The sequence below is a fragment of the Salminus brasiliensis genome, chromosome 1 (assembly GCF_030463535.1).
Source record: "Salminus brasiliensis chromosome 1, fSalBra1.hap2, whole genome shotgun sequence".
Taxonomy (NCBI): domain Eukaryota; kingdom Metazoa; phylum Chordata; class Actinopteri; order Characiformes; family Bryconidae; genus Salminus; species Salminus brasiliensis.
Genome location: NC_132878.1, coordinates 25,172,380 through 25,387,424, shown reverse-complemented (window position 1 = coordinate 25,387,424; position 215,045 = coordinate 25,172,380). Strand labels below are relative to the sequence as shown.

The 215,045-nt window shown below is 39.6% G+C and overlaps 14 protein-coding genes, 1 long non-coding RNA gene and 1 pseudogene across 18 annotated transcripts in view; 8 read left to right on the top strand and 8 right to left on the bottom strand.

Moving 5' to 3' along the window:
• gjd1a (gap junction protein delta 1a) overlaps nt 1-12,257 on the top strand; it is a 28,544-nt gene extending 16,287 nt beyond the window's left edge. The window contains exons 2-3 of the mRNA XM_072675651.1: nt 7,743-8,214; nt 8,987-12,257. Of these exons, the coding sequence (XP_072531752.1) occupies nt 7,743-8,214; nt 8,987-9,349 (835 nt within the window). The 3' untranslated portion in view covers nt 9,350-12,257. The remainder of the gene's footprint in view (nt 1-7,742; nt 8,215-8,986) is intronic.
• Nucleotides 12,258-38,975: 26,718 nt separating this feature from the next.
• nfkbib (nuclear factor of kappa light polypeptide gene enhancer in B-cells inhibitor, beta) lies at nt 38,976-47,118 on the top strand. Its single transcript, XM_072675599.1, has 6 exons — nt 38,976-39,908; nt 41,144-41,261; nt 42,888-43,092; nt 43,517-43,605; nt 44,337-44,591; nt 45,233-47,118. Exons 1-6 carry the CDS (start codon nt 39,454-39,456, stop codon nt 45,275-45,277), a joined length of 1,167 nt encoding a protein of 388 aa, XP_072531700.1. The 5' UTR covers nt 38,976-39,453; the 3' UTR covers nt 45,278-47,118.
• Nucleotides 47,119-48,162: 1,044 nt separating this feature from the next.
• ftr84 (finTRIM family, member 84) lies at nt 48,163-55,173 on the bottom strand. The gene is made up of 8 exons (XM_072675637.1): nt 54,610-55,173; nt 52,657-52,752; nt 52,300-52,425; nt 51,851-51,958; nt 51,114-51,270; nt 50,090-50,143; nt 49,755-49,808; nt 48,163-48,707 (listed from the first exon to the last, which is right to left on the bottom strand). The coding sequence occupies exons 1-8, from the start codon at nt 55,162-55,164 to the stop codon at nt 48,163-48,165; spliced, it is 1,695 nt and encodes a 564-aa protein (XP_072531738.1). The 5' UTR covers nt 55,165-55,173.
• A 3,947-nt stretch (nt 55,174-59,120) lies between these two features.
• LOC140551862 (green-sensitive opsin-2) lies at nt 59,121-62,752 on the bottom strand. Its single transcript, XM_072675625.1, has 6 exons — nt 62,656-62,752; nt 62,193-62,489; nt 60,715-60,883; nt 60,462-60,627; nt 59,841-60,080; nt 59,121-59,213 (listed from the first exon to the last, which is right to left on the bottom strand). The coding sequence occupies exons 1-6, from the start codon at nt 62,750-62,752 to the stop codon at nt 59,121-59,123; spliced, it is 1,062 nt and encodes a 353-aa protein (XP_072531726.1).
• A 5,306-nt stretch (nt 62,753-68,058) lies between these two features.
• On the bottom strand, nt 68,059-70,653 carry LOC140551853 (green-sensitive opsin-2-like). The gene is made up of 6 exons (XM_072675611.1): nt 70,551-70,653; nt 70,155-70,451; nt 69,022-69,190; nt 68,777-68,942; nt 68,425-68,664; nt 68,059-68,208 (listed from the first exon to the last, which is right to left on the bottom strand). The coding sequence occupies exons 1-6, from the start codon at nt 70,651-70,653 to the stop codon at nt 68,116-68,118; spliced, it is 1,068 nt and encodes a 355-aa protein (XP_072531712.1). The 3' UTR covers nt 68,059-68,115.
• A 5,898-nt stretch (nt 70,654-76,551) lies between these two features.
• Nucleotides 76,552-83,336, top strand: tppp2 (tubulin polymerization-promoting protein family member 2). Of its 2 annotated transcripts, none has more exons than XM_072675673.1 (4): nt 76,552-76,674; nt 80,746-80,974; nt 81,771-81,924; nt 82,072-83,336. In XM_072675673.1, exons 2-4 carry the CDS (start codon nt 80,778-80,780, stop codon nt 82,264-82,266), a joined length of 546 nt encoding a protein of 181 aa, XP_072531774.1. In that variant the 5' UTR covers nt 76,552-76,674; nt 80,746-80,777; the 3' UTR covers nt 82,267-83,336. The 2 variants fall into 2 exon arrangements, with proteins under 2 accessions (XP_072531774.1, XP_072531765.1); XM_072675664.1 differs by lacking the exon at nt 76,552-76,674 and adding an exon at nt 76,689-76,771.
• A 6,816-nt stretch (nt 83,337-90,152) lies between these two features.
• Nucleotides 90,153-99,469, top strand: tagln2 (transgelin 2). The gene is made up of 5 exons (XM_072675686.1): nt 90,153-90,287; nt 95,652-95,836; nt 95,984-96,155; nt 97,393-97,495; nt 98,648-99,469. The coding sequence occupies exons 2-5, from the start codon at nt 95,657-95,659 to the stop codon at nt 98,790-98,792; spliced, it is 600 nt and encodes a 199-aa protein (XP_072531787.1). The 5' UTR covers nt 90,153-90,287; nt 95,652-95,656; the 3' UTR covers nt 98,793-99,469.
• Nucleotides 99,470-106,309: 6,840 nt separating this feature from the next.
• On the top strand, nt 106,310-114,342 carry rnf214 (ring finger protein 214). 3 transcript variants are annotated; one of them, XM_072675579.1, is made up of 15 exons: nt 106,310-106,365; nt 106,502-106,679; nt 106,966-107,025; nt 107,949-108,089; nt 109,203-109,336; nt 109,430-109,498; nt 109,756-109,852; nt 110,016-110,104; nt 110,205-110,283; nt 110,640-110,735; nt 111,346-111,911; nt 112,193-112,310; nt 112,529-112,675; nt 113,004-113,099; nt 113,817-114,342. In XM_072675579.1, the coding sequence occupies exons 1-15, from the start codon at nt 106,310-106,312 to the stop codon at nt 113,877-113,879; spliced, it is 1,989 nt and encodes a 662-aa protein (XP_072531680.1). In that variant the 3' UTR covers nt 113,880-114,342. The 3 variants fall into 3 exon arrangements, with proteins under 3 accessions (XP_072531680.1, XP_072531670.1, XP_072531689.1); XM_072675569.1 differs by having other exon boundaries at nt 106,493-106,679; XM_072675588.1 differs by lacking the exon at nt 106,966-107,025 and having other exon boundaries at nt 106,493-106,679.
• Nucleotides 114,343-114,978: 636 nt separating this feature from the next.
• LOC140550081 (uncharacterized) lies at nt 114,979-116,470 on the bottom strand (annotated as a pseudogene).
• A 1,253-nt stretch (nt 116,471-117,723) lies between these two features.
• On the bottom strand, nt 117,724-119,967 carry LOC140574368 (apolipoprotein A-I-like). Its single transcript, XM_072694176.1, has 4 exons — nt 119,705-119,967; nt 119,313-119,365; nt 119,033-119,177; nt 117,724-118,312 (listed from the first exon to the last, which is right to left on the bottom strand). Exons 1-4 carry the CDS (start codon nt 119,821-119,823, stop codon nt 117,736-117,738), a joined length of 894 nt encoding a protein of 297 aa, XP_072550277.1. The 5' UTR covers nt 119,824-119,967; the 3' UTR covers nt 117,724-117,735.
• Nucleotides 119,968-123,953: 3,986 nt separating this feature from the next.
• On the bottom strand, nt 123,954-133,878 carry pafah1b2 (platelet-activating factor acetylhydrolase 1b, catalytic subunit 2). Its single transcript, XM_072675555.1, has 6 exons — nt 133,634-133,878; nt 132,472-132,558; nt 131,534-131,623; nt 129,084-129,200; nt 127,976-128,098; nt 123,954-127,855 (listed from the first exon to the last, which is right to left on the bottom strand). The coding sequence occupies exons 2-6, from the start codon at nt 132,547-132,549 to the stop codon at nt 127,577-127,579; spliced, it is 687 nt and encodes a 228-aa protein (XP_072531656.1). The 5' UTR covers nt 132,550-132,558; nt 133,634-133,878; the 3' UTR covers nt 123,954-127,576.
• Nucleotides 133,879-135,091: 1,213 nt separating this feature from the next.
• On the top strand, nt 135,092-143,312 carry mpzl2b (myelin protein zero-like 2b). The gene is made up of 4 exons (XM_072694162.1): nt 135,092-135,260; nt 140,643-140,812; nt 141,463-141,673; nt 142,887-143,312. Exons 1-4 carry the CDS (start codon nt 135,206-135,208, stop codon nt 143,051-143,053), a joined length of 603 nt encoding a protein of 200 aa, XP_072550263.1. The 5' UTR covers nt 135,092-135,205; the 3' UTR covers nt 143,054-143,312.
• Nucleotides 143,313-152,107: 8,795 nt separating this feature from the next.
• scn4bb (sodium channel, voltage-gated, type IV, beta b) lies at nt 152,108-163,201 on the top strand. Its single transcript, XM_072694150.1, has 6 exons — nt 152,108-152,166; nt 153,128-153,531; nt 158,878-159,038; nt 160,892-161,114; nt 161,390-161,519; nt 162,894-163,201. Exons 2-6 carry the CDS (start codon nt 153,459-153,461, stop codon nt 162,988-162,990), a joined length of 684 nt encoding a protein of 227 aa, XP_072550251.1. The 5' UTR covers nt 152,108-152,166; nt 153,128-153,458; the 3' UTR covers nt 162,991-163,201.
• A 5,005-nt stretch (nt 163,202-168,206) lies between these two features.
• Nucleotides 168,207-171,815, bottom strand: LOC140574347 (uncharacterized). The gene is made up of 3 exons (XR_011980718.1): nt 171,805-171,815; nt 168,999-169,029; nt 168,207-168,264 (listed from the first exon to the last, which is right to left on the bottom strand). It is a non-coding gene; the product is annotated as an uncharacterized lncRNA (long non-coding RNA).
• A 993-nt stretch (nt 171,816-172,808) lies between these two features.
• tmprss4b (transmembrane serine protease 4b) lies at nt 172,809-180,893 on the bottom strand. Its single transcript, XM_072673163.1, has 11 exons — nt 180,764-180,893; nt 180,068-180,220; nt 179,780-179,906; nt 179,324-179,446; nt 179,198-179,241; nt 177,716-177,878; nt 176,919-177,085; nt 176,194-176,289; nt 174,897-175,039; nt 174,199-174,348; nt 172,809-172,955 (listed from the first exon to the last, which is right to left on the bottom strand). Exons 1-11 carry the CDS (start codon nt 180,891-180,893, stop codon nt 172,809-172,811), a joined length of 1,443 nt encoding a protein of 480 aa, XP_072529264.1.
• A 2,174-nt stretch (nt 180,894-183,067) lies between these two features.
• tmprss13b (transmembrane serine protease 13b) lies at nt 183,068-196,720 on the top strand. Its single transcript, XM_072694133.1, has 13 exons — nt 183,068-183,094; nt 189,819-190,005; nt 190,577-190,693; nt 190,841-190,957; nt 191,259-191,385; nt 191,909-192,004; nt 192,195-192,238; nt 192,352-192,511; nt 193,493-193,671; nt 194,503-194,601; nt 194,710-194,852; nt 196,205-196,360; nt 196,602-196,720. The coding sequence occupies exons 1-13, from the start codon at nt 183,068-183,070 to the stop codon at nt 196,629-196,631; spliced, it is 1,482 nt and encodes a 493-aa protein (XP_072550234.1). The 3' UTR covers nt 196,632-196,720.
• The last annotated feature ends 18,325 nt before the right edge of the window (nt 196,721-215,045 follow it).

Genomic DNA, 215,045 nt, shown 5'->3' with positions numbered 1-215,045 from the left:
CACCTGCTGATTTCTGAGATACAAAAAATTAATGTCTTTCATTTTTATTCAGCAAAACGATGCTTGTACTCAAAGTTGTCAGGTTTTGTTTGTGTTTATTTTGTGTGGGATTATTCAAAATACATTAATCTCCAAAGAGAATGCTTCACCAGAGTTAGCTAACAAGCTAATTATCATCTGCAGTGCCTGGGCTGGTACACAATGCTGTGATCCACTTCCATGGAGTTCCATGTAGGAAATTTCAACTGGAACGCCCCACAAGTCAAATTTCCTACTCGGCAGCTTGGGAGAGCCTCACCATCCTCAAATTCAAAATCCAGGGTGCCACCACTGTGCATCAGCAGTAGTAAAAGCAGTAGTATTATACTCTTTAACACTTCTATCTATTTGTGTCTCATTAAATCAGTCGGACACACAGTACTGTCCAGCGTCTATCTGTGGATGGGTTTCTGTGGCGTTTGGAGGTGCAAAATACAACATCATGTGATGTTGTCAACTGGTATCAACTGGTGTGACGTCATTCCCAGCTCTGAGTTCCGAGGTAAATGGAAGGCAGCATAAATAAAAGGAGGTACAGCACTAGGCTACATTTTGGCTGGAGACAGCAGATTGACCACCAACATGGTTGGAAAAATGGTCTTTTGTTCACATTATTTATTTATTATTTTTAACAACAACAACAATAATAATAATCAGTAAATCCTGTTACCACAGGTTAGCCCACAAGGTTTTGCATTGTACTACATTAATTCTTTCAGAACCCTTTCAGTACAGTGGAGCTGGAGGTTAATGGCTAACGTTGCTAAACACCAGACCCTGTAAAGCAGCTAAAACTACTGCAGGAAACCTTTTTCACACCCCTGACATCTCTGTACAGTAGAGCTTGTTGTGCCGTTGTTTTTAGTGTGCTCCTATAGCGCCTTGCAATATTTGTACAATAGTGCTTATCAAGGTACCTAACTTGCTAGCTGTTGACATTTGGCTCGAAGTGCATCCCATAATTCCCTCAAAGTATCATGGGACGTGTGCGATATTGCGGATAGAGTGGAGTCGGTGCGGTCGCCTCCAGCTCAGCACAGTTTGCGAAAAACCATGCTGTATCTGTCTCTGTCAATCTTGCTCTCCATCCATCTTTCTCTCTCGTTCTCGCTCTCTGTCTCTCTCACCCTTCTATTGATCTTTCTGTCTCTCTCTCTCTTTCTTTCTCTCTCTCTCTCCTTTCTTTTGCCGAGTAGCCTTCGACTTTCTCTCTCTCTCTCTCTCTCTCTCTCTCTCTCTCTCTCTCTCATTCTATCACTGTGGTCTTTTAGCTCTCCTCTCTGTCTCTCTCTCTCCTTTCTTTTGCCGAGTAGCCTTCGACTTTCTCTCTCTCTCTCTCTCTCTCTCTCTCTCTCATTCTATCACTGTGGTCTTTTAGCTCTCTCTCTCTCTCTCTCTCTCTCTCTCTCTCATTCTATCACTGTGGTCTTTTAGCTCTCCTCTCTGTCTCTCTCTCTCTCTCCTTTCTTTTGCCGAGTAGCCTTCGACTTTCTCTCTCTCTCTCTCTCTCTCATTCTATCACTGTGGTCTTTTAGCTCTCTCTCTCTCTCTCTCTCTCTCTCTCTCTCTCTCTCTCTCTCTCTCTCTCCTTTCTTTTGCCGAGTAGCCTTCGACTTTCTCTCTCTCTCTCTCTCTCTCTCTCATTCTATCACTGGGGTCTTTTAGCTCTCTCTCTCTCTCTCTCTCTCTCTCTCTCATTCTATCACTGTGGTCTTTTAGCTCTCCTCTCTCTCTCTCTCTCTCTCTCATTCTATCACTGTGGTCTTTTAGCTCTCCTCTCTCTCTCGCTCTCTCTCTCTCTCTCTCTCTCTCTCTCCTTTCTTTTGCCGAGTAGCCTTCGACTTTCTCTCTCTCTCTCTCTCTCATTCTATCAATGTGGTCTTTTAGCTCTCCTCTCTCTCCCTCTCTCTCTCTCTCTCTCTCTCTCTCTCTCTCTCTCTCTCACACACACACCCTCCTTCAATGTGCCCTTGCTCACTTCATCCATTCATCTCCCCCTCCCTCTCTCTCTCTCTCTCTCTCTCTTTCTCCACACCACTCGCTCGCTCTCTTTATCCTTCCTCACCAACCCAATATTCCATTAATCATCTCTCTCTCTTTCTCTCTCTCTCTCTCTCTCTCTCTCTCTCTCCACTTCAGTAGATGGATGGAGTGCTGAGTGCTTCACTATGTGGTTGCCGTGGTAATGGCAGCAGAGAGAGGGGGGCAGGGTGTGGCTAATTTAAAGACACACCAGGGGCTTTCACCGCTAACACGAAGCCGCCACGTCGCTAACCTCCCTATAGCACTGCACTAACACTAGTATATCTGTCATTCGTATCACTGACTTCCCTATAGCTTCCCCTGCGCAGCGCTCTGCTAATGAAGCATCTGTTTTCCCACACGCAGCACGCCGCAAATGTTAGCATATGCTATTTACATCATTAGCGTTTCTATATCCTGCTGCCTTGTCCAGCTCTGTGTGGTCATCACAGCATCGGTCCGCACACATCTGCAAGGAAAGCACTACGCTAAAGTTAGCATCTGTGCCATTCAAACTGATCGAGCCGTAGCATTTGCTACGCTAATGTCATTTTGTGTCATTTAGAGCTGCGGCTGCGACCTCTAATGCGTGTCAGTGTGCTGACTCCTACAAAACCCTGCTATCTTACACAGCCAGCAGTAATATTTCTGAAGCGTCTGTCTTTAAAGCGCTTGCTGTAGTGCTTATAGCTTGAGAAAGTGGCTCAAAAGAGGCAGTGACATGGCAGGATTTATGGCCTTGTTATTTAGCACAGCAGTCACACTGGTTCTGCCCAATTTCTGAAAGTGAACAGACTCAAATCACGAGACAAGGAGATCAGGCATCTCTGCAGGTCATACACAACGTTTTTTGCATGTTTGCATTGCGAGGCATGTATGTTTTATAGATGTATAGAGGTCTGCTGGCTTTAGCACAATTCTCAGGCCAAGTAGATATTATAATGATGTGCTGAATAATTATTCTCTATGAATAAATACCACATAAAGAACATGGTTTCTTTAAGAATACATTTTGCACAGAAATAAAAGTTTGCCCCTGAACAGCATTTTAATCTGAAACGCACATTTGACATAAAAATAAAACACAAAACATTTCATATTGACCAGCTGATTACATTTTACCTCATAGCCTACATGAATTATCCTTGTTGACATGCCTCTTTACAGTAAATGCTGTCAAATTAAAAGGTTTAAAGTACATTTCCTGGTGATAAACATGAAGAATAATGCTAATAATTGGAACTCCATGACACTTCTGTTTGTACATTTGAGTTTTTAGATACATTTTCAGGATGAAACCACTAGATTATAGAGAGAAGCCACAAGATCTACCCTGTTTGTGCGCGTGGCTTCTGCGCGAAAGCCATTGGCCATGCTATGTGGAATCATACATTCCCAACCTGGTATTACTTTCCTCGGTTTCCGGTTGTGATTTTTGCAAATTTATTGAAAGACCAGAACATATAAGAGCTGTCAATCAACAACTCATGAGGTTGAGCAGTATGCCGGACTAGAAAAAAAGCCAACTTTAGTCTAGCATGCTAAATTGCTAAGTCAACACTAATGGACTAAACCACAAAACAGGGCTAACATGGGCATAACTTGCTAATACCGACTAACCCAGCTCTGAATAACAGAATGAATTCAGGCTAAAGGACTCTCTTTCTTTCTCTCTCTCTCTCTCTCTCTTTCTCTCTCTCACCAAATTCTGGACTCCATCATCCCTCAAACATTTTTGTGTTTCTGTATCTCAGATTTAAACCTTTTTGGTACGAAGGCCAGTAAGATGACACACACTCACACTTACACAACATGGTTAACTGCTTCACAATCCAAGATTAAATACTGAACCCATTATTTATAACACAATACACACAAACACAGACAGAGACAGGACAGGGAGAGTGTGCATGCGTGTATAGATGCCTTCAGCTCAATGTGTGCTGCTGAACATGAATGGAGGTGCTGATAACGCACATACACACACACACACACACACACACACACATATATACACACACACACACACACGCAGTGGAAAGGGTGTGATGGCAGTAAAAAAACACCTGAACCCCACGATGGAGCTTGCTTTTTAGAGCGAAACATCTTCACACACACACAGACGTATGAACGTACACTAGAGATGCACAATGTGGGCAAAATACTATACTGGGATTTTATGTATTGCAATTTTATATTTTTATAAAATGCAATTTTTTTTTTATAAAGTCCAACTGTGACAGTATCTACGTCCTATGGCATTAACTCATTGCTGCATTCATCCAGTCCAATGAGCTTTTACCTTCTGCCATGTAGAGACTCTACATCATTTAAACAAAAATGGATGTATTATTTATCACCAGAAGCAGTGAGCTAACTGACTAATGTAAATAAGGCCCTTGATTCAGAAAAAAGTTCAGAGTTGTTTCTGAATTAGACAAGAAGCCTCTCTATACTTGATGGCAATGATCAAAACCAGGTTCGTACCCCTCAGGTTTCGAGTACGGCTCAGTTTGACCCACCTTACTTCAGATCACATGGAAGACAAGCACTTTGCTCTGTTCTGGCACCAAGGTAGTGGAATGAGTTTCAATTGTGTGTCGTGGGCTAATGGGTATTGGGCGTCTTCTGCATCTGGGTATCCGTACTCACTTTTTGTGGCAGTATCTATCTAGTTTGGGTATGTATTTGAACTCTAGCCTGTTCACACTAGGTTGGGGTATTTTCTGAACAGTGAACAGCGTCACACTTCTTTAAGTTGCTCTATAGAAGGGCTTCTGCTAAATGCCATAAATCTAAATGTAACACGGCTTACTCGCATGAGCCCTATTTACTTGTGTACCTTAATGCAGCAATTAAACAGAAAGTGGTTCAGTGTGAACACATGCTGGAGTTAAAACTCGAGTTAAGCCGAACTGGCAGGAGAGCCAGGACCATTCCAGGGAAATTCCCAGGAATCTTGCGCGTGGTCCGAAGCCAATACGTTACTGGGATGTCTAGATTAAAGCCAGCTGATTGGAACACTCTTTACTTCACTTCTGTTTTTACATTTGACTTTTTAGATACATATTCAGGGTGAAACCCACATGATTATGCAGAGAAAAGCGGCAAAATCGACCCTGTTACTTTCCTTGGTTTCCGATTGTGATTTTTGCTAATTTATTGGATGAATTGAACATATAAGAGCTGTCAATCAACAACTCAAAAGGTAGAGCAGTATGTGCATGACTAAACTACATACATTTTTTTAAGCCAACTTTAGTCTAGCATGCTAAATTGCAAAAGCAACACTAATGAACTAAACCACAAAACAGGGCATAACTCGCTAATACCGACTAACCCAGCTTTGAATAACAGAATGAATTTGGGCTAAAGCAGGCTCACCCTAAATTAAAGGTTTTATTTAGGCTAACACAGGCTAGCCTCAGCTAATAATGTTACAGTTAATGGAGATATAGAGAACAGAAGGACTCCCTGAGGGTTTTTAAAGAGGGAAATGACAAAGTATGTGAGATTGGGCTTCACACCAGCAAAGCAAACCAATTCTGTGGTTTCTTGTGTTTCGTTAGTTCAGCTTTCAGTGTCCAGGGAAAAAAGCACTTTAGGGGTGGATTCTGTACACAGTTCAGAAATATTGAAGATGAGGGCTGTTCAGGCTGACAGCATCACAGCCTGTTTAACAAGACTTGGTAAAGGCGTTCATCCTGGTAAAGCACCTATTAAGAGCTGCATGTGTGAATGATGCTAAGCCCCAAACATCAGATGTAACATTCCAGATTCTGAGTATGGAAGGGGACATGAAGCTGAAGCTCTTATCCACAGTGACTTACAGGGTTAGGCATATTACAGAGATTTACCAATGTAGTGTTTGGAGTCTTGCCCAAGGACTCTTAATGGTGAAGCACAGCGTAGTCACCCAGACCAGAAATCAAACCCCAATCTCCCTGATGCTGATAGCTTACTTGCAGGTGGTGGTGGTGTTATCCATTGCACCACACCAATCAGCATATTAAAACCAATATCAGGATAGTGATATCATACAGCCTTAAAGTGCACACACACACACACACACACACACACACACACATACACACACACACACACACACATACATACAGGCACACTTTCAGCTGTCCTTGTTCATTTATGCTGCAGTAAGTGCACATATGGTTTCTCTCTCGTTCTCTGTGTCTCTCATACACACACACACACACACTTAAGCTGACTGTGTCCTTCATTCACCGCTGTAATAACCTTGCTGTAGTGCCAACTATGACGTCATCCATAGCAGGCAGGTCACACACACACACACACACACACATACACACACACACACACACACACATACGCATTTATACACGTGCACACTGCTTCAATGGCCTTAATATAGTGTGGCCCACTTTTTAGAACTACTGGGCACACACACGCATATGCACACACACATGCACACACAAAATCAAGAAAAACAACAGTGACTTTTAGATCCATTATAATTTTGAAAAAAAAAAAGAAACATCCAAATATGGCAAAATTATGCAAGGTGGAAGCTGGAAGAGTTTGAATATTCCTAAAGCCAAAATGCAAAAAATAAATAAATAAATAAAAAGAACTGATCCAAAAGAGGTTGCTTCTGACATTCTGAAATCTCCAATCCAAAGCTGCTCTGAGGAATGGCTCTGCACTGCTCCCCCAAAACTAGTCTGGTGCATTTGCACTCCCACAGAGTTTAGCCCTTATGGGCCACTGCTCATCTTTCCTGGTGTCTCTAAACTGCAAACAACACAGCCACAGACTGTGAATAAAAAAATATGTGTGTGTTTGTGTATAACACGTTCTGCCTGTTTGAGATTTCACTTTTAGAAAACACAATTAATAATGTTTATATACAGTGGCATGCAAATGTCTAAATAGTTATGAGAATATTAAATGAACTGATCTCCAAAACACATGTAGAGTTATAGACTAACCTTTATGTTCTACATTTAAGTAAGAGTAGTGATTTATTTATTTATGTATTACATTTTAAGGCTATTGCTACTTTATCATTATACAGCAAATACAGCAAATTTCAAAACTGTATAAAAACTCCTTTAAATTTACTCCTTAAATCTGTCACAGCCAATCAGCAGCCTTCAGAAAGATCTAGCAGACTCTAGAGTGGTCCCTCTATTCAGTGTTTATTAAGAGTCATGAACATTATAACTGGCATGCTGGCTTAGTGTTCTTCACCAAGCACATTGAACTCCAATGATGTTTCAGTGGCAGTTGACAACTTGCAGTGGAGCTTTATGTGACTCAAGGGAGAATTGAGGACAGGGAGAGTCCTAGCTAGTGGGTAGGAATCAGATATGACAAAAACAGCTATTAGCTGTATATTATGGTTTCTGAAGCTTCTGGTCTCCTGCAATGTCCTTCCTGTACAATTTCATGAATACTTTCATTAATGGGAATGCTGACGCTAGTACAAAGGAAATAGACAGGGAAGCAAGCACTTCAGTGATATTTGACTGTACGAAGTGTGGTGGAGATAAGCCTTCATTAAAGCGATGCAATGACTGACTGACCTTCATCCTGTAGTGCCAGGCCCTAATCCTATGTATACTTACACATAAACACAGCAGTTGTGTAGCAATTATGGCAAAAGGAATTGATAAGCAGTGAAATTCCGTCTCTCTGTGCAGGATCCTGCTGACAGTAGTGGTAATTTTCCGGATCCTGATCGTGGGCATTGTGGGAGAGAAGGTGTACGAGGACGAGCAGATGATGTTTATCTGCAACACACTGCAGCCGGGCTGCAACCAGGCATGCTACGACAAGGCCTTCCCTATATCGCACATCCGCTATTGGGTCTTCCAGATCATCCTGGTGTGCACGCCCAGCCTGTGCTTCATCACCTATTCCGTGCACCAGTCGGCCAAGCAGAAGGACCGGCAGTACACCTTCCTGCACGGGCCCTACATTGACCACGGGCACGGCCCGAGCCGCAAGCTTAGAAACCTCAACGGCATCCTGGTGCACCCGGACTCCAAAGACGAGCACGAGTGCCTGGAAACCAAAGAGATCCCCAATGCGCCCCGCGGCCTCACGCATGCCTCCACCAAAAGCGCCAAGACGCGACAGGCGGAGGGCATCTCACGCTTTTACGTCATCCAGGTACAGTCGGCCATGGTCAGGGATATTTTTGGTGGGCGCAAGCAAGGAAGTAAAAGAACAGTTGATATCATGCTTCTGTTGTAGCATCTATTATAGGTAACATCATAGAATACAATTTTGGAGGTTTGGTGAGAAACAGAGTCAGAATTGTTTACATGGTGGTGAATGCTGAATTTTTTAAGCTCTGCAGAAACACTGCAGTTTATGTGTCAAGCAAAAGGCAAAAGGTTTGGAATGCTAAATTTCATAACTACTGGAGGTGTGCATCACAAAACCCTTCACAAACCCTACTGAATTGAAAATAACAAATGTTTGCAAATGTAAGAAAAAGGAATGTCCCAATTAAGGTTTTTACCCCCGATTCAAGTCTCTTAATGCTAACTGCGGCTGATACCGATCCTGTCCGATTTTTGTTTTTAATAATTGATAATTGATGAATAAATGATTTACTGTTTGGTAGCGACTTTTTAAATGACTGTTTTACTTTCTAATATCTTACAGGTCAGTCTAATTAATCTACCTGAGCATTCAGCTCCCAGTTTCTGTAGAACTCTGCAGTCAGATCGCTTAGTGTTTGTGCAATAGCTTTAGCCTGCTACTCGGTTATGAATGCAACTGTATTATTTACAGAAACACAAAAGTCAGAAAGGATCGGTATCAGCCTCAGTTTTGTCATTCTATTGCGGGATGGGAATAATGTTGTATCTTCCCAATGGATATAATGTTGTTATTGTTGTTATTTACTGTGGTCTGTTGTTTGGCTCTGCTCTAGGTGGTGTTCCGTAATGCGCTGGAGATCGGCTTCCTGGCCGGCCAGTACTTCTTGTATGGCTTCAACGTGCCGGCCATGTTTGAGTGCGACCGTTACCCGTGTGTGAAGGAGGTGGAGTGTTATGTGTCACGGCCAACTGAGAAGACCGTTTTCCTTGTCTTCATGTTCGCAGTCAGTGGCATCTGCGTGGTGCTCAACCTGGCCGAGCTGAACCACCTGGGCTGGAGGAAGATCAAGACGGCCATCCGTGGCGTCCAGGCGCGCCGCAAGTCCGTGTGCGAGGTGCGCAAGAAGGACCTCTCGCACCTGTCCTCGCTGCCCAACCTCGGCCGCACTCAGTCCAGCGAGTCAGCCTACGTCTGACGGCGGGTAGGGGAGGGGCTTCGTAGGGGGTGGGCGTGGCTCACAGGGCGAAGGCCACGCCCGGTCTTTGTGACTTGATACTGAAAGTATTTTCCATGGGCCGGACAATGGGGAGAGAGGGTTGAGAGAGAAGCGAGGGAAGGATGGACTGGCAACTGGGAGACTGAGAGGAGGGGGAAAGAGTGAGGAAAAAGAGAAGGATGGACTGGCAACTGGAAGACTGAGAGGAGGGGGAAAGAGTGAGGAAAAAGAGAAGGACAGACTGGGATGGGAGAGAAAGAGAGGGAAGAAGAGCTTTGGAACGAAAACAAAGAATTTAAAGAAAAGGATTTGGGAAAATACGAGATGAACAAACTCAAATGAAAAAGAAGTTCATCCTTTTTCATGATAGAAGAAGACTGGAGTCTGTATTACAGTAAAGGAGGATGTCTCTCAACCCTCTTAACACACACACACACCTACACCCACTGACGCATGCACAAAGAACACACACATGCACGGACACATGCACTTGAACATGAACACACACACACACACATCTCCCCAAGGCCCACAGAAGTTTGTTATTGTAAGAGATGCATTGAAAAAGAGAGACTTATTTGGAATGCCTGTTCTTGAGGAGCGCAAGAGACAGAGAGAGCAAGATCGAGCGAGAGATAGAGAGAGGGATATGAGGGAGCCACGTGATTGGATATGTGAAGCTTTTTCAGAGTTGAGGTTGACCTATCCATGCTCAGCCCACAAATGCAATCTTTCATAGCTACTGTGGCTAGGTTGGACAAGCTTCACATAACGTTGACAAAAAAAACCCATTCAGCCTAATGAGAGACTATAGCTCACAATTTTGGACAAGGTTTGTCAAAATACCTACAATTAAAATGAAAAGCTATTTATTTTACATGCCTCTAAAAGGTCACACTGTTAGAACCAGTGAGCACTGTCTTGAGCATCCAGTTTTGGTCAAGACTTAAATTGGCCCATAAAAAGGCTTAAATGGACATAAAGGATTTTTTTCAAACTATTTTAGATGTATTAAAAATATATATTTAAAAACATCACATGAAGGCCTTCAGTGTCGTCTCATTCGTGTCTTTTAAAGGACAAATTTAATTGTTGTTTCCAGCCTATACAACCTTATCTATGGAAACAATGGTGTCCAACCATTCAATATTCACCCCAATTCAGTCATGTACAATACCACCGATAGTTAGGACGTCCCCTGTCAAACAACGCCACCAAGCTGGGACGCGACGTTCCCTCTTGGAGGAGAATGGCAACCAGTAAATCTGCCCACGCAGAGGGAGACCTTGGACTTCCGGATGTGAAATCGCTGGGGATAGCACTTTTGTCTCCTGGAGCGATTGCGTAGCATTTTAAACCAGAAACTGAACGTTACGTAGAAAAACCGTTCTTGGATATGGTGATTTGTGTGAGATTATTACAACACTCCTGAACATAGCAACAGTTTTGAATAATTGGTCTTCACATCATCCAGATCATTTTTTACATTTGCTGATGTTTTAGAGAATGCCAGACTTCATGTGTAAGCTAACTGACTGTGGGAATTAACCAGGAGGTTTACGTTTTAATAAGCCACTGTTCAGTTTAGGTAAAGTATCGCTTCTCTGATCAAGTGAATGTTTCTCTTATCAGTAAACAGCATCTCATTTCAGCACTATATATTCTGTGTTTGTGTTCCTATGTATGGTGCTATATATGCTGTGCAGTTTCTTCTCGTTCAGTGAGTGCAAGCAGTGTCCACCTTTGCTAAACTAATTCATTTTCAAGTCAGTCTATTAAAAAACAAATTCATTTATTGCATTAAGTGCTGAAATGTTCTCACTGTTACTGAATCTTATGTCAATCAAATGTAAATTGTCCATCTAAAAAACAAAGTGTGCAAAGTGCGCCTTCAGTGTTTGTTGTAGTGTTGCATCTACTTCCGTGCAAATTAACAAGTAAAAACAAAAAAGAAATCAGGGAAAACTAGAAATGTGAAGAAATAAGCCTTAGCTTGTCTAATCTAGAAACGATAGCTGAGAAAGAATGCATTTCTGGGCTGAGCGTGAATCGGTTAATTCCACTCAAATGAATGAATGTTAACTCGCTCTCGCTCCAGTCTCTGCAGATCTCTGTCTCTCCTCCTTGTGCTAATGCTAAAAATGTAGCATTTATTTATAAAAAAAAGACAAAAATGGATAAAGAAGAAGAAAAAGAAGAAAAAGGAAAACTGACCCTCTGATAAGCCCCTCCCCCCCTTCTACAGCAGCCGGGCAAAAGCACCTCCCCTCAGTTCCGGACATAAACGTAAATACAACCACAAACGCGAATGCAAACAGCTGTCAGCATTCACATCCACTGTCGGTCACCTCTACTAGAGCCCGTGCAGCGCTGCCTGTTCACCACTGTACATAGTTTAGCGATTATCTTATGGATTGCTAGCTTTAATGCTAAATAAATAGTAATAAATAAATAGAGAGAGGGAAAGCAAGTTCTAAAGAAGACAGTGTTCTTTTACTATTTGTTTCTCAGAGTGTAATTGTATATTACAAAACGAAGGATGGAAAATTTGATTTTTTGTTTTTTTTTCTACTACAGACTTCTCACGTAGCCTACCTTTCGCAGAGGAAAAAAAAACACGGCATGTTGTTAATGCATTACTAGAATGGCTAGACTGTGTCCTGGGCTGTATTTATATTTACATAAGGGACATTTCTTCTTTTTGCACCCTGTTTATGTGCAGATATTTACTCTGAAGCATGCAGAAAACTATAGCACCATGCAACATGGAAAATTACGGGAAAATAATGGCTCCAGTATTGCAGCAATAAATATATATATATATATATATATATATATATATATATGAAAAAAATAATTTATGTGAACAAATAAAGAAATCAGTAAACAAAGGTGGAAAAAGCTCAGCTTGCTTTCAATGGTGTGTGCACTCCTTTTTATGTCTGTCTTTCAAAATGGGTTGAAAAAGAACAGTCTGATCTTTAGGATGATGTAAGGTAAGGGAATACCTACACACACATACACTCACACTCACGCACATGCACAAATCTGACACGATGTGGGACATGGAAGGACAATAGAGGAGAGTGTGTGTGTGTGTGTGTGTGTGTGTGTGTGTGTGTGTGTTTGCTGCGCTGACCCAGTTAAGAGAGCAGTCACACCCTAAATAGGTTGGTGCTCCTGAGCCTAATGCTCTGCAGTTCTTTTCAGTCCTTATGAATGAAGGTGAATCTGGGAACATATGTTGTGAGGCATGCAATATTTGTAGGAGAAGAAGAGAACCATAGACAGGGGGACTACAGTGATATACTAACCATAACTATAGAGGTGTTTGCTGAGCATCGGCTTCAGAACAAGAATAAAATGGACTATGGTATTGCTCACTTTGCAACAAGAAATATCAAGGTCCAATAGAACTTTAATATGCTTATGATTTCTCTGTGATTCTTGCATTTACACCTTCAGTTTTACAAGCCACATCCAAGGATGGTTGACTATAAAAGGTACAGTTCCTGAGGAAAACGCGAGTGATTGCATAAGCAATTCCCAGGTGGTTGCTATTTTGCTCCATGGGGTTGCTATGGTGTTGCTATGCTTTCCAAGCAGCTTAATCTGTGGTGTTTCTAAGCAGTTGCTATGGTATTCCAGGAGGTTGCGATGAGATGCTAGAAGGTGGCTATGCTGTTCCAAGTAATTGGTGAAGTGGTGCTTAGTAGATTGTCCCAGGTGGTTGCTGGGATGTTGCTATGCAGTTTCTATGGGTGCTCTAGTGGTTGCTAGGTTGTTGTTTGTTAGATGCTGTGGTGCTCCAGGTGGTATCGTGTTGTTGAAACAATATATCAGGTAGTTTCTAAGATGTTGCTAGATAATTGGTAGATGGTTGTTAGAGTGCAACTAAATAATTGCTTTTCTAAGTCTGATAGACTGTGTCGCTAGGTGTGTTGTTATGCAGCATTGAGCTGTGGAGCAGTGGGACTGTGTTCTCTGGAATGATGATGCTTCATTCAATACTTTTCCTACTAATCCTCACAGCAATGCTCCACAATCTAGTAGAAAACTTTCCCTGGACAGTAGAGACAGTTACTCCAACAAAAGCAGGACCGACTCTTTTTTAATACCCTTGATTTTGGAAGAAACAATGAATGAGCAATATTGAATGTCCCAATATTTTTGTCCATATAGTGTAGCTACTAGGATGTTGCTAGGTGTTTGCTTTTAATATCCCACATGGTTGCAGAGTTGTTAGAGGAGAACACTTCTGCATTAAAAGAAGAATTCCATTAATCCATGGAACAATCCACGATACTTATTGAATTTATGTAATGCTCTATTATGTGTTTGTTGACTTCATTGTTTTTTATAAATGCTGTGTTTCATGTGCAATGAAAAGGCCCTGTTTAGACCATTCAGCAAACAAACAAACAAACTGTGCCCGATCATTTTTCCATCTCTCTAAAAACAACTGATAATCATAATTGATTAAAGTATGTTAACTAATTACTCACTGTATGAGACAATCTGAACAGGTAATCTGTTGTAAGGCTAACGTTAAATGCTAGTTGGAGGAGTGGGAGCGTTACCTTGTTTAAGACATAGCAATAGCAGTAAACAAGCAAACTACTTAGTCCTTCTTTATTCACACTGTGCAGGTTCTGTCAATTATTTTTATTAATTTAGTCCCATTCAGTGTACAGTTATCATGAGTCACGTGATATTGTCATAGCACTATGATATTTACTTCTTTGATTCAAAGTTAATCGTGGTGTGTGATAACACTACTGCAGTGTAGAGTAATTGCAGTATTTTCTTCAGCCTGCCCTCAGGCCTGCCCACATTTCTCATGGCTTCACTTTTCATATTCATTGATTTCCCATAGACTGTCCATATTGGCTTGTCACTGGTGTCGTTAGGTCACTTGAAAAATCCATACACACGTGCCACTCAATTTCAATAATGGGAAACTGCCAGTGGTTTCTGACTGGTCTTTTGAAATCCAGCCGTATAGCAGCTCTTCTTGAGCTGAGGTTTGTGCTGGTATGAAATCTAAAATGAGGTGACAGTAGTGTAGTCACCTCATCTACACTGAGGTCAACATCTTGTGAGATTTAGGGAAGCTACAGGAGTTCAGGGTTTGGGAGACAGGAACTTGCTATGCTAGCATTGAGATGTGGAGCAGTGGAACTGTGTTCTTTAGAATGATAGTGCTTCATCCAGTACTTTTGTGATGAGTTGGGGACGAGGTTGGTTGGTAACTATACAACATCCTGACCTTACTAATGCTCTTGTCGCTGAATGCAATCAAATCATCACTGCAGTGCTCCAAAGTGTAGTTAAAAGCCTTCCTGTAGACGTTACTGTGGAGACAATAACTTTAACAAAAGCAGGATAAACTCTAATACCCTTCATATAGTGTAGTTACTAGGATGTTGCCAGGTGTTTGCTTTGATATACCACATGGTTGCAAGGATGTTAATGGAGAATTAATTTCATTAAGATAAGGAATAATTAATATATTGTATTTAAATCTAAAATGAGGTGACAGTAGTATAGTCACCACATCTACACTTTAGGGCTAAGCTACGGGAGTTTAGGGTTTGGGAGATGCATGTTATGCTGGTTGCTGATTAAAGATGAATAACAGTCTTGACACCAGGCAAAATTTACATACACCCAGTCCACTAGCGAAAGCCTTCCCTGCTGATAAATCCAGCTCAAGACATGTCTTTCCTGGTAGCTTGTTATGGATGGTCTACGCTGGTCCTTGATGGTCAAGATGATCGAAAAGCTGGTCATTCAGATAAAAACATACCCTATACTGGTAGGCTCCAGGTTAACCAGCTCCTGACCAGCATGGTGTATGTTCCTTTTGATTTTGGTCATGCAGGTTAACCAGGTTGGTCTTGTTGGTCATGCTGGTTGACCATCAGCAGCCTTAACCAACAGTTTTCATATAGATTGCGAGTGCAGCTAAACTAGGGTGACCATATGTATCATTTTAGAACTAACTTTTTAGAACTAACTTTTCTCTTTTTACCTTCTTCGAGTAAATGGCCACCCAGCCCGACCTGCTGGAAGATTGCCCGCTGAGGTCCCCTCTACCTGCGTCTAACCAGCTGCCACCTACCAGTCCGGCCAGCGGATCCCCCTCAACCCGCCACCACCCATGGCTCACCCGCCTGCCGCTGCTGCCTGTTTGGTGGCCGTGCTGAAACCTAGATGGACTCGTGGCACTGCCACTATTAATATCACCACTATTAACTTTCTGTTGTATCTGCTTTGGTAATTTTTATCATTAATGTTTAAATAGTTCTGACCAGAGGAGGATGGGTCCCCCTTGTGAGTCTTGGTTCCTCCCAAGGTTTCTTCCTCCAGCTCTGAGGGAGTTTTTCCTTGCCACTGTCGCCGTTGGCTTGCTCACGGGGGGTCTTTGACCCTTCATGATATTTCTTCTTTCTTCTCTGTCTCTATCCTTTATTAAGTACTAATTATGTAAAGCTGCTTGTGTTTACAGTTGTAAAAAGCGCTATACAAATAAATTTGACTTGACTTGACTTGACATTTTCCTGGACATGTCCTCTTTTTCAGAATCTAAAATGAGTGAATTCTAAATTGTGTAAAATGTTCAGGAATGTGCTTTGATTTTACGTCAGTGTTTGCTTCTATAATCAGCTCATGTTGTGTATACTTACAGTTTTTATTTACAGTTTTAAACACTTTATCTTGAAATCTTCTTAAATTAAGGATAATGTAAAACTGAATCCTCTTATTGGTTTTTTGAGTAAATAATACAACACTGAGACAATGAGCAGCATTAAATATTCCATAATAACCAACTGGATTCCACATTTTACTGATTTCCATTTTCTCCTTTATGAAGTTTTTAAAAAGAAATTAATGGATGGAAACACCTGCAGAAAGTTAGTTAAGGTTATGGTTGGGGTTAAGTTTAGGTTATGGTAAGGATTAAGTTTAGGTTATGGTCTGGGTTAGGGTAAGGGTTAGGTTAAGTATAGGTTATGGTATGGTTAAGTTTAGGTAATGGTATGGGTTAAGTTTAGGTTATGGTATGGGTTAAGTTTAGGTTATGGTCTAGGTTGGGGTAAAGGTTAGGTTAAGTATAGGTTATGGTATGTTTAAGTTTAGGTTATCGTATGGGTTAGGGTACTGGTTAGGTTAAGTTTAGGGTTAAGGTAAGGGTTATGTTTAGGTTATGGTATGTGTTAGGGTAATGGTTAAGTTACGTTTAGGTTATGGTATGGGTTAGGATACTGGTTAGGTTACGTTTAGGTTATGGTATAGGTTAGGGTAAGGGTTAGGTTAAGTTTAGGTTATGGTATGTGTTAGGGTAATGGTTAAGTTACGTTTAGGTTATGGTATGGGTTAGGATACTGGTTAGGTTACGTTTAGGTTATGGTATGGGTTAAGTTTAGGTTATGGTCTAGGTTGGGGTAAGGGTTAGGTTAAGTATAGGTTATGGTATGTTTAAGTTTAGGTTATCGTATGGGTTAGGGTACTGGTTAGGTTAAGTTTAGGGTTAAGGTAAGGGTTATGTTTAGGTTATGGTATGTGTTAGGGTAATGGTTAAGTTAAGTTTAGGTTATGGTATGTGTTAGGGTACTGGTTAAGTTAAGTTTAGGTTATGGTATGGGTTAGGATACTGGTTAGGTTACGTTTAGGTTATGTATAGGTTAGGGTTAGGGTTAGGTTAAGTTTAGGTTATGGTATGTGTTAGGGTAATGGTTAAGTTACGTTTAGGTTATGGTATGGGTTAGGATACTGGTTAGGTTACGTTTAGGTTATGGTATGGGTTAGGGTACTGGTTAAGTTAAGTTTAGGTTATGGTATGGGTTGGGATACTGGTTAGGTTACGTTTAGGTTATGGTATAGGTTAGGGTACTGGTTAGGTTATGTTTAGGGTTAAGGTAAGGGTTAAGTTTAGGTTATTGTATGGGTTATGCTACTGGTTAGGTTAAGTTTAGGTTATGGTAAGGGTTAGGTTAAGTTTAAGTTATGGTATGTGTTAGGATAAGGGTTAGGTTAAGTTTAGGTTATGGTATGTGTTAGGGTACTGGTTAAGTTAAGTTTAGGTTATGGTATCGGTTAGGATACTGGTTAAGTTAAGTTTAGGTTATGGAATGGGTTAGGATACTGGTTAAGTTAAGTTTAGGGTTAAGGTATGGGTTAAGTTTAGGTTATGGTATGGCTCATCTGTTGGAGCAGATGAGCAAAGTGAAGGTAAAGCAAATCTGTTTCATGAAAAATGTCATGCTCTCGCGGCAAGTGACTATGAGCAGACGGAAAATGTCCTTTGGAACAAAAACAGAGAAGTGCCTGTATTGCAAGAAAGTAGGACATTGTGCACTGATATGCAGAAAGAGGGATAGAGGGATCAAAAAGCAGACAATAAAAAACCAGAACAGATGATTCTAAGGAATTCATATACTTTGTTGCAAGATAAACAGTCAAAGGTACATTGAAAAAAGTGAAAAGTGATTTTGACAGCGGTAGAAAACAAGATTCTGCCTACACAACTCAATGAAATCTTGAGCCTTTGCTTGGGCAAAAAGCATATAGAATTGTTAGGATTGAATTTTGAAGATCACGTCTTATGAAGAAGTGCTCAGAGTAGAGCTTTTCCACGCAATTTCACAGAACTATTCCATGAGTATGAAGCACTTTTCAGAGGAGTCACAATAGATGAAAATATAAATATTGAAGTTAACTCAGGAGCAGAGTGGATCCCCACTGGGCTGGTAATTCCTGAGAAGGAAAGGTAAGTCTGAGGTAGGATGACCATAATGTCCACTTTTTTCCCCAGACATGTTCACTTTTTGGGATGTGAAAAACACGTCCAGGCAGGATTTCTGATCACAGACTAAAAATACCTAAATGCAAATGTAAATAAACACAAATCAGGTTGGATTCAGCATGAAAGGCCAATAAGTCTTACAAACTTCATTACTGCTTCCAGTTTTAAATAATCCAAAAGTCCCATTTGGATTATGTAGAGCTCCAGAAGCATGTTATAAAGCTTTGATTTACACTCTCTGTGAACACACTAGAGTTGTATGGTACATGGATGATTATGTGGATTATTTCAACTAAACACACTGACTGTTAATCACTGTTAATAAGTGATTCAAATCTAATTGAAGCCAGTCTTATATGCTAGCCATTGGATTAATGCAATATTGGAGAGAAACTGACCACAAGCCACTTAATCAAACGCTAAATCCTCAAAAGCAATGCTGCTTTAACCTCTAGGTTGGAGATTGCAACCTCACAGTTACAAAATGTAACATATAAAAAATGTGGCTGGCTCCCTATCTAGACCAAGAAATTGAGTCAAAGGAGTATGTGGAACATTATGTACAGAAAGTGATGACCTCACAGGAGCATTAGAAGATCTGAACATTGGAGATGTTCAAAGAAGCAAGCAAGATGCAACAACAACTATGAGTAAAGGTTGGAGCAGGTAAAACCTGTGCAATTAAACCCTTATTTTCTTAGATTTCCTCATGAGTTCTAAGAAATACTGTTGAGACCAAGACAAGTTTAGTACTAATACTGGCGAGAACAAGACAAGTCTGATTAATACTATAAACACCAAGACAAGTTTGAGTACTCTGTCAAGGCCAAGACAAGTCTGAGTAATACTAAAAACACCATAACAAGTCTGAGTACACTGTGAAGACCAAGACAAGTCTGAGTACACTGTCAAGACCAAGACAAGTCAAAGTACACTGTCAAGGCCAAGACAAGTCTGAGTAATACTAAAAACACCATAACAAGTCTGAGTACACTGTGAAGACCAAGACAAGTCTGAGTACACTGTCAAGACCAAGACAAGTCAAAGTACACTGTCAAGGCCAAGACAAGTCTGAGTACACTGTCAAGACTAAGACAAGTCTAAGTACACTGTCAAGGCCAAGACAAGTCTGAGTGCACTGTCAAGACCAAGACAATTCTGAGTACACAGTCAAGACCAAGACAAGTCTGAGTACTGTCAAGACCAAGACAAGTGTAAGTACACTGTCAAGGCCAAGACAAGTCTGAGTACATTGTCAAAACCAAGACAAGTCTGAGTACACTGTAGAGACCAAGACAAGTCTGAGTACACTGTCGAGACCAAGACAAGTCTGAGTACAAATACTGTCGAGACCAAGACAAGTCTAAGTACAAATACTGTTGAGACCAAGACAAGTCTGAGTACAAATACTGTCGAGACCAAGACATTTACATTTACGGCATTTAGCAGACTTAGAAATCTGAGTAATACTATAAAGACCAAGACAAGTCACAAAGTACAAATCCTATTGACACTAAAACAAGAATCCTAATGTTTACTAAAATAATCCAACTGAACAGTAGTGAAATGTTAGATTTCCTGATGTGCGAAATCATTTTCTGAAGATTTACAATGAAATCAAATCATTATGAGGTTTAAGATTTATACCTCAACACACTTAATTGATTATCTATAAACACACACACACCCTTCATCCAGAAAATACATCAATAAAAGTAAATGCAAACATTCCCTCTCTCCTTCCTCTCTCTCTCTCTCTCTCTCTCTCTCTCTCTCACACACACACACACACACACACACATACACACACACTGGCCAGTGCACCACACTCAGCATATCCCAGAAGATCCCTAAAATGGCCGCCAGCTTTGATGGCATCATTTCACTGACCCATGAGTGTGCATCATCAATTACAGCAGCCTTCATATATGGGTGTATGACTGTAGCCCATTTTTGCTGCAAATGGGCAGTACACTAGTCAGTTTTCACAGGAGCTGTTGTTCAGCTGTTGTTGGGGGGGTAGTTGGGGGTCATTCTCAGGACAGTAGTAATACTGGCATGATAGTGATAATGGTAGTATGTGTTGTGCTGGTATTAGTGTGTCAGGCATACTGGTGTTGCTGTGAGTTTTTCACACGTCACAGTGGGCCCACTGTGAAACCACTTGAAAATACTTAGCCAAGAGTGACTCTGTGGTCAGAAACTAGCCGTTAATGGGAGGGTTAGAGGACGGCTTACACAAACTGTGCCATACGAGATGAACTACAGCAAGGTGGAGCTTAAGTGGTAAGGGTTTCTAATAAAGTGGCCAGGTTCTAAGGTGTAAATTTAGACTCTATCACTATATGTCACAATGTGCTGTGCGACCTATTCAGCTTAACACCATGACTACTGTTACCGTGGAGATATGTTCTGGTCTAACCCACTCTAATTTTACCTTACCTGCTGCAGTAATCCGTGTGTGTGTCTCTCTGTGTGGGTGTGTGTGTGTCCGCGCACATTCAGCATCAGGAACAGATGTGCGCTATTCCTGTGCAGTCTCATGCTGTCATGATTAACACAAAACCATAACTCCATACTACTACAGTGCTGTTCCTTACATAACACACACACACACACACACACACACACATACATGTATATGTGTATATATATATATATATATATATATATATATATATACGTGGACAAAATTGTTGATACCCCTCGGTTAATGAAAGAAAAACCCACAATGGTCACAGAAATAACTTGAATCTGACAAAAGTAATAATAAATAAAATTTCTATGAAAATGAACAAATAAAAATATAACAATTGATTTTGAACCATGCTTCAACAGAATTATTTTAAAAAGCAAACTCATTAAACAGGCCTGGACAAAAATAATAGTACCTCTGAAAATAATGTGACCAAAGGGACATGTTAAATCAAGGTGTGTCCACTAATTAGCATTACAGGTATCTACAATCCGGTAATCAGTCAGTGGGCCTATATATAAGGCTACAGGTAGTCACTGTGCTGTTTGGTGACATGGTACCACACTCAACATGGACCAGAGGAAGTGAAGGAAACAGTTGATTAGAAAGAAGATTAGAGGAGATTAGAAAGAAAATTATAGACAAGCATGTTAAAGGTAAAGGTTATAAGACCATCTCCAAGCAGCTTGTTGTGTGACTGCGACTATAGTTTCACATATTATTCAGAAATTTAAGATCCATTGGACCAACCTCCCTGGATGTGGCCGCATGGAGGAAAATTGATGACAAATCAAAGAGAAGGATAATACGAATGGTAACAAAAGAGCCCAGAAAAACTTCTAAAGAGATTAAAGGTGAACTTCAAGCTCAAGGAACATCAGTGTCAGACTTAATGGGAGACGACCAAGGAGCACCTCATTGTTAAAAACAAATAAAAAAAAAGCCAGAGTGGAATTTGCCAAACAACTTGTTGACAAGCCCCAAAGCTTCTGGGAGAATGTCCTATGGACAGATGAGACAAAAATTGAACTTTTTGCCAAGGCACATCAGATCTATGTTTACAGACGGAAAAATGAAGCATATCAAGAAAAGAACACTGTCCCAACTGTGAAACATGAAGGAGGCTCTGTTATGTTCTGGTGCTGCTTTGCTGCATCTGGCAGAGGGTGTCTTGAATCTGTGCAGGGTACAATGAAATCTCAAGACTATCAAGGGATTCTAGAGAGAAATCTGCTGCCCAGTGTCAGAAAGCTTGGTCTCAGTCGCAGGTCATGGGTCTTGCAACAGGATAATGACCCAAAACACACAGCTTCTGAAGTGGCCTTCTATGAGCCCTGACCTAAATCCTATTGAACATATTTTGAAGGAGCTGAAACATGCCGTCTGGAAAAGGCACCCTTCAAACTGAGACAACTGGAGCAGTTTACTCATGAGGAGTGGGCCAAAATACCTGCTGAGAGGTCTCATTGACAGCTACAGGAATCGTTTGATTGCAGTGACCGCCTTAAAAGGTTGTGCAACAAAATATTAAGTTAAAGGTACTATCTTTTCTGTCCAGGCCTGTTTCATGAGTTTATTTTTTTTATAATTCTGTTGAAGCATGGTTGAAAAACAGTGTCTGACTTTCATTGGTTAATTTTCATAGTATTTTTATTTCTTATTACTTTTGATAGATTCAAGTTATTTCTGTGACCATTGTGTTTGTTTTTTTCTGTAGGTTGTAAGTTTCATCACGTTAATCACAATAATATTCTGTGATTCATTGTTATTAATTATGTTTAATCGCAAGTTATAATGACAGCCAGCACATTATATTTTTGGAAAATTAATATTTATATATATATATATATATATATATATATATATATATATATATATATATATATATATATATTTCTCAGTGTAGTTTTTTGACAAAATAGTTATGAGATTTCATCCATATTTCAGTATTAGTAGTGTAATTTAACCTGTGAGCCTTGTGATTGGTTACAGAACTACTTAAGCAGTATTCAAGAAATGGATCTCCCAGTTTACGCCAAATATTTTGATCATTTATTGATTACTGGAACGTTATTCATGGGGGTGAATTTGTACCCGATATTGTTTGACCTCAAAAGCAAGATTAACCAAGAATCAGAACTGTAGGGACGTTTATTGGTGATTAGCATGGTGTCACAGTGCATTAATCATTTTTTTCTGAAACAGAGGGTTCCATACTTAGATGTTGTAGATGCTGTTTGTGCTGGCACTGAAACTGCAGAAAAGACCACTGTGACCACTGGGTTCATCTGTCCATCTGGGCCTGGTGTGCAGGGCTTCAGCCGGAGATCGCCACAGCGCTAGCCACCACACAGCCAGGAACCGTTTTAGCTACAACATAAAAGCAGGGCTATTTTTATTCCCGAGCAGGTCGTTCGGGCCAAGATTCCACAGGCGCCCAGGGATGCTGGGATTTGTGTCCGGGGGTTTTAACCAGCGCTGTGATTCCATAAACATCTATTATTCAAAGGGCAGCACTGATACAGCACTGAGAAAGAGCTAAATCACTCCACTGCTTACATACACAAACACAAGCCATCAATTATTAACCTCTGCAGTGTGAGAGAGGGAGCGAGGGATTGCTGTGTAATGTTACTTGTTGGTGTGTATGAAGAGTTAGTTAGACAGCGGCACGGGGCATGAAACTTTCAAAGGCACAAGGAATACCTTCCTGATGTTCCACACAGTAGCACGCTTGTTTTGGTTTGGGAAGAAAAAAGAAGCGCTTCTAGTGACACACTCACCGTCTGCCTGCAGTAAAGACTGTTTAGTCACTATTGGTCACTTATTAGTTATGCTATCCAGTGCCAAGCAGAGGAGGATGGCTTCCCATTTGGAGCTTTGCTTCATCTTAAGGTCGTCCTAACAAACTGAGTGACCGTGCAAGAAGGGGACTAGTAAGGGAGACCACCAAGACATTTATGACTACTCTAAGGAATTACTCTAAACAGCTGGGATGGGAGAGACTTTGCACACGACTGATGCCCAGGTTCTTCATCAATCAGGGCTTCATGGGAGAGCGGCAAACAATTAAATCTCGACCACCGTTCACCCAAAGGCATATGGGAGACTCCAAGGTCAACTGGAGGAAGGTTATTTTGTCTGATGAGACCAAAATGAAGCTTTTTGCCCATCAGAATAAACACCACACACTGCACATCACAACAAACACACCGGCCCACTATGAAGCATGGTGGTGGCAGCATTAATTTAACTATTTCAGACCAGTCATAGGTGTCCTCCCTACCTAGTCTCGTTCTTGCACAGCCACTCAGTTTGTGGGTTATTTTGTAAATTATTGTCAAAAAAAGGTATATTATATTGGCCGTGATTCCATTTATAAAAGCAATAAAGGCGGAAATTCAAGAGGGTGAATACTTTATATAGGCACTGTAAAAAGGAACATGCAAAAACACACACAACTGCATAAAACCAAAAACTATACGAAAAGCATAGAGGTTTTTTTTTTTGGGTTGTCTACCTAAAAACTGTCATCAGATTATAATCCTAATCCTTCTCTTTAAATGATGTAATCCAGACAAGATTATTAGATTAGAGAGAGACAAAGAAATGAGAAAGAGAGAAAGAGAGAGAGAGACAGGTGTATGGATTTTGCCTGAGAGCTGTGAAAAACCGTGTGCCTGTGTGTGTGTGTGTGTGTACACATGTGATGTGAAGGAGGGAGGAACCGAGAAGGAACAAGAGAAAACAAAAGAGTGAATAAAAGCACGAGTAAATTTATAATGAATAAAAACAGAAGAAGACACACACCAAAACCCTAGTATGTCCTAGCGACGATTTATGACTGTCTATATGTGATAGTAGTACGACCGTATGTGTTTATATATATATATAGTGAGAGAGAGAGAGAGAGAGAGACGAATATTACTTATACTGCAAAGACTCTCTTACACACACATGCGCACACACACACACACACACTTACAAAATGCAGCTTAAGGGTAATGGTAGAGTTCAGTAAATGTTACCGTTAATGTTGCCACCAGGTGTATGCGTATGTGTGTATGTGTGTGTGTGTGTGTGTGTGTGTGTGTGTGTGTGCGTGGGTGCGTGCGTGCGTACACTGTATATAAGGTCAGAATACCCCGGAATCCATTTAGTGTTTGACTTTTTTTTTTCACAGTATAATACACGTGATTTACATTCAAACACACACATACACACACACACACACACACATACTTAGTGATGCAATTAAATATATGCAGTCCCAGGTGAAGCTCAGCATGCCGTTATGCTAATATGTGCGGCACAGAGAAAGAGAGAGTAGAGCCTGGAGAAGAAAAACGCATTAATATGTTGCCTCTCTCTCTCTCTCTCTCTCTCTCTCTCTCTTTCTCTCTGTCATTCTGTTTCTCTCTTTCTCGTTGTTTACAAAAGGACGGCCTTTAGGCTTTATTATGGCTTCTTGTGCTGCACTTTAGACATTACTGAACTCAAACACATGGTTTGAGGCGAGTGTGTGATCACTTATATGAGCAATTAGCTACATGCTAACCTATCGGCCATAAACTTGGATTATTTGTTAGCCATATTAGCCTTGTAGCTCCGATACAAAGACACATAATCTTTAGACACCAAATATGTCTTAGCTGATTGACTCCTCTTAGGGGATGAGGGGAAACTGTGTACATTTGCTTTTTAGTGTCTTGTCTCAAAATGTTGTTTGAAGCTGTAGTGTGTGCAGTGGTCAGTGCAGAGAGAGTGTGGTCAGAACACACTGCATCTGCCTTTAGCTGGTGGGTCTAGCGGTTATATAGAGTACAATCAGCTTCTATCTATATACGGAGTACACTCACCATGCCTGAAGAACTATTACTGACCTTTATAGCATATGTGCCCTTGTATCCTTCACAGTGTGTTGATACTATGTGTGTGTGTGTGTGTGTGTGTGTCATCCCAATCCATATAATATCCTAAGGTAAAGCCTGTTTAACCTGCTCTCTTCGTGGGAGACCTTTGGTTTTCCTGATTGAAAGATGGTCATTTGTCCTTTGGTCACTAGGTTGAACTGATATACTTGTTAAGCTGAATATTGTCAGAAATCAGATTCAACCCTAATGTGAGACTGTAACACACCTCAGTTTATATCACAATATCTACATTTAGAGTGTTACTAATATTCAACCCTAATGAGAGACTGTAATACACACCTCAGTGTATACCACAATACCTACATTTAGAGAGAGACTGTAACACACACCTCAGTTTGAGTTCTACAAAGCTTGTCCACGCAAAAACAGCTACTAAAGAGCACTTATTTGAGAGGAATTTTTATAGATCTTTTTTTTTTTTTATTGACATTGATGATTGTGATGATTGACAATGACAGATTGTAATACACTTCAGGAAGCATAGAGGGCGACATGAATCTTATTGTGTCATTTGCTTCAATCAATCAATCAATCAATCAGAATGTATTTATATAGCGCTTTTTACAAAGAATGCTTTACAAAGATCTGGGTCCAAGCCTCTTTAGAGCAAGCTAGTGGCAACAGTGGCTCCATCGGGTTGAGAGGAAGAAGCTTTGAGAGGAACAAAGACTCAAAAGGGGAACCCATCCTCCTTAGGTATTTGGTTACGACACTGCAGTTGTTTTTGTTAATGGTTTACTCTCATCCGCATGTGAAATAAACAAGTACGTACATGCTACTGATACTGGATAAAAATATTGTTCAGCATATTTTGCTTTTTGTTTGTTTGTTTTGTTTGTAGTAATGGTAAACATATCTGCTCTTTGTTGGCAACAGAAAAAAAAAAAGAAAACGTCCCCAGGGTGTTCACGTTGTTTCCGAACAAAACCACTCCAAAGTCATAAGTAAAGACTTACGACTTCAGTGCAGCAATTGCACCAGTGAAACAGAAGTCACTGTCACATTAAACAGAATAAGAATACAAAGTACATTTAGGAACATGTATTGTTTAGGTCCCAGAAATCATTAGGCTTTCCCTGAACACCTAAAAGACCACCTGGTATCGTGTTACTGCAGATTTCCAACAAACGTCAGCTTTTTGAGAACTCTGAACTTGTAGTTTAGCAGAAAGGACAGCTGAGGTTAAGGGTGAAATCTGGTGTGTATGAATGTGTGTGTGTGTGTGTGTGTCTGAAAAACAACACATGGAAGAGTTCAAAATATGCCTCCGTCCAGAGTGGGCATCCAGCTGACAGGAACAGCATCTGGCACTGTGTGTGTGTGTTTGTGTGTCTCTGTAGATGAGTGTGTAAGGTCAAAATGCTAAAAAAAAACAGATTAACATTCAGAGTTTAAGACTGTGATGCTGTCTGGGTGGTAAACAGGTGTATGTGTGTGTGTACGTGTGTGAAGGCTCAATCTGGTCATCTCCATGCGTTAGATCATGGACGTACTGAAGTAGAACAGCAGCTGGACTCAATATGCGTGCACACACATACACACAGATACACACTGAATATATTATATAACACTCTCGATCAGATCAGCCTTAGACACGTCCGATAGAGGCAGTGTGTTGTGATGTGCGGAGCTGATCAACATAATTGCAGTGATGCTGTTCTTGGTGATTATCTTCTCTATCACTGTAATGACAATCATCCATCACATATAGGCACATCATGTATGTGCATAGTGAAGTGTAAAGGAGCGCAAAATTTCAGACACCCCAGTTCAAAGGTGTCATTTGAACTGGGGTGTCTAAAATTTTGTGCTCCTTTACACTCCACTATGCACATACATGCTAGTCTAACTAAACCACCAGCTTTACCATGTCTTCAGTTAGCTAAGAGTACACATAGCTATGCTATGTGGTTTCTGTGTACTACACTATATGGACAAAAGTCTTTGGGCCTCCTGCTCATTTATGCAATACTGGATGGATCACAAACCATCGTTCCGAAGAACACTGTTCCACTGCTCCACAGCTCAATGCTGGGGGCCTCTCTTGCCCCCGTTAGGCATGCATTAGGCATGGTGTCAATGGGTACATGTTTATCTGCCAGGGTCTTTAAGGATTAGACAAGCTGTGTGTGTGTCTGTGTTTGCACATCTGTGCCAGCAATGGGTTAAGCTTAAAGTAACTGAATTAATTTATTAGAAGGGGTGTCCACAAACATTAGCACAGATAGGTACTATTAATGCATCAAATAACAATTTAAAATACAACAAAAACCCAAGCTCTACTGCCTGTTAAATCGTATCCCAGTTTACTGGAGCATCATAGCTAAAAGTGGACTGACCCAGCTCAGTAAAAACTCAAGGGACCTGTAGTGGGTTCAGTACAATCCATTATTCACAGTGAGCATGGATGTAGTATACATGGGCATCTGGTCAATGAGCATTATAGATAAAGCTTCGCCAGTGTCTCTGTCATTTAAAACACAGTGGTCATTATTACACAGATAACATGTAATGAAGGGCAGGGCAGAATGGAATACGGCAAGGGTGGGAAACTCCAGTCCCGGGGGTCTGAATTGCAGCAAACTATACTTGACCCTACTAGCCCTCGATTCCTCACCCATGCTATTCAGACCCCAGAGTTCTGAGAGTGCTAGCTGAGGCATTTTATTATACAGTAGTTTAACCCGTTGCCCCCGAAGGACCTGTAAACCAGAAAAAGACACTTACTTAAGCCTGCCACAAGATAGTGGCACACATGTCAACATTAGCCAGGGTAAATGATGTTGTGTCGGTAGATTCTAATCAGTGCTGTGTTTTCTGTACCTACATAACACACCCAGCAGTTTTGGTACATGCTTGACAACTTGACTCAAGTGAGCGTGGGTTTTGTCTAAGAAAGTGTGTGTTTGCATTTAGCGCATCGATTGAATTCGTAAGAGCTCATTATTGATCTCTTAAGAGAACTGCTACTGCTGTTCATGTGCTGTATCCATATGCAGTTCAGGGCTCAAGCACAAAATTAGCAGAATTTTGAAATAATTAGAACAGTGGCAATGAGGGATCAGGTTATAAACAGGAAGCGGTAGATATAATGTCTGAAAGTCAAGTAAATACAAAATATCATTTGTGGAAATTGAACACGAATATCATACTCATAATCAACAATGGCCATGCATATCCCTGCATTCACATTAGCAGGTGACAAGGCACTTACGTTTCCTCAAGTTTGTCTCTTGTGGGTGAGTTTAAGGCCGCTTGCGTTGTCAAGGCTCTGCTTTCGACGAGTTAATGAATTGGCAAATATTATATATGTATCGCTACTTTTTTTATTGAAATCATTGTAACATATGTGTATTATTCCCTGTATATGGGCAGGATTAGCACTGTTTAGCACTGTTGAGAATAGGAATGAAGTGCCAGTAGTAAAAAAAAGAGATCAAAAGCTAGGGAGGCAGTCATTTAGAGTGTCGCTTCACCACATCATTAGGCACCATGTAATCTCTCATGTCACTTATTTTGCATAAATTTGTTGCTTGTCACTCTGGGACCATGTTGCTCCCATAGGAAATTCTTGCTCTGTCGTGTGGTAGTGTGAACTCACGATAAGGATCTCAGCAACTTTGACAAGGGCCAAATTGTGATGGCTAGGCGACTGGGTCCGATCTCCAAAGCATCAGGCAGGTCTCATGGGGTGTTGCTGGTATGCAGTGGTCAATACGTACCACAAGTGCGCTAAGGAAGGACAAACAGTGAACCTGGTGACAGGGCTATGGGAACTCAAGGCTCACAGGGCCTACCTCACAATTTACAGGACTTAAAGAATCTGCTGTTAACGTCTTGATGCCAGATACCACAGGACACCTTCAGAGGGGTCACAGCTGTTTTGGCAACACAAGGATGACCAACAGAACATTAAGTTATAATGTAATGGCTGATGGCACACTCCCACACACAGTGCACCCTGTGTGTGTGTGTGTTAACTAAACTGCATTACTGTACAGGAATGAACTGCAGTTAGAAAGTAAACCACTGCTTCAAAAGGGAATCCCTGCATACATAAGACTCATAATACACACTGCAGAACAACACACACATTCACACACATATACATAATGCAGACACAGCACAAATACACACACACACTGCATAATAACCCAACTGCACAGACACGGCTGACCAGCCTGAGTCATATCTGCTTTATTTCGTCAGTGTGCAGAAGTTTGATTCATGTTTTTTTCATCTTGGTGTGTGTGTGTGTGTGTGTGTGTGTGCATGTGTAGGGTTGGTTAGAGCAGTAGACCTGCACTGCAGCACCACTGTGCTCTCTGCTGATCCTCTACTGATCGGGGTACACTAGGACATTAGGCTTTGCAGCAAGAGGAGAAAGGAGAAGTGTGTGTGTGTGCGTATTTAGCCCGTTGTGGGGACTGGATATTTACCTTTATGGGTATCACGGTACGGGGGTCACATTCTGGTGCACACAGTTGTACAGAGAATATACCGTATGTGTATCCTGTAGGTATGAGCAAAGATTGATGAATGGAAAATGGAACCAAAGTTCATAAGTGTGAGTTCCACCCAGACACCAGCTTGCTACTCGTTAGCAGTGTACGTGGCCACTCAACATATGATATAAAAATCAAATAGATATTGGCAGAAAGATGCTTAAAAAAGATTGATTATCAACCAGCTGTTTAGATTTGGCCGATATTTTAAGCTAATGTTTGATGATGTATTATTTGAACTCCATTAAACATGGAACATCGATTGGCTATGTTTCGGTATCATCCAATTTTCTGAAAAAGTTGATTGGCTGATATTTCTCTGGCGTACTTGAGTGCCAATCAGATAATAGTTGCAGGTTTCTTGTTCAACCGCAAGATGGAACTATGGAGCTCATAAACAGGACAAGACAAGCACATTCACCATTAACCATTACTGTTGGACACAGATGGAATTTGACCTCCGCTTAAAACCCACCCGTGCAGTGAACACACACAGAGTAATAGTGAGCACTGGAGTGGTGGGCAGTCACTGCTGCAGCGCCCGATGGGTGAGGGTGAAGTGGCAGCTTGCCAGGCCCAGGTATCGAACTCACAACCCTGTCATGAATAGCCTGGTGCTCTAACCGCTTAGCTACCACTGCTCCTACAAAGGATTTTAACATTTTTTTTGGTGTAAATCTAATGTGTCACATAGAGGAAGTAGAGTACAGACTTTTAACACCATCAACTGGATCTCCCCCTTTTGAGAGTACATCACTCAACCCAGTACAGTGAGTATCAGAACCCAGCAGAGCTAAAACCACCACTAACCAAACAAACCAGTAAACAGCGCAGACCAAAATTCTACCACCAAAAGTACAGCAGCAGCAGTCAGAAAGCTAAAAGAATCACGTTCAAAGTGATGGAGTTTTTAGCGCTAGATATACAAAGCAGGCCTTTTCAGATGTGTTTCCACTCGGAGCTCCACAGTGCAGATCTGCATGGAAATTCATAGGTTCATGTGAGTGAATTCCCATAGATTTCATCTTAGGAGAACATTACAGCCACCCTCGATCAGTATCGGTGATTGGCTGATTGAGCTTAAAACAATGGGCGATCATGTCAGCCCCTCAAAACACTGATCAGTCTATCTCTAAACCCCATGGTTAGGTCAGGTAGGTTAGGTAATGCTGGTTTAGGTATAGTCACATGAATGTTAGTATACAGCAGAAGTGTACATGAAAAATAAATCAGCATCAATCTACAGTTCCCACGTCAGTTCATGCCTTCAGATAACCGAGGGCATAATACAAGAGGGTTGCTGACTTTAGGGTAAGGGTTGGGTTAGATGTGTGTGTAAGAGACAGGGAGAGAGATTAAGGATGTTAGGACTAGGTTAGGTGGAGCCCAGCAGAATTTACACACACTCCTTCAGAAGCATACAGAGAACCTCCTCATACAGACAGCAATACTCCAGTGTGTGTGTGTGTGTATGTGTGTGCCTGTGGGGAGTTCTTGAGGAATGACCAGGGAAAAGTGCAATGTAAGCAGAAAGCAGCTGCAAGAGCCTTTACCGCCCTCCTTCTATATCAGCTCTTTCCCTCTCTCTCTCCCTCTCTCTCTCTCTCTCTCTCTCTCCTTCTCTCTCTACTAATACTACTCTCATTCTCTCTCTCTCCCTCTCCTTCTCTGTTTCTCGCTCAGTCTCTACTCTCTCTTTCTCTCCCTCCTCTGTATCTCCTTGTCTTTTTCTCATGCCACACACACACACACATACACAATGTTATGCAGTACACCATTCATTTTTACATTTTCTCTCTCTCTCTCTCTCTCTCAAATGGACAGGCTTCACTGCATGCATTAGGTACATACACACACAATAACACACGTGTGTACACACAACATACAAATTAATGCAACAGACAAAAAAGCACACATTCACACAGTAACACAACACACACCTTATATAGAAGAGAAACACAAGAGAACACACACACACACACACACACACACACACACTACCAACAAAGACAGAGTGGGAGAAAACCAATACAGTCATAAATCTACTTATTTAATTTAGAGTGAATGACTCTCTCTCACACACACACACACACACACACAGACACATACAGACACAGAATCTTATTGCACCTCATCTGCAAACAATGGCTTGTACAAGGCAAACTCTCTCGCTCGCTCGCTCGCTTTGTGAGACCGTGGGGGAGGAGAGAGAGAGACTATGTGTGTGTGGTGTGGAGATATAAGGAGTAACTTAGTGAAAACCTGCAATGCAGAGAGAGAGAGAGAGATAGATAGAGAGAGAGAGAGAGAGAGAGAGAGAGAGAGAGAAACTGAGTGGTTTTATTTAAACCAACTGAACTCATTCACCTTTTAGCACCTCACCCGCCTCACTTACCAGTTCATTTGCACACCCAGTTTACTGCAGGATCACACTCACACTCTCATTCACCTTCAAAAGACCCTTAAGTCATTCCCAGTGAGACCTCTCCCTCTCTCCTTTATTTCTCATTCACACTCATTCATTTGCCAACTCACGCTGGATGGAATGGCGTGACTTCATATCAGACAAAAAGGGCATGTGTACCACATACTGTACCACAGTACCACTGTACCAAAGTGCCCATGTCCTTCATTTCTATTGTGTATTCTTTTTTTTATTATTATTATTAGGGCTCGTTTAACATTTTATGTTCCAAAAGGAATTGTGATGCTTTTCCTTCATATATATGTATATGTGTATATATATATATATATATATATATATATATATATATATATATATATATATGTGTGTGTGTGTGTGTGTGTGTGTGTGTGTGTGTGTTGTGTACTAGGAGAGCTAGGAGACTCAATATAGTGATTAGCAGCCATAAAAAAAAACAAAAAACGTTTTTTTTCACCAAGAGGGTAATTCAGTCTTATTCAGCTATGCTTAAGTACCATTTTTCAACCCTCAGTCATTTGGCTGTAGCTCGATTTGTTCCATTCCATACAAAACTGTAGCTCCAGGGCTAATTCACTGCTTGTATTACTGATTTGTTTCACAAGTGGGAACCCATCTGGGCATAGTTTGGATAGCAGCAGTTAGCTAACATCATTTCAGGCAGAGAATGTCGCCCTACTGCTAATTCAGCACCACGTGGCTATTTCATGAGTGGTGAGAATGTCTGGGCATAGTTTGGAAAGCAGCAGTAAGCTGTAGTTTGCTGTTAGCTGGTTGGCTAACATCCTTTCATGCAAAGAATATAGCCCCACTGCTAATTCAGCACCACATGGCTATTTCATGAGTAGTGTGGCTAGTCCACTGACATTTGATTGGAGCATTGTCAATCTTTAGGTTGGCCTACACTACAGTGGGGCAAAAAAGTATTTAATCACTGATTGTGCAAGTTCTCCTACTTAGAAAGATGGGAGAGAGTTGTAATTTCCATCATAGGTACACTTCAACTTCAGGAAATCACATTGTAGGATTTTTAAAGAATTTTTTTGTAAATTATGGTGGGAAATAAGTATTTGGTCACCCACAAACAAGCAAGATTTCTGGCTCTCACAGACCTGTAACTTCTTCTTTAAGAAGTTCTTCTGTCCTGCATTCGTTACCTGTATTAATGGCACCTGTTTGAACTAACAGTATAAAAGACACCTGCCCACAACCTCACACAGTCAGACTCCAAACTTAACCATGGCCAAGACCAAAGAGCTGTCGAAGGACACCAGGAAGAACATTGCAGACCTGCACCAGGCTGAGAAGAGTGAATCTACAATAGGCAAGCAGGTTGGTGTGAATAAATCAACTGTGGGAGCAATTGTAAGAAAATGGAAGACAGTCAAGACCAATAATAATCTTCCTTTAATCTGGGGCCCTACGCAAGATCTCATACCCTGGGGTCAAAATGAGAACCATGAGAACGGTAAACAAAAATCCCAGACCTACACGGAGGAACCTGATGAATGACCTGCAGTGAGCAGGTACCAAAATGCAGTGCCAGGCGTGTCCCCCTGCTTAAGTCAGTACATGTCCAGGCCCGTCTGAAGTTTGCCAGAGAGCATATGGATGATCCAGAAGAGGATTGGGAAAATATCATGTGGTCAGATGGAACCAAAATAGTACTTTTTGGTAAAAACTTAACTTGTTGTGTTTGGAGGAAGAAGAATGCAGAGTTGCATCCCAAGAACACAATACCTACTGTGAAGCATGGGGGTGGAAACATCATGCTTTGGGACTGTTTTTCTAAAAAGGGAAGGAGTTGAAAATCTGTGTTGCCCAGCGACAGGCCCAAAACATCACTTCTCTAGAGGAGATCTGCATGGAGGAATGGGCCAAAATACCAGCTACAGTGTGCACAAACCTGGTGAAGACTTGCAGGAAATGTTTGACCTCTGTCATTGCCAACAAAGGTTATGTTACAAAGTATTGAGTTGAACTTTTGTTATTGACCAAATACTTATTTTCCACCATAAATTACAAATACATTCTTTAAAAATCCTACAATGTGATTTTCTGGATTTCTCATAGCTGAAGTGTACCTATGATAAACATTACAGACCTAGTAGGAGAACTTGCACAATCAGTGGCTGACGAAATACTTTTTTGCCCCACTGTACATGTCCAAATGTCTGTGGACACCCCTTCTAATGAATGCATTCAGCGACTTTAAAGTTGCTCTTATTGCTGACCCAGATGTGCAAATGCACACCCACTGCTGGTGCAGATAAACATTAACCGATTGGCACCATGGCTAATGCCAGGCGTGGACTAAAGGGGTATAAGCCCCATTAGCATTGACCTGTGGAGCAGTGGAACTGTGTTCTCTGGAATGATGGTTTGTGCTCCATCCAGTTGAGGTGGTGCTCATGCAACATCCTGACCTCACTAATTGTCGCAGAATGCATTCAGATCCTCACAGCAATGCTCCCAAATCCAGTAGAAACCCTTCCCTGGATAGTAGCGATAGTTACTCCATCAAAAGCAGGATAAACTCTCTTTTAAAACCCTTTGATGTAAAAAGAAACAAGGAATGGGCAGGTATCCCAATACTTTTGTCCATATAGCGTATCTCTGTTTTCTGCTATAAACCTCATAAGGAGGAAACATCATAGCGTCCTGCAATGGTAGCTTACAGTCTTACTCATGCGCCCTGCACGGTATTTCCATTGGAAAACTGTTTAGCCTAAGGGCTAATTCTTTGCAACGGGAGACCATCTGGACAAGACACACCAAGGGCGAATGGTATATATAGAGACAGCTGTCCTCAGCGATTGTGTCATACTGTGATATTACCTTATATTTACAGTAAATATAGCTAGCTAACGAAGGCTATCATTGTAGTACGTAAACAACACTAAAGGTGCTACAGAGGGGTTCTTTGAGCCACAATATACAAAAGAACCATTTTTGGTTCAAGAAAGACCCATTTCGGTTAAATGAACATATGTGTGAAGTAGATGTCAATTTGAAATGTTTAACAAAGTCACCAATTTACAGATCCTTCACACACACAGCTTTTTTAGAAAAATGCTTTTTATATGAAACCAATGGTCGAGACCTTCAAATCTGGACCTTGAATCCAGTTTCCAGTCCTGGATTTTGTTCTCGCTGGAAGTTAAGGGACAGTTAATGCAATCGATTGGCCACGTAGTGTCACACCTACAAAGAATTACAAAGTACCAGGACTGGAAGCTGGATTGGAGGACCAGATTTGAAGACCCCTGTTCTATGGCTTTGCTAAGAAAGAACCATTTGTGGCACCTTTATTTTTTAAGAGTGGCATGATCTCACAGGAATGACATCTGGGTGAGCCATCTGGATAGGGGGAGCCCACCGTGTTCATCACACAGGATGAAAATAAAATTACAAACAAGAGGAAATGACCCCAGAACACCCTGTACATGCGTTTGACCTCGCCCAAATAGGGCTTTAGTTACAGGGTTTGTTATTTTGTATGATAAACCTGTCTAACTCACCACATAACAGTATGATTATCAGCAGTTTTATTTGGGCGATTAGCACTAAAACCTGTAACTGTCCCATGTCGGATTCAAACTCCCCATGGTCAGCACCATGGTCACGCCAAGCTCAAGGCCTTGCTCCTAAACCTCTAGAAGGGTTAGGAATCCAGCATGTCTGGCCAGTACCGATGCCAAAACTGAAAGATATGAATCATCCCTTCAGATCATTCGTGAGAAAAGTGTCGCACTGCATCCAAAACAACCCTGGTGCTGATCTTCCCTGAAGACGAGCGGAACCTCATGAACATGACATCATCAGGGCCTGATGAGAGGACGTTTCTTTGTTTGAAAGGGATGGAGAGGTTTCAGTGTGTCTGTAATGCCACCTGCTGGTTCACCAAATAACACATCGTGTGTGTGTGGAAGAGCGAAGCGACTGCATTGGTGAATTTACCATGAATAAAGTGAACCATTCTCATCCCAGAAATACGCGCCAAGAAATCATGATTAATATATATAACTCATTTATTATTTTTTATTAGTTATAAAAATAAAACTTAAATTTTATTAATTTATTTTCATAGTTGGCACACCAATGGACAGTGGACAGTGATGGCTCAGCGGTTAGAGCACCGGGCTATTGATAACAAGGTTGTGGGTTCGATACCCGGGCTCGGCAAGCTGCCACTGTTGGGCCCTTGAGTAAGGCCCTTTACCCTCTCTGCTCCCCGGGAGCTGGAGTTGGCTGCCCACTGCTCTGGGTGTGTGTGTACTCACTGCCCCTAGTTCACTAGTCTGCTTGGGTGCTTGGGTGCTTGGGTGGTCGATAAAGGCCCAGGCACTTCAGCATATTACACAATATCTCTCGCCCTATGAAATGATGAAGCATCTAGTGCTGAGGTGGTGGTATGGGGGGGCCATACGCTCACCACGTGGATGCAGTACTGCATGGCTGACTGGCACATGCAGTTCAGCTGAAATTCCCAGCATGAGTCATGGTTAAAATGGCTAATTCTGCATAAACCAAAAATGACAAATAATGACAATGGCAGTTAAAGGAGCAGGAGGGAGTAGAACCCCCTCGGTTCCTCCACACTGTTCACAGTGAGCAGGAGCATTTTGATGAGAAGTAAAACAGGGGAGTCAAATCCGATCTCATCTGGTAACGCTGGGGACACATTTTAATGACAAGTGTGAACAGAATCCAGTCAAAGTAGATCTGGAACCAAACTATAGATAACTATATCTATAACTGGCTTTTGCTGTTTTCCCCAACTTGCACGTTTATGTGGTTTATGTGAGAGGTAAACAGAACACTCATCGGCTAAGCTGCTGTCTAAGCTGCTGTAGGTTTAATAGAATTATTTTGCCTTGCTCAGTACAAGCACAGTGCTCAGTCTGGTGCATGTGTACAGGCCCTTAGGTAAGACTAGGGCTCAAGACTTAAAATATCTCTTACTGACAATTGCATTCAGCAGTTTTCAATGAAGAATTTACAATTTCCCCCTTTTATCACAATATTTAAAGGATAATTTGCATAATTAATCCCTCATGTTCTTTAAAATGAATGAGTTTGATGCCCTATGTAAAAATCACTGAAATCATTTGCATATGTCTGTGACAAGAACTGTTGAAATCTAAGGGATAAAGAGAGGCATTAGATTCATAAACACTTTCAGAATAATAAAACACTAGAGAAATTACCCCTTTTCTCTATGCACACTTTTCTCTATTTTTATCAGTAATGGTAAATTTCGGTGAATTCGGGCGGGTCGGGTGTTGGCCTCATTGCTAGGGGATTTGTGTGGGAACTGTAATGCTGACAGCACTGTACCAATGCACACATTAAAGATGCCTGCAGGGGAGTACCAGAAGGGAGTCCCTTAAATAAAGACTACATAAATAAAGACTGCAGAAATACTCTTTGCTTCTGGGTGTCAGATTTCCGTTTATTAGCGTGGGATTGGGATGAAGTCTATAACTGTGGCTTTTGCTGTTTTCCCAGAGGAAGAGCTGGTTCTCCTGACTTGCACGTTTATGTGGTTCATGTGAGAGGTAAACAGAACACTCATCGGCTAAGCTGCTGTATAGGGGGTTAAGCCTATGTAGCCTATATATGTCATTTATACATATAACATAATAATAATAATAATAATAATAATAACATAATAATATTTGTATTTTAAGGTATCTTTGCTGACATTGGTTTTACACTGCACCCACAAAGACGTCTCCCCACCCACACTACACCTGAATTCACACCTATCCAGTGTCTTTGTAAATAATGTAAACATTCAGATTTTATTTAAACTGCTTTAAACCAGTGCAATATTGTAAATAGAGTGTGTATAATGTGTGTATATGTATATGTAAGTGTGTACATATACATATACAAGTGTGTACAAGTGTGTATGTGTGTATATGTATGTGTAAGTTAAGGTATAAATATTCAGTATTTCGCAAATTTCTGTTCTCTTTTTTTGTACTACTGTGAGGGACGATGTACATACATTTTCTTAATAAATGGATATATGTCTATGTTCAATATAATAAATGTAACAATGTATCGGGCGATCGATCAATACATAGATAGATAGATAGATAGATAGATAGATGCATCGCAATTATACTAATATTAATATTTAGTGCTCAAATACAGCATTAGAGGTTAACCAAACTGTTCTCTGTATATTTGAAACGCTGCACCATCCTGATCATGTATTTAAAGAAAGAAAAAAAAATCAGCAGCAGATATATGTTAATATATGTTAATAAATACAGTAGGGAAGTTTTAATTTTAGGTACTACACAGCAGCAACCTAGATTTGTGTCTTAGAGATACAAAAAAAAAGTTAGCTAGTGCTGTGAGCACTTTTTTTAGGGCCCTTACGCAAATGTGCTATAAAGGCAGTAGGGTGTAGGGAGCACGGAGCAATTTGAGACGCCCCTGTAACAAAATCCCCAATCGAACCGGTCCGGGCTGGGAATTCCCCGGGAAATCACCTACACAGCCAGCGAAAGGCGAGAGGCTTTTTCTGGAAACTTGGACGGTGGCTAGCCGTGGTGGTGCTGCTACTGCTGCTCGCACGGCTGGTTAGGGGGTTTAAAATGGTGCAGACACAGACATGGAAACGGGACTGAATCGCGCCGCTAAGGCGCCTGGCGTTGTTGTTGTGGCGGAATTTGATCCGTGACGAGAAAGGGCCCCAAAAACAAAACGGTCGGAGCTAAGCTAAACTCGGACTAGCCGATTAGCTCGTTAGCCAGCCAGCTAGCTAGCTAGGTGCGCGCGAGCTTTCCGTTGTCGTAAAAAAAAGCTCGTTCGCTGCTCCGGAGGCAGAGCAAGGTGGCGAAAGTGGCTCGTGAAAACGACACAAGTGCAGTTTTCATAGTGTTATAAATGATCATAAATGGAGTGGGCGCATCAACGGTTCTCACAAGACTTCCAGAGCGGATGTGGAAAGCAGGATGGCCGGCCTGGGGCCGAGCAGGGGCGCTCGGAGATCCCCCCTGAGGACTGGTGCGACAGCGGGCTGGACTCGTTCCTCGACCCCGAAAGCGAGGGAGTGTCGGAGCGGCCGTGGGCCCGGGGGCTCCCGATTGACTGCGGGGGAAGTGGCGAGGGTCAGACCGGGGAGTGTGTGTCTCTGGGCGGCGGAGGAGGTGAGCGACTGGACTCCGCTATCGGGGACTCCATCACAGACGAGGCAGCGGTGGAGAGCCTGTCGGCCGGGATCAGAACCGTGCTGCTTGGGGAGGAGGCTGAGGAGAAGGCGGCAGGGGAAGGAGAGAGAGCCAGGGCCGAAGAGCAGAGGAAAGAGGAGCTCTGGAGGACTCTGAGCTTCGTGTCGGAAGACGGAGACACGTACGTACCAATGCTGTTAGATTAAGACGTTTGAATGTTTTTAAAGATTTAACCGACATGTCCATCTTTATGTTTTGATGCGCATTGCGTACCAGACTGGACAACTCGACCCGGTTCATAATAAGTTATTTAAAGGGCCAGTACCATAAAATAACCCCCACCAAATTCCCTCTGTTTTTGTACTAAAAGCATGATGCACGGATCCCTCCCCAGCCTATAAAGTGTGTGTGTGTATGTGTGTGTGTGTATATATATATATATGTATATGTATATATATGTGTGTGTGTGTATATATATATATATATATATATATATATATATATGTATATGTGTATATATATATATATATATGTGTATGTGTATATATATGTGTGTGTATATATATATATGTATATGTGTGTATATATATGTGTGTGTATATATATATATATGTGTGTATATATATATATGTATATGTGTATATATGTATATGTGTATATATATATTGTGTGTGTGTAGCTAGAAAAGTTCACATAGATCTGTTTTTGAGACGTCACTTCTTTATATACAGCCTCAAGCAATCCAGCACTTCCCCTTTCAGTTAAGTTATGAGGAGTGTTTCAGCATGTACTGCCCTCTTTTTCCTTATTTTTTCCTCAGCGTGTTCCCCAGTTTAGTCATTTCCAAATTCCCAGATTTCCCTGAACATATTTGGAGGATAATTGGCAGGTTTGGCTGGAAGCGAACACCACACCCCTTATTTCAGGAGGACCAAAGATTATCAGGACTGTTCCTGGGCTTGAAAAACAGCTTTCACAATTAATCAGAATGAACGTGCAGAGCAAGCAGTTGCAGGTCCAGGAAAAAAAAAACCTCTTCATTGTCATCTTAATTGGTAGAGAGAGTGCTTAAAGTGATACTGCCAGACTATTAGAGTGTCACCTGTGTGGCAAGATGCTAGGGCTGCAACTGTATGAAATTCACACACCATGGTGTACCCAAAACCTGTATACCGCTGCAACCCTTCAGGACTGTATACATTTTATGGGCTGAAGAGAAGTTGGACAGTGGTCATGTAAAAAGTTAGGATGATTGTTTTCGGTGCATATACCCACACAAATCTAATGTCATTGTTCAGGTACTGAGCTGGCTGTAAGGTACCATCTGGAACATTAGGTGGAGTCTTTGGATCTTTTCCTGGCCTACTGCTGTTGTTTTGTGTCTACTGACCTCTTGACCTTCTCCTGTTCTGGTAGTGCACTGCATCTGGCGCTGATCCATGAGCAGTGGGGCTTCGTGCAATACCTGCTGGAGCTCATCTCCCTCAACCACACCTGGACGCCATACCTGGACATCCAGAATGATCTGGGACAGGTCAGTGGAGACACAGAGATACATACATACATACATACATACATACATGCCTATATACAGATCTTAAAAACAAACTTAAGACACTACTGAATGCTCTCAATGTTTAAATATTAATACTGTGTTGTTAAAATTTAATATAATAATTTCTTTGCATTGTTTGAACAGTTGTCATTTCTGCAAATAAATGCTCTAAATAGCAATAATTGTATTTGGAATGTAGGGGAAATGTTGTTCATGGTTTATGAAATACAATACAATAATTTCCCTGAACACAGTGCCTAAAATAGCAAAACCAGAAAAAAATGATAATGTAGGGTGGTTTCTCTCACAATAGGGTATTCACATAATACCACAAAGTGATCAGGCTGCTATGTGTTAGAATTTCTTTGGTGCTTACTAACACACAGTAGTAAACTACTATTTTCCTATTTGTTAAATTGTGAATACCTTGGTTAATTTAAAAACAGTGTTGTGGGACAGATGATATTTGATGAGGATGCTCTCTTCAGTTTATCTTTGGCAGTTTGGTGTGTAAGCATTGTTAAAGTTTTAGAAGATACTAGTTATAAGATTTTAGTTATCTCCACAGTCCATACAGGTCACATACTATTGTAGTACCTATTATACTATAATAGGTAAACTATTTTTAAAAAAGTAATGTTTTGAATTGGTTTTTGTGATTTCACAAAAACCAATACACCAATATCCACCTGATCAGCCCACCACAGTTATTTTTATTTGTATTATTATTATTATTAATGTTATTATTATTATTATTTGCACCATTAGCAAAACAGATAAATAAGTCCCTTTCAGAAATCTGGGGCTACAGCAACTTGTTGACAAATAATGATACTGACTGTGGCAGAAAAGCCATAGGAACTGAGGAAACAATTGTTATGGATAATATCCATCCAGAATCATATCAGTACTGGCAGATGTTTGAGAATATACTGGATTTTTAAAAATGTCAATGGTTTATGTACTCTAAAAGAGCAGAATGTTAAGTCAATGCTGGACTACTGAACTAAAATGTCTGCATTTTATTCCTTTTACTGTATTTATAACCAAGTGGAGTTGTGACATAACAAAATTTTGGGAGAGGCACCACTCCCCGAACTCCCCCTCTTTTGCACTATATATACCCTCCACTCTCACTTCACTTTCGTGACAAACAACGTCACACCCACCTCCACCCCATCTCCTCCCTTCTTCTTCCAGCTCAATTACCGGTGGGCCTGGCTTCTCATACTCCTTCCTCGAATCCGCCCTGAACTTCAGCCCAAAGTCTTCTGAGTTTGCCTCTCTGTAACACCCTTACAGAGTCTCTAGATCAGTACATCCTTGTTTATCAATTGTTAGTCTATTGATAGTCAGTAGATTCCATATCAATATTGTCACATATGGTACAAATGCTTCAACCTGGCCCTTAAAAAATGGTAATTTGTTAGTATATCGCAAGGTTGTCAGATCAGCATTGCAAAGACCAGCATCACTGTAACAGTACATTACGCTGTGCAGCTCTGCTACACATTTACACCTCAGCTGCGTTTTTTTTATTTACTCCTCCTGCTCCCTCTCCTACATTGCCGCCACCTCTCTTGTCCCTCTCTCTCTCTCTCTCAGACCTCTCTGCATTTGGCGGTGATTGTAGGCCGCAGCGAGTGCGTACATGCACTGCTGGAGGCCGGGGCTTGTGCCGAGCTTCAGGAAAGAGGAGGACACACTCCCTTGCACCTTGCAGTGAGAGAGCAGCGGACGGAGTGTGTGAGGGAGCTCACGTCCTACACCCGCCCTGCACTGAAGCACCTAAACATCACCAATTATGCCGGTACGCATTCAGTCTTTCTTGTTTTCTCAAGTCAGTTTAATATTGACCTACCTGTCACTTTAAATAAAGTAACCTGCCTCTAAGAATCATCTGCTTCTTTTGTTCACAAGACCTGCACATCACATTTAAAGAGGTGTTTTCTGACTGTCCTCTTGTACTGTAACACGGACACGCACGTTACCATACTTGGTGCTGCTGACTCAACCTTGCAAATAGTCTAATCTTTCACTCTGTTTCACTGGAAGCTGACTCACTTGACTGTTGAATAATCTTGGGAATTTTTGGGACTTGTTGATAGTTGGTGGAGTGTATTGTAGGTTGTATCCAGATGCCTTTTTTATTTTGATGTACTTTGAGGGTGCATTTCATACAGTTTGAAGTACAATGCTTTAAATGCTTTTTCTCTCCATCTCTCTCTGTCTAGGAGTGAGTGCTCTCCACTTGGCTGTTCAGAAAGGACGATGTGACATAATCAGCATGCTGTTGAAAGCTGGAGCTGACGTTAACCAGAGGGTAAGATACCAGGGCTGTGTCCCAAATTACTCCAAAAACCAGTTCCAGTTTTGTAGGCTGACTTTCTTGGCTGTCATGTTGTTGAAGGTTGTCTGTCCAAATGCAGCCGAGAACTGTCAAATTGCAATTGCAGTTTTTGAGATTTTGAAGAATTTGGTGCATTTTTCCGGTCCTATACTCAACTACAATTAGTCACGTACACCAAGAAATATTTGGAAGTATTCTGAAATGTCATTTTTAATGTGATGTTTTTAAATATAAGATTTTGATGTTCCATTTTTAAGTTTGTCATAGTTTATGTGTCATAAGATCTAAATAGGTATATAGACATTTCTAGGCATATCGAGAATCTCATCAGTGCATCAGAACACTGACTAAGTGCATGTTTCATGACCGAGAATGTAATTAATCTGGTTTAACTGAATGAAGTGCACCACATTTCAAATATAAATCACTGTACAATTATAGGGCAGTATTCATAAATAGTAGTTGTTAAGAATACATTGGTACTGGTGTATTTTGTCTGTGATCATGTGTACTGCAGTAAATATTTTGTATCATGAAAATGTCTTTCAATAACAGAATATTTTTTTCATTTTACCACTTCTGAGGTATCAGTGCTGCAGTAAGCAATGTATTGTATGTACAGCCGTAACATAAGTATGTAACAGTTCGTTCGTTCATTCTCTCTTTGTTTGTTTCTTTCTGTCTTTCTCTGTTCCTCCCTATAGGATCAGGGTTCTGGGCGGACTCCGCTGCACTGGGCGGTGGAGTCTCAGAACTGTGCTGTGGTTGAGCTGTTGCTCAGAGCTGGAGCCTCTGTGGATCAGCGCTCCTACGCCGGACATACACCACTCTACTGCGCTCTCTACAGGCCCAACAAGGGACTGCAGGCTTTACTCAAATCTGCAGGTGCCTGTACTCCAGAGGTGGATGAAGATGAGGAAGATGAATATGATGATGAAGAGGAGAGAGAGAGTGAAGAGGTGAGTCAGCTTCAGTCCACACACTTGCACAGATGTGCGCACACATAAAATACCCCAATATGTAGAAGGTGTTTGTGTGTGTATGTATGTATGTATTTGTGTATGTGTCACTAAAGACCACTGAAGGCTATGAATGTATTGTCAAGCTCATGAAACCACTTTAAGTGCCTTTTTTTGGGACTTGTGACATGGTGTATTATCATGCTGGAAGTATGCTTAAACCAGTCTGACCGTTTTCCCAGGACGTCTTTCATCAGCAAGGCGTTTCCGTCTGCAGAACTGCTGCTCATTGAATGTTTTTCTTTACTGCACCATTCTGAGTAAACTCTCAAGACTGTTGTGCTGAAAATGCCAGGAGATCAGTAGTCTTGAGAGCAACTCAAACCAGCCCTTCTGGCGCCAGCAGTCAAAAACACTGTGATCACATTTGTTTTTACTGATAGTTGATGTGAACATTACCTGAATCTTCTGGCCCGTATCTGCAGTTTTATGCATTGCCCTGCTGCCAGTGTAAGCATCAATGGACTCAAAGCCCAACCTTGAACTGAATCACAATTGGGAGTTCTAGGCTTTGACTTGTTTTTTCGATCTGGGAATCTGGCCTCAGGTGTGGTAAGAGTTTCTGTTTATCTCTGTTACAGGAGGAGTTTGATGATGTCATCATCCATGGACAACGAGTGCTGTAACTACACATCATGACAGGGTTGCTGGAGACTTACAGGGACTTGATTCAGCGAGTATGCGTGTGTATGTGTGTGTGTAACTTTATTAATGCTGGTACTGTTTGAGCTTACAATGCTGCAAGTCCAGTTAGTGTGTGATTTCTTTATTTTCTGAGCTGTAAAGTTCTGCATAATACCAACCAAAAGAGTTGAAATAGAACTGCTGAAAAAATCACCTCAATCCGGTGACTGGCATAAGCCTAATTTTGGACTCCTCTTACACTGTCTTTAGGGACCACTCCCTAAAAGTCTTTTTGGTTAAAGCTAAGAGAGGAAGCCCAGCGTGTCAGCATTTCAGCATTTCTGGAGCAGGTTTAACCCTTGGGATTGTACTGTACATTTTAGAACCATGTATTATTTATAGTAGCAGCATCTGCAGGAGGCCATTTGTTATTGTTGTTGTTGTTATGTTAAACCCTGCCTTATGTACGAGCCCAGTTCTTAAAGCTAAAGACAAAACAGTGGCAGCTCTTGCTTTTCTTTTTTTTTTTTTTTTTTTTTTTTTTTTTTTTTTTTTAATTAATTGTGTTTTAGCTTTTCAATCTGATTGTTCAAACGTAGCTCTAGATGTTGTAGCCTTGCTGGTGGTGGTACTGAAATTGAAACACTCTAAACGTGATGTAGCCGTGAGATCTTAATGGTTAAAAAGCTCTTAAATGCTGGTTTCATGTCTCAGTGGGTCGCAATACAAATTCTGGAAAGGATATGCACTACAGTTTGATCTGTGCTGTAACACCTAGCTCAACTCAGCACGTCTGCTAAAGGGATAGATCAGTGAGAAATCTGATGTAGTTGACGAGCCATCAAAGATTGGAGTTCAAAGATTTGTGCTGGGCAAATTATGTAAAAATGGGCAAAAGTACATTTCGTCACAGAATACAGGAGTAAGGGTGTTTTGATAGACTAACAGTTTGTGTAACAACTCAGCATGCTGTTTCATGACTTAGGAATTCAGTTGCCTGAAGCTAATTAGTCTACATGAGCTTCCGTTACTTACTTCCGTTAGCTACATTTAGTCTTTGGTCAACATGGCTGATGGCTGATTGACTTCATGTGGGGTTGATGGGCTTGAGTAAATGAGTCTGCTCCAAACTATTGTTTTAACTATAGTAATTGTAATGATGTCTGCAGTAGTAATGCTTTAGAGCCATAAGCAGAAGGCATCAAAGGCACCACACCATGAACACTACACTATTCATAGGGTACAAAACAACAACTTGGCACTTAACTTGACTCTATTTTTCATGTCTTTAAAAGAGATGGTCACTTAAAACATGTTGAAAGTGCTAGGGGTTTCTTTTTTTTTGTCTTTTTGCAGTAAACCATACTGACTCAACCTGTGATTAACCTTGCGTTGATATTAGTGACACTAAAATTTTTGGCTTGTGCTGTACTTTTGAACCTGTCGTTTCTATGATGATGTTGGTGGAACTTTTCAGTAGAATCAGTAGAAAGGTTCTGTGATGTGGAGGCTAAAAGTAGAAAAAGTGAGTGGATAGAAAGGAATAAGAGGGATGCGGACATGAGGTGTAAAAGAAGTGTAAAAGGTATGTGAGAAAGCCGATGGAGTATCTGTTCATACTGTGTATTTGGATGATTTTCAATTGACTTGTTTAAATGCGTGAAACTGGTGGTCTGTGCTTAAAGCAGAAGAATATCTAAGCTCAGCTATATGGGCTTCACCTTTTGACTGGTTTCTCTTTTTTTTTTTGTTTTTCTTTTCCACTATCTTAACTGGGGTGGCGGCTGAAGACGTGCTGTAGAATGCTTGAAATGGAGAATAAATATAAGATAAAAACTAAAAAGTGGACGTGTCAGTTCTTTCTCCCTTGCCTACAGAGAATGTCTGTTGCATCCTGGGGTTTTAATTAGCTTGCATGAATAGGTCTACTGAGTCAGGTCATTTGAAAGAAAGTCGTTTATTAGATGTATTTAATTATTTAACATGAATGTTCTGCTTTGAAAGACAGTAAATTAAAATCAGTATGGTTTACAAGTGAAGAGATTATAAGATCACTGTCAAAACAACCTCTAGCCAAACTAAATGGACCAATAATATTGCTCTGTTAAGATGTCTATAGACTTCCATTAAGAATTTAATTACATTTAACAGCAAATACATACTAGTATGCATAAGTTTGAGCACCTCTGTTCAAATGATGTAAACAAATCTTTGGCAACAAACATTACATTACATTTTTCTGCACGCTTGAAAGCTTAATTTGTTTATCTGTTGAAAATAAACCATAACCTAATGTAATGGCTTAACCTTTGTACATGCACCTCCCCTAATTAGTTTAATCCAGTAAATAAATTATAGTGCATTTCTAATCTATAAAATAATTAGTTTTTCAACAAAACATAAATTTACCTTGAGGCAAAGAAATTGTGTGTATGATCCTAAAGATAAAAACTTCCACTGAGCAACTTCTCATTTTAAGCCCGAAAAGTCACTGCAATCAATCTCAATCTTACACTAAGCAAAAAGGGATCATTTGACTTGTAAAACAGAAGAAATCTTTTGGGGGCTATGCAGAACCTTTAGAAACTTTATGGTTATGGCATGTTTTGCTGACTCTCTACACTATACCAATAACTGCCAGTTAGAGATGTTGGGATACGCTAAGCATTCAAATGGTTATTTTTGTTTTTGTTTTTTTAATAAAAAAATAAAACATCCTTTATGTTGAAATCTAAACAAAAAGAAAACATGAAAATAAAGCTGGTAATATAAAATAGCATTAAAATGAATTACATTATTATCTGTTTAGTTTCATTTAAATATGAATATATTATTATAACAAAATCAAATAAATAATAGCTTTTGACTGATAGGGGTTAACCTCCCCTCAGTTGTATGGTTGTGTGTTTTTCTCCAGTGAGCACAGGGACACACAGGCCCCGACTCCAAACCCAGCATACAGCGGCTCAGAAAACCTAGCCTGGAACCTGTAGATGAGCTCCATCGATTCCGAGACTGCATAGAAAGACAAGGCGCTCTCAGCACAGTCCAAATACACCCCGATCCGCGTGGTTCTGGCTGAGATTGGCAGGTCTTTTTCCATCTTGTTGTGCCAGGCAGAATATCCAGACTCTGAGCACAGCAGGCTCCAAGAGCGGTCGTTATATCCCAGAAGACTGTGGGAGTTTTTCCCCTTGCGGCTGATGCTCCTGTAGGCGACGCCGATGGAGAACTCTCCGGTCCATTCCACCTCCCAGTAGTACCTGGATTCACTCAGAGGCTCAGCGCACAGGATCTGGCAGAAGCCGTCAAAGCGCTCCGGGTGCTCCGGGTAGAACTGCACGGTGCGCTTTCGGACCACTCTGCGGTTACCCTCAGACAGGACCAGCTCCTTATAGGCCGTGTTGGGGTCAAAGGTCAGTTTGACCGCATCTGTTGGCCAAGAGATAATTAATTATACAGGTAGGACTGGGTCTGAAAACATAAGGATACAACAGCAGCTTTAGTACACCAGGTGGCAGGTGTGTAGTTTACTTACTAGTTATAGATAGACTTTCATAGGTTACATGCTCATATTATGTTGTTATATTATTGTAACCAGTTAGCAGTTTATTAGGAACACGTACACATTCACTCATGCAATCATACGCCAGCAGTGCAATGCACAGAACCATGCAGATACATGTTATCTCAGCGACTTGTGATTGTTGGTGCCAGAAGGACTGGTTGGGTTTTTCAGCACAACAGTGTCTAGAAACTGCTCAGAATAGCGTGATAAAGGAAAATCATCCAGTGAGTGGTAGGTCTGCAAATCCAAATGCCTTACTGATGAGGGAGCTCAATGGAGAATGGCCAGACTGGAGAACTGGCTTGGTAACGGTTTCCAGAATAAAAGGTGTCCACAATCTATTTTTCTAAGGTCTTCTGGACAACCTGTGTGGTCGAATGGTCGTTAGCTGAAGTACTCACATTGGTCATTACTTTATTACATTACATTACATTATTTGGAGCAAACATTTGGCACCTAAAGATTGCATACCCTTGAAATATGTACCAATCCACTGTAAAATGTGCACAACATTTCTGAAATCCTGCCCGGGGCAGTCACTTTTTCACAGCACTGTACAATGCAGCAGAGCCAGGGATAGTTCAGCCTGGAACTGGACAGACCAAAGGGTTAAATGGCAACCCACAGTTTAAATCCATCACAAGCCATGCAAGAAATGCTGGCCGAGAGTCCATTTGCCATAACTGACCTGGAAACACCTTAACTGGGAATTTTCTGCTATCTGGGAACAATTACTAGCTTTTATAGCAATTATACTTAATAATTATTCTTTTGGACTGAAGATTTGTGTAAAGAAAAGCTAGCTTCAGATCAATCTAAGAAAGCCCACTTCTGCCTCTGAGACTGAATGTTAGCAGTCTCTGTGTATCACAGTGTATCACTGGATCGTGTGCGGTGCAGAAGTGACCTACGTTTCAGGAAGTCCCGCCGGGTTTTTGGCTCCTGGTGATCAGCTCTTGAAGGGGCTGAAAATGAAGACAAAAATTACTAAAAACTAAGTAATGTACTCCTACAAGACTGCTATCTTAAAGGAATAGCTAGCCTTGATAATATATGCTAAGCCAAAAATGCCAACCATGATATCACAGCCATACTGAACAGAAGCTACCAGGGCAGTCGGCATTATGGAGAAGTCCAGAAGTCCCTTTAATGTGATTTAGATTAGCATTTTACGATAAAGTCGAAACATACTAAACATTTGAACACATGAGCACTTTAGCATAGTAACACATTAAAGTCAGCTTGCCTTTAAAACGACCTCCAGACCTGGGGATCAACACGTACACTGGGGTGTCACTCACTGTGAGGGGAAAATGCAATATATATATATATATATATATATATATATATATACACACACACACACTGATTAATGGAACATTACAACATTACAATTTATTTAATAAGACTTTATAGATTTATAAATGCTAATGGAAGCCTTTGAGGATCCGTTAACCTGAGCTGAACAGAGACATTCAAACTAGCCCCTCATAGCTTTTATTTGGTCCTAGGAATATTATCACTGTAGGGTGACCATTTATTATTTTATTATTTATCTTTTTCTTTTTTTTTTCTTTTTTAAATAGAGGACGCTGGAAACACACCTCCCGTCATGGTAAGGGTGTTGTGGTTGGATGTCTACAAGTAGAAATAATTTTAAAAAAATAAAGAAGTGGGTTAATGAACATTAGTCCAAAAATATTTCCTCATTTACCAAATCTAATACATGACATTTACCAGCCTATATGGTCAAATCATCTCTTTTCGATTCAACATATCTTCAAATAAAATACATTAAAAATGTTTTTTTTGGAAGATATGTTGCATAAAAAAACATAAACTACATAAAACTAAAACTTTTGCATAAAGTTTATTTTTGTTTTTATGTTAGTGTAAAAAAAAAAAGCGTCAATAAAATTAAATGAGGTAAAGTCAAACTGATTTATTTACATTCCCGTTTAGGTATTTTTAGGCTGTGGTGGGAAGCAGTTTGACCAATGGTGATGTATATGCAGACACGTGTAGACCAATAGTGGCGGTGAGAAAGCGGGACTTAAACAGAGCCGTTCAGAGCTGTGAAGATCTGCAGAGTGTATGGCGACTGTAGAAGCAAACGCTGAAAACGGGTATTTCACACAATTTTAAAAAATCCCGGAATGATGCATTTTTGAGATCCCAAAAAGAGGACATGTTCGTGAAAAGGGCGCATGGTCCCTCTAGTGATGTAGCTCTACTGGGTGAAACCCATGTGCTAAATTTGTCTTAAATACCTTTTTTGGACATATTGCTCATCTCTTTTTTGCAGATGTCGTCCAAGTGTTCTTTCATATCAGTAGCGGTCTTGGTGACCTCTCCGAAGGAGAAATCTGGGTTTATCAAGACTTTGGGCACCATGGGCTCCGGGGCTATGGACAATGCTGGGAAATTCTGTTGAGATGTAGATTACACAGGTCATGAGAATGTATCGCTGTGTTACTCTTCGAGTCATGCTATTTGTGTTAAATGTGTAGTTCACTAGTTGACATTTCTGTGTTTTAGTGTGCATAGAACATTTCTGTGTTTTAGTGTGCATAGAACATTTCTGTGCAAAAAATAAGTGTTGGGAAACTAACACTTTACACCTCAAGGAGCTTTTATGACATCCCATTCTAAACCTATAGACATTAATATGTCTATAGTAGCTGAGTAGCTGAGCAGAGAGTTGGAGACCTTATGCACTATTCTCCTCGCCTGGAGACCCTACTCTGGAACTTTACATGGTCTGACACTTTGTGGTTCCTAAACACTTCCACTTTTCAATAATATCCACATTTGATGGTGGAATATCTAGGAGAGAAGAAATGTCACCAACTGACTTGCAGCGGTGGAGCGGTGGACTCCTATTACAGAACCAGTAGTACAGAACCAGGAGTTCTTTAAAACCACCCATTCTTTCACTAATGTGTGTAAAGGCAGACTGATTTTAGACACCTGTAAGAATGGGGCAGACATCCCTACTGTGTTGTACCTGTAGAAAGTGTATGTTGTCCTCAGTATCAAGTATCTGCCTTAACTCGGCATCTCGCCGCTGAAGCTCCATGATCTCCTGCTCCAGACGCTCCACGTAGCTTTGGGCCTGTCGACATATACACACACAACATTTTTTATACAGACAGGTTGGGGGAGGGGTACATATTACATCTACAATCAGCTCAACCTGTTGTCCCATAAAATATAGTGGATATGATAATATGGATTTTATTATGTATTAAATCTACTTAGGCCAGATAGTAGGCCTAAATATGTAGTATACAGTATGTTTTTGGTCATAATGTGCAGGCTAATCTTTAACCATGTCTTTATGGATTATGGATAATCAATGTTAGTGACCTACTCCACTTCAGTGATTGTAATGCTATGGCTGATTGGTGTATTTAAATAGTATAGGATTGGGAACTTGTTCAGTAGGCTACTTGCCTGTGCCATGGCTGCCTGTAGGTTGGCCTGAATAAGCTGGCAGATTTCAGCATGCCAGCGCTCCACAGACTGCAGCATCTCACTGAAGATCTTATCGCTGGCAGCCTGGGCCCTGTGGGCATTACCCTGAAGTCAGTGGGCAGCAGAAAGCTGAGAGTCAATTAAACAATACATCCCAACAGCTAGATGGCAGTAAAGAGACATGTAAATTACACATTAGCTAGCAGGGCGTTCAGTACAGTTTTACTAAAGTTCTCACTGATGCTCCAAACTGGAGAATACTACTGTCTGTTAAACACGGCATCCACAACACCAGGGGGCAGCACTGGACCAAGCATTAGTGGTTACTGAGCTCACCTTAAGAACCTCCACATTGTGTCTGAGCTCCTGCAGCTCCTTCATTCGCTCCTGGATAATGTGCTGAACTTCGGACTGGGTCACCACCAGCAATTTCTGAAATGGAGAGTGTGTTTGGTTCTAGTGAGACTTCTAATGTTTGTAATATGCCTCTTTCACTTTTAGTGACAGATCTATATCTCTCAGCTCGTCCAGAAAAACATGTCCTGTAGTGGCGTCTCCTTTAGTGCAAATTACACTTCCCATCTGTAGGGGGAGCCCAGGTACAAGAAAATGCCAACAATTCAAAGCCTAGGGGGCAGCTGAAGTAGGGCTGGTCCTCTGTATGACTGTCCTCTGTATGAAACGTCTTCTTAGCAGCCTGTTGGTCACACAAATGGAACAGTCTACCACAGGCTGCAAGGTGACTTCACAGGAAAAGTCCTGTCTCTCTCTTCGTTTTTCTTCACAAAAATGAATTTAAATGATAAAAATGAACATTTTTATACAAACTCTGCTGGTGGGGGCTTCGTTTTTCACCATTTTTGTGGTGCACCCCCAAACCCCAACCCCCTCTGTGCGCAGAGAACTGTGGGAAAGAAGGATACATCAGTTGCGTCCTCCAAATCGCTCTGAACATGGGCTGCATTTCTGAGCTGTATACAAAGAGTCCTTCGATTTGGAACAACCTTCTATGACACATCGGCCAAGAAATGCTGCCCACCTCAGCTGCAGTCTAGGCTTAGGAACCCAGCTAAAGTTGCTTTAGGAACTGGAGCATGAACTTGTAACTTGCTAGCAGTTTGCATTTCTGCTGTCACCTTCTAGATCATTTTTCCCTGTCTTAATCCCTTACCTGTTTAATTCTGTAACTTTTTTTAAATATCTCTTTGACTTTGTAATGAAATGCTTCCACACTTTTTATTATTTTATTTATTTTATTTTTACTTTATTATTATTTTTATATTATTTTATTTTAACTTAAGTAAACTATTAATAGCAGTATAACATGCATTTATAAGTTCTGGACCAAATGTTCATGTCTGATAAATATTTGGGAGAAATGAGCTTTTTAGTTACTATTTTTATTTTATATAAAAAAGGGAGTTTGGAATTATGTGAGTAAAGTATCGTTTGAAACGTAAACTTGCTTAAAACATAAAGCAAACCTTGTGAGTGTTTTACCAATATACTTTAAGGGCCTGGCAGTTACAGGTTACTGCATTTAACAGCAAAGACAAGCTGATCTGTTGGGTGCCATGATGGTGTAAAACTGACAAATATTATTGACTATAACAAAAGTGAGAAAGCAAAATATAAGGTAAATACAAGGTAAACAGTAGGAATGAATTATGGGTTCTTAGGGATCCAAGGTATGCATTTACTGTTTAAGAGTGGGATCATTGTCAGAACAGGTCAACTGGTTGTGTGTTAAATTGGCATTCCACTGATTTCCCTAAATTCCCTAAATTCCTGCATAATAACCATTCAGAGTTCTAGAGAAACTTACAGAGTCTGAATTCTTCACAGTGCAGCTAAATGGGATCGGAGATTTGAAGAGTTTACTGTCTCTAAAAGCTCCATCACAGAAACCCATTACACCAAATGTCTGACAACTGTCTGATGTCTGAGACGCTGTTTCAGAAGAGCTTGGACTAAAGAAGATGTTTATAAACACTCATTTATGGTGGAGGGATGCATGCAGGGGTGTTTGTGGCAAAATCTTCTACAAAAAATAATTTTTTTACCATTGTCAACATCACATAGACTTGACACATAGACGTGTAGCTTCACTGATGTTTTTCGATTGTTTAAATCAAATGGCTATATTTGCATTGTAGTCGTGGCGACCCCAGGTTTCCATCAGCACCACTGTGAAAAAATCAGAGTTGCTAGTCACTAGTTGTTCCTTTTCTACAATGAACCATTTCTCTAGTCGAGCGGACTACAAAGTCATCCTCTTTGGTCTCTCACCTGCTTTTCGGTGCGCTCCTCCTCAGCGCTGACCGTGTTGTGGCTGCGGTGTTCTCTGACCGTGCAGAGCACACAGATGCACATCTGGTCAGAGCGGCAGAACAGCTCCAGACCCTTCTCATGCTGGGGGCAGATCTTGCGGTCCAGGTGGCCCGTCTCGTCCACCAGCTTGTGCCGCTTGAAGGTGGCTGACTCGTAGTGGGGCTTGACGTGCGTCTCACAGTAGTAGGCCAGGCACACCAGGCACGACTTAACGGCCCGGTTCCGCCTGCCCGTGCAGAAATCGCACAGGACGTCCCGTTTGAGGTATGGGAAGGGTGCGAGCTCTGGCAGGGGCGTGGGAGACTCGCGGGAACCAATGCTGGGCACGTTGCGCCGCAGGACCGGCCGAGGGGTGAAGGTGGCTCGGCACTGGGGGCAGCTGTAGACGCCAACGTTGTCAGCCTGGTCCCAATAGGTTTTGATGCACTCCAGGCAGAAGGTGTCTCCACAGGGGATGGTGACGGGGTCTTGGAGCCCCTCTGCACAAAGCAGGCACGTGTAGGGGTCTGGCATGATGGCTTCCAAGAGACTTGGGAAGATGGATGATGGTTTGGTTGTCCAGAAAGCAAGAGAAGATTGTGTGACTTACATCTGAAGACAGGTACCAGTATTTATAGACTTGGCTTTAGGTTAGTCCATGGGAAAATGGAGTGGCAAACAAGTTAGCACACCAACGTCCTGAAGGTTAGGCTGAGGGTTCTGAAGGTTATGCTTGTATGTAAACAAAGGTGGAAATTCGATAGCTGAAAATATTTATAGATCACCCGTCTAACAGGCTGTTGGTTACCAGCATGGAAAGCTTGCAGGACAACACCAATGGATGGAAAAACATACATGCCCTGGAGCGGCTAGCTAAATAATAGCTAGACCACTGGACACAGTCGTGTGCAGATAAACTAGCCAAAAGCAGCAATAGTAGGTGAATGTGGAAAGCACTTCATGTTAACATTCAGTTTCACTGCAAAGGTTAGTGCTGTAGCTCTAGCTATAGCTACACGATTTGGACAAAAGTATTGGGACACCTGCTCATTCATTATTTCTTCTAAAATCAAGGATATAAAAAAAAGAGCTGATCCTGCTTTTATAACGGAGTAACTGTCTCAATCATCCAGGGAAGCCCTTCTACTAGATTGTGGAGCATTGCTGTGAAAATTTGATTGCATTCAGCGAGAGGACCCTACCTCGTTCCCAAGTCCCCAACTCAAAATATTGGATAGAGCACCACCATCATTCCACAGCTGAATGTTGGGGGTCTTTATACCCTTTTAGCCCATGCATGGCATTAGACATTGTGCCAATATTTTCATGTTCATCTGCTCCAGAGAGTCCTGTTCTGTTCGTCATTCTTCTCTACAGGGACTAGACTGTGTGCATCTGTAACTTAATGCATTCATTGGAAGGGGTGACCACTCAACATATGGATATAAAGTGTAGCTGGCTAACTCACACTACTGTATAACTGTGGTAATGATTCAGTTTTATTGGCCAGTTGGTGTCATACCATGTCACAAACCATATGACAACCACAAACCATTAAAACAAGACACTACTTGAGGCAAGTGTGTAATGATTAGCAGGCTAACAAGGCTCATTTTGGAATAAGCTCTCTGATTTAGAGCAAAACAAAAGATGTAAGATTCAGTCATCGTGGGTCATCTTTTTTTTATACAAATTTCATTTGACTTCAAATTAGTGTTTTTAATTTTAGCACTTATTAACATTGGATATACACTTATCAGAACATGTATTATGTTACTTAAGCTAATACTACGCTTAATGTTCACAGACTTATTGGCTGCCAATGTTCAGTGGAATGTTCAGTTCTTTGGAGCATCCACACAAAAATCAGACCAATTTCAGTTGGATTGTAAATGACTGCAGAACTTTTGGCCTAGTGGTTCAGCTTGTTTAACGGGCTAACACAACGTCATGTGTGATGAGCATTGTGTCCACAACAAACACTCTATGCAGGTTGCCAATGGCATAACACACACACATTTAACAAGTCTCTGGGAAAAAAACGCCAGTATGTTGATCAAGGTCAGCGAGCATCTAGCAAAATGCAACACTTAGGAAAAGTAAGCTGCCTCTCAGTTGCTTCATAAACACACAGGTAATTGAGGAGTGTTCTGCAGTCCTGGTCAGAACAGCTCTACATAGATGCTATCAGGTGGTACACACCTGAATCAGCTCATTCAAAAGCTTGATGATTTCCTGATGAATATTTATTTCAATTAACTTTTTACTTGTACAGTCTTCAGTGACATGGAAAACTGAGGTCTCAAACCCGGTCAAGGTCAAATTCCTGACAGGATCATAAAAATGGAATAAAAACGCTCTTTTATTTTCTTGTCTACAGGTGCACTGTATGGGGGGTTGTGTGATTGTAAGGGCCTGCAACTTACAGGGAACCTATAAAAAATTATTAATTGAATATTTTGTCAGAATTGTTAGTTGTGGTGCCCAATGTAATATTTTTTATGGGGCCCAATATCCCTGGAAGTACTCCTGTATGTCCTAGTAAGGATTAGTTAATTGAGTAATTTGTTAATTGAATAATTGAGACTGCCTTAATAAATAACATCTTTAGTTCATGTAAAGAAAACCCTAAATCAAAATTGGTATTTTTAATATGTCAATAATATGCATCTTAAGCTAAAGATTCATCATATCATATGAATTAAGACAAACTCTTGCTCTTTCATAATTTACCATCTAGGCTAAAATATCTTTTGATCCTTGATGATGTCAACAAAATAATATCAACCAACAGGTTACCAACATTGGTTTTTGGTTGTTTCACCCTGTGCTTCTGATTTTGATTATGGATATATCTGTTATGTACCAGAGCATCCGAGCCATAATTCCCAAACTCTGCAACAGCTTCTACCCCCAAGCCATCAGACTTCTGAACATACAAGGATTAATCTAAGACCCCCTCTCACCTCACAAACACTCACACACATAATGGATGGTGCCATGCATCTATACAGCTGTTAAAAATAAGTTTGAACTTTGCTTGTATCCCATATCATGTCAAATATTCCTCATCAAGCGCAACATTTGTCCTAATTTCCTGGTCAGGAAAAACCTAGAAATTTCTCCAAAAACTAGCCAACTTTAGCCGTTGTCGTTTGCCAGCTATGCTACTGAAGCTAGCAAACAGACGAGTGCGTATTCTTTGGGATATTCCTAATGCAGTTTTGGTCTATTGTTAATTAAACTTAATTATTTAATTAATCATTTTCCAGTAAAGCCAAAATGAAGTTGTAATTCTGCCAAGATTTAAATGTTCATTCGCCTTTGCAGACAAGTATGCTGTTGAGGCAAATTTTATAAAGTAAGCATACTTTCAATTCACTCATTTATTTCTGGGGGTGCAGAATCACTGTAGTCATGTTTAAAAAAAACTGTACTGAGCTGACTGATGAGGAGTAGCGGCACTAAAATGCTGAACTCAGAATAGTGCTGTGCGTGTGGGATTTGAGACGCTCAGTGGAAATAAGACTGATGTCAGCATCAGCCTGGCAGATCCGTTCTGTCAAAAATAGCTAGAGCTTTATTTTCATCACAGTTTGGGTGTTCTGAATCTGACTTTTACGTATTCTTGAGTTTGCCAACAGGTTTGCCAAAGTTGGTCTTTATGTTAAGGGACTGGACTATCTGTAGTATACATGTGAGTGTTCCAATACATGATACATACATGTGGTACAGAAGAGAGAGATTGTGCTAACATTTGCTTGCAGTCCCTATTAGTCACAGTGGCAATGTTTAATCAAACTATTCTGAGGGAAACAGAAAAAAAAGTAGATTTGAATTGCAAACATTTGCTTTATTTTGCTAAAGAAGAACAAAAAACATATATGATACATACATTTGTTTGTTTGTTTTTTTTTCCATTTTTTGAAAATGCATTTCTAGTCTATAGTACCCAACAGGTGCAAAGACAAGTGCAGGCCATCTCCGTTTCTAGAAGCCTACAGTTTTACACCAGCACTCAGGTTCCGCCGGGTGACAACCATTGCAGTTTGACATAAATACTTGATAACGGATACAGAGCTGTGTATTGGCATGAAGAATGTCTTTTACGTATAGTGAAAGGGGTAGGGTGAGGGACCCCTTTCAGCCTTCGTTTCTTGTTCAGCTGTTGATATTCGGTAGCAGAGGTCATTGGTTTGAGAATATTGCATGCAGTCCAGCACATCGGGGAGGAAGAGCATGTCCAAGTGCAAAGCAAACACACCAGGAGCACATTTGAGCTTATGTCAGAACACGCTGCACACTGAATGATAAATGTCATCATAGCCACTTTCATGTAGTCCTGAAATGACATAAAAATATTCCTTTGTGTTGCTGAGCTATGCTAAGTGACCATAATGAATGTAGCATACAGTGCAGGCTGATAATGACTGCAGTCCATGTGTGACCCTGATGTGTATTTGCGCAGTAGAGGGCAGCGCAGATCTGTTTTACGAGGCCGTAGACACTTCTGTGGTAGAGCCAGAAACCTCTGAGGCGTCCTCCACCTTCTTTCCAAACAGCTGCATGATACAGCTCCGGAACTGCCGGGTGAGAAAGGAAGGAAGGGATGTTTAATTGCTCTTCTGATTTAAAAAAACATTCATTAAACGGCACAGGGCATGGGAAACGATAAAACTATGGCAACTACAGCAATGACATTTAAATTTATCTATCTATTCAGCCAACAGCTGTTTAACACTGAATGTGTTTCTGTTTTTGCGTGAACCAATCAGAACCATCAGAGCTTATTTATATATACTCAGTCTCAAAGGCACAATGACAAAAACTTCGTTTTCATTCTAAGGAAACAAGATAGGTTGGAAAATTGTCATGTATAGAGTTACAGACTATGCCTTTATGCCAGATGACCAGATTTCAACAATACACCTTCAACAATATACTGCATTACTGGATCATCAAGTCTTAAGGGTAGAAAACACAAACCTGTGCATAACTGTGGCCTCCAGAACAAGTGTTTTGCACTCATATCTAGAGAACTGGCTCATAAATATCCAGTACCATGTTTCAAGTAAGGGACTGTCTAGATTGTTACCTTGGAGTACAATGTGTACCTCCACATCAACTCAGGTTTTGGACAGGCACTGGGTGAACTCTAGACTGGGCGAGACCCTGGGTTTCTGAGCATATGAGATGTTCTAGGCCCTCACCTGGCGGTTCATGAAGACGTAAATTATGGGATTGTAGATGGTGGCACTCTTGGCGAAGTAAGCGGGCATAGCTGCTGCCAGTGGGTGCCAGGCATAACCAGGGTTCACTGCAGAAAAGGTGGCAAAGGAAGCATATGGTCCCCAGCACAGGATAAAGGCCAGGATCATCACTACCACCATCCTAGACACTTCCTTCTCTGCCTTCTGAGTAGACTCTGAGTCTTTCTGTTGCTGGGCGACCTGTTGGGAAAGGGAGAGTTAGAGCTTTTTATGACCTTAAGAAAAATGATCATTTAAACCTAAGCTGTAGGTTAATTTAGTGTGGAACGGTTTGTAGAAATGGCTTGGCCTATCCTGTGACACTGTTACATTGGAGAACTGACATTTGGAAAATCTTGTCCACCTGCACTACTATGGCACCCTTCACTGTGCACATTTTAGAGGAATCCATGGAAGAGCCACGAAAACTCTTAAATGTGCAAGACACAGAGGTATCCAGGGCCAGTGTTTGGAACCACTGGTCTTGGGTTCTCTGAACTGGACTGTAGAATAATTGCTTTTAGCTATATGAGTAATTTACACAAAGAGAACTAATTATGGAAGTAGAAAAGGATGTGATACCTGGTGGATGGCATTCCAGACGAATATGTAGCAAATGATAATGATGGCCAGAGGAAGAAAACAGCAGGTGAGCATTAGTGTGATCATGTAGGAGGCCACTCCTGGATCCTCGCTGCCACTGAACACATCAGGGCCACATGATGTCTTCAGACCATGGGGCCAGTACCTAAAGCAATGAAGGGGAAATCAATACTTGAATACTTGTACTGAATCTTTGACCTGACCTGCCTCATCTGTGCTTATGTGTATCTACCTGCTCCAGCCGAAGATTGGAGGTGTGCACCAAATGATGGCCCAAACCCAGGCGAAAATGATGCCTCCTGCTGCCCACTTGCCATCAAATTTAACATTACCAAATGGCTTGCACACGACCACCCAGCGCTCCCATGAGATTATAGTCAAAGACCACAAAGCCGTGATACCTACAGTAAAGAAAGAGGGAAAGTTATGATGATTGAAAGTGATTGATTGAAATCAGAAAGGCAGATCTGCAGATCTAAATTGACATGTACTTAATTTGACAGTGTAACTGTACAGCATAAGCACATGGAAAGAATTAGACAAGGCAATTTCTAGAATTCTATGAACAGGTTTGGTTTAGCAGTTTTACACACTGTCCTATCATTGTTGGTTCTACCTGCCTTAAGGAAGCTTCAAGGAAAGTTTTAGAAGTATTTTTAGAAGAAAATCTTCCTCAAATCTCCTGAAGAGGTTCCTCCACACTCCCTAAAAGTTCCTCAATGGTCTTATATTTTTAACTTTTAACAGTGGTTCAAATAAAGCTGTATGCTTTAGGTAGAACCAGCAATGATAGGGCAGTGTGAAGCTGCAAACCAACTGTTGGCAGTGTTAGCAACATACTATTATACTATTATACTATTCAGAGAATTTCAGATATTTCCTTATTTAATTCTTTTCGTAAATTAGACAAGCTTCCTCAAGGATCTTATTCTTTTAACAGTGCACAGACTCCCCTACAAAATTGGATGGGGCTGAAAAGGCTATGGTGAAGCCCGGTTACTATATATGTATCTTATGATGTAAAACAGAATGTCATGTGGATCATAAGCAGCGTCATATAGCTAATTTCTTGCTAATGAACATAAACATTAACATGTCTTCCACTGGAAAGTCTAAAGGGGGCCAAATTTAGAGAATATGTTTATGTTAGCTAGTTCTTGACATCCCAGATTCTAGCTAATCCCATAAATTATATAAATAATGTTAGACAGTCAACCTGACAGTCACATGCTACTGTAAAATGTGGTCATGCTCCATTAGTATTAAGTTCTGTGGTCTCTACTTGCTTTTGTTTGCAGTGTTTGTGTTTCGGTAAGAACTCCTGAACGACGCTAGTACAGTATGCTATGCATTATCGAGGGATTCCAGTGAGAGACAGCCAATTACAGTTGCTGTTAGCTCTGTTTCACTGGACTAAATCTCACCGGGGAGACATGTAAATCCTATCCCATCGTGTATCAGTGGATTAGCTCTTACCATATTAATGCAAGCACTTTGCTAACCTCATTACATTGCAGTCAGATTTAGTGCCTGACTCTTTCACAACTTTCAAAGAAACATAAAATTTAATTGTCTTACGCCAACTGGAGGTTGTAAACACATGTAAACATGAACACACCTTGTGTTCGACTTAACCTATCTGTAAAACAATGATCTGATCTGGAAATATGCTGTGTTTTTCCTACACATTCACAGTGGCAAGTCTCTTACCGCAGACAGACACCGTCCACCCTTCAAAAACACACATTGGGTGTCCAAGGATGAAGTAGCCGAAGACCTGGTTGACAACGCTGATTGTGCTGGCAAGAACGGTCTCCCCAAGATCAGCTATAGCCAGGTTTACCAGAATCCAGTTCAGAGGGTGCCGCAGCTTCTTGAACTTTGCTGTTGCTACGATTACCAGACCATTAGTGAAGACTGACGCAATGACAACGATGATCATCCATATGGATGCAACGTTGTAGACCCATCGAGGGGCAATGTGATAGTTTGGTCCTTCGAAAGGATCTGTGAAAAGAGATTATTGAGATCCTGAATAAGTATTGAGAACCGAGTTTCATGTTTTCTGATCAATACTTGCTCATATGACAGGCTGCTGACAGGAAGCACTGGGTATCATTGTTAGAATAATGAATTGTAGATGATCCATAATACACAGCTTTACTGTACTTACCTCTTGTATTGTTAGCATTTGTGTAAACAAACGCAGCCTCCCTTGTGGTGTCCTCGTTGTGGCGCCGGGCAGCGAAAACAGGCTCGTGTGCGGCCATGCTGTCAGTGAGAGAGGAACTCTCTGGAAACCTGAGAGCAAGGACAGGCGGCCTGGGGCGTTCTTGGTGTCTTCTGACCTTCTGAGCCGCTTCGAAGAGTGTTTGTCTAGAGCCCTCCTTTATCTCGCCTCTCCGTTCTTAACTGTATCTCTCAGTGGGAGTGCGTATCTCCTTGGCTCAGGTGATGTGCCTTGACGTGTCTCTGTGTCTCGCTTTTATACTCACCTCGCCAGATTTAACACCCAAAACCTGTTAGCTCTGAGAGTGAAACCCCATGTCAGCCACAGGGGATGCAAGCCACCTTCCGGGATTCCTGGATTATCCGGTGAAAACCTCCAATTGAATGAATGACATGTTAGAAACAATTAAGAAAGCCAGCAGGAAGAGTACTGGCCTAGGTCAACATGCAAGTGGCTTAAAACACAAATCTAAGCCACTTGCATGTGCTAATTGGTTACATTACACTAGCCAATATTCCCATGTGGGCCCTACGTATGTTACAAATGGGATGACCGTTCACCTAAATTGCTAACATGAGGAAAAGGTAATGAGAGAAAAGTTCTAAGCATTTACTTAGCAGGTACCATTTAGGTACCAAATCCTAATTAATAATGCTGGTGTTTTAAAGCTTTTCTAAATGTTTCAAAACTTGAATTTTTGAATTGGAAACATTATACTTATTGTACCCATGTTCCTTTTTTTTATAGAGCACAAGTTTTTTATTTAGTTTTTAACTTCACTGGTTATCTTAAGTCCACAGCCAAGACTTTACCATTGCTTCATATTGGAAGCCTATAAAATTGGACATAACTACAGTTAAAGATGATACCTTTTATTATACTTTATTGTTCTCTAAGATATTTATTATTCTAAGATATTCTAGCTATAAGCTAGAAGTGCATAGAAACAGATTCCAGACCATTATCTGTTCAGACAAAAGTTGTCACAGCACATTTGGTCAGGCAAAAGCTCTTCCTGCTGGATTTCTTAACTGCTTGTAGTGATCCTTGACTGGCTTTCTCTGTTCTGGTCGAGGCAGATGGTTTTCTAATTGGACAGAGTGATACTAGGAAGTGCAAGGTTAGCCATTTGACTGTCCAAGAAACCAAAGCCAAAGTTTTCAGCAAATGTGTTAACCTGAATAGTGAATATATCTGTCTATGTTTGAAAATGTTCTATGTGGTACATTTTCAACATGGTACTTTCACTGTCCTGCCTGTATTCTCTTGCTCTTCACCCATACGTTGCTCCAGTGGCAGCCTTCTGCTAACTGTAAGAGATTTCCTACATGGAATTCTTTAGAATTTCCTACATGGAATTCAAATTCTAAATTAGATTACGATAATCATGTGCATACTTTTTAGGTGCTTCAATTTTCCTATTCTCTTAAACTGAGCAGACAAGTTTAAAGTTGACGTCTGTTTAACTGGCTAATGCAAAGCTGCAGCCAAACAACGTAACACAGATTGAGGGAGTGCTGTGTGACAGCAGTGACGTGAATCTGGGGGCAAGGAAATTATCAGCTGATGAGGGTCAATTAGGATGGTAATGTCAAAGGGGGATTACGACAGCTTCGAGTTGTGGCTACACATATGTGGGTGTAGCTACTGCCCTGTAAAACAATGATGTGCGTGCTCAAGAACATTAGCTCCTGTGGCATGCATATGCTGCCCTGCCTAATTAGCTTGCTGGGTAATTAGGTGAGCTTGTGCAGACAAAGCTTGGCACAATGAAATGTTTGAGACAGATTTGTGTTTTAAGCCAGTGACACATTCTTCCTCGCCAAGACCCTTCCTGACAGCTTTCCTAATTGTTTGTAATTTAGTCAATTTATTAAACAAGTTAAGTGATCCTGGGGTCACTAATCCTAGGAAAGTGACACATGGGTGATTGTCCTGGTAATTCAACTCAAGGCAGTTGGTTCTGGATGTTGAAGGTGGCAGAGTGAGTATATAAGCGAGGCTCAGAGACAGGACAAGACTCCTTTCCCAAAAGCGATCACGTCCGAGTGCCAGTGTACATCTGAGTAGGGCCATGTCCACTGTCTTTCGAAGAAACCATCAGAGTGCGTATGTGTTTGCATGAATGGTAGCCGCACAGATGGTGAGTATACAGCTCTGTATGATGGACCAACTAAAATTGGTACCCAGTGCTTTTGTAATGACAGAAAATGGTATTTTTCATTATAGTTGATGTTTAAGGGTTAATTAGTGTATCTTTTTTGTACCAAGATAAGTGTCCATTAAGGGCATCTCAGCAAAAAGAACTACTGTGGAAAATGCTGGTTGGTGACTTCAATTCTGATTCTTTTCACCCCCTTAAACTTTCATGGCATACATTTCACAGCTTTAGTTACAGAAACTCTACTTCTCTCTATTTTCATTTTTTGTTTTTCATTTTACCTTTCTCAGATCTGTTTAATGGCCCAGACATGTGTGGCAACTTGTTGGACCAGTAGCATGTTTTCTGGTTGGCTTATCCTCAAGTCTTTGTTGTGATTTTTTAGTAGAACGGAGGTCATATCCCATGCCAAATATGTCCAGAAACCTCGCTTGTGGACTCATCGCTTGAGCACCCTCTTCAGGTTTTCTACAGAGTTTGAATAAGGCTGCTTGGAACTGTATTTTGTGGGGATCTGGGACAAATGTCAGAGGATTGTCCTGCTGGAATATTCAGCAATAATAACATGACTCCCACAGCCAGCTAAAACCATATTGCTAGTCTGCTAACCATATTCATGAGGACTGGAATCCTTTCTTCATAACTACCTATTATATGTACAATTGTCCATATATTGTATCCATAAGTCACCTTGCTTCATATTATTTATTACACAATTATAGCAGTTACGTTGTTTGAAGATGTTTATAACAACCTGCTATAGAAACAGTTTGAAGGGATGACTGTCATTTTGTTTTCTAGCAAAACTCGACCACCCAAGGCATGTTCAAATACAAGACTGGAATTCAAACTGGATTCATGCCAGTTAAATGAAATGAACATTCATCTAAAAGGACCATTTTTCTTAAAATATACTGTTTATAGGACAAACATAGCTAGCTAGCAAAATATATGTCTTTGCTAAAGTTAACATAGCAAGCAAAAAGGGGCTTGTATGACTACATGGATGGTAATATAGAAACTTTTTTGCTAATAGAGAAAATATTTCCGGTGGCATATGGTACTAAAATGTTTTAAACTAGTGAGGAGCTAGCTTTAGCAAATAGCCTTTACTTTAATGAGACTGCTCTAAAACACAAGACTCCGTTATTATACATGGTTAATGCAAGGCTTACATAAACGTTATGCTTTAGCTGTATTTGTAATACCATATTTAGAAAGAGTATTCATCAGTGCTTTTAAAATTACATATTTAAAAAGGCAGATATCACCTATTGCATTAAGGCAATGCATTAAGTATACTTGATGAAGTGGTTTTCTCACTTGTCCATTGAATGAGATGCTGTTTCTCTTAAAAAAAAAAACAAAAAAAAACGGAGCACCAAAAATAGTACACATGGTCATTTATTTTTATATTTAATTTATATTACATTGGATCATTGACCTTGTAATATTGGATAATATTGGACAGTGGATACCTTTAGAAATGTTTACAATCAATAGGATGACAATCAGATGTGACTGAGCACCATGTTTTATTTAAAGAACAGGCATCTATCAAAGTCTGATCTTCATAAGTGCATAATGGCACAAAAAGAGGATTTTTAAGGACTTTATGGTCCACCAATAACAACCATGCAAAGAGCAATGCATGTAGTAGTCTACAAGGCCACAAAGACACCCAAGGTAACTTCTAAGCAACTAAAGGCCTTTGTCACATTGGCTAATGTTAATCTTCATGGACCCATCATCAGGACAGCAATGAACAACAATGGTGTGCATGGCAGGATTGCAAGGAGAAAGCTCTTGCTCTCCAAAATGAACATTGCTATGTGTCTGCAGTCAGGAGACTATTGGAACAGTGTTTTTGATGAATGAAAATAGACCAAAATAGATCTTTTTGGTTAAAAAGAGAATTGTGATGTTTGGATAAAGGAAAACACTGCATTCACTTTATTCTATCTGTGAAACATGGTGGTGGTAGTTTCATGATTCTGGCCTGTTTTGCTGCATCTTGTCATCATTGATAGGACAATGAATTCTGAATTATACCAACAAATTCTAAAGGAAGATCGCAAGAGAATGTGGGTCATGCAGTAAAACAACAACCCTAAGTACACAAGTTGTTCTACCAAAGACTCTTCTGGTTAAAGAAGAGTTCATGTTTGGAATGGCCAAGTCAAAGTCCTGACCTTAATCCAATAGAAATGTGGAAGGACCTGAAGCTAGCAGTTCATGAAAGGAAATCCACGGACATGGCACATGTTTTATATGAAGGAATGGGCTAACAGATGTACTTTAGGACATTTTATGTTCAATTTATGCAGTAATATAGAGAATTCTAACAGGTCCACTAACATTCAAGCACCACTGTATACATTTAAATAAAAAAATATGTTGTGTTGGATGGAGAAAAAGATAAAAGACAACTTTAATTTGCAAACATTTGCTTTATTTTGCTAGAGAAAAAAAAAACAAGAAATATACATATACATATTTGTTTTTTTTTCTTTTTTAAAAATGCATATTTAATCTAAAGAACCCAACAGGTGCATAGACAAACACATCACATCTCTCTGAACCTGATGGGGGTGTTAGAAACTTGGTTAGATGAAGGCTGCCTTGATACAGACCAAGAGATGCCATTAACTCATGTTTCAGATTAAGCAGCTTTAAAGTTTGACCTGTGGAAATGAACCAAACAGGAACTTGTTGCCTTTGCAAAAACAACAAGAACGACGACAAAAACAAAGCTCTGTTCAATTATTACAAAAGTTTAAGATGTTCAGACGTTCCACCTCCAGACATAAATCGTTGATGACTGATAAAGAGTTGAGATTGGCATGAAGAACACCTTTCTTGTATGAAAGTAAAGGGGGGGACCAGTTTCAGCCTTCATTCCTGGTTCAGCTGTTGATATTCAGTTGCAGAGGTCAGTGGTTTAAGAATATATCGCATGCAGAATTCCAGCATACCAAAAAAAAAAAAAACATCCCGGTGCAAAGCAAACACAGGAGCACTTCTGAGCATGTGTCAGAACACCCTGCACACTGAATGATAAATGGCATCGTAGCCACTATCATTCGTGGAGTCCTGATATGAAATATAAGGATTTCTTTATGTAGCTGAGCTATGCTAGGTGGCCATAATGCATGTAGCATACCGTGCAGGTTGATAATGACTGCAGTCCATGTGAGATCCTGATATATATCCGTGTATCCAGCAGGGAGTGGCATAGATTTTTATGAGGCCGTAGACACTTCTGTGGTAGAGGCAGAGACCTCTGAGGCGTCCTCCACCTTCTTTCCAAACAGCTGCATGATACAGCTGCGGAACTGCCAGGTGAGAAAGGAAAAAGTTAGTCTTGCAGTTTTAAAGGGTTTTCAAGACCTCTGAGCTGCAGTATTTCAAACACAACAGAGAGAAAAAGATTAAAAAAAAAAAAAAGATATAATCTGCAAATGGCACAATTTTAATGATTTCCCTGCTCAGACTCTCCTGATTCAACTCATCAGTTAAGTAGCAGGTTTGATAATGTTCTAGGCCCTCACCTGGCGGTTCATGAAGACATAAATGATGGGATTGTAGATGGTGGCACTCTTGGCAAAGTAAGCGGGCATAGCTGCTGCCAGTGGGTGCCAGGCATAACCAGGGTTCACTGCAGAAAAGGTGGCAAAGGAAGCATATGGTCCCCAGCACAGGATAAAGGCCAGGATCATCACTACCACCATCCTAGACACTTCCTTCTCTGCCTTCTGAGTGGACTCTGAGTCTTTCTGTTGCTGGGCGACCTGTTGGGAAAGGGAAAGTTACATACTGTTTTATGTAATAGAAGGTTAAGGAAGACAGGAGGACACTCAGACAAAGACAGATCTGTGTTATTGTGAGGTCTGTGTGAGATACCTGGTGGATGGCATTCCAGACAAAGATGTAGCAAATGATAATGATGGAGAGCGGAAGAATGCAGCAGGTAAGGAGCAGCGTGATCATGTATGAGGCCACTCCTGGATCCTCACTTCCACTGAACACATCAGGGCCACATGATGTCTTCAGGCCATGGGGCCAGTACCTGAAGCAGTGAAGGGGAAATCAATACTTGTGCTGAATCTTTGACCTGACCTGCCTCATCTGTGCTTATGTGTACCTACCTGCTCCAGCCGAAGATTGGAGGTGTGCACCAGATGATGGCCCAAGTCCAGGCGAAAATGATGCCTCCTGCTGCCCACTTGCCATCAAATTTAACATTACCAAATGGCTTGCACACAACCACCCAGCGCTCCCAGGAGATTATAGTCAAAGACCACAAAGCCGTGATACCTGCAACCGAGAGGGAAATTGTTACATGTAGATAGTTGAACAGAAATTTGCGACAAGCTAAAGACATTTCTTCTGGTCATAAAGGTTTCATGCTTGCTCCTGTTTTGTTTTGTCTTTCCTATGATGGGTTTGTCTATGTGGCTAATTTAGCTGTACTCAGAGCTATGCTGCTGAATACAGCTTGGATTGAGGTCTCCATCCGAGCGTAGTTCTTCAAAACTCCAGAAACCTCACTGTTTAGATCATTATTTTTTATCAGGTAACATAGCAAGCTTTTTAAAACATGAGCAGTGTCCTTGAGCAAGAACTACTAGGCATTAAGAAGTACATGGGTAGCCTAATCCTGGTGATCTACCATCATACATCAACTTCCAACCCTAATCCTGAAAATGAAGGTGATGAAGGCCTTCAGGGGCATCAGAATATTCAGTCTAGGTGTGAACTCTCTAGGGACCAGGATTGGGCACTCCTGAAGTACGATACTCAGTAGTCTCTTTGTGTGGTCATCAGTTTCGGAATTGCTTTCTTCTGCTGTTGGGAAGTCAATATATATTGGTGCACCGTTGCTAATTTGTAACGAGTGAAAGCTGCTTTCGCTAATTCCTATGTCTGAATCCCACGGAATGCGTTTGCTCGGATTAAATCCAACAAGGGAAAAGGTGTCCAAATCCTATCCCAGATCAGTGGTTTAGCACTGATTATCAGATTAACGCAGACACATTTTCTGACCACATCACATTACAGTGCATCATAGTTGAAGCACAACAACAAACACTAACTAGTCTGTATTTTAGCAACTGTGAAAGGAAGTAATCAGAAGCACCTGGCCTAGACTTGGTGTGCTGAGATAGCAATGGACATGGACATGTGTTGTCCTTCATCCTACACTTTCACCAAACCAGGTATTGTGAAGAGCTATGCAATTCAACCCAAGCAAAAAAACATTTTATTTTATTCTACTTACCGCAGACAGACACCGTCCACCCTTCAAAAATGCACATTGGGTGTCCAAGGATGAAGTAGCCGAAGACCTGGTTGATGACGCTGATTGAGCTAGCAAGAACTGTCTCCCCAAGATCAGCTATAGCCAGGTTTACCAGAATCCAGTTTAGAGGGTGCCGCAACTTTTTGAACTTTGCTGTTGCTACGATTACCAGACAGTTAGTGAAGACTGATGCAATGACAACAAAGACCATCCATATAGATGCAACGTTGTAGACCCATCGAGGGGCAATGTGATAGTTTGGACCCTCAAAAGGATCTGTGAAAAGAGCAGAGAATCATACTTTGAGCATTGGGTACCAAAAGACATTGTATGAAACTGCAGATGGTCCATAATACAGAGCTCTACTGTACTCACCTCTTGTATTGTTAGCATTTGTGTAAACAAACGCAGCCTCCCTTGTGGTGTCCTCATTGTGGCGCCGGGCGGCGAATATGGGCTCGTTGCCGTGTGCAGCCATGCTGGCACTGATAGACAACCTGTCTGGAAGCCTGAGAGCAAGGACAGGTGGCCTGGGACGACAAAAGCGTTTTTAGCGTCTTGCGACCTTCTGTGTTTTGGTGATTGTGTGCCAAGAATCGCCCTGTAGTTCCTTTAGTTTTGCCCTTCTTTCCCTTTCAGTGTCCCCCTCAACTGTTGCTTGTTCTTCTTGGTCGGGTAGGCATGTCCTCAACTGTTTCTGTGTATCGCTTTTATACTCACCTCTTCAGATTTAATGCCCCAAAACTTGGCACCTCTGAGAGTGAAACACCCTGTCAGCCGCACAGGATACAGTCGACTTTCCGGGATTCCTGGATTATCCGCTAAAAAGCTCCAGTTGAATAAATGATATGCTAGAAGCAATTAGGAAATACAGCAGGAGGAGTCCTGGCTTGGCTGAATGTGCCAGTGGCTTAACACACAAATCTGTCCAAAGCATTTTATTCAACCAGGCTTCATCTATGCATGTTAGACAAACAGGTCAGTTAGTGTGACCATGGCTACCCATGACATAGTGCTTGAGGTTTAGTAAAGGAGAATCAATGACCAAAATAGGTGTGCTTGCCAATAAATACTGATTAGCATAGTTCTGAAGTGTGTTTTGGATTTTGGCAGAACTGAACAGTTTCCGGTTTCCTGCAGTTGAATCCATCTATTTGCGAAGTCTCTCATGCCATGCATTTGTTCAATGTCTGCTAGCATTGGCAGTATTGTGCTAACAAAAGTGTCATTTAGTTTCATTGATATTCTTACTTAAAATGACCTGTTGAAGACCTCTCATGTAAAGTAACTTACACAAGGGCAGTGCAGCAACGGCAAAGTGGTATCAGCTGGGGATAAGAGTCAGGATTCCTGAGGACATCTCCAAATGTTCTCACTACTTGGCTTCTGGGCTTTTTGATTAAGCCCTGTGCACTGGGATCAATTAAGTGCAATTGGGTGCAATTAAGAAAGTCAGCAGGAATAACGTTGATTTGCCAGTGAATGTGCCAGTGGTTTAAAAGATCTGTCAGATCTGTCTGAAGTATTTTGTTCGGCCAAGCAGTGAGTGCATGGACTTATTGGCTAGGAAGCTAAGGGGTTAGGTTAAGTATTAGGGTACTCATGCCTCAGAAACTGCAGTATTACCTTTAACACCACAGCAAGGCAACACCTCCCGGTCATGGTAATGGTTGGCGAAATCTGTGACTAAAGCTAGTAGAAATGGTATGTATGTTTGGGGGGAAGTTTGTTAGAATTCCTAGTGTGTTGTGTGTAAAATCTGTATGTCAGTGCTGCAGAGTATCTGGTGACCTCTAAATTGTCGTAACAATTGGTGTTGTAACCAACTCTCTCGTTCCTAAAACTACTATTTTCAAATTCTTGCATAGAAGTAAAAGTTGCTATTGTCTTTAGGCTGCTAGCTCTCATTTAACGGATTTGAAACGATTTGAAGTGGACGCTACAAGCTTTTGCCAACTTATAGACATGCTTCATGTGAGTGACATTGGCTTGTTCAGGCCATACTCTTGTATGGGCATCTGAAGATGAAGAGATGTTTTGTATTGTTTCTCTGTGTTTTCAGTCATATTTGCTAAGCAACCTAATCTGAACAATGGCTAGGTTACCAAAAGGGTTGTAAAATACCAATGCCAGGAATGATAAAACAAAAATGTTAGTTGATTGAGACTTGATTGACTTTTTGGTGGTATCATCTGGCAGCAAAGGTCTCCCCAAATAGTTTGGAGAAAGGTTGCACCAGTTGCTAGCATCGCAGTTGCCTTCTTTTACTGCTTTAGTTATATGTTTTTTTTACATTATATTGCTATGGCACAGATAAACAGGCAAAGATAAAGTGACAAAGACGCTGCCAGTCTGCCTTAACGTACCCCATGTCCATTATTATTCTATTGGTTTATGTTCATGTTAAAACTTTCAATTCCACTTTTTTTTATTGCAGCTTAACGCCAAGTAGGACAGGGGCAATGACACAGGGAAAATACTGTTGGTAATCTGGGATTGTCACACCTTCTGTTAATTGGCATAATAACCCGGTGGCCAGGGTTCTACCTGATCCAGGTCAGTAATCCTGTAATTGGGTTTACCTAAAGCGTGTTAAGCTCTGGTACAGAGGGATTCAGTTTGGCAGACACATATGCAAGCTTTTTCTATCAAAGAACATGCCTCCCCTGAGTTTTATGTGATCTCCATTGGTGAGTTGCTCCATTTACTCCACTATTTCGATTCTGCATCAAACTATGAAGAACTATTAAGAAGCAATTAACCACCACCCACCTCAGATGCCCTTGAATTTCACTGGTTATCTAAACTCAAAGCCTATGTAGGCAGGTCTTATCCGTGATGTGTGCTGGCTGGAGGATCTGGCATGTCACATGTCACACTGTTAAATCCAATCGGAATGGATTAGCTCACATTGAGGTGTTAAGACCAATTTGGTTCCTTTGTAAAATCAACCCAGGGAACTAATGGCCTCAACAGCCACTCTAAGTGGTACAGGTAAGGGAAGCATGTCCTGATGATTTTTCTATTAATTCTGTTTTCTGAACCGTAAGTTATCTAGGGTTGAGGATATCAGAATTCACTTCTTTGTTCAATCAGACGTTCTGCATAACTCATAATTGTTAGCACTGCATATTTGTTAAGAATACAAATTAAATTTTATTTACTTATTTATTTGAATTGGAAGAAGGTGTTGATTTGTTGGTTTGTGTATAACCTCTATAACTTCTATTTTATTAGTTTTTTTGCTAATCAATGATAACAAAATGTAAAAATCATTTTCTACGGTTCTTTCTTTGGGTAGACAAATGACCCTTGTGGATAGGCAGTGTCCACCCTGGGCTCCATCTATCACACAGCATTGCTGGGCTCAGGGCTTTCAACTTACGATGTCCTTATAGTGAGGATGTTGTACAGCTCTGAAGTCCCCTAAAGTTACACTTATGACCATAAATGTTTAATACACTGTTAAAAAGTGACAGTGTTGACTAAAAATCTTAAGTCTAGCAAACATCAGACAGTAAGTTATGGTGTGTTGTAAGATGTAAGACAAGTCTCTGTCATTATAATGAGTCTCTGTCAATATATTGACATATACTACGTGGATTTGTAAATCAGAAAATTGTTCAGATGTCACAGACAGTCATGAAAACTGTTCAAAATACAGTATTTTTCCAAATGTCTGTGGAAAACCATTCTAATAAATACATTTAGCTACTTTTAGTTGCACCCATTGCTGACACCGATGTGCAAATGCACAGCTTGTCTACTGCCTGTAGAGAAGCACTGTCAATAGAATAGGACTTTCTGGAGCAGATAAACGTGAACCTATTGACACCATGCCTAATGCTAGGTGCGGGCTGTGGAGCAGTGGAACTGGAAAGATGGTGGCAAAGGAGTTAGGGACTTGAGGTAAGTGATGTAAGGGATGAGGTAGGGTGGTGATCATCCAACATTCTAACCTCACTAAGGCATACAAAAATATATTAGCCATAGTGTACTCTCAACGGTCAATGTTTGGCCTTGTTTTCAAGGCAGGTAAGTCATAGGATTAGTCCTGGACTATACAGCACAACAGGAGATTGTACATTGAAAATATATAGTCCACTATTGGGCTGAATCTCTGTCTAGACTAAGACTAAGTAGAAATAGCCCAAATATACTACACAGTCAAGGGAGTGGGTTGTTTAATATGGGTAGGGTAGAACAGTATTTCTTAGTCCTGTATTTGGAGATGGCACCATGGTTTCCAGTATTCCTTAGTGCAACACACATGGTCCAAACCACCAACTAATTATCGAGTCTTTTATGAACTGAATCAGGGTTTTTTTTTTGTATGCCATTGTCTCTAAATATTTGATTTTATAATTGTTTAACTTGTGATTATATTTTTCTATTTTATCTTGATTTTCAGTGTGATCGAATAGTCATTAAAGCATTTCACTGCTAGTTGTAATGTGTTTGTAACAAATAAACTTTGATTTAATTGATTTAAAAAAACTGTTCATTTCCTGGTACAGACACATCTTTTTGGAATCTGATTTAGAAATGGCTTCAAGATGCATTCCTGACTTGTGTAAATCTAGGATCATCCTTCTCAGATTTGCACGAGAACTTGCACGAGTGTTGATCAATTCAATGAGTGCTATCAAACAAACCTTTTTAATGTGGGCACAGAGAAGCTCTTAGCTGTAGTCAATCATGATCACTAACAGGACGTTAAGGTGCCTTGGTGGGTGTTTGTATATTTTTTATCCTGTATGTATAAATTTGACCTGTATGTATAAATTTGAGAAAACCTCAAAAAATGAAACCTTGTATATTAAAGTCTTGTTTATTTCTGTTAAGATATGTGTGCTCCCTTTTCTGCCCCTAGAAAAAGAGCAGTTGAAAGAAATCATTGAAAGCTTAATATTTCCAAGATATTCATGCCCATGATGTTTATGTTGACATCTGACCACAACCACAACTGTTCACAGTCATAAAAACATGCAAGTAAATAATTCAAATATGGACCATTGTGTCACTGTGTATTTTTTTGTATGGTAGAAAAATGCAAAAGTGGTGAGGTGCAAACATTTTCTCACAGGAAATCCTGCAGGAAGTCAAACTGAAGAGATGAGACATAGTCTTTCACCACAACTTAGGTATTTCAGAATTATATTTGTGCTGTCCTAGTACTGATTGTTTTAATATGTATGGAGAGCTGTGAAGTTATATTGAAAAAGCTATGGATGAGTGTTTCCTTTCCTTAGAAAAAAGCACTAATGTTTAAAACTAATGCAATTAAAATAATTAAAATAATTACAGGGTTGTTTAATATGTTATCTTTACCATTTCCAGTGCTATTTCCCATTCCCAAGCAACATCTGGTTTATCTTATAACTTCTTCATTACATAGATCAGGCAAGCTGCTAGTGGAACTGAACGAATCCATACAGTGACTAAGAAGAACAACCAAACCTGTGTTCCTCTAAATGTGCTCTGCTAACCAACAAAGCAATAGCTATACTGACCAGCAGCACGGTCTGACCACTGATTTTATGGGATAAATTATTGTATTCTAATGCAATATTATTAAATTATGATATACCAATTGATGCATATATACTGTATATTAACTGCAAACTGTACATGAATTGCAAATTAGGATATATTGAGTTGTACAGGTAAGTGCTCACACTTACACACTTAGTGCTCATATGATTTGCTTTGGCATCTGAAACAACAGAATGGTCTAAAATTATTATTGTTGTTATTATTATTATTATTATTATTATTAATAATAATAATAATAATAATAATAATAATAATAAAATACTTATCAAGTTGAAAACAGAAATATTCACAAAAGTTCAGCAAATTCAGCAAATGTGACACTGATCATGACACAGAAAGGCCAAATGTTTTGATCCCCCTGTTTCCCTGTGAAACTTTATTCAATACTTCTAACGTATTTAAACCAATATGTAATATTAGAAGGATAACCATATTTTACATTATCTGAAATTACATTTTGTTCACCTGAAAGACCTGAAAGGAGTTACTGTGACAGGTACAATAATGTAGAAAATCAGGGAGAGCCAAATACTCTCACAGCACTGTATATGCCTTACAAAAGATAACTAAGTAAAACTTACTGATAAAAACATAAAGGCAGCACGGGAGAAATTATTATACTATGTATTGTATGTGTGTGCATAAATCCATTTGCAGCACTGGCCATAATGGCTGAATGGCTGAGAAGGGTGTGGCAGCTGAGAGAGAGCAAGAGAGAGAGAGAGACAAAAGAAAAGATGTAATGAGTGTGATGTCATTGTTTGTGCTGGGCTGTGCTGTCTCCTCCCACTCTATCACGTCATAGCACACACACTGGTGGGAGCAGGCAAAGGGAGGGCAAAGACGCACACACACACGCACATACACACAGAAAGACACACATTCAGCATCTTCATATGATCTGCGCAGCATCATATTCAGAAGCATCCCACCTCACTATCAGGTAGGCTTTCTCTTTGACACACACACACATCAACACATTGGCAAAGTCAGGATACGAAGCTGTATGGCTGGTTTTGGCAGAGCAGAATCAGGTGCAGGTCAGTTATATAGGACTCTCTCTCTCTCTCTCTCTCTCTTTCTCTTTCTCTCTCTCTCCCTGCTGCTTTCAAAATGCTCTCCATTCTTAATCCATAATGTGCTTGTGTGTTATTATTAAGATAAGATAAGATAAGATAAGCCTTTATTAGTCCCACAGTGGGAAAATTCTCAATGCAACAGCAGAAAGGGATAGCAAGACACTCAGTTACAAAAACATAGCTTCATTACCACTATATACACAAAATAAATAATAGTAAAAAAATCAATAATATTATTTACAGGTTATTTACAGGTAATTGCAAATGATTGCACATGTGGGGGGGGGGGGCACATGTTATCATATACCCTTATGTTCTGCGTCATTGTTTTTTCTATAATCTATAGTAATTGTATCTGTGCTGTTATTTGCATTTTCAACTGTGGTTAAGCTATACAGGCAGATAACACTTAAATTACTAAATTACTACTACTAATGACTAAAATATACTACTAATTACATAAAAATGACAATAATTCCTCCTTTTCCTATTCTTCTTCTTTTTCTTCTTCTTCTAAGTATTATAATTGTTATACATGGCATTCTAATGTATGCATATACACTGTATATTAATTGCAAATTCCTTGCATTTTTCCCTTTTTGGCATAATTTAGTTCATATAAAGTCATAAATGTAGTAACAGTAGTAGTATTTTACATGCTAATATGTTATTCTTAAAAAGTAATATGATCGCAAGCTTGTGGAAAACATTATGTCAAATGATGGTAAAACTATTGAATATGGCTATTCCAATTTTTTGCAACACTTTTTATTTAAATATTTTTATTATATTATATCAGCTTATTGAATTGATTAGATTTATTTTATTGTCTTACTCTATTTTCACTTTGTTTCTGTTTGATTTTAAGGGCAGACTAAGATCTTTTCTCCAAATAAAATGATTGTATGTAATACAAAATCTTTACAGTTCATCTTTGGTTTCTCTTTGGATACTGTAGCTCAATCAAGTAACAATCATCAACTACAGAGTGAACTGTATATTTATTCTCGAGGACAGAAAGCTACTCTTCTCTGTCAGAACGAGGGAAGCACTGACTCTGATGAGAGTGTACGATATATAATGAAGGATGCGGTTAAAGCTACCGGCAGATATTTGTCAAATCTTTTTTTTTTTAAACTAGACTTGATTCCAGCTCTTGATGACATCAATGGGTAGACTGATCCTGATGTACTGATACTGATGTACTGATACTGATGCTTCCGGCTGTTCAATCTAAGAATTCACCCAGCAGTGCAGGGACAATAGACAGGACAAGTCAATGTGCAAAGACAATACATACAATAGATAAACAATAAATAAAATATGTGCAAATGTGTGCATTAAGGCAGAGGGGTGAACTATGGTGAAAACTATGTTACTATACTTATAAATAAACTGTAGTAAATATGTAGTCCAGCTAATATAATTGGGTGCATATAAATGGAAGTGTACAGTTTGTTTAGGTGTGTATACTGAGGTAGACCAGGTCTGGTGTTTGTAAACAGCATTCGATAGCCATGTAAACAAAGTGTACAGTGCAAAAAATGAGTATAGCAGCTTGTGTTCAGGTGGACAATTAATAAAGATTATTATTAGTAGTAGTACTACTAGTGGTAGTACTTATGTATTTATGTATGTATTTATGTTTTCAATTATCAATTTTATTTTGGAAACTATAAGGTTTCCCAGAAGGCTAAAAATATTTTCTTAATTGTTGTATTTGGTATCCGGCCTTAAAGAAGATCAGCAGTATCATCCTTCCCTATTTTCTATGGAACATATTTTTTCACAAATTAACAAATACAAGCAAATTCTACTTTAAAATGAGAAAATGTTTGTGGTTGGCTGCTCCCATGATTCTTTAAAGAATTACTGCAGCGGTGATAAGTGAGAAAGACTGTATTTATAAGGCATTATGGTAAGTTCAGTATCTCTCTATTGCAGTTAAACCCCTGACAGTGGGTTTACATATCTACAGGCACAGATGTTTTTCTCTAAAGTAGTCTTGTTTTCTTATATATATCTGCACATTCAGCCCACAGGAGTTCAGCTCCTCCCACTCAAACTGAAAAAGTAGTGTTTTAGGCCAGACTGCTTTTAAATCGAGATACAGGGCAGCCGATCTGATCAGAGTTCATTTACATGTTTAGTCTTCAAGCCACAGTAATCAGAAACATCCTGATTAATTAGAAGTTAACCTTGTTGAACTTTTCAGCCGTTTTGATAAAGAGATGACATTTAGATTTGGATCAGACGTCAATTACACCATATCAATGTAAATAATTCTCCATCTTCAAGCCACTAAATATCAGATGTGCAGATGATGACTGATGACTCATTTGAGATTTTTTTATTAGGATATTGTGACTCATGTTAATCTTATCCAGATAATTCCTTCAGACCAAAGTTTTGATGTCAGAATGGTGAAAAAGGTGAAAAAGTGTAATGTGACATGCGTGCATACACACGAGGTGTTAAAAGCAGGGAAAATGGGCAAATATAAGAATCTGAGGCATTTTGACAAGAGCTACATTATTAAGGCTAGACGACTGGGTCAGATCATCTTTAAAACATCAGGCAGGCCTTACAGGACTACATGATCTGCTACTTATGGCTTGGTGGCAGATATCACATGACACCATCAGAGGGCTTGTGGAGTCTTACTCTAGTCATTTTAGGCAGGCGGTTCATTATTTATGGCTGATTGGTGTATTTACATATGTATGGGTGGCATGCTGCAGTGAGTGTGTGTGTGTGTAAGAGAGAAAAAGGGTTAGAGAGAGTTAGAGAATGGAACATGCTGTAATGTCACAGGCTTCTTTACTGATGTGCACAAATGACATTATCTAAATTACAGTGCTTTTACTGTGCTTTTAGCGTGAGCGCACTCTGCCGAGAGAGAGAGAGAGAGAGAGAGAGAGAGAGAGAGAGACAGAGAGATAGAGAGAGAGTATTTATTAGCTTGGTGTGGCACTCAATCTCTCTAATGGAATAAATGAGCCAAGACTCATGGGGTAGGAGAGTCGCTGAGTCATTGTGTCCAACTGCCACAAAATGTTCCCCCAAGATCCATACAACACTTTAGCACATAAAGACTCACAGCAGGAAAAAAATCCATCACTCAGCTAGAAAAGAGCATTTCCTGAAGAATATGCAGAGAATATGCTTGGTTGCTAGGGTGTTGCTAGGTGGTTGCTATGGTATTGCTAGGTGGTGGCTACACCGTTCCAGATGGGTATCCCAGGTGGCTGCTAAGATGTTGCTAGGTGTTTTCTCAAATGGTGAAAAGGGTTTTTCCAATGTAGTACCATCATGAAGACATGACAGATGTCCCGCTGTTAATTCCAGTTAGAAACAATTGGACAAAAAAACAGTTGCTATGCAGAAACCATTGCTTTGCCATGTGACATGATTAATTAGCATTCTCAATACATTCAATATAAACCATTCTGTCCTGTGTAGTAAGTTGGTAAGTCACCCATATTCCCTCTTTGGCACCTTTATTGGAAGCCCTCCCTTTAGCTCGACCTTTCTGTTGTTCGCGTTATCCATTCTAAAGTACTATTTCAGAGGCCGTTTTTTAACCCCTGAACTGCTCTAGGCCAGAAATGTTTGTGCTGTGGACCCACTCTCAACTTACATGTGTCAAAATCCATCGCAGTGTCTGATACAGCTGTACCAGCAACACACACACACATACTACCATGAGCAATTCCATGTCAGTGTCACTGCTGTGCTGAGAACAGACCACCACTCAAGTAACATCTAGACAGCAGTGGTCCTGTGACCAATGACAGATGGGATGGAGGGCAGCTGATCAGCTGTGCAGCATCACATGAACTACAGTCTGTAATTGTACTCCTACTGTATATAGTGACGTATGGTGGCCTAATGCCTGCCCTCTTTGGTATTCCTTTCTCTTCATGTCATTCCAGTGTGTGCTGATATTCCTGCATTTTCTGGCAGCATGGCAGAAGGTTCTGGCACAGGGACGGTCACAGAAGTTGAGACAGCGTTCAGGAAGTTTGCAGTTCATGGGGACACCAAAGCAACGGGCAAGGAGATGAGCGGGAAGAACTTTGTCAAACTGTGCAAAGACTGCAAAGTGATAGATGGCAAGAATGTCACCAGTACAGATGTGGACATCGTCTTCAGCAAAGTCAAGTATGTGTCTGGCATCTTGGTTCTGGGGTTATCCACACGTCAAATTGTCCTGTTTAATCAGTTGCCTTTTCCATCAGTATCACTCTCATCCATGTATGCAAAGACAAGACCTCTGACCACCAAGACATCCCAGCAGATCCTGTAAGTTGAGAGGTGGAGTCACTAAGGATCAGACTTGTTGGTCCAGCGCCTCCCACAGGTAAATGGCGGACATGCACTTGGCCTCCTTTATCAGATGGAAAAGGATACAGGACCAGACCAACCTTTTTCCATTGCTGGGAGATTCAGTTCCGCTGCTTGTGGGAAAATTGTAGGTACTTTTGACAGTGGACAGGGGTTAGCATGGGCACTCTGACTAGTCCTCGACAGTCCTGCCCTGTGCCTTGATCGTAGCTTGTGCCATAGTAGCCCTTTTGTCAGTTTAAGTCAGATGAGAAAGTCCTTATTGTTCTTGTGCATTATTAATCCTTGGATGCCCAAAACCCTGTCGCTGGTTCCTGGTTTATCCCTTCTTGGATAACTGTGGATAGGTACTCACCACCGCTGACTAGGAGAATCCCACAAGCATTGTCATGCGGGAGAAGCGCTGACCCAGTTGTCTTTGATCTTCAAACCTTACCATTTCTATTTCCCCCTCATGCAACAGGTTGACTACGCAAACAGACTGTTCATTTACCATCAAACATACATTCCAGACCTTCACATGCGCCACTGTTAATCTGATAATCAATGATATCTGCTTCATCTGTAAAGGGTCATAATGTTTTGACTCATCATGTGATTTCTTGTGTTTTAGAGCTAAGTCAGTGCGGGTTATCAACTTTGAGCAGTTCATCCAGGCAATGTCAGAGTTGGCTACGAAACGCTTCAAAGGGAAAGGCCAAGAGGAGGCACTGCAGCTGCTTTATGGCCAAATCGCAGGAAAAGAGCCGGCCAACGTCGGGGTCACGGTGAGGAGCGCTCGTCACCTTGTGCCACTCACTCTTGGTCTCGGTCAATCATCAGAGATCACTGTGAGCCATGACCACTACAATAATTTCTCTGTGTGTCCTTCTCCCTCTCTCTCTCTCTCTCTCTCTCTCTCTTTCTTTGTATAGAAAGTAGCGAAGGCGGCTGCAGTGGACCGTCTGACAGACAGCAGTAAATACACAGGCTCTCATAAGGAGCGCTTTGATGAGTCTGGTAAAGGGAAAGGAAAAGTGGGAAGGGAGGACATCCCTGACTCTAGTGGCTACGTCAGTGCTTACAAGGGCCAGGGCACGTACGAAAACAAAGTGAAGGACAACGAGTAAGAAAGCAAAGGACAAGGAGAGGAAGAGTGGTGAGGGAGGAGGAGAAGGGATTATGTTCCATTCTGATGCACGTTTATTGTGTATTATAGACTTTAACCCTTTTTTGAGCTGGATTAGGGTTACCAGAGGAGGCTCAGAACTGCAATCTGCGAGTTTTAATGAATTAGTACGAGATATCTGTGCAAGTATCTGTGTAATGTTCCCAAAATATTCACATATTGAAGGTCATGGCCTGGGGGGTTAACATCAGCCCCAGAACACACTAATCCACATAATAAAACCCACAAAGGAACTGTGTTAAGTGATGCTCTACCTGAGGGCTTGCCTTCCTGTCATCAATAAGTGCTCTTGTGGTATACTACCAAATTAAGCAGCCATGGTTAACTAACACATAAACTAAACTCATCATAACCTTATATATACACACATACATAAACACCCTAACCATCTTGCTTATCCAGTCCCTAAAAAGTGGCATTGTTTATTGTTAGCTTTTTTATTTTTGATTGGTTATTATTACTGTGGGTATTACTTTATCATACTGGATAAAAAAATCACTTTACAATGATTACCGTCACACTGTAAAAACTACTTACACACTGCAAATTCATACTGATATACATTCACTGTATAGTCATTTCTGTCAGATTATAAAACCTACACACACCACCAATTCATACTAGATTACATTCACTGTATAGTCATTTCTGTCAGACTATAAAACCTACACACACCAAAAATTCACACTGGATTACATTCACTGTATAGTAATTTCTGCCAGATTATAAAACCTACACACACCACAAATTCATACTAGATTACATTCACTGCATAGTCATTACTGTCAGATTATAAAACCTATACTTGCACTGCAAATTCATACTAGATTACATTCACTGCATAGTCATTACTGTCAGATTATAAAACCTATACTTGCACTGCAAATTCATACTAGATTACATTCACTGTATAGTCATTTTTGCCAGATTATAAAACCTACACACACCACAAATTCACACTGGATTACATTCACTGTATAGTCATTTCTGTGAGATTATAAAACCTACACACACCACAAATTCACACAGGATTATATTTACTGTATAGTAATTTCTTTCAGATTATAAAACCTACACCTGCTGCAGATTCATAGAGGATTAAAATCATACCACAAATAATTCTGTTAGACTGTAAGAAAATACAGTCACTGCAGATTCATACTGGATCAAAACAACTCACCAACCTGTTCCTTCAGTGTTCCCTCCAAAGCCTTGCATACGTTTTGGGGACGAGGCCTCGCAGATTGGCTATTAGCTTCAGCTAGCGCAAAATAAGATAGTGAATGTAGTAATGTGAATGGCTACGTTAGCTAACCCCTTTAGCCCCCTTTAGGAATAATATTTCAATGAAAAAATGACAGTCTAGCAGGTAAAGAGCAGAGTAGGAGTTTTATCATTTGGTCTTTTTAATTTCTGTTCTTCTGTTTTCTCTGACATTTAACTAATAACTAAGGAGCTCTCATTCTGAAGCCACAACTCAGGTTTGCAGCTGCAGAATAGCATTATTATTATTATTAAGACTTGGCTAGTAAAGACTCCTTATCCTAATTGGTTAAGTGCTGGTGGTCCACAGTAATTGTTTTTAAATAACAATGTAATAAAAAAAATTGCAGGCCTTTAAGTTAAAACACGTCTCCAGGTGAAACTACTCCAGCTCAAACAGGGCTTTTATATCTGTTGTGTATTTGTTAAAAAAATGCACTGAACTTTAAACCAAACTAACCTCACCATCCAGGGATGCTTCTAGAAATGTTCATTTGTAATAATTGTGTGTGTGTGTTTTCTTGCCTATTTAAACTTCTACAATAATGCTTGAGCAATCTTTGCGTAATGTTCCAGCAGTGCTTTCTCTCTTCTAGTGCCTTATATATTACTCCATGTGTAGTGCTTTAAGAGCTTCACTGGTAGCCTCCGGCCTGTCTGCCTGTGTGTGTGTGTGTGTGTGTGTGTGTGTGTGTGTGTGTGTGTGATACTAAAAGAATGCATACAGTACCGTTCAGAGGTTGGGAATCATGTTATATTAATATATGTCTTTGTTTTAAATATAATATAATCATAATATATGATACGATATAAGGAACTTTATCAGTACTTATTTAATATTTCACGTATTTTGAAAACAGCAAGAATGCATTAAGGAATAAATCATGGTAGTGTAATTCTCTGTTGTTACTTTTCACAAGTTTTCTGCCTTCTGCTTTGATCACTACTCTTTAAAAACAAAGCATTCTGTATACCAGTTTTGCAATCATCCACAGTTCATCATTCTGGACCCTTATACAGCTTCCTAGATTAACACTGATTAGATGACACCTATGAGAACAGATATGTAAGAATAATTCATCTGCCACCAAATTGGTTTTATATATATATATATATATATATATATATATATATATATATATAATAAATTATATATTATAAATAAATATTATATATATATATATATATATATATATATATATATATATATATATATATATATATATATTTTTTTTTTTTTTTTTTTTTTTTTTTTTTTACATTGATTCCATGCTTTTGTACGGTAATGCATGTACACAAATCCTACTCAACATATATTTGGTGATGTATTCACAAGCAATGGCAATGGGCAAAATGTATTAATAATTATTTATAATTATGCAGTGTAAATAAGAATTCTGTGCTGATACGTAGGCTTGAGGAATTTATTCACCAGGCACGAGGCAGTGCAATCTGCATGGAGCACAACTGTATGTGTAAACTGGTAGCGTTCAGATGAAGAAAAGACTGAACTAGTGTAGTCTATCTCTCTATGAAAAATCCTATTCTATGCCATTTAAAGCCTACCGCGCTCGCCGCTGCCTGTATCTGTGTCACAATGTAAGCACCACTGTAATATTCTCAAATAAAGTTTACATTCTTTTCTCTGTCCATCAAAACTAGCAGTCCACTTTTTTTTTTTTTTTTACTGTGGTTTGTTCATTTAATGTGGTTTAAAATGATACACAAGTGCATGTAGTTATTAGTACCAGGAGCTTCTCCTCTCTTGATGATCCTTGTTTTCAATCACTTCCCACCCCAATCACTTTCAAAGAAGGGGTGGCCTAGACTAGTCAAGTATTAAACGGTGTGTGAGACTAGGTTTTGAGAATGCATGCATATTTAGAGCTTGTTTAAATTCTCAGTGAGAGGCGTGATTCTGAGCGCTGTGGTGGTTTTACAGTCTGTGTACTTCTGTAAGCAGAGAACCTGAAGCTGAAACTTTTAAAAATACAACAAAACTCCACTACAGTACATACCTCCCACTTCGCCCACAGCGCCTGCCACTAGGTCTTGTTAGCAGGATTACTGACAACCTTGCTAACACTTTATTGAGTGGTCAGCGTAGCTGTTAAAAATTCTAATAGTTTTCAAAAATTCTAAAAGTTTCAAAATTTGATAGAGCATGAATAAAGTGACAAAATAGTGCAGGTCTACTCTTATTGCCCAGCTGTCATAGTTCAGGTGATATATAGATACTGGTAAACAAGCTCTGAGAGGGTCATTATTGGCTAAATGCTATTACACTTAAGACAAAGAATAGAATAAGAACTGAATAAAAGTACTTCATTTTATCCTGAAGACAATTGCAGATGTTGCAAATGAAAAAACGACATTCTAACTGAAAAAGAACGAAGGAATTACACTTTATTGGATGCAGCTACCACACTGTACTTGTACACATCAGCTTTGCATTATAAGGATTAACTAAAAACCTTTTAAACATATAATCCTAACTGTTCCTTATTTTGTAACTTGCATTTCCAGTGTAACAAAACAACAATAATACTCATAATATACATAAAATACTAATAATTATATATATATATTATAATGTAGTTAAAAGGTTTACCGCTAGCTGAATGGCCTCTGGAATGCTGCATTAAAGCCATTGTCTCTGTAAAGACATAAATGCGGCAGTCATGGAGTTTACAGCTTGTCATTAGCCAATTTCTGATATTGTGTTCAAGGGAGTGTTGGAGGTTGGAAAGGAGAAGAGATGACAGAGGGTTAGCTTTGGGTGTTGTATTGGGTGGCTTCAAGACATTTTTAACAGTGAAGTCAGGGCACTTGCACTTGCATGTAGGTGCTCATAAATAAATGGCTAAAAATTACAGACATGGTATGTTTAATTTTTTTTTACATTTCAGAAAGCATTAGGCCTTCTCTGAAGAGCTAAGAGGTCCAGAGATCCCCAATGACTATTATGCAGATTTTCTCAGAATGAAGACAGTGATACACTGAATTTACTCAGTTCAAGGGTGTGTATCAGCTTGGCCACCAGAAGATGCTAATGTACACATTCCGACAAGGGCATTAAAAGAGAGTTTGTCTAGCTTTTGTTGGAGGATTTGTTGGATTCAGTGACAGGTGTGTTAGTGAGGTCAGACTGCTGGATGATCACCACCCATTTATTTTTTGCTTTTATTTGAAGGGGTGTCCACAAACATTTATATATACATTTACATGTATATATATATATATATATATATATATATATATATATATATATATATATATATATATATATGTACATATGGTCTTACAGAGACTAACTGGCTAAGTGAGCACCTCCTAACATGTGTAAAAGGGTGAGTGTATATGTGTGTGGGTGTGGAGGTAGGAGGGACAGCATGACTATAGCTTACATAACGAAAGACAAACATTACATTCTGATCAGCCAAGCTTATAGTAGGTTTCTCTTAAAGGAATCAGTCGTCTAACACATGTTTAATATCTTCAGTTCTGTACTGGAACTACTACTCTAATGTGGTTAACACATAATCACCATCTAATACTTACCACTGACTAAACAGCAGGCCTACACCATCACATCATCAGTTAAAATGAGTAATTATGATGAAAGGGCTGGGATGGTGAGACCATTGCGTTACTATGGTAACCTGTGAGGTCAAACTATAATATAATGAGTTTGTCATAATGTCATCCTATGCCTTCATGATGCCATCACACATGTTGCAACAAGCCCTGAGGATGTAAGATAGGAGTGGTGTGTGTGTATATGTGTGTGTGTGTGTATTAGAGCCACATAGTGATGCACTAAAACACATAAAAGGAGAATTATTTATAGTGGTAATTGAATAATTCATAATGTTAGTACATACATACATAACAGTTACTGGATAATTCATTGTAGTGACTGAAAATGAATCATGGTTACACAACAATTCATAGTGGTTACTGACTATTTCATTGTAGGTTCTGAATAATATTTTGTTTTAACTTTGAAGAATAGTAAATGGATAAGTTAAAGGATTTAATGTTAATTGTAGTAAATGAATAATGAATAGTAGTTAGAAGATATTCATAGTGGATCCTGAATAATTCATGGTGGTAAAATATAACTCATAGCAGTACAAAATGGAAGTCAACGATCAATGATAAAATAACAGACTATAGAGCATTTCAGACTTAACTAAACTCCACATCAGTACATTGAGGAACTAAAAATCATAGAAAATCTTTAAGCAAACTTCAGCTGTAGGAGATTTATGTTTTATGTTTATGAGTCGGCTTAACTCAAAATTGATTGATGCAGAATTTAAAATAAACTTTGTTAAGACTTATTTTGTTAAGTTATTTTTATTTTCAGTGGTCTTTTGTAAATGTCTCATAAACTCTTGACAGAATACCAGCAGTCTACTGCTCATCTGAATACACTGGTGTAAATATCCAGAAGATTATTGATACATCATTGACATTAAGTAGATTTACTGTTGATATGTTACATTAAATAGACTTAATACATTACTTCCATTAAAACCTAATCCTAACTTTAACCTCAATCCAAAACCTAATCCTAACTCCCATCCTGGCCCTATTTCTAACCTTAACTTCCGTCAAAAAACTAATCCTGACTCCCATCCTGACTCAAGTCCTAATCTTAACCTCAATCCAACATCTAATCATATCATCAAACCTGGCCCTATTTCTAACCTTAACCTCAGTCAAAAAACTAATCCTGACTCCCATCCTGACCCTAGTTCTAATCTTATCCTCAATCCAACATCTAATTATATCTTCATTCCTGGCCCTATTTCTAACCTTAAACTCAATCAAAAACCTAATCCTAACTCCCATTCTGGCTCTATTTCTAACCTTAACCTCAGTCAAAAGCCTAATCCTAATTCCCATCCTGGGCCTATTTTTAAACTTAACCTCAATCAAAAGCCTGATCCTAACTCTAATCCTGGCCCTAGTCCTAATTTTACCTGTAATCCAAAAACCTAATCCTATCTCCAATCCTGACCCTAGTTCTAATCTTATCCTCAATCCAACATCTAATTATATCTTCATTCCTGGCCCTATTTCTAACCTTAAACTCAATCAAAAACCTAATCCTAACTCCCATTCTGGCCCTATTTCTAACCTTAACCTCAGTCAAAAGCCTAATCCTATCTCCAATGCTGGCCCTAGTCCTAACCTTAACCTCAACCCAAAGCCTAACCCTAACCATCATCCTGGCCTTAATCCTAACTTTCACCTCAACCCAAAACCTATTTCTAGCTTCCACCCTGGCCTCTTAATCTCAGCCTAATCCAGTTAAACTCCAGTTCCAGACTGGTGTCAGAAGCAGGTCTATAACAGCTGGTTGATGATGTTGAGATGATCTGTGTTAGATCTGTTCAGAGATTTCTCAGGTGAACATCTACAGATCTGAACTCGGATTCTCCAAATACAGTGAAGAACAGCTGGATTCAGCAGAAGTCCTCAGTTAAAGTCTCTTGGTAATCTACTGAGTGTTCAGATTGCTGCTACATCACTGAGATGCAAAAACTCTGCAAAAACTCATTTCAGGAAGGTAGCACCAAACCACAAAATCCCCACCCCCCACCACCCCACATTCCACCGCAACCACCCCCACATACATATATACACAATGTGTCCAAAAGTTTGTGGACACACCCCTTTTAATAAATGCTTTCAAGCTACTTTAAGTTGCACTCAGTGCTGACACAGATGTGCAAATGCACCTGTTGGGTGATCAGTGATTTCTCAGGTGAACATCTACAGATCTGAACTCTCCAAATACAGTGAAGAACAGCTGAATTCAGCAGAAGTCCTCTATTAAAGTCTCTTGGTAATCTACTGACTGTTCCTATGCCACTGCATTGTTGACCTGCTACTGAGAGTCTGCTCTGTGTCTACTCTGCTGAGTGTTTAAGGATCACTCCAAAGAACGTGTCACCAAACCTTTGACGAAACTAATTTGAGTTAAGTCAGGAAACACTCCGTAATCAGTCAGCTTAGCGTTTAAAGCTGGCCCAGGGTTTTTACAGGGTACTGCATTCACACACTTAGAAGTTGTGAGTGTAGGGTTTTAAGGAGTTAATGTTGCCTAAGCTCTGTAATTACAGTAGTTACCCCCCAACCCCACCCATATATCACCCATCTCTCTCTCATTCATTCTTTAGTCATCCTTTCCTAACCCCCCCTCACCCCCTCCCACCCTCTCTCCCTCTTGCTCACTCTCTTTCTCTGGTAAAGGAGGTATTTGGAGAATTCCTCTTTTTCCCCACTCCTAAAAAAGACAGGAGGCGTGCATAAAAAAGGCAGGAAAATGACAAGAGGAAAAGGAGGGGCAGACATAGAGAAAGAGCGAGAGAGAGAGAAAGAGGGCAAAGAAGAAAGAGAGAGAGAGAGACACAGAGAAAAGGACGTAAGCACCACCATAAAAGGCCATGTACTTTTTTCTGTCCCCTCCCTTCCCTTGGTGCAGTTTGGTGAAATCATTTTCTCATGAAGTGGACACACCCTCTCTGGTGGACTCTGAGACCCGCAATAAAGAGGAAGCAGACAGTGCACACAACACATACACACACACACACACACTGAACTGTGCGGTGCAGAGGAGTACACGCTTGTGAAGCAGGAAGAAGCAGCGTCTGCAAACGGTGATTTTTCTCCCCTGTCTGAACTGTGAGTATGTTAACGTTCTATTACTGTTAATCCACAGTGATGCAGCTGTAGGTTATGTACATACACACACACATACACATACATACATACATACATCTAGACCCACACTGTAGTGTATAGTAGGGTGTGTACATAGTGTTCAGGTCTGTAACCAGTGCTGTGTTTTCAGGTAATGAGGAAATCAGTGTTAAATGTAAGAAGTGAAGCTGCTTTAGTGGATGAAGGTGGAAATGAAGTTCAGGATCTGAGATTTAAGACTAAAAATCTAACTAACATCATCCTCCCCACCCTGACCGGTCATCTGATAGTTTCAGCTTTATTTCCCGTCTCCTGTGCTCGCCACATTCCTCTGCTTGTTAGTGCCTGTTGAGAGGCCTAGCCAACAAGACAGAGAATGTGTGTGTGTGTTTCGGGGGGAATTCATGGGTAAAGTTTGCATTGGCAGCTGAAATGTTACAAGAACAAGATTCCTCTCTTTATTTCTCCTTCGCTCTTGTCACACACACACACCTACACACACACACACACACTTTGTAACCTCCTGATTTCTCCAGCACACACTTGCACATGGTGTTCCGGATTAATTCACTCTACAAAATTGAATAAACTCAGATATTTCCCTTGTAGGCCTCTCTCTCTCTCTCTCTCTCTCTCTCTCTCTCTCTCTCTCTCACTCTCTCTGTGTGTCTCTTTCTCCCTCTGCTCTCTCTCTTTCCTCCCCTCTCTTTCTATAACTCATTCACTTCATCATTAATGGCCTTCTCTCTCTGTCTCTCTCTCTATCAGTCCGTCTGTCTGCCTCTACCTCTCCAATATCTTAATCTCTATCTCCCAGTATCTCTGTTTTTCACTTTATCAGTTTGTGTCTGTCTGTCTCTCTCTCTTTCTCTCTGTCTATTTTAATATCTCTCTCGCTCTCCGTTATCTTAATGTCTCTCTCTCTCTATCAATATATGTCTCTCTGTCTCTCTCTCTCTCACTTTCTCTTCACTGTCTTAACGGACATCCCACTCTGCACATTTTCATTTCAGGAAGGGAGTACCAAACCACAACCCCCTACTCCCCACATTCCATTGCAACCACCCCTGCGCACATGTATACGCTACATATCCAAAAGTTGGTGGACACTAATAAATGCATTCAGCTACTTCGAACTGCACTCCTTGCTGGCACAGATGTGCAAATGCACACACACAGCTTGTCTAGCCCTTGTAGAGAAGCATTGCCAGTAGAATGGGACTCCATGGCACCATGCTTAATGCCAGGTATGGGCTAGAGAGGTATAAAGCCCCCCTTTATCCAACATTTTTGGGATGAATTGGGGAGTGGAAGATGAGGTGGGGTGGTGATCATCCAATGTCCTTACTTTACTAACGCCCTGAATGCAATCAAATCTTAAAAGAAACGCTACAAAAACAAATGCAGAACAAACTCAATCATTGATTCTGCTGAAATCAGAAAGCCTATAGCTTGTAGTACTAGTTAGCTACATTAGACTTGTAGTTTGTAGCAGGTTCACTTTAGACACACTGACTGACTACAGTTAAGCTTGGGGGTAGAGGTGGTGCTGGCGAAGGGGGGGCGATAAATACGATCATAGATTGAAGGCTTAAGGTTTATTGTATGTGAGTAAACACATGGAACACACAGTTCTGCTGTTAACGTTTATCAGCTCACTCACAGACATTGCATTCTTATGCCTGCTGAGGCCTATCAGAGGATTGTGTAATCACTTGTGTGTGTGTGTGTGTGTGTGTGTGTGTGTGTGTGTGTGTGTGTGTGTGTGTGTGTGTGTTTGTGTGAGTGTGTGAGTAAGTTCAGCAAAGCAATGCTGGGCCATCATAACTCATGAACTGCATGTTTATAGATGTTTTATAGTTCTGGCTGAGCTTCAGTGTGTGTGTGTGTGTGTGTGTGTGTGTGTGTGTGTGTGTGTGTGTGACCACTTAGAAGGCCAAACTTAAGACAACAAGTACATATGAGCAGAGGGAACACCCAAGCCACTCAAACAATAAAGTAAATAAATTAAATCTCTCTCTCTCTCTCTCACACACACACACACACACACACACACGCACACACACACACACACACACACCAACACTGGCTATTTTACAGGATGGGACAGGCCTAGAAAGAGGATATTGCAACATAGCTTTCTGTCTCTTTCTCTTTCTCCCTCACACACACACACACACACACACACAGTTGATTTGTAGTTAAATGTAGTGGCAAAACAACTTTACATCGCTGTCCAGCAGGTTCTGTGTGATGCTGATGGAAAACGCTCACACGCTGTATGGAAGACAAACAAGGCCAACGAGGCTTTCAGTGCTTCAGGTGTTCACCTCAAGAAACACAGGCACGCCCCATTTCGTCCACACACTCAGGCAGGACCTGTAGAATCATGCCCTTATACGACTATACGTCAGCACACCGGCAGGAAGAGTGATGTCATGTGAGTTCATTTGAGTTCAGAGAAATGCAAAACAGAATAAAAGAAATAAGACAGGATAAAGGACATAATAATATTTCGTTTATCTGTTGTTGTTTTTATTAGAGTAGTTTGAGACAGAGTTACCAGGCTTCAAAGACTACTGTTAAAATGAGCTAGGTGGCTAACACTGACATATTGACCTTTGGGTGATTGCTCCTCACAAATGAACAAAGAAAAAAGAAGGGAGGAGGCTCTAAATAATTGGCCCAAAAACAGGCAGGAGCAGGACTCCACCCCTGAGGCTTTGGTCAATGATTAAATGGCCTCTGACCCCTAATGGGCCAGCTCTAAGCAGAGCAATGCGGCCCTCTTTGGCTCTGGCTTGATGCTTCATGATGTTGTGTGGTTCTAAGTCATGAGAGGATTTCTGTACAAACATCGGTTTTGTTCACATGGTCAAGAGCAACACATTTACAGAATTTCACCATGACCTTAAATGCAGTCAACTGACCAAGTCATGTTTGTGTTGATCGCTTCCTTCCTTTTTTATTTCATTGTAGCTACAGAGGCTAATATTAATGGAAGCTTATAGCCACACGTTTATCCATAAAATGGACAAAAATAGGAACGCAATTCAGGCTTCACATAGCTCCGTGATGTACTTTAGCCCATGTTTAAATTATTATTAATTTGATAATTACTGATGTAACTCCCTTGCAATAGTATGGGAAAACAATAACAATGACTGTAAGGGTTAATGTTCCTCTACCGTGAGAGAGGACTATTTAACAGTGTCTGCTAGCTCGTAGTAGCGGATGGCAGATATTTACAGGAGGATGTCCGTTATCTCTTGGTAATGAATGGTATTCTGATGAATCATTCCTCTGGTGTTACTCAGAATGTAATGAATGTTGAGGCAAACAAAAAAACATTTTGTTTGTTGTTGACTAATTTCATTCCCTTCCCTTGAGGGAACCCCCTGAAACTCTCCCCACCCATGCAAAAGGGAGTTTCATTTCATTATTGGGGGAAGCAAACATTACTATGGATGCATCCTGCCCTGCCAATTCACCCTCTCTGAAGTGGGGTTCTGCAGGGGTGTAATCTGGGTCCAGTTGTGTTTTGACATTGAAACAAACAGGAAAAGTCGGAATTATAGATTTCAGCCTGTCGATGCAGAATATGAATCAAGTGATGTAAACAGAAAATGACATATACATGTGCACATATACGTGCACAAATTACAGTGAGAATAACTTCTTATGGTATTTTACTGGGATTTTCAAGTCAGCTTCTCTTTCTCTCTGTCCCTCGCTCTCTCTCTTTCATTGTTTCGTTTACTGGTTTTAATATATGAGCTTGTGTTGGACAGAATGTCACACCCACATTAAATATGATTACTATTTAAAAATTTCATGCAACGATATCTGATGATTGTGAGTTCCCACCTCCCTCTGGGAAAATGTACCAGCCCAAATCCTGTTTTTAACAGACAGACACACACACACACACATACACAGATCAGCAGTTTCTGATTACATAGTTTACTGACTGCGGGCCAGTTTGGAGGGTGTGTGCTGCATGCTCAGTCAACCAGAAGGCCTCTCAAGGGACAGCACACACACACACACACACACACCTACACATTACTTATGCAGTTCACTTTTTCTCATGTGTGTGTGTAAAGCAATGAGTAAATACTTAAGCTCAGAGAAAACACTGAGATGATCCAGTACAGTCCTAAACAAATTGCCTTGACTTCTTAGAGAAGTAATGCATATGATGTGCAAATGTGTGTGTGTGTGTGTGTGTTTGTAATGGCCTCAGAAGCTTCTCAATGTCATCACATAGACCGCAACAAGAGAGCAGCAATCTGTAAACGTCTTTTAACAAGTCTTGTTATAAAGTCTGTTCAGTTTACGCACCAAGAACAGTTCCCAAACTCTCTTCATCCCTCACAGTTTAAAAGGTTGATGTGTGTTACACTTTAGGAAAAAAAAAATAGGTTATTGGACTCTTATTGTTTCTATATAGAACCAATTTTTTAAATATGATTTTTAAACCATGTACTAGAAGCTTTCCTTGTATGTGAAGAACAATACTACCGGGTAAATTACCATTTTTAGATTGAAATGACTTGCATCTCTAAATAGTCATTGCCTTTAAGAATTAACCCTTAAATCATCCTTTTTAACAGTGTACCATACCTTTAAGACCTCCTAAATGATGTGCTGCTTTGTATTAACGTTTACTGGGTTTCACTTTACTTGGATGATCCATTATATGGGCCTTGTAGATGCTCAGCTAACATTCAACTACCATTCATCGAATATCTATTAAATGCAACTGAAATCTAAGGTGAATGTAACCCTGCATCTAACCCTATCCCTAACCTTAACCTAAACCTTAAATCTAACCCAAATCCTAACCACAAAAAGTGTAAGGTTAATGTTAGGGTTTAGGGCTGATTCATGGGTACGGTTAAGGTTAGGGTTAGGTGCAGGGTTACATTCAGTAGACACTCATTTACATTCAGCTTAGAGTTCAGTTGCATTTAATAGGCATTCAGCTGAATGTTAGTTGAATGTCAGGTGAGCCTCTACGAGGCATCTATAATGAATCGTCCAAGTAAAGTGTTACTGTTTGCTGAATAAGCAACAGAGGGCTGAAACATACATGGATGGATGGATGGATGGATGGATGGATGGAGGCAAAGGTGCTGGTGGCTGAATGGTCATTGCATGTCAATGCAGTCATGATTGACATCACAGCCATGATGAATTCTAATCGGGCTATTTTGGCAGAAAATGGACTCATGCTGGAATGTTGTTTAAATGAGGCACAATACAGGTCAGCCAATCAGAACATGTTGTTTTAATACGGCTGTGCTAATTATGCATGTGTGTGTGTGTGTGTGTGTGTTGCAGGCAAAATGGCAAACAAAGGCCCATCGTACGGTTTGAGCCGAGAGGTGCAGAGTAAGATTGATAAGAAGTATGACCCCGAGCTGGAGGAGAGGCTGGTGGAGTGGATCGTCGCTCAGTGCGGGCCCTCAGTGGGCAGACCACAGCCAGGCAAACAGGGCTTCCAAACATGGCTCAAGGATGGATGTGTAAGTCACTACAGTTTGTAGTACAACCAAATCACCAATCACTACCAAAAATGCAGATTTGATTAGAAACTGAAACTTTGAATATGTCCATAGCATATCAGTGACAATTCTGCCTCTCCGTCTGTGTGCGTTTCCCGCGCTTCCCAGGTTCTGTGTGAGCTGATTAACAGTCTGCATAAGGATGCAAAGCCAGTGAAAAAGATCCAGACCTCCACCATGGCTTTCAAACAGATGGAGCAGGTCTCCCAGTTCCTCACCGCTGCTGAGAGGTATGGAGTCACCAAATCTGACGTGTTCCAGACTGTCGACCTCTGGGAGGGTGAGTCCTCTTTCACATCTCACATTTTTGTTGCTTTTAAAGTAATTAAGCTTGGCACACAATCAGATTTACAGTTTTCCATTTTAACCCAAATGAAGTCAATCAGTGCCTGCAGCTAACAAGTAATGGAAACTTGGACACATGCAATGAATAAAAACAGCATTTGGTGAAAACTACACTAACTTTAAGAGTTTTATTTGTAACAGTTTTATTTGAATGTTTTTGTTTAAACTTGTAAATAAATAGCATTTCAAATAAAGCATGCAAAGAGGCCTGCCAACTTCCTGTAATGGAAATAAGGTGGGAGAAATAAGAGAACAATTTGCTTCAGTCTGAGCAGCAGCAACATGTTTCCCAAACTGCTCAGCTTCCCCCAAAGACCCATCATCGCCACTAGCCTAAGTACATGTGACCTGATTACACACTCCTACACACACTGATTTAACTACAGATCCAGAAATCCAGTAATAGCTAGGTATAGGTTTTTATGCAAGATATCATCTGCATCTGTCTGCAAAACTTCAAAATAAATCCAGAACTCTCTCCAAATTTACTTCCTCTGTCCTCTCTGGTTTGCCTGCCGTGGCCATCAGAGCAGCTCTATTAATTAGGAGTTGTGAAATTCAAAAAACAAGTTCAGAGCAAATTTGCCAGGGTTAAAGCAGCAATGTTTAACATTAACAGTGTTGACTTAACGCTGGCAAATTTGCTGTATATCCAGCAAGCATGATGGCCAAAAAACTCTTGACTGAGTGATGGTTATTAACTTTAGCTGTTGGTGTTGGACAAAAGCTCTGACTTCAGTGGAGGAAATCGGGTGTCAGACGGACACCATTAGCACCATGCTAATTATTTCCTGTAGTCTTTCATTACATGGAAGAATAGCCTCATAGCTCCAGTGCTATCAACAGATTATGGACTTCAGGCCTATTTTGGGTGATTGCCTATACTTTGGATAAAATTCTCAAAAGTGTTGCTTTAGGACTTCTGAGTGTCGTATAGCGTTGTTCGCACCAGATCGGGCTCTATTTGGGAGGGTTGCCATAACAACAAAATGCTATCATGGGCATCTGTCATCCGACAGACAAGTGTGTTAAGCTGCAGGGATGTTGCATTAGTGGCCGACACATTTCTAGGCTGACTGGCTTCGCATTTGTAGGAGGAAGCACATGCTAGCCTTTAGCATTTCAGCTCTGGTGGCACTGTGTGATTAAAAGAAGTGTGTGTGTATGTGTAGGTAAAGACCTGGCAGCCGTGCAGATGACCCTGATGTCGCTGGGCAGTCTGGCCGTTACCAGAAGTGATGGCTGTTACCGCGGCGACCCCAACTGGTTCCACAGGTGAGTGCAGCTGCTTCCTGTTCCTCTTCCTGTTCTCACTTTGACTCGGCTGATGAGTCGCCATGGCAACTCCGCAACAAACGCAAGCTGTGGCAGAATGACAACACTAATGTTTTGTCGCCACAGCAACTTTAAAAAACAAGTGCTTATCGGTCTGACTGTTGCACACTGGTTGGCTGGGCTAATATGTGAACAGATGTGTGTGTGTGTGTGTGTGTGTGTGGGTGTGAGATGTAATCATTACTATAACATTTGACTGTGCTGTGAATGTTAACTTAGACAGCAGACTCAAGGTCCAAAGTTTAAGTTGAGTTACATTAATACATGGCAGAAATTGTTGTTTATATGAAAGCTTAAATGTGATCAATATATATTTGTGTGTGTATGTATGTGTTTGTAGGCGTATGTGTTAATTATATATAAAAAAATTTAAAAGGAAAAAACATTCTTAAGGGATAGATTTTATGGATAGATTCCATCATTTTTTATTGTGTCATTATTAACGTTGTATGTAAAGCTAGGCCATGCGTAGAAACAGAAAAACGCATGAATGTACATGAATTTACATAGATTCACTTATTCAGCCTACAGCAGTTTAGCCCCGCCCAGTTGAGTCTGCTGTCTGGCTCAGTGGTTAGAGCCCCAGGCTATTGATGACAGGGTTGTGGGTTCAATACCTGGGCTCAGCAAGCTGCTACTCTTGGGCCCTTGACTAAAGACCCTTCACTCTCTCTGCTCCCCGGTTGCTGCAGCAATGGCTGCCCACCGCTCCGGACACGTGTGCTTAGTGTCACTGTGTGGGTTTAATCACTAATGTGTGTGTGCGAGTTCACTGCATGGATGGGTCAAAGGCGGAAGCCAAATTCCATCTTTGTCCAACACACATGGGGAATATGGCTGTCTTGTCTTGTCAAACTTGTAAAACTAATAAAGTAATTAACAACAGACAGGAAAAAACAAGTTGGAAAATGGTCGTGTTAAAATAAATTCATGAGTCAACATAAAAATATATACATAATTAACTTGACACAGATGGTGTTTTCACAATCTGTCAGAATTGAAAAAAATCTGTCATGAGGTTTTCAATTGATTATTTTCCAATAATGTGTTTTTTAGGCAACGTTCTGAAAATTGTGTGTCTGTTCTTTTTAGGAAAGCTCAGGAAAACAAGCGAGAGTTCTCGGATGAGCAGCTGAAAGAGGGTCAAAGTGTCATCGGCCTGCAGATGGGCACCAACAAAGGAGCATCGCAGGCTGGAATGACTGGCTATGGACGGCCCCGACAGATCATCAACTAAGGGTCGGGACCTTTCATCTTTTTTCTCCTGGCCAATCAGCAAGGACCAAACAGACACCACGACTCTCCTCTTCCATGGAAATGAACTGGACAGTAACAGGGACCAAAACACATGCAGACACACAAACACCCGTAACACCAACAGGCTAGGGAAGGCCAGTCACACTGTCTTTGCTATTTGAATATTAAGGTTTTAAATGAACAATATTTGAATATTGAAACATGAAAATATTTTATGTTGTTTTGAACAAAAAACATGGAAGGTTTAGTATTCGTTTGTTATGTGCAGCTAGAGCTGATCTGTTCCTGGTGGTCTCTAGATGCAGCTCTGCTTAGATGTAGCTAATTGGTTTAGCATGAGACGCAGTATCCGCTGCTTATGTCACACAGTAAAAAACACACCAATTTCTAATCTTTATACACATAACCTGTGGTAGTTTGTACCTTTTTTGTCTTCTTTAAAGCATCCAATAACACATCCAACAACTCATGTAATCCTATCTTCTACTCATTCCATTAGAACACAATTTTACAGCTGGAATTAGTAAAGCAGCGCTCAGTTCCTGCTTTGTTTCCTACAGAAACCATCTCATCTCAGATTAGCCTAATGCTAATTTCTTGATCTTTGCAGGTTTGTACATTGTATATTGATTCTTAATAAAAAAATGATTTTGAAAATTGAGACTCAAGTGAACAAATCTCTGTATCTTTGCTTTGTGCACCAATTTAATGGGGTTCTTTAGTTTTTTCACTGGAGCTACAAGGCTAACAGAAAATAAATTAGACTGGAAGAAGAAATTAGAAACACACCTAATGGCCACTGCATTGGACAAAATAACACATTTAAGCAAAAGTTTTGTGACAGATGTCCCTGAAATGCCTTGTACACAAAGGCTGCATCCCAAACCTCACACTACCACGCTACAGTTGCATTAAAAATTATCCAACTCCCAAAATCTTCAGCTGTTTTCAATAAACCAATCAAACCAGATCAATTTAAATAAAGTGTTTTCTCCAAACACAAAATGGCACTTTATTTGACCGCTCAGCATTATTCAACAAGGATTAGTTGCATGGTGTGCTTGACATCAAGTACCAGGACTGGCTAGGGGGTTGTTGACTGTGACATTTGAACATTTGCAAGTTACAAGTCAAGAGAGTTCTGCAAAAACCATGGAAATAAGTTTTGGGATTCTGTTTTGTGGAGCGATGAAACAAATGGATCAACCATATGTCTGGAGATCGGAGAATAAAGCCTATGCTAAAAATAATGCCCTGTCTACAGTGCAGCATGGGCTGCTTTGCTTCCTCTGGAAGCACTGGAAACCTACAGCATGTGCAGGCCAAGATGGATTCAATCAAGTATCCCAAGTAGAAAATCCCAGTAGAAAACATCATGCCTTCTGTGAGGAGGCTGAAGCTTGGTTGTCACTGGACCTTCTAATATGACAATGACCCCAAGCATGTCTCCAAGTCCACCAAGGCTTAGTTTCAGAAGAAGTCCTGGAAGATTCTGGAGTGGCTATCACAGTCAACGTAAATATTATAATATTTAAATAATATTTAAAGTTAAATACTAATAAGTTAAATGTTTTAGATTGCAACTGTAAACAGTGCATTAAACATGGTGTTTCACCATTAGAAGTGAACTCGTTAGTGTAGTGAATGAAGTGTAGAAGTGTGCAGTTTGGGAAGCAGCAAAACAAACCTAGTCAACACAGCAGAGAGGTGGAGCTTGACCGAGGATGAGAACAGAGTATTTTTATAAGGAACGATGCCTCTTTTCAGCACTTACAGAGAGATGTCCAGAAAAGGCTGCAGTCACTTTGAATGGAGAGTCCTTCAACAGCTTAGAGAAGCTGCATCTCTTGCTCAACGGCTCCCAAATAAACTAATCAAATCAAATGAACAGAACATTCTGATCAGTAGATTATGGGGACGTTTATAAAGACCACATTACAGAATTTACGACTTACATGAAATTAGAGATTAGAGGTGTCAGTTGATTTTTTATATTGATAAACCAAAACAGCTGTGGTTTTAATTTCACAAGAAATGACAGCATTACGTAAAATGGTTTTATCTTAAAAAGTCAGTTCCGTGGAACTGAGCTGCGGGGCAGCAAAATCTGTGCAGAAGGTTGATGGAATCATAGGTCCATACTATGAGAAGTGCCTGTGTTAACTGATGAGCTTACAAATGAGCTTTTCTTGTCTACTGCTTTAAGTTGAGGCTTTGGCCTCATCATACATGGATCTTATCACTGGGAATTCTCCTATGAAAATCTTTCAGAGGATTAGACCAAGCCTGAAGTAATTATGAGTTTATAATTTTTCCCACTATTACATAAGAACACAGGAATTTACAAGACATTACAATCATCAGATAGGGAACACAAGGCAGCCCCCACTTCCAGCCCTTTCCACTCCAAAGAAAGTTCTACTATCACTTCATCTGGGTTTGCCCTTTGGTGTGGCTTTTTTTTTTGCCATTGCAGTCAGTATAAATAGGGACAGGGGTAAGATAGAGAAACCAAGATATAGGGGAAGAGAGAGTGGGTTTAGGATTGACAACTTCAACTTTTATTTCTAACCAAGAGCCGAAGGGGCGGAGCTGCTATAAATAAACAGATCAGAGAGGGGGAAAAAATGCTTCAAGATGTTTGGAAAGTGTGTAAAGCGCAGTGAGGCCTTTGCTCACTCTGTGCACCCTTATCTCTGACTCTGCTGTTTCGTAGCAATGGGTTGTGTGTATGCATAACAGTATATGACACTGCTAACACGCAAAGAAGACTCTCTCATTTTAAGAACATCAAGTAATGCATTCATCTACCCTTCTACTTATACCTGCTTCTACATTACAGCACGGTTTATCAGCAGGAATTCACAAAGCAGCACCCAGTTCCAGCTTGGTTTCCTACAGAACGATTGTACATTCACCATCAATTCTTTGAATGACTCTGAAATGACTCTAAATTAAGGAACATCTGTGTAGAATGCCTCTATGGTCAAAGGTTAAAGTGATAATTTGGCAAAACATCAAAATGACCCAAGTATGATAAAACGGTGTCTCTAAAACCAGATACAAGAAAGCTAAAAAAACAGTAGCAGCACCACCTTGAAGCCTGTATTTTGTCTGTACTTGTCACTGTCCATGTTTATAGATAACAGTGTGCTACTCAGGGTCAGATACTACATTTCACAACCACAACAACGCTCCAGCTTGAGGCAAGTATAATTGATGGCTATAAGCAGGTTTGGGTAGAAGACACATCATAACTGTGCTTCGGTAACATTAGAGTTACAGAAGATTATATAGGTGATTTCACAGCCGAGGGGTTGCTTAGCCTTTGTAACTTTTAACTATGTTTAATTAAATTTAATATAATTACATTTTAAACAGTTTTCAGCACTTAATCAAATCAAAATACATATTTAACTATTCAGGAAATGTGTTAAAACAGTATTATTATTACTATTTTGCTGGCAGTAGGTTAAATTAGTGACATAGCTGAAAGTAACACGGTTGCGTTAAGCCTAGAATTAGCAAATACACAAAATGTGGTTAACTAGCATCCAAGCTAATGGCCTATATACATTTCCCGTTGGCCGTGTAGCTCCAGTGCAAAACTGAATAGGAGAACTTTAAACTCTAAACATACATTGGCTGTATTTAGACTTTAGATTAGGGAGTGAAACTATGTCTTCACATGCGCTTCCCATTCCCATCTTCTAGCTAGGACTCTTCCGATCACACAATACTACTACACTGGGTGAAGGTTAGCATGTCTTTTATCAAAGTCACATGGAGCCAAACTATTGCTAATGCAACGTCATTGTAGGAGAACACTAACTGACACTTCTGTGACCTCAGCTACCAGATGCCCACACTTACCCACCCAGAGAGGGACTAGGACTCCTGGCTACAGGAGTGGCATCACAAGCTTCAACTAAAAGGATGTATTTTCTTATCTTTGTATGTGTGTGTGTGTGTGTGTGTGTGTGTGTGTATGTGTGTGAGTGTGTTCAGTTTCTCCCTCCTTGTCTTGAACATAACCTAGAATACGACTATTTATTATATCATTACATCTAATGACATTGATTATAATTATCTTTGACCAGTGTTCATCCACAAGGCTTGAAAAGAATAGAAGGAACTTTAGGAAGATAAACACTCTTCATTCCCTAGAATTAAACAGTCTGTTTTTGTTACTGTACCCGGGAGACTGATGTATGAAATGACCTCTGCTCTGATTAATTCAAAAAGAGGTCCAGGCTGAAACACTGCTTATAACTTCGGGGCGAATGGGCAGAGCTAAACTGCTGCAGTCTGAGACTAAAAACTAGCTTTCACTGCTTAGTTTCTGTATAAGAACTTTTTAAATTATTCTGCATTAGTCATATTTTATGATTGAAATGCTATAGATATTAATATATTTTGTACTGTTTTTGACCTTCACAGATTTGACTATGCTAGAGAAATCACTTCACACATACTACTCCAGTCTCTCTCGCTCTCTCTCTCTCTCTGGATCACTTGAGGATTTATGGCTTCAGTAGTAATGAGCAAAAGGCATCTGCTCAATGCATGTTGTAAACTCTTCACGTCATCCTCTTACCCGTTTTTTTCTTCATCCTTCCTTACTTCCTTCCTCTTCTGTGTGTCATCTCTTTGTCTGACCACAGCAGGAGCCTGGAGGCATTCTTCTGGCCCGACTCAGGTTCCTTCCTGCTCTCCTGCTGTGCACTCAAACCTGCTTCCTTCAATTCACTGCACCCTGTATGAAATCAGGTTTAATGGTTCAGTATAGTTGTAATGCAGTTGTATAGAACATTTCACAGCTAGCATGATATTTCCATTAGGGCCTCATTATAAAGAATAATAAATGACACTATGCTAAAATAATTTTGCTGTTATTATCATTATTAGTTTTATTATACACATAAAAACAATACACTTCCACAATACATAGCCAATAGTTTGTGGACACTTGCTTATCCAACGTTTTTTTTTTTTCAGAATCAAGACTATTAAAAGGGAGTACTTTCCTCTACTTTTCACTTATTTTTGGAACATGGCTGTGATGATTTGATTGCATTCAGCTGCAGGAGCATTAGTGAGGTCAGGTACTTATGTAGATGATTAGTGCTAGCACTCCAACTCATCTCAAAGGTATTGGCTGGAGCTTCATCTCTCCAAAAACCTAGTTCCACTGCTTCACAGCCCAACACAGGGCTTTATTCACCTCACTGTGACCTTGGTGTCCTGTTACTTATTACATATAATTTTTCGATGGAGATTATACAAACTGTGTGTGTGTGCTTTTAAACACATGTCAGCAGTAGATGCACCTTAGATTAGCTAATTCACTATTAGGAAAGGGCGTCCACAAATCTTTGGACATGTGAGCAATGATCTGCAAAGTCATCCCATAGTGAAGGAGTTGTTGTGCTGCCACCTGCTGTTTAAATGTGACAGAAATGAAATCTGGCTCTGGCCACTCAGTGACACTGTGAAGCCCAGTTCACACTTGTGATTTTGTGTCTTGCGCTTTCTGGTCAGTGTACCAGTCAAGTTTGCCCCGTTTCTCACATTACGGAGTTACAGCGTGTGAAGGCACTTTATACACACCCAACCGCACCAAAACAGCACTGAACTATGTCAATATTGCAGCGCTGTAGGGTTTAATTCCCTGACTGGACAAAAACACCTCTAAGTCCCAATAAGAGTTAAATAAAATGTCTCCTATCTGTTTTTCTTGATCACAGACTGGAAATCAGGTCAAATCAAGGAAAGCAGAGCAATAAAGATGTGTGGGCAGTGGTGGCTCAGTGGTTAGAGCGTTGGGTTATCGAGAACAGGGTTGTGGGTTCGATTCCCGGGCATTGGCAAGCTGCCACTGTTGGGCCCTTGAGCAAGGCCCTTTACCCTCTCTGCTCCCTGGGCGCTGGATTTGGCTGCTCACCGCTGTGTGTACTCACTGCCCCTAGATCACGTGTGTGTGTTCACTACCACACAGATGGGTTAAATGCGGAGGACACATTTTGCTGTGCAGTGACAAATATGTGCACTTTTACCTTTGATTCAACTATTCGAACACAGCCACTGCTAATCACAAAGTTGGTATAATTGCTTTATGCTGAACTGATTGGAAAACCACTAAAATTAGCAAAAGGATGAAGAATACCACAAACGGGTGGACACACGATATAGTTCACTCTAATACAATGACTTGATGTGAAAAGTGAGTAAGAAGGAGACTGCTGTTAAGACAAAGAACATTTGGCCTGCAGGCAAGGCTGTGCAGTTCAGTCTGTATGAGCTTTTTATTTGTCCCTGTACACACAAGTGTTCTCTAAACTGCTAACCACCATCCCCCCAACAGCCTTTTTAATGGTAAACAATAAAATAACTGACATGCAAAAAACCTTGTATCTCCAAAATGTCATCTTTATAGTAGATGGGAAAAACCTTCTTAGCTGTCAATGGAAGTCAATGTAAATTCTTTTTTTTTTTTTCATTATTTCTGTTGGTCCATTTAATATGAAATTTGGACACAATGCAATGAACAACTGCCACATTCACTTTATGTCACAAAGGGAAAATGGGAAACAAACTGAAATAATTGGGTTTTGTGTAACAGTGATGAGATGGTTATAGAATATTAAATGTACAGAGTAATAATGTATATTTTATATTACATCATTATTATTATTATTATTGGCATTATTACATGGTACAGTATAGTATAGCATAGTATGTTATAGTACAGTTCAGTATAGAATATTACTGTACAGTGTAGTATAGAATAGCATAGTATAGTGCAGTATAGCACAGTACAGTATAGTACATAATAGTATAGTACAGTACAGTAAGATTCAGCCATTAATGAATTATATAATTAATGGCTGAATCTTACTATACTGTACTGTACTATACTATACTATTATGTACTATAATTAATAATATAATTATATAGTTAATTAACTATTTATTCATAAATTGAACCTAAAAGGCAAAAGAAAAGTTCCCCTTTGGAAACATGACGTCATACACCGGAAGCGCACATGTACAATATAGAAACTCGATTCTCCCTGGATTACCTTAAGACTTTTTATTTACTGTTTAGAAAAACATTTATTTAATATCCAGGCCTGCTGACTGGGTGTTTTGCATGATAATTCTGATATTTCTGCATTGGTAAGTAGTCTATACATATAGAATTTTATATATTTGTTTATATTTCAGTTTTGGTTTTAGCTTTCACTTTTGGTCCCGACACTGAAACTCACACACAGGACAAAGTGTTTCAGTGGATCGGTTAAAAGCTCAAGTAACTACAGTTTGTAATGTTATGAAAAAGACTAAGCAGGTAATAGACTGAAGTTATTGTAATTTAATTATTGGAGTGACTTTACCTGTCTGCTTATTAATAAATAAAACAGGTGGAACTGAAGATTCCTATTAGGAGCTCAATTTTTAATTTCCATTCACCCCTGCCCAGTTTCAGCCCTACACATGGAGAGTGAGGTGCAGACGGACTGGAGCTTGTCGTTAGAAGACGACTTAGTCGCGTGAGTTTTTTTATTATTATTATTATTATTATTATTATTATTGTAACAATATACAATATATAATCATTTTTTATACATATTATTTTTTATCTGAAAGTTAACCTGAAGTTTTCCTCTCCTCACTGAGTGATTGCAGGGGTAATATCCCTGTGTGCGCCTCTCTGTGGGCAGCCCCTGCTCCAGCAGCCACACTGTGGGCAGTTCCGGGGCATGTACGAGGTCAGTCTCCAGTGGCCGATCAGGAAGCGTTGTTGTTTGGCCACGAATTCGACATCATGCCGACCAACACAGAAACGAAGGACTTTGACATACAGGTAGGGGTAGCTTGTAGGTAGGGCAGTTTTTAAGAGAACAGCAGGGCATAGGAGCTTTTAAACACAGCCACGATAATGCTAATGCTAATGCTAATGCTCCCACCTCCCTGTAGTTGGCTAGCTAGTTGTGTACAACAGAGATCTCCTCAGATCGCGGCTTGATTTAGTCTTTAGGCATTAATGCAGGAATGCTGCTTTGTTGGAGAGTTTAGTGAAGGTTAGTGCGTAACTCAGGGATACTGATGAATGCATGAACATGGTCTCTGTGTTCTCGTCTCTTCTAAAGACTGAGGACTGGACAGAGGAGAAAGCCTCCGGCACTAATGATGACTGGGAGTCTGCCATGGTGAAGTACCTCTGATAGTTTGATTGTGTGCTTGTGGTGTGGATGATTGCACCAGGTCAGTCCAGTAACAGAAAACAGAGCGTAACTTGTAAGATTAGGTGTTTTGTGTTCCCTTTAGTAGTGAGGATTTTGTTGCTTGACTTTAGATCAGATGTATCTGTCATTTAAAGGTAAGGATAACAGTTTTGATGCAGGACTGAAAAATAGAACAAGTGTTATTAGCACTGCCGAGTGACTAGAATAATAAATTCTGCTGGACTTGTTTGCTCAAATGTGGCCCGAAAAAAGGTTCATCACATTAACCTGAACGTGAAATCCAGTGACTTCCACCACTGAGTGAACAGCTAATCACCAGTGTCAAGTGAGAGCAAGAGTGGCTGTTCCACCCATTTATCCACAGAGGTCTCGCTGTCTGCGCTGTCTTAAAAATAATAGTGGCTTCAGAAGGTTCTTTGAGCGATGCCGTTGAAGAACCACTTTTGGTTCCATAAAGAACCCTGTTTGTAATAGAGACGTGTGAGTGTGAAGACCCTTTTAAAGATCTGAGGAACCTTCACTTGATATGAAGTTTAAAGGTTCTATTACACACATGGTTCTTTATGGGACCAAAATTGGTTCTTCCATAGCATCCCTCAAAGAACCTTCTGAAGCTGTGTTTAAAAGCTGTGTTTGAACAAGAGACTATTGGACTCTTATCAGAGCGACATACAGTGTGAGCAGCTGGGCTACAGCCAGCACTACACTGGAGAGGTCAAAACTAGGATAATTTGTCTACGTTATATTTAAAACAAAAAACATTGTCAGTAGTTATCCATCATGTCACGTTACTGTTGCCATCTGACTTTTAATGACCCACACTTTCAGACCTATTTAAAAATGTCTATTGGTGGTGTTTTAATATATCTCTCTTTTTCTTTCTTTAGCACACTATAAATGAGTACAGTGCCAGGCTGGCTCAACAGTACGAGTCTCTGGTCAGGCAGGGCGATGCTGACGAAACTGAACATGCCCTCCACGTTGAGAGTCTGAAGAAGATGAGGGATGAAAAGCAACAGAATTACCAGGTTCATGTTTCACACTGCAGGGTTACTTGGTTCCTTCCATCGAGGACACAGATCTGATCTCTTGAAAAACACCCTGTTGAAGATTTAGTTTATATTCTCATGTGTGCTCTTAGGTCAGACTTTGGGTTTGTTAGTTGTTGTTTATTCATCATTCACTGTATATGTGCTTGTCACTGTGTTCACTGTTTGGTGTGGCCAGTGGGGGTCAGCAGTGACTGTAAACATGATGTGACCTGTCATGTAAATGTAGCCAAAGAGAAGAAGCCTAATGAATGAAAAGACTTGGAACAGTTGTCTGTGGGCACAGTGGCACTGGACACACTTGATCAGATAAGCTTTTAGTCTGCGCTTGAACTACCCTGAACTGATTTTAGCCCTCGGACTAAAACAGCAGAGATCTCCAGACATCACAATCCAGCTTATTCCACCACGCCTGCTTTCAATAACTTTCAAATTTATGTTAGAATTTCTGGTCATTTTTTTAATGAAATGGATTATGTTCATATCATATTCAAAGTGAATGCAGTCTGAAGTCATCGACTGCTCTGGACACTCCTCACAAAGTAATGTGTAATGTTATATAGAGCTATTTAGAGCAGAACTAACTAACTTTAACTCCAACACAACAAGCTCAAACTGTTGTGGGACACTATATCCAAAAAATAAAGAGGACCTGGCTCTATGGTTGAAGGTGTGAGCCATTTATCTGGGTAAGGATGTTCTGATCTTGGCTTTCCCTCTACAAAACAGTAAGAGCAGACATATGGACGTTTTAAATTTAGCACTTTCAACCACAGACGCCGGCCGTCTTTCTGTGCAAGCCGGCTGTAGATATGAGTTAAACGGTGCACCACAATGATCTTTTTGTGTTGTGGTCATAACACTGTTGTTCAAGCACAATTCCAGCACTTTTTCCAGTTATTGTGACACACTAACTGATTGTCCTCTAACTGAACATATTTTACTACTCCTACACTGTGTGTTTATTGCTGTCGTTGTGATATGTGTCAATGGATCCACTGTAGCATCAGAAAATAAACATTGTAGCTAGCTTCAGATTGGCTACCTTCTCCTGGTGCTGAGACCTGATTGGTGGTTTCTGTTTTTGTGTAGCTTCTCATTAGCAAGATTGAGTCTCTACACGTGAAGCTGGACCTGAACAGCAGTAAGACCACCCGAAAAAACTTCACTGTTAAGCTCGAAGAACTGACCACAGAGAAGGAGCGACTGGCAGAAGGGAAGAAAAGGTAAAGAGAAGACCAAGAAGATATTTCAGAAACTATTTTCAAGACATTCATGTGTTTAAATGCTTGGTTTATGTGCATGTTGTTTTGTTTTAGATTGGCTCAGGAGTTTGAGGAAGCAGACAGAAAGCTGAAGCTGCTTATTGAGGAACAAAACAACGATAAGTAAGACTTTTTAGCAAGGTCTCCCAGAGGTTGCTGTAATAGGGCAGACAAGGCAAGCACATGGACTTTGGCTTCATTAGTTTTAGGCTTAATATTGCTAGTACTGTCTCATTAAAACATGTCTTTCAGATCAGATTGGGACATTGTAATGTATCCTGGTATCCTGCGGTGAAAGTTTAGTCCAGATCCATTTAAAATATGCAGTGTTTTGGCTTCTTCATGTTTTGCTAGATTACTGATGGTGTGTCTTGCTACAGGGTTTCATGGGAACAAGAGATAGCAGATTTGCAGACCGAACATGAGAGGCTTTCTAAACAAGTTGAGGAAGCCAGCCAGATCGCCCTAAAGGATGAGGTGAGCAAGTTTTGCCAACCAGTCAAAAAAGTCTAAGTTCTGTACTGCTTTTAAACATCCAGAAAATATATAATATTAATATCAATTATGGCCTTCTTGTCATATATTGAAAGGGTTTCAGTATAATTATGGTCTCTGTTTCGGTGTCTGTCTCTGTGTACAGATAGCTGTGCTAGAGTCTGAGAGAGAGCTGGCGATTTCTCAGATAGAAGACTGGATTGCAGAAGCTGAAAAATATATTGGAACACTCTGGTAATGTTTTTGTGCTTGTAGATCTGATATAATGCCTTTTTTGTTTTTGTTTTTTTTTGTATGTGTACGCATTTAAATTGATTGTTTGCTCTGTGGACAGGTCGCCACAGCATGCCAGGCAGCGGCACGAGTGGGAAAAAAATATACTAATTGTCCGGAACAGCCTGTCTAGTCTACAGGTGAGGGTTCGGTCTAGTTCACCTGAATTGCACGTGAGGGTTCGGTCTAGTTCACCTGGGCTTGTGATGGGCAAGGGGTTTACTTCAATTGCAGATAAAAGGGTGGGGCTAGTTCACATGCATTATTGGAGTGCCATCCCTTGCCATTGAAAGCTCCATTGTTGACACCAGTAGCAGGGGCGCTACCTTCACTCTCCTGGGAAATATGATTAATCAAATAACTTTTCTAGATTTCTAGCATCACACTTAGAGTTGGGGGTGGTGTAAGTAGGATCATTTGATTACAATGTGTGCAGTTTTTGCTTAGCTTCTCTGTCTGTCTCTGTTTTTTTTTTTTTCCCTGTCTCTTTTTTCAGAATACGTACAATGAAAACCTTAAGCTACTACAAAACGGACAGCAACTGGACAGTTTACCCCCAGTCTCTCTGCCACCTCTCCCTAATGTGCCCTCAGTAGGTATCCTTCTGAAGAGGATTTGATTGTTACTTGTTGTCCTTTTTCTTTGTCTATTTGTAGTGTTTTCCTTTTCCTTTTAAGTTAGATTTTGCATCCTGATGTAGCCTGATTTAATAGTTGTGTACTGTATTATTTAGAAGTTACAGGAGTAACAATGCATTGGGGGTCAGTGATCAGTTATGTCCATTTTATTTTTCTCTAAACTGTTCCCAGTGTGAGAACTGTTATTTTCTAAAAGGGAGGTTGAAAAATAGTAATGTAAAATTTAACTGTTTGATACATAATCCCACCCAAATGTTTAAGTGACCCTTAGAAGAAAAAATAATATACAAGAAAAATGTCAGAGATAAGCCCTCTAAATTCTAGATGTATTTTTAGATGTTTTATTTAAATGTTCTGTAATTTGTTTTGTGCAGTACATTTCCTAATTTGAAGCTTTGTTCCTAATTCTGAAACCTGTTAAGTTCAACTGGACTATAATATTAGAATGCCTTATACATTAATTTATACATTTATCTGTACACAAATAGTTTTTTTTTTTTTAATGAAACCTGATTCCACACATTTTAAATTTTTTCCCTGTTCTGTTTTTATCTCCCTTTTCAGATTGAGTTGTTTATGAGTGCTCCTAGAAATTCTATGCATGTGCCATATTACAGTAGTCCTATGATTCGCATCCCTCCCCCCACCACGTTGCCTGAATTTCCTCCCGGTAGTGTTCCAATCCATAGACCTACCTCTCCGCTCCCCACAGTTTCGTCCCAAAGCCTTCCAGCTCCCACCGTGGCCGCTTCATCATACGCAGCTGGACCCAAGCCCAAACTGACCATGCCCACCGTTTTCCCTTCTCATCTCTCCTTCCGTATGCCCACCATGCCTGCTGTGCCTTCTATGCCTTTACCTCACACCTCGCCCCACGCTCATTCCATGTATGGCTTACCACACACTATTGCACCCACCAGTACCTATGGAGCCACTGGACCTGCTCATGTCTCCATGGCAATGACTCATGCAGCTGCTCCCATGGCAACAGCAGCACTGCCTCAGGGGACCCTCTCATTCGCTCCCATCCGGAACGCTTCCCCCCAGACAGTCCCATCCAACCCACCACCTGCAGGCAAGCTGGACAAGGTGCTGGAGAGACTGGGCACGCATTTCCCACAATGCACCAGGTACCGAGATCACACCCTTGTATAAGCGGCACCTTCTTTTGTTGAGCGTTAAATGCTTACTCAGTTCAATTTGACACATTGGCTCATGTCAAGTCTAACTGTTACTGTCATTGTGCTCTGATTTTATGTCAATTTCTATTCAGTTAAAGCCCATGTTATATAATTATAGTTATTTAATTTAACAAAATGTACAAACATACTAGGCATTTCAAGGCATGTAGACTGTGGGTGACCTATGGGGGTTAAATAGGTAGATTGTTAACATCTGACTCTCTGTTCAGAACTCAGCTGACAGGTGTGCTGCAGCAGATTAAGAGTGAGCGTGGCACCATGGCAGGTCTGTCCATGGATGAAGTCATACAACAGGTGTCCCAGAAACTGGCACAGAATGATCGCCCGGTGAGTTCATCCTCCAGTAGTTTTTCTTCTCTTGTGTGAAGTCTGAAAGCACGTTTAGTTCTGTTACGATGACTTATTGTAGGAAAAAATCATATCTGATATAATATCAGCTATAATATCCTATATGGAAAAAACCCACTCGGGTTTCCTTCTTACATTAAATTAATATTTTGTATTAAAACTGTATGATTTAGTTTGTTACATTTTTATATGTACAGGCTCCAGGCCCTATAGCTCCTCCGTCTGGATCCCGAGGCTTTGCTGCACTTCCCCGCCCAATCCAGAGGACTGTAGTCCAGCCCCACCCTATGCGGCCCCCTTTTCAAGCCCCCAGCGTCTCAGTTTTCCAGCCAAAACCTTCACAGGTCAGAACCATATCTAATACCCACATTTATGTCTTTCAAACATATCTAAACATGCTGTGTCTGCTGCAGTGTCTTGAACTAATGGATTTGGTGGAAAATTACATCAATTTCCGCTCCTCACCCCAAATGCTGATCAAAGCTGTTTACTTTTGTATTCAAGCTGTGAGGCACCAGTAAGCATAGTGTAACCCAGTTTGGCTGACCGACTAAACACATTTCCAATGTTAATTTTTCTTTATAACATATGCAAGGTGATGGACAGTTACTATGTTGAGTATGATGGTCAGACTATAATATATTTCTTCCTCTACTCATACCCGTCTGTCAGGCTCCACCCATACGTAAGCTGTGTTTAATGTGCCAGAACCATGTAGAACCTGGAACGCAATACAACACAAACTGCCCCCACACGCTACACAAAGAGGTGAGTGCATAATGTAACGTAACGTCTACACATACACATGCAGCTCAATGTATACTTGACGAACTTGCCTATACTCATCATACTCAAGTTTTAACCCTTGAAATGATGGAAAAAAATTAAGCAGCTTCAGAGCAAGTTCCTACCACCACCATGTTGGCACAGTATTGAATAGCCTCTTCATCCATGGTGATGTAAAACCTGCTTGACTCTAGACAGTAACACTGGCATTCCAGCAGCTTCCAGTTTATGGCAGGAATGTGGCTTGGTAGTTCTTGTGTCGTTCCTCACCCTGCAATTCTTCTCAGTTGAGAGTGACTGGCTAGGTCGTCTTCCAGACTTTGCAAAGTGGCTACACCTCTGATCTCCCAATAACTTATGTGAGCTTCTGCACAATAGTTTATAATCCTGATCTTGGAATCTGCAGTTGTTATGAAAATTCTGCAAGTGACATTCTTGGTTTGTGTAAATCTTATGTTCGTCCTTCTGAGATCTGCTTTCCCATTACAGCGTGTGTTTGTCTGTGTTGGTCACAGAGAAGCTACCATATGTGTACTAAAGAAATCACTCAAAGCTCATTATAACCTAAATGATGACAGATAAAATATCCATATATGTATATTTATTACCACAAATGTGGATAGGGACGATTTTGAGTTTAGGATATTACTCCAGTACTAACTGCACCAACCTGTTTTTTTGTTTGTTTGTTTGTTTCAGTGCATCAGTGTGTGGCTGCAGTCCAGCAAGGACCACTCCTGCCCTTTCTGTCCCAGTAAATAAAAACAAAAACCACACATTCACAGTGTAGCTTGGCTTCTTTGATACTCAGTGTAAAGTTGACATTTAAAAAGTCAGAACTATTAAAGATACTAAGGATATCCTAATTGTCCTAATAGCCAAGTATCAATGAAAACATTTGTTTTTATGACTTTATCAGGTTTTGTAGCTCAAATCACTTCTGTAAACAGTATTTCCTTCATAAGAACAGTAAAACTTTTCACTGCTTCTGAAAATGTGTTGGAATTTGGAATTATTGAACATATAGATTATAGGTGCTTTGGGTGGATGGGTGATTTCAGTACTCTCTAAAACAAGTGGTTCACTTGTGTGTTACAATCTAATTGACCACCTGTGAAATTTATGAACGTTTCATAACCTTATTTTATAATCTTTTTTTAAGTTATTGATTTTTGTAATATACTTTTTGTGACCATTTATGGTTAATAAACAAGAATAAATATCATTTACCAGTCATTCTTCTCTATCCCAAACCATCTGACTCCATACATCACGTTCCCTTTCTTTTTACACCTAATTCAACTCACTAGCTCGCCAGCAAGCCCTTAATGAGTGGAGTAGAATGCACCTCCTGCGTTGTGAATGTGGTCCTAAGACCAAGCTTGTGCTGCAGTTATCACCAGTGTTGCCAACAAAAAGATTGTGCTATTTAACAGTGAAGTAGCTTGTATTTTGCAGCCCCTGCATGAAAAGTGGACAACCGGAACAATAAATCATTCATTTGACTTCAATATGGGGGTAGTCTCAGTACAAGGGTGATGCATGTTGCTACCGTTGTAGTGATGGTCAGCGCGGTGTGGCTCCAACTGGGAGCGCAGACCCTCCAGCTCAGACAGGATGTGCTCGCGCACCTGCTTAGTGCTTGAAGCAAGATGTGCGGTGTAGGGTCAGGGAGTGGGAGGCGGTCTCTGCATACTGCTGGAGTTTGTCCAGACTCTCAGTCACCATGTATGATGTAAATGTTTAGTGCTCTTGTTCACAAAGCCATATTTTTCAGTTGTCTGGGTCAGTCCTGCTTTGTGACAACACTCAGTGATACCTGGCCTTATCTGCTGGTGTAAAAAGACACTTGGATATGAAATTAGGAAAAATGGCTATGTGGTATTGACTGAGTGAGAATGCTTGTCCTGTATTGTGGATGGTCATAAGCTTTGATATCAGGTAGCTCAGTGGTGTGGGGGGCCAGCTTCTCCTTTACATTCTCCACTGCCCTCATAACATTTCTTGTACTTCTCAGCATGGGTGGTAGGCAGATCACTGAGGTCCTCCAGTTGCTTGCTCAGCTTGGTACGGACAGTCTCCATGATGAGCAAAGGGAATTGGCTTCCTCCATGTTGGACTCCACCTTCTGCTTCAGTTCCTCCAGAGCAGCCTTCAGCTCCTACACAGCTGTACTCCTCCTGGTGCAGCTCAGCATGGTGTGGCTGGTAGTGCTCACACACCTGCTTCGTGTTGTGAATTAGGTGCATGATGTAGAGGGTCAGGAAATCAGTAGCAGTATCTGCATCTTGCTGGAGTTTGTCCGGTCTCTGGGTGACCTTTTGACTAGAGGGGAAGAGAAGATTGTGGTGGTTTGGTAAAGGTGTCCCTTTACAGTATCTGTTATTTCCAGCCCCAACATACCTAAAGTGATTAATTAGCCATTCAGAAGTGAGACCAACAGTGTTTGGGCACTGGTTAATGTCTCAAGATCAGCAGTCAGCACACCTGGATCAAACATTCAAAAGCCACTGGTTCTTTTTACTGGGAACAGGCATAGAACAAAAATGTAGGTATAACACTGTTTTAGGATTGCATGAATTAAACTCTGCATGATGAGATCGTCAGGAAACATCTATATCTATATCAATGTTATATCAATCAATTGCCCAGGTGGGCTGAGAGCTGGAATAGGGTAACTGTGGACCTTCTGGGTACCCATGGACTCTATTTGAGAGATGCTGTTCTTCGAGCAGTTTGAAGTTAACCACTTCACTCCAGACTTCCCCTCTCACATTCAATGAATCTGCTTCACTTCAAGTCCCTCAACTAGCTACCAGTGGTTAGCATTAAAGAAACATTAACTGATGCTTGTAATTAGTGATATCAGAAAGTTATAATACAGTGTTATCAGGATTGTATCATCATGGCTGTCTTGTACAGGTTGTGATCAGTTCCTTGAAGGTGCTCCAAGGCTTATGAAGAGTTACCCTTCACCTGGTTCAGGTAAACCAAGGCAGCTGCCTTCTAGTGCTCCAGATAGGTGAGTGCAACCGCCAGCAAGGAATGGGCCCGGGAGCCTGGGAACAAAATAAAAAGGTAAGACTCTGGCTTTAAACAGCTTTAAGAGATTTAATAATGGTATTTTTTTTTCTTCCATTAGTAGTAACACAGCTTGCATGGGGCAAATGTGTTGCCATTAACTTCATTCAGTGTTTGTCAAAAAAACTAAAATGCAAATATGAAAGAGTAGAAATGAGACAAAGAGGCACAGATGTGGATCAAAGAAGAGACTCACCCAAGTCCAAGTGGATGCTCCGTGCAAGGGCAGGATTTTTATTGTGGCTCCAGGAATGGAGAGAGTACCGAAACATCAATCCTCACTAAAACTGTATAAGTGATGTTAATACACAAATAATGTCTACTTTGAAATCACTATACTAGTTCAGCTGGTCTTAGCACTGTTCAGATAAATTCATGACACTGTAAGTTGTTCTGATTAGGTTAGTAAAGCAAATTACCAGCTACAGTTTGTTGAACAAAACTGAAGAGCCAATCGTTATTTATAAGGTTGATAAGTTGCAGTGTCTCCTTTAATAATGTGGACTACTGCTTAATCCTCCTTTTATGTTGTTCCCTTCTTCTTCTGCCTCTCTCCTCTGTAGCTCAAATGCATTCTTAACTTAGAGGTAAGACCATGGTACTGTGGGGGGGTATTATTAAACGCCATGGAAGGAGGGTTTATAATAAGACTGTCACTGTGTGTGTGAAGCTGCCCTTCAGCCCTTCGGCATAGTAGTTCAAAGGTTAAAGTACTGTATCCGCTCTCTTACGCTAACTTATCATTGCACTGCTGGTGGATGCTTGCTAATTGCTGACTGAAAAAACTACAAAAAATAATCTTATATTATAATCTTATGTAGTTATAATTTAGTGACAATATCTGCTATAAATGATTATGTAAATACTATGAATCATTCAGTATCTTCTATGAATGATTAGTATCCAAAGCCAACTCTTCTAAGCTATCAATTAACTCTTCTATCAATTATTCAGTAACTGCTCTAAATTATTCAGCATCCACTACCACTTATTCTGTAACTGCTCTAAATTATTCAGCACCTACTATCAATTATTCTGTAACTGCTCTAAATTATTTAGTATCTTCTATCAATTATTTTGTAACTGCTCTAAATTATTTAACATCTACTACCAATTATTCTGTAACTGCTCTAAATTATTCAACATCTACTATCAATTATTCTGTAACTGCTCTAAATTATTCAACATCTACTATCAATTATTCTGTAACTGCTCTAAATTATTCAACATCTACTATCAATTATTCTGTAACTGCTCTAAATTATTCAACATCTACTATCAGTTATTCTGTAACTGCTCTAAATTATTCAACATCTACTATCAGTTATTCTGTAAAAACTTTATGCCCCTTTCATGGGAAATTCAGGTGGGGGGATAATACTGACTAATATGAAAAAGACACTTGAAAAGTTTGGGTTTTCGTCATCATATTTATTATTTTGCATCATGGGAAAATGTTGTGGACATCACACACTACTAATCGCATGCATGTGAACATATGAATCTGTGGTGCTGACTGTGTATATTTAGAAGAAGCTCAGTTTTGGAGTGCTGAAAAGGTGTTCTTGAAGAAGGCCAATGCGGTCTCCAGGTAGGGCTCAAGTTGTCCCTGTAGATCAGTGGTGTGGGGGGCCAGCTTCTCCTTCACGTCCTCAACAGCCTTCAGCACATGCTCCTTGTACTCCTCGGCGTAGGGGTTAGCCAGGTTTCTGAGGTCCTCCAGCTGCTTGCTCATCTTAGTACGTACAGCTTCCACAATGGGCACCAGCTTGGACTTGGTCTCCTCGAAGTTGGTCTCCACCTTCTGCTTCAGCTCCTCCAGAGCGGGCTGCAGCTTGTGGCGCAGGGCCCCCAGCTCCTTCTGGTTGTCGGAGATATACTCCTGGAAGATCGGGCCAAGTTTCTTGCGGTACTCCTCCAGGTGCTTCTCGATGACTTGCCGCAGCTCAGCACGGTGTGGCTCCAACTGGGAGCGCAGACCCTCCAGCTCAGACAGGATGTGCTCGCGCACCTGCTTGGTGCTTGTAGCGAGGTGTGCGGTGTAGGGGGTCAGGGAGTGGGAAGCGGTCTCTGCGTACTGCTGGAGGTTGTCCAGGCTCTCAGTCAACTTCTGCCTAGAGGGAGAGAGAAGGCCAAGGTTTAGCTTTATCTTTTAGAGCTATTACTCCCAGCCCAGCAGCTTTTTATTTACAAAAAATTACAAAAGTGAAAAACTACTTCTGACTTAATTCTAAGGTCTGACTTCCCACTTCTGAGCCAAGTCAAATGCAGTATAAACAACTTCTCAGAATTAGAAAGACCTTGACCAAGCATTCAGGAACCAAATATCTGGTACAAATGTTCTTGAAACTGGGATAGAGAACTGTGAAGCATCTGGGGGTTCCTGAAGACTGGATTGGGAATTCTTGAATTTCTTGAATAGTTGCTGCCAGACCTTCCTGAGTTTAGTTTGAAGCTAACCTAGTGACCTAGTTTAGGTGTCTGAGATCAGCATATGAGCTAAACTCTGCCCAACAGTAGATTTCACATTAACAAAGCTGATGACCACTGTTTTCCAACTTCGTCATCATCAGATGCAGCTTCAGACTTCTGCTTGTTCTCAATTGATGGCCCAGGTGGGCTTGGGATACCCATCGTAAAACACAGTTCTAGAGCAATAGCAAGTCCCAGATAACACACTCCAGACTTTTTGGGTCCCCCAGGCTTCTCTTCAATGAATCAGTCAATTTGAGCCATCTGCTAACCACCAATGTTAAAAAAAAAAATAAAATAAAAAAACATTCTTGGTTCACATCAGCAAGTTCTTATCATGTGTTATTGGGTTTGTCTCTTACTTGTACAGGTCATAGTCAGTTCCTTCGAGGTGCCCAAGGGCCTTTGTAGCATGATCCTTCACTTGGTTCAGATAGACCAGGGCAGCTGCCTTGTAGTGCTCCAGTTGGGTGGGAGCATCGGCCTGCAGGGAACGGGCCTGGGAGCCTGGGAACAATCCGAAAAGGATAGACTCAGGCTTTAGGCAGCTTTAAAAGATTTGTTAGTTCTGGTACGAATTGCTAATTTGAAGGAGTACAAAGAGAAATAAAGAGGCAGCTGGGAAATAAAGAAGAGACTCACCCAAGGCCAGGAGGAGGGTCAGTGCAAGAGCCACAACTTTCATGGTTGAGGTTCTATGAATAGAAAGAGAACATTGTAACGCACAGTAGAAGTAGGCCCAGCTAACAGTAGCAGAACATCAGCCTCACTGTAATTTCTGTTGTAGCAGTTTTTAATACAAAGACAGTGACTCTTTGTAATGTAAACTGGATTCACCTAGACTTAAAATTCACTACACGGTAAATTGTTTTGATTGGATTACCAATTAAGTAAAGCAAACTAACAGCTTTGGTTTGTTAGAAGAAAAAAACCTGAACACAGAGCAGATCACTCTGATCACAAATTAATTTGGATTATCTGACTGCATACATTTATTTTCTTTTTTCTACCTCTCTTCTCCGTAGCTCATATGCGTTCTTACCTTAGAGGTGGTGCTCTGGTGAGTGACAATAAGCACCAGGGGAGGTGGGTTTATATAGGCCGGCCACTGTGTGTGGGTGTGTGATGGAGCTGGACTCCAGTCCTCCTGCATGGAAGTTCAAAGGTTTAAAGGTTAGGTGATGAATTGTATCAGCTATCTGTTGTGAACTAATCAGTGTAGGTCTACACCCAACCCCCCTCCAGCCAGTCAAAAACTACATGATGACCCTCACACACCATTCCACACATGATGACATTAAAGTAGATTTACTCAGCTGACTCAACACTCTGCAATCAATGTAAATATCATCTTTTGTCTAATATATGTCAGAATATATATATTGCCATTATGTTATATAGAATATGAGACTGCTGTAAGAATATTATAAATGATTCAGCATATTTTATTAGATTTTTTTTACTTGTTTTGAGTCACTGTATTAGTTGAACCATTCACTTGTTTCAAGCATTATTTATACAATTTTACAATGCAATATGATATAATTAAATTACAAAATATCAGATATATTTACTTTAAATGACTTTTTTTCAGTACTACTTTCATACATAGTCAAATGCTTTCAGCATATTGAGCATGAGTCGTGCTAAGCATTACTTACGAAGCCCTAAAACAGACAATTTACAACTATTTTACCCTCTTCAACTTAATTATATTTAATTATGTAGTTATTAATCTCATTTAGTTATTATTCAGTAACTACTTAAAATAATTCTATAAATTAGTCTACTATAAATACTATAAATAGTATACTATAAATACTCAAGAAAGATGTTGGTTCTTCAAGCATTCCAGTAAAAGTAATGCTTCTATACAGAATGACAAAGAACCATTTCAAGCATAGACGGTTCTTCTGCTGGTTAAATTGTTCCCCACACAAACTCTTGTAGGTGGTTCTTTAAAGTACCATTTAAAATGGTTCTATATAGTGCACAGTAAGGCTCCACTGTGGCTATGAGTCAAATAATGTTTTTGCTTATAGTGTAGCTAGTATAAAAATATGTATTTATTATACTAATTAATCTGTCAGAGGCAGCACACATTAATACTATAGTACTATAATAATAATAATAGTCTCAGAAATGTAAATGAGCCATTGTTTTTCATCTGTTGGCCTTGGCCAGCTGTTAAGAGGCAACCAGTTGGGCACCCAAAATTTACTATTACTGAATTACTCATTGTTGCTAAGCATTGTCAGATGACATGTTTAATGGCACTTTAATGGCCTGATTGAGTTTTATGATGCAATATAATAAGCCTCAATTTGTGATCAGTCAGTACTTTACTAATGGATACTGGTTGGAACTACAGAGTGCTATTACTACTGTAATAACTATATTACAGCTTTTATCGTCAAATTAATTTACATGTTTCGGACTGAAATGCAATATGAGTAAGAGGAGACACTTTTTCAGTGTTTCAGCATGTCGCTGTTTATCTGCAGTCATTAGCTTAGAACAGTGAATTGGTGACCTTTGATCTGTTTCTCCACCACTGAAAAGTCCATCTTTGAAAACGAGTGCTTTGGTTGCAGCAGCAGTGATTTGATCATTCTCTCTAATCTGATTGGCTCCTTGACTGATTTTTTTTTTTTCTATAAGGTTTCTTTTTGACTGTCAAAGGGCGCTGACAGTCAGCCATCTCTGCACTGATAAGGTATCCAAGAATGTGGATTATTTCCACGTATTGCTCAGAGTCATGCACATGTAATCACACTGAACACGTACAGTATCAATGTGTGTTTGTGTGTGTGCGAGAGAAAGAATGAGAGACAGACATAGACAGAAAAACACAGAGACATAGACCAGATAGTTTGTTCCTTTAGCCTATCCATGGTAATAAAGCATTGAGAAAATGATGACACTGTACCTCACTTCTTAAGCCAACGTCAGAAGCTGCCACGCACACATGCACATTTCTACTCAGTTTAAAGTGTTTTCTATTCAATGCGTCTGAAAGCTCTCTCATAGAAAGGCATTGCTGTGGTTATAAATGTTCTGCTTTGACCTAAATGACCTAAAAAACTGTCTCAAGGAAAGCATTTGTTCAGTTTTACCTCTATTTTTCCATCATTAACATTACATATAAACCTCAGATGACTGCTGAAGGTTCACTAGTGGTTAAGGATAGTAAAAAAAATGAAACTTATTAAACAAATTGGTTATGAATACGCCTCCTGAAGCAAGAGACACTGTTTACCACAGTTTTGAAAGGATATTATTTTTTTTATTCACCACAGAGAAGTAAATTCAGGGCCAAAAGTATAGGTGTTCCCCAGTACCCATTTTTACTGTTACAGATATTAATTAAATCTTGCAATTATTTTGTGGGAGGGGGCATAGGCAGAATATTCAAGGATGTGTTCTCATTTGGAAATAAACATTACATATAAAACTGTTTATGTAGCTATTTTTGAAAATTGAACACAACATTATAATTTACAAACAAACAAATAAATGCTGTTGCCAGGGGCATGAAAATGTCAAGTGTTGACATTCTTAATAATAGCTACTAAACTTGTAACCGTGCTATGTAGTTTATAACAAAATGTAATCTCTAATAAATATTAGAAAGTCAAAAATACTCACGTTTACCTTTATATCAAATTACTGAGATCACTGAGATCACTCCAACAGGTGAACAGAGTGCACTACTATATATTATTCTTATTCTTCATCATTTATGGAGGTTCTAGCAGGAAGCCCAGTAAACTTCAATTAGTTCAAAATGCTGCAGTCAGGATCTTTACTAAAACTAGGAAAAATGATCATATGACACCAATTCTAGCAGCACTGCACTGGCTTGCAGTTAAATTCCATATTGATTATAAAAATCTACTGTTATATTAAATCATATAATATTATATGTATACAGCCCTACATGGCCTCACTCCTGTGTTTTCCTATTTCCTCTTTCCTATTACAAACTATCACATCTTTGTGATCACAGGGTTCTTACTAGTTCCCAAAATTCTGAAAGCCTCAGCTGGGAGAAGAGCCTTTATTTATTTATTTATTTATTACTAAAAAAAAAAAAAAAAGAAAACTCCAACAACCTTCAAGATAATGGTTGGGACTCTTTTGGTGATATTTCCCTTTACAGGTTACTGATCTAATACAGGTTGCAGATCCAGGGGTTCATGGACAGCCGTTTGCAGGTAATAGCTCAGGTTTGTGGACAGAGGAGTGGACGGATGCCAGTGTTTCTGGTTGCTCCCGTGTCTGTATTACCTTCTGGCTCTCTTCTTTGAATTAGGGTTATGCTTGTTTTGTTAATCTCTTGTCCTCTTACTGATTCCTGTAAAGCTGCTTTGTGACATCAGTTGTAAAAAGCTCTATACAGATACAGGTGAATTTGAATTTACTGACAGAGAGGCTACAGTAACCCAGATATCCGCTCTGTACAACTGTGAAATGTAGGGTTCCACTTCAGTCAGTCGACAACAGGCTTACCAAAATTGGACAGCTGAAGACTGGAAAAACATAGCATGGTCTGATAAATCTTCTTCTATTAACACAAATCAATCCCTGCTTGAATGCCACAACCTATTTAAGTGCTGTTGTGCATGTGTATCGCCTCATTACCACAGCAATGAGCGATGTAAACACAGTGCCACTACTGTTGAGCTCAGAGGGTAGATTACATGTAATTTATTCTGAAATATGGATTAAATTTCATAACTAATTTACCCCTCCCTAATCTCTCTGTCTCTCTCTCACACACACACAACAATGACTGATCATCTATTTATCTCTATAAAAGTTGTTGAAGCATTTTCTCTATTAAGGCTTCTGTGTCAGAGCTTCATCATGATCAAGGCTCAGCTACACTGAGATGTTATAAAAGATTTTTTTTATATAAAGATTGCTAGCTAGCAATTTAAACTATGATGAACACCATTATATGTTTAATAGACTGACACCACTAGTAAATATATACCAAAGGAATGTTTCCAACATCTTAGAACAACATTGTAGAATCTGGGCCACAACGAACTGAGGCTGTTCTGTGAGCAAAAGGAGGCCCAATAACATACTGCCTGGTGAGTGTTTCTTCATGCCATGTGCCACCTACTAATCACACCAAACTCCACCAAGGAAAGCTTTTATATTGATTTGATAGAACATCTACTGCTTACTTTGATACATTTATGATTAAACATTATACTCCTCTCAGTTAAATGACTAAATTGTTGTGAAACTGAAAAAAAAAACCACAAAGAAAACATTTAGGCACATTTTAATGCAGATGACTTAATTGACTATTACAATGACTTAGGAACAACAAATGTCTCTAAATCACTTCTGATTATTAGTGTGCTTCACTGCTGAATGAACCTATGTCTGGACATAGCAGATTCAACCTGCAGCGATGCCACAGCCATCCGTGGTCGAAAGCACAAGTGACCTTGCCTACTCTCTGAAAGCACTGGATGGCCCCAATCACTAGCCAGTGCCAGCATCTGTTAGCGGTTAGTGTTCTCCAAGCGCATAAGGCTGTCCAGTCATGTTAGTGACAGTTCGAAAAAAGATGCAGTAGCTTTCACCCTACAAGCAACTTGTAGGTGGGAATTGAAAATTGGGGGGAAATTTATTAAGACAATAAAAAAAAAGATTGTGGCAAACATTATTTAAAGGAATGGTCAACATCACGCTAATCAGGCACTATTATTACTACTATTACTTTGTTAGCAATATTAGCACATCTGGCTGCACTATTCCTTTAATAATTTTTTTCAAGGCAGTAAAAATGCCAATTTTAAGTACCAATAGGAGATCTGTTCATATACTTACACTTCAGTACACACCAGTCATTTGAATGGGGTGCCCAAACTTTTGCATATGACTGTGCTAGTAAAAATGTTATCAATAAAACAAACTGCGTTCTTATTGGAGCACATGGAACTGTGTAAATATAACTTGTTATAACCCCCATTTGATAACACCTATATTATTAATCAATTATATTAATAATATTAACAATGAAGAAAGGCCATTCACAACCACAGGCTGAGGTAACATCCCTGCGCCTTTAATGGAATGTTTCTTTAGTGTGTGGCAGTGCAGCTAAACTAAACAGTGCAAGCTCAGTGAACATGATCACACACACTCACACACACACACACACACACACACACACACACACACACATTTCTGTTTACCACATCACCAGCTACACAAGATTTTACATAGACTATTAATACACACACACACAGTTTCCAAACACACTTCAGGCATGTTCAGACATGCTTACTCTCTCTCAAACACACACACACATACACACACTTAACACCCATACTTAATAATATGAATACACACAGCTTTAAGACAGCATGGTCTTACATTATTGGTCTCTGCATTTGACGGTCTCGCTCTCTCACACACACACACATATACACATAATGTGACCTTAGCTGATGGTGTGGTGTGACCCAGTGCTAAGCAGTTTCAAATACAGGTCAAATGTCAACTGGAACAGAGAAACGACTGTACGCAGTAAACAAGAAAATGGTGAGTAGTGATGGGAGAGGGAGCGCGAGAGAGGATCACACAGACTGCAGCTATTGTTTGGGGGAAGAGAGAGAGAGGATAACTGAGCCGAGGTCAGAGAGAGAAATAATAAAGAGAGAAACGTTAGACTTAGCATCTTCATTTAGCATCTTCAGATACTCAAAACTATCACATACAGGTCTGCAGATCTTTCTGATAAAGTGTGTGTGAATATTAACAGGTACACTTCTTTGTGTGTGTGCGTGCATGTGTGTGTGAAGGCAGAGAGAAGGTGGCAGTATCAGTGCTACATTAAAGCTTCATACGGCTAATGAGTGTGTGAGGCAGCGCAGAGACTGCTGATGTCACACAAACACACATACACACGCAGTGCTGTACTGTATTTGTGAGGACTCTATAAATAAACCCTAAAGGTTATCTTAAAAGAGTAAATAAATATTTATTGATACAAAACACATGCAAATATTTGAGACAGAGCGTCACATTTTTGTCTTTCACATTCTTGTGGGGACCGTTTTTTGCAAGGACATTTTTCATTTCATTGTCCTCACAAATACAAACACACACTGCACCGATGAATTCTCACCTCTCTGTTCATGTTTGTGTACCCCCAACTTTGTAAAATCGCTTTTAACCCCACCAAAACCACTAAGTTTTCGTTGTTGGTTCCCAACTCAACATATGCAGGACTAAGCAGGCTTATTTTTTAGAAAATTAAGAAGCCAGGTTCATGAAACTCGCTGGCAACAGTTCCGCACTACACAAAATGTGCAGTAACAGCCAATCACAATCAAGTTCGTTAACATTATGTTAATGAGCTCATGCATATTAATGGTCAATCCACCTTTCTAATAGAAGAAAGGAGCAGTACTGGTTGGAAAAACACTAACAAATAATAGATAATAAATATACTAATAAAACAAATCTGATAAATAAACAATAAGGACAAATTGATAAACTGCATCTGCTTTGCCTGACTCTCTTCGCTTTCCAGTTAAATAGCAAAAACGTTTTTATTCACCCGGCAGGGAATTGCTTGGAATTGCATAAATCAAGAATAAAATCATGTCAAAAGATCAGGGAGTTGCTTAATTTTTACTGCCGGGAAAAGTGGTGTTTTCTTTTACTTTTAGTACCTAAAAAGAAAAAAGTCCACAAAAATAAATTAAACTATTGCAATAAAACTAAAAGAAAACTTGCAGCACTACTAGAGGGTTAGGTTTTCTTAGGTGTGTTTGTTGTAATTCTCTTTTCTCATTAACATTTACTCTTTAAATTTTTTTTTATTGAAAATAAATCCATGTAGGTTTTATTGTTATTGAAGCCTGACCTTTTTTTTACAGTACTGTGCAAAAGTCAGAGCACCCTTCATTTTCAGTGTCAGAAAAGTTCAACAATAGATATTAAACAGAACGTGATACAGAAGCTTCACCGACTACAAATAATATCAGATGTTTGAGTGTTTGGCTTCTATTCTTTTCAGGAGACTCGCTTTTAGCAGAAATCTACAGGAGATTTTTTTTTCACACCCTTTCTTAGAGGCTGGAAAACTTTCTACGTCTCACCTTCCCAACCAAGTCTTCCCAAATTAATTCAATAACGTGGAGGCATGCACAGACCAGGGTGGTCGGTCAGTTGTTCTGAGAGCGAGAGCAGCAGCAGCAGCTTCTGCGGGTTGATTTAATCAAATTGTTCATCAGTGAGAGTAAGTGTGATCAGTTTCCTTTCCCACAGTGTTTTATTTTCTTCTCTCCATCTCAAAGATGAAAACTTTAAGTGCTGTTTATCTGATAGGGGCAGGGTTGGTAGTCTACCAGATCTTGGACAATTGTTAAGGTTCTTATTTTCTCTGTCTCTTTGAAACGTTTTCTAAACTTCACTTAATTTCTTTACACTCTACCTCTACACTCTACCTTTGGATTATCGTATATCTAATATTCTTTACATAAAAAAAAGCAATCTCGTACTCATAAAAAAAAAAAACAACAACTGGTAATTATACAAATAAAGGGTGGTCTCTGACTTCTGCACAGTACAGAAGGTGTCAAACTTCTGACTCAAAGTTTTATGGCTCTAAATGAAGACTGTATGCATCTTTGACCTGCTAATCAGGAACTGCTGTTGCATCATTCCAAACTATTAGATTTTGGATTTGGGGAAATGACTTAGTAATCTCTCTCTCTCTCTCTCTCTCTCTCTCTCTCTCACAAATCTGGTCTCTCTGTACACTACTCATACAGTGTGTGATGTTATATGGTAGTTTCTGCTTAAGAAAGTGACCAACTTTTGCCCCGCCCTGTCAAAGACTGACAGATACTATATCCAATCAATTTCCTTCAGACAAGCGAGGCCCGCCTCTCTTGGGGCGTTTCCTCCAGTAGTTGAAGAAGCAGCTCGTGGAGGGGTGTGGCCACAACACCGTAGCCGCTGGCTGTCAGGTGCAGGAAGTCAAACAGATCTCGACAGGAAATGGTGCCGTCCGAATGCACAAAGCCTCCGCCCACATCCAGAAACTGCACAGGTCCCAGGCGAGGGAGAGCAGCACGAAGGTAATTATTCACTGCAGAATTTTTCTCCCTCAGGGGGTTCGGCAGCTCCCCCCTTGGCAGCAGACCCTGAGTGACAGGTCAGGATTAAGACGATGATGAAAAATCAAAATGTACATTGTTTTCACCCTCTTACTCCAAATGTAGTCAAAACCACACAACACACATACACACACGGTCACCCCTCACCAGAACGACGATCTTGGCCTTAGGCAGGCGCGAGTGTAGCAGCTGGACAATGGCCACGATTCCCCCTGCAACCTGCTCCGCTGTGTGCTCATGATTATTCGTTCCTACCCACAGCACTACCACCTGAAACAACAACACCCACATTCACTCGCCACCAGTGCTTTTCATTACACAGTACTGTTCAGAATTTTAGGAACACATCATATGATACTATTTTTCCCTCAATGTAGTCACTGCCATCAAGTCCATCTGTTAGCTACTAAACAAACAGAAATTAGCACTTTTTTCATGGTAGGGCTGCAGAAAATCCCAGCATCCTTATCACAATGTGCACATGTGCAATAGTCATTGCAGGATAAGCAATGTTGAAAGTTGTAAAAACATTTAGCTGCTATGGAGGGGAAAGAAACAAAATTAAATAAACCACACATCTCATTTTCTATGTCTAATACTGCTTATTTTAATCAGAGTGCATTGTTAATATCATGACATGTTAAATTATTGACTTTTGGGGAAAATCCTTGTATCCCCCCCCCCCAAAAAAAAAAAATTACATGCAAGTAATTTCAGTGTGACAGCCATTTAATTACTTCCTTTCCAATGTAAACACAGTCTGCTTAAATGCTTGTTAATACTATTAACACGCAGCATGCATCTCCAGCTAAACTGATGTTACATTTATTAAAAATAGTGATTCCAAACTTTCGAACAGAAATGCATTTGCAGTAACTTTTAACTCCAATCTCAAATTACAGAAAATTGGAGCTTGGTACCTTGCTTTGTATATTCATGGTGGTTACCTGTGGCGTAGCAATTAGATTGCATAGGTTCATTTCTATGTATACAGACATGTATTTAAACAGATAAGCATATGTTGCATAGCTAAAAACAGCAGTAGTCATCATGAAGCATGAATTTGATCCCTGCTTTTGTTCATATTTTTGTTCAAGTTACAGTTAAAGTGACACATGCTAATTATAAATAAACAGAAAAGGTTTCACCACCTATTAAATCTCAATTTAACTATTGCTGGCACTGTATTGAGGTTTCTCAAACATTACTGACAAATAATAATTTCTCTCTTTCTCAGCGCTTCTCTGTCGCTCACCCGTGGTCTGATGTTTTCCAGTTCTCCGTTCTGCAGTCTCCACAGTACATTACTTGTGGTGTCTCCTCCAATTCCAAAGTTCAGTGCATGGAGAGGAGAAAACAGCTCCCGCCACACCTGCCACAACAACCAATCCCAGCACAGCACTTTTAATATTAACATACTGCCCACCCAAACACAACCACCAATCAGCAATGTGCTAATAATATCCCTCCCATCTGGACACACCAAACTACGAAGTACATTTTCATAATTTGTACCATGACTAGCAGTCATTTCAAGGTCAATTTTAAGATGCTTGTTCTATTATCCACAGACCTGAATACTTGATTTAACAAACACTAAGATGAGTATGGATGTCTGTCAGGGTGGTCGAGGTGAAATAATTAACCCTGCAGTGATTTAGGGTGGCTCAACATCCCAATACTCATTTTCCCCAGACTCCTCTGCTTGCTCACATAGCCACTTTAGCCAATCGGGACAAAGCCTTATCACCGGAGTTTTAGAACGCGCCCCTGAAGCTCATCAGCTCCCCTGCTAAAGCTCTCCCCACACAATGACTCTTTACCAAAGCTGTCAAAAGTATTGACATTCATTACTCAGGTAGAAGTGTAGATACTATGGTTTAAAAAGACTAGAGGTTAAAGTATCAACTTAAGCTTTTTACTCAAGTAAAAGTGTAAAAGTACTGGTTTCAAAACTAAGTATAAAAGTAAAAGTAATGTATGGAAAACAGGCCAAAAGCTTAGGCCACGCCACAGGGGCCTATAGTGCACTACTCCACCTACCTAAAAACATTTTTCTAAAAGCCATAATGACTATAACGTTATATTAAATTGATAATGTTGAAAAATGTTGAGATGTACTAGGCTACCTGCTGCATATCTGCCCATTGAAAATGAATGCGTTTTAGTAATATCAGATACATTAAAGGAGTATCTATGTGTACTACTGAGCATTAACATGCATTTCATGGAGGGAAAATATGAGGAGTAGTTGCCTATAAGTATTATAATTGTACAAAAAGTCAAACCTCAGAGGCCTGTTATTAATAAGCTTTATTGGAATGTAAATGTGGAGCTTAGTTGGGACATTTCACTCGAGTTTTCTTGAGTCTCTGACACAGACATCTTCATACTACACTACATACATCTGCTATGTCACACTTTCCGGATGGCGCGATATATCTGGATCTGGATTTTTTTTTTCTTTTTTTTTCTTTTTTTTGAACAATAATGTGCCAGAATGAAATAAGTAATAGTAACAGGGCTATTTTTAAAATGTGAGGAGTAGAAAGTACAGATAATTGCATAAAACATGAACACAGCGACGCATGCATACATACATACATAAAAATGTCTATCCATGCTGTTTTAGTATGGTTTACTTTTGGTATGTAAAGTATTTTTAGATCTGGTGTTAGCAACATTAGCCTAGCATCTTCCAGTCTGAACTAAAGATACAAGCTTCAGATATCAAATATGTTTTGGCTGACTAACAGTGACTGAATCTGGGGTCATTGATCAATCAAATGTTCATTTGATTTTTCTAGAATATTTGCTAAACTATTCCTATTGGTAGAATTAACATCCCAACAGCAACAGCTGTTTAGTAGTCTGTTTTAGTTGTTTTTGAATGATTTCAGTCATTATGTTAAATGAAACCACTTAACATAATAACTGAAATCTTTCAAAAACGACTAAAACAGACTACTAAACAGCGCTAGAGCAAAAGTCTCCCCCTGCCTGTTCTGACACAAAATCCCCTAGAAAACCGCTTAGTTATAGACATTACACAATACAGCTCTCAGTCCTGCACTTTATGCCAGTGTGATATTAAATGGCCTCTATTGGCAATGATACTTTTAGGCTGAGTTTGGGTAGGATTGGGTTTCCCTGTACAAATAACAACCAACAAAGAAGAAGGGACAGTGTATCAGTGTGGGTAAACGACTGCTATCAGCAGAAAATGCTGGATGGGATATCAGAGGGGGGCAAAATTTTGGTTTCAATAAGATAACCTACTAATGCTTCAATGAAAAACAGCTCAATTACTGCAACACAGTACTGCTACATAGCATGGTCATCTTTGGCAAAGCTGTACAGATGTTCATTTTCTGTAAGTATTTATATCATCTGTAACTTTCTGTATACATACCTGTACAACTACAGATTTTTACATCTCTCTTAGGTCCCTCAGCTCTTTATTATTTTTAGTGTACTCAGCTTGGTACCAACCGATACTCAGTATCAGTGTAGAAACAGAAACAGTGGTACTGTCTCACTTCTATAAAGAACACTTTATAGAGTATTATAAACACTTTATAAATACTGATCAATAAGGCAATATGAAGGTGCTGAAAGTGTGACCATTCCAATTAGCAGTAGAGGTCACAGACAAATGTGAGGCAAATCCACACACCAAGCAGAAAAATCAGCTGAAACACACACCTCGTACTGCTGCATCAGCTGGACCATGGAGTCACCTACAAACAAGACATCAGGCTCTGCATCCTTACACTCCTGAACGAAGCGGTTATGCTGCTCACACACAAACACAGGTCTCATTATCATTTTCTTGTGAGGATATATATACACACACACACACAATATAAACCAAAGTTTATGGACACCAGCTCAACCAATGTTTAAAGTAACTGAGGAGGAGCCTGTCCCCTTTTGCTGCAGTAGCAGCCTTTACTCTTATGGGAAAGTTTTACACTGGACACTGGAACATTGCTGTGAGGCTGTGACTGCATTCATGCTGATCTTGAATGATCCCACTCCTCTCAAAAGGTACTGGATGGAGCTCAATCACTCCAGAGAACACACCACAGTTCCACTGCTCCACAACCCAGTCCCCAGCACTCCCTCTAACGGGTTGTATTTATCATTATATGATATTAATATGTATTTTTTTCTTCCTTCACATAACAGGGTAGCACACTTCTTAATTAAATGTAAATGATGCATGCTTCGACTCGAGCTCACAATCCTTACTTACCTATGATTCTTTAACATACAGTCGTGTGCAAACCTTTAGGCACCCCTGTTACTTTACAATACTTTTGTTATGTGGTATTTAAGTGCACAATTTTTTAAAAATATTTATTTTTAAATATTTATGTATATATATATATTTTTTTTTTTATTATTTATTTATTTTTTTTTCTGATTGTAAAAACTGGAAAAAGACTAAAACATTACATACAAAAATGTGCAATATTTCTTTCTTTTTAACACCCCATTCAATGTTACATCTCCTCCCACCAATATGTTAAATTCAGAAAATACACAGTAATTATGCCTGTGTGAGGTGTGTTCTCTGTAGTGGATGTGAGTTATTTACAGTCAACAACACATGACCATTAGCACAGACATTTACACACCTGTGACATCCAGCGTCCATCCCCCTGGACATCCTGCACTGGCATAGGTTCGGCAGCAGGGTTCTCCTCTTCGCTCATCCTCTAAACCTAAAAGAATAGTTCCAATAAAGCACTGGTTCCCGCTATTATACATTATGACTGAACATACTGAACACAATAAGAATGAATAAATGAATAAAGCTACTAGGGGTCTTTCAAGGGTTCTTTAGTAAAGGTTATTGTTCTAATAAGAACAATGACAATTAAAAAAATGGTTGTTTACATGGTTCTTCGCATGATTGCATCTCCATGATTCCTATGTAATAGAAAACCTCTGGTATATGGATCTTAAATAAACCTTTAAAAATGGCTTTATATAGCAACAAAAAGGGATCCCACCATTGGAACATGTGAGAGAACGTCTGCTTTGTATCCTGTTATGTTATTCAAACTCTCGTAGTTCTCCAGCAGTTTGTGTCCCAAACTAACACATACTGGCATACACTGAAAATGCCTATACTACTCAAGGAGGAATTCCTTCAGAAGTCTAGCTCCACTGAGTGCTCCTTTTATTCATCTCCTGGTCTAGTCCTTAACTGTATCTACTTTTATTAGTGACTGGAAAGGCCCTGGCTTCAGCCTTAATCCTCTACTCTGAACCAATCAACATGCGCCCCCACCACACACACACTGCAAGTTTTGCTGGACCAAAACAGACAGCTGACCATGCCTGTAGTCACATCACATCACATCTCATCACATCACCTACATTAACCTTTATCACCACAGACAATCAAATATGTGAAATATGAGCACATGTCTGGAGGATTAATTACACTGATGACAATAATATATCCACGTAGGTGACTGATGACCAACTCTGCTCCTAAGGACCTCAGCTCCAACTCCTACTAGTTTAATTCATTATTTTCCGTTCCACCTTAAATGGTGCAGCAGTTCCATGTTCCTTTCTTTAGTCTTTCTCGCAATTGCTGCACCATTTAAGGTGGAACGAAATACTCCAAAATTAAAAATCAAACATCTTATCTACAATTTATGTGAGTATTGCATTCAGAGGCCTACATGGAGGTAGATCCCCAACAAAAGGTCTGGTCTCCCTGTAGTCTAGTGCACAAGGCCTCCACCCCAAAGCCCATGCAACATCATCTCCAACACAGGCTACCTGCTAAAGGCTCGGAGGATGCTGCTGGATGCTAAGCTGCTGCAGCTACCGCCGCGCACTCTCGTTCGGCTGTGAAACCTCGAAGCGGATCGCTTTCCTCCTCCACGCCTCGAGGACTTTCGCTTAAAGCGATATTTGACCCGACCTGGCCGAATCACGGTTACCGTCTCCCTCACCGGACCCGACCGCGTCTGCCTCCAGTTTTCCTCTATGGAACGCACTTCCGTCCGCTGCTCTCGTCTCGTCACGCGCTTCCCGTTAAAGCCCAGTCCCGCCCTCTCCTTTAGGTTAACACAGACCACCAAACGAGACACTTTTTGTAATAATACTACTACTACTACTAATAATAATAATATAAATATTAACTTAGCATTTTGAACATTATTAAGAGAGGCTGGTTGGACTCAGGATGCAATGTTTTGGGTTCGGCGTGACGTTTGGAGAACTGATTAATCGTTTTACATGCAAATTGAACACATTCATTTATGTAATGTTGTATTATGAAGTCCTTTGTGCATGAGACCGAAAGATGTGGCTTTTCGATGACGTCATTTATGTTCTGCCGCAGTAATGAATGGTGACCCGCTGTTGTTGTAGGCGTGACGCGGCGCGACCACAAGGGGGCAGCAGAAGCGCGCTGTCAAAAATCACAAAGTCACGTTTTGGCCCTCAGAAACCCCAGCAATGATTTCACTTACATTTCAACCCCCCTTTTCCTTTTATTATTTTAACATTATTATTTCCCTTTTTGCCAACGAGCATAAAATTGCTATACTTACACATATTTTACATTAGGATGTAAAGGAAAATACTGCAAAATAAAAATAGCCTAAGTTTCAAGGTTACAGAGTTTCAATGAACATTGTAACATTTTAACGGTATTAAATATTAATTTACATACTTAAAAATTATTATTAAATTAAATTATTAAATTATAGTCAGAATCTTTCACATTAGCACGATGTTGCTAAATAAGTTTCCAGTCACTGCCCACTTTATTAGAAACACCCAACTTGCTCTACCCCCACTGGCCACTGTCGTGCTTCCACTCACTAGCCACTTTTTTTTTTTTTTTTACAAACTAGAAGTTCAACAATTAAACAAGATAATATTGTAATTTTTTAACATTAGTCCCACACATTGCAAATCATTTTATTCTTTACATATCAGCGGAAAAAAGGATGGAATAACAAAGAAAAGAAAAATAATACGAACAATAATTTTCATCAGTGAAAAAAAATAAATAATGAGAAATGTTAAAGTAAACAATGTGTCCCTATATGTGAACGAAATAAAAAAAAATCCAGTAAGTCATATCACCCAGTACAGTCCAATTAATTAAAGAACAAAAACTTATGGAGGGAAATCAACCAATCTGGCAACTCTCAACTCGGAGGCGCTGTGTGTAATTCACACTTCCGCCGCTAATGTCGCTGTTACACTTTTGCCTCCAGTGAACTCCGTGCGAGAAGTGTGGGAGTATCTGAACCTAAATCAGAATCGAAGATTTTCAGCGTCAGCTTGTCGCTGAAAAAAAGTTTAGACAGCCTCAGGTGTGATTTGGGATTTCTCATGTGTCGAATATGGATGTACCTGTTCAGCACTGTAGGTGTGCTGTTCACACCAGGTGAGTGACAACATGGAGCCCAGGCGCTCCTCCTTACTCTGAACTTCTTCGTCACCTGGAGTTACAGGTGGAAAGAGGTCAGAGCTCAGTTTGGGAGCGTGTGTCTCGGAAAGTGTGGATCTCGTCCCAAATAAGTCTTTAAAGAGAATTGGGCGCTGATGTCTGAAGTTACTGACAGCTAAGCTGTCTAGAGGTGGCATGTTCACCAAAGACGCACAGCTGCTTCCGCTGTTTCTGCTGGTGGCTGTTTCTGAAACTACAGGATTAAGGTGCATGTGTCTTCAGATCTTTATTATTGAGCATGCAATATGTTTGATTAGGGTCATAACAATTTTCCGTGTACAAAAGAGTTGTTTCTAAATGTAGGAAGTGTGTAATTTCTAAGGCATAAATTTATAAGATTTTTGTAAGGCCCACACCTGTTATTTAAAAAAAAAGTTACTGAAACCTCCAACAGTAAATGGTACAGCTTGTGGATTCTTGTTGCAGTTGTGGCTCTTGAGTTAGTTTGCTGCTGATTAATTTATCCACAGGTATCATCAGAATCAGATTTATTGGCCAAGTACGTTCACACACACAAGGAATTTGTTCCCGGCTGTTAGTGTCTCTCTAGTATTTACTATATACAGACAATACACAATATACAGAGAACAATTGTAAACACAGTATACACATATACTATACAAGGACATTTCTATACAGTGTGCTTTACAGTGTTATTGACCGAATAGCAGTATGCTACAATTAAATATTGTGCAACCACAGCAGTGTAAACATGTGTGAAATGAATAATGGAGCAGTAAAGCAGATTCAGAAACGTTGATGTTTGACGACATTTCAGAAGTTTGATGTTTATATCGTAACTGCTGGTTTTACTAGTTGAGTTCAGTGACATTTCTCAGTATTCCGCACTCCAGCTGTGCTCTGCATCCTGCAAGGGCTGTCCAGAGTAGATGTGTAGACAGGCGTCCAGACTTTTTTCTGTCCTGCACCGAAGTGGTGGAACGAGCTTCCCCTGGGGGTCGGAACGGCCGAATCGCTCTCTGTCTTCAAACGCAGACTGAAGACCCACCTCTACCGAGAGTACTTGGGCAAATACCAGAGTATTATGGTCACCTTATTGACTTGTGCTTAGCAATGTCTAAAGCTTAGAGGTATCTTTGAACTATTAGTCTATTCTAACTAGCTGAGGTCTTTCTTGGGTAAATAGCAAAGCACTTTAGTAAGTCGCTCTGGATAAGAGCGTCTGCCAAATGCCTTAAATGTAAATGTTTGAATGAGAGGAGCTACAATCATGGAGTATATTGATCCACAGCACTATCTATTACACATCTATACCTATATAGATGTTTACTTGTGGTCTCTTGACACATGTTTTTTGAGGCGACATTGAAGCGAGCAGTAAAGCTCTTTACTGAAACATCTTAAAAATCCTTGACATTTCAAACACTGTGATTATAAATGAGTTTTCACTGCACATCTTTCAAACCAGTAATCAGCCTATTCCTGACAGATTTCCATGAAATGATGATGATGTTGATCTTTATTACGGATGAAGATTCAGAAATGCTGAAGAAAAATCCAGATTGTAGATGTTTCTCGATGTTTATATTGTAACTGCTGGCTCTACTAGTTGAGTTCAGTGACGTGTCTCAGTATTCTGCACTCCAGCTGTGCTCTGTATTCTGACTTGAGCTGTTCATCGTAAAGGAAAGAAACAGCTGGGTTGTGTTTCTGACTTCAGTTGCGTAAAGATGCAGGAGAGACAAGTTTGTAGGGAGTGGCCCTCTATCAGAGAGCCTATCTCTCTCTTGACGTCATAAAGCAGTCATTTGTAAAGCATGTTAAAGTGTGACTCACGGTGTGTGTGTGTGTGTGGGTGTGGTATTGCTCGGATATTTTCACAATTTTCTGATTAATTACGTATGTGTTTGATCTGACAAGTATTCCAGCCCTCTGTGTGTTTACAGTGGGGCGGTCTGCTGAAGGACAGCTCTAGTCAGCTGGTGAAAGTGTCTGATAAGGTCAATAAGGAACCTCCACTCTCGCTCTAATTCCAGAGACATTAGCAGTGTAAAATTGGAACAGTGAATGTATTAAAAAACAACAAGCACACCTTGACCAGGACCAAATCGTGATGTCTAGGCAACTGGCTCAGAACATCTCCAGGACATCTCCAAAACATCAGACAGGTCATGTGGGGCGTTCCAGCCGGTATGCAGTGGTCAGTATCTACTATATTAGGATACCACAGCACACCTTCAGGGATGTTGTGGAGTCCATGCCTCGACAGATTGGAGTTACTTCTAGAATACACAGATGAGCCAGAACATCTCGAGTATTAATGTCCAGTTTTAAATGTAACAGTTTTAAAGGTATAGTTTGATAAAACATCTAATGAACATGATTCATCAGCTATCCCATACACAGTCAATCCGCAAAGACATGTATGATACCTGAAGTGTGCTTTTTCAGTTTAGAGCAGGAGATGCTAGGCAAGCATTGCTAACAAACACTGGAGTTAGACTGTCACCAACCTCATTCTCTCCAATACATAAAAATGTGTTGGAAAGCTATATGGTGTAGTAATAGCGATGCACTTGGCATATACTGTAAATAAGCAGCCGGATGACAGCAGAACTGAAGCTGTTGAGAAAAATAAGAGTTAAGTCTCACTGGGAGGCGGCAGAGGGTTCAGCAGACAGTCCGGTGCTGTGCTGGTGTTTACCCGTTGAACATGTAGCAGCTTGTTTTCTGCATTGGAAAAAGGAGGCAAAGTGTTACTCAGTAAACCAGCAGCTCACATTACAGGTGCTCTATCCTGACATGTTGGGAGCTGGGGTCGAAACATGAACTTAAACAGTCTGGGGGGGGGGTGCCTGAGGACCGGTTTGAGAACCACTGAAGTAAAAGCTTAGTACACACAGAACCTTATATACTCACACATTTGTAATGGATACAGGAAAGATGTAAAAGCTGACGATCCTATTGACAGTTTATCCATTTGTAAAAAAAAAAATAATAATAAATTTACTAACTAAAATTTAACTAAAAATCAATAAAATAAATAATGAAAGCACTACTTTACCTGCCATCTCCTCACATTTATGAGCCCACAGACACACCGATGATAGGGCCGCACTTATTTATTTATTTATTTATCTATCAGACCCAGTGTTTACACTGAAGCACATTAGCACATACACACTTTTCCTCAATTACTGTGTATTTGCTAAAGTTGCAGTACAAATAAATAGCACTAAATCTTTATCTTCATGCAAAAACCTTGTGTCTTGTAAATAGTCTTAACCTTCAGTAAAAGTCATTGTTAAAATATGTTGTTTTTTTTTTTTTTTTTACGTTGTTCCGTTTTGCTTAAGTAATTTTTGAGCATTTCTATTGGCCTAATCATCATGAAATATTGACACAATGTAAAAAACAACCAGATTTAACAGATTCCAATTCTGTAAAAACATGAAAAACAGCAAAAACGGAAATACCAGGTTTGCTCTTTTCTGTAGCATTCAAATACCCGCATCACATTACATAGATCATAAAACTGCCACCATATATCCGTTAAAATTAAAATAATATTGTGTGAATTCATTTTTTTTAAATAAATAAACTTGTCAAAAACCGTTCCTATGAGTCTTACATACATGTCTCATAAAATAAAACTAGTCATATTATTAATAATAAAATCTTCATTATGCTGTAATAATATTAATAACTTAAATTGTTCCTAATAATAAAGGATCATTAGTAGTAGTATTAATATTGATCTTGTTGATGAATATATCTTAAGTTATGTTTAAATATCTGTGCTTCTCTGTTTATTCCTTGTTTGCACATTCAGGGTTAATCCTTGTTACCCTTGTTGAGTACAGCAAGAAGTTCTGTATATAATCAGTAACTTTGATTGGTTTAAGACAGACAAACAAAAAAGAAGTGGGCCATATGGCATACATTTAACGTCCTGATACCTCAACAGATGATCACAATGCTTATTTTTCTGATAAGCTGAAATGTAATACATAAATTATTAGAAATGAAATCAATCACTCAATACAATACTGACAATTAGGACAGGCAAGTCTTTAAAAGTTAAAGCTGTAGGATGAGGCAGGGGCAGAACATGCAGGTTTATTGTCTATGTTGTGGTCAGTGTGGGGCAGCTGTATTACAGTTGATGTTACTGAAGCTGTAAAATGTGTGGAAAGTGTGAGCTGTGCAGGGATGTCGCAGAGAGCTTAGCTCTGCAGTCCGCCAAGTTTACACTGCAAAAATGTAAACACTGTATTACACACACACACACACACGTCTCTTTCCATCTGCCAGCTCCTACGAAGAAGCATCTGTGTTTAAGTAAGCGAGTGTGTCTCCTTCTTATGCTTAGTCGCATGTGTCTGTGTATTGTGTAGACTGTGTCTGTTGATTGGGAGACAGAGCTAGGCTATCTACACGTTATCCATGTAGTGGTGTTCAAAGGTTTGGAACTGCATGTTGTCATATTGTGTGCTTTTTAGACTGCCACGCAACCTAAAATCACAACACAGATCACCACAGATCACATAACATACTTTTGAATAACATGATGATGTTTGTAATTATGTTGTTTTTAATGAGGTAGCATCACAAGGTAGGTAAGATTTTCCTTCTGATAACTCTTCTGTGCAGATCATGTTTATAAGAACAACACTGCACAGTAGAACAGTGCACCACAGCTCTGGGGCGGCTTAACCTTCCCACAAGTCTTTTGCTGACTTATGGAGGTTTGCTTTGCTTTTCTGACCGTCATACAAGCAGTGTATCCGAAGGTTTTCTTGGTCATCTTGCCTTGATTTCCAACAGTTCCCTGTAACTGGCACTTTTTATTACGATTTTGGAAAGTGTAAATTAAGATCTACCCTGTGATATATATATATATATTAGTCTTGTAGGCATCGACATGTTTCATTCATCCTCAGTCAGCTTCCTGAAGGAGCCTATGATTATTCACTTATTTATTTATTTTAGTTTTAAAGGTTAGTCAGATCATTAATTAATTTGAGTTTGGAGTTAATTAAGTTCGGAGAGTTTCCAAGTTCCAAGTTCAAATTGTAATTTACAAGAGTAACTGCGTTACTATTTGCAGATTTTTTGTTTGTTTGTTGCAGTTTTTGTGTTTACTTGTTTTCTCTTCCAAGATCTGCCATCTGACAACCTGTGCAATGTTTATACATTTATAAACGGTCCATATTCTCCTCATGTCCAAGATGGTCAGGTTCAACCAGGAGGGGAGGGGCCTCAGAAGTAAAATCTTGCCTGGGGCCTCCTATAGCCTGCTAGAGCTGGCCTTTGGTAGTTAATGTCTCCTGTCTGACTTTCTTCCATGGTGACCAGGTATGTATCATGTGGTGGCGATTGAGGTGTTTACGTCCAAAGAAGCGACGGCGGTGAACGGGACTAGTGTGCATCTCAAGTGCACCTTCAAATCCACCAAGCCTGTCAGCGAGAAATCGGCGTCTGTCGCCTGGAGCTTCCGGTCTACCGGCCAGATCAAAGAAGAAAATGTGAGATGGGTCAAATATATTTTCCTCTGACATGAAATGGTCCTGACACTCCTCAATCTGGTATTAGCAGCAATTGCCTGCATTTACACACACCAAGCACTGTGTTAGGAACTGTGTTAGAGAATTGCTGAAATGTCAGCATTTCAGCATTTATCACATTCCAAAAGTGCTCTGTTGAATTCAGATCCAGGCTGGGAAGACCACTGGGCAAAGCAGCCCGTCTGACACCGAACAGTCACCGTCTGATGGTTGAGGTGAACAGACGTTGTTTGACTGCATCTGCATGATTGTATGCATTGCACTGCCGCAACATGACTGGCTGATTAGATAATTGCTTGAATGTGGTGGTGTACAGGTGTTCCTAATAAAATGCTTGTTGAGTGTATAGTGGCAGTTTTAAGCAAAAAAAAAATCCGCTGCACTTTAATGCTGAACATCTCTTGGTTGGGATATACCACCAAAATAAGCCATGAAATATGGACTTCCAATTTGAGCATTGAGCAACATGAGTGTTATTATATTAATATTTTATATGACATTATGTTAATATATACATTTTAAATGATATTACAAAAAATCTCTTTTTACTTCTCTCTCACCTGCTTTATCCATCTTTTTTCTGCTTCCCATCTCATCTCTACTGCCTGCAGTTCTTCTTCTATCAGGAGATAGCCTATCCTCCTCAGGAAGGCCGGTTTAAAGATCATGTGACATGGTCAGGGAACATGCTGAAGAACGACGCCTCTATCACCTTGCAGGATGTCCAGTTCAGTTTTAACGGCACCTACAGCTGTCAGGTGCGTAATGCACCTGACGTCCACGGCTTTGCCGGTGAGATCCATCTCCAGGTCGTCCAATCAGGTGAGACCAGCTTCCAGACCAGCTTGTTAACATATCATCACAGTCACTCAAAAATATTGTGTCTCCATGATGTCATTTTACTGGAGAGGGTAAAAACTTTCCCAACCTTTTCTTAACGTTTTCACTGGAAATCAGTGTAAAAAGAGTCATTTTGGAGCGTTTCTATTGGTCCATTCATTATGAAACTTTGTTACAATGTAAAGAATATAAAGATCTGTAAGAAATGATTTATTAACCTATTGTACATATTCTATTAAGTTTTATATATATGAAAAATAACCTGCTTTGTTCATTGACACTATGGACATCCCCATGCAGATCACTGCAAGCATTCAGAATGCAACGCCAGATAGAATGAACGGAGGATCGGCTGTTGATGACCTTAGCAATTAATAATAAAGGGCCTTTGCCAGGTAGACGAGGCTGAGGTTGTGCCCTTTGGAGAAATCTGGTGCAGAACACTGGGTCACAGCTTCGGCTCAGGTTTTCACTCCGTCTCCTTGACTGAGTCGTCCTCGTTTATGCCAGCAATTATTTTTGTCTCCAGGTGTCCCTGTTACTTCTTGCGGGGCTGATACAGTGTAGGTGAAGGTTATGCAAGCAGACTGATCTGCTATTTCTCCTCTGGTGGTCTAATAGTTTAGATAATGCTGTCCTTGAGCTGAGGAGCCAGAGTTTTTCAACACCTTAAAACTAGTATTTTATTCCTTCCCACTTCCTTCCCCCATATCTAGTTGTTTTATTACCTTCTATTTAACCAAAGCAAAAGTCTGTAGATTTTAATGGTTATGTTTTAAAATGCAATCTGTTTTTATTTATTTATTTAGGCACACAAAAAGGGGTTCTATGTTGTACCAAAAAGAGGTTTTTGACTCTAAACAATAGGGGAAATCTTTTTTTGTACTATGACTTTTGTATGACTGTGTGTGTACATGTCATACTTCATACAATTCCTTGTGTGTGTAACATACATGGCAAATGAAAGAGATCCTGATTCTATATAAACCTTTGTTAAAATAAGCCTAGAACTAAGCAAAGAACTATTTAATTTACAAATCGTTCAAACTAAGCATTGCTTTTACTAAAAGACCCTTAAAGTTAAACCTATTGTTACCTGATGTTTTTACGTGCAGTGCTGGTATATGCCCAGTGCATGCTACAGGACGTCTTGTAGTGTCCGCTTGGTTTCTCTTATCCTGTTGTTCTCTCTCAGTTAAGCTATCTGAGATGGGGATCCTGGCTGCAGCGGTGGGTGGAGCCATCCTGCTCGTCCTCCTCATCCTCTCCATCTTCCTCACTGTGCGTTACTGCAGACGAAAGCATGAAGACACGGGTATGGAGCTGGAAAGGTCCGAGTGGAAGCAGCCAGGTGTTTTGTGAGAGAGAGACTGGGCTTCACTTGTACACATTCAGACAAACATTTTACACATTTTTCTGTCGAGGATCATAAACACTCTCTCCCTCAATTCCAAACACTGAAAAAAGAAGCGGCCTGACCTACAGCTGACACTGAAAATATGTTCAATGCAGATTTGAACGGAAAGCTGAGCAGAAATTGAATGTGCTTTAAAGATTTCGTTTTGTAGATGTTTCTGGAAAGTTTGGAGATTCTGATGTATAGTCATGTTTTAAAATAGCTTTTATATAAATGTATTTTTTAAAGTTAGATGTTAGCTTTCATCTTATTTGATAGATTCAGTTCTTGCTGTTGTTGTTTATTTGTATTGTTTTTATTTGGGTGAAATAAAGAAAATGAATAGGTCTGCACACACACTAAACCTTAATACCAGTTAGACACTGCCCAAGTCCAAAGTCACAAAAAGCCTAGAACAAGCAAAGCAAACAAGTTAGCTGCCTAAAGTGGCTGAGTAAGCTAAACATATTGCCAGCTCACTTGGTATCACTGTGTAGCACGTTTAAGAGTTATTCCATTGCAATTAGTGCCAAATGCTCATGCTAATTTCATTCATATACATTACACATATTTCTCTGACAGAAGGAAACATGACAAGCTGCCATTCTTCCGGTCATCTCATTACTGTCCTGTACTGTACTTTCCATTCTAATAATATTTTTTAATATAATCCGTACTGAACATTCAGCCTGTAGGTTTTGCTGATTAGTGTAGCGTTACATTGTTTGGGAGAGGTTGTGAGAGCATGTGGGGCTTGGTGACTTGGTTGATTTCCTGTGAAGACCTTGATATTGATCAGAATATTTTTGGTACACTTCTGTTTGTGCATAGATGGGTACACGCATATGCTTACATGTTGCTGCATACTGTAGCTGTGAATCGGGGGAGGTTGTAGATCTAAAGAGAGACAGTTTTAGAAATGAACAAACTCTGTGACGAGCTCAGAGTGCTCGTTATGACCCGGAAAACAAGGTGAAGGGATTTACAAGACGGCGCTCGCTACCTACATTTTCCCTAAAGCTTCATTAGTTTAACAGAGTGGCGGTTTGGTCTGGACAGGTGTTTTAGGTCATCACTGGGGATTAACCTAGTTACTGAAGATATTAGTAACTGAATAAGAAGCCTAGAGTTCAGGCAGTTGGAAGATAAGTAAAAATCTTGATATGTTTAACTTTTTAAAAAAATATTTTTAATATATATATATATATAATATAATATACATATATATTATAACCATCATATCAACCAAATAGTCATAATTTTTGACCATTATTCCCTGTCAAAGTTAGACCTACTTGTTTACTCTATAAGCTCAGCGCTAACAGAACGCTGTCAGCAGACAAATTGTTGCTAATTCCCAATAACAAAAACAACTTAAAGCTTAAAGATTCAAGCCGTTCTCTGTCACAGTCCCTTTAGTCATTTACAGAAGACTTGGCTGGTTCCTCCACCAAACCTTCACTGCCTCCTATCACACAGAAAAAAACACCATGCTAGTGTGGGAGAGCGAGTCCATGCCAAAAACAACCAACCCACTAATATAAACCACTCATGTGCTTCCAAAGCATGCCTCTCTATCTGAGGGGCTGTTTGTTAAATACTTTTATTCTTGTTATTTTTATATAATTGACTGCCTAATTATTTAGGATTATACAGTGTCTGTATAAAATGCTGCTGCTGACATATGATTCCTTTCTTTTTATTATTATTTTATTTTCACTGTTCAAGTGTCTGTTCAAGAAAACTGCCTGCAAATAAATGGAAATTTGTTTTAGCAGCATGAGTGTTTAGGTTTGAGTGTTTGTGCGACTGAAAATATTTCATATTGGGCTGCTTATGATAACTATTATAGTGCCATGCAGCAGCACACTGTTCACACACACACACGTTTGGACATGCTTATTGTTTTAATTTTTGGGGTTGTGTAATTGTGTTGTGGTTGTTTTTCCTGTTTTCTGATGACACAAAAGTGCAGAGTGTGTATGTGTGTGTTTGTGTGTTTTAGTAAGTCTTACTGACTTACTGTAGAAACAAGTTATCCCAGTCCTTGTTGAACTCATATACTAAAGCCAGTGGTTGCCAAGGGTGATCTTAGGATTGTACCCTGTGTGTACCCTGATCTAAATGTAAGAGGTATGTGGATAGAGGTAGTTGTGGTTGGTCAGCCCAGGGCAGGGTGCCAAAAGGTTTGCCATATTTTCAAATGCCAGTGACAGGAATGGTGTGGAAATTGTCCTTTTGTGCTCAAAATTGTCCTGCACTTGAATTTGACATACCAGTCGAGCATAAAAAAGGGCAGAGGACATATAGTGTTAAATAGCGCCCTCTGGTGACTAAGGCAAAAGGCAGACTGTCTATGACACCTGACCTACTGCTGGCAGATTTATAAATCTTTGTGGTTCGCCAGCCTTCTGATGACATAGATATATTAAAAGAGCCATATCCTACACTGTTTTATCAGTGTTCCATTAGTTCTTTGAGATGTCGTGTTTATGTGTATAACCACTGCCTTTACAGACAAACCCTTATTCAAAGAGTGTAACTTAAGACATTTCCATGATACAAATGTTTATGGACACACCTTCTTATTTTTGCATTCAGCTGATACAGATGTGCAAATGCGCACACACAGCTTGTCTAGAAACTGTAGAGAAGTACTGCTAATAGAATAGGACTCTCCAGAGCAGATAAACATGAACCTTTGGTAGGATATAAAGCCCCCCAGCATTGAGCTGTGGAGCAGTGCAACTGTGTTCTGGATCAGTGGGGGTTTGAGGTGGTTATCATCCAGCATCCTGACACTCTTGTCACTGAATGCAATCAAATCCTCACAGCAATGCTCCAAAATCTTGTAGAAACCCTTCTCTGGACAGTAAAGACATTTACTCCAACAAAAGCTGGATAGATTCTTTTTTTTTTTTTAATTTTGATTTTTTTAATTCAGAAAAAGCAGTGAATGACCACATGTCCCAATACTTTTGTCCATATAGTGTATGTACCTTGTCCACACATTTGAACAACAAGAACTGGCCAAAACAGTGGGGCCACTTTAAATAATAATGTTAATAAAAAAAAGTGTGCAATAAATGTGACTGTTAATGTTCTATATAAAACGGTTGCCTTTACCCTTGAGAAAAAGAATGTAGAGAAACTTGAAACTGATCATAATATCAGCAAGACAATTACAGCCATTTTATTCACTATGTAAAATATGATTTATACATTAGCATTACACTCTTCAGACATCTGGTTCCATTCACCACCATTGTGAAGAATTCTGTAAAGTTTTAGTTTCTGTAAAATGTAAAATAAGTGTTTCACCCAAACTCTCTTCAAATGCTCTGACCTGTTTAAGTCTTAGCCATTTAATTAGCCAGAAATGTTGAACTTGCTGTAGACTTCACCTTTAATTTTAGTAATTGTTTTAATTGTAGTAAGGCTTTGGTGCCCCCAGTGGTAAAAATGTGAACCGTCGTGGACATACATCATTATCCTTACATAGTTGTAACATAATGAAAATTGCTCGTTATTGTTGTCCAGATTAATTAATTAGTCATAATTGCCCCAGCTCTAATTACATGCTAATGTGTGTGGCAAAGAGCTTCATTGCATACTGAATGTGTTGTGGGAAATGTAGGCTAGGCTAATGTTGTGTGTTTGGTTGTGTTTTATACAGTGACGGAGGAGAGAAAGGTTTCAGGTAAAGAGGGATATGAATTAACAGTTTGTATGTGTGGAGGTGTGTGGGTGTGTGTGTGGGTGTGTGTTCATGTGCGCACTCACACTGCAGTAGATCCGGTAGTGCTGAGAGAGGCTCGTCCCCTGCCAGACACTTTGCTGCACCAGCAGAGGACACCACAACTGTGTGTGTGTGTGTGTGTGTGTGTGTGTGTGTGTGTGTGTTCGGGGAAGAAATGCAGCATTGATTGGAACTGATCCAACAAAGCAGAAAAAAGCAGGTCTTCTCAGTGCAGCAGAGAGAGAGAGTTGCTGCAGATGAACTCAGAAGCCCCAAAACTCTGCCTGTAACTGCACCACTGCAGTTCCCCCCTCCCACCACCACCCCGCCTCACACTGTCCCAACCTGCACACCAATTCATGTGATTTTTACATTCCAGAACTGCAACACTCTATTATACACACAGTAAATGTTTATGTTTATATATATATATATATATATATATATATATATATATATATATATATATATACACACACACACACATATATTTGCTTGGTCACCCTTAAGAAGTAGCATATGTAGCTAGCTGAAAGTTAAAAGCAATATTTTCAGCAAATCCTAATCCTAATTACATAGAACATTGACAATATGGCCGATGCAAGAGTTTGGACACCATAACCATTGCAAAGTCTCAGAGTCTGTGTCTGAAATGCAATAAACGCTGCCTTACATATCCCATGATCCTCTAGGTTAGTGCCAGCTCATCCCGAAAGACAGCACATGGTGGAAGCAAAAGAAAGAAAGAAAGCACAACATGGTGGAAGCAAGCAGCAATCTGTACAAGTCATTATATATATATTATTTTGCCTTAATATTTTGTTGAGGAGAAAGTGTCAGTGCAATAGCCGAATATTGGTTAGTAATTAGTAATGCCTATTTGTCGGTATCCTGACAACATCACATATCCTGGCAACGTTGCCAATTTCTGCCTTCGAAGTGCGTCCCGAACCCAATTCGGTTGTGGGTTCTTTCATCACAATGCTGCCTTTTTCTCATGCAGCAAGGCATCAAGGCAACTCCCTACTGTCTAGGGCACAGCCAGAGTTAATCTGATAAGGTCTCAGACCTTGATTAGCAAACGCCTGAGGCGTGTCACCAATTACTACCAGTAATTTGGAACTGTTAGCTGAATCAAATTTCCAAGCTTTATACATTCTCGGAATCGTCAAACATTGCACTAACACCAACACCATGGACTTCTCAAAGCAACTGTCTAAAGTAAACTATGAGAAGATAAGAGGTTTCTACAGTGTTTCTACAGTGCTGCATGTTATAAGAAATTGCAGTTCAGAGGAACTGTGGAGGTCAAGATGAGTTTTGAAAGACCAAGAAAACTCTCAGGGAAAACTGTTAGCATGCTGGTAGGACAGGTAAATCAAAACCCCTTTAATGTATGTCTGCCAAGAACCTAAGAGTCAAGAGGGTGGTGCACCTTTCCTCTGTGCAGCATTGCTTGCACAAACATATTCCTTCTGGAAGAGTCACAAGACACCTTACATGCGACCTTCAAAACAAAGCGCACTGTTTGACGTATGGAGAAAGTACTGTGGACCAATGAAGTCAAAATAGAACTCTATGGCCACAAACAGAAGAGTTACAGATGTGGCTCCATCATGCTTTGGGGTTGTGTTGCTGCCTGCGTCTTTGGCACTATTGTACAGGTGGAAGAAAGAATGGATATCAAACTCTCTGTAAAAAAAGACTGAAGCTGAACAGAGGATGACTTCTACAACAGGATAATGCTCCAAAACAAACTTCAGAATTCGCCATGGACCCAAGAGACACACACTGAAAGTTTTGAGAGTCCCCTGACCTAAATAAATGTGTGGATAGGCCTTAAACAAGCTGTGCATGCAGGACGACACCCAAGAATATCTGAGAACTAGAGGTCTTCTGCAAAGATTTACCTGAAAATGAACTGAATGACTTTAGCTATTTAATGCACCAGCATCTTCATCACCCCAAGGGTGTTAAAAACATTTGCATGGGAATGTAAATGTAAAACATTACAAATGTAAAACTCAGATATGTTACAGGATTCCTTGGACAGATGGAATATGGAGAAGGAAATAAAGGGCTGATCCAAAGCAAACCACATCACCTGCCAAACATGGTGGAGGCACTGCTATGGTGGGTCAGATTCAGTCAAATGCTGCAGAACTGATAGGCCAGTAAGGATGTTGTGGCTGGTGGGCTTCAAGTAGGCCTAAGTTGTAGGGCTGTGGCAGTGTGCGTATGTATGAGGGTAAGATGGCGTTGAAGATCTCTAAAATCTGGCAACTATTTGAATTAGCATTAATATTTAAACATTTATCTACTTACCAAAACCAATGCATAGCCTTAATGACTTATATGGGTCAGTCTTCTTTCAGTTCAACCTGAGCGTCTCACAATTAAAATAATAACAAAGCGAGGTTTTATTTTGACCATTTTTGCATTACATTATTTTAATGCCAATGTAAAATTAAATAAATAAATATATGAATTAAGCATTAAGTGTTTAATTAAGTCATGAGGCAGAAGCTGGATCCTTATTCACCACTTTCTTCTCTAGTGTAGCTTTTAGAAGCAAGCGGGCAGTGATATATAAACTCATCAGGTGGACATGAGTCAGCGCTCCTGTCCACCTGCAAACACTATTAGTCTTGAACTGCGCCAACAGAGCATTTCCATAAATAGCGCCACCAACAGGAAGCAGCCATGGCTATTAATAATAAAGTCGAGGCGCAACCAAACTGCAAGGAAAGCAAAAATAAGCTTTATGAGCTGCTCTGGGGAGCGGAGAAAGAGCAGCAGCCTGGGAATTACAGCAGTTACTTTGAACTTTACAGCAACGTGGCATTCTGGGAGTCACCTTACAGCTTGCACTTTACAGCAATACACTGATGTCGAGCCAAAACATTATGACCATCTGCCAGTTCCTCCACATGACCTGCCAAGTCGTAGACTTCACAAGACCTCTGAAGGCGGCATCTGTGGTATCTGGCACCAAGATGTGTAAAGGAACTTTCTAAGCATGAACCTAAACCTAATCGTAATCTTAACATCAGCAAGTACAAGGAAAAAAAAACACACACACACACACACACACCGACGTATGGGAGCATTATATGATCTTGGCTATTGGGAAAGACCTGAGAACTGGCACACAGAAGTTGTATGTACAGTATTTCAGTGCATGACCTATGCACACCCACCCACCCACACACACGCACACACACAGACACACACAAATGCACACAGAGAAATCTCCCTGAGACTCAAATGACCGTCCTGGGACGAGAGAACCTGACCCTGCTGGAGGAGGGAGTGAGGGAGGGGGCGGATGAGAGAAATGCAGAGTCATAAGAAACTCAACTCAACTGTCAATCTGAGGAAACATGTTCAAAGTCACCAACACATCGCAACACACTTCCCTAAAGCACATACACACACAGCTAACACACACACACCTACACCTAGCCTAGCTCTAGCCTCGGCCACCAAGCAGACGTTCACTCTTTGAGATTCATCAGTTCTTCCTGTATTACTGTCGTACAGCTGAACAGGGTGTGAATGCTATTGGGCTCTCCAGTGGCACAGCTGTCTGAAATTTCCAACGGAAATTCCAACGAGGAATCCCATCGAGGAATTCCAATGCTGCTGCTTCCAGAACTGGTGCATTAACCGCTGTATAGAACACCAATAAAATAGAATAGCCTATAGTATACCAATAGCGTGCCTGGTTGCCAATATAGGCCGAGATTATCACTTGACTGGTTATATCAGCAAAAAAAACAGTCCAGGCGGCCATGTCTAGTTTTGCTGTGCTTTTTGTACTTTTGCTTGTATGATGAGCAGTGTCACACCAGTGCTGAGATAAACGCTACGTACATTAGCACTAAAGCAGTGCTTGGAGACCCTATCTTTGTGTACATTCTAAAATCCTTCACATGAAAAAGCTTAATGTGGTTTCATTTACTAAAGCAACAACCTAGAGCACCAAACTTACTCACTCACTCTCAATACTCACTTATTACTTTAATAAAAATGTTTTTTTCAATATTTAAAGAATCAATATTTCTTTTATTTGTCCTCTCTTTTCTACCACTAATTCAAATTAACTTTGAAATATATAGAACACAATAAATAAATAGCAACAGCCCGTCAAAAACACAATGACATGCTAAACATGCTAAACTGGAGCTTTTCCAAAGTAGAAGGGATTGTTATATGAGAAGGGGATCAAGTTGGACACAGAATTATTAAAGTTGTTGTTTCCTGGACAGGTTTGTAAACTCTTAATCTAAGTCTAGTCTAATGCACTGAAGTGTTTGAGTGACAGACTCCTTCAGAAAATATATCTGTAATACTGTTCAGCGGCAGCTAACAATGCTAGCTAGATAACTCAGTTGAAATGAAAGCTTATTACAAAGAAATCTCAGACAGCAAATACACTCGACTCTTCTCACAGCAGTAAAGCAGTATGGGCTGAAGTGTTTATAGGTTTATATTTTCATTATTAAAAAGCTAAATGTCACATATACTGGTATAATGATAACACCATAAAAACGACCTTATTCTTAGATCACATGTTATTTTCATGTTAAGCATTTTTTGTGTTTTTTACATTGGGGTTTTTTTTTCACATTAATAGTTTTTTACATTACGTTTTTTCACATTAAGCGTTTTTTAGATGTAGTTATGTCACGTTATATATTTTTTTTTCACATTTTTCAGGTTATGTATTTTTCCCAGTTAGTGATTTCTGCATGATTTTATGCTAGGTTATAAAATGTATAAGTTATATCCACCTGGGCTGGGTTTGTAAAACTTAGCGGAACGATCTCAGAACTCGCAGCTCGCACATGGGGAGAGAGAGAGGGGGGACGAAAGAGACAGAGACACAGAGTGAAAGCCACAGTGAGCGAGAGGGAGGGGGAAAGACAGGGGTACAAAGTCAGCAGCCCAAGAAAGTTGAGCGAGAGCCAGATTCTTTTCAGCAGGGAGAGAGAGAGAGAGAGAGAGAGAGAGAGAGAGAGAGAGAGGGAGAGAGAGAGAGAGAGAGAGGGAGGGAGAGAGAGAGAGAGAGAGAGAGGGAGGCGCTGGGTTTTAGGCTGCAGCAAAAGAGAACCTGCTGTCCCAGGATGGAGAGTGTGTTCTGCGAGTGAAGCTGTGTGTGTGCGTGTGTGTGTGTGTATGCGTACGTGTTAGAGCAACATCAGGACCAGAACAGCGCAGTGGGTGTGTGTGCGTGCGCGCACGTGTGTGTTTGTATCCTGCGGACTCATTGGATCAGACTGCCCTCTGGAATTCTCTCTATAGGACACACACAGGGTTACCTGCGCAACAGACGAGGTAGGACACACACACACACACACACCAGTCTCTCTACTCCCACGTATGTAGAGGCTGTAACTTACTTTCACACAAAGTGTTTTGTGTATCTGTCCTTTACTGAAGTTACTGAAGCCCTGGAGCTCTGAGGTTTATTATAGTGCTGCATGATTGTTCAGCCACTGCTGTGCAGTTGTTGGGTTATTGGTGAGGGATTCCATTATGGACCCACATACAGCTGGTTTACTAGACCTGGACTAAGCCTGGTCCTGGGCTAATTCCAGTAGTGATTCACCATTTAACTCTAACTCAGGTCATACATTTTGGGTTCATCTATAGGGCTCATCTAGGGTTCATCTATAGGGAACCAATAGATTTTCTTCAAGTTCTTAAAGGAATACTCCATTATTATTCAACCAGTGACGTGGTTTGACTTACTGAGAATTTGTCAACATTAAAATATGAATTTTATTGTCTATAGTGTATAAGTGGTTTATAGAAAAAGGACTAGAATTTATGATGATTTATGATGAACTCTTTCCTTCAAAAGCTGAATTTTAGGTTCATTTTAAGTCATTTTAAGTCTATTCATGCTGAATTCCTGGTTATGTGTGGCATAATGTTTTGTAAACAATAATCTTAATGTGTTTCCAACATTGACCCCTTGAACATCCTAGAAAGTGTTATTACACACTTCTATGACCAGAGAATAGCCCCATCAGTTTGTACAGAAGTCCCTGTGGTAATGTGTGTAATAAGCCGTTCAACATTGTGGGTCAATGCTGAAACGCAGCCAAACTATCGCCTGTGGTGATCAACTACACCAGATTATAGATTATACTTGGGCAAAATACAGTGATAGATTAGATTGTGATTGGATTGAGGAACACTGGAGTATGCCTTTAGGCCTGTCATATGGTTTTTCATCTACCTTACCTTACCTTACCTTACATCTTCATTCCTCTCTTTCATTCCTCTTCAGTAGACGTAGCCCAATAGAACTCTAAGTCTGCTGAACGGGTGCTTTAGCAATCTGCTACTAAACCAAGACTACACACACACACACACACACACTGGACTGGAGTACTTCCAATACAGCAGGAACATCTTGGACATCTAGTAGACGTCTTGTGAACACTGAAGGAAGTGCCTGGAATTGTGGGAAAACCGACCCCAGCCAAAGTGCCAAAGAGGACACGAGAGGGGTCTGGAGCAGACGGTGGGATTACCAGAGGACAGAAACAGCAGGAGCTGTGGACAGAGCGGATCGGGGTAGCCTGGTGAGGACAGAGCGTTAGGACAGAGACGGAGAGATGGAGACGCAAAAAGGAAGAAAGTTTCTGCCTGACAGAAGAGCCACCTGCCTTGTCCTGATAGTCATCTTCAGTAAGTTGTCCAATGGTTTCTCTTCCTTTTCTGATTGGAAGTTGATTGGAAACAATGTTAGTCAATGTTAATATATATATATATGTGTGTGTGTGTGTGTGTATATATATGAGACCTCTGTTTTAATTGACCTGTATTGTCAGAAGCAGTCTGGACACCCCTTATAACTTTGATGTGAGTGGGCGGGGCTAAACTACTGTTCTGTAGTTTAAAGTTTAAAAATATAAATATTTTTGGGTTGTTGTGACATCACATAAACAATTAATTCAAACCAGCTGTTTTTGCAGCTTAGCTTCAATATATGGGCTGAATGGGCTGAGGAGTGAATGGCACACTATATGGCCAAAAGTATTGGGTTACCTGCTCATTCATTGCTTCTTCTAAAACCAAGGGTATTCAAGTTTAATGTTTTTAATCTGCTTTTGTTAAAGTAACTGTCTCTACTGCACAAGAAAAGCCTTCCTACTAGATTTTGAAGCATTGCTGTGAGAATTGCATTGCATTCACAGACAAGAGCGTTGGTGAGGTTGGGATGTTGGATGATCACCACCTCACCCCCCCACCTCAATTCCTCAACTTGTCCCAATAGGATGGAGCACCATCATTCCAGAGAACACAGTTCCACTGCTCCACAGCTCAGTGCTGTGTGTGTGTGGGGGGGGGGGCATTAGTCATGGTTCCAATAGGATCATGTTTATCTGCTCCAGAGAGTCCTATTTTATTGGCAACATTTCTCTACAGGGACAAACAGTGTGTGTGCATTTGCACATTTGTGTTAGCAATAGGTGCAACTTAAAGTAGCTGAATGCATTTATTAGAAGTGGTGTCCACAAACATTTGGACTTATAGTGTATGTTTTGAAATGTTAAGTGTTTAAATCATACACCTTTTATTGAAAGAAAATGGACTAATTAGTATCAGTAGTAATAGTATCAGTAGTAATAATAATAATAATAATAATAATGTGTGCCCAATGTGCCCAAAGTGTTTTTGGTCTGAGAACCGTGTGCTGATATGCAGTAAGTGGGGCATTATCTGCAGTCTTGCCTCCTAAAACAGAAATTCAAATTTCTGTGCTGCTCTGGCTTTTTCTCTAAACACGCACACAAATACACACACACACACACACACACACACATGGTCCCAGGGCTGGATGATGAGTTGCAATACAGCCAGAAAGATCCAGCTGTGCTGTGTGTAAGCTCACTCCCATATTTCATCGGCCGCTTGGGTGTGTAGGTCGGTGACATTTAATTAATTAACAGTATTAATTATTAGGGATATGAAATTCAGGGAAGCACATTTGTTTTGATGCTGTGTTATCTGGACATGAGGTGAAGATGAGAATCAGGGCACACAACTAATTATTAAACAATCAGAGAACATCTACACACATTGTATAGTATCAGTAATAAAAATGGTATATTGGAAGCCAATACAACAAAGGATAAACAGTCAAACATAAAAGCTGTCGTTACCTTCAGTTTTGAAGTGGATGTGCTTTAGTCCTAAAAGCTTCAAAGGGTTATTCAATACTTAATATACATAACAGAATTGTTTTATACATTCTAGGCAAACAAGGGTTGACTCGATAGTAGGCGTGCAGCGACTAATTGACTAAAATCAACGGCCGAATTAGTATCACACTGACTAGGAACGATTGCCATTAATCTGCAATGTTTAACCATAACAGTGTGGAAAACAGTTTTACTGCTGCTGTTACTTCTTACATTAGTAATTCCCTTAATCTGGATGCAGAGCTGCGTGCCATGTGAACAGACTTACTAAGCTAGAGGGCAACACAACAACACATTAGTTGTAGAGTAATTAAGTGATTCGTAATCCGAATATTCGATTATTCGTTTTAATAATTGATAGATTATTTGTCTATCAAAAAAGTCGTTTGTTGCCATCTTACTTGATAGTAGTCTGTAGTGAAACCCTGTTTGGTGCTAGTTCTTAATAGAACCATCAATCAAACCAAACGTTTTTCCATTGATCTGAAGAACTCATTAACCAGGTACACAAACATTTAAGCTTCCACTTGGTTCTTCAAGTTGCAATAGTTCTATATGGAACCATTGCCTTTTATACGGAACACTTAAAGAACCCTTTTCTAAGAGTGTATGTAATGTTTTATGTTTTATTTATCTCTATATTTAATGATTTATTAACAAATGTTTTTCTGTTAGATTTGATGACAAAATATTGTTTCTTCTACTTACAAACACAAACATTGTTTCCTATATGTCTCTGCTTGCTTCAGAGGACATTAACTGAGGAATAATTCTGCATACTGTAATGACAGTGTACACATCTAGGGGACATAAGAGTCATCATCATCAGCTGTGAAAAATAAACCCAAAACCAAAGTACAAACAAATGTACTGCTGTACGGCTTTGGTCTACTTTGTGGTCCGGCCCTAGAGGGCTAAAGTGCTGCACAGTGTATTTCCTTCCTCCTCTGCAATCTTAAAAATAAAGGTGTCAAGTATTTTTCTTTGGAGCAATGCCATAGGACGGGGTGCTTAAGTGACCTGTCTTTGGTGACCAGTTTGTAATTCTTGTGTTGACATTTGACAAGTTGAAACTAACCCTCAGCCTGGTCCTAAACCTAGCTCTGGTCCTACTCCTATCCTAAACACTAACACTGTTGAGAATTACTGTTGAGTTTCACCAGATAGTAGTCAAAAAGTTAAATCATCTATAGCAGGATAGAAAGTACTATCTAAATAAAATGAGACCAAAAATGGTTCTATGTCGCACCAAACAGCATTCCACTACTGTTGCAAGTCAAAGAACCCTTTTTCAGTACTATCTAGAACCTTTTTGGTCAGAGTGTATCTAGGCCAAGAATCATACAGGACCTTATTTCAGGGAGTACACAGTGTATTCAGTGTAACTCCCTCGATATAGCTTCTGGAGTGTTTGCTGCTCTGCTGCTGGGTGTGTTATAGTGTGGCGCGTTAAAGCAAGGAAAGCGCTGTGTTGGAGCCTCTTGCACCTGTGGGCCTTTGCCCGTCTCTCCTGTGCGGAAGTGCTGGGTAACGTGAGACACTTTCTGATTTATGCCGAGTACACTGTGTTCACGCAGAACTCAGAGCATAAAATATCGGTGAAGGAACAGGATAGCGAGGCCTAGGTCATTGAAGTGGTCATCATCACACAGCCACTGTATCCTGATGAGTCTAACAGCTGTGTAAACGCAGCCCTTTCACACCGGCTCAGCTTTTCTTGCTCTCACGCTCACTGCCAAAGGCAACTGGACACGACCAGCTGGCCGCATGACGTCGGTCCAGCCAGGTGCACGTCATCTCCGGGTAATTCAGGGAGTAGACACTATGATTCACTTTCCTCAAACAGCAGCACCTCTAACATCATCAGCGGTTGGTGTGGTGCAACAGATAACATCACTACCTGCTAGTGAGCTACCACGCCATGTGGGAGACCAGGGTTCGATTCCTGGTCTGGGTGACTATGTTGTGCTACACCAATAAGAGTCCTTGGGCAAGATTCCTAACACTACATTGGCCCATCTCTGTAATATTCAGTAACCTTGTAAGTCGCTCTGGATAAGAGCGTCAGTTAAATGCCATAAATGTAAATGTAAATCATTAACGGACGATGGATACACCATATTTCCAAAAGTATCCAGACACACCTTCTAGTTAGAGCACTCAGCTACCTCAGAGTGCATCCACTGCTGACACAGCGCACACACAGCTTGTATAATATCCAATGACTAATGGGTCACTACTGCACATAACCCCCCCCCCCCCAAGCCCAGCATTTGGAGCGAGCTGTGGAGCAGTGGTGATGGAGCTCCATCCAATACCTATGGGATGAGTTGGAGTGATGTTTGTGATCTAGAACTAAGAAAACTAAGGCAACTAAGAGCCCAAAAAGAGGGATGTTGAGAATAGCAGAGAAAAATAGCCTGAGAATGAAACAGTATGTCTTTCATTCTAAACCCATTGCCTTTTCTTTGTCCCATTAGTCACCTCAACCACGCTGATACAGGCAAAAAATGCCTAAATTACCCACTTCAATATCGATGTTCCCAACGTGCTGTGTTCTTTTACAGCCTCTTCAGGATGTTTCCATGAAATAAATTAGTGCCTCTCTCTTCCGGAGCTAGCGAACCTGCTAACCTCCTGGCAGTTTACTGGTTCTGAATCACTAAACTGCTGCATTTTTGTTTTGTTTTTTTGGTTTGTTTTTTGGCAAAGCGGACAGTCCCATTAGAGCTCTCATTCACAGCAGGTTTAGCCGTTTTTTTTTGCTGCATCACTATTATTTTGCACTTTCACTTTATAACTCTAATGGAGTGGGAGACTTACAGTTGGAGGAGATGGAAGTAATCAATGTCCTTCCAGAATCATGCCCTCACTGCAGAGAGAGAGAGAGGGAGAGAGAGCGAGAGGCAGCCCCTTTTTGTGAATGAGTGTTTTTTTGCAGCATCATTGCTGCAAGAGAGAGAGGGCGGGAGAGAGAGAGAGACTGAGAAGGAGAGTGAGAGGGCAAGAGAAATAGGGGGAGAGAGAGAAAAGCAAAGAGAGAGAAAGGAACACAAAGGAGATGCTTTGATAGCATTTCGTATCGCTAGTGTCTGCTTGTGATACAACTCTGTAAGAATGCAAGTACATGCAAGCCTCAAGGCCTTCTAGCTCTTCAGAGAAGGCCTAATGATATTGGGCACTCATTAAAATGCATCTGCAATTTTTGTTCATTTTCTTTTATTATTATAATCATGTCTGCTATATTTACTCTTCCAGTGTTAGGTTTTGAGACTTCAGGAGCAGGACAGAAGGCCTCATAAGACCAAACATTATTCTGAAGCTTTCCTATAGTTATACTAATAATTTGAACATCAGTACAACATGTCTGGCACACTGTATAATTCCCTCTTTCTATAATGAGAATATCAACATTTAAACTAGCACTTCTGTAAGTTCTAGATACACCAATCACTCATCTTATCAGCTCCACTGACAGGTTAGGTGAAAAACGTTGATTATCTTCCTCTACAGTGACATGGACTGGGGTATATTAGGCAGCAAGTGAACAGTCAGTTCTTGAAGGCGATGTGGTCAAAGCAGGAAATGCATAATGAATTTGAGCCACTGTAACTAGAAGTAGATTGTGATAGCTAGACATCAGAGAGGTCTTGTGGGGTTCTTCTGGTATGCAGTGGTCAATACCTACCAAAAGTGGTCCACAAAAGGGTGTAAGGGTGTGCCTATGGAGGCCCCAACTCACAACATACAGGACTTAAAGGATCTGCTGACTTAAAGGAACTGAGAACTGAGCTGAGAAATGTTCTCTGCCCTCTCTCTCTTGACGCAGTATGTGGCATTGAGGCGTTAGAGATGTCCACAGGTAAGATTCCTTTTCTGGAGGCAGTGAACGGAAGTGATGTCCTGCTGCCCTGCACCTACGCCAGCTGCATCGGCATCCATAACCTCTATTTCAAATGGGAGTTCAACGACAACGGCACCATGCAGAAGGTGAGTGTCAGGGAAATCTTTCATTTCCCAACATGGGTTGTAGATCTCTTCTGTTTTTGCTGATGATCACTTTTGATTATCAGCTCTAGTGTCCAGTCAAATGTAGGCTGATATAATGACCCTCTTGTGACACGTGCACAGTGAGGTCTCATATAGTTCTCTAGGTACAAAGCTCAGGACAGTAAATCATCAGATATAATACAAACATTAAAATGCACAAGTCAAGAAGTCAAACCCATTAAAAAGGGTTCTGAAATCAGGTAGAAATACAAAAAATTATCAAAAAAGTGGCAGCATTTCTGCTTGGCATATGGTCAGTCTATGACTACTCTCAGCCAAGGCTCAGAGGTGTGGCTAGGAGGCAAGGCCGTGACAGCTGAAGTTATTTTATTCAATATTTCGCATATTTTTGGAACAAGAGCTGTGTTCAAAACTGTTCCCCGTTCACTATAAAGTTCACTACTTTGGGACTCATTTGCCATTTTGAAGTGGTGTCCGGAAGCGTAATGCCAAATTTCCAGTGCACTGTAATGACCTAGATGTTCCCAAGTAAGGGATAGTGAATAGGGCACAGTTTTGGTCACAGCTTGGTCTGGTTTGAACCTGTGCAAGTGTAATAAAATTGTCGTTTTTAGACAGATCACTTGTTTTAACAAAATGCTACAAAGATTATATATGTAAAAATGTTTGCAGATAATAAGGACTGTGTATAGTTACTTGCATTTAACAGGGTGGGTGATTTCAATAGAAGCACAACTATCCATGTGGACCAGGCTAGCGGGAGGGACCACAATGGTCGTCACAGTTTTAAACCCAGAAATGGAGCACAGAGATGTTAAGGAGGTTTTAAATATCACTATCTGGACTGTCTCCACTGACCCACTTTCACCAGGAATGGGCTTACAAACAATCCATTCCAGTAGAACGAGATGCTGGCCTCGACTCCGGCAAGTTGGCCACCCTGGGAATTACAGGCCTAGGTGTACAAGCAGCTCGGGGGAGTTATTATGCCGCTTATTAACGACAGCATTCCATCCCAAATGAGAGGTCTCAGAGTGGAAAAGACGTTGGGCTTGCAGCTGACTGTACGGCACTGAAAAGTTGGGACATTCCTCTCAAGCCCACCAAATATTCAAAACAGGACAGATGACGTTTAGTACAGACTGACTGCATTCTTTGCATTACTGGGAATGGCTGGATATGGTCTAAAACAGAAAAAAAGCGAAACAGAAAGGATAATACATAATAAATGTTATCTTGCTAATTAATCAACCCAGTACTTATTTAAGTATATATGTAGAAATATGCACAGCATTGAATAGAATAAAGGAGGTAACAGGTGACACATCAGGTGACAAATCAAGGGCTTCATTAGTTGCATCGTGTGAGAGATAAAACGCATCAAAAACCTGGACTGTATCTCAGTCAAGAGAGCTGTCCAAAATGTTCAGAGAAGAGATCACTGTCCTGCACCTGTCTTGAACCCTGTAGGAAATCTTTGGTACTATTTGAAGAAGGCGGTGCAGCACACGAACCCAAGAATATTAGTGAACTGGAGGCCATTCTGCCATCCTCAGGAATGCTGGCAGATGCTGATGGGCGTTTCTTTCTCTACTAGTACTGAAGTACTGAAGACGCTTGTCATGAAGGGGTTGAATAGGTCTGAGAATGCAGTGTCAGTTTGTGTTGAATTTGGAGAAATCACCATATGTATATCATTATACATTTTTATAAATTATATCTATAAATTATTATAAATTGTTCTTGATTGCTGTGTTTGATTGCTTTATTGCAAACAGCTTCCATCCAGTCAGATGACACTGCTTGTTACTGATTGCTGTGTTGGTAATTAGGTAATTGACTCTGTGATCCCAACTGACAACGTGGAGCCATCATCCATTGATATTTATCGCGAGCGAGTGGAATTTGTGGGCTCCAGCAAGAGCAACAACGTGTCCATAATTATCTGGAACGTGACGTTCGAGGATGCAGGGGAGTACACGTGCTTCGGCAAGAACCCCAAAGAGAAGGGCAAGAACCACAGTGCCATCTTCACCCTCTACGTGGTAGATGAATGTGAGTGAAGGACAATGAATGTCTGTTAAAGAGCGAGATTTTGTATCACCTGCATTCCAATAGCACACTCTCACTATCCACTTTATTAGAAACCCCTACCTTGTAAAATCAGCTTAAAAAACAATTTCTTAATATCAGTAAACAGCTTATGTCATTAAGAGCCCTTAAACCAAAGTAAGAGACATTTCTGTCCAATAATGACACTGATCTGAAGCAGCAATCCCAAGTAATATAACCTAATGGAAATCATTTCTCTCTTTCTCTGTATTTCTCAGTGAGAGTTGTGGACAACACTTTGACCATCATCATTGTCTCCTGTGTTGGAGGCGGTATAGCTTTGCTGATGATCTTCATGCTGCTCAAGAACTTCACACTCTTCGTCCTCGCCAAGCTTGAGGAGAAAAAGTGAGCCTCTGTTTACATCTGTCCTTTCAAATTCCTTTGGTTATGTATAATTTGTATTTACAAAAACAATATATTATGTTAATATTATATAATATATTGTATTAATATATAAAATATTATGTGAAGTTTACACATATTAGACACCAGAATATTTTGCATGTTTTATTTAAGAATTATAAAAACAACAGATGTTATTCCACAATTTGCTCTTTGGAGATCAACACATCTATCTAAATAATTTTTCAAGGTGTCTTCCTTAAGGTCAGAACACCACTTTTGAAATATGCCACCTATGAATATTCATTTTAATTGAATAGGCATTTGTTTCATCTATAGATCTATTCATCATTAATCATAAAAATATTAGCACTCCATAGAGAGCCTTTTTTCTTATATAAACATATGGATATTTGATGTTTGTTTGTTAAAAAAGGCAAGAGAGGGGGGGGGGGGGTCTATGGATTTCACATGGATGTATCTAGCATGACTTAGTTTCCCAGCTTAGCCACTAATTGAACACACAAAGTTGCAAAGCACTAGTGTATTGGCACTAAAATATGCCATCATTAATATGAATACTCACTCAGCTGCCATCTTATTTCCAGTCAGACAAGACCAGGCTTCTATTTCTACTGCACTGGCGCAGATCTCCACATCGAGGGAGGGTTCCTCCACTCAGAGGAAAATATGCAAAATGAGCCACCAGCCAGCCGATCAGCTCATTTTGCTGTAGGGCAGGAAGTTATCTGTAAACAGATGCCATGTTGATAACAATTCATATTTCAACCAGTGATCGGTCTCCTCATTTATAATGTCTCTTGCAGTTGGAGAGGTTAAATCAATGTTTTCAAATATGTGTGTGTTTTTAATTTATATAAATAATATGGTTGCAAACACATATACTGTTGAACTAGTCCTGTGCTAAAGTTTGTGATTACAAATAATTATTTTAAAATTTTCAGATTATTTTAAAATAGGCGCATTTAATTAATTTATTTTCTATCATTACAGTTAATTATGTTTCAATTAGTAACACCTTGTTGTTGCCAAAAGACATAATGTATTGACTTCTAAAAGTACTTTTTGTCTTTGCAATACATTCCTCTGTTGTTTTTGTGTATAGTAAAATATTAAACACAACAGCAAAATTATGAAAAAATATTAATGATGATAGATTTGCTATTTGAAACAACTTGTAGGATAAAATAGTTCAATGTTGTACTTTAAAAAAAAATTATCTATTCATTTTGAACAGTAGTTAATCGCACTGGCATATGTAGTGGTCACAATGTAAGAGCAATGATTAACACCTAATGGTCGTCTTTTTCTTTCTTGTTCCCTGCTTCCCTCCCTCTCTTTCTCCATGTTCTGCAGTAAGGAGTGCCTTGTCTCGTCTTCAGGGATCGACAACACAGAAAATGGTCTGTCAGGCTCCAAATCCACACCTAAACCCACACCAAAGAAAGCATGAAACGGACATGACACACACAGTCAACACCCACAAAGCTTGGCCTGTCCTGTCAGTTCACATCTCTGTTTACAAAAAACTATTAATAATCTCTAAGATCTTCTTTATATAAATGACCTTATGTACCCTTGTTGTCCTACTATGTAATCAGAATAAAGCTAGCTCTAAATCTGCATGGAATAATGTAGTTACACTGCTGTGGAAAAAGAACATCATTAGGTTTGACTACTCAAAAAGTAGCACTCGTGTCTGCAGGCGTGTGTGATGTGGTTGGTTGTTTACTCGGATCCAGGCTCAGTTCGATTACTTCTGCTGTTCAGCTTCCAGTAATCAAGTAAAAGCTTTCCAACCAGTTAATAGTTTCTTCTACGCGTACTCCGGTACATCTGAGCAAGTAATTAAGTGCTATTTATTGGACTCCAAGAGCTGAGATGTGCAATAGAGCTAAATGTGAATTAGCTGGAGGGAACTGAAGGACTGTGTTGGAGGGGTCTTAGACTTGATTGGATGACCAGTGGTTAGCATTTCCTCTGCAGTTGACCTTATGTCAACTCATGAAAGACTGTGTGGTATATAAAAAAAATCCCCAAATAATAAAAAAAACAGGATTTAACCAGGATAAAATAGTCTAAATCAAACAGTGTGAGTAAAGGTAAAACATAAAAACATTAATACTAAAGTACTACTAGTAAGTAATTATTAATTAATGGTGATTCAAATACTACTACTATTATGCTACTGCTATAAAAAGAACTGTAATACACTTTTTAAATCATGTTAAGATGATTACAAATCATTCTTAAATAAAATGTGTACCTAAATATAAAAGTTAAATACTGCAAATCTAAAATCAAATAGGACAAGGGTCTTTGACAGTTATGCAGGTTTACTGTGTGAAACATCACTGATGCAGTTACAGTAAGCGGTACAGTGAAAGTAAATTAAGTAACTAACATGTTTGTAATCTTTAGGAGCCTTGAAAGCAATAAAACTGGAGAAGCAAATGCAAAGCGAGAGGAAACCATATTGGGACAAACTCAGCAAGGATGATGGGACGAGTCCTGAAGCAAAGCAGAAACATTGTTCAACTCATATAAATACATACACAAGAGCATGTCACCTTCATGACACAGAGCAACATCTGATAGTCATTTAAACCCTTTGTTTAAATGAACCTGATTCTGCTCCCTCCCTGCTTTAAGCGTGGCTAATCCAAAGCATAGTGTTAATGGTAGAACCAGCACAACAAACATGATCACACTATTTAACCTATGAAAGGAGGCAAAGTTAAAAGGACAAATAGATAGATAGAGAGATAGATAGAAAACTTAATGATCCCGAAGGGAATTTAGCAGACAGTAGCAGTAACAAAATACAGCACATTATCACAATAAATAAATGTAAATAATGCATTTAAACCCTAACCGGAGTGCAGTAATAAAGAATAAAGAATAAATAATGTGCAGGAGGAGCAGGTATCCGCAGATAAATGACAATACTTAATAAACATCTGCATATAATGGTATTTAAGTAAAGTGTCAATAGTGTCCAGGGGTGCACAGGTACAGGATGTACAGTAAAGTGTTAATAGTACAGAATAATATACCTATGATTAAACATAAGAGACTCTGTCCTCATCTGTCCTCTGTCCTCCTCTTCCAGCCCCACTGGGAAAAGCTGAAGAGCCTGATGGCTCTCGGAACAAGTATCGGAACATAATCCGAGTTGACAGACTATTTTTCAAACTATCATGGGTTCTCTTAAATCCCACACAGCTCAGTCTCAGATAGAAGATACTTTGGAAAAGTTCTCATTAAAAAAAAACCAAAATAATCCAATCAAATAAGCAGAAGACATTAGCTGCATAGTTGCTTTTCAACCCTTTAGCTACCTCAATAGCTAACACTAACTAATGTTAGTCCAGATCACCTCATTAAGCTTAAGCTAACCTGACTGAAGAGTGTCTTCAAATAGCTAGCTAGCTTAGACTTGAGCTCAGTAACCCATATTAGTAGCATTAATGATAGGGCTAGCTGTTAGTTAGCTAGCTAGCTAGTAGCGTTAGCTGGCTTTGCCTACCTCAATTTTTAAACAACAGAATTGCATGTTGCAGCGGCAAACACAGCAGACATGTCATTCTGCAGGACTATCCATCATTGCCACAAAAGTGTGGATATTGATGGTCAGGAGTTGTTTCGTCTATTTCAGTCGCAAGCCGTTTAGTAGGGCCTGGCTGACTTTTTGAATTGGCTAATAACATTAATTGTACACTAATAATAAGTTATAAACAAATATTTTTTTTTTGTTTCAGAAAAGAAGCGAACTGAGCTGCAATGTATCTCACAAGTCAAGTACAAGTATGAAAAAAGAACATTGGTGGCCAGGAGAGGACAATTGGCCCTTCCTCTTCCACAATCACTTAGCACTATGCTAGGCAGCATGAGTGTAACAGAATTTATTATAAACATATTTATAATAATTTTATTTTACGCTCAAAACCTTTAAATGAAATGCACGTTTTGATTTCTCATGTTGTTGTGTTCATTCCACTCCCTTAATTTTAATGAAATACATTTTTACATCTTTCTATTTGGTTTATTTGTAAGCAGAGATGCACATTAGATGGATGGGCCTTACGGATGTTATGCATATATTTACATATGCTTTGTATTATTGCACACTTTCATCTCCTTACATTTAACAAGATATAGGCCAATGCCAAAACAGGACTGTTTTTATTAGATAAGGGGGGAAAAAGCTATACTGGTTTCATTGAAATGACTTAAATGTGATGCAGTTTTGGTGTGTTTGGTTTGATCTTTTAACTGAGGTGGATTCGACTCAAAATTTCTTTTCCAACTGCTTCAGACCGTCAGAATGCTCTCAAAAACATTGCAGGCTGCTGCCTTCACAGAGCAACTGACAAAAAGTGATGTGAAAGAGGGGGAATGTTCTACAGAAATGCCAACAATTACAATGAGAGTTGTTGGTTTGTTGGATAATTGTGGGTTGATGTGCCCTGGAGTTGTGATAAATCACGTCAGTTAATACATCTGTGCTAATAATTCGGCTATGAATTTAGCTGGAGCTCAATATGAAATGCCATATTTCGTAAATGTGTACAGCCTTCTCCAGTCTCTTCAGTTTTTATCAGATTTGTTGAGCTGTGGCAGGCGTTGCTACATGTTGCACAAGAGCACCAATGATGTATTTGGTGTTGAACTGGACATTGAAAGGTGAATGCTAAAAAAACAAACAGACAAACAAAAAAAGCTGGAATACTGTGCAAGTGTGTTTTTCAGCTGCAGCGTGAGTCCAACTCAGCATAAAGCTTTTGATTTATTATTTTACTGATGGATTTTTTTTTGCTTGAGATCAAACACAGGTGCCTGTAATCGCTTCTAATACCACCTACTGGTGGGGAGGAAAAAGCAAATGCAAAACAATATAATGCAAATAAAAAAAATGTAAAAAAAAAAAAAAAAAAAAAGCAGATGAATGAATACTTGACAATCCCTAGAAACCCCTAGATAAAGTTTCCCCTAGAAAAAATATCCTGAATGAAATATTAAAAGTGCTGCGTCAAACTATTAAGCGATGCATTCTAGCATGCTAACAGCTGATATTTTTTTAGAAATGCTTACTATAAAGACTAGACAAATATACTGTTTTTTATTATGGAAAAAAAAGATAGACTTCCTATTCAAGAGCATCTCCTTCAAGGAATTCAATTCATCCCACTGAATGTATACTCAGAGACACATTCAACAAAATGCAAATGCAATATTCAGGCAATAAGCACACTTTAATCCGACAAGCATGATGTCAGTGCAAGCTTACTAACTAACGCAAAAAGTGGCTGCGAATTACACCGGTTTTGCCCAGTATGAATGCTACATACTTGAAAATATCATTATCATATTAATTGTACTTGAATGCATATCTTTCCTTTTGATTGACTTGGGGTCAGGTTATGGTTATGGCCAATTTAGCCTTTTTTTTTTTTACTCAAATCAAATTGAATTGGTCGAATTGTTAATTAACAGGTTAAGGTTAGCAATGACTGTATAATGCTAAAATGACCACAGATATTAAAAACACTAATTTTGAGAAATTTTAAATTAAAATAGAAAAAAGACTATGTAGGGTAGCCAAAATACATGACCTTTCCTGTATATTCATTCTCTTACATTTAATGAATGTATTTTAGAAGGAAAAATGTATGCCTGGTTGACGCTGTTGCTGATCTTTACAGAGCCAAACAAACACACAAACAAAATGCCTTCTGGAGTACAATTTAGAATGTAAGCCTAATTTATGTTTTGTACCATTTTATGTGCAGACTACTTTAATAGTGTGGTGTAGTCTACAAATAAATATAATTATATTTAAAGATTTTAGTTTAGAGTTTAATATAAAAATATGATCATTATACTTTAACACATTAGTCTAGATAAATGTATATATTTTTTCTGACCATGTATTTTAATCTACAGTTTAGTCTACAAATAAAATGTGTTTCTCACATTTGTCACAATTTTAAAACTACAACTAGAACTTCTGTAATTAAATGTGTAATTAGTTACATAATTAAATTTACATCATTTAATTATGTAATTAAATTATGTAAAAGATTTGGAATTTTGGCTCATATTGGTGTACATCAACTGGATGTTGCAAACTGTACTATACATAGCTCTTCTAGACCAGATAGTCTTGAAGTCATTGGGTCAAATTAATACTTTTATTAATAATTAAATTAATACAAAAAAATACAATACAAATTAATAAAATTAATTCACAAATCTGCACCCAGCTGCACTAAAAGGTCAACCAATTCATTATTATATGAGGTCCCATTATCTTACCTTAATGTACATTGAGGTTTATATTTGTGGAATTTAAAAAAAAGGCATATAGTAATACTACAAGATTCCTACACAAATTATACGTATTGAATTAATATGCGTCTGTTCAGTAAGAGTCTCCAGAAGGCGACTGCAGGGTGCAAGACTGCCTGTGGTGGTCAGCAAATATACAAGGCCTTCCATGCACAATGGGGCCTCATTATATTGTCAACACCAGGATCTTAAAATCAATTTTACATTATAAATTCTGTGGTTGATGAGAACTGGTGCAGTGGTGGAGGCAGAGAGCTGATGTAATCTTGCTTCTGCACTCTCAGCAAGATTGTAACAAGACTGTCTTGGCTTATTGCAGTTTCTGTAGAGCCTTGGCAGGGTTTACTTTTGAACAGAGCATTGCAGTAATTCAGCACTGAAAGAAATTAAACACAGTAAGGCGTAATTGTTTAAGTTTGGTAAGAGAAATGGAAAAGAATAGAAAATGTAGCACTATAAGTGAATGTAGCAAATTAGCAGTCTGACCAGAAATTTGCACTCATATCATCATATCACACACTTGGAGTTTAGAAGGAAATCTTTGTCATTTCATTACTGCACCCAATTCGGAGACTCAGTAGATCCTAAGATTAAGGTCATGGTTAAAATTAAGGTAACTGGAAAGATTATCAATACAAGGCTAGCTGTAATATGACAGTATGACAATATGACAGTTCTCTAGTTGCTTATATTACTTTCAGTTTAGGACCTCAAATCTATCATACCCTTAAATAAGTTCAGGGACAAGGCCTGTATTCATATGCACTTTTACTAGTTTATTTTTACATCTGCCTATGCTCGTTAGTTTTTAGACAAACCATTTACCTCATGCCTCCTGATTTACTATACAGAATTTCAATAAAATGCTAGATATACTTCAGAATTTTTGTTTATTTTTGGACTGACAATTTCAGAAGCAGAATTGTTCTGTGGTTTGGGCTAGGCTGGTTTTCCAGAGCAGATTTGAGAGGTTGGCCCATAACTAATATGATTCATGTGAAATATAAAAGTAAACATGAGATCATTTTACTGTGATAACATTTTAGCAATAAACCTACAGTACTGTAGCTCTGAACCAAATGCACATTAGAAATGCGTAGTTCGACATACCTCTACAATGGCTGCGTGGGCCGATGATTTTCTGTGTATTAGGAGAAAATATGTGGGAAAAAATATACAAATTACAAGTGTAAACTACTAATCTTACTAGTGTCACTGAAATAAAACCTACACTTCCCATAACACCAGTTATCCAGTTAACCAACCAGTAATCCAAGTCTCCAAACCGTTTTGAACATGGAAATTTTCAAATTAATCACCACAAATGACGAACTTAAAACTCAATCCTCTATGCCGACACTACAAGACATGACAAGAATGCTGATTGTATAATTGCACATTGTAAATAAACCTGATGCTTGAGTGTGATCTCTGATGTTGTATAAAAAAAAAGTATGATGAAACTGCTGGTTAATGTGTGAATATTTTGATCACTGTTGAATGAAATTAATTTTTGGGAGAAATTTAAGTAAATTGGTTTGTAAGAGGATTTGTTTGTTACATCTTTAACCTTTGTCTGATTTGTGAGGTGAAGTGTTGTGAGCAACTGATTGATGTGTGAAAAAGATTGTGACTTTAATTATTTGATGACTGGTTGACTAACTAGGCAGAATCAACAATCTGGCATTTACAAGGATCAGAAACACCCAATTTAAATCGACAGTGTTTTCCAAACTTGCTATTTAGTTAGGCCAGAAGGGGAATAACACAGCTTTTTTGTGAACTTCCTGAAAGTCCACTTGGAATCCAGACTTGTTTAATTAACCAACATTCATAGAAAGATTCAAGTGATTAGGTGAAACAGAAGGAGAAGAGTTTCAAAACAATGTATTTCAATGCAAATAATACACAGTTCATTTACAAATGTGAAGATTTTGACCTCAGCATCAACCATTGAACTGAATGAGGCTGAACCTCTTTCTCATTAATGTTTGTTTTGTTTTGTTTTTTAAATACACTTGCAGCCTTGTGATGGAAAATAGATCAAAAGTGTGGACCAATTAATGGTCTTCAAGGGCTGGCTTAAATATCTTCATTCTGATTTGGACCTATGCAAAGCATCATGGCTTTAAGTCAAAATTAGGTTTTTCTGGTCCTGAAGTACATGTGCAAGTTATGGTTACACAAAGATGGCTGAAGACACACATCAGGCAGAGGTCATCCTTGTTGGTCTTGTTCACATTGTGTTTTAAATACTGTAATAGTGTGTTTAAATCTGGACTGGTATCTGTAAGGAGAAGCCTCTGCCATCAAGTCAATATTTTGCCTCTGAATTATTGTATTTCATTGTTTAATTACATGTAAAAGGAAATGTTTGACTTTTACTGGAGCGTGAGATGGGATGGATGGAGGGCCAATTTCCAAAAAAGCAGCCCTCAGGGCACTTTCAGATGATAAGCGCTTTACTTGCAGGGTTTGAGCGTTGCTCTAACAGCTCATGCCCAGGTTTAAAAGCTATTCACTGAAGGCAGTGTATTGGCATCCAGTTTCACTAAATGTATTTCAGTTTAAACAGAAAAAAAAGCTCCTCTTACCAAGGCAGCAAAGCCAAAGGGTGTTCGCTCAGTGTTGCCCGATTGAGTGGATTTGGTTGAAAAAAGAAAAAAAAATGGTTTTCTACCACTGACACCAGGGTTTGAAAGATCACAAGCAAACAAGTCTTGCTGCTTATCAAGTACCAGCCTTTTTCTGTGCCTAAAGCTTTGACTCATTTATGTACTAGCTAACTTGGCAGAGAGTACACAGTTCTACAATATAACTGGTCATATCTGCTTTGGGGAATTGGCATGAACAGAAATGCTGGGTTGCTTTTAAAGTTAGCAAGTTATTGTTTTTGAGGAGTTGTTTTGGGTGGTTTTTCATGCAATTTTTGGGTGGAAACCACTGTAGCAAACTGGCAACCTTGTGTGCACCACTCAAGGTGAAGTAAGCAAATAACGGCATTACCAGTGCATTTTTCCCTACTTATCAACTGAAAGCACCCTTTCACTCCAAAGGGCACAAAGACTAACAAGCGTGTTTGAGACCAGACGCATGTTTCTGAGCTGTAGCACAGTATCTCACCTCAACTCATGCTGTGCTCTTATACATATAAAACAGGAGCAAATCACATCACCTAATCATGCTAACATTACTAACTAAGAAGCAAGTAGAGGCTAGATGCAGTCATGTAAATAAACCAATGCTAGTTTGTTAATTAGCCATGTTAGCATCTTAAGGTGAAGCGCAGATACAGACACCAACGTTGGCTTCTTCCTAGTCTACATAAACAACTGGAAATCAATAATAGGTTTTGGTCTAGACATGGCTGGTTCCTTTCTGTCGCCTTAACTGAATGTGCAGACATCTTGTTCTGACTATTAAACCGTACAGTCATGCATACAGAATATTTATTGTAAAAAGAAAAAAAAAGAAAAGAAAAAAACCTATATAAAATTAAAGTTTTGGATACAAGTTCACTGTGTGGGATTTGTCTTTATTTTTGTCATATTTTATCTTTGTGATAAATTAATTAGGTGATTATTTATTAGGTGAAAATGCACAGCACTTCAGTGGTTCCCCCATATGAAAGGTCAAAACTCATAAAACATTAAAAACATAAAGAACATTGTTTTTAGCTTCCAAAAGTTCAAAACACCTAAACATCAATACTCTGCACAAAACACTACAGTTGCCCAGGTGTTGATTATTTTTCTGTGATTTAAATGATTCTACTCATGTTACAGCAACATTATTACTTCCATTCATTGTTTACAAGTTTAATATTTGTGGTTGAACCAAGTTCCCTGTAACTATACAGGCACTGCTACCTTTGTTTCACAGTAAACATGATTGATTTAATGCTTGCGTCACACACTTGTGAGGTTGGTGTGTGTTGATGTATGCAACTTCCTCCAGGTCATTGTACACATTCTCAGGGGTATTTCTGGAAAGTGAGTAAAACAGTCAGTCAGATCAGGGTGTTTAGGTAGTTCAGCAGTTCTGTTTAGGTATGCAGTCACTATTGAAACAAAACCTTGTATCCCCAAATAAGTAACCATAGGCTGAGTACAGAAGGTGGTTATCTTCAAGCAGGATTTTCCTTTTATAGAAGGCTTATAGGAAAACAAAACAAGACAAAAAGCATAGTATAGTTTAACACTAACAAAAACAATAATTTAGTAATTATTAATAGTGGATATTGTTGCTGCATTTCTCTTTGTGACCTTCTGGGGGGGGGGGGGGGACTTTCCTTTCCGATACGTGTTTAGCCCCAGTTTGGTAGTCAGCTGAGGTGGTCCAGTTTGTTTCTGTGGACACTTAGTGTTTAACTGCATTTCATATTTAGGTGTCTAAAGGCTTTCACTAGCTGGGCATATATACATTTTATGAAACAGTGTTGAGGCTTTAATATTTGGCCAGTTGGTAGCGGGTTTGGTTATGCTGAATTTTTTGCTTTCACAATTAGGGTGCTATAAGCCAGAAATCTTTAACCATTATACAAAGCATGCTGTGATATGACTAATAATATTACTAATAACTAATGTGGTTTCAAATCATATGCTACAATACACACACACACACACACACACACACACACACACACACACACACACACACACACACACTGCACTAATAAATGCACAGCGTATTAGCCATGCAGTATGTGATCTCAGCCACAGTCATAGCCAGAGCATCATGACATTCTGCCCACATTTACAGTATCTGATATGTATATTAATGGCAGTGGCTGGGGACAACCATACCTTCACTAATCATTAATTGTTTTTATACATTTATATTCCCATTACTTCATGATTTGATAATTACTTAATGTAAATTCATGTAGATGCTATTTAACATACACTGTACTTAGCTCCATCACAATGAGAAGAGCACAAGGCTTTGAAAGTTGTTTATGCTGTAATAGGACTCTTGTAGGTTGGGATGTTTTCTGTTGGCGACTGCTGGGAGGCAATGTGGTCCTAAATGGCAGAGAAGCTTCTTTGCTGTTCTATAAGAGAGGCCCTGGAGTCAAAAAGAGTATGAACTATGAAACAAGCTATCTGAGTAAAGTGCTTCTCCTATAGCCAGCGCCATATACTGGCCAGAAGACCTTTTTTTTAAGACACTTAAGGATTCTTTGACGCAGGAGGACACAGTGACCCTAGATAAGAGCTTGTTGTGTTCATTTCAAGCTGTGGGAAGTGCCAAAGTGGCCCACCCTCACGGCTATCAGAGCTCAACCACATGTAAATCGGACACTGCCTGACGCGGTCATATTGATAGATGCTATCCGCTAGTTTTCTGTTCAAGTATTATGGTTGAATGACCAATCGTAGATACCTTTGATTTTAATATAAAGAATGAGACATCATGTATTTGATCCATTTGATTTCCATGTTATTTAAATAAATATAATAATGATGTTAGGGGGAGGGGGCACTCAACACTCTCACCCCTCACTATGCTTTCCATTTCTCTCCCTCTCTCTGGGTGGTGAATTTGTGGACCTGTTGAGATCATTTTGCTTTATTATATCATTTTACATCTCTGTCAAGCTGAATTAAATTTTCCAGTAAATTGTAATATCTTTTAAATGTAAACTTGTGTTTACATTGGGATCAGCTTTTCAAATGTTGAGATTTTAACAGAATTTATTTAGGACTGGGAGTTTTCATAGTTTCATGTTTAGTCATGATGTGATGAATAACCCAACAATACTAATCTACCACAACTTGTGATTCAGTTCAGTTGCCTATGCAGGTCTGTGTAAAAGTAAAATCTGCATCTGTCCAACACTTATCGATGTGTTTTACCGCTTGACCTACCTAACACATTACACTAAAACACCTGTGTGTGGTTCATTAAACACCATGTAAAGATACTTTAAAACAGTGTTCATACATTTTCATCTCGATTCTGCTGCTTTGCATGTCTTTGGTACTTGCGTGACAATTAAGTGTCTGCATTTGACAGGAATCAATTAGAACAGACCCACAGTATTTCTACAATATAAACATTACCTAGAAGTATTGCTGCAAGTTCTGAAATTCTGATGTTTTAACAAAATCAAGCATTTATTGGAGATACAAGGTTTTGTTCGGCAATATTCCATATGTATTGGCTGGACTCAAAGCAGATCTAGGTTCTCAAAGCTGTCAGTCTTTTTCCATCAACATTTAGGCCTGATCACTTCCAAAGCTGGTCCCTGATGTTCGCCATATAATCTAAATCTATGTTCTGTTCATATAGACATATACATACATACCTCCAATACAGCATAAATCCAGTCCAGTAGCTGTCTGACATCAGTGTAAACTCCAGGTTTTCCTTTGTGGGCACAGCCTGCTCCCCAGCTCACCACTCCCACCAGCTGCCAACGTGACGACAGGTACACCAGCGGACCCCCACTATCCCCCTAGATGCAGGGAAAGAAATACTAACAAGCTGGAATTTTTTCCTTTTTAGAGAAACTGTTTTTATTGTCTAGGGAAAGCTTCCTACTAGATGTTGGAGTAATCTCATTAGGATTTGATTGCATTCAGCTATAAGTGCGTTAGTGAGGTCGGGATTCTGGATGATCTTTTCCACCCCGCCTCATCCCAAAAGTATTGGATGGAGTTACTCCACAGCTTAATACAAATATTTGTTATGCATCAACAAAGTGACTTCAGTGCTGTTCTGTTGACTGTCGGGTGCACCTTAAAATAGCTGAATGCATTCATTAGAAACTGTGTCGACAAACATTTGGTTCAAGTTGCCAAGAGGAAGTATACAACATTAAATAGACTAGTAAGTACTCTAAAAGCACTTGATTGCAAAATAATTCAGTGTTCCTTCATAAATCAATATTAAAATCTGGTTTATTTCTCTTGAGAGAAAGAAAAAAACATTTCTATTTTAAATGCTAAATTCAGTTCCAAATTTACTGGTTACACATGTGTCTGTATAGGCTAGCTCATTTACCTGGCAGGAATCTACTCCGCCTGAGAGATAGCCAGCACACAGCATTCTGGGAGTGATGGCAGAGCCATAGATGGATGATTTGGAACACACAGACTTATCAATCAGAGGTACCGTGGCTTTTTCCAGCACAGATGAAAGATGACCTGTGAGTAAAAGAAGGGACGGGGGGGGGAGACATTTAAGAAAGCAAGAAAAAAGGCTACAGTAGCTTTTCTATGTGACTGTCAATATTTTCTTAAATGAAAAAAATGCTACATTTATTCCAGAACAGCAGGTTTACTCAGATCTATCTGATCTGATGCATGGTCTAGCTATTGCCGTCTCGGTTCATATTTCTCCGGAGGAGGACTTCTTATTTAAAAAGAAGACTCTGTAACCACAGTCTTTTAGTTGCAACAATGAAATATTTTATTTCAATCAAAAGAACAGTGTGGAGAGAGTCTGCCAATTCTGAGTGCCCCTCTGTCTCTCTCTCCTCTACATAGGAATGCCTTGAGTTTTTATACCCTACTACACGTCATATTCTGTTGGATTGTTCCCATTTGCAGAATGTTTGCATTTCATCCATAAGGAACACTCATTAGCCCCCACCATTACATACCTGATCCACAGACACATCTGGACCACGTTTAAATCTATGTCATGTACACCCAAAGGGATGTCCAATCTAAACAGCTTCTTATGTTCGTTCGATTCATGTATAGTTTTCACATTTGGTCAGGAAACGGGGCCCCCTTTTCTTTTCCACATCTACCTAGTGGGCCTCACCATATCATTTCTCAACTCCATACCATTCCTTCAGGCCTATGAACATCTGTATAGCCACACCACACTATAAACAGAGTAAACTGAATGAATCACACTTCCTGTTTCGACTTTGTGGAAGTCATCAAATGACAAAACATTAGAGCAACAGCTGCGTTTACGAGAATGTAAAAACTCATATGTTTACTCCACGAATGTGGTTTAATGAAGAATGTTCATTTGGTTAAATAATTTGCCCATAATTTGCTATCATTACCAACATTAAATTGACTTTTACACCTAAATGACAGTGATTACAGAGCACTGCATTAATCATCATGGATGTAAACTTCCATGCAGATACTGCAGCCTTTCCTTTCTGTCCTCTGGAGGGATCTACTTGCACCAAATGGTCAATGTCAATTTTCCACTCATTTATCCTATATCTGCTGACTAATCCACCCCTTCCCACCCTGAGCATTACATAAGCAAAAACAACTGCTGTGTGAATGATGTGAATTTGTTGAGTTAAGCATTTCCTGTCCACTCTCACCATTCTCCTTCAGCACACCCCACCCAGTCACTACAAGCTCCTCCCCTTCTTTGATTGACAGGTGGTGCGGGGGCAAGCAGACCGGATGAACGGAATCTGGAAGAAAAAACAGGAATTTGGAGACAAGGCTAAAAGACAGTGCTCAAAGCTCCTGATGACCATCCAGCTGAGTGTTATTTTGTTCCATTTCTGCTTCCAACACATTTGGATCAAGTAGTTGGTGGTTATGGAATAAAACAAGATAATGGACTCGTAGGCTAATAGACACAGTCATGAGTCGTGAGGTCGGTCGATATATTGTCCCGATATTTGCCAATTTTAAATATATCGGCCAATATCTGTGTTTAGTACCGCAGATTTGAAGTCAACGGGCAGCCCTGTGTTATTGGTGATGGGTAGAGCGAGGAAGACTCAGGGACAGCAACGGAGTTAGAATTAAAGCACATTTCTTTTATATTGTTCTGTAATGTTTACATCATTTCCTTCACTCCCAAATTAGGGGTTTGCTCTTACTATCACTAGATCACTAAGAACTTTGTTTTATATTAAAAAAAATGCAGAAAGTTGGGTTTGCAGCATTACTATTATTTATTGATTATATATTTTAGTTAAATAGAATATTTTATTTAAAAAGATGGTTCAAGTCATATCGGCCGATTTCAAATCGTGAACTTTTGGCCTGTCTACACACAACTTCAAATGAGTGGATGAGCTGGTTGGAGCACCTCCAAGTGTTACTGGCCAGGACAGTAGGAGCATGGCGATGTCGTAGTCATGCTGTACATGGCTGTATCCTTCATGAAGGATAATGGTTTTCACAGAAATGCCCCCAGATGATGTCAGGTATGTATGGCCTACAACCACGCGCCATGAGCTCAGTTCCCGTGTCCGTCTGAGAGAGAAAAATGAGAGAGATATAGAGAGATACTGCTAAGGTTTCTATGAGTGGTAAGGATAGGATTTGCATTGGAAATGATTCAGTGAATCATATGCCAGATTTCAGCACGATTCAGTCACACAAAAAAAATAAAAATAAAATAAAAATCCATATTCGGTTCACTCCACCAATGCAGTCGACAGAAAATGTTGGGAAAATGTATATTTTAATGGAACAGTTCGCCAACCTCGGCAGCTTGCTGCAGTCAGTGGCAGAATTTTCTGTTGCCACACCATTTAATAACATGCAAGATTCAGTTTGCTGACGTTTCTAATAATGCTAAATGCCCCAGACTGCAGACTACGGACAATACAAACTATAGTGTACACTCATTTTCTTAGCCCGAACATTATTGAGCATTAGGAATGGATATAATGTCTATTTTAGCCTCCTCAAAATAGAAGTTGAAATTTCCCTTTTTGTCATTATCATTATAAATATATCTATATAAAACATATAAAACACTGTATCCACTGTAAGGCATCCGTCATTGTTATGAGATAATCAATGTTGGGCTTGACTTGTACAGACATTAAGTGTGTGCTTTGTTTATATTTGCATGAGTATGTGTGTACATTCACTCACCCGTTGAAGCAGTGAGCAGCGCTGATGACCCATCGTTTGGAGATCAGTGACCCGCCACACACGTGGTGTCCATCCCACTGCACACTGACCTGCCATGGCCACAACTCCCCTACTGTGTCCACACCACCCACAATCCGTTTTAAGCCAACCACCTCCCCACAGTCTACACACACACAAAAAAAAAACAAAAAAAAAACACACACCTCATGCACACAATTTTAATTGATATTACTGGTTTTTACCAACCACCTCCCCACATTCTACATCGGAGTTTTTTTACTTAAACTAATTTCAATAGCTAGCTTATAGCCAATTAAGATTAGATAACTAAAAACTTAGCTACGGTTTTCTTTTACTGTTTTCTAGTTGTAGTTTTCAGGCATCAGACTCTGGTTCAAATACACCCTCAATGCGATTCATGTGGGCAGGTGTGAATACAGTAATTACACTCCAATGCAGACTCAAACAACACACAAAGCCCTTGTGAAGAGGTGGTCTCGGCCCGCTCCCATGCAACTGCTCTCTGGAGTAGTTCATTTTGTTCACCTTCTTCCTATATTTACTTTCTTGCTCCCACCTCAGACAGGTCGGACCAATTAGAGTAAAAAAAACGTGCTTGCATGGTTTGTTGTGACACATTTTGGTGTGCTTGAAAAGTTTTCCTGTTGGAAAACAAAAACCGAGGGGAAAACGCTCCAATTTGTTAACAGAGCAAACTAACTATAGGTGTAAGCATGACCTTAAAACAACAAGGACAGTGCTTTTGTTGGGTTGGGGATCTAAATAACCAAGCTAATGTTAGAAAACCTTCAAAGAAAGCTAATGAGTTCGTCTAAATTACCCAATAACCTAGCAAAACCTTCATCACTGGCCCGTCTTTAAATTGCGACAGGTCTTTAAACCTGCGTTCAACCTCTGAGAATTCGAGCTGAAATCAGAGGACATGCATCCAAGCTGCTATTGTGTTCGATTCTTCTGAGCATCAACAGTTCTGAAGACTTTCTCATTTTAAACTGGATTAAAGAGGTAACAGTAAGGTTGTATGGCACTACTGTTGACAGTTTCGGCAATCATGTTGACTTGACGTCATGTGCTGAGAACACTACCTTGGCTTTCCAAGTACGGTTGAACCAGTTTAGGGGGTTCCTTCTTTGACTTTTCCCTTGTTGAAGGTCAACACGGATTCAGAGCTCAGAGCTCACACAGGGCATAAACCGAAGTAATTCAGTCATTTTTCAGCAGCTTATTTAAAGTTGCTTGAGAAACGTATTTGAATACAAGTATCACAAGAACACCAGGCCTACACTTTCTACACCACTGACCGTACAGCTGTACTGCTACATATCCAGCACCTACGATACAGTCCTCACTAACTACTGCCTCCCAGCACTCTTTATGGTTTTATTTTTTCAAAAAAAGATGACTAGTGTTAAATATTGAATGTTTCAAAACCAATATACCGTTAGACACCTACTTACTTACCTGAGCAAGACAGTGATATTACGGAGTCAGAGGTGCACTGATCTCTGAAAGAACATCACATTTTTCATCAGTGCTTGCCTCGTTCAGAACAGTGTGTGCATGTGTATTTGTGTGCATGTGTGTTACCTTGCGGAGAGTATATTCGGAAAGTTTGCACTTGTTTCTTGAGCTTCAGTAGCAACAGCGGTAAATGCAATACCTACGTCAGAGGATAGACTCTTCACAGGCATCTGCACACTCCGTGGACTGCTACAGGACAACAGGACACACTCCAAAAATGTACAAGTGTGCTACATTTAAGAACACTACCAGAGAAGCATTATCCAGTGTCAGTACAATAGGACTATGATGGAGGGCTGACCTCAACATGAACGCTAGCTCTGCTACATTCTTCTGTCCATTTGCCAGAAACAAGACAACTAAATGTAAGGGCATCACATTCAGAAGCAGGAGGCCTGTATCACATTAGTACATCAGAGGCTACATTCACATTACAAGCCTCATTAATCAATTCAGATTTTCGCTTAGATCGGATTTGGCTATGGGCATGACTACAGTACTTGTGTTTGATCATTTACTTACTGTGAATATCCCAGCTGTTGGCATGCTGCACGAGTGTACAAACTTCTCCAGTTGTCTGCACACACAGTTCTCCACTTTTTATCATTATCGAAAGCCTGTAAGATCAAACTCTCACCCACCAATCTCACTGCACACACCCACACAGATGTGCCCTTTTTTATTATTATGTTTGTAAACCTCTATAGAGGTAAATCAAAGTGGACTCAGCAGATTTCTGATTATCAGAAGTATAGAGCATGCAGAAAAAACACACTACAGTGAAAGTATAGATACTGTTAGTCTGTGTACCTGGATAGGTAGTGTTAGTGCTGAGGTTGGACACACAGATGAGCTCATCTTCTCCTTCGTCACAATCAGCCTGCCCATCACACACTTTAGCCACAGGAATAAACCTCAGAGACCCAGCACAGAAGTAAAACCTGGAGTTTATCAGCCTGATTACTGAGAGAGAGACAGAGAGACACACAGAGAGAGAGAGAGAGAGAGAGAGAGAGAGAGAGAGAGAGAGAGAGAGAGAGAGAGAGAGAGAGACAGACAGACAGACAGACACACACAGAGAGAGAGAGAGAGAGAGAGAAATCCATTTTACATTATCTCTCTCCAAATATGCACTCAACAACTATTAATTAATTAAATGTATTAAATAAATAAATAAAGACAGTCAAGAGGTTTGTTTCTTTAGCCTTACGTTGGAGATATTCAAATGCAAGTAATGCAAGCAGCTATCATTAGTACCATTAGTACTACCATTGAAAAATAATTCAGTTACATCAGCATCTTCACACTGTGATGTAGTAATGCAAGCTAATACACTGGCAGCAATTAGCATGAAGCTAACTTAAGGACATTGTTTTTGCTATACCTAATGAAAACAGACCATTCGTTAACCACGTTTGCCTCATAGCCAGAACACACAGACTAGATAAATACAAACACGAGTTTGGGAGCATGCATTTATTTCCACACAAGTGTCAACATGCTTACAGTAGTAGAGGCCCAGAGCCAGCAGTGCCAGTGTTAGCAGCACACAGCACACAGTGACCAAAGCCAGCTTCAGCCTCTGCTTCCTCCTCCCCGTCTGCAACTTCGGAAGCCTCCTCGAGTTCAGGGGCATGGCAGCTCTGGCTGACTGAGTAAGTGTGTGAGTAAGTGTGTGTGTGGGGAGGTCAAATTAGTGCTGGGAAGTTAAAAAGGTCAAGTCTTTCCAAAGTACAACAGAGGATCAATAATAGGGGTGTGCATCAGAGTAAATAGGGGTGACAATATTATTCAGTTATTTGTTCTACAGACATGTTTCAAAGTATCCTGAAACCTTAAAAAAAAACACCGGTTCAACTGCATTAAACAGGACCAGATCAGCAAATTAGTCATGTAACAGAATAAAAAAGATATATTTACTGTTAGATTAAGAAGTAAGCCATTTATTTTGGACTACAGATGCTATATGCCTAATTTAGTATTATTACTACATCAGGCTGAATGTAGCAACATGGCTGATGTAGCTAAAATAATAATAATTTTGTCACCACAAATCTGCCAGTGTGTTTGACTAGCAGGAGTGCACCACATTTACCTTTTCAGGGGTTCTCTGTGCAGCTGAATTTATAGGTTTGGTGGGAGAGAATACCGGCATCAAGGATTTAGCTGTCTATCTCAGAGACTTTGTTCTTGACCAATCAATAGGCACGAATGACCTATGACATCATTCCACAGCTGATCTGAATGGTTTTTAATTAGCTGGTCTAATCAAACAGCTCTTTCACCATTTTCAACAATCCCACACGTCACTGTGATTGCTTGGCAGAAAGTAGATAGTTCTGTTTTCTATAAATGATGATAGGATGATCTTAATGACAGGAACAGGCCCAGATTCTTCTCCAAGGAGTCTGATAAATTCGGGCGATGGACTGATTCCTCAGCAGTCTGTCTACTAGTAAAATCAATTGAAATGATGTAGCATGTGAAAAATAATCACAGTAACAGTAACAGCAAAGACTGGGTGATAAAAGCTAGCTGTAGTTCTGTATACATGATTTTGTGCTTAGCATCATCTCACCAGCAGATGGCAATACCCATGGATTTGTTTGGTCTCTGTCAGACCTGTCAAGTTAAATGCACTGGATCAAACAAAGAATTAAAAATGGATGTATTGATGAATTGGCACCGGCCATGGATCCCACAGCCGAGGAATACATGAAAACATTAGCCTAGGTGCAAAACAAACCAACCAATAAATCAGTACAGTGTACAAAATTTGAAGTAGTTATTATAGAAAAATAATGAAAATAGTATACAATTTTTAAAAACTTAATTAAGTAATGAATACCAGGGTTATGAATTATTACTTGAATTATTTGATTCTTTTTGAGAGGTAAAAAATGAGGTGTAATAAAAATGTAAAAAAAAAAAAAATGAGGAGTAATAAAAATGACAAAAGATATAGAACCTTTTAACTTTTTACTTTTAACCTTTTATGTTTATATGTTTATTGCCCTGTTGTTCATGTAACCACTGTTAAAGAACATTGAGTATACTTACTCTTTTACAATTACTACCCCTGTTCTATTTACTGACAGCGTATTTAAATATGTAGGTAATTATGAGACACCATAAACCTAAAAATAAATAAACAAATAAACAAACAAACAAACAAATAAATAAATACTGTATGTGTCAAAGAACAGTAGATTTGCCAGTTTCTTTGGATTAAAATAAATAGATTTCACTGAAATGTTCTTTTATTGATACACTGATACTAGAGACTAGATGCAATGCACATTTGTGATAAAAAAGCATAAATTGCCACAGATATCGCTGTAACCCTGGCTTGATAGGAACAATTCAAGACATACACATTTCCAAGTTAATAACTTTAAATATAAGGAAAATTAAAGTGTGTACTAGAAGAACCAATTGTGGCTGTGATTCCTCAACAACAAATGCATCTTGAGAGCCATGTTTGTAAATGAGACCTCCACATATGAAATTTACTCAATATCACCCTTCAGTGACAGTGTGTGGACGTGCACATGAAGTGTTATTTTTGCACAGTAAAGCAAATGCTGTCGCTAAGTGGTGGCTGTTAAACCAGTTGAACAAGAAAGATCATGACCGAGAGAGAGGGCCAGGTGACGAGGGTTATTAGGGAAGCTGGCTGCGGGTTTACTCTAATGATAACCAGAACGGGTGACTTTGGGAGGAAACTGAAAGACTGAGAGAGCGAGAGAGAACAGTTAACATTCTGCACGTTCTGACTCCAGCTTTTCAGTCTATTCACCATAGTCTGGGATGGAGAACACACAGGCCAACATACAGGTACGCCTCACTCTTTATTATATTATTGCTGTCTGGGTGGTGAATACACACTGTAAATGGAAGTCTAATTGCTCTGTGGTTGAGACTTAAAGAATTGGATACAGGTCAAATGCCTGCGCTGTGAGAACAGAAAGCCTATAGACTCAAAACTGACATGATAACCAGAGTTGACATTCATTTTGTGTCGGCACAGACTGTGAGATCAGAACACAGCTTTGCATAATATAGAGACCAGATGATTAAAACAGAATATTGCTGTACACAAATGTATTCTCCTTAAAGGGGAATTCCACCCATTTTTCTACATTAGGTTTGGGGTGAAACGCTCTGCTCAGAATCAGAAGTCAGAATTGTTCGCAGTGGTGGTGGCTATAGTTGTGTTGTAGTCATGGCAACCCTTGGTTCCTGTCACCTAAATTTCTACATAACAAACCCTTAAGCATTAATGAATTATGCAGACATTAGTGGAATTCCCAATTAAATGCACACAAAGATGCAGACAGTCACATAAAAATCAACACTTCACAACAGGCATTCTGACAGCAGTTGAAGCGTTAGCACACTGTATGACGTATCATTGAACCTTAAGGTTTTTACATTTGTATATTTTTTAACATTTTTAACTAGTAAGACAGCTATTAACAGTAATTCAATATTTCAGCTGTGTTGGTTTTAACACCTCTGTTTGGCAAGTATAGTTTAATGACGAGCGTGGCTCTGTTGCTGCATCTGAATGGGAATTCTTCTTTGTTAAATAAATAAAAACAGCTGAAGGTGAAGGTCTGAAAGTTGAACTTGGTGAAATAAATGATTGTGTTAATTCAGTTAGGGTACACATTTCCATTCTGTCATGTTCAGACTGACAGACAAAATTCAATGTTGGCATATCAATTGGCATATCTAGATTGAATCCAGATTGATTTGTGATAGTCTGTACAGCTATGAAACACATATAATCAGATTTTTATATCATATATAATTAGGTTTTCAAATCAAATCCAAACCACATTAGGAGGTGGTTTGAAATGCAATTACAATTCGATTTGTACAGATGTGTCTCACTCTGGTTGCTCTGGCCGGATTTCAAAGTGTCTTTTGTGTCACCCACCACACAACAAACAAGAACCACGTCATTGCCACAGCAACCCATGCAGAAAGGTTTGTGATGTCTGGACACACAAATCTGATCACTGTTATTAATAACAGTTTGATTTGCCTGCAGTCTGAACATAGTCAGCATCAGTCGGTATCAGTTTTGAATCACTTTAGCCTGATAATGTGATTTTTCTTTTAAAATCTGATTTGCCTGCAGTCTGAACATAGCCATACTGACTCAGACAAAATCTGATTTTTTTTTTTTTCAAATCACATTATCAGGCTAAAGTGACTCAAATCTGATTTGATACAAATCTGTTTTTTTCCAAGACTATGTGGACATCTGATTTTTTCAAATCAGATTTGAGTCACTTTGGCTATGTTTAGACTGCTAGCCCAAATAGCAGATTTTTGGCAAATCTGGATTGTATCCAGATTGATTTTGGATAGTCTGGACAGCCAAGAAGCACATGAATTTAGATTTTTTGCAAATCGGATCCAAACCACATTAGGAAGTGGTTTGAATGTGATTATAAACGGATTTATACAGGATGCTCTGGCCATTCAAAGTCTATTTTGCATCACTCACAGTGCGACAAACAACAACCATGTCAAACCAAGAGCGACCTCCATCTCTCCTGCTTCTGCTCAAAGTCTCAATGTCTTTACCATAGCAACACATGCAGACAGGTTTGTTGATATCTGGACACACACTTTTCAATCTGATTACTTGCAAATAACAGTGTGGACAGTCATCTCACCAGATCTGATTTGAGAAACAAATTTAATTTGCCTCCAGTCTAAATATAGCCTCTCATATTTGGTCTTAGATCAAATATCAGAACTGATTAATGAAGCTTGTAATGTGAACATAGTCATTGACTTTGCTACTTCAATTTAAAATTCATTCCTTGATGGAGTAAACTGTTGGATTTTTTTATTTGTCCTGTTTTGGAATAAACTTTTCTTTGGGTCAACATAAATAAATTTTAATAAGTTGTTCTTTCATGAATTCTTGTCCATTTTACACAAATCATTTGAAGAGACAACTGAGTTGGTGTGGGTGCAATGCACATAGTTATGAAGTGATAAATTACAACACATTAAGTGGACACAGCCCCTTTTTGCCTTAAAATTAGTGCTGGAAGAACCAAATTGGGTTCCTTAAATAAATGTTAACAATTCCCCATATATCTTAAGGTTCTAGGAAGAACCCTGAAATTGATCCAGAACCCATATACATTGTATTAAAGGGTCACTCATCAGATATGGCTCTTTCTGAAAACTACTCATTCTAGATATGTGACTTTTTCAGTGATTATTCAAGCTCTGGCAATGTGTGTTTTCCAATTTATGGATGGCTGAATATCTGTTTATGTCAAGTGTTTCCATTTTAGATAGCTATTAGTCATATTCTTTTATGATTTTAGCAAAAAGGTATTCGTGTCGTACACCAACCAGACATAATTTTAAAACCGCCTTCCAGCACATCAACATCTAGAGCTGACTGTGCCCTTGCTACCTAATATATCCCTCCCACTGACAGCTGACTTTGTAACAAGACTATTAATGTCATTAACTTCACATATATTTCATGGATACTGTATATTTTGCTACCATAAAACATGAAAAATGACTGATGATGAGGATCAGCAGTAGCCATCCCCATTATAATCACTACATGATTATAAGCCAAGGCATGCTTTTGTAGTTTAGTGTATTGTTGTCATTGTTGTATTTCACTGCTTTACCCGCAAGACCAGAGGAGGAACTAGACCTGCAAATAACTTGTATATGTTCTTCTGATTCTTCTCTACTTCTTCAGTGCCTAATGTGAAAGTTATAAAGGCACATTCCTACCAACAAACCTCTACTTCATAAACACAAACCCAACACTGATATACATGAACAGTTGCGTGGGTCGGATAGCAGATAATTTTTTTTTTCAGAGTGGTGATCCTTTATTGTTTGCTTATGATTATTATACTTCATGTACTTCAATCATTCATAATCAATTCAAGTGGAGACATTATTTACTCTAGTCTGATTGAATGTGTTGTTTGATGTCTGTGTTTTGAATTAAAGGGCTTGTATTGAACAATGCAATGCCATTCAATGTATTGTTACCCTCCAGGTTCCTCCTAGAGTTCCTTTTTGTGCTTTCATCTGTAAAGTTTGATCCTAACAGTAATAATCTTCACAACAGTATACTCAAATGTAGCCTGCCTCTTTAGCTACTTGAGCTTGAACTGGAGCTATAAGTGTAATGTAGCCAACAAATAATGTAAGCTTATGCACCAATTGTTCTAACTGCTTGCCTAGCGTCATATACGCACTACCTGACTTTCAAAGTCATGAGATTGATGCACACAACGAGTCTGTCTGCTCTCCAAAAACACATGCAAGACCTGCAGTGCTGTAACATATGGGTTGAGGCAGGCTACGTGTGCAGATGAACATTTTTAGGGCTAAAGCAATACTCATTGTCAGGGCAGGCAAAGGTAAGGAAATAAGTTCCAGGTAACAGTACAAAGCAGAGGGTCAAAACCATAAAACCAACAAAACACCACAAATATATCAAAGCCTGGTAGGCTGACAGTGCTTAGGAGGAGTCCTAATCAGTCCAATCATCAACAGCACCTGTGTGCTGCAGATGAACCTCATTTAAAGAGTGGAGCTTAGCCCTTGCAAATTGGAGCACCTGTGACCTGTGAGGCCAACAGAGGGAGACTTGTTTTTTTTCTACGTTCCAAAATAAATGTCAGTAAAGGATGAGCGATACAAGTTGTTTGTTCGGTGATTTGCAGAAGAAAAGGGAAAAAATATGGATAACCTCCATTCTCAGCTTTCTCCTCACCCTGTGTCTTGCGCTCCCATTTGCTATAGCTAGTCACAACACTTCTAGTCACCACACTTTCACACTACTGGATTTTGAGTCAACGACAGTTCCAGAAAGTGAACCTGCTTTGTATATGTTGGGGGCTTGCGAGGCATCGGCGATCACTCTGTGAGCTCTCAGATTGCCTCTTTTAGTGATTTACACATAGCAGCCCAGCAATGCTTCAAAATCTATTAGAAGGCCTTCCCTGGACAGTGCAGACGGATAAGCAGGATAAACTTGAAGATTTGCCTCTGATCTGGGGCTTTTGGTTAAAAAAAAGGGGTAGAACTGTAGCGTGAACTTCATCATTAATCATTACACACTCACCACAAACCATGTGGAGCTGTTCAGTAATCTCGAATAGCCTTGCTTATGTAGTTTCTGGCACTGTATGATAAACCGTCACCTAACTATGGACTGATTAATCTGATCGAGCTTGCCGAGCCAGTGCCAATCAAACCCCAGTTTGCCTACTACATGAGGTCTTTATTGACGATCTCCCAAAAACAGCTGGCAACTGGAAAATCAGGGCTAAAATTGTGTAGTGTGAACCTGGCAATACACCCTACATGACTGATTAATGTAAGGGGGTCACAGGTGACAAGATGTTTCACTTCATTTTAGCACAAAAACACACCTGAGAACTGACACAGGAAGTGATGCGACACCATGTGCAAAACACATGAAAGCTGAGCACTGTTTTTTTGTTTTTGTAGCCCTGCTTGTTGATGTTTGCAGGTTTTACCTCTCTCACACCACTATTTACACTACTAGATTTAGCCTCCCCTTTTTTGGAGATCAAGATACACTATAGGTCAAAAAGTTTGTGGAAATCCCTTCTAATGAATGCATTCAGCCACTTTAAGGTGCACCCATTGCTGACACAGATGTGCAAATGCACATACACAGCTTGTCTAGTTACTGTAGAAAAGTACTGCCGAAAGAATATGACTCTCTGGAGTAGATGAACATGAACCTATTGTCACCATGTCTAATGCTAGGTGTGGATTAAGGTGCTTCATCTAAAACTTTTGGGATGAGCTGAGGATTTAGAAATGAGGTGGGGTGGTTATCATCCAACCTCATCCTGACTTCACTGCTTCTGTCACTGAATGCAGTCAAATCCTCCCAGCAATGCTTCAAAATCTATTAGAAGGCCTTCCCTGGACAGTGGAGACAGGTACTTCAACAACAGCAGGATAAACTTGAAGATTTGCCTCTGATCTGGGGCAATCTTTTGATCTTTTGGTGAAAAATCAGGGCTAGAATTGTGGCGTGAACTTCATCATTAATCATCACACACTCACCACAAACCATGTGGAGCTGTTCAGTAATCTCGAATAGCCTTGCTTATGTAGTTTCTGGCACTGTATGACAAACCGTCACCTATAACTATGGACTGAAGAACATTAGCATAGCTAAAAAATTCTGTGCATTGTTTTAGACAAGTGAACCATTAATCTGATCTTATGGCTGAATGCTGTCACAGGTGAACACAGGTTTTCCATTATGACAGAGAACATATTTTGTCAGTATTGACGTTGGGGTGTGTATACGTACACCTAACTGCATTGTCACCATTAACTTACACACACACACACACAGTGTGTCAAGTGCGATAAATGCTTGTTTATTTCCAAATCAAGGCTGGACTTGTTTAACCACAGACATACACACGCTAATGTCAGGACAGGAACACATTGTCTTGGTTCAATGAAACATGACATAAGGCAGATTCAAACTGACAACATTTCGCACACACAAACACTCAATATCCTCTTTCAACACGTTAGTTCTTTCAATTGAACTATATTCATTTATCGCTTTTTACAACCAGTGTTATCACAAGGCAACTGTACAGAGATCTGGGTTCGAGCTTCTTTTGAGCAAGCCTGTGGTAAACATGACAGGAAACTCCCTCAGATTGAGAAGAACAAGAGCAGTAGAATAACTCGTTAGATAGAGGAACTATGATTAATCTGAGAGCAAGACCATGTGAGTGGTTATCAGGTGGTCAGGGCTGGAGTAGATGGAGTGTAGGTTTCATTCCCCTCAGTACTATTCTAGCACTTTATAAATATATTTGTAACAGAATTACTGTATATTCTATTTGATCAGTGGGGAACCTTTAAGTGTTTCTTGGCTAATGAGTCTAATTATTCTGAGAGCTATATAAAAATTATATTTTTAGAATAATTACATTTGTAGTATTCAGACTCGGTTATACTTGAACTCTGTAGTGCAGTGCTACTCTTACAGCTGTTATACAGTGCTGTTCATTCGTTTGGAAGCAAAAAGGTTACAACCTTGAAATACCAAATGGAAAATTATCTGTAGAATTTTTCTCTGTGACGCAGCCAAGCGAGCTCGCTTTGATGCATTTCTATTGGCCTGTATGAAACATGAAACACAACTACCATTATCAAACCACACAAACTAATAAAAACTACCAAAATAAGGTTTTGTAAGCTTTTGCAGTTTTGTCTTGGCAAAACTGTCTTGGATAGGTACCATATGTTATTATTATAAATAATGGTTTATTAAGTGCATGCTATTAAATAAATGTTAATAACTTCTTTCTAAAATCTATGAAATATATAAGTGTTTAGAGCTCTCTTAGCTTCCTATGGCAGAAAAATGAACACCTTGCATAAAGGAGGATAACAAGTTGTCCTCATTGTATTGAAGAACACAGAAGGTATAGAAATGCCATTTAAAAATGTTTAAAATGTGTTTTGTTCCTTTTAGTGTGATGAAAACCCTCCTTCATATTATTCTGTGGTCAAGCCAAATGAACCTCCACCTCCATATGTGGGCAGCCAGCTGCTGACCAGTGCCCCGCCCACCATCCCCTACTACATCAACCACCCTCTACCCCAAATACCTACGTCTCAGACTCTGCCTGTTATAGCTACCACACACAGAGTTGAGCCAGGTACTACACACACTATACATACACACTTTCAATAGAATGTTTTAGTGTGAAACGTTCACTGCAGATAATTAACAGAATGATGTGAAGGCTATTAATTGTGAAGCAAAGCCCATCGGTTTACCATCTTAGCTTAGTGTAGTAGAGTTTAGATTGGTAATGGGGGTCAGGTGTGGGATTAGGTTGAGATTATTTTTGCGTGAATGCTCTAAGAAGCATTAGTATGACACCCCTGAAAGATATTTTGAATATATTTTGCTGTTTAATGCAAGACCAGTACAGTTTAAAAGCATCATCAAAAGGCCTTTACTGAAATGTGTCCAATCCTGTAATAAACACTTAGACAGCAGTGCCACTTGGAAGCCTCCACTCTCACCTTTATTATTATTTTAAGAGCATTCAAAGTATTTTGCATTACGGATACATAGAAATGTAAAAATGCGCTACAATGTACAATATACATAAACATGACAATATCAATGCTGTATTAATGTACATATATTAAAGGTATCAAAAAGCAGATCTTATGTATGTGACTGTATTCATATCTCAATGTATACTCTGTTCCCTTCAGCAGACGCGCCCCAGACCAGGCTAGTGGTGACACGGAACAAAAGAGCTTGTTGCTATAGAGGCTCAGGAGGCTCCGCCCTTCTGTTAGTTCTCATTGGAATTGCCATCTGGCTGGGATGTGAGTTTATGTTATGTAGATCTCTATGTACTCTCTCATAGACATCATCATTTAGATTATTGTGGTTTAAACACTCAGACTCTCAGACTCTGTTCAGACTGACTTATTGTGTTTGTATCTAACCTATCTAATGTGATCTTTGTTTAGTGAAGTATGGGGCATCACTGGTGTTCATGGGCTCGGGGGTGGACAGTTGCCCGTCCTCAGCTGTTGTCTGTGACGGACACACTGACTGCAAGAGGGGTAGTGACGAGTCGATCTGCGGTCAGTGTCCATGAAAACACAACAACCAATAAACAGTGCTATAATCTATTATACAATCTATAGTATATTTTTCCTCAGTGTATTCTTACAGTGCATAATTCTCCACAACAGCCAGTAAAATTTCTCATTACTGTAATCTGTCACATGAATACAGATACTCTTATCTTGTACTAATTACTTACATGTCTCTCCTCTGGCACTGGTCCAGTTCCTGATCCATTGAAATGGGGCAGGTGTAGAATGTAGAAGCGTAGGGAGTGCACTGATTGACCTCTGCTCTCTGCTCTGCTCGGCTCTGCAGTAAGGTTTGGATCACAGAATGAACTTCAGGTCATGACTTCTAACTCTGGCAACTTTCTTCCTGTCTGCTCCGTGGGATGGAGTAAGAGCCTGGCAGATCAAACTTGCCAGCAGCTTGGCTTCAGAGGGTGAGTTACAGGTTTTCGTACACTAGGTTTTCACACACATACACAGAGATTAGAAACACTGATTTTGTTCCCTTTTGTTCCCTGTGTACAATTCATTCACTTGAACATGGGACTAATACAGTAGAAAGAAGAATGTCTTTGACTATAAATCATTCAAAATATGTTTGAAGAAAAAGAGCAGTCCTTGCCAACTGTTAGGCTAGGGGATGAATCTATTGTGATGTAGGATTGTACAGCAGTCACATGCACAGACAGCACTGTATGAGTGAAAGGAAGAATGTATTCCACTAAATATCAGCACATTATGGACGTCAGTATGTGTCAGTATGACACAGTCAGTCAGGCAGCCAAACCTGAAGAGACTGGGTTCTGCAACAAGACAATGACCCAGAATTTGCAAGCTGAGGCTTTAGGAATGACCTAAAGCCTGGCATTAAAAAAATCTTTGGGTAAATTAAAAAAAACCTTCAGTGTAACGCATAACTGGAGACTTAAAGCTGTATGTGTTTGTGTGTTTCTACAGAAGTTACCAGTATTCCTCCCTGCCGTCAACCTCACAGTCATTTCTCTCCGTGGGCAGTCAGACTGCAGACTACATTCAGGGAAGACTCAAAGTCAGGTAAGAACTTTAAACATAAGACCAGCTGAAGCCATTTCAGACATTTACAAATATGTACAAAGGTAAGTTAGGTATAGGTGAAACTAGAAAGGCAAAATGCACCACTACCAAAAATGTCTAGTAGACCACTGGATTAAACTATTAATCTTATCACAGCATTCTGTTAATGTTACCATTGTGTTTTTTGCAGTTCATCATGTCCTGGTCAGACGACAACATCTCTTCAGTGCAGTAGTGAGGAATTCATCTACTTTACAAACAATAAAAGGTGTATGGAGTGCTTACAAATACATAGGTTGACAAATCTTTTTATTTTGTTATTTCCTTCTCCCATCTTCTCTGTTCAGATTGTGGGCATCCACTCTCCTCTAGGATTATAGGGGGCAATGTGGCAGGTTTGGGTCAGTGGCCGTGGCAGGCAAGCCTGCATTTCATGGGCTCCCACACCTGCGGAGGATCTCTGGTGGGCCAGGACTTCATACTGACTGCTGCACACTGCTTCCCCAAGTATGAGCCAGAGTGTTGGACAGAAAGGTGTCCATGATGAGTGGACAGACAGATTGTTGGATGGATGTATGGAATTAATGTATGGTTTGTTGGATGTACAGGGGTAGATAGATGGATGGTTGGATGGACAGCTAGATGCTTGGAGGAATGAAAGGATGAATACTTTTATAAATGTATGGAGAAAACATTGGAGGAACAGATGGATGGATGGCTGGGTCAATGTATGAAACAATTAGGGATTGGATAGATAGGTTGAAATATGAATTGTTACATAAGTGGTTGGTGTGGTGCAACAGTTAACACCACTATCTGCCAGTGAGCTACCACACCATGTGGGAGTCTTGGGTTCAATTCCTTGTTCCTATGCTGCCCTACACCAATAAGAGTCCTTGGGCAAGACTCCTAACACTACACTGGTCCACCTCTGTAATACGAGTAAACTTGTAAGTCACTCTATATAAGAGCGTCAGCTGAATACTGTAAATGTAAATGTAAATGAATGGATAGAAAGATAAATTGTTGGATATATAGGTAGATGCCTGTTTGAATGAAAGGATGGATGGTTTTATGCATATATGGAGAGAACAAAAGATGGGTGAACTGATGGATAGATTGATGGGTGGATGAGTGGATGGACAGATAGGTAGATGCTTGGAGGAATAAAAGGAGGGATAGTTTTATGAATATATGAACAGACCAAAAGACAGGTAGATTAATGGATAGATTAATGGGTGGATAATACATGGGTCTGAGTGGATGAATGAAGGAATGGATGGACAGATTAGTGGAAGCTTGAATGGATGGGAAGAAAGATGATTTATGGATGTACAGACAGACCAATGTATGAGTGGACTGTTAAATGGATGGGTGGATAAGTGGATGAACTGACTATCTATGATTAGCTGATGCTTAGTGTATAAAATAATGGTTTGAATGTATAGATAGAATAGAGTCAACCCTGTCATCTTTTGGCCTCCTCAGAGACTCCTCCTCTTGGCAGTTACCAAAGAACTGGCAAGTTTATTTGGGTGTGGAGTCGCAATACATGCTGCCCCAGCCATACTCTGTGGCACAGATCATGCTGCATGAACAGTACAACTCCCAAACCAATGACTTCGACATCGCCCTGCTTAAACTCAGCCAACCTGTCAGCCTTTCCAGTCAGTATCATCACACCCACACACACCCACACAATTATTTAATATGCATGCTAGAAATAAACACAATGGGATCCAATTTCAAAATGCTTCTGATTTGCTTTCTATTCTAATCTCATGTTTTATTTTGTTACAATTGATATGATCAGCACTGCAGTTTGAGTAAAAAGTGAAAAGTCTTATTTGGTGGTGTGTCTCACTTTTGCATTATTGACAGTGTTCACTTGACCTGCATGGACTCTGCTGATTTGTGTAAGAACCTCTGTTGAATAGATTAGACCAACCCAAGCTGATTGTTTCACTGTTTCTACATACATTTTCCAATTTAGGTAAATATTTGACATTTCAGCTCCTAGGCTCCCCCTACAGGTGGGGAGTGTAATTCACTTTTACTCCACACCAAATATTTTGGCCCCCATTAAAAATATTACACTGGGCCCCATAACTTCTACTTGTCTAGAAGACTCTCAGGTCGGTCTGATCTGCTCTTCAGAGCCTTTTACATGAATGTGTGGACTTCATGCAGCTCGAGTGCATGCTATTAGTGAAGCAAAAGGTATTTGGTGATGGGACAGACCACCAAATACCAAGAAATTCCAAAATATTAAATTTTCACAGATTCTACTTAGCACTATGCTAATACTCTAATCTGTGGTGGAAAAGAATGCAAAATTCTCTCTGGTGCTCGCAGCCTTTTGGATCCCACTGTGTGTCAATGAAACATGTCACTGCTATTAAATGGAGAGTATTTTAGTACACAACAAATAAAACACCACTTCAGTTGTGAGTGATGTGTGTAGAATGCTTTTGGTGCTGATTGTGTGTCTAATGCAGGTACAGTCCAGCCTGTCTGTCTTCCCACGTTCGACAAGACTGTCCCCACAGATACACAGTGCTGGACATCTGGCTTTGGCACCATGACTGAAGGAGCAGGTTTGTGTGTCTTTTTGCTCACAATCTTAGCAAGAGAGACAGTCAATGTGAAATGACAGCGCAGTCTCTTTGCGTAACATGCCTGTGTGTGTGTGTGTGTGTCTTCAGGCTTTGGTTCTAGTAAGCTGATGGAGGTGGCAGTAGATATAATCGACTCTTCAGTGTGTAACAGAGCTGAGATCTATAACGGGCAGATCACGCAGAACATGCTGTGTGCGGGAGATCTAAACGGGGGGAGAGACTCCTGCCAGGTGACACACACACTTACTGGCCACTTTATTAGAAACCCCTTCTTCCTAGCTCCCATTTGCTGGTGTGCAGTTAGAGACTGTTGCTCATCTGTTGAGACTTTTATTAATGGTCAGTTTCAGACCACAGAGGCCCTCTCTTACTCAGTGGACCCACTGTGGAGTGTGTAAAACCCCCAGCAATACCACTGTGCCTGACACACTCGTACCTGAACCACACCCACTACCAATGATTACTACCATGCCACTATCACTGCTGTGCTGAGAATAGACCACCACACAAATAACATCTGATAAACAGTGGTGCTTCTTTGCTCTGTTTATTGTTGACAGACATTCTAAAGGGAGGCTGATAAAGCGATGTATGAAGGGTTAACTGTAACTGAATACGGATTTATGAACGTCTTTCAACTCAAGAGGCCACAGTCACATTATTTGTTGTCATGGAACCTCCAATGTACCTCCAATGTAAGGAAAAAACGCAGACAGCACTGCAAACAGGAACCATAATAAGAGAGGGTAGTTTCTGCCATCCTGTGGTTTAAAAGGGGAATTGCATTACAGCTGCAGACTGTTTACTCAGAAAATACCCTTAGCTAGTTTGTATAGGCTGGGATCCAAAGGCTTTCTATAAGCTTATATACTACTACATACAGTATGGATACATACACTACACTCTGCCTAAGTACTCTTGGAAGAGGTGAGGCCTCATTCTGCGTTTGAAGACAGCAGTCAACTCTGACATTCAGACACCCAGGGCCATACTTGAAGCTCTAAGGGCTACCACATACTGCATATTACCGCAAGCCTGGTTTTTAAACAAAAAGCAGTATATAACGCTTTTAAAAACCTCCTGCAATACTTTATCAAACACTGCAGATCACAATGGTGTCCATGATCTTTTACATATTATAGTAGAATAACATCATCCCACTCCTTGACTAGACAACTCCCTTGATAACCACTCCATTTGGTACGTCAGGTCAACCTGGCTTGTACAGTTTGTGCAGGGCATCATCTATCTACGATTGAACTCTTAATTTGCTGACAACAAGGTCTACAATTAGACATACCCTTTACTCTTCTCCAGATGTCATTTGGGTGGTGGTCCTTTCGCAGCACAACAGTGACACTAACAGTTAAGGGAAGCTTCATTAGCATCCAGTTAGCATGGCGCTTTGTTCAGTAATACTTGTTTATGTGGTTTCTGACACCGTGACACATTATCATGAAACAATGGCTTGCATGTCACATAGCTAACAACAACTGTAGCAGCCCTTTAGTCCATGTTTCTGTCTACTTTAGGTTAATTTGCCAGAAACCAATGAATAAGCATACTCTCTCTTCCTCTGCAGGGGGACAGTGGGGGTCCGTTGGTGTGCCAGGAGAATGATGGACGCTGGTATCTTACCGGAGTGACCAGCTGGGGTGTGGGCTGCGGCCGAGAGAACAACCCGGGTGTTTACAGCAACATACACAGCCTGCTAACGTGGATACACAGCAAGATGGAGGTGAATACACACACTTTAAGAAAGGATAAGAAAGGCTGGAAAATGGTCATATAAAATCACCAGCTTTTTTGTGCTTAAAATCACATCTTTATGGAAATTCATGGAATGTTAGATTGGAAGGTGGAGGACCTTCAGTATTGATCCTCCCTCAAACTGTAGTTATTTCAGTTTATCACTAAATACTGTTTAACGGCTTACTCTTTTCTCTTTGCTTTTTCGTCTCTCTGTATCTGTCTTTCAGCAAGAGAGCCCTGACCACGCAACACTCTGAATGTACTTCACAACCCGTTTGACGGAAGCACAGGCCCTGGCCAGCATCGCAACTAATTACTTTTACCATCTTTTTGTCCTGATTTGGTTCCTGCTGCCTTTCACAAAATCAAGTCCATGCATCTGTGCAGTTCAATTGCACTCGTTTTCACTCTAAATGTGGAAAATCATATGTTTGTTTGTTTATTTATTTTTTTTTTTATTTGTTGTTTTTTGTTGGCTCTATGATTGTCTGTAGTAAATCATTTCCAATGATTTTCTTTTCACATGCACTTGATGGACGTCTCTGAGATTTGTCAAAGTAAGCTACGTTCGTTGTCAACGTTTTAGTCGAAGATGATAAGCAAATGAAGTCTCTTGATTTTATTCACCAGCATGCATACCAGGATGGGTCTGATGAAGGCTACCTTATGAGGTAGCCTTCATCAGACCCATCCTGGTCCCTCCAAGGCCTCCACAGATTGGGTCTGGGGAAAAATGGCTTGCCCCCTTCATTTCCTTTTGAAAAACGTGTGTAGACCAGAGGTAAAGCAGCATTATGTAGAATATTGACCTTAAAATAATAGTTTCAAAATCATGTTGATTCTCCATTGACTTGTGATAAGGAGAGTAGCATTGCTATCGTTGCTGCTCTGGGCTTGGCACGCCAGAAACCACAATTTAAACTTTGCACAAACGGGCAGGATAACACTTGTGAAAACGGTGTAACGCTGCATATTTGTGTAAAATCTTGACACTCTACAGATACCAGTTCTGTATCTCTCAGCTTGTAAAATGAATGTAAAAAGCATTTCCCATAGCGGTGGCTCAATGCGCAATTTGCACTTTTTGACTGTAGGGGGAGCCCAGGAGCAAGAAATTCCAATTCTTCCATACAGCTGCTTTAATGCTCCATTTACTTCTTAGGAATTCGTTTCTTTACAGGTGACTTCTAGTGGACAAATCTATTGTTGAGCGTCTAAAATCATCGCTTTGATGAACTGAGCATTATGTTTGGTGCAGAGCTGTAGAAGGTTTTCTAAGAGTGTGTGCAAAACAACTGGGCCATTAGATCACTGTCTACCAGAAAGCATAAATAAGCCTAATTATAATAAAGTTGTATTGATTATGTCATTGTTGTAATGATTGTCATTACACTTTTTTATTCTGATCAGATTTGAAACGGAAATAAAGGCCATCATAGTGGTTCAACCTCAGATTCTTTACTCATGGTACATCATATTTGTTTTTACACAATATGCAGGGGTGTCACATCCATGTGCACATATGGCAGGATCCTCTCCTCTTGATGTTAAACCCACGTTTTACAATATACAAATATAAGATACGTAAGTTTTGTGAAATATAGAAGGAATATAATGGATATGTGTTTTGTTGCACATATCTATTCTTAATAATCTTGTCTCTGTTGGAAGTTTGGAGTGATGCCATTGTTATCTACTAAGCAAATTCTAGTCCTACAGGTAAATCAGGTCTTGTAGCGTGTGGCGTGTAACAATCCCTGCTTAATGAGACATTTCCCTCTTTACTAGCCGGAGTGTGAGACAACCGACATTTGATTAAGCTTGTTCTGGTTATTGATTGATTTGACTGACCTTTCCCAAAATGCGGAGGTATGTAGTTTTACATTGCTGTCTTAAGTGTAACTTCAGGTTAGGATGCTGATTAAAAAATTTTATGTTTGGGATAGTTGTAAGTATGTTGTAACCAGCGTAGGGGTTGATTGCCACTGATCAGACAGGTAAAGTGAGTTACACAGTAACACAGACTTGCTTAGTCTCTTATATAAGTAAATAATTTGATCTGCATAAAGCAAAACCCACATTAGAAGGGGAAAAAAGAACAATTACATTTGTTTCATATTTGGGTTTGTGGAAAGAAATTATAATCCCTCATTAGAGTTTTAACCTATCTAACACCCCATGCACTGTGTATACACACACACACACACACACACAAACACACACACACACACACACACACACACACACACACACACATATGGACAAAAGTATTCGGACACACATCTTAATAGTTGAGTTTAGGTGTTTCATTCAGTCCCATTGTCACAGGTGTACAAACAGGTGCCTTTACAAACACATACTGGTACTGTGACGCCACCATCGCAACAAGTCAGTTTATGAAACTTCTTTTCTCATAGATATTCCATACATTCAACTGTGAGAGGAAGCATTTATAAACCATGGCAACTCAGCCAAAAAGCAGCAGACCATGTAAATGTACAGAGCAGGGTCGCAGAGGTCTGCAAAGGAAGGACCAACACCATATTAACGCTTATGGATTTAGACAGGGATGGCATGCAAGATCCTGTAGTTGTGATGTGTCCCAATACTTTTGTCCACATAGTGAAGATTATAGTGTGAATGCAATGGCTCTGAAATGAGTGCATTCCTAAATGAAGATCTCTCTCTCTCTCTATCTGTATACATGCTGTTGGAGATTGTAAGCGCAACAGCATAGCTTTGCTGTAGTGGCTTTTTTTTCTAATCTTTGAGGGCGCACCATACACAGTTTTTTGCGTTTCCTCAGAAACAGAGGACCTGGAAGACAAGACAGGCAAGACCTAGAGTCTAATCAACCACAACACACGTAAGTTTGATTCTGTTGTTTGTTTATATTGTACAGGCTCCTGAACTAAAATGATTTAAAATGATATCTTTTATTTAAACAATATTACATAGAAAGAATTTCAGTTCATGGACTTTCAGCTTTCTGCAAACATTCTTCTTCATCTTCATCATCTTCATCATCATCATCATCATCATCTTTCAAGGTAAGGTGTCACCTTCAAATTTGACAAATTTTACTTAGACCAGAAAAGATCATTTAAAATTACAGCATAGGAAAAATAACTATATTCTAGGAAATATAACTCTAGACCACTGAACTGTCATATGCAAAATGATTCTACATGATTATATATTATATATTATTTAAGTGCATACTAAATATTTTTTTGGCAGTCTCCAAATCTCATATCATGCCAAGGAAATTTACTGTATTATTGTAATTTGTTTGTAAAAGTGTGTAAGACTGATAAATACCAGGGCTACAATATGGCCTAGTAGACTACACTATACTCAAAATGTGTATACAGACATATACAGTCCCACATGATACTAGCAGTGATAACTAGCAGTGAACTGTTTTGATGACTGTCAGATTATGTAAAAACAAAAAACAAGATAGAATGAATGCATGAAAAATAAAATGTAAACATATAAAGAAATATATACAGATAGGAAATTAATATTTAGGTATATACAGCTCTGGGGAAAAATTAAGAGACCACCCTACATTATTGTTTTTCTCTGGGTTTACTATTTATAGGCTTAGGGAATTTTTTTTAGGGGAATTAACATTTGTGTTTAATATTGTGTATTTCATAAACCATGAAGAGCATTTCCCCTAAATTCCAAATAATAATATTGCTATTTAGAGCATTTATTTGCAGAAATGACAACTGCTTAAAAACAACTGCTCAAATAATGCAAAGAACGTACTATAATAATTATGTAATGCAAATAAATTATTATTCAAATTTAAACAACACAGAACTAATATCTGAACTTTGAGAGCATTCAAAATCACTATGGTGAAATAACTTTGACTGCCAATCACAGCTTTCATGTCTTGACAGGCTCTCCACTAGTCTTTCACATTACTGTTAGGTGACTTTATGCCATTCATAGTCTGCAAATCCAGGTAACACCAGGTAAATGGCTCCATACACGTAAAGATGCAAATGTAATAAATTAAGTGGTCTTTTAATTGTATCCAGCGCTCTATATGTACAGAAATGTATAGAAAGGGATTATGAGTCAAAAAGTGTAAAATTGTTATGTGCAGGAAGGATGAGACTGTGTAATAGCCTAAAGGTTTTTGGTCAGGGTTGCAGTTTTTTGCTTTTTTTGTCTCCAGTATATTGGAATTGAACAGCTGCTACATTGAAGTGAAACAGCTGTGACTAAAAGTTGGATAAATGTTGTGTTTTTTAGTTTTTAGATAGATATGTTTTGTTTGTGTTGTTGTTGTGACCACGTATACAAAGGACTGTGATCCTAAATTAGTTTGAAGAAGTGTTTTAAATTTTGTTGTATTCTGTAATGGAAACGTCATCCCTTTTAAGCCTACAACAGTGATCTGCTAAAGACTGAAAGACCGAAAATGAACACAAATGAGAATTGCACATGGCCTCCGAGAAGAAAAAGACTTCGTAAGTAAAAGCTGACTTTACTATCCAGTCAAATAAAGCTTTACATCACTTGATGTTTAGTTAGAGACTGTACCTCATTTGATGATGCACAGTTTTTGTCAGCTGTCTTCTATCCCTTCATTTATGGTCAGTCCCACTGACCACAGATCTGCTCATGGCTGGATTTTTTTTAGATGGAGGAGGCACTCTCAACATAGCAGTGACAGTGACGGGTGTAAAAACCCCAGCAATACCCATGCACCTAACAGAGTCACTAGCACAACACATTACCATGTCAGTGTTACTGCTGTGCTGAGAACAGTCCCCCACCCATCTTTTTTTTCAATTTTTGATCGGCAGCAGTCCTGCTAATGGGGTTGGGGGGCTGGGCTGCAATCTGTAATTCTATGAATATTTAGTGAGCAACAGATGAGTGACAACTTAAAGACAAACCTGACGTTGTATCTTAATAAGATTCAGGGCAGCCACACGCCAAAAAACAGCTTCAGTGTGCCTTTATTTCTTAAGATGATTACAGTGCACAGCACTTTCTAACAAGTCGTTACAAAATTGTCCCATAGCTCTTCAACTGGGTTGGTATCTGGTGACTGTGAAGGCTATAGTATATGTTTTTATATCAAGGGGGGGGGGGGGGGGCTATCATCCTAGAACATCTTCCATCAGGACAGAAATGTCTCATCATTTCCCATAGACCTAATTGCAGAGGTCACTACAGTCACTGTTCTTATTGAATCTGTAGCCAGATGTTTCTATCTGTGGCTAATAAATAACCCCTTGTTAAAGAGTCATGTACATCTTTATATATACAGTCATTTTGTTTTGTTCTGCAGACAGACAGAAAAGGATAATTAATGGTGAACGGTCTGAGCCTGGAAAATGGCCTTGGTTTGTCAGACTGCATAATGGCAATCAATCTTGTGGGGGCTCTCTTGTGACTGACATTCACGTATTAACGGCAGCCCATTGCTTTTACAAGTATGTATTACAATCCTTTTGGTTGTTTTTTTACCACGTCTATCAGATTTTCCTAACACTAAATCACATCCAGTGCAAACAAATATACACACAATATAGACAAAAATATTGGAACACCTGGTCATTTATTATTTCTTCCTAAAAAGAGTATTAGAAAAGTATACATTGTATTTTACTAGTGCATGCCAAACCAGCTAGAAAATGTAAGTATGACATAATGAAAGCATTAGACTTGCATAATGTGTTTGCTTTCCAAATGACCAGACTGTTATTGAAATAAAAATGAAGCAACTGTAAAACTGAAATGTGCTGTATGTCCATTATGTATCATTGTTTCTCAGAACTCAGGGTCACTGGCAAGCATATGTTGATGTGGTCAGTCTGGATAACCTACCCACACCATATAAAATTAAGAAGATCATCTTACATGAGGATTATAACTCAGAGACTGACAACAATGACATAGCCTTGTTGACGCTCAGCCAATCTGTCAAGTTCTCCGGTTAGTTCCCTTAAGTTGACAAATCCATTCTATTCTTTGTTTTCTTGATGTTTTTATTATTCTACTCTCAGATAAAGAAATTATTCTATACCTACAGCTTTTGAACTAGAAACCCAACATTGCAATATAGACCAGTCAATACTTGAGAAGCATGATTTTGGGACTGACTGGCCTTTTTTGTATGCAGATTGTCCAGAAATGAACATATGGACATTTGATCTTTAGACATTTGTAAGAAAATGTATTTATTGTGACTTAAAATGTCTTTAAAATAGAATCAGGTACTCCACATTAGCTGCAGATGATCAGAAAATGGTTGGAGAGGATTTTGACGGAACCTGCCTTATTTAAACCTATAGTTTAGTTGGAGTAGTATCACCATGGTGAGATCCAAATAGTTCACCAAGGCCTTCAAAAAAGAAGGTTGTAGATGCAGATGATTTAAAAAGGTGTCGGAGCAGTCATTCCACTGCCTGCAAGATCATTTACAAGAAGAGAACATTTCAAACAACATCTGCCATCATGGCCAGATCAGGCTGTCCTAACAAGTTCAGCACAAGAGCAGACCACAAGATGTGCAAAGAAGTCTTTAACAATCCTAAAATGTCATCACAATAAATTCTTAACACAGTTAATGTTAAAATACATGCATCTGTCATCAGAAAGAGATGGCGCAAGTTTTTCATGGAAGGTGTGGAAGGAGCATAGATACCTTTATCTATAGATACTGTTCGAAATTAAAACATTTCTTAATAGAGAACTAATTATGGGGGTGTCCTATTGTTTTCACATGACTGCAGGTGCCAACTGCAATATATTGACAGACACAAAAACAGTTATGACCATAACAACCTAAATCATTGCAGTACTGTGTTTCTGTTGAACTTGTTATTAAATCTTAGAGAAAGGGTCTTACTGCTGGAGGTTAGATGGTTTATCCACAGTATTTGTTGTGGCGTTTATTTTAGACATTTTAAGAAAATTGTAATGATTTTTGTTATGCTGTATTACAGACAATGTCCAGAAAGTGTGTTTACCAATCTCTGATATTTTTCCTCATGGGACAAAATGCTTTGTAGCAGGATTTGGAAGAACTAAATGTAAGTTTCTTTCTCTCCCACTCTCTTTCTTTTGTGCAAAAACTGATTTCAATTTATATAACAATTACATTTCAAGTGCAGGATATTTGGCTGATGCTCTTTTTTAGTGCAATTTACATTTACACTTACAGATTGGGTGAATGTAGTGCTAGTAGTCTTGTCCAGTTACTGCTTACTGGCATAGGGGTGTTGCTACTCACTGTGCAACACCAGACGGAGTGTGTCTTCTTAGCAAACACAGAAAGTATTTTTTATGATTGGGGTGGATCTCATCAGTAGAAATGATGAGTCAGCACACAGAGAGGAAGTGCAGTGGCTTATGAACTGGTGCAGGACCAATTATCTGTCTTAATGTGGACAAAACTAAAGAGAGCACAAGGTGACCATGCATCTGAGCACAGGGTGACCATGTTGTCAAATGGACTGTAGAGAGTATCCTGAGCAGCTGCATCACTGTCTGGTTTGTGAATCTCCTCTCTATCATGGATCATATATATCCATCTGGCAAAAGGTACTAGATCTGGGCCATCGCTACCAGCTTTTTTTTTTTTCTATTTTTGCATAATTGGACAAATGTTTGCACATTGCACTTTCTGCAGTCTGTATTGTATAGTTTGTTTCATGTTGCACCATGACCCTGAAAGATATATATATATAGAGAGAGAAAATTGTACTGTGCATGTGTCTGTGATTTATAACAGATCCTGGAAAACTATCCAGACACTTACTGGAGGTGTCTGTGGACATTATAGACCGAACCATGTGTAACAAGCCAAATATTTATGATGGTCACATTTTTTCAAGCATGTTGTGTGCAGGTGATCTGAATGGAGGCAGAGATGCATGCACTGTGAGTTTTAATTACACACACACACATACTTAAACTTTCTAACTATTGGATACATACAAAAAAAAATACAGTTCAAATAAAAATGTGAAAGTACATATGGGCTACATGTTGCCCACTTTATTATATAAAGTGAATACCTACTACTTGTTTAGTACCTACTAACTATCCAATCAATAGTAATTACTCAGTACCTACAAATTATTCAATACATAGTAAATGTCAAGTAAAAACTAATTATTTATTAAGCTCTAATTGTTCAGTATCTTCTATGAATTCAATAAGAAATGATTATTCAATATATTATTGATATTGATCCAGTATCTACTTTTTCGTTCAATAAAAAATAATTATTCTATTTCAATGAGTCATTTAGCACTGTCTAATTGATCAAATACTAATTATTATATAACAATTCTGAAACTAATATGTAACATGTAATATCTTACATATGGGTCCACATAGAGGTTTAGTGTCGAAAGAGATAGAACCATATTCATCAAGGTTCAAGCTTTCTGACCACAGGGCCATCCGTACTCTGGGTAGTGGACCTCTCTTAACATATTAGTAGCAATAGCAATGACTAAAGCCCAATATCTCTTACTCTACACCAGCAAGGTGGAGCTACAAAACGATTTTTGAAAATGTAGTATCATTACAATTTTTTATGGAACAGCTTACTGCTGAAACACTTCACAGAAATGCCATTAAGACCATGCGGAAACACGTCTTCCTTAGCACTATACGACACCCTGTGCTGGCTATGATGCACTGTCAGTAAACATGAACAGTTCTTTTGTGTCTGATAACGATTACTATTCAAAATAATATGAGATGTTACATTTTTATTTGGAACAATACAGTGACAAATCAACATACTCACTGTATTAAGCCGTATAGCAATATAGAGAATGCTTTGCAAAAAGAATTGTCCTGAGACTTGTGGTCAGACTTGGATGTATTTTTTTAACAATGTCTGTGCATTTTACCGGCTTAATCATGAACATTTAAAATACAAAGTCACACCTTGCAGGGGGACAGTGGGGGTCCTCTGGTGTGTAAGGCTCAGGACGATCAATGGTATCTTGCTGGAATTGTCAGTGTTGGTGAAGGTTGCGGACAGCGTGACAAACCAGGCATCTACACCGACGTAGCATACTTCTCAAAGTGGATACGCAAAAAATTGAATGATAGCTTCAATCTTAAGGTATGGACACTCAATCACTTTTAGACCATCTAAACCTGTAGATATTGTTTCACATATAAAAATGTTGTCTCTAACCTGCAACTTTTGCTGGTTCAACAGGAATGAGAAGGTGTGAATATGGTGGTTTCTCAACTGGCTGTGAGTCGAGTAAGAAAAAATACAGACATTACATGATAAGTTTGTTGTTCTTGCTCTTCTTCTGGACTTATTGTCTGTAAAGACAAAATAAGTGTAATTTAGGAACGGTTCAGTACAATATTCTGTTTAAATCAACAACAAAAATCTTGATTGCTTTGTAATGGTTGTAAGAACTGAAAACAAGTTCACCCACATATCAGTGAAAAGTATTTCAATTAAAATGTTTTATTTTAACTGTCAGAAGTGTGCTCTCTCTCTCTCTCTCTCTCTCTCTCTCTATATATATATATATATATATATATATATATATATATATATATACTGTATATGTATGTGTGTGTGTTGTCACAGTCATGCTAAAACCTCTCCAAAATGGCACAGGAGAAGGAAAAATTAACTTTGTGTCAATGGAAGATATTTCAAATGATTTTGGAGCGTTTCTATTGGCCCATTCATCATGAAATGTAGTATAAAGAACAACTGCCAGATTATGTTTAGCAGCAGTAAACACACTGTGGCATATTAATGGACCCATTAGGTGTGCAAAGAAAACATTGCCCACACCATTACACCACCTCCACCAGCCTGTCAACAGTCCAGAAATCCAGATTCATCAGACCTGGCTGTTTTTCTAGTCTTCAACTGTCCAGTTTTTTTTTTAACCACTGTAGCTTCAGCTTTCTGTTCTTGGCTGACATGGAAGTAAAACCTGACGTGGTCGACATTCCAATTCTTTGTGTTCAGTTTGCACAAGTCAGGGCTCTGAACTTTTTGGCACTTTTCTTAAATTGCCCCCACAAAGTCAGAAGCATGTAAGATCTCTTTGAGTGCTTTAGCATTAACATCACCATTCACATGGTGCTGAGGCTAAACCCTGAAAAACAGCCCCAGATCATGACCCATTCACCACAAATCTAGCTACTGGCAGAGTACAGTCTAATAGGTAGCATTTTTCTGCACTGTAAAAAGTTCAAAATGGTCAAATAATAAAACAATTATTATAATCACCTTCAATAAAGTGACAGTATTACACATTCTGAAGCAGAATGTAAAATGATGAATGAATCTGTAAGAACACTGACAGAATAATGTTGTACTAGCATGAGAGTGAATACTAGCACAGAGCCACACTCAGCAACGCTCAGATATCTTGCTGTTACAGCCTACAAAACTGAACCATGCAGCCATTACCTAAAAAGTACAAGGACACCAAAGAGAAGGTAAATAACAACACATTGACGGTGAGTGTCAGTGACTGGAGGACACACCCTGGATGCAAATAGATGGTACCAGGAGCTAATGGGAAAGATGTATATGAACTGCAGAACTTTTTAATGTCCTGTAAGCAGTGAATCGTAATAATTTAGGAAAAACTTAACTATTAAAATCAAAATCTAACCGTGTTTCTTTGCAGAAAGCTTCTGTAAATTCATTGTTTTTCCACTGAATATCAATTATTATATTTGACTTTAATTTTTGTTTGTCAGACATTGCGGCCAGTGATTTACAGTATAAAGATAAATATATAAAAATAAGTAATTAAATGTACTGTAAAATTCCATAACATACCATGAAATGCCATAACAAGTACTTACATTAATAGTATGCACAATAAACCTTTATTTTATTATCTGCTTTTGTTTAATCATGAATAATAATTGTAATTTTAAGTATTTTAGGAAATCAGGAAAATACTGTATGGATAACAGAGTGTTGTTTCTGTAAGAAAATAAGAAAAAAATGAAAAGAAAAACTAAATAAAAGCACTTAAAAACACTTTAAATGATAGTTTACAGAGAACTTTTACATTTGTTTTGTATACAATTATACATTTTCCATAAAATTAAGATCTGCTAAATCCAAATTCATTAAACAGACTGTTAGATAATGAAGCATAATTACACCACTCCTGTTGATGCTTGGCATTGCCCATAGAGATCTATGGATACTTTGCAGTTGCTCTGCCATGTAAACCCATTTTATGAAATGTTATTATCACAGTTTCTATGCTGATGTTAAAACTCTGGAGTAAGTGATGCAACCAATGGTCATTTTTTCCACGCTATGTACTTGTGAACTTGCATTTCATGGCTGACCTGTTGTTGCTCCCAGATGTTTCCATTTCACAATAATAGCACTTACAGTTGACTGGGGCAGACCTAGCAGGCCAGAAATTTGATGAGCTGGCAAAGGTAGCATTCTGAGTGTTCAAAGTTTGTATGATTACATAATAAAGTGAATGCAGTTGTTCTTTCAGTTGTTTTTAATACATTTTTATATTTTCAAAAGGATGTGTTTATAATTGTACAATGATAACCCCAACATGAATACCAGCTCCTTCTTTTTACACTGTTTGTCCATTTTTATCAAATTCACTTACCATATACAAGCACTAGTAGTTCTATAATTTCAGACTGTAGCCCATCTGTTTCTCTGCATACTTTATTATTAGCCTCCTTTCACCCTGTTCTCCAATGATTAGGACCCCACAGGACCCCCATAGAGCAGGTAGTATTTGGGTGGTGGATTATTCTCAGCACTGCAGTGACGCTGATATGGTGGAATTGTAATTGTAGAACTACAAAGCGCTCCTATAAGTGGCACTGATAAAGTGGACAATAGAGTCAGTATTAATGTTATGGCTGATCTGTGTATAGTATCTAATATTTAAATGCACACAGTAACATTACCACCATTATGGCCCTGTTTTGCATTTTCTTGTGACTTGTTTTAACACAAACGACTGTCTAACTGTGGGCTACAATCACTCACCAAAGCTTTTAGCAGCTCTGTTCCTGTGCGAAATGCAAGTGCTTTAACATCGACCATTACACAGAACATCAGCAGGGTAATGAGGCCTGTACAGGTATGTGTATGTTCAGAATTGTGGTACCCTGAAGGTGAAAAGCCTAATCTGATTGGTCATGGGTTTGAACCCACCTGATAATGCCTTGTTATTGCCATTATGTCCTTGAAGGAGGCAATTTAAAGGTGCCCCAGGTGGACTGTTGCTCCATTTAGCTTCTGTAAATCACTGTGGCTTGAAGTCAGGGACTTTTGACTATTTTCCAGGATAGCAGCGAAGATATTAAAACTCTGAAATAACACAAATGAAATCATACAGTGACCATTAAGATTTAAACGAATCTGCAATTTTGGACTCTTCAAAGTGACTCACCTTTGCCTTGATACAACTTTACATTTGCTTGACATTCTGGCAAGCATGTCGCCAGCAATACAGATATAAACCTACTGGGCACTTATTTAGGAACATCATCATGTGACACCAGTGCAATGCATTAAATTATGCCAATACAGACAAGCGGATTCAGGTAATATTCACATCAACTCTCAGACGTGGTAGACTTTGTATCTTTGTTTTTACCTTGGCTGATCTTGGTTTATTCTAGGGAGAAGAGCTACAGCAACAGCCAGCTCAGCAGCAGGTTGGGGGATTTTACAGTACTATTTTACAGTACTCTGAATGACTTAGTTTACAGCTAATCCACTGAACTAATGCTAAAATAAAATAATCTCCCATTCCCAATAAAATATAAGCAATTAAGCCTTAAGATAAAAATGTATTTATGAAAAAGAGAGAGAGCGAGAGAATCTTGGCAAGACACCTCATCCCCAATGACTAACTGTGGCAAGAATCTCTACCCTCATTGATATTTAACTTCCAAAGTATTTCATTTATGATCTACCCGACAGGGCTTTGAGATTGACCTTGTCTTTAAGGTCTTTTGGAGCCTGCTTTTTGTCTCTCTGCTGTGCTCACGTGTTCATCCAAACAGCATGTCTAAGTCATGACATGCTTGCTTTGGTGTTAACTTGTTCTTCACAGTATTGGAAAAGTACTTGTGTAAGGTGCTAACTAAAATTCCAGTTAGATGCATTGATCCATATCTTATATTAAGTCTGATGGACCATAAGCTCATAGCCTCTGTGTGTATAACAGTGTGTGTTGACTCAAGCTAAAGCTGAGTCGTTGTTTGCTATTTGCTGAGTTCCATCTATATTTGAATGCGGCCTAGCAGGAATTAAAGATGAGCAGTCTTTTTAAGCAGTCTAAAGGTTTATGCTGGGTCTGGACGTTGTCAAGATGTGCTTGAAATGCTTGGTTCCAAAATGCAGTGTTTGTTTCCCTGAGAAATGTTATAAATACACAAGCCATTTCAGTGTTAAATGTGTGTAATACCACAGTGCACACTGAAATGAAACTCCTCACTTCGCTCTGTTTGTGGAGCTTTGTCTTCCATTTGTCCTTCTGAACATGCCAGCTTAAACCTTAACCACTCACTGACACAGAACGTACCTTCTCTCTCCCTTTCTCTCTCATTCGTCTTGCAATAACAGTGGAAAAAAGCTGAGCGAGGACTGCAGTCATATGCTCAGACCATGTAACCTTTGGATCTGTTTTCTGATGTGGAAAATTAAGGAAAAAGTTGGGGGGAAGAATATAGTTTATGTCTCTTAAAGGGCCCAAAAATGCATTTATTCATCAGTATTTTTTGCTCTTTAATGTATACACACTAGGTATGTGACTTCAGTTGGGGAGGGGGAAATGCTCAGATGTCAAACCTCATCACAGCCCTGTTATTTTATTGATTTATTTTTTTTTTGTTTGTCAAAATTTGCCCTTTTTCTCCTAGTTTGCTACTGCCAATTAACCCACCTGTACCTAATTCCTAGCACTAGCAATGCTCCTGAGACTAAGAGGGTAAGAACTTAACACACCTCTCCTCTGATACATGTAAAGCCATCCACCGCCTCTTTTCAAATGGCTGCCAATTGTTGCAACGCTGGGCAGCCGACACTCATAGAGGAAAGTGCCGGCTAACATCACTTAATGATGAGTGATGAGGGGGGAGAACACAGCCAATAAGGTTCTCTTGGACTTAATCCGCTGATTGCGCTGTACTGGCATGGCTCTGGATTTGAACATACGACCCCTGGGCAACAGCGGTAGAGCACTAGATCACTGAGCCACTTAAAGCCCACAGCTCTACATTTATTGACTGGTTTACATCTTATCTGGTAACTCTCACTGAACCCATATACTATATCACTGTTTCAACACCAACAAAAACACTGGAATTGTTCTTGAGTCTTACCAGATTCCACCGCTGCCCTATCAGACACAGTACAGGCAAGCTGAGATTGTAGCCAGGTTAGCTTTTAGCCTTGCCCCCACTCACTTCCCCAGGTTTGGCTTTTCTCGAGTCTTGGTAAAGAAATGTGCCGGTACTTTTCCTTCTGATGTGTAGCTCTAGTCATGTAGGCAGCTGAGGCAGCTCATGTTGTTTTGAGGGAGTAAACGTTAGCTTTTAGTCTAGCAAGGATTACTCTTTACATCCAAGGCCTCCACTGTTTGCTCTTCTTTTGCAGACACTAGCACAGAAAAATTCTGGTGGTTGTGTGCTGTGAAGTCATTGCCTTTTTCGGTTTCTCCAGCTTTGACCAGTTGTGGTTATGCTGGATTTTTTTTGAAGGTGGAGACAAAAGTGTTTGACGGTATGTCACTTTCCCATCCTAAATCCCTTTAAATGAAACCACCTCACTTAAACAAAATGTATTTGATTGGCCTATACAGGTTTAATGTGCGCAGGGCATATCACATATGAACAAAAAGAGAACAAAAATATAAAGTTAAGCTGAAAATGTACATGTACTTGTATTGTTTATAGATAACAGTGGCATACAGTGTCAGAAAAACCATAAACAAGTCTATTAGGAATTGTTGACAAGGACCAGTGGTCCATTGTATGAGGTCAGTTCCAGATAGCTGATGCTACCCGAACCTAGCAGATCATTGGGGCAAACAGTTCTGATAGATCCTAGTATCATAGACATAACTGTCATTCTCTCTGCATTATCACTCATTTACATATCACTCATCTTGCATTTACAGAAATCCAACTTTCCCAAGTGTAAAAACTTGTGTTTGCAATATTTAATAATTTAATAAAACCTAAAAATAATTAGTTTTTTTCGTCCAATTTTTAATGTAGTTTTAAATTTGCATTCAAAAAAGTGTATGGGAACGTCTTGAGTATATAGAAGGTTATCTGACATTGTTATATATAAATCAGCAAATCTTGACCCGAGCACTCACAAGGGTCAAAGGAAAAACAAGAAACACACTCCTCCTCCCTCTTAGAAACTTTCCCAAACCACCCATTGCTCCAAACACACTGTAAGCTTTCTCATTAGTATCAACTCGCACCCTCCTTTACACACACTCAGCCTGATTCAGTGCAGCTACCAGCCTCAGCAAACCTCAACAGGAGTTACACACCCTGAACAATGGGGGAAGGTAAGTGAGGGATTGATGTGTATGTGTATGAGTATTTAATTCTGTTTAATTCAATTCACTTTAATTAACTTTTCAATATGCTTTATGAGATTGCTTTAGAGTGCTGCCAGTTAAAGGAATAGTTCACCAAAAAAATCACATTTACATAGAATAATTTTCCCTTATGCCAAATGTAATCAACTGTCAAAGACATTCTTGGTGTCTGACGTAGCTTCTGCACTTTTTCACTGGCGCTATAAGGCTAATGTAATATAAGTCAATGATGTTCACAACCATTTTCATTGCTTCTTAGCTACATTAGCCTCGTAGCTCCAGTCCAAAATTAAAAAAGCAAACGTCAGACACCAAATCTGTCTTTGCTGATTGACTAAGTAGACATTTTAGTTTCAAATACCATTTGAACAAACAGTTACTATGCATAGCCTGTTTCACCTCCTCTTTTAATTTATTTTCATGCAGTCTGGGCCTTTTGCTCAGCTGTGCTAATACATCCGTGGATATGCACAGTTCAGCTGCAGACAGAAACGTTACTATTGCGCTCCGGCAAATCTCAGATAAGTGACTGGCCCACCACCTAAACAGTCCCGTAGAGAAGCAACAGGGAACATGAGTGCAGTTGAGAAGCAGACTACCCGAAAAATAGCTTTCCCAACCGAATGATCCGTGTCAGGCAAACAAGCTATCTGTTCTGCTACAGTAAATTTGAGTAAATAAGTGATTTTTAATTGCTTTACCCACAGGGCCTTTTGGACTGGAAAGCGTTTGCTGTTGACATGAGTTCCTCTTGTTCTATGGATATTTGTCGGTGGCGTAAATGTTCAGTGAAATAGAATTAGAAGCTCAGCATCCAGAAACGCTTTGCAGCAGGAAAAGGTCTGAAAGATCAAACATTGAGGAAACATGAAATATGACATTAGTGTGAAGGAATTATTTTCAGAAGTCTTCAGCGTTTATTACATTCTACAGACTACAGCAGGCAGTGCAAACTGTATTTAATATGTTATTTATCATATTATGTACTATTCTGCTGTGTAGCGCTGTATCCCTCAGTCTCTCTGGGTTTGACCTTGCATTCGTCTTGTGTTTTCATTCAACTATATTCTCTCATGACAGTACCCAGTGTGCATTGCACAATATATCCTACAACCCTTGGCAACCCCCAGAAATAGTGATAAATTAATACTGACTACTGCAGCCACTGATGTAGCAGTAACATTAGCTGTCAGGCCTTCCTCTGCATTAGACAGGTAGGAAGAGACAAAAAAAGCAAACTTTTGGAAGAGCTCAAGTATCAGCCCAAATGTGTTTGTAGTTCCTTTCACCTTGGGGGGTTTCCTGGGGGTCTTTTTTACTAGCCTCTGGAGTTCACTGCTTCTCTGTTGTTAGGTGTTGAGCAGGCACATTTCTAACAGGTCTAGTGATGGTTAAGCTTTCTCCACAGTGCCTGTTTAATTGTTAAGCCACAAATGGAGGTAAAATCAGCCAAATCAGGCAAAGCTTTACTAAACAACGTACTAGAAGTGAGTAGTAAGATGACATTAGCTGTGGAACTGGAGTGCATGAATGCAGCTTGGCTTGCTAGTTAACCTTCCTGCTTCAGCAGCTTCCGAGTGTATACAGTCAGGCATGCCATCGAGTGTCAAGTTGAGTTTTAGAGACCATGTCAATGTTTTTAGTCCAAGAAATATTGTAAAGATGGCCATTGGTGGTGTTGTCAGTTTGCATTAGTGTTTCATGAAATCACAGATTGGTCACATAGTGAGTCTTGTTCTGTTAAATATTTTGCCCATAGGCTTCCAGACAAAACGAATTTTATATTATACTGCAGTGCATTTTCTGTTATTTTATGATGATAAGTTAGTTGACTATACAGCTCCTATATAAGTCCTATATGTCTTTATGCAAGTGTTTGACTTATAGAGCCAGCTTCATGACATTAATTTGTAGTAATTGCTAATTGGCTGTTTTTCTTTGTTAGAGACACTTGATTACTCCGATGCCGACTTCACCTACGGTAAGCCCACTGACATCAGTATATGAGTTTCCAAACCAAATCCCACAGCAACAGGTCTGTGTCTGAGGAATGCAGTGTAAGTGGACTGTGGGCATGGATGGCCAGCATAACCAACACGAATGGCTGTGGAAATATTTGTGCTGACATCTAGTGGTGATATTAAGGCATGAGCTGTTTTTAACTTTTTTTGATGTAACTAAAACAACTATTAATGAGCAGTTTGTTGTGCATTGTCAATGTTGTGTCATCTATATCAAAATATACATCATATATATACAGTTATAAAACTCAGTTTATGTACTTTTTTTGCGTGAACATTTTGTGTTGAATAAACTTACCTAAATAAATACATCTAACTCAATTTTTTCCATTTAGGATAATAATAAACAATTAAAAAAATAACAAAAAATTCTGAAAACACTTTTTTTTCATTCTCTTGTGAAGTTATCATTCTGGAGATACCAATGCTTTGTGTTTTTTTTTTTTTTTTTTGTGTGTGTGTATGTAAGATTATGAGGTGATTAGAAAAGGAGGGTTGATCTTCGCTGCTGTTCTGTTCTGTTTTGGCATTGCCATTATTTTGGGTAAGTAACTATAAAATGATTTAGACTTTATTATATTTGTATTATAATTGTAGTTATTTTGCGGATGTAAAGATTGTGGATTTATGGGTTGTTTTTAACTGCCTAGTAGTGTAAATAGTTTAACAACAATGTCAGAGAGGAGAAAACAGATTTGTTACAGATTTGAAACATATACATTAGTACTGGTTGAATGGCAGATTGACCGTTCTGTTGTCATTAAATCAAGGAGTTTACTGTGTCATGCCAATATTGGGCTTTTAATAATTTCTGTAATTTGTTCATTAAATTATTTATAATTGTTAGGTGTCATAAAGAGCCCACACCAACCTTAATCGTTGGGCGTGGAATCATCATTTTTATGTAGTTAAATGTGTAACAATAAGTGAAAGTGTTGCTAATCGGATTATACACAGCCATGGCAGCACAGAAAGGGAGGTACCTACCTGATAAAGATGGATGTAGTGGGTGAGTAGAGTAAAGGGGCAGGGAATG

Bases quoted from the DNA above. Each gene is read 5' to 3' on its own strand.
- nfkbib (XM_072675599.1), top strand. From the start codon at position 39,454: ATGGAGTGGGCGCATCAACGGTTCTCACAAGACTTCCAGAGCGGATGT. The intron at 43,606-44,336 runs GTAAGATACCAG...TCCTCCCTATAG, and splicing joins GAGCTGACGTTAACCAGAGG to GATCAGGGTTCTGGGCGGAC. The intron at 44,592-45,232 runs GTGAGTCAGCTT...TCTCTGTTACAG, and splicing joins AGGAGAGAGAGAGTGAAGAG to GAGGAGTTTGATGATGTCAT.
- ftr84 (XM_072675637.1), bottom strand. From the start codon at position 55,164: ATGCCAGACCCCTACACGTGCCTGCTTTGTGCAGAGGGGCTCCAAGAC. The intron at 52,753-54,609 runs GTGAGAGACCAA...TCTCCATTTCAG, and splicing joins AGGAGCGCACCGAAAAGCAG to AAATTGCTGGTGGTGACCCA. The intron at 52,426-52,656 runs GTGAGCTCAGTA...CACTGACTTCAG, and splicing joins ACAATGTGGAGGTTCTTAAG to GGTAATGCCCACAGGGCCCA.
- LOC140551862 (XM_072675625.1), bottom strand. From the start codon at position 62,752: ATGGCCGCACACGAGCCTGTTTTCGCTGCCCGGCGCCACAACGAGGAC. The intron at 60,884-62,192 runs GTAAGAGACTTG...TCTTTACTGTAG, and splicing joins GTGGACGGTGTCTGTCTGCG to GTATCACGGCTTTGTGGTCT. The intron at 60,628-60,714 runs GTAGATACACAT...TCATTGCTTTAG, and splicing joins CCAATCTTCGGCTGGAGCAG to GTACTGGCCCCATGGTCTGA.
- LOC140551853 (XM_072675611.1), bottom strand. From the start codon at position 70,653: ATGGCTGCACACGGCAACGAGCCCATATTCGCCGCCCGGCGCCACAAT. The intron at 68,943-69,021 runs GTAGGTACACAT...TCACTGCTTCAG, and splicing joins CCAATCTTCGGCTGGAGCAG to GTACTGGCCCCATGGCCTGA. The intron at 68,665-68,776 runs GTATCTCACACA...CTTTCCCAACAG, and splicing joins TCTGGAATGCCATCCACCAG to GTCGCCCAGCAACAGAAAGA.
- tppp2 (XM_072675664.1), top strand. From the start codon at position 76,738: ATGGCTGGTTTTGGCAGAGCAGAATCAGGTGCAG. The intron at 76,772-80,745 runs GTCAGTTATATA...ATGTCATTCCAG, and splicing joins CAGAGCAGAATCAGGTGCAG to TGTGTGCTGATATTCCTGCA. The intron at 80,975-81,770 runs GTATGTGTCTGG...CTTGTGTTTTAG, and splicing joins ATCGTCTTCAGCAAAGTCAA to AGCTAAGTCAGTGCGGGTTA.
- tagln2 (XM_072675686.1), top strand. From the start codon at position 95,657: ATGGCAAACAAAGGCCCATCGTACGGTTTGAGCCGAGAGGTGCAGAGT. The intron at 95,837-95,983 runs GTAAGTCACTAC...CGCGCTTCCCAG, and splicing joins CATGGCTCAAGGATGGATGT to GTTCTGTGTGAGCTGATTAA. The intron at 96,156-97,392 runs GTGAGTCCTCTT...GTGTATGTGTAG, and splicing joins GACTGTCGACCTCTGGGAGG to GTAAAGACCTGGCAGCCGTG.
- rnf214 (XM_072675569.1), top strand. From the start codon at position 106,310: ATGGAGAGTGAGGTGCAGACGGACTGGAGCTTGTCGTTAGAAGACGAC. The intron at 106,680-106,965 runs GTAGGGGTAGCT...TCTCTTCTAAAG, and splicing joins CGAAGGACTTTGACATACAG to ACTGAGGACTGGACAGAGGA. The intron at 110,284-110,639 runs GTGAGGGTTCGG...CTCTTTTTTCAG, and splicing joins ACAGCCTGTCTAGTCTACAG to AATACGTACAATGAAAACCT.
- LOC140574368 (XM_072694176.1), bottom strand. From the start codon at position 119,823: ATGCAGGAGGACTGGAGTCCAGCTCCATCACACACCCACACACAGTGG. The intron at 119,366-119,704 runs GCATATGAGCTA...TTCTATTCATAG, and splicing joins ACCACCTCTAAGGTAAGAAC to AACCTCAACCATGAAAGTTG. The intron at 118,313-119,032 runs GTAAGAGACAAA...CTCTCCCTCTAG, and splicing joins ACTGACTATGACCTGTACAA to GCAGAAGTTGACTGAGAGCC.
- pafah1b2 (XM_072675555.1), bottom strand. From the start codon at position 132,549: ATGAGCGAAGAGGAGAACCCTGCTGCCGAACCTATGCCAGTGCAGGAT. The intron at 129,201-131,533 runs GTGTGTGTTTCA...TTGTTGTGGCAG, and splicing joins AGCTGATGCAGCAGTACGAG to GTGTGGCGGGAGCTGTTTTC. The intron at 128,099-129,083 runs GTGAGCGACAGA...TTGTTGTTTCAG, and splicing joins TGGAAAACATCAGACCACGG to GTGGTAGTGCTGTGGGTAGG.
- mpzl2b (XM_072694162.1), top strand. From the start codon at position 135,206: ATGTGTCGAATATGGATGTACCTGTTCAGCACTGTAGGTGTGCTGTTC. The intron at 135,261-140,642 runs GTGAGTGACAAC...CATGGTGACCAG, and splicing joins AGGTGTGCTGTTCACACCAG to GTATGTATCATGTGGTGGCG. The intron at 140,813-141,462 runs GTGAGATGGGTC...TACTGCCTGCAG, and splicing joins GCCAGATCAAAGAAGAAAAT to TTCTTCTTCTATCAGGAGAT.
- scn4bb (XM_072694150.1), top strand. From the start codon at position 153,459: ATGGAGACGCAAAAAGGAAGAAAGTTTCTGCCTGACAGAAGAGCCACC. The intron at 153,532-158,877 runs GTAAGTTGTCCA...CTCTTGACGCAG, and splicing joins TGTCCTGATAGTCATCTTCA to TATGTGGCATTGAGGCGTTA. The intron at 161,115-161,389 runs GTGAGTGAAGGA...TGTATTTCTCAG, and splicing joins CCTCTACGTGGTAGATGAAT to TGAGAGTTGTGGACAACACT.
- tmprss4b (XM_072673163.1), bottom strand. From the start codon at position 180,893: ATGCCCCTGAACTCGAGGAGGCTTCCGAAGTTGCAGACGGGGAGGAGG. The intron at 177,086-177,715 runs GTGAGTGAATGT...TTTCTCTCTCAG, and splicing joins GCTGCTCACTGCTTCAACGG to ACGGACACGGGAACTGAGCT. The intron at 175,040-176,193 runs GTGAGAGTGGAC...TTTTACTCACAG, and splicing joins GGGTGTGCTGAAGGAGAATG to GTCATCTTTCATCTGTGCTG.
- tmprss13b (XM_072694133.1), top strand. From the start codon at position 183,068: ATGGAGAACACACAGGCCAACATACAG. The intron at 191,386-191,908 runs GTGAGTTACAGG...GTGTTTCTACAG, and splicing joins CAGCAGCTTGGCTTCAGAGG to AAGTTACCAGTATTCCTCCC. The intron at 192,512-193,492 runs GTATGAGCCAGA...TGGCCTCCTCAG, and splicing joins GCTGCACACTGCTTCCCCAA to AGACTCCTCCTCTTGGCAGT.